Source organism: Brienomyrus brachyistius, unplaced genomic scaffold, assembly GCF_023856365.1.
Source record: "Brienomyrus brachyistius isolate T26 unplaced genomic scaffold, BBRACH_0.4 scaffold37, whole genome shotgun sequence".
In the NCBI taxonomy this organism is placed as follows: domain Eukaryota; kingdom Metazoa; phylum Chordata; class Actinopteri; order Osteoglossiformes; family Mormyridae; genus Brienomyrus; species Brienomyrus brachyistius.
The window spans coordinates 1880816-2169173 of NW_026042312.1; the positions used below are offsets into that span (position 1 = coordinate 1880816).

A 288358-nucleotide genomic window follows, 5' to 3' on the forward strand; every position below is an offset into this window, starting at 1 on the left:
TAAAAGTAACTACATCAAGGAATACGGATATGGAAAAGTGCTTGAACCTCTTTTGCGTGATCTGGTTGTCTTGGAAGAGCATGGGGTATTTGTCCCAAAGATTGGAAAAAATATTAAAGGCACAGTACAATGTGTAGCTGCAGACAATATGGGTGCCCATGGGATTGTGGGCTTTGTGGAAAGTTTTTCAGGAGAGTATGTTTGTCGATTTTGCACAGGGCGTCTCAGTGATTTTCAGACCAAGCAGGTTCTCTCAGGTGAGTTTAGTCTTCGATCCAAACACGAACACAAAGAACATGTCAAACATGCAGCGGAAAATGGAAAGCCTTGTTTTGGAGTGAAAAGGCCATGTGTGCTGACAGAAAATCTTTCTCATTTTGATGTGACAACTGGATATCCACCTGATGTACTCCATGATCTGTTGGAGGGTATTGTTCCAGTGGAACTTGCACAGTGTCTGGGCGTGTTGATATCCAAAAAATACCTCTCTTTGGACACTTTAAATAAGGTCATTCTCAATTTCCCCTACAAAGGAGAAGATAAAACAAACCGTCCCCATGTTGTGAAACAACAATCTTTAAGTAAAAACACAGGTGGCAATGCCGCTGAAAATTGGACCCTCATAAGATTACTGCCTTTCATGATTGGAGATGTTATACCTGACAGTGAACCAGTGTGGGAGATAATTTTGGATTTAAAAGAGATAGTGGAACTTGCCGTTTCCCAGATCCATACAGAAGAATCCATTGGATATCTTCAGTTCAAAATATCTGATCACAGACAGAAGTATCAAGAAGCATTTCCCAACCAAAAACTTCTCCCAAAGCATCACTTTTTAGAGCACTACCCACACATGACCCGATGTTTCGGTCCTCTAGTTGGAGTCTGGACCATGCGGTTTGAGGGCAAACACAGTTTTTTTTAAGAAAGTTGACCAACACACCAAGTGTTTCAAGAATGTTGCTCTAACACTGTCAAGGAAACATCAGATGATGATTGCGTTCTGTGGACTCATCACATCCATAGAAACCGGGAGTTGAAGTATCAAGTGTATCGAGAGTCTCTGTTGAGGTGCTGAATGATGATGTATCATTGCCTCTCCAGCAAATGTACCCAAACATGGCAGAAGTAAACATGGTTAACAGTGCATATTGCAAGGGGATCAACTATAGAAAGGGAATGATAGTCATCTGTGGATTTACTGATGGGCTGCCTGAATTCGGAGAGATAATAAGGATATGTGTACTTCAGGATACTCTGAATTTCATAGTCAGGATGTTCTCAGCGTGGTTTAGGGAGCACTATCGGGCCTTTGAACTGCAACCATGTCCAACTGGCACAATGTCCCTGATAACACATGACAAACTGGCAGAGAAGTACCCATTACATGACTACTTCATTGGGCCCCTTCGACTGATTATGTTTAAAAGATATCCTTATATGACAAGCACATGTTGAACATGTGAGTAAACAACTTTAATTGATGGCTTACTAAATGTGCACTTTATTCTCATTAGCATGAGCACCTGATATCTGATAGACTAGATATCGTCTGGGATTTTGGATAATATAATATCAGAATATAGCATAAGTGTTGTCTCTTCCTAGCTTTAAAGGTTACATTACACTAAAGTGATGACATTTCCTGAACAAGTAATTATTTGCCTTTACCCACAGTTATTATAAATGCATTACAGATGATTATTTATCAAAAATCTCATTGTGTAAATATTTTGTGGAAGCATCTTAGTCATCTCCACTATATCACGAAATCAATATTGAGGTATTTTGTCAAAAATGTCATATTGCCTATTCCAACCTAAAGCAACTAATTTGAACACCATTAACAATAGTATTACAATTCATTTTCCATGCTACTATCGTTATGTCACTGGCTTCTTGTCTGTGGATTGCTCAGTGTTTGCTTCACCGTCCTTTTTGTTTTACATATGATCAAAGTCAATTGGTTACTTTCTAATTTGAATGCTTTTAATTTATACATATTTAATGACTTTATACTTTTATTTTCATCTTTTCTAGACTGACACATTTGGATGATGGCTGCACAAGTAAAACTGCGGATTATTCTTGGTTCCAACAATGCTGAAAAACTGACCATAGAATCAGGCATGCCAAAGTCTGTTGAGGATCTTTCAAACGAAATCAAACGTCAGTTTGATATAGAGGGGGACATTAGACTCCAGTACATGGACCATACCTGTCAAGTATCCCGTTTTGGCCGGGAAAGTCCCGTAATTTACCCTTCTTTCCCGCCGTCCTCCCGTATTAGTATTTTCCCGTAAATCTCCCGTATTTTAACCTGCGTTATTAAAAAAAAAAAAAAAAACGTCCCCCCCAAAACAAATCTCAGCTCTGTCACTAGTCTCGCGATAACTACCACCTGCAGTAGCCTACTACGCGGGGAAAAAAACACGGGAAAAAAAGAAGAAAAAAACAGACAGATGATGGACGCCAGGACAGAGAAGGAAGGCACTCCTGCCAAAAAACCAAAACCCTCGTGTAAATACTGCGATCAATGGGACAACAAATTTATTTTTCTGAAGAAGAGCAGGGTGGGGGACAGTCACGCGTTTTGTAAAATTTGTAACTCCGACTTTAGCATCGCACACGGGGAAGGAATGATGTTGCCAGCATGACAAATCCGCCAAGCAGAAGCTCGGGCTAAAGGCACAAAAACATGCCCAGGCGATGTCAGCATTCGTGACGAGAAATGCCACTGAGGCAGATCAGGTCACAAGTGCAGAGGTAAAAATGGCAATGCTGTGTGCCAAAAACAACATTCCTTTCTCCTTCCATGATGACTTCAACAAGTGTGTAGCTGACATGTTCCCGGACTCTGCTATTGCACGAAAAAACTCAACGGGAAAAACGAAGGCTACTCAACTCATCAAAGGTAAGTTAGCTATGTAACGTTAGCTACCTATCTTACTGCTGGGCTACTGTACGTTTGCTAAAACGGTATAAAATGGGTTTGAAATGTGTTTGAATATTCTAACATTTGAGCATCAACCCATGGCATGCATGTTGTAGGCTACTAGCTAATTACTGGACATTCAACAGGTGCCATAGCAGCAGAACTACAGGATGAGTTGGTCAAAACATGCCGATCTCAGCCCTTTTCACTGATGTGTGACGAATCCAACAACAGAACAACAGACAAAGCATTCGTCATCCTGACTAGACTCTACGATGAGGCCACTCTGCATGTCGCTACAAGATTCCTGGAGATGCCTACATGCAATGTAGGAAATGCAGAAAATCTGTATGGAAAGCTGAGTGAGGCATTAAGGTAAGGGGAACTGCACTGTGTTGTTGACATGTTTAGTAGTTTGGATTTAATTACAACCTTACATTTTGTCTGAGATGTTTTGTGGCATTGCTTCCTGTTTCCAATAGAAAAAGAGGCATCTCATGGGATAACCTGATTGCCTTTAACTCTGATAATGTGAGTGTTATGAAAGGCCGACATAACTCGGTCATCAGCAGACTGAAGACCAGCCAGCCCCACATCCAGGACCTTGGCTGCATCTGCCACCTGGTACAGCTGGCCACTGGCTGTGGCATCAGAGCAGCCCAGGTACCGGTGGAAGACATCCTGGTGGGGATATACACCCACTTTGATAAAAGGTAAATGCATACATATAGGCCTGATATTTATCTCACCTAATGTGTGTGTTACAATGTAACAACATTGCATGTGGCTAGCTCATGAACAAGGTAGCCTAGTAGACCTGCAGTTCATATTCTTTACACACACTCACTCAGTCACTCACTCACTCACTCACTCACTCACTCACAATTCCAACCACTAACAGAGTAATTTTCTATCTCTCAGTGCAAAAAGATGTTAAGTCTACAAAGAGTTTGTAGACTTCACTGATTCAGACCACCTGAAGCTCCTCAGGTACTGCAGCACAAAATGGCTGTTAACCTGCATCCAGAGGGTGCTGAACCAGTGGGATGCACTACAGGTAGGATGGTAACTCCACTCAGCAGATATCTACACAGTTTACTATGCAGTTTACTATACGCTGTATCTCTATGTACTTTAGGCCTACTTTAACAGTCATGAGGAAGTAGAGAGGAGTGTTAAAGTGCATGATCTGGCAAGCCATCTGCGTGATCCAATCATGAAGACCTATTTCCTGTTCCTGAGTGCTAAATTCAGCCTTTATCTGAATTTAACATTGCCTTCCAGGTGGGTGTCAATGATATTGAATGAATTAGTGAATAATAATATATAATTAAATGTTTGTGTTTATTGTAGCATTCTTATTTCACTGTTATTTTGTTGTGACCATTGATATTATTTGCAGTCAGAGGGAGTACAAATTCACGGACTTGAAGAGGAGATGTGCAGGCTGATAAAGAGGATCCTGGGCTACCTCATACCAGCCAGGGCAATCGTGGGTGTACCTCTCAGGGAGGTGGAGTATGGAGATGGACATCAGTTGGCTGATGAAGATCTCTTTATCGGAGCAGACACAAAGGCATTCATGAGAAGCGCTGAGCTCCCTGTGTCAGCCGAGAAGAAAATCTTTCAGTGAGTGTATTACCCAGTAGTTATATTATGATATCATCTTTTGACAGTATGAGAGTATGGGCTGTAGTGTGCCTAAAAATATTACCACTAATGCATTTTTTTCACTCTTATGCTGTTGTAGAACTGTGAGAAGCTTCTATGAGGCAGTGCTTAAGAAGATGTTCTCCACCTTTCCCCTCGACCATCCACTCCTGAGGGACCTGAAAGTGCTGGACCCTGCAGCTTGCCTTAACATAACTCCAGGGACAGGTAGATAATAGAAAGAGTTTCCAATAGGCTTTATGCCCAGCTCCACTACTTACCCTAGCAACCACCCTAGCAATGGTCAGACACACCTGGATGTGTAGTGTATTAGCAGTAACCTTATAAGAGCAGAATAAATATGGCTATGTAATATGAACAATAGGTACATGTATGTGCAATGTAGTGGCAGTATCATTATAGTAGTAGTAAGAACAATATATATATATATGCAGTGTATTAACAGAATATATTACAGAAAAACTGAAAAAATATGGATATTTACTATGAACCATATAAACAGATATGTACAGTATGTACAGCTATGTGCAGTGTGGTAACAGTACCATTGTAGTGCAGAAATTGACAGGAAATAAAGGATCTGGCTTAAGTTCAGGAAATGGTGGAGCTGGGCATAAAGCCTATTGATGTTAGGCAAGGCAAGGCAATTTTCTTTGTACAGCCCATTTTTACAAACAATTTGTCTCAAGGGCTTTACATCGCATCATAACATCCTCTGGGGACAGTTCCCCATTGATAACCAAAGAAATAATTGGCACAGTATACTTGATACTTGTTTAGATTTGCAATGTTCAGTCAAACACTTGTTTTACTTTACAGTGGAAAGGCTAGGGGCCCTGTTCCCCCAGTTGAGGCTGAAAGAGGATAAGATGAGGGAGGAATTCACAGACTATCAGGTGACAGATAGCAAGCAACTCCCCCAAGAAGACAGAATCGACAAATTTTGGGGCCTGGTAGGAAAGGACATGAGGTTCAGTGAGCTGCCAAAACTTATGAAGGCTTTACTATGCATTCCCCATAGCAATGCAAGTTCAGAAAGGGTGTTTAGCATGGTACGAAAAATTGTTACAGAGAATAGGATGTCGTTAGACAACAGAACTGTTTGCGCTCTACTCTCATGTAAAATTAACCACTCTGGCTCAGCCCACAAATACACTCCTTCCAAAACAGTCTTAAAGAATGCAAAGTCTGCAAATGAGTACAATAAGTCACTAAAAGAGTAAAGAAAAGTTATGTGAAATGAAAAGAAAAACTACAAAAAAGCAATATGAAATGAATGAGTGTGTGAATGTGAAAAGAATGTGGAATGAAAATGAAATGTAAATGTAAAGACAAGCAATGTTAAATGAACAGAAAATATGCAAATAAGCCTTTAAATAAATGCTCCTCATATATACCCTTTTGTGTTTTCATTTAGGCTATGAATGTTCACAGCATGTCAGTGTCAGCAAAGGTAGGCCTATCATTGGCTTAATGCACAGCTGCACTACTTCCTGAACTTCAGGCAGCTCCTTTGTTTCCTGTCTGCCATTATTGGACAAACTGATCACCTGGATTAATTAGTTTGTCCAATAATGGCAGACAGGAAACAAAGGAGCTGCCTGAAGTTCAGGAAGTAGTGCAGCTGTGCATAAAGCCAGTTGTAGTTTATAAGCGGTTGACAAGTGGTGATTAGCTTTCTTGTCACCTGCTTTAAAATGTAAGGGATACTGGAGCTTGGTTGGGGTGGTGGGACTGCTCGCGGAGGGCGCCGGAAAATTTCCCTTATTTTCAAATCCAAAACTTGACAGGTATGCATATATAAAACACTTCCCACGCAGCACATTATGCTTTATTATCTATTTATTATTCAAACATCAAACTTTGATGACGTCAATGTATATCCCTGACATAAATCACTGACGTAAAGCTATGGACATCATACTTAACTAGCTGACGTTTTAGTATTTTATATAGCATGATGGGTGCAGGTCTGACTTAGTGTATAACTTAGTTTCGGCAGTGGTTTTGATATAGAGTTCATCGTCATGATCCCATAGTTAGCGGAAGCGAAAATAGTGTAATTAGTACAAGTACTAAAGAAATGTAATGTAATGTAATACCGAACAGCTTTCAAAAATGCGGTACCGCAATACCTTTTTGGCACCGGTATCCCGCGCAGCATCAGTCTGCCTGAGAAATTTCATAAAGTGTGGATCTTCCTATACGTGCAACACGAATAAATAAAAATCTCTGCTTTGTGTACTTGACAAATCTGTGTGCGTCATCATACTCAAAACCGCCCCAAATAAGCCACGAAATTAACCATGAATTCTACCCTACTGTGGTACACAGCTTTGCTTCTTATGTTTCTTCCACACAAAAAGTTGCAGGTTTATGACAAAACGTGCTCGCGTCCGGACCAGTAAGTGCAACAGAGGGGCAGAACTGCAGAGGGGGGCGGTACGATCGTGCTCGGTTGCGGTATAAGGCAGCCGGGCCCAGTGTGGTACGCGCTTAGTCTAATTACAGGTTCTTGTGGGAAGCTTGTGTGATGTATAACCTTCTTCATGTCAGGTTTTGGGCTGGTTGCGAGCGCGATCGCACGGGCAGGAAACAGGCAGGCAGAACACGGGGAAACTGGGATTTATTAGCACTAAAACGGGACGAAGCACGAACATCGACTAACTAACATCAATGACGGACCAGGAACGAAAGCAAGACATGGACTGAAATAGACAGGACTGGGCGAAAATAATCGGACACAGCTGGGTATGTTGTAACTTTATTGCTGTTAAATGGATTTATTGTTATGCATACTTGATTGACTGACAGTTATACAATTATATTTCATTGATTTGTAAGAAATACAGTTATTGAGAGTATGTTTAAGTCAGTGTATTATGTTGATGCTAGAAAACTGCATTTCCCATGATCCTTTGAGAAGACGAAGAGCGGGATCTCAGCTCACGCAAAATAAGGAAGGCTGGAGAGGCGAACTTTGAGAAGCCATTAACTTTGTTGTAATTTGTGTTGTACACCAAATTTTGAAGTCTAACATAAAGACTTGTCATTTTCCATTATTGACGTCTTGTCCATTCTTGTTAAAAGGATTTGCTACGACATATTTTTGGTGCCGAAACCCGGGATTAATAATGAGTGAACGGGACACACGTAAAGATGCAGCCGGAGCTGCGGGAGCAGCAGAGGAGGATCGTCAAAGGATAATGGAACGAATGAAACGAAAACGGGGAACAATTAGAGGTGCTACTACACGACTTGTACATCAAATTGACTCAGAAATGGCTAAACCAGATCCGGATATTGAACATTTGAGCACTTTGCTGGAAATGCTAGCTGCAAAGGAGCACAGTTTGCTTGATTTAGATGGTGAAATAGAACGCCAAACTGCACTGGATGACTTGGAGATGGAGGTTGAAACCTCAGAAGAATATAAGGAGCGTATCATGTTGTCCAAGAGCCGCGCACAGCGCATGATTAGGCAAAGGGAGGACTCGCTCCGTGGAGCGTCACATCAAAGGGTGAGTGACGCTAGCTCATCAACGCAGAGAGCAACAGTAAAGCTACCCAAGCTGATAATTCACAAATATGATGGCGATGTCAGCTTGTGGCAAGAGTTTTGGAGCCAATATGAAGCTGCTATTCACCAGAACGAAGCACTGTGTAAAGGAGAAAAGTTTACATATCTGAAAACATATCTTACTGGACAGGCAGCAAAAGCAGTAGCAGGGCTAACATTGACAGATGAGAATTATGACAATGCAGTTGAGTTACTGCAAAACAGATTTGGAAGAAAGGATATGGTGATTAGTGCTCACATGTCAAAACTACTTAACCTAACACCTGTTAAAAAATCCTATGATGTACACGCTTTGAGACAGCTATATGATGAATGTGAAGTTCAAATTAGAAGTTTGGAATCACTAGGCGTAGTGTCAGAAAGATATGGAGGCCTACTATGCCCAATACTCCTGAAAATGATTCCAGATGACATTGCACTTGAATATAGCCGTCAGAGAAAAGAGGATGAGGAATGGAAGGTGTCTGAAATAGTCACCTTTTTACAGAAGGAAGTTCAAAGTAGGGAAAGAGCACTTCAAATGACGAAATCATACACTCCACAGAAGACGGAGAACAAGCAATACAAGTTATCGTTCAATGAAAGGTTTAAAAGACCTAGCATGCAATCTGCTGCTGCACTGCACACAGCTAGCCAGAAACAAGTCAACTGTTTATTCTGTGATGGGGCTGAACACAAATCAGAAAACTGCCCAAACTATGACATTGTTGAAAGAAAGGACAAGTTAAAGGGAATGGGAAGATGTTTTGTGTGTCTAGGCCAGAAGCACATTGCAAAATTCTGTAGGATGAAGAATGTGTCCTGTGAGAAATGTGGAAGGAGACATCACGTTGCTGTGTGCACTGGTGAAAGGGTTGCTGTGCAGTCCCTATCTGGATCTGAATCAAGGGAGACAGTAGTTTCCTCAGTCCTTCCCTATCCAGTGAAAAGTAAATCAGGTGAACAGAAAGCTGTGTTGCTACAGACTGTGAAGGCATGGGTTGGAGGCCCATCAGACAAGGAAATAGCTCGTTGCTTACTGGATGGAGGCAGTCAGAGAAGTTTCATCCATGAAAGCTTGGTGAAGCGCTTAAAATTGCCAATAATAAGACAAGAGACACTCACACTACATACATTTGGCTCTTCTGTTCCCACAAGGTCACAACGCAATACAGTTAGGGTCATGCTGCAGAACATCTGGGATCCTAATCAGAAAATCGAAATAGAAGCTGTGGAAACCCCACAAGTGTGCTCAGCGGTAATGAAGGTCCCTGGTGAACAGATTCAGCATGAACTCAAGAAAAGAGGACTCCAACTAGCAGACTTCCTAGGAAGTGATGGAGAACCTGAGCTCGCTGTCCTCATCGGAGCTGACTACTATTGGCAGATAGTGACAGGGAAGTTTGAGAGACTAACAGAAGCATTGGTGGCATTGGAAAGTACCTTTGGTTGGTCTGTACAGGGACCAGTGTCTGCATCAAGCATTACTGAGGCAACTTGCATGTTCAATCCCTTGGGAGAAGATGTAGTCCTCTCTAAACAGCTGAAGGCATTCTGGGAAATTGAGTCTTTGGGTATCACAAATGAGATAGCACAGGACCCAATAGAAAATGAGACTCTACAGATGTTTGAGAGAACGGCAACTTATCAGGACAGAAGGTACCAAGTACAGTTGCCATGGAAACCAGAAGCAGCGGAGCTTCCCGACAACTACAGAATTGCCAAAAAACGGTTTGAAGGTCTAAAGAAAAGATTCAAGAGGGATGTGACTTTGTTTAGCAGATATAATCATGTGGTGGAAGACTATTTAGAGCAGAACATTGCAGAGGATGTGCCACAAGGCAGTGAAGGTGCAGACACTGTAAAATATTATATGCCACACCATGCAGTGCTCAGAGAAAACAAGGCGACAACCAAATTAAGAGTAGTTTTTGATGCATCGTCCCATGAAGATGGCTGTCCGTCTCTGAATGACTGCTTACTTAAAGGGCCAAACCTGAATCCAGATCTGCTCAGTGTTCTCATCAGATTTAGACGACACAAAATCGCATTCCTAGCAGACATAAAACAGGCCTTCCTGCAAATACGCCTAGCAGAAAAGGACAGAGATGCAGTCAGATTCTTGTGGTTCTCAGGTCCACCAACATGGGAAGAGAATGATCAGCTGCGCATTTTGCGGATGACAAGAGTAGTGTTTGGGGCAACACCAAGCCCATTTCTGCTTGCCGCTACAATCCAAAGACACCTGAAACAATATGAAACCGAACAACCACAAGTTATAAATACAATAAAGGAGTCACTTTACGTGGATGATTTTATTTCAAGCGAGCATACCGTTGAAGAGGCATACCATGTAACAACAGCTGCCAAACAAATGCTGGCTACTGCGGGTATGGAGCTCTGCAAATGGATGACGAACTCAGACGAACTGAAGAAAAAATGGGAGGAGAGTTCAGTGAACTACATGATGGCGCCTGAAACAAATGGAACAGTGCTGAAAGTACTTGGGCTAGTGTGGAGGCCGGCGACCGACGATTTCACCTTTAACCTCAAATCACTAGTGAGCCTTCTAACAGAAACGAAAGGCACGAAAAGAAGCGTGTTACAGTCATCAGCACGTGTTTATGATCCACTGGGCTTCTTGAATCCCTTTACCATCAGAGTTAAGTGCATGTTCCAAGAGATGTGGGAAAGAGGACTCTCATGGGACGAGAAACTGCCACCAGATCTAAACCAAGAATGGCAACGGTGGTGTTCAGAACTGACCCAGTTACACAAGCTTGCCATACCAAGGTGGTACAAAATAGACATGCAGCAAGAAAACAAGCATGAGTTGAAACTGCATATATTCTGTGATGCTAGCGAGAAGGCTTACAGTGCTGTGGCTTATCTGCAAGGCAAAACACAAGACGGAGAAACAACAATGAGCCTTGTCGCTTCCAAATCCAGGGTGGCTCCTCTAAAAAGAATAACTCTGCCACGTCTGGAGCTCATGGGAGCTGCGATTGGAGCGAGGCTGGCAGACAACTTAAGCACCTCCTTGAAAATGGAACAGACTCAAATAAAAATGTGGACTGACTCCATGATCGTGCTGCACTGGATTTGCAGCTCTGCTCAAAGGTGGAAACCATTTGTTGCGAACAGAGTGATTGAGATCCAGACACTTACCAATCCAGCTTCGTGGTCACACATCTCAGGAAAGATAAATCCAGCTGATTTTCCGACAAGGGGACAAACAGTTGAGACATTGATACAGAACCAGCTATGGTGGAATGGTCCCAGTGTTCCTCCATCAACCGAGCAGACACCACAGACTGGTGGTGGAGACATTTCAGATGAAGTGAATGTAGAACTTAAATCCAGTTATAAAGTCACTGTACAGCTTACTGTCAATGATACCCGTGTTTATGAACCAGTACTGGAGGTTGAAAGGTATAGCAAACTGAAAAGGGTTCTTAGAGTGACAGCATGGATCAGAAGATTCATAAACAATGCTAAACCAACAACATCAAATTTACATGGTGATCTGACTGCAGATGAGCTTCTTGAAGCTGAAAGGTACTGGATTAAGGTTGCTCAACATCAGGGTTTCAGTCAGGAGGTCCAGCTACTGAAGGCAGGAAAAACTGCAAGGCACGGCAGTAAGATCCAAGAGCTTAAGCCATTCTTTGATGAACATGAGCTGCTAAGTGTTGGAGGAAGGCTGCAGCAGTCCAACTTTACATTCAGAGAGCAACATCCTTGGATTCTGCCTAACAAACATAGATTATCAGAACTACTGATACAGGACTGTCACGAAAGTGTGATGCACTCAGGAGTAAGAGACACTCTCGTACAAGTGAGAGAGAGATACTGGATCATCCGTGCTAGGCAGATGGTCAAGAGCATTGTGGCCAGATGCACAGTGTGTAAGAAATTCAAGGCGAAAGCTGGACAACAACCCACTGCACCTTTGCCTAAGGACCGAATATCTGAATCACCACCATTTGAAGTCACAGGCGTGGATTTTGCTGGGCCACTTTATGTGAAGGCGGATGGCTCTGTAAAAAGATCATACATTGCTTTGTTTACTTGTGCTGTTACCAGAGCTGTACATTTAGAGTTGGTTTCAGATCAGTCAACAGAGGCATTTCTGTTAGCATTGAAAAGATTCATTGCTAGGAGAGGATTATGCCGAGTCATCTATTCTGACAATGCTAAAACATTTAAGAGAGCAGACCAAGACTTGAAAGAGCTTTGGAAGAACATCAAAGATCCGCAGTTATTGCAGTTCTTCACACAGAGAGGGATCACTTGGAAGTTCATCGCAGAGCGAGCAGCCTGGTGGGGAGGATTCTGGGAGCGACTTGTCCGATCAGTGAAAACTTGTCTCAAAAGGGTTCTAGGCAAGGCGTCCCTCAACTTTGAAGAACTGTGCACTGTACTAACGGAGGTTGAGGCTACCCTGAATTCTAGACCTTTGACCTTTGTACACAATGAGGTAGATGAGCCACAACCACTGACACCAGCCAATATCCTGGTTGGCAAACGACTGACGTCTCTACCGCCTAAGACATTTCCAGGTGACATTCATCATCAAACGCTTAAAAGGGATGACATCACTCGAAGATGGAAGTACAGGCAGAGGCTTATGACTAACTTCTGGAACACCTGGCGCAAGGACTATTTAATGGAACTGAAGTCAGCGCATCACTGTGGTCCATCAAGGTCCACCCCTCTGAAACTGGGTGATGTTGTGCTCATTGAACAAGACAACCTGCCCAGACAAGTCTGGAAACTTGGAAGAATTGAAGAGCTGTTTCCTGGCCGAGATGGTCTTGTTAGGTCTTGTTTAGTTCGTACTACCACAGGAACCTTGTTGAGAAGGCCGATTCAGTTGTTGTATAATTTAGAGATTTAGATGAACAAGTAGTTCATCGGGGGGGAGAATGTTGTAACTTTATTGCTGTTAAATGGATTTATTGTTATGCATACTTGATTGACTGACAGTTATACAATTATATTTCATTGATTTGTAAGAAATACAGTTATTGAGAGTATGTTTAAGTCAGTGTATTATGTTGATGCTAGAAAACTGCATTTCCCATGATCCTTTGAGAAGACGAAGAGCGGGATCTCAGCTCACGCAAAATAAGGAAGGCTGGAGAGGCGAACTTTGAGAAGCCATTAACTTTGTTGTAATTTGTGTTGTACACCAAATTTTGAAGTCTAACATAAAGACTTGTCATTTTCCATTATTGACGTCTTGTCCATTCTTGTTAAAAGGATTTGCTACGACAGGGTACAAGGGGGAAGCACACGTGGATAATCGGGGGGGGGCATGGCACACATGAGGATCGTACGAGCTGGGCGTGACAGTTCGACATACTGATCGCTATGTATCGCGATACAACAGTTTGAAATGTTACCAAAGTGTCATTTTATAATTCCCATATTAAACAAGTTACCGTGCATAGTGCTTTGGGGAGAGACAGACTCCAAGAGTGCAGTTCATTTCACGTGTCTCTAAGTCATTGTCTGATATTATCCAGAGCTGAATGTGTGCTTCATGCTTACTACTATATTCTTGCTTTGCAGTTCTTACACATTTTTTTTTCTTATTTACTTCTACAAGTAAATAAAAAACTTATAAAACTGTCATTATTATATAAGAACTATACGTATTATGATGTTATTATTTAGTTATGTTGTTGCTTGGTTACATTTGATGCCTCCGCACGTGGGAAGCTACCGGTTTGAAAGACGCGGCTTCACTTGCTTTTCTGCACCAAGATGGCAAGGTACGTTGCATTTCTGCTCCCATTTTATCGTATAACTTATATTATTATTTAGTATCTGTCTTTGTATGTACAGTGGTACCTCGACCCACGAACAGTCCTGTTCACGAATAAATCGTGTTTTGTTTTGTACCGGTTGTCGAACCGTGTTTCGGGCCGCGAACACACAAACGTCCCCAAAAGGGTCCGATGAAAGCTCCCCAAAGAACCACCCGAAACGCGAAGAAATGTCCAGTATAATAAAAAAACAATAATATTTTCGAAATTACTGCATTTGACTGTTATTCAGTATTTTAATGTTGATTGTTTAGTTTTTTGGGGGGATGTTTTGTGGTTCTTTTCCGTGTTTTGGCGTCTTTCAAGCGACCAGCGTATGCTCAGTTTTAATGTTTTATTTAATTTAGCATTTGTTAGCATGTAAATGTAAATGTATGCTCTCAGTTATATGTGCACAGTCTGTCATAATTTGATTGTACGGTAGGGGGTGTTGAGTTGTACTGCGCGTGCTCGAAGTGTTTATATGTATGTATAGAGTGACCTAAAGAGAAACATGGCGATATGTCATAGTTCATGGTGAATAACGTGTTGTATGAACTTATTTTTCCATTTATAAATCCTCTATTATTGTTAGTCTTCTCCCGATTTTCTTACCGCTGCACCGACAGTTTGACGTGCCAACAGCATTATTTGTTACAAGTAAGGTTATTTTAATTTAAGTCTATATTCTTGGTCGCGTTCTCCCCATGTCGTCGTGGGCTTTCCTCCGGGTACTTGCTAAATTGCCCGTAGGAGTGCATGTGTGAGTGAATGGTGTGTGAGTGTGCCCTGCAATGGGCTGGCCCCCCCATCCTCGATTTTTCCCTGCCTCGTGCCCATTGCTTTCGGGATAGGCTCCGGACCCCCCGCGACCCAATAGGATAAGTGGTTTGGAAAATGGATGGATGGATGGATGGATGGATGGATTCTTGGTCACAGAAAAATATAAAAAATTGAAGAAAATGCAGCGTTTCTGAAGTTTAAACATATTGAACATAATACGTATTTACATTATTTGAAATGGGAAAATTGATTGAGGTCACGCACTTTTCAGGTCAGGAACTAAGTTCGTGAGCCGAGGTATGACTGTATATTGAAATATGTTTGTGTAAAATTCAGTATATTGTTTGGATTATATTTAAATTTTATGTGCAGGTTAGTTAGTGTCACATGCAGGGTTGCCAACCCTCACTCAAGATGTCTTGTAGTCAATCTGTTTTATTCCATTATAAACCTAAAATTAGCTCCATCAAAAGTGTTGGGGTAGTCTGCAAACCCTCCAGACTATTTACAAGGTAGTAAGACTGTTACACATATGGAGATGAATGTGCAGACTTGTCTGGAATTGAGAATCTCACGCCAGCCAGCTGACCAAAGATAGCAGCTCTGCCTGTGCAGTAATGCGGTTGTTGATTGGGAAGGTGTGGGTCAGTGCAGAAGTGTAGTCCACATGTCAGGAGTGACTGACAGCTCCATTGCATTGCCTGTATGTTGTTTTTCCTCATTCAGAATCAGACGAATTGAGAAAGCTGTTTGCTGGAGCGACGACAGATACTGGGCAACTTGGGACAAGTGGGGAGAGGTGATTGACTGGGGAGATGAGAAAGAGCTGTGCTCCCCAGCAGAATCACCTTCTGACCAGGCTGACAGTTCAACTGAGTCACATTCCCGAAGGCGAATTGCCAAGGCAGTTAGCTGGACGGATGATGCTTATTGGGCAGCCTGGGACAAGTGGGAAGAGATCATCTGCTGGGGTGATGAAGAGGAGTGCTCCCAAGTAACTCCACCCACTAGCCAGCTTGGGAGGGATAAGGGGATAGATGTACATGGGTTGGAGGCTTTTGTGATAAATAACAGGACAATCTCCATAAAGCCTGTAGACAACCATCAAGACAGTCTGAAGATAGGAGCTGTGCTGGTAGACCTCTGCCAGTTTGATCTCGAATATTTAGATCAAAGTAAATTTAATTTTGAAATTGTGCAAGTACAAATTGGAGAAGTAGAAGTGGAGGAGATTAAAGAAAAGGCGTTTGAAAAAGCATTTGAATTGGAAATTGAGGATGTGGCAGTAGAAGTTATAAACAGTGAATTCCATTCGAATGCTATAAATTTGGATATTGTTGAAACTAAGGTGGACAAATTATTATTGGAAGAACTGATCGTTGGCGATTTAGAAGCAGGCAATGTGAAGGTGTCAGTATCAAATGGCAATGTGGTGAAGGTACCCTTAAGGTACCCTTCGCCACAGAGGAACAGAAGGACCAGGCAACCTTAGACCATACTCTCTGGTGGTTGACTCGTGGCAACTGGACTTGTCTCTGAAAGTTAGAAACGTTTCGCTGCTCATCCAAGCAGCTTCTTCAGACTGAGGGAGGTAGTAAGTGTCCACATATTTATCCTCCTGGGTAAGTAGTATAAGGGGGCTCGTTGAGTGAAACAAAGTGGGGGGGGGATTTGCGGGTAGATGTAACCAGTCCCTCCTACTCCAATAGAGTGGGTCGTTAAGGGTGGTCCACCTGGTGGAGGTGTGAATTGGGTCTGTTTTTTTCCTGGGAATTATTTTTGTTTTGGCAAATGATGAGAGGGCCGCAGGTTAAATTGGAGACAGGTTGTGCCTAATGCCTCTACCTCTGTTGAGTGAGGGGTTGTGCATTTGCACATGCAAAGCTGCTTGGACGAGCGGTGAAACGTTTCTACCTTTCAGAGAGGTACAATGTCTTTGGATGTCTTTTGTCTTGTGCAGTCTGGGAGTTGACTGAATGCTGGGGCGGGGGTAGCTTTTCCTTTGTAGTGGGGTCCGGTGGGGCGCCTTGGGCTCTGTGGGGCCCGGTGGTGCTGCTGCCTTGGGCCCCGGTCTGGATGGGCCTGGGCCCACCTCCCTGGATGGATTTCGGGGAATGGGGAGTGCTTATGGGGGTCAGCGGGGGAGCTGGCTCCGGGGGGGGAGGTATTTTGCCCCCCCCCCCATTCCTTTCCTCCCCATCCCTAAATGCTTCCCTCCTCCCGCTCCATCACACCACCACACATGTAGGGCTTTGAGGTGTAGGTGCGTTGCTGGGATGCAGGGTAGGTATTCCTCCTCTGTCCCCTCGCGACCACCTGTACCTCATTCATACACTACAACGTAGACACTCTCATTACTTACTCTCTCACGACACATACATTTAGGGCGTTGGGGATGGGCACACAGAATGGCATCCAGAGGGCGGTCTGTTCATTCAGCCTTACCTCTGGTGCCAGGGCCCACATCTCAATTTTAATCACACATAGACATTGAGGGCTCTGGGGAGAGGCCGAGCTAACACCAGCTGTTGGTCGGCAGGGGGTGGTTAGTGCCATGCCCTTCACCTGTTTTAAAAGCACTTTAGAACAACACACACCAACACCACATCTGAGCGGGCGAAGGGGGGCATGGGGTCTTTTCACACCCCCGTTCCCTGTTCGCCATTTGGGGCTGAGAGGAACAGCTGGTCGGGGTCTGGGCTGGTGGGCTTCTCGGCTACTGCGGGGTCCGGGGTGATCTTCTGGTCTCCTCGCCAGAGGAAAAATAGGGGTCCACATAGAGTATATATGGGGAGTGAGAGTATGTGTACAGCGTTCATTTCTGTGTGTCTACATGTTGGGTGAATGTGTAAATATTTGTTTATGTCTGCATGAGGGTGGGAACGTATGCTTGTATATGTGTGTGCCTGTTTGTCTATACACACGTGTCAGGTTGGGTCCTAGACTCCACCTGAAATAACATCTCGGGCACAATAAAGTGGTCCTCCGCAGAGGGGGGGTGGTGGAGGGAAAAAAAAAAAAAAAAGCTTGTGACCCACCGACCGATTTCTTATTTGATTACTGTTGTTCCTTGTCTTGTTTTTGACCCCTCGTGGTCTGCTTTTGTTTTTATTAGTGTCTCTAGTGTTTATCCCCTTTCCTCCTTTGAATCCCTGAGTGAGTCGTCCACTCTCTGTTTCTGCTTGCTCCATGACACGCTGTCGCTCTCAATCCGCCCTGGACCTGTGACAGTATTTCTGTTTTTGCTTTTGTTTGGACGTACTGAGTTTAGGATACCTTGCTTAGAAGGAATAGTTTAACCTGTCATGTGTAACGTTGTTAAATGCGCTGATATCAGTGTTATGTCACAGTACCAGAAACTTAAAATGGTACATTTTGTTTTCTTTTTGTTTTCTTGCAATTACTACATACAAATGTTTAATGTTTTGCTGACATCTAATTAGAAAATAAATGCATTTATGCTTTAAATGATCTTTTTGTTGTCTTCAATCATTTCAACAGGTGAAAATGACCTGAAATCAATGAGTTTGAACACTGGACACTACATTCCGTGTTTGTGTATAAAGTCATGTTTAGCGTACATGCGAGTTCATTCGTATCCTTTTCCCCAGAGACAAAAAGTAGGCTAGGCTAATGGGAAAAAAACACACAAATATATAGACCTAATGTCAGTGTATTATTCATGAGGTTTTGTAATATCTGAGACCAAATTAAACTTAATCTGTGTATTTAATGGATTTATGTGCTATTGCTACTGGTTTAATTGGTAAATAGGCCTTTTTCCAAGCAATTGAATATTTAAATGGGAATTTTTTACGTTATTGATTTAGCTTTAATCATGAAGTACCAAGCTTGATATCAATCCATGTCTAATGTGACATATTCAGGACATGCAAAGTCTATACGCATAGGCACAGACTATGGCTGGGATTCGTGTGGCCTACCCTGCAGATGGGAGGCCAACACTGCATGGTATATATTCTTTAAATTTATTTAATATTAGTTACATAATTACTCATATAGACCATGTTAATACTTAATAGTGCATGTAAAGAAAATTATACTCTCATTTGACATTAATGTGTGAAGTGCATGTAAGTATGGAATATCCATCCATTGGCTGTAGCACTTATCCTATTCAAGGTCAAAGCCAGAAGCTATGGATGCAAGACTGGGACAACAGGAGCTGACCCTGACAGGAAGCTCATCTCATAATGATATTCCCCACACCGTGCTACTTCTTGCAGAGCTTTGCTGGGGTAGGTGGTGTGGCTATCATACCAGCCGGCGACGCATCCAGTTAGGATGCTCCTGATGACACAGTTATAAAGTGTCCTGAGGATAAGGGGACTTGTGCCACACCTTTTAGCTCGTCGGAGGTAGAAGGGCCGTTGCTATGCATTAAAATTTTTCCCAATATGATAAATGTAGCGTGGAAAAAGTAACCATATCAGTTTACATGGGCTTCTACAGGGGGTTAAGTATCCATCCATCCATTTTCTGAAGCCACTTAATTCCAACTGGGGTTGCCTGGGGACTGGAACCTATCCCAAGAACACTGGGCACAAGTGGGAACCAACCCTGGGGAATCACCAACACACCACAGGGTGCACACACAACTACAGGACCAATTTAGACTCACCATTCAACCCCTCTTGAATGCTTTTGGACCGTGGGAGGAAACTACAGCGCCTGGTGAAAACTCAGACAAACAGAGGGAGAGCGTGCAAACTCCACGCAGAAAGGACTTGGGATTGAACACAGGACCTTCTTGCTGTAAGGCAGCAGGGCAAACCACTGCGCCACCATGCTGCCCCCGTGCTAAGTATGATAAGTAATATGACAAATGTCATAGCTCAGCTATGGATATGCATAAAATGTACGGAAAGACGATATAAACATCTTGTTACTGGTCCATAATCATAGTGAGAATATCTTATTGTTATGCAAACGTTAGTGCTTCCTTTGTTTCTGATTTGTGTCTTCAGGATCTCCAGGGCAGCTTGTGGACAAACAGGAGGTGACGCCTATGAAAGGAGACACTGTCAGTATTCAGTGTCACTATACTGACATTTACATTGACATGATGTGGTGTAGGATGGGCAAGGGCTCCTGTGTAGAGAATTCTGGGAGTTTGGATGGGAGGCCTGTGGAGCTCAGTGATGAAAGAGTTTATAAAGTGCTCAGCGTCACAATGAGGCGACTGGAGAGGAAGGACACGGGCTGGTACCTGTGTGTGGCAGGAAACCTGCAGACACTCCTTCCTATTAAAGTCAATGCACAACCACACACAGCACTGAATGTAAGTAATTAATTAAAATATGTGAGTCGCTTATACTCTATTACAAATAAATAAAGGCTAAATGGATCCCAAATCTTTCCCTCGTGAAGGAAGTTGGCGCATTTTTTTGGGAAGAATCTGTTTGGGGGAGGGGGCGTGCACTGTACTCACTGGGGTATTACCAACAAGCACCAGGGTGAACAAAATACTCAGCTAAAGTCAGAGCAAAGCTAAAAAGAATGAAATTAGGCAGTTTTAGCTGACTTTAGCGGACATTCTTATAATAAACTCATTTCTTACGGGTATTATACTTGATATATGAAGTATGTTAACACCCCTTGGCCTAGATTTGTGATCTTTCATTCCTCTGAATCCTTTGCTCATCCCGATTCAAATTCATCCATTGCCGTTAATTTCCTTATTGGATTTTCTGTCATTCTGAATTTTTCAGAAAACCTACTTATTTTGCACAGGCCAAAAATTTTGTATATTCTACTCTGTAATTTGGCACCCTGTCAGAGGCCCATCCAAAATACTGGCTCACCAAATTTGGGTTTAATCCATTCATTCCTGTAGCAACAGCATCAGGTCAAATTTCAAGATATGTTTCTGCATGTAAATTCTGAATTCTTAAGCCTGGGATTATGATCTTTGGTGTGTGTAAAGCCATGGCTTGTCTAACTTCGATTGCACTCATTAATTAAGTCTGTCATATTGTCATTTTGAATTTTCCTGAATAAAAAGTTTTTTGGAAACCTAGGCTGTTGATCAAATCATCATCAAATTTGGGGTGCATCATCTAGAAGGGATTGTGACCAAAAGTTACTAAAAGTCAGATGCTATGGCCACTATCATCCAATGAATTTCATGACAAAGCCACTGAACAGGATGTGTGGCCATATCTCAACAAAACTTTGGTTAAAATTGATTTGGTGACTGGACTTGGGGCCCAATTCTGAGGAATAAGAACAAAAATAGTAGGGATGTCCCGATCAGGTTTTTTTGCCCTTGAGTCCGAGTCCGAGTCATTTGATTTTGAGTATCTACGGATACCGAGTCCCGATCCGATACTTCTATAATACATAAAAAAAAGAATAAAGAAGAGCGAAGAAACAGATCCAGGATGTTCCTTATTTTTTATTTAATTCACCTTATTTTAACATTCAACAACTCTGTTAACAAACAGAGCACTTCTGTAAGGTAGCTTGAACCATCATGTAATAAATAACATAAATTCTTCACTTTTGGACTAGTGCAACAGTAAATATAAAAAAGTCTAATATAAAAAGAAATAGCACCTCAACTTAAAATACCTGGCAGGCATGTAAACAAATAAAAAAAATAAAAGTGCCACAGTGTTTGCAAAGACAGTAATGTGCTTTTAGGAACTTCACTCCTAACTCTTACTGTCATCACAGTAGTAAGTTTCACAGAAGGAAATGTATGTTTTTCTTAATGAAAACTAACATCTCTACCTTGTCAGGTTTGAGCCTGTTTCTGTTCCCATCAAGGACGTTTGCAACGGGACTAAAAAGTCTCTCACTGTCCACAGAGCTGCAGGGGGCACTGAGATACTGGGTTGCAACAGCAGCCATAGAGGGAAACTGATTAGCATGTTCTTTCCAGTACTGAAGTGGGTCGCTTTTCTTAGGGGTGTTTTTTTCTGAGAGGTAGGTCTGCACTTGAGTTTCTGCTGATGTGGTACTCACAGACCATCCCTGTGACTGCCTCTCTTGTAAGATTTCCTCAAAGGCGATGTCCAGGCTACTACATGCTTCATGATGTGGTGCTTTGCTCACTGGCTCTGCTGCAGCCTCATTTTCCTCTGGCACTGCACTGACAGCCCTCCTTCCCTCTGTCTTTGCCACCTCCTGGATAAGGTGTTCCTTTGCAAGCAACAGGTTGGCTGACGTTGTGAAAAAGCTAGAAACAGATAAAAGTAACACACGATTCAAAACAATAAGACAAGAGACACCACATAGCACAGCTCTTCAGTTAGGCAACTGCCTACACATGTACTCAGTTAATAAACAATAAAAAAATCTAACCTTAGAACTAAATTACCCAAAACTAAATTAAAAAGGAAGTAAAAAATAAATTGGCTTAATACTGGTGTCTGGTGATGACTTGACTTTATATAAACATGATGTACAAAAGGTGCATTTTAATTTGACTATACTTGCCCATCTTTGTATCTGGGATCTAGAAGAGTGGCTCAGTTTCAACATCAGCCAAGCGCTGAAGCACGGCCTCCAGCAGAGTCCTCTTCATTGTTTTTATTCCCTGGTCATCATCATCCTCCCGAGACAGAACACGTCTGAGGACTAATGAGTGAATGAATGACTTAATGAATGCATGGGATTATAGTTTGTTTTAAACAACATCAATAAATGTTACAGTATAAAGTAATAAATAAAAATAGAAACTACCTGTTATGGCAGGGATCACATCAGCTGCAGTTGCAGTCTCCCTGCTCACATCCCTGGTCAGCTCTTCAAAGGGGGATAGCAGATCAGCAGTCTTATTCATCAGCTCCCACTGGTGAACTGTCAGTGTTGCTGGTAGAGTGCACTCAGCTGCAAAGACACTAAGAGCACGTTTTTGTTGCAGTAGGCTCTGCAGCATGTAGGGGCTGCTGTTCCATCATGTCTGCACATAAGAGAACATGATTCACTTTATTTTTGTGCAAATTAAGTGCAGAGCACATAATGTATTAGTGGCTTACTAAATCAAGTGTATGGGAAACAATAATAAAATAGAAATACATTAAAGAAAGTTACGAGAGGAATCTCACCTGTACATCTTGCTGTAGGCGCTTGATATCCATATTTAGGCCCATCTGTATGTCTAGTCGAGAGTAGGCCAACGGGGAGTGTTTAAAATGGCCTACAATCTTCCTTGCGTTGTCCAGGGTCTCTGTCACGCTGCGCTGAGACAGCAGGCCCTCATGCACACAGAGTTGACAGGAATGGGCGACACAGCCCACACTCGGCACCCCCATATCCCTCATAGCTTTCTTCATATTTGCCGCGTTGTCACGCAAAATTACGTGGACCCGTTGCTTGTCAATTCCCCAGTTGTTCATCATCTTTTCCACCGATTTCTGGATGCGCTCTGCGGTGTGCGATCCGCGAAATTCCTGGACATGTAGGATCGCACGGCGTAAAACAAAACTTGAGTCAATCCACTGTGTGGTAAGGCTTAGTAGAGACATGGGAGCTACGGACGAACTCCAGATGTCTGTGGTGAATGAAACATAGGGTACATCTGATAACAGGACAAGTAGTTTGTCAGAAATCTTCTTATAAAGGGCTGGCAGAGCTTTCTCGGTGAAATAGTGGCGAGACGGCATTTCAAATCGAGGTTCTACATGTTCCGTAAGCATAAGAAATCCAGGGTTCTCTACAAAGGCGAATGGCAGGTCACTCATTGCGATCATTTGTGCTATCGTGGCTGTGATGTCCTGTGCCTTCGCGCTGTCACGGGGCATTTTTTCTCTCCTCTTCAAACTCTCCTGCAGCGTGAGCTGACTCGTCTTCGGCTGGGTTGCCTGGGTAAACTCGCTGTATTGTGTCGGGTGTTTGTTTTTGAGGTGCCGTATTAGGTTTGTTGTGTTAAATGTAGCCTTTTCCTTTCCACCTCTTGCAATCCCAAGTTTACATATCTCACAGTTTGCTATGGCAATGTTGTTGTCATCAACTTTATAATACCTCCAGACAGCAGACATACTCGCGCTTTCCGCTTCAAGCTGCTTCTGTGTTCTACTTTGCTGGCATTTAACCAATAGCGTCTCTGCAACAAAGTGATGTCATGCTGCACGCGTTGCTGTTTCTGTGTGGAGTCATTGAGGTCTAACTCTGGGCCACCGCATAACTATCCATCCATCCATCCATTTTCCAAACCGCTTATCCTATTGGGTCGCGGGGGGGGTCCGGAGCCTATCCCGGAAGCAATGGGCACGAGGCAGGGAACAACCCAGGATGGGGGGCCAGCCCATCGCAGGGCACACTCACACACCATTCACTCACACATGCACACCTATGGGCAATTCAGTGACTCCAATTAGCCTCAGCATGTTTTTGGACTGTGGGGGGAAACCGGAGTACCCGGAGGAAACCCCACGACGACATGGAGAGAACATGCAAACTCCACACACATGTGACCCAGGCGGAGACTCGAACCCGGGTCCCAGAGGTGTGAGGCAACAGTGCTAACCACTGCACCACCATGCCGCCCCGCATAACTATAGATGTGTTAAAAAATAATGAGAATATATATACATATATATCCGAATCCTGATCGGGAGCTAACGTCCGATTCCGATCGAGTCTGAAACCACGTGATCGGGCCCGATTTCCGATCACGTGATCGGATCTGGACATCCCTAAAAAATAGTGTCATTCCACCACTAGGTCGTGTTGCAATAAGTAAACATGCCTTGTGGCTAATAACTGTTGAATGGATTGACCTAGGGGGGCGGCATGGTGGTGCAGTGGTCAGCAATGTTGCCTCAAACCTCTGGGACCCGGGTTCGAGTCTCCACCTGGGTTACGTGTGTGTGGAGTTTGCATGTTCTCCCCATGTCATCGTGGGGTTTCCTCCAGGTACTCCGGTTTCCTCCCACAATCCAAATACATGCTGAGCCTAATTGGACTTGCTACATTACCCGTAGGTGTGCGTGTGAGCGTGAATGGTGTGTGAGTGTGCCCTGCTATGGGCTGGCCCCCCATCCTGGGTTGTTCCCTGTCTCGTGCCCATTGCTTCCAGGATAGGCCCCGGACCCCCCCGCGACCCAGTGGGATAAGCGGTTTAGAAAATGAATGGATGGATAGTCTTAGTACCCAGCCTCATAAGTGAAATCTGAGGGACTTTTGACTTGCAAAGCGATTTGTCCATCTCATTCAAATGATTTTGATGGTAATGCCGCCAATCACTGTGTGTTAACATATCTCAGCAATTCTTTGGTCCTTTGAGGCCAAACTTGGTATTTTTACTTGGGGCTACACCTTTGGGGAGCGCATCAAATTCTGTGTCATTTAACCACTGGGGTGGGGCACGTTTCATTGACCTACAATATTTTTTCTAATACATTTTGATGTATTGGCCTTTCAAAAGTGGTTGTTATGACTGGGGATTGTCAGGATTTGTCATTGTTTTTTGTAGCCTTTTGATCACCTTCATATCTATTCATAGACATCGTTTTTAAATGTGCAACAACATGGATTATTTGTGACTGTGAAAGTCTTGACAGCCAGCTGATCGGCAGATTTATTTGCAAAGCCTTCACTACATAATGTTCATACCTCAATTCTTTTCATCTTTCTTAGCTAATGGCCTCCAGATTCTACCAGTAGTACAGAAGTACAGAGCAGCACTTGGTCACATTTTAAAGTGCAGTTCAGTCTTTAAAAAATCAACTAGCTAAAGTGTGATTTTGATGATGTTACCACATGTTATATGGTTAAGAAATTGAAGTCATTTTGGGTAAAAGCGTCTGTTAAATGCTGCACATGTTAACCGAATGAATGTAAACCTAAATTAAATAATAAGACAGTGCCCTAAATTAAAAACTAATAGATGGAGGAGTGTAACTGCTGTTAGGATCAGTTATGCTGCTTTACATTTATTTAATTAATTTAAATATAAGAATGATTTAAACATAACTGAATCCGCAGCATTATTTGATTTACATGAAGAATTTAGTAATTAACATAATTATAATTAAAGGCATACGTTTGTAAGGAGCTTTCTAGTATTTCTATAGCGGAACTAATCTGGCGTTTGAGTTGTGGTCTGGTGAGTTTTGCTGGTGACATTTTCGTTCCGATCAGGTGAGCGCGGGACTTGTTATGTGGCTGAGAAAGTGTTTTAATTTATGTGTCAATATTCATGAGGATTGGAGTTATTGTATAAACTGTATAAAGGCGCCCCCACAGCCTGCAGCGCCAAGTCCTGACCGCGCTCCAAGTCCTGACCGCGCTCCAGCAGCTCCCGGGCCGGCGCCCCCACAGCCTGCTGACCCTGTTCCGGTCCCTGACCGTGCCCCTGCTTCTGACCGTGCCCCAGTTCCTGTTGCCCTAGTCCCCGAGGTGGTCACAGAGGACTCCATCGTGGCTCCTCCCTCTTCGGAGGTGGAGGAGCTGGAATGGGACCCCTCGGGGACCACACTGGTGACTTTTTCGCCCTCGCCCCAACGTGCCCGACCCCGACCAAGGGGCCTGGTGTCTGTGTCCCGTAGGGGGAGAGGGCATAGACGCAGGACGGGGGTCCCTCCCGCCCGGCCCCCTGGCTCGCCCTCCTTCGCCTGCGCTGTGGCTCGCTCGGCGCCTGCGGGTCCTGGCCCGCCGGGTCGGCAGTCGCCTGCCGGTCCCCCTTCGACAAAAAGTAGGCTAGGCTAATGGGAAAAAAAACACACAAATATATAGACCTAATGTCAGTGTATTATTCCTGAGGTTTTGTAATATCTGAGACCCCCTGCCTCTGTCCCTTGTCCGGCGTCTCGTCGGCCTCCTGCGAGTTCCCCGACTACGACTCCTCGGTCCCCTGCGGGGCCTCTACCTCCGGCCCTTCCCCGGACGTCGCCGCCTGCGGCGGCCCCCCCCCTCCTCTGGGCCTTCACCGAGGTCCCCTCCGGCTTCCTCGTCCCCTTCCCCGGTGGCCCCTCCTGCTCCCTCCTCGGCCCCTGCCTCGGTCCCTCGCCCGGTCTCCTCGGCCCCTCCGGGGTCCCCTCCAGCTCCGGCCTCCCGGCTGGCTGCGGCCCCTCCGGCCGCCTCCCATCGCCCGCTGGGGCTCCCTCGGGCTCCCCTTTGTTCCCCCGCCTTCTCTCCCTTCTCTCCTGCCTCTTTCCCTCCTTTCTCTGCTCCCCCTTTCTCGGTTCCTGTTCTGCCCCGCTCCGCTCCTGGTTTCCTGTCGTTCCCTCCCGTCACTCCCGCTTCTTTTGTTCCTCCTGTTCCCTCTGTGTCCCCTTTCCTGGTTTGCCTCTCTGCTTTCCCTGTGCTGTCTCAGCTCCTGTCTTGCGTCCTGTCCCTTGCCTTGTTCTGTGTCTCCGTCTTGTTCCCGGTCCCTCGTTGATGGTTTTGGTTCTTGTTTTCTAGGTTTTGGTTCCTGTCTCTCATTCGTCGCCTCCTCCCTGGTGCGCCCGGTGTAGCGCGCCTTTGGGGGGGGGGTTCTGTGATGCCTGACCCGTCCGCTCCTCATGTGTGCCACGCCCCCTGATTACCCACGTGTGCTTCCCCGATTGTTTCCAGCCCCGTCTGATTATGTTGCCCTGCTTTAATGTATTTAAGTCCTGGTCTCCCCTGTTTCCGTGTCTGTCATTGACGTTACCTGCCGTTTGTCCCTGCCTGCGTTTCCGTCCTGCCCGTATCCCAATTAAACCCTCGTTTGCCCCGTTTACCGCCTTCCTGCCTGGTCCTTCCTACCCACCTGCCTTACCCGTATTCACGTGGCGTCACACTACCTAACAATAATAACATTTTCTGTACCACAGAACAGTGTTCAGCCTGGTGTCCATTCCTGGAGGCACAGGTACAGTGCTGTGCAAAAGTCTTAGGCAGCCAATGAAAATGTTTACAGCTATTTGTCTGAGTAGAAAGCATGTATTAGCAGTCAAAAAAAAGTCTGAACTGAAACAGTAACCCAATAAAAAGCAACTTGAATGTCTCCTGTTTTCCAAAAAGTGACTGATACCTTGTTGGATGGTTATAAGAACACGGCTTTGGTTCCCAAACTTCTCCTCAGCTCAGCCAATCCATGTGTTTGTTAGATCTCACAACCAGCTCACTTAACTTAATTGATTAGCTCTGCCCTCAACAAAAGGAACAGCAAGCAGATTATTGCCGAAGCGTTCCCTCCAATATTTAATTTGGCTACATTCGCCCCTCCTATAAATATGCCTTTGCCTTTATACTATTAAGTTGTGCCCCCCCCCCCAATATCAAACTCTCTCCTACACGACCATGTGATGATTTTTTTAATACTTACTTAATGCATTAAGTTCATTCATTAAAAAGAAGTGTGACTGAGCTGTCACCTGAAAGCACTGTGCTACAGTGAGTTCTGCTATTACATTAAATGCTGGGCAGCACTACACAAATGCATTAACACCAACAGGCTAAATTTAAAATCAGCAACCCCGCCTGCCTTCTTTAGGAAAGCACTGGCCAGGCCATATCTGTGGTGGAGTTATGCCAATTCCAGGGGACCACGACCACCATCATGGTGGGACATGCCTCCATCACCAACAAAGTCCAGAAAAGACTTTTCTTCCTACATGAACTCAAGAAGCCGGCAACCTTAGGGGGGAGCAAGTGGCTTCGTGGGCTCAACCTTTCAACCTGTGACCAGAAGGTCACTGGTTCAAGCCTGTGCTCAGTTATGTTTGCAGGTTCTTCAGCAAGGCCATTCACCCCCAGCTCCCTAGGTGCTGCTACAGGTGGCTCACATTCACCCATCCACACACAACACATTCATACTCCGGAGGCAGAGGCTGCCATGCAAGGCGCCAACCTGCACGCCGGGAGCAATTTGGGGTTCAGTGTCTTGCTCAAGGACACTTTGATGGGGTCAGGAGGAACCAGGGCTCGAACCTGCAACTCTCTGGTTACTAAACGATAGCACTACCTCCTGCACCATCATCTTCCCCATAAGATGGGGCAAGTTGGGGGAGGTGTGAACAGAATTTACTCACAGGGAATAATTATTATAATTATTATTAGCACAGGGGGCGGCATGGTGGTGCAGTGGTAAGCATTGTTGCCTCACACCTCTGGGATCTGGGTTCGAGTCTCCGCCTGGGTTACATGTGTGTGGAGTTTGCATGTTCTCCCCATGTCGTCGTGGGGTTTCCTCCGGGTATTGGCAGAGTAACTATTGTCGGCAAGCACAGCTGTCAGAGTCTCTTGTAGTTGGTCACCAGGTTTGCACACAGCTCAGCAGGAATATTCATCCACTGCTCTTTGCAGATCTCTGAAATCTTTAAGGATGTTAGGTTGCCGCTCTCTGGTTTCTATGGGATTAAGGTTCAGAGACTGGCTACTCCGTGACCTTAATGTGCTTCTTCTTGAACCGCTCCTTTGTTATCTTAGCCGTATGTTTAGGGTTATTGTCTTGCTGGAAGACCCTCCTGCATTTTCAAGGCCCTGGCTGAAGGAAGGATGTACTCATCCAAGATTTTATGGTACATGGCCCTGTCCATCTTTCCTTTAATGTGGTACAGCCATCCTGTATCCATGGCAGAAAAACACCCCCAAAGTATAATGCTTCCACCTCCATGTTTGGCAGCAGGGATGCTGTTCCTGGGGTAATAGTCAGCATTCTTTTCCCTCCAATCACGGTGAGTAGAGTTAAAGCCAAAAAGCTTGATTTTGGTCTCATTTGACCACATTTTTCTAAGCCTCACTGGAATTATTCCTTTAAATCAGAGCTAGATAAGATTTTAACGACTCTGAGCTATTAGTTTAGTTCTCCCCAAGCGAGCTTGATGGGCCGAATGGCCTCCTCTCGTTTGTATAGTTCTTATGTTCTTATGTTGTTGTTATTCAGGAGTAGTTCCCCCGTCCTAGCTGCCCCCGACTTCGCCAAACCGTTCAAGTTAGAAGTGGATGCCAGTGGATTGGGTGCTGGTGCCGTCCTCCTGCAGGAAGACAGTCACGGGTTGAACCATCCTATATACAATTTCTCCAAGACGCTTTTAAAACACCAGTTAGCGTATAGCGCGATCGAGAAGGAAGCCCTAGCCCTTCTTTTAGCATTTTGAGGTATATGTAGGGGATGTAGGGGTACAGTGCTCGTCCGGTGGTGGTGTATACAGACCACAATCCTTTGGTTTTCCTCGCTCGGATGTGTAACGATAACCAGCGGTTAATGCGTTGGGCTCTCCTCATCCAGTCGTTTAACTTAGAGATCGTACATAAAAAGGGGGTCACTAACCTCGTGGCTGACGCCCTCTCCCGAAGCCGACGCCCGGTTCCTCATGACTATCGGTTTTTCTTGAATCTCCGCTTATTACTTTGTATGCCCTCAATTGCGGAGGATTGCGAACACCGGCCAGGTTCCCTCTTGTGTGGGGGGGTGTTACGTGCCGTAAGGTTTAGGGGAGGGGTTGCCCTGCCGATCCTGATCGTCGCCCAGCTCCCTTCGACTCCGCCTCCCGGACCTGGCCACGCCCCGAGCTTCGCTTCCGCTTCTATGATTGAAAAAGCCGTGGCGGGAAAGTGGCGGCAGCTCTGCTCATTGTTGCTGTGTTTGGTTTGCTTGCGTTCTTTTGGATTGATTGATGGATTGATTATGACAGTTTTTGGTTTCCTGGTTTTCGACTTTTGCTTTGCCCTTTCTGTACCTTTGCCTTCGGTTTGATTGACTCCTGGTTTTGGATCTCTTGCCTTCCTCCTGACTACTCTCTGTGCCTCGCCCTCGGATACTGTGTTTCGGCTTTGGTGTTTCCTGTATGTTCGTTTCTTTTAAGTGCGTAGGGAGTGACTGCTGTTTTGTTTTGCGTACGTGTGGCTTACTGTGTGTTTTGGTTAGGGAGTTAGGATTAGTCTGTGTCATTTCGTTTTCTCGTCTTTTCTTTTCGTTTAGAATTAGCTTAGTTTGGAATTCGTCCGTTAGCACTGTTTTGTTTATTGTTTTGGCTGTGTCACTCCCGAAGTCTGTTACCCTATTGTTTGTGAAAGTCTTTGTGAATAAATATACAAAAAAACTGGTTGTCTCGTTTACCCCTCTCCTTTCCCTTTACCTTTCTGATGGTCCTCAACCCTAGACTGAGGATCGTAACAACTGGAATACTTCATACGGGCCTGAACATGGGCCCTCTTGAGCAGGGGCACCTTGTGAGCACTGCAGGATTTCAAACCATAACGGCATAATGTGTTACCGATGGTTTTCTTGGTGACTGTGGTCCCTGCTGCTTTGAGATAATTAACGAGTTCCTCCTGTGTAGCTCTGAGGTTATCCTTCACCGTTCTTAAGATCATTGATGCTATTCAAGATGAGATCTTCCTTGGGGCCACAGACCGAGGGGGATTGACAGTTATTTTTGTCTTTCTTCCATTTGCAAATAATTGCACCAACACTTGTCACTTTCTCCCCAAGCTGCTTGCTGATGGTCATGTAACCCATTCCACCTTTGTGAAGGTAAACAATGTTGTCTCTGATACCATTAGACAGCTCTCTGGTATTTCCCGTCATGATAAATTTGAAGATGTAGACAGGTTAGTGACCCAAGAATACTATATAACAAAGTAATGCCAATAAATATGAATGCTGGCTTGTTATCTGCTAATACTTAACTAAGTACTACTTGTGTTGTGTTAGTGCACATGTTAAGCATTTAACCCCTTGAACTCCATCCATCCATCCATCCATTTTCCAAACCGCTTATCCTACTGGGCCGCGGAGGTTCCGGAGCCTATCCCGGAAGCAATGGGCACGAGGCAGGGAACAACCCAGGATGGGGGGCCAGCCCATCGCACCCCTTGAACTCCTGTCTGGGAATCATCGCATGATGACAACCAATGTCTGTGTTAGCTATGATCCAGCTGGATATGAAGGTGAAAATCCCTTTAGTTCCTGTCTGTAATTTGTCAAAAAATGTCACCAAATGTGAACATGAGGAATGATGTAATGGTGAAAACAACTTTGGACCCGTCTGTTTACAAGAAAAAAACACTTTCAGACATCATACTGAAGTGATGCTTTTAGTGTCAAAAAAACCCTTTAAACTCCAGAGATTCTACTTGGAAAATATTGGATAATATTAACCTTATAAGAAGTGATATTTGTGTTTAGATGCCATATTCTGTCATGAAAATGTTTAGGCTCTTGGTCTTTTGCTTGAATATGGTAAAGTAATGAAAACCAGTACAGATATAAAGACACATCAGACCTTTTAATGGTTAATAATAAATAGATGTTATTGTTTTCAGAAGTCATTTTTTATCATGCTTAAGTAAATTTCCATTTAATCACAGTATTTTGTTCATACTGGCGTCTGTATGGAAGTGTTTACATTACAGCATTTAAGGCCTTTGCTCCATGAATTGTGGGCCATGCATCAAAAGAAATCAGTTTTATATAATAAAATAACATAATAAAATGAACATAATAATATGAACATAATAATAGAACATAATAAAATGTATGTAATAAAACATTTCAGTACAATGGTATATTGCGTCTAAGGATAAACATTTTTGTTCATTAGTAGAATTATAAGCTACAGAGACGGACAGATAATTCAGAATTGTGTTTCTCAGAGTTTGCGTTCCTCTGTCTCTCTCTTTTTTTTTTTTAATAGAGTACACACAAACTATTACTGAAAATGCCCAGATATGTACTTTCCTCAAAGTGGTAACAAGTCAATTCAATTACAATGAATCGAAAGCCCAATGAAGTTCTGAAGGTAAGTCTCGGTAAATGAGTCAGGCGCCATCACGTCATTGCATTCGGCTGCGCAGCATTTAAGGTGGACCGGAAAATCCTAACAAGGTGTCACCTTCTTAACACTGCAAACTCTAGTCAAGGAAATAGGCACTGCACACTGCTAAAAGTTACGGAAGTCTTTTAGAGGACATACATATTTTTTTTTCTTTTCGTTATCTCGAGGTCACTTATTTTTCTCGTGAAAAAAAAAGTTTATGCATGTCCTCTACAGACTTCCGTAAAAAAACTATCCTTCCTCGCCCTCAACACACGTACTGCCGCAGCCTAAAAACCTCATCAACGCACAGCCACATACACATTCACATGAAGTTCGGCTTTTTAAAGGACGTTAACTTGCCCTGGAATGAAGTATCACCAGCGTCCCCGGTAGAGGATCCGCCCCGCTGTGACACACCGACCACAAGCCCCGGCTTCAAAGCTCGACCCGCCCCGCTGCCAGTACAATCGACAACACGGAGCCTCATCTTCCCTACACACTTACGCCCAATCGGCAGCCAGTGAAAAAGGGGTCGCTGTGTTAAACAGCCGCACTTGTTACTGCGCGCCGCTCCGGCACCCCGTCCCTGAGATACTGAGATCCTGAGTAGACATTCCCCCGCCCCCTCCAAGTGCAGCTAGTCAGTTACCGGAGGGCAGGTATTCTCCACACCCGCACCACAGGACGAAGCTGATAATTCCTTTTCTGTAAATGAAAGTGAAAGGGATTTAAAGCCAGTTTCACCAAAAAGCACGAATAAGATTCTGGAATAATACAAAGGCATTTGCATTGCAAGGTAAGAATATAATCAACAGATACAACTAATAAAATAAGTATGTTTAACCTGCGGCGTCTGCGGAAAATTTTGATTGGGTGGCCATCAGGGGCCAGTTATATTTATGGGGGCGGCCGCGCCTCACCGTGTCTGTTCTGTGCTTCCCCTTTGAAAATAAAATACTGTTTTTTTATTATTTTGATGTGGGGTGGTGGCCTCTTAAATCCGCCCCTGTTTAACACATACTGGGATATAACAGCAGAATTAGACGATTATAATTCGATACACTGTAACCGATTGCATGGAGTAAATGAGTTCGCCTTAAATACAATGTTGCCTAAACATGGAGCGCGGGACCCTACGAGAATAAACTAGACAGTATTTTGAAACTTTACGGTAAGGAGCCCTAAAGTCCCATAGGGTGACTTTTTCCACACAAGATACGCCTATTTACCTTCCTGGAATAAGATCATTTACTATAAATTTGTATGCATCTGTAAGGACTTCAAACACACACAGACACCATATAATGGGCAGAATTCATCTAATTGAGTCTTATTTTCGCATTGGAATGTAATGTTCATGCAGTTAAATTCTTGCCTCTCTTCTATGGGGCACCAAGTGTCAAGCGCTCATTTTCATGCACAAAATACATTCTGTGCCACAAAAGCATTATTTAATGACGTGACCATGTAATGCCTTGCTGTCACTGTTCTCAGGTAAATTCCACCAAACCTGTTATACCTGAAATACCTGTTCCTGGAATGTACCTGAGAACTTGTGGCTCATCAGAAGCCAAGTAGGACAGAAAACCTATCGGATAGTTGCTCTCTGGGACTGGAGCTGGAGGCCTTTAGTGTAGCTGGTTTGTGTGAGGTGTGTGACTCAACAGGACAGTGCCTGTGATCGTAAGATCGCCGTTTTAAATCCCAGGCGGGTCTCTGTATTTAATCATTTACGTAGTAGCAGGTCAGTGCCTGTGACCGAAAGATCGCCGTTTTAAATCCCAGGCGGGTCTCTGTATTTAATCATTTACGGAGTAGCAGGTCAGTACCTGTGACCGAAAGATCGCCGTTTTAAATCCCAGGCTGGGCTCTGTATTTAATCATTTACGGAGTAGCAGGTCAGTACCTGTGACCGAAAGATCGCCGTTTTAAATCCCAGGCTGGGCTCTGTATTTAATCACTAATTTGCGTAGTAGCAGGTCAGTGCCTGTGACCGTAAGATCGCCGTTTTAAATCCCAGGCTGGGCTCTGTATTTAATCACTCATTTACGTAGTAGCAGGTCAGTACCTGTGACCGTAAGATCGCCGTTTTAAATCCCAGGCTGGGCTCTGTATTTAATCACTCATTTACGTAGTAGCAGGTCAATACCTGTGACTGAAAGATCGCCGTTTTAAATCCCAGGCTGGGCTCTGTATTTAATCAGTCATTTACGTAGTAGCAGGTCAGTACCTGTGACCGAAAGATCGCCGTTTTAAATCCCAGGCTGGGCTCTGTATTTAATCAGTCATTTACGTAGTAGCAGGTCAGTGCCTGTGACCGAAAGATCGCCGTTTTAAATCCCAGGCTGGGCTCTGTATTTAATCATTTACGTAGTAGCAGGTCAGTGCCTGTGACCGAAAGATCGCCGTTTTATTTCCCAGGCTGGGCTCTGTATTTAATCAGTCATTTACGTAGTAGCAGGTCAGTACCTGTGACCGAAAGATCGCCGTTTTAAATCCCAGGCTGGGCTCTGTATTTAATCAGTCATTTACGGAGTAGCAGGTCAGTACCTGTGACCGAAAGATCGCCGTTTTAAATCCCAGGCGGGTCTCTGTATTTAATCATTTACGTAGTAGCAGGTCAGTGCCTGTGACCGAAAGATGGCCGTTTTAAATCCCAGGCGGGTCTCTGTATTTAATCATTTACGGAGTAGCAGGTCAGTACCTGTGACCGAAAGATCGCCGTTTTAAATCCCAGGCTGGGCTCTGTATTTAATCATTTACGGAGTAGCAGGTCAGTACCTGTGACCGAAAGATCGCCGTTTTAAATCCCAGGCTGGGCTCTGTATTTAATCATTTACGTAGTAGCAGGTCAGTGCCTGTGACCGAAAGATCGCCGTTTTAAATCCCAGGCTGGGCTCTGTATTTAATCATTTACGTAGTAGCAGGTCAGTGCCTGTGACCGAAAGATCGCCGTTTTAAATCCCAGGCTGGGCTTTGTATTTAATCAGTCATTTACGGAGTAGCAGTTCAGATAACTAGATGCTACAGAGCCTGTAGGGGCCACTAACAGTGAGGAAAAGTAAACCATGCACACGTTTTAGGGATTTCGTGAGCATGATTTAGTATTTCCTGGGCATGATAAATTAAATTGAGTGTATGATGTAGTACATCGTGTGCATGAAAAACAAACCCTGTCTGTGACCGTCTGTGGTACAGGGTCTGTGGTACAGGGCTCCATAAGATGCTGTCGGAATGAGTTTGCATGTGTGTGAATACTAGGGTTTTGCAGTAATAAATTTATTTGCTCAAATCTCTGTAATAAAGCATAATATATGTTATATTCAAACCTGAAAACGCTTTTCCATATCTGACAATGCGCCGTGGGCGTTGTTAGGTCTGATCACTCAGGCATATAGTATTTTCAGCTGAACACAGAGTATTTTAGCCTCAATGTCGATATTCCTTCAAAAACAAAAACACTCCAGCCCCAGGTAAACTTGACTTAGTCCCTGATCTTTTCAGTAGCTAGAAACTCCCCTGCAAGTAGCAACACAAAGTTGCATTCAGTTTCATGGTGGAAAGACGGGGTTATAATCAATCAAACCTATATTTTGTGCATGATAAATAAATACCTGTACATACCATTGAGCCAATATTTGCATAATAATGCATAATCAATCCATCCATCCATTTTCCAACCCACTTATCCTACTGGGTCGTGGGGGGGGTCCAGAGCCTATCCCAGAATCAATGGGCACGAAGCAGGGTACAACCCAGGATGGGGGGGCAGCCCATCGCAGATAATGCATAATATGTCTCCTATTTCATCTTTGCCTTATTCTACTAGACCTGCCACATGTACACATAACGTTTCAGACGATTCTGTAGTAGAAATGAGGCGGGAAATACACTATTGTCATTCCAACAGCGTCTAGTTCTATGTAAAAGTGTTGATCATTAGATATTGTAGTTTTTATGTGTTTATTTACCTTTCATGTTCACAGAGACCTCAGCAAGAATCATCTGCTCTCGATCAGCAACAAAATGGAGGAACCTGTTTCGGAAATGAGCCCCTCTGTGGAGCGTAAAACAAAGGGGACTGAGAGGTAGCAGTGTTACAGCCGACTAGCATGCATGTCTCTCTGGGTCTATAGTCAGGCCATAGTTTCCCTTTCCTCCAAAATCAGCCAATTCTTCTATTTTAGAGGCAACCATCACATCATCCCTCCTGCCCAAAACAACCACATATTGTAAGGTGGTAGAGAACAAATAATAGCACGTCAACGGGAATTCATTATAACGTGACTAATTTTTTTGATGCCATTAACGTGTGTTGAGTCAGATGGCAGCTCGGGAAAAATAATGAACAGAGAAAAAGGTATTTTGAATGGCAGGTTCAGCCTCAAAACTATGTCAGATGGGTCCATCGACAAGACCAAAGCTATTTGCAGTTACTGTAGATGTGAAATGAGTTACCACCAAAGTACATCTGGTCTTAAATACCATACCAGGTTGCGGCTCTTCTCAGAATGATAGATGCATTTTCATGTCTTACTATATTATGATAATACTATCATAAATATAAGTAATTTATTTATGGGTTAATGTTATTTTTTATTTAGGTATTTATTTAGCTATATATGAGTGAGGCCCTCCGTCGCGCGCTTCTGTGACGTCTTAACTGCCTAATTCATCTTCCTCAAAGTCATTCTCTACTTGAGTATGTCTCTGGTCAAATGATGTGGTTTCCGGAGTTTTTCTCAGTGTCCAAGATTGGATGTAGGCTTATTAAGTTTATTGGGATTCCTAATTCTTCCTAATAATATACTTTTTGTAGTAAATCATCACCACACCTTCCCAGATCTTCGTAAAATTATTATATTTTCTCCGATTTACATATTATAGCCAGCTGCGTTCGGAGTGCTGAGGACATTTTGCGCTGCTCGGTCAGCACAGTTACAAGTAGGGAGGTGGAGAGTGAAGGGCAGACGACTTCAGAGCCAAACGAACTTGGCTGAGGGTCAATCTTGGGTCAGACATTTAGGATAAAATGGCTTTTTGCTTTAAAAAGGCTGCTATCTCTGATCTATACTTAGTTATATGACTAAGTAATATGTAATATTTACTAGGTCAATGTGCCGATCTGTTGTTGGGTTTTTCTTAAGTGATGAAGGGTCTCTGATGACCTTTGGCCAATCTTTGTTGTTGTTTATTGTTGGTAATTGATTTCCAATAATACATGCATACATTTGCATAAAGCAATCATGCCTTACCAACTATAATATTGATAAGAATATTAACACCTGAAAAAATCCCTTTACGGTAAATGTTGAATAAATTCATGATTTAATTTGCGATTAATTTTTGATTAACTATGGACAGTTGTGCGATTAATCACAATTAAATATTGTAATCTATTGATAGCCCTAAAATATGCAAACTAAAAAACTGGAAAAAAGCAACAGCAGCCAAGTCTAGTAACAGAGGCTGTAATTGTCACATCTGTGTGCTGGGCGAGTGAGCAAGGCAGGATTAGGCAACAGAGGTGCAGGAAACGGGGTTTATTCAGGACGAACAGACACAACGGCAGAAGCCAGGATAACACCTGACACAGAACGGGAAATGAAGACAAGCGCACCACAAAAGGAGACACCAGGGAAACACTGAGCAGAGGAACCCAGGGACCAAGGGGGAGACACAGAGGACGAGGAGCAGAAACAGGAGGCACAAAACAAGGAGGCAGGAAGGTAGAGGATGGGGGAAAATGGGGAGCCCGAGGGAACAGCAGCGAGTGAGGGTTATGGCCGCAGGCGACCATAAGGCCGGAGCCGAAGGGGACCCCGCAAGGGGCGAGGAGAGATGCGGAGTATAGTGACTATGGTAGGTGTGTGATCCCAAAGGAGTTTAGATTAGTTCTGTCTGGCAAATGCATACAATGCTGACACGTTCCCCAGAACAGAGTTTAGCTGAGAATTGTCATCCCTTCACATCCGTCTTAGCATGACATCTCTGTCCAGCTCTAGGGAGCCTCCACAGAAAGCACCAATCACTGACTAACCTGCAAAAACAGACCCCAGCAAAATCCATCCCAGTGACTGTTTTCTAAGTTATTTATTCAACACCATTATGGTGGATTAAAAAAAATCTGAAAAAGACATGAAGATCAAGGCTTTCTTTAACTTATTAGCACACAGTTCTCTGATCTTCAAAAGAATCAGCAATGAGCCAAGAAAAAATGAGTATATAATAAGAAAAGGCTGAGGTGTCCACATTAAATGGGGCAGATAGGGGTCACGCACATGGGCCTGGAATCTGGGAAGAGGTGGAGTTACAGTGATCTAACACTCTGTGGTGTCAATTGAACACTATAAGAGCTAATAAAACTTAACACTATACAACAACACTCACTACACTCTGTAAAGTGTTAAATGTAACACTGATTTGGTGAGAATTATATAAACACCACGCAGTATTAATTTAACAATGGAAAATTTACTGTGCTGGGACATCAACTATTACCTCCAGAGTTGGCACCGTAAGAGTAGGTGCTGCCCCTTTTAGAGCCATCGGGACCCGCAGGATAGTATCCCATACTGCCCTGGCCCCCTAATTAGCCAGGCCTGCCTCCCGGAAGTGGTAAGCTGCTAGCGGCGGCAGCACTGTGAGGGCGATGCAGGCCTTGGGCACCTGCAGGATAGTATCCCATACTGCCCCGGCCCCCGAATCAGCCAGGCCTGCCTCCCGGAAGTGGTAAGCTGCTAGCGGCGGCAGCTCTGTGAGGGCGATGCAGGCTTTGGGCACCTGCAGGATAGTATCCCATACTGCCCTGGCCCCCTAATTAGCCAGGCCTGCCTCCCGGAAGTGGTAAGCTGCTAGCGGCGGCAGCTCTGTGAGAGCGATGCGGGCTTTGGGCACCTGCAGGATAGTATCCCATACTGCCCGGCCCCCGAATTAGCCAGGCCTGCCTCCCGGAAGTGGTAAGCTGCTAGCGGCGGCAGCTCTGTGAGAGCGATGCGGGCTTTGGTCACCTGCAGGATAGTATCCCATACTGCCCCGGCCCTATAATTAGCCAGACGTACCTCCCGGAAGTGGTAAGCTGCTAGCGGCGGCAGCTCTGTGAGGGCGATGCGGGCTTTGGGCACCTGCAGGATAGTATCCCATACTGCCCCGGCCCTATAATTAGCCAGACGTACCTCCCGGAAGTGGTAAGCTGCTAGCGGCGGCAGCTCTGTGAGGGCGATGTGGGCTTTGGGCACCTGCAGGATAGTATCCCATACTGCCCCGGCCCCCTAATTAGCCAGGCCTGCCTCCCGGAAGTGGTAAGCTGCTAGCGGCGGCAGCTCTGTGAGGGCGATGCGGGCTTTGGGCCCCAGCAAGATAGTATCCCATACTGCCCCGGCCCCCTAATTAGCCAGGCCTGCCTCCCGGAAGTGGTAAGCTGCTAGTGGCGGCAGCTCTGTGAGGCGATGCGGGCTTTGGGCCCCAGCAAGATAGTATCCCATACTGCCCCGGCCCCCTAATTAGCCAGGCCTGCCTCCCGGAAGTGGTAAGCTGCTAGTGGCGGCAGCTCTGTGAGGCGATGCGGGCTTTGGGTACCTGCAGGATAGTATCCCATACTGCCCTGCCCCCTAATTAGCCTGGCCTGCCTCCCGGAAGTGGTAAGCTGCTAGCGGCGGAAGCTCTGTGAGGGTGATGCAGGCCTTGGGCACCTGCAGGATAGTATCCCATACTGCCCCGGCCCCCTAATTAACCAGGCCTGCATCCCGGAAGTGGTAAGCTGCTTGCGGCGGCAGCTCTGTGAGGGTGATGCAGGCTTTGGGCACCTGCAGGATAGTATCCCATACTGCCCCGGCCCCCTAATTAGCCTGCCCTGCCTCCCGGAAGTGGTAAGCTGCTAGCGGCAGCAGCTCTGTGACGGCGATGCAGGCCGTGGGCACCTGCCGGATAGTATCCCATACTGCCCTGCCCCCTAATTAGCCAGGCCTGCCTCCCAGAAGTGGTAAGCTGCTAGCGGCGGCAGCTCTGTGAGGGTGATGCAGGCCTTGGGCACCTGCAGGATAGTATCCCATACTGCCCCGGCCCCCTAATTAACCAGGCCTGCCTCCCGGAAGTGGTAAGCTGCTAGCGGCGGCAGCTCTGTGAGGGTGATGCAGGCCTTGGGCACCTGCAGGATAGTATCCCATACTGCCCCGGCCCCCTAATTAACCAGGCCTGCCTCCCGGAAGTGGTAAGCTGCTAGCGGCGGCAGCTCTGTGAGGGTGATGCAGGCCTTGGGCACCTGCAGGATAGTATCCCATACTGCCCCGGCCCCGTAATTAGCCAGGCCTGCCTCCCGGAAGTGGTAAGCTGCTAGCGGCGGCAGCTCTGTGAGGGTGATGCAGGCCTTGGGCACCTGCAGGATAGTATCCCATACTGCCCCGGTCCCCAAATTAACCAGGCCTGCCTCCCGGAAGTGGTAAGCTGCTAGCGGCGGCAGCTCTGTGAGGGTGATGCAGGCCTTGGGCACCTGCAGGATAGTATCCCATACTGCCCCGGCCCCCTAATTAGCCAGGCCTGCCTCCCGGAAGTGGTAAGCTGCTAGTGGCGGCAGCTCTGAGGCGATGCGGGCTTTGCGCACCTGCAGGATAGTATCCCATACTGCCCCGGCCCTCTAATTAGCCAGCCCTGCCTCCCGGAAGTGGTAAGCTGCTAGCGGCAGCAGCTCTGTGACGGCGATGCAGGCCGTGGGCACCTGCAGGATAGTATCCCATACTGCCCTGCCCCCTAATTAGCCAGGCCTGCCTCCCAGAAGTGGTAAGCTGCTAGCGGCGGCAGCTCTGTGAGGGTGATGCAGGCCTTGGGCACCTGCAGGATAGTATCCCATACTGCCCCGGCCCCCTAATTAACCAGGCCTGCCTCCCGGAAGTGGTAAGCTGCTAGCGGCGGCAGCTCTGTGAGGGTGATGCAGGCCTTGGGCACCTGCAGGATAGTATCCCATACTGCCCCGGCCCCCTAATTAACCAGGCCTGCCTCCCGGAAGTGGTAAGCTGCTAGCGGCGGCAGCTCTGTGAGGGTGATGCAGGCCTTGGGCACCTGCAGGATAGTATCCCATACTGCCCCGGCCCCGTAATTAGCCAGGCCTGCCTCCCGGAAGTGGTAAGCTGCTAGCGGCGGCAGCTCTGTGAGGGTGATGCAGGCCTTGGGCACCTGCAGGATAGTATCCCATACTGCCCCGGTCCCCTAATTAACCAGGCCTGCCTCCCGGAAGTGGTAAGCTGCTAGCGGCGGCAGCTCTGTGAGGGTGATGCAGGCCTTGGGCACCTGCAGGATAGTATCCCATACTGCCCCGGCCCCCTAATTAGCCAGGCCTGCCTCCCGGAAGTGGTAAGCTGCTAGTGGCGGCAGCTCTGAGGCGATGCGGGCTTTGCGCACCTGCAGGATAGTATCCCATACTGCCCCGGCCCTCTAATTAGCCAGCCCTGCCTCCCGGAAGTGGTAAGCTGCTAGCGGCAGCAGCTCTGTGACGGCGATGCAGGCCGTGGGCACCTGCAGGATAGTATCCCATACTGCCCTGCCCCCTAATTAGCCAGGCCTGCCTCCCAGAAGTGGTAAGCTGCTAGCGGCGGCAGCTCTGTGAGGGTGATGCAGGCCTTGGGCACCTGCAGGATAGTATCCCATACTGCCCCGGCCCCCTAATTAACCAGGCCTGCCTCTCGGAAGTGGTAAGCTGCTAGCGGCGGCAGCTCTGTGAGGGCGATGCGGGCTTTGGGTATCTGCAGGATAGTATCCCGTACTGCCCTGCCCCCTAATTAGCCAGGCCTGCCTCCCGGAAGTGGTAAGCAGCTAGTGGCGGCAGCTCTGTGAGGCGATGCGGGCTTTGGGTACCTGCAGGATAGTATCCCATACTGCCCTGCCCCCTAATTAGCCAGGCCTTCCTCCCGGAAGTGGTAAGCTGCTAGCGGCAGCAGCTCTGTGAGGGCGATGCGGCCTTTGGGTACCTGCAGGATAGTATCCCATACTGCCCCGGCCCCATAATTAACCAGGCCTGCCTCCCGGAAGTGGTAAGCTGCTAGCGGCAGCAGCTCTCTGAGGGCGATGCGGGCTTTGGGCCCCAGCAGGATAGTATCCCATAATGCCCCGGCCCCCTAATTAGCCAGGCCTGCCTCCCGGAAGTGGTAAGCTGCTAGCGGCGGCAGCTCTGTGAGGGCGATGCGGGCTTTGGGCCCCAGCAGGATAGTATCCCATACTGCCCTGGCCCCCTAATTAACCAGGCCTGCCTCCCGGAAGTGGTAAGCTGCTAGCGGCGGCAGCTCTGTGAGGGCGATGTGGGCATTGGGCACCTGCAGGATAGTATCCCATACTGCCCCGGCCCCCTAATTAGCCAGCCCTGCCTCCCGGAAGTGGTAAGCTGCTAGCGGCGGCAGCTCTGTGAGGGTGATGCAGGCCTTGGGCACCTGCAGGATAGTATCCCATACTGCCCCGGCCCCCTAATTAACCAGGCCTGCCTCTCGGAAGTGGTAAGCTGCTAGCGGCGGAAGCTCTGTGAGGGCGATGCGGGCTTTGGGTACCTGCAGGATAGTATCCCGTACTGCCCTGCCCCCTAATTAGCCAGGCCTGCCTCCCGGAAGTGGTAAGCAGCTAGTGGCGGCAGCTCTGTGAGGCGATGCGGGCTTTGGGTACCTGCAGGATAGTATCCCATACTGCCCTGCCCCCTAATTAGCCAGGCCTTCCTCCCGGAAGTGGTAAGCTGCTAGCGGCGGAAGCTCTGTGAGGGTGATGCAGGCCTTGGGCACCTGCAGGATAGTATCTCATACTGCCCCGGCCCCCTAATTAACCAGGACTGCCTCCCGGAAGTGGAAAGCTGCTTGCGGCGGCAGCTCTGTGAGGGTGATGCAGGCTTTGGGTACCTGCAGGATAGTATCCCATACTGCCCTGCCCCCTAATTAGCCAGGCCTTCCTCCCGGAAGTGGTAAGCTGCTAGCGGCGGAAGCTCTGTGAGGGTGATGCAGGCCTTGGGCACCTGCAGGATAGTATCCCATACTGCCCCGGTCCCCAAATTAACCAGGCCTGCCTCCCGGAAGTGGTAAGCTGCTAGCGGCGGCAGCTCTGTGAGGGTGATGCAGGCCTTGGGCACCTGCAGGATAGTATCCCATACTGCCCCGGCCCCCTAATTAGCCAGGCCTGCCTCCCGGAAGTGGTAAGCTGCTAGTGGCGGCAGCTCTGAGGCGATGCGGGCTTTGCGCACCTGCAGGATAGTATCCCATACTGCCCCGGCCCTCTAATTAGCCAGCCCTGCCTCCCGGAAGTGGTAAGCTGCTAGCGGCAGCAGCTCTGTGACGGCGATGCAGGCCGTGGGCACCTGCAGGATAGTATCCCATACTGCCCTGCCCCCTAATTAGCCAGGCCTGCCTCCCAGAAGTGGTAAGCTGCTAGCGGCGGCAGCTCTGTGAGGGTGATGCAGGCCTTGGGCACCTGCAGGATAGTATCCCATACTGCCCCGGCCCCCTAATTAACCAGGCCTGCCTCCCGGAAGTGGTAAGCTGCTAGCGGCGGCAGCTCTGTGAGGGTGATGCAGGCCTTGGGCACCTGCAGGATAGTATCCCATACTGCCCCGGCCCCCTAATTAACCAGGCCTGCCTCCCGAAAGTGGTAAGCTGCTAGCGGCGGCAGCTCTGTGAGGGTGATGCAGGCCTTGGGCACCTGCAGGATAGTATCCCATACTGCCCCGGCCCCGTAATTAGCCAGGCCTGCCTCCCGGAAGTGGTAAGCTGCTAGCGGCGGCAGCTCTGTGAGGGTGATGCAGGCCTTGGGCACCTGCAGGATAGTATCCCATACTGCCCCGGTCCCCTAATTAACCAGGCCTGCCTCCCGGAAGTGGTAAGCTGCTAGCGGCGGCAGCTCTGTGAGGGTGATGCAGGCCTTGGGCACCTGCAGGATAGTATCCCATACTGCCCCGGCCCCCTAATTAGCCAGGCCTGCCTCCCGGAAGTGGTAAGCTGCTAGTGGCGGCAGCTCTGAGGCGATGCGGGCTTTGCGCACCTGCAGGATAGTATCCCATACTGCCCCGGCCCTCTAATTAGCCAGCCCTGCCTCCCGGAAGTGGTAAGCTGCTAGCGGCAGCAGCTCTGTGACGGCGATGCAGGCCGTGGGCACCTGCAGGATAGTATCCCATACTGCCCTGCCCCCTAATTAGCCAGGCCTGCCTCCCAGAAGTGGTAAGCTGCTAGCGGCGGCAGCTCTGTGAGGGTGATGCAGGCCTTGGGCACCTGCAGGATAGTATCCCATACTGCCCCGGCCCCCTAATTAACCAGGCCTGCCTCTCGGAAGTGGTAAGCTGCTAGCGGCGGCAGCTCTGTGAGGGCGATGCGGGCTTTGGGTATCTGCAGGATAGTATCCCGTACTGCCCTGCCCCCTAATTAGCCAGGCCTGCCTCCCGGAAGTGGTAAGCAGCTAGTGGCGGCAGCTCTGTGAGGCGATGCGGGCTTTGGGTACCTGCAGGATAGTATCCCATACTGCCCTGCCCCCTAATTAGCCAGGCCTTCCTCCCGGAAGTGGTAAGCTGCTAGCGGCAGCAGCTCTGTGAGGGCGATGCGGCCTTTGGGTACCTGCAGGATAGTATCCCATACTGCCCCGGCCCCATAATTAACCAGGCCTGCCTCCCGGAAGTGGTAAGCTGCTAGCGGCAGCAGCTCTCTGAGGGCGATGCGGGCTTTGGGCCCCAGCAGGATAGTATCCCATAATGCCCCGGCCCCCTAATTAGCCAGGCCTGCCTCCCGGAAGTGGTAAGCTGCTAGCGGCGGAAGCTCTGTGAGGGCGATGCGGGCTTTGGGTACCTGCAGGATAGTATCCCGTACTGCCCTGCCCCCTAATTAACCAGGCCTGCCTCCCGGAAGTGGTAAGCTGCTAGCGGCGGCAGCTCTGTGAGGGCGATGTGGGCATTGGGCACCTGCAGGATAGTATCCCATACTGCCCCGGCCCCCTAATTAGCCAGCCCCTGCCTCCCGGAAGTGGTAAGCTGCTAGCGGCGGCAGCTCTGTGAGGGTGATGCAGGCCTTGGGCACCTGCAGGATAGTATCCCATACTGCCCCGGCCCCCCTAATTAACCAGGCCTGCCTCTCGGAAGTGGTAAGCTGCTAGCGGCGGAAGCTCTGTGAGGGCGATGCGGGCTTTGGGTACCTGCAGGATAGTATCCCGTACTGCCCTGCCCCCTAATTAGCCAGGCCTGCCTCCCGGAAGTGGTAAGCAGCTAGTGGCGGCAGCTCTGTGAGGCGATGCGGGCTTTGGGTACCTGCAGGATAGTATCCCATACTGCCCTGCCCCCTAATTAGCCAGGCCTTCCTCCCGGAAGTGGTAAGCTGCTAGCGGCGGAAGCTCTGTGAGGGTGATGCAGGCCTTGGGCACCTGCAGGATAGTATCTCATACTGCCCCGGCCCCCTAATTAACCAGGACTGCCTCCCGGAAGTGGAAAGCTGCTTGCGGCGGCAGCTCTGTGAGGGTGATGCAGGCTTTGGGTACCTGCAGGATAGTATCCCATACTGCCCTGCCCCCTAATTAGCCAGGCCTTCCTCCCGGAAGTGGTAAGCTGCTAGCGGCGGAAGCTCTGTGAGGGTGATGCAGGCCTTGGGCACCTGCAGGATAGTATCCCATACTGCCCCGGCCCCCTAATTAACCAGGCCTGCCTCCCGGAAGTGGTAAGCTGCTAGCGGCAGCAGCTCTGTGAGGGCGATGCGGGCTTTGGGTACCTGCAGGATAGTATCCCATACTGCCCTGCCCCCTAATTAGCCAGGCCTGCCTCCCGTAAGTGGTAAGCTGCTAGCGGCGGCAGCTCTGTGAGGCGATGCGGGCTTTGGGCACCTGCAGGATAGTATCCCATACTGCCCCGGCCCACTAATTAACCAGGCCTGCCTCCCGGAAGTGGTAAGCTGCTAGCGGCGGCAGCTCTCTGAGGGCGATGCGGGCTTTGGGCCCCAGCAGGATAGTATCCCATAATGCCCCGGCCCCCTAATTAGCCAGGCCTGCCTCCCGGAAGTGGTAAGCTGCTAGCGGCGGCAGCTCTGTGAGGGCGATGCGGGCTTTGGGCCCCAGCAGGATAGTATCCCATACTGCCCTGGCCCCCTAATTAGCCAGGCCTGCCTCCCGGAAGTGGTAAGCTGCTAGCGGCGGCAGCTCTGTGAGGGCGATGCGGGCTTTGGGCCCCAGCAGGATAGTATCCCATACTGCCCCGGCCCCCCTAATTAGCCAGGCCTGCCTCCCGGAAGTGGTAAGCTGCTAGCGGCAGCAGCTCTGTGACGGCGATGCAGGCCGTGGGCACCTGCAGGATAGTATCCCATACTGCCCTGCCCCCTAATTAGCCAGGCCTGCCTCCCAGAAGTGGTAAGCTGCTAGCGGCGGCAGCTCTGTGAGGGTGATGCAGGCCTTGGGCACCTGCAGGATAGTATCCCATATTGCCCCGGCCCCCTAATTAACCAGGCCTGCCTCTCGGAAGTGGTAAGCTGCTAGCGGCGGCAGCTCTGTGAGGGCGATGCGGGCTTTGGGTACCTGCAGGATAGTATCCCGTACTGCCCTGCCCCCTAATTAGCCAGGCCTGCCTCCCGGAAGTGGTAAGCTGCTAGCGGCAGCAGCTCTGTAAGGGTGATGCAGGCCTTGGGCACCTGCAGTATAGTATCCCATACTGCCCCGGCCCCCTAATTAACCAGGCCTGCCTCCCGGAAGTGGTAAGCTGCTAGCGGCGGCAGCTCTGTGAGGGTGATGCAGGCCTTGGGCACCTGCAGAATAGTATCCCATACTGCCCCGGCCCCCTAATTAACCAGGCCTGCCTCCCGGAAGTGGTAAGCTGCTAGCGGCGGCAGCTCTGTGAGGGTGATGCAGGCCTTGGGCACCTGCAGGATAGTATCCCATACTGCCCCGGCCCCGTAATTAGCCAGGCCTGCCTCCCGGAAGTGGTAAGCTGCTAGCGGCGGCAGCTCTGTGAGGGTAATGCAGGCCTTGGGCACCTGCAGGATAGTATCCCATACTGCCCCGGCCCCCTAATTAACCAGGCCTGCCTCCCGGAAGTGGTAAGCTGCTAGCGGCGGCAGCTCTGTGAGGGTGATGCAGGCTTTGGGTACCTGCAGGATAGTATCCCATACTGCCCTGCCCCCTAATTAGCCAGGCCTTCCTCCCGGAAGTGGTAAGCTGCTTGCGGCGGCAGCTCTGTGAGGGCGATGCAGGCCTTGGGCACCTGCAGGATAGTATCCCATACTGCCCTGGCCCCCTAATTAGCCAGCCCTGCCTCCCGGAAGTGGTAATCTGCTAGCGGCAGCAGCTCTGTGACGGCGATGCAGGCCGTGGGCACCTGCAGGATAGTATCCCATACTGCCCTGCCCCCTAATTAGCCAGGCCCGCCTCCCAGAAGTGGTAAGCTGCTAGCGGCGGCAGCTCTGTGAGGGTGATGCAGGCCTTGGGCACCTGCAGGATAGTATCCCATATTGCCCCGGCCCCCTAATTAACCAGGCCTGCCTCTCGGAAGTGGTAAGCTGCTAGCGGCGGCAGCTCTGTGAGGGCGATGCGGGCTTTGGGTACCTGCAGGATAGTATCCCGTACTGCCCTGCCCCCTAATTAGCCAGGCCTGCCTCCCGGAAGTGGTAAGCTGCTAGCGGCAGCAGCTCTGTAAGGGTGATGCAGGCCTTGGGCACCTGCAGGATAGTATCCCATACTGCCCCGGCCCCCTAATTAACCAGGCCTGCCTCCCGGAAGTGGTAAGCTGCTAGCGGCGGCAGCTCTGTGAGGGTGATGCAGGCCTTGGGCACCTGCAGGATAGTATCCCATACTGCCCCGGCCCCCTAATTAACCAGGCCTGCCTCCCGGAAGTGGTAAGCTGCTAGCGGCGGCAGCTCTGTGAGGGTGATGCAGGCCTTGGGCACCTGCAGGATAGTATCCCATACTGCCCCGGCCCCGTAATTAGCCAGGCCTGCCTCCCGGAAGTGGTAAGCTGCTAGCGCCGGCAGCTCTGTGAGGGTGATGCAGGCCTTGGGCACCTGCAGGATAGTATCCCATACTGCCCCGGCCCCCTAATTAACCAGGCCTGCCTCCCGGAAGTGGTAAGCTGCTAGCGGCGGCAGCTCTGTGAGGGTGATGCAGGCTTTGGGTACCTGCAGGATAGTATCCCATACTGCCCTGCCCCCTAATTAGCCAGGCCTTCCTCCCGGAAGTGGTAAGCTGCTAGCGGCGGAAGCTCTGTGAGGGTGATGCAGGCCTTGGGCACCTGCAGGATAGTATCCCATACTGCCCCGGCCCCCTAATTAACCAGGACTGCCTCCCGGAAGTGGTAAGCTGCTTGCGGCGGCAGCTCTGTGAGGGTGATGCAGGCCTTGGGCACCTGCAGGATAGTATCCCATACTGCCCTGGCCCCCTAATTAGCCAGCCCTGCCTCCCGGAAGTGGTAAGCTGCTAGCGGCAGCAGCTCTGTGAGGGCGATGCGGCCTTTGGGTACATGCAGGATAGTATCCCATACTGCCCCGGCCCCCTAATTAACCAGGCCTGCCTCCCGGAAGTGGTAAGCTGCTAGTGGCGGCAGCTCTGTGAGGGTGATGCAGGCCTTGGGCACCTGCAGGATAGTATCCCATACTGCCCTGGCCCACTAATTAACCAGGCCTGCCTCCCGGAAGTGGTAAGCTGCTAGCGGCAGCAGCTCTCTGAGGGCGATGCGGGCTTTGGGCCCCAGCAGGATAGTATCCCATAATGCCCCGGCCCCCTAATTAGCCAGGCCTGCCTCCCGGAAGTGGTAAGCTGCTAGCGGCGGCAGCTCTGTGAGGGCGATGCAGGCCATGGGCACCTGCAGGATAGTATCCCATACTGCCCTGGCCCCCTAATTAGCCAGACGTACCTCTCGGAAGTGGTAAGCTGCTAGCGGCGGCAGCTTTGTGAGGCGATGCGGGCTTTGGGTACCTGCAGGATAGTATCCCATACTGCCCCGGCCCCCTAATTAGCCAGCCCTGCCTCCCGGAAGTGGTAAGCTGGTAGCGGCAGCAGCTCTGTGACGGCGATGCAGGCCGTGGGCACCTGCAGGATAGTATCCCATACTGCCCTGCCCCCTAATTAGCCAGGCCTGCCTCCCAGAAGTGGTAAGCTGCTAGCGGCGGCAGCTCTGTGAGGGTGATGCAGGCCTTGGGCACCTGCAGGATAGTATCCCATATTGCCCCGGCCCCCTAATTAACCAGGCCTGCCTCTCGGAAGTGGTAAGCTGCTAGCGGCGGCAGCTCTGTGAGGGCGATGCGGGCTTTGGGTACCTGCAGGATAGTATCCCGTACTGCCCTGCCCCCTAATTAGCCAGGCCTGCCTCCCGGAAGTGGTAAGCTGCTAGCGGCGGCAGCTCTGTGAGGGCGATGCAGGCTTTGGGCACCTGCAGGATAGTATCCCATACTGCCCCGGCCCCCTAATTAACCAGGCCTGCCTCCCGGAAGTGGTAAGCTGCTACACGCGGCAGCTCTGTGAGAGCGATGCGGGCTTTGGGCACCTGCAGGATAGTATCCCATACTGCCCGGCCCCCGAATTAGCCAGGCCTGCCTCCCGGAAGTGGTAAGCTGCTAGCGGCGGCAGCTCTGTGAGAGCGATGCGGGCTTTGGTCACCTGCAGGATAGTATCCCATACTGCCCCGGCCCCCGAATTAGCCAGGCCTGCCTCCCGGAAGTGGTAAGCTGCTAGCGGCGGCAGCTCTGTGAGGGCGATGCGGGCTTTGGGCCCCAGCAAGATAGTATCCCATACTGCCCCGGCCCCCTAATTAGCCAGGCCTGCCTCCCGGAAGTGGTAAGCTGCTAGTGGCGGCAGCTCTGTGAGGCGATGCGGGCTTTGGGCCCCAGCAAGATAGTATCCCATACTGCCCCGGCCCCCTAATTAGCCAGGCCTGCCTCCCGGAAGTGGTAAGCTGCTAGTGGCGGCAGCTCTGTGAGGCGATGCGGGCTTTGGGTACCTGCAGGATAGTATCCCATACTGCCCTGCCCCCTAATTAGCCTGGCCTGCCTCCCGGAAGTGGTAAGCTGCTAGCGGCGGAAGCTCTGTGAGGGTGATGCAGGCCTTGGGCACCTGCAGGATAGTATCCCATACTGCCCCGGCCCCCTAATTAACCAGGCCTGCCTCCCGGAAGTGGTAAGCTGCTTGCGGCGGCAGCTCTGTGAGGGTGATGCAGGCTTTGGGCACCTGCAGGATAGTATCCCATACTGCCCCGGCCCCCTAATTAGCCTGCCCTGCCTCCCGGAAGTGGTAAGCTGCTAGCGGCAGCAGCTCTGTGACGGCGATGCAGGCCGTGGGCACCTGCCGGATAGTATCCCATACTGCCCTGCCCCCTAATTAGCCAGGCCTGCCTCCCAGAAGTGGTAAGCTGCTAGCGGCGGCAGCTCTGTGAGGGTGATGCAGGCCTTGGGCACCTGCAGGATAGTATCCCATACTGCCCCGGCCCCCTAATTAACCAGGCCTGCCTCCCGGAAGTGGTAAGCTGCTAGCGGCGGCAGCTCTGTGAGGGTGATGCAGGCCTTGGGCACCTGCAGGATAGTATCCCATACTGCCCCGGCCCCCTAATTAACCAGGCCTGCCTCCCGGAAGTGGTAAGCTGCTAGCGGCGGCAGCTCTGTGAGGGTGATGCAGGCCTTGGGCACCTGCAGGATAGTATCCCATACTGCCCCGGCCCCGTAATTAGCCAGGCCTGCCTCCCGGAAGTGGTAAGCTGCTAGCGGCGGCAGCTCTGTGAGGGTGATGCAGGCCTTGGGCACCTGCAGGATAGTATCCCATACTGCCCCGGTCCCCAAATTAACCAGGCCTGCCTCCCGGAAGTGGTAAGCTGCTAGCGGCGGCAGCTCTGTGAGGGTGATGCAGGCCTTGGGCACCTGCAGGATAGTATCCCATACTGCCCCGGCCCCCTAATTAGCCAGGCCTGCCTCCCGGAAGTGGTAAGCTGCTAGTGGCGGCAGCTCTGAGGCGATGCGGGCCTTGGGCACCTGCAGGATAGTATCCCATACTGCCCCGGCCCCCTAATTAGCCAGGCCTGCCTCCCGGAAGTGGTAAGCTGCTAGTGGCGGCAGCTCTGAGGCGATGCGGGCTTTGCGCACCTGCAGGATAGTATCCCATACTGCCCCGGCCCTCTAATTAGCCAGCCCTGCCTCCCGGAAGTGGTAAGCTGCTAGCGGCAGCAGCTCTGTGACGGCGATGCAGGCCGTGGGCACCTGCAGGATAGTATCCCATACTGCCCTGCCCCCTAATTAGCCAGGCCTGCCTCCCAGAAGTGGTAAGCTGCTAGCGGCGGCAGCTCTGTGAGGGTGATGCAGGCCTTGGGCACCTGCAGGATAGTATCCCATACTGCCCCGGCCCCCTAATTAACCAGGCCTGCCTCCCGGAAGTGGTAAGCTGCTAGCGGCGGCAGCTCTGTGAGGGTGATGCAGTCCTTGGGCACCTGCAGGATAGTATCCCATACTGCCCCGGCCCCCTAATTAACCAGGTCTGCCTCCCGGAAGTGGTAAGCTGCTAGCGGCGGCAGCTCTGTGAGGGTGATGCAGGCCTTGGGCACCTGCAGGATAGTATCCCATACTGCCCCGGCCCCGTAATTAGCCAGGCCTGCCTCCCGGAAGTGGTAAGCTGCTAGCGGCGGCAGCTCTGTGAGGGTGATGCAGGCCTTGGGCACCTGCAGGATAGTATCCCATACTGCCCCGGTCCCCTAATTAACCAGGCCTGCCTCCCGGAAGTGGTAAGCTGCTAGCGGCGGCAGCTCTGTGAGGGTGATGCAGGCCTTGGGCACCTGCAGGATAGTATCCCATACTGCCCCGGCCCCCTAATTAGCCAGGCCTGCCTCCCGGAAGTGGTAAGCTGCTAGTGGCGGCAGCTCTGAGGCGATGCGGGCTTTGCGCACCTGCAGGATAGTATCCCATACTGCCCCGGCCCTCTAATTAGCCAGCCCTGCCTCCCGGAAGTGGTAAGCTGCTAGCGGCAGCAGCTCTGTGACGGCGATGCAGGCCGTGGGCACCTGCAGGATAGTATCCCATACTGCCCTGCCCCCTAATTAGCCAGGCCTGCCTCCCAGAAGTGGTAAGCTGCTAGCGGCGGCAGCTCTGTGAGGGTGATGCAGGCCTTGGGCACCTGCAGGATAGTATCCCATACTGCCCCGGCCCCCTAATTAACCAGGCCTGCCTCTCGGAAGTGGTAAGCTGCTAGCGGCAGCAGCTCTGTGAGGGCGATGCAGGCTTTGGGCACCTGCAGGATAGTATCCCATACTGCCCTGGCCCCCTAATTAGCCAGGCCTGCCTCCCGGAAGTGGTAAGCTGCTAGCGGCAGCAGCTCTGTGAGGGCGATGCGGCCTTTGGGTACCTGCAGGATAGTATCCCATACTGCCCCGGCCCCATAATTAACCAGGCCTGCCTCCCGGAAGTGGTAAGCTGCTAGCGGCAGCAGCTCTCTGAGGGCGATGCGGGCTTTGGGCCCCAGCAGGATAGTATCCCATAATGCCCCGGCCCCCTAATTAGCCAGGCCTGCCTCCCGGAAGTGGTAAGCTGCTAGCGGCGGCAGCTCTGTGAGGGCGATGCGGGCTTTGGGCCCCAGCAGGATAGTATCCCATACTGCCCTGGCCCCCTAATTAACCAGGCCTGCCTCCCGGAAGTGGTAAGCTGCTAGCGGCGGCAGCTCTGTGAGGGCGATGTGGGCATTGGGCACCTGCAGGATAGTATCCCATACTGCCCCGGCCCCCTAATTAGCCAGCCCTGCCTCCCGGAAGTGGTAAGCTGCTAGCGGCGGCAGCTCTGTGAGGGTGATGCAGGCCTTGGGCACCTGCAGGATAGTATCCCATACTGCCCCGGCCCCCTAATTAACCAGGCCTGCCTCTCGGAAGTGGTAAGCTGCTAGCGGCGGCAGCTCTGTGAGGGCGATGCGGGCTTTGGGTACCTGCAGGATAGTATCCCGTACTGCCCTGCCCCCTAATTAGCCAGGCCTGCCTCCCGGAAGTGGTAAGCAGCTAGTGGCGGCAGCTCTGTGAGGCGATGCGGGCTTTGGGTACCTGCAGGATAGTATCCCATACTGCCCTGCCCCCTAATTAGCCAGGCCTTCCTCCCGGAAGTGGTAAGCTGCTAGCGGCGGAAGCTCTGTGAGGGTGATGCAGGCCTTGGGCACCTGCAGGATAGTATCTCATACTGCCCCGGCCCCCTAATTAACCAGGACTGCCTCCCGGAAGTGGAAAGCTGCTTGCGGCGGCAGCTCTGTGAGGGTGATGCAGGCTTTGGGTACCTGCAGGATAGTATCCCATACTGCCCTGCCCCCTAATTAGCCAGGCCTTCCTCCCGGAAGTGGTAAGCTGCTAGCGGCGGAAGCTCTGTGAGGGTGATGCAGGCCTTGGGCACCTGCAGGATAGTATCCCATACTGCCCCGGCCCCCTAATTTACCAGGCCTGCCTCCCGGAAGTGGTAAGCTGCTAGCGGCAGCAGCTCTGTGAGGGCGATGCGGGCTTTGGGTACCTGCAGGATAGTATCCCATACTGCCCTGCCCCCTAATTAGCCAGGCCTGCCTCCCGTAAGTGGTAAGCTGCTAGCGGCGGCAGCTCTGTGAGGCGATGCGGGCTTTGGGCACCTGCAGGATAGTATCCCATACTGCCCCGGCCCACTAATTAACCAGGCCTGCCTCCCGGAAGTGGTAAGCTGCTAGCGGCGGCAGCTCTCTGAGGGCGATGCGGGCTTTGGGCCCCAGCAGGATAGTATCCCATAATGCCCCGGCCCCCTAATTAGCCAGGCCTGCCTCCCGGAAGTGGTAAGCTGCTAGCGGCGGCAGCTCTGTGAGGGCGATGCGGGCTTTGGGCCCCAGCAGGATAGTATCCCATACTGCCCTGGCCCCCTAATTAGCCAGGCCTGCCTCCCGGAAGTGGTAAGCTGCTAGCGGCGGCAGCTCTGTGAGGGCGATGCGGGCTTTGGGCCCCAGCAGGATAGTATCCCATACTGCCCCGGCCCCCTAATTAGCCAGGCCTGCCTCCCGGAAGTGGTAAGCTGCTAGCGGCAGCAGCTCTGTGACGGCGATGCAGGCCGTGGGCACCTGCAGGATAGTATCCCATACTGCCCTGCCCCCTAATTAGCCAGGCCTGCCTCCCAGAAGTGGTAAGCTGCTAGCGGCGGCAGCTCTGTGAGGGTGATGCAGGCCTTGGGCACCTGCAGGATAGTATCCCATATTGCCCCGGCCCCCTAATTAACCAGGCCTGCCTCTCGGAAGTGGTAAGCTGCTAGCGGCGGCAGCTCTGTGAGGGCGATGCGGGCTTTGGGTACCTGCAGGATAGTATCCCGTACTGCCCTGCCCCCTAATTAGCCAGGCCTGCCTCCCGGAAGTGGTAAGCTGCTAGCGGCAGCAGCTCTGTAAGGGTGATGCAGGCCTTGGGCACCTGCAGGATAGTATCCCATACTGCCCCGGCCCCCTAATTAACCAGGCCTGCCTCCCGGAAGTGGTAAGCTGCTAGCGGCGGCAGCTCTGTGAGGGTGATGCAGGCCTTGGGCACCTGCAGGATAGTATCCCATACTGCCCCGGCCCCCTAATTAACCAGGCCTGCCTCCCGGAAGTGGTAAGCTGCTAGCGGCGGCAGCTCTGTGAGGGTGATGCAGGCCTTGGGCACCTGCAGGATAGTATCCCATACTGCCCCGGCCCCGTAATTAGCCAGGCCTGCCTCCCGGAAGTGGTAAGCTGCTAGCGGCGGCAGCTCTGTGAGGGTAATGCAGGCCTTGGGCACCTGCAGGATAGTATCCCATACTGCCCCGGCCCCCTAATTAACCAGGCCTGCCTCCCGGAAGTGGTAAGCTGCTAGCGGCGGCAGCTCTGTGAGGGTGATGCAGGCTTTGGGTACCTGCAGGATAGTATCCCATACTGCCCTGCCCCCTAATTAGCCAGGCCTTCCTCCCGGAAGTGGTAAGCTGCTTGCGGCGGCAGCTCTGTGAGGGCGATGCAGGCTTTGGGCACCTGCAGGATAGTATCCCATACTGCCCTGGCCCCCTAATTAGCCAGCCCTGCCTCCCGGAAGTGGTAATCTGCTAGCGGCAGCAGCTCTGTGACGGCGATGCAGGCCGTGGGCACCTGCAGGATAGTATCCCATACTGCCCTGCCCCCTAATTAGCCAGGCCCGCCTCCCAGAAGTGGTAAGCTGCTAGCGGCGGCAGCTCTGTGAGGGTGATGCAGGCCTTGGGCACCTGCAGGATAGTATCCCATATTGCCCCGGCCCCCTAATTAACCAGGCCTGCCTCTCGGAAGTGGTAAGCTGCTAGCGGCGGCAGCTCTGTGAGGGCGATGCGGGCTTTGGGTACCTGCAGGATAGTATCCCGTACTGCCCTGCCCCCTAATTAGCCAGGCCTGCCTCCCGGAAGTGGTAAGCTGCTAGCGGCAGCAGCTCTGTAAGGGTGATGCAGGCCTTGGGCACCTGCAGGATAGTATCCCATACTGCCCCGGCCCCCTAATTAACCAGGCCTGCCTCCCGGAAGTGGTAAGCTGCTAGCGGCGGCAGCTCTGTGAGGGTGATGCAGGCCTTGGGCACCTGCAGGATAGTATCCCATACTGCCCCGGCCCCCTAATTAACCAGGCCTGCCTCCCGGAAGTGGTAAGCTGCTAGCGGCGGCAGCTCTGTGAGGGTGATGCAGGCCTTGGGCACCTACAGGATAGTATCCCATACTGCCCCGGCCCCGTAATTAGCCAGGCCTGCCTCCCGGAAGTGGTAAGCTGCTAGCGGCGGCAGCTCTGTGAGGGTGATGCAGGCCTTGGGCACCTGCAGGATAGTATCCCATACTGCCCCGGCCCCCTAATTAACCAGGCCTGCCTCCCGGAAGTGGTAAGCTGCTAGCGGCGGCAGCTCTGTGAGGGTGATGCAGGCTTTGGGTACCTGCAGGATAGTATCCCATACTGCCCTGCCCCCTAATTAGCCAGGCCTTCCTCCCGGAAGTGGTAAGCTGCTAGCGGCGGAAGCTCTGTGAGGGTGATGCAGGCCTTGGGCACCTGCAGGATAGTATCCCATACTGCCCCGGCCCCCTAATTAACCAGGACTGCCTCCCGGAAGTGGTAAGCTGCTTGCGGCGGCAGCTCTGTGAGGGTGATGCAGGCCTTGGGCACCTGCAGGATAGTATCCCATACTGCCCTGGCCCCCTAATTAGCCAGCCCTGCCTCCCGGAAGTGGTAAGCTGCTAGCGGCAGCAGCTCTGTGAGGGCGATGCGGCCTTTGGGTACATGCAGGATAGTATCCCATACTGCCCCGGCCCCCTAATTAACCAGGCCTGCCTCCCGGAAGTGGTAAGCTGCTAGTGGCGGCAGCTCTGTGAGGGCGATGCGGGCTTTGGGCACCTGCAGGATAGTATCCCATACTGCCCTGGCCCACTAATTAACCAGGCCTGCCTCCCGGAAGTGGTAAGCTGCTAGCGGCAGCAGCTCTCTGAGGGCGATGCGGGCTTTGGGCCCCAGCAGGATAGTATCCCATAATGCCCCGGCCCCCTAATTAGCCAGGCCTGCCTCCCGGAAGTGGTAAGCTGCTAGCGGCGGCAGCTCTGTGAGGGCGATGCAGGCCTTGGGCACCTGCAGGATAGTATCCCATACTGCCCTGGCCCCCTAATTAGCCAGCCCTGCCTCCCGGAAGTGGTAAGCTGGTAGCGGCGGCAGCTTTGTGAGGCGATGCGGGCTTTGGGTACCTGCAGGATAGTATCCCATACTGCCCCGGCCCCCTAATTAGCCAGCCCTGCCTCCCGGAAGTGGTAAGCTGGTAGCGGCAGCAGCTCTGTGACGGCGATGCAGGCCGTGGGCACCTGCAGGATAGTATCCCATACTGCCCTGCCCCCTAATTAGCCAGGCCTGCCTCCCAGAAGTGGTAAGCTGCTAGCGGCGGCAGCTCTGTGAGGGTGATGCAGGCCTTGGGCACCTGCAGGATAGTATCCCATATTGCCCCGGCCCCCTAATTAACCAGGCCTGCCTCTCGGAAGTGGTAAGCTGCTAGCGGCGGCAGCTCTGTGAGGGCGATGCGGGCTTTGGGTACCTGCAGGATAGTATCCCGTACTGCCCTGCCCCCTAATTAGCCAGTCTTGCCTCCCGGAAGTGGTAAGCTGCTAGCGGCAGCAGCTCTGTAAGGGTGATGCAGGCCTTGGGCACCTGCAGGATAGTATCCCATACTGCCCCGGCCCCCTAATTAACCAGGCCTGCCTCCCGGAAGTGGTAAGCTGCTAGCGGCGGCAGCTCTGTGAGGGTGATGCAGGCCTTGGGCACCTGCAGGATAGTATCCCATACTGCCCCGGCCCCCTAATTAACCAGGCCTGCCTCCCGGAAGTGGTAAGCTGCTAGCGGCGGCAGCTCTGTGAGGGTGATGCAGGCCTTGGGCACCTGCAGGATAGTATCCCATACTGCCCCGGCCCCGTAATTAGCCAGGCCTGCCTCCCGGAAGTGGTAAGCTGCTAGCGGCGGCAGCTCTGTGAGGGTAATGCAGGCCTTGGGCACCTGCAGGATAGTATCCCATACTGCCCCGGCCCCCTAATTAACCAGGCCTGCCTCCCGGAAGTGGTAAGCTGCTAGCGGCAGCAGCTCTCTGAGGGCGATGCGGGCTTTGGGCCCCAGCAGGATAGTATCCCATAATGCCCCGGCCCCCTAATTAGCCAGGCCTGCCTCCCGGAAGTGGTAAGCAGCTAGCGGCAGCAGCTCTGTAAGGGTGATGCAGGCCTTGGGCACCTGCAGGATAGTATCCCATACTGCCCCGGCCCCCTAATTAACCAGGCCTGCCTCCCGGAAGTGGTAAGCTGCTAGCGGCGGCAGCTCTGTGAGGGCGATGCGGGCTTTGGGCCCCAGCAGGTTAGTATCCCATACTGCCCTGGCCCCCTAATTAGCCAGACGTACCTCTCGGAAGTGGTAAGCTGCTAGCGGCAGCAGCTCTGTGACGGCGATGCAGGCCGTGGGCACCTGCAGGATAGTATCCCATACTGCCCTGCCCCCTAATTAGCCAGGCCTGCCTCCCAGAAGTGGTAAGCTGCTAGCGGCGGCAGCTCTGTGAGGGTGATGCAGGCCTTGGGCACCTGCAGGATAGTATCCCATACTACCCTGGCCCCCTAATTAGCCTGCCCTGCCTCCCGGAAGTGGTAAGCTGCTAGCGGCAGCAGCTCTGTGAGGGCGATGCGGCCTTTGGGTACATGCAGGATAGTATCCCATACTGCCCTGCCCCCTAATTAGCCAGGCCTGCCTCCCGGAAGTGGTAAGCTGCTAGCGGCAGCAGCTCTGTGAGGGTGATGCAGGCCTTGGGCACCTGCAGGATAGTATCCCATACTGCCCCGGCCCCATAATTAACCAGGCCTGCCTCCCGGAAGTGGTAAGCTGCTAGCGGCAGCAGCTCTGTAAGGGTGATGCAGGCCTTGGGCACCTGCAGGATAGTATCCCATACTGCCCCGGCCCCCTAATTAACCAGGCCTGCCTCCCGGAAGTGGTAAGCTGCTAGCGGCGGCAGCTCTGTGAGGGTGATGCAGGCCTTGGGCACCTGCAGGATAGTATCCCATACTGCCCCGGCCCCCTAATTAACCAGGCCTGCCTCCCGGAAGTGGTAAGCTGCTAGCGGCGGCAGCTCTGTGAGGGTGATGCAGGCCTTGGGCACCTGCAGGATAGTATCCCATACTGCCCCGGCCCCGTAATTAGCCAGGCCTGCCTCCCGGAAGTGGTAAGCTGCTAGCGGCGGCAGCTCTGTGAGGGTAATGCAGGCCTTGGGCACCTGCAGGATAGTATCCCATACTGCCCCGGCCCCCTAATTAACCAGGCCTGCCTCCCGGAAGTGGTAAGCTGCTAGCGGCAGCAGCTCTCTGAGGGCGATGCGGGCTTTGGGCCCCAGCAGGATAGTATCCCATAATGCCCCGGCCCCCTAATTAGCCAGGCCTGCCTCCCGGAAGTGGTAAGCAGCTAGCGGCAGCAGCTCTGTAAGGGTGATGCAGGCCTTGGGCACCTGCAGGATAGTATCCCATACTGCCCCGGCCCCCTAATTAACCAGGCCTGCCTCCCGGAAGTGGTAAGCTGCTAGCGGCGGCAGCTCTGTGAGGGCGATGCGGGCTTTGGGCCCCAGCAGGTTAGTATCCCATACTGCCCTGGCCCCCTAATTAGCCAGACGTACCTCTCGGAAGTGGTAAGCTGCTAGCGGCAGCAGCTCTGTGACGGCGATGCAGGCCGTGGGCACCTGCAGGATAGTATCCCATACTGCCCTGCCCCCTAATTAGCCAGGCCTGCCTCCCAGAAGTGGTAAGCTGCTAGCGGCGGCAGCTCTGTGAGGGTGATGCAGGCCTTGGGCACCTGCAGGATAGTATCCCATACTGCCCCGGCCCCCTAATTAGCCAGGCCTGCCTCCCGGAAGTGGTAAGCTGCTAGTGGCGGCAGCTCTGTGAGGCGATGCGGGCTTTGGGCACCTGCAGGATAGTATCCCATACTGCCCCGGCCCACTAATTAACCAGGCCTGCCTCCCGGAAGTGGTAAGCTGCTAGCGGCGGCAGCTCTGTGAGGGTGATGCAGGCCTTGGGCACCTGCAGGATAGTATCCCATACTGCCCCGGCCCCGTAATTAGCCTGGCCTGCCTCCCGGAAGTGGTAAGCTGCTAGCGGCGGCAGCTCTGTGAGGGTAATGCAGGCCTTGGGCACCTGCAGGATAGTATCCCATACTGCCCCGGCCCCCTAATTAACCAGGCCTGCCTCCCGGAAGTGGTAAGCTGCTAGCGGCGGCAGCTCTGTGAGGGTGATGCAGGCCTTGGGCACCTGCAGGATAGTATCCCATACTGCCCCGGCCCCGTAATTAGCCAGGCCTGCCTCCCGGAAGTGGTAAGCTGCTAGCGGCGGCAGCTCTGTGAGGGTGATGCAGGCCTTGGGCACCTGCAGGATAGTATCCCATACTGCCCCGGCCCCCTAATTAGCCAGGCCTGCCTCCCGGAAGTGGTAAGCTGCTAGTGGCGGCAGCTCTGAGGCGATGCGGGCTTTGGGCACCTGCAGGATAGTATCCCATACTGCCCCGGCCCCCTAATTAACCAGGCCTGCCTCCCGGAAGTGGTAAGCTGCTAGCGGCGGCAGCTCTGTGAGGGTGATGCAGGCCTTGGGCACCTGCAGGATAGTATCCCATACTGCCCCGGCCCCCTGATTAGCCAGGCCTGCCTCCCGGAAGTGGTAAGCTGCTAGCAGCGGCAGCTCTGTGAGGGCGATGCAGGCTTTGGGCACCTGCAGGATAGTATCCCATACTGCCCTGGCCCCCTAGTTAGCCAGGCCTGCCTCCCGGAAGTGGAAAGCTGCTAGCGGCGGCAGCTCTGTGAGGGCGATGCGGGCTTTGGGCACCTGCAGGATAGTATCCCATACTGCCCCGGCCCCCTAATTAACCAGGCCTGCCTACCGGAAGTGGTAAGCTGCTACACGCGGCAGCTCTGTGAGGGCGATGCAGGCATTGGGCACCTGCAGGATAGTATCCCATACTGCCCCGGCCCCCTAATTAGCCAGGCCTGCCTCCCGGAAGTGGTAAGCTGCTAGCGGCGGAAGCTCTGTGAGGGTGATGCAGGCCTTGGGCACCTGCAGGATAGTATCCCATACTGCCCCGGCCCCCTAATTAACCAGGACTGCCTCCCGGAAGTGGTAAGCTGCTTGCGGCGGCAGCTCTGTGAGGGCGATGCAGGCTTTGGGCACCTGCAGGATAGTATCCCATACTACCCTGGCCCCCTAATTAGCCTGCCCTGCCTCCCGGAAGTGGTAAGCTGCTAGCGGCAGCAGCTCTGTGAGGGCGATGCGGCCTTTGGGTACATGCAGGATAGTATCCCATACTGCCCCGGCCCCCTAATTAACCAGGCCTGCCTCCCGGAAGTGGTAAGCTGCTAGCGGCAGCAGCTCTGTGAGGGCGATGCGGGCTTTGGGTACCTGCAGGATAGTATCCCATACTGCCCTGCCCCCTAATTAGCCAGGCCTGCCTCCCGGAAGTGGTAAGCTGCTAGCGGCAGCAGCTCTGTGAGGGTGATGCAGGCCTTGGGCACCTGCAGGATAGTATCCCATACTGCCCCGGCCCCATAATTAACCAGGCCTGCCTCCCGGAAGTGGTAAGCTGCTAGCGGCGGCAGCTCTGTGAGGGTGATGCAGGCCTTGGGCACCTGCAGGATAGTATCCCATACTGCCCCGGCCCCCTAATTAGCCAGGCCTGCCTCCCGGAAGTGGTAAGCTGCTAGTGGCGGCAGCTCTGTGAGGCGATGCGGGCTTTGGGCACCTGCAGGATAGTATCCCATACTGCCACGGCCCACTAATTAACCAGGCCTGCCTCCCGGAAGTGGTAAGCTGCTAGCGGCAGCAGCTCTCTGAGGGCGATGCGGGCTTTGGGCCCCAGCAGGATAGTATCCCATAATGCCCCGGCCCCCTAATTAGCCAGGCCTGCCTCCCGGAAGTGGTAAGCAGCTAGCGGCAGCAGCTCTGTAAGGGTGATGCAGGCCTTGGGCACCTGCAGGATAGTATCCCATACTGCCCCGGCCCCCTAATTAACCAGGCCTGCCTCCCGGAAGTGGTAAGCTGCTAGCGGCGGCAGCTCTGTGAGGGCGATGCGGGCTTTGGGCCCCAGCAGGTTAGTATCCCATACTGCCCTGGCCCCCTAATTAGCCAGACGTACCTCTCGGAAGTGGTAAGCTGCTAGCGGCAGCAGCTCTGTGACGGCGATGCAGGCCGTGGGCACCTGCAGGATAGTATCCCATACTGCCCTGCCCCCTAATTAGCCAGGCCTGCCTCCCAGAAGTGGTAAGCTGCTAGCGGCGGCAGCTCTGTGAGGGTGATGCAGGCCTTGGGCACCTGCAGGATAGTATCCCATACTACCCTGGCCCCCTAATTAGCCTGCCCTGCCTCCCGGAAGTGGTAAGCTGCTAGCGGCAGCAGCTCTGTGAGGGCGATGCGGCCTTTGGGTACATGCAGGATAGTATCCCATACTGCCCTGCCCCCTAATTAGCCAGGCCTGCCTCCCGGAAGTGGTAAGCTGCTAGCGGCAGCAGCTCTGTGAGGGTGATGCAGGCCTTGGGCACCTGCAGGATAGTATCCCATACTGCCCCGGCCCCATAATTAACCAGGCCTGCCTCCCGGAAGTGGTAAGCTGCTAGCGGCGGCAGCTCTGTGAGGGTGATGCAGGCCTTGGGCACCTGCAGGATAGTATCCCATACTGCCCCGGCCCCCTAATTAGCCAGGCCTGCCTCCCGGAAGTGGTAAGCTGCTAGTGGCGGCAGCTCTGTGAGGCGATGCGGGCTTTGGGCACCTGCAGGATAGTATCCCATACTGCCCCGGCCCACTAATTAACCAGGCCTGCCTCCCGGAAGTGGTAAGCTGCTAGCGGCGGCAGCTCTGTGAGGGTGATGCAGGCCTTGGGCACCTGCAGGATAGTATCCCATACTGCCCCGGCCCCGTAATTAGCCTGGCCTGCCTCCCGGAAGTGGTAAGCTGCTAGCGGCGGCAGCTCTGTGAGGGTAATGCAGGCCTTGGGCACCTGCAGGATAGTATCCCATACTGCCCCGGCCCCCTAATTAACCAGGCCTGCCTCCCGGAAGTGGTAAGCTGCTAGCGGCGGCAGCTCTGTGAGGGTGATGCAGGCCTTGGGCACCTGCAGGATAGTATCCCATACTGCCCCGGCCCCGTAATTAGCCAGGCCTGCCTCCCGGAAGTGGTAAGCTGCTAGCGGCGGCAGCTCTGTGAGGGTGATGCAGGCCTTGGGCACCTGCAGGATAGTATCCCATACTGCCCCGGCCCCCTAATTAGCCAGGCCTGCCTCCCGGAAGTGGTAAGCTGCTAGTGGCGGCAGCTCTGAGGCGATGCGGGCTTTGGGCACCTGCAGGATAGTATCCCATACTGCCCCGGCCCCCTAATTAACCAGGCCTGCCTCCCGGAAGTGGTAAGCTGCTAGCGGCGGCAGCTCTGTGAGGGTGATGCAGGCCTTGGGCACCTGCAGGATAGTATCCCATACTGCCCCGGCCCCCTAATTAGCCAGGCCTGCCTCCCGGAAGTGGTAAGCTGCTAGTGGCGGCAGCTCTGAGGCGATGCGGGCTTTGGGCACCTGCAGGATAGTATCCCATACTGCCCCGGCCCTCTAATTAGCCAGCCCTGCCTCCCGGAAGTGGTAAGCTGCTAGCGGCGGCAGCTCTGTGTGGGTGATGCAGGCCTTGGGCACCTGCAGGATAGTATCCCATACTGCCCCGGCCCCCTAATTAACCAGGCCTGCCTCTCGGAAGTGGTAAGCTGCTAGCGGCGGCAGCTCTGTGAGGGCGATGCGGGCTTTGGGTACCTGCAGGATAGTATCCCGTACTGCCCTGCCCCCTAATTAGCCAGGCCTGCCTCCCGGAAGTGGTAAGCAGCTAGCGGCAGCAGCTCTGTAAGGGTGATGCAGGCCTTGGGCACCTGCAGGATAGTATCCCATACTGCCCCGGCCCCCTAATTAACCAGGCCTGCCTCCCGGAAGTGGTAAGCTGCTAGCGGCGGCAGCTCTGTGAGGGTGATGCAGGCCTTGGGCACCTGCAGGATAGTATCCCATACTGCCCCGGCCCCCTAATTAACCAGGCCTGCCTCCCGGAAGTGGTAAGCTGCTAGCGGCGGCAGCTCTCTGAGGTCGATGCAGACTTTGGGCACCTGCAGGATAGTATCCCATACTGCCCCGGCCCCCTAATTAACCAGGCCTGCCTCCCGGAAGTGGTAAGCTGCTAGCGGCGGCAGCTCTGTGAGGGTGATGCAGACTTTGAGCACCTGCAGGATAGTATCCCATACTGCCCCGGCCCCCTAATTAACCAGGCCTGCCTCCCGGAAGTGGTAAGCTGCTAGCGGCAGCAGTTCTGAGGGCGATGCGGGCTTTGGGCACCTGCAGGATAGTATCCCATACTGCCCCGGCCCCCTGATTAGCCAGGCCTGCCTCCCGGAAGTGGTAAGCTGCTAGCAGCGGCAGCTCTGTGAGGGCGATGCAGGCTTTGGGCACCTGCAGGATAGTATCCCATACTGCCCTGGCCCCCTAGTTAGCCAGGCCTGCCTCCCGGAAGTGGAAAGCTGCTAGCGGCGGCAGCTCTGTGTGGGCGATGCGGGCTTTGGGCACCTGCAGGATAGTATCCCATACTGCCCCGGCCCCCTAATTAACCAGGCCTGCCTACCGGAAGTGGTAAGCTGCTAGCAGCGGCTGCTCTGTGAGGGCGATGCAGGCTTTGAGCACCTGCAGGATAGTATCCCATACTGCCCTGGCCCCCTAGTTAGCCAGGCCTGCCTCCCGGAAGTGGAAAGCTGCTAGCGGCGGCAGCTCTGTGAGGGCGATGCAGGCTTTGGGCACCTGCAGGATAGTATCCCATACTGCCCTGGCCCCCTAATTAGCCAGGCCTGCCCGCCGGAAGTGGTAAGTTGCTAGCGGCAGCAGCTCTGTGAGGGTGATGCAGGCCTTGGGCACCTGCAGGATAGTATCCCATACTGCCCCAGCCCCCTAATTAGCCAGCCCTGCCTCCCGGAAGTGGTAAGCTGCTAGCGGCGGCAGCTCTGTGAGGGTGATGCAGGCCTTGGGCACCTGCAGGATAGTATCCCATACTGCCCCAGCCCCCTAATTAGCCAGCCCTGCCTCCCGGAAGTGGTAAGCTGCTAGCGGCGGCAGCTCTGTGAGGGCGATGCAGGCTTTGGGCACCTGCAGGATAGTATCCCATACTGCCCTGGCCCCCTAATAAGCCAGACGTACCTCTCGGAAGTGGTAAGCTGCTAGCGGCGGCAGCTCTGTGAGGCGATGTGGGCATTGGGCACCTGCAGGATAGTATCCCATACTGCCCCGGCCCCCTAATTAGCCAGGCCTGCCTCCCGGAAGTGGTAAACTGCTAGCGGCGGCAGCTCTGAGGGTGATGCGGGCTTTGGTCACCTGCAGGATAGTATCCCATACTGCCCTGCCCCCTAATTAGTCAGGCCTGCCTCCCGGAAGTGGTAAGCTGCTAGCGGCGGCAGCTCTGTGAGGCGATGTGGGCATTGGGCACCTGCAGGATAGTATCCCATACTGCCCCGGCCCCCTAATTAGCCAGGCCTGCCTCCCGGAAGTGGTAAACTGCTAGCGGCGGCAGCTCTGAGGGTGATGCGGGCTTTGGTCACCTGCAGGATAGTATCCCATACTGCCCTGGCCCCCTAATTAGTCAGGCCTGCCTCCCGGAAGTGGTAAGCTGCTAGCGGCGGCAGCTCTGTTAGGCGATGTGGGCATTGGGCACCTGCAGGATAGTATCCCATACTGCCCCGGCCCCCTAATTAGCCAGGCCTGCCTCCCGGAAGTGGTAAGCTGCTAGCGGCGGCAGGTCTGTGAGGGCGATGTGGGCTTTGGGCACCTGCAGGAGTGCAGCGACGGTGATGTCCGGGGTGAACCCTGCCGGGTTCCGGATTGGGAGGGGTACCTTCCGTTATCCGGCGGGGAGAGAAGCTGCGGAGAGAGAGGCAGCTCCCAGGAAGATGGTCGGTTCTTCCGCCAGTCTCTTCTCCTTTGGCTTCTTTTTCTTCTTCCTCCGGTGGCTGTCGGCAGAGGTTGGACCGTCTCCAGAGGACGGACGGCGTCTCAGCAACTTCTGCCTTGTGTAGCGTGATAACCAAACCTTTCATTTAGGAAACTTATTTTTAGGTCACATAGTTTATTTCACAAGAAATCTAACTGTAAAGAAGCCTGTTTGCATGAAGAGCTTCACGGCAGGTTAAGCAGAAGACTGATAAACTGAAGATTTAATGTGATGCTGCTCACAATATATGAATTATATTAATACCATGAGGGTTTGTTTCCTCTCGCTGCCCACAGTGTCCTGATGAAGAGAGCAGACTCCCCTGTACCCAGCTGTGTTTCCATGAAGAGTGATTGGTCAATGGATCGACCACTCTACTTCAGAGAGGGACTTTTTCCTACAGATCAAAGGTAAATGTGCATTTAAACAAACACTGTTAATGACAATCAGACTCTCAGTCAAATGTCACAGAGACACATACAAGCTATGAGGAAGAAACATATTTATAATGAATGCACCAATTTTTACTTTTAACAGATTCCATCACCTTGTGAATTTAAACAAATGTTTGTCTGTATTCTATATAAATAACATCTGAGGTAAATGGATGAGGATTACTGTAAAACCTGACTTTCTGTGAGCTGGAATTGGAAGTTATTTAATCGCAAAGTGGATTTTAAACCCTGACTCTAACTTAAAAGGCACAGAGGCACATTCAAGCTAACATGAAAATAATTTTTACTTTTACAAATCCTATCATCTTTGAGAATTTAATCTGTATTCTATACAGTATATAAAGTACATCGGAGGTAAAACGAAGAGGATTATTGTAAAGAGTGACTTCCTGTGAGCCGAAATTGGAAGTTCGATAATTGAAAATTGGATTAAAAATTTAAATTCTCAGTATAAAGCTTAAAAAATCAGGCTGACCTGCACACTGCTGCGTGTCCATTAAGAAAGACTGGACAATAATTCGTCTTCTTCTGGGGGGGGTGTTTCTGTTTTAGTTGTTAGATGTTCAGTATAGTTGTTTACGTGTGACAGTTACACATAGTCCTGACGTATCTGTATAATTAATATTACACCCATAAACTGTCCTTGGTGGCTGATTTTAGTTGTACCAGTTTGATTTTATAAGTCTCTATGTGCTTTGGACTCTTAATTATAAATGTTGCAGGTCTAATAAATAAAATATTGTAGCAGTTGTGTGATGAAGAGATAATGGCAGTGGAAGTTCTACACGGAGGGCCAGGTTAGTGCCGGTTCTACACGGAGGGCCAGGTTAGTGCCAGTTCTACACGGAGGGCCAGGTTAGTGCCAGTTCTACACGGAGGGCCAGATTAGTGCCAGTTCTTCACGGAGGGCCAGGTTAGTGCCAGTTCTACACGGAGGGCCAGGTTAGTGCCAGTTCTACACGGAGGGCCAGGTTAGTGCCAGTTCTACACGGAGGGCCAGGTTAGTGCCAGTTCTACACGGAGGGCCAGATTAGTGCCAGTTCTTCACGGAGGGCCAGGTTAGTGCCAGTTCTTCACGGAGGGCCAGGTTAGTGCCAGTTCTACACGGAGGGCCAGGTTAGTGCCAGTTCTACACGGAGGGCCAGGTTAGTGCCAGTTCTACACGGAGGGCCAGGTTAGTGCCAGTTCTTCACGGAGGGCCAGGTTAGTGCCAGTTCTACACGGAGGGCCAGGTTAGTGCCAGTTCTACACGGAGGGCCAGGTTAGTGCCAGTTCTTCACGGAGGGCCAGGTTAGTGCCAGTTCTACACGGAGGGCCAGGTTAGTGCCAGTTCTACACGGAGGGACAGGTTAGTGCCAGTTCTACACGGAGGGCCAGGTTAGTGCCAGTTCTACACGGAGGGCCAGGTTAGTGCCAGTTCTTCACGGAGGGCCAGGTTAGTGCCAGTTCTTCACGGAGAACCAGGTTAGTGCCAGTTCTACACGGAGGGCCAGGTTAGTGCCAGTTCTACACGGAGGGCCAGGTTAGTGCCAGTTCTACACGGAGGGCCAGGTTAGTGCCAGTTCTACACGGAGGGCCAGGTTAGTGCCAGTTCTACACGGAGGGCCAGGTTAGTGCCAGTTCTTCACGGAGGGCCAGGTTAGTGCCAGTTCTACACGGAGGGCCAGGTTAGTGCCAGTTCTACACGGAGGGCCAGGTTAGTGCCAGTTCTTCACGGAGGGCCAGGTTAGTGCCAGTTCTACACGGAGGGCCAGGTTAGTGCCAGTTCTACACGGAGGGCCAGGTTAGTGCCAGTTCTACACGGAGGGCCAGGTTAGTGCCAGTTCTACACGGAGGGCCAGGTTAGTGCCAGTTCTTCACGGAGGGCCAGGTTAGTGCCAGTTCTTCACGGAGAACCAGGTTAGTGCCAGTTCTACACGGAGGGCCAGGTTAGTGCCAGTTCTACACGGAGGGCCAGGTTAGTGCCAGTTCTACACGGAGGGCCAGGTTAGCGCCAGTTCTTCACGGAGGGCCAGGTTAGTGCCAGTTCTACACGGAGGGCCAGGTTAGTGCCAGTTCTACACGGAGGGCCAGGTTAGTGCCTGTTCTACACGGAGGGCCAGATTAGTGCCAGTTCTTCACGGAGGGCCAGGTTAGTGCCAGTTCTACACGGAGGGCCAGGTTAGTGCCAGTTCTACACGGAGGGCCAGGTTAGTGCCAGTTCTACACGGAGGGCCAGGTTAACGCCAGTTCTACACGGAGGGCCAGGTTAGCGTCAGTTCTACACAGAGGGCCAGATTAGTGCCAGTTCTTCACGGAGGGCCAGGTTAGTGCCAGTTCTACACGGAGGGCCAGGTTAGTGCCAGTTCTACACGGAGGGCCAGGTTAGTGCCAGTTCTACACGGAGGGCCAGGTTAGTGCCAGTTCTTCACGGAGGGCCAGGTTAGTGCCAGTTCTACACGGAGGGCCAGGTTAGTGCCAGTTCTACACGGAGGGCCAGGTTAGTGCCAGTTCTACACGGAGGGCCAGGTTAGTGCCAGTTCTACACGGAGGGCCAGATTAGTGCCAGTTCTTCACGGAGGGCCAGGTTAGTGCCAGTTCTTCACGGAGGGCCAGGTTAGTGCCAGTTCTACACGGAGGGCCAGGTTAGCGCCAGTTCTACACGGAGGGCCAGGTTAGCGCCAGTTCTACACGGAGGGCCAGGTTAGCGCCAGTTCTACACGGAGGGCCAGGTTAGCGCCAGTTCTACACGGAGGGCCAGGTTAGCGCCAGTTCTACACGGAGGGCCAGGTTAGCGCCAGTTCTACACGGAGGGCCAGGTTAGCGCCAGTTCTACACGGAGGGCCAGGTTAGCGCCAGTTCTACACGGAGGGCCAGGTTAGCGCCAGTTCTACACGGAGGGCCAGGTTAGCGCCAGTTCTACACGGAGGGCCAGGTTAGCGCCAGTTCTTCACGGAGGGCCAGGTTAGTGCCAGTTCTACACAGAGGGCCAGGTTAGTGCCAGTTCTACACGGAGGGCCAGGTTAGTGCCAGTTCTACACGGAGGGCCAGGTTAGTGCCAGTTCTTCACGGAGGGCCAGGTTAGTGCCAGTTCTACACGGAGGGCCAGTTTAGTGCCAGTTCTACACGGAGGGCCAGGTTAGTGCCAGTTCTACACGGAGGGCCAGGTTAGTGCCAGTTCTACACGGAGGGCCAGATTAGTGCCAGTTCTTCACGGAGGGCCAGGTTAGTGCCAGTTCTTCACGGAGGGCCAGGTTAGTGCCAGTTCTACACGGAGGGCCAGGTTAGTGCCAGTTCTACACGGAGGGCCAGGTTAGTGCCAGTTCTACACGGAGGGCCAGGTTAGCGCCAGTTCTAAACGGAGGGCCAGGTTAGCGCCAGTTCTACACGGAGGGCCAGGTTAGCGCCAGTTCTACACGGAGGGCCAGGTTAGTGCCAGTTCTACATGGAGGGCCAGGTTAGTGCCAGTTCTACATGCTGTTTACCGAGTTTGTTAACTAGGGATAGTGAATCAAATGTTGTTAGTTAGCTCTGCTAATTAAGCTGAAATCTCTTTCAAAATTAAGTTAATCTGTCTAAATGTCACTTGGTCAAAAGGGCTGAATAGCAAACTGTCTGTCCTGCCTGCTGTGTCTCTCCGTGGTGAAGCAGGATGTCACTGGTTCTCTCCTGCTGTTAGGAGAAGGTTGATGTTCTGAAGCCGCCTTAATGAATAAAGCTTAAAATGGCATCTTACATCTTTACACATTGAAATATATATCTAGGTTATTCTTTGTCGGCAGCAAGGGCACTTTTAATGGGGACAATTACAGACTTTCTGTTATATTTGTGTAGATGATTTGAGGTTTTAATATTTTTCTGCCTTATTGACAGAGACCATGTTGCGTTTTCAGCTCTGTTTTCCATACCAAAAGAAAATATCACACAGAGGATCAATTGGAAAAAAATATAAACGATGGTTTTCTTTAATTCTTTGTTTTCTCCTCCTCGCCACCACACACAGTATCAACGTTGATGTAGGACACAATAGTCTGATCCCGCCAACTCAAACAGGAACGTCAATTAACTCAGGATCGTACTGCAGGTAATAGACTTGCACACTAACATCGTGATCACAAAACCAAATATATATATATATAAGTGCATGTCATTTTTAGTACCCTACGTAGTACAGTTCAACAGAAAATAATACAAACAGACAATGTAAAAACATTGTGACTGATGAGGACATATAACTTAACACCCCCACTTGTTCTCATCATCTCAAAACCAAGTTAACAATGGAGGTATATTTCAGCTACCAAAAAGAAAACTTTTAAATTTAACCATTTTAATCTTTGCAACTGGTTTTGTTAATATGTCTGCAACCATGTCTTCTGATGGGCAGTAAACGATGTCTATCTTGCCTTCATTTAGTGCATTCCGAATAAAATGAAATCTCACATCAATGTGTTTGGACCTTTGCCTGTTCACTGGGTTATTACTCAGTGCAATGGCCCCCTGATTGTCTCCATGGATTTTGGTGTAATTGTAAACTTTATTATCCATGCCATTGAGCAGTTGAGTCAGATACATGCTTTCCTGTGTAGTGGTTGCCAAGCCGATGTATTCCGCCTCACAAGTAGACAATGCCACTGTGGGCTGCTTCTTTGACTTCCAAGAAATAACAGGGCCTTGTTTGGTCAGGCTAAAACAGTATCCTGTAGTGCTACGTCTGTCTTCCAGAGAAGATGCCCAATCAGAATCACTGAATGCTATTAGGTTCAAGTCTTCATCAGTTTTCTTGAAGCACAACTCGTAATCAATAGTGCCCCTTAGGTATCTCAGGACATGCTTAGCAGCCACCAGGTGCTCTGCTTTTGGTTTCGCCAATGTTTGTGACAATTTGCTAACAATCCAGCTAATGTCCGGTCTGGTACAAGTCATGGCATAAATCAAACTACCTACAATCTCACGGTATTCTTTATGATCAACAACTGAATTGACTGCACCATCAAGCTTTAGTTCACAAGGAGTAGATCTCGGTTTACAGTTTGACATTCCAAACTTTTCAAGTATTCTAAGAATGTACTTTCTCTGGTTCATTTTAATTTCCTCCCCTTTTTGTTCGAATTGAATACCCAAAAAATATGATATTTTTCCCAGATCCTTCATGTTAAATTGGGACTTCATGGTGATTTTGAATTTGTTGAGTAAATGGTTATTGCTAGCTGCTATGATTAAATCGTCAACCCATATGATCACAACAATGGTCTCACTGCCTAATTGTTTTCTATAGACACAGTGGTCAGATGCATTTCTCACAAAATTGTTTTGTTCTAAGTAATCATGTAATAGTTTGTACCAATTTCTTCCGGATTGTTTAAGGCCATATAAGGATTTCTTTAATTTATACACTAATTTTTCCCCTGTCTCTGACATCTTTTCAAAACCTTCTGGTTGTTCTACAAAAATTTCGGTGTCAATTGGAGCATGTAAGTATGCTGTTTTGACATCCATTTGATGAACAATTAAGTTGTTTTGTACTGCTATTTGCATCAGCGCTCGTACTGAAGTAAGGTTTGCTGTCGGGGCAAACGTCTCATGGTAGTCTATACCTTCTCTCTGACTGTAACCCTTAGCAACGTATCTAGCTTTAAAGATCTTTTCTCCTCCAACATTTTCTTTAATGGCATAGACCCATCTACCCCCAACTACATTCCTACCCTCTGGTAAAGAAGTCAGCTCAAATGTATCATTTTCCTTAAGCGAGTCGAGTTCTTCCCTCATCGCGCACTCCCATTTGGGTGCTTCGGGTGACATCAAGGCTTCTTTATAGGTTTGAGGAATTCCGTATACTGCCCTGTAACAACAATCAACATTTGCATGTGTCACGTCCTTATCTTCAAAATCTGGCATGTAATCATCTAAGTATTTTGGGGCTCTTTTCTCCCTTCTTGGGTAGCGCTTATTTGAAACATCATTAGATTTCGGATCTACACTGTTTTTGTTCTCATCTAGGGTTGTGTTTCCTGTAGTCTCATCATGCTGTGACAGATCTGCATTATGAAAGTTCACAATCTCCTCATTTTTGTCTAGGACCTGGTTCTCTGTGCTATCCTCACTTTGTGCCTCATCAACACTACTGTCACTTCCAGCCTTCCTGATTTCATATCCCTGGGTTTCTGAATCATACTCATCTGTTTGTGTATGTTGTTCAACACTGTTCTTTCTAATGAATTTTACAAGTCTGTGCTTTGATACTTTACCTCTATGTGGGTTATAGATCAAGTAAGCTGGGCTGTTCCTACTGTACCCTACAAAAATTCCCTTTTCACCTCTGGGGTCCAGTTTCTTGTGTTCATGATTGTATGTATAACAATCTGATCCAAAAATCCACATTTTGGAAAGATTTGGCTTTCTTCCGGTTAACATGAAATATGGAGTATTTTTAGTTCTGTTATTGTAACACCTATTACGAATGTGTGCTGCACTTTGAACTGCATAAGGCCACAATACCTTTGGTAATCCCTTCTCTAATAATAGACACCTTCCCATTTCAAAAAGGGTCCTCCACTGTCTCTCAGCTGTACCATTTTGATGGGGAGAGTAAGGGGATGATGTCTCATGCCTTATGCCTTTATCCCTTAAAAGTGACTGAAAAGTATTGCTCATGTATTCTGTGCCGTTATCTGACCTCATGCACTTGACTCTACCATATGGTGCACTGTCTGCCAAGAACTTCTCTGTTGCTAATGTTGTGTCACTCTTATTTTTAAGAAAATATACAGATACTGCCCCCGAAAAGTCATCTGTGAATAAAATGGCATACTTAAATCCATCTTGAGCAACTGGCTCAATGGGACCTGCTAAGTCAGTATGTACCAACTCCAGTGGTGCCCTAGCTTTTGCATCAGGTTTCCTATTGATGTGATTAGTGAATTTTCCCTCCGTGCATACACTACAACCTACCTTGTTGTTACCTGTAATCTCCATGCCCTGTACCACACTGGGTAATTTTAACACATCATCAATATTACAGTGCCCCAGAATCTCATGCCAAGTTTTAACATCACAAGTTAAATTTACTCTGTCATTGGAAATCATGTCATGAACTGAATCATCGACACATTGTTCATTGTCATTTACCGTTTTCAGATAGTACAGCCTTTCATGTTCCTCTATTTGGAAAGTGGTTCCATCTTTAAGTATAAGTTCATTTTGTCCTTCCTGAAAGATCATTCTGGCTCCATCGGTTGAGATGGCTTTTACAGAGATTATGTTTTGTGGATATGTTGGTATGAATAAGGCCTTCCACAGCATGATCTTGGTGATTTTTCCTTCTGAGTCCTGAAGAAATACCTCTGCGTCACCACGTTTCAACGCCACACTGTTTGTCCTGGTTCCATCTGCTAGCTCCATGTAGTGTGATTTTGGGTTAAAGGTCTCATCGAATCTTGTGAATTTACTTTTCTCTGTTATGATATGGGATGTTGCTCCACAATCTACCATCAGTCCATTTCCTTTGATACTATTTGTGGGAAAGTGTTGACTAACCTTAAATACAAATGTTTGTTTGTCCTTGTGGTCCTCTTGTCTCTCCGCAGTTTGTTTCGCGTTGTCTTTGTACTTGGTTTTTCTTCGGCATGTCTCGTCGTTGTGCGTTGAGCTTTTATGGTAGCTGCACCATTTACTGGTTCCTTTTTGGCGGCACTCTCTCGCAATATGACCGCGATTCCCACATCCGTAGCAGGTTATAGATGATACGTCCACTTTCATTACATTATCTGATTTAGTTTTTATGCCGAACTTTTCTGTCTCTTCGTAGCTTCTTAGTTTACTTTTGAATTGAGTAAGTGTTAATTCCTCGCTGCTCTGCGTCGTATGAATAGCGAAGGGTTTGTACGATTCCGGGAGGCCCTTCAGAATCATGGCTATTATAAGCCCGTCGCTAATTATTTCCTTCGCGTTTCGCAGGGATATTACTGCCTTTTCAGCTCGGATGATATAGTCTGTTACAGATTCTTCTGGCTCTTTTTGTAATGAGGTTAGTTCTGTATACAGGGCAATAATTCGGGGTTTACCCTGACTAGCGTAATGACTTCGTAGTATTTGTAAAGCTTTTCTGCCATCATCTACCGCCTCTCTCATCACTAGCGATAGGCTTCTATCGTCTAGTAGTTGGATTAACTCTGCGTAACATTCGGCGTTCTTTTCTGCATCTGGATCAGCGGTGGACAGGATCGTGTCCTTTAAGCCCATTATTCTCAGGTGACCGAGAAATTTTACTTCCCAAAGTTCGTAATTATTTTCATCCCCATCGAAAACTAACCTGTGCCATCTTCCTCCGGTGTCACGCCTGGGCCCATAACCTGTTGCGTTTTCAGCTCTGTTTTCCATACCAAAAGAAAATATCACACAGAGGATCAATTGGAAAAAAATATAAACGATGGTTTTCTTTAATTCTTTGTTTTCTCCTCCTCGCCACCACACACAGTATCAACGTTGATGTAGGACACAATAGTCTGATCCCGCCAACTCAAACAGGAACGTCAATTAACTCAGGATCGTACTGCAGGTAATAGACTTGCACACTAACATCGTGATCACAAAACCAAATATATATATATATAAGTGCATGTCATTTTTAGTACCCTACGTAGTACAGTTCAACAGAAAATAATACAAACAGACAATGTAAAAACATTGTGACTGATGAGGACATATAACTTAACAGACCAAATGGATGAATGCAGATCAGGTCTACAGGATAAACCGGGTTCATCATCCATATTGATGGTTTGTATTTATTGCCGATATATATTTTCTTAAGTATCGTGTGAATTGGCTTACATTTTATACAGCTGTACAAGAGGAAACTAATTCAAACCTACAAATCTCAAATGAAACTATGAAAAGGTTTGGTGAAACGAGTTAACTGTGTCTGTGGATTTTAGTCACTAGAAGAAAATGCTGTGAGGTTCCTGAAGGATGAGCTGAAGAAGATCATGAGGTACCTAGATCAGAATTACCCAGAATTCTCTGGGCCTCAGCTGGAGGTGGACAATGACCTGGACAGTGATGGTAAGATGCAGAAGACCTGTGGTAGAGAGGGAGCTCTGAAGATCACACTGTACATCCTGAGGACCATGAAGCAAAATGATCTCGCTGACATGCTGGAGAAGAGTAAGAGCTGCATCTCATTCTGTGTGTTTGTTTGATAGATAAAAATAGTCTATAATAAAAACATGCAATAAACCTCAGTTTATCATTTAACTTCATTTGATTTAGTTTCGTTTGTATGAGTAAAAAATGTGTTTTTTTAAAAGTTTGTGCATTTACTTTTAATTTAATTTCAGGGCATCTTCTGTCACAATGTCAGCGCAGAATCAAATGTAACCTGAAGAAGCAATTTGAGTGTGTATTTGAAGGGAAAGCTAAGGAAGGACAGCCAACACTTCTCAGTTTTACACAGAACTCTACATAACTGAAGGTGGGACTGGAGCAGTCAATGATGAACATGAAGTGAAACAGATTGAAACAGCATCCAAGAAAAGGCGAACAGAAGATACTACAGTCAAGTGCAATGATATATTTAAACCCTTATATGGGCGTGTGACACCTATCAGAACTGTACTCACTAAAGGGGTGGCAGGTATCGGAAAAACTGTCTCTGTGCAGAAATTTATTCTCGACTGGGCAGAAGGAAAAGAAAACCAGGATGTTCACTTCATATTTGCTCTTCCTTTCCGGGACCTGAATTTGATTAAGGATGAATACAGTCTGATTGAACTGCTTCACCACTTTGTCCCAGAACTGAAATCATTTCAATCCACTGAGCTGTTTAGGTACAAAGTCTTGTTCATCTTTGATGGCCTGGATGAGTGTCGCCTTCCTCTCGATTTTCAGAATAATGAGAGCTGGTTTGATGTAACAAAGAAAACGTCACTGGATGTGATGTTGACTAACCTCATTAAGGGGAATCTGCTCCCATACCTCCTGAGTATATCCACCGGGTGACAGAGATACGAGGGTTCAGTGATGCCCAGAAGGAGGAGTATTCAAGAAGAGATTTAATGATCAGAGCCTGGCCAGCAGGATTATCACACATGTGAAATCATCAAGGAGCCTCTTCACCATGTGCCACATACCTGTGTTCTGCTGGATTTCAGCCACTGTGCTTAAGAGGCTTTTTACTGAGAATGACAGGGGAGAAATTCCAAGGACTCTGACTGAAATGTACACACCCTTCCTGATCTTTCAGACAAGTTTAAAAAATGACAAGTATATGAAAAACCATGAAACTAAGCTTAAGGAATACAGCAAGGAATTCCTTTTAAAACTTGGTAAACTGGCTTTTGACAACCTTGAGAAAGGCAATCTCATATTTTATGAGCAAGATCTGACAGAGAATGGCATTGATGTCACTGAAACTTCAGTTTACTCTGGAGTGTGCACAGAAGTCTTTAAAGAGGAGTATGGGTTGTACCAGGAGAAGGTGTACTGCTTTGTGCATCTGAGCATCCAGGAGTATCTCGCTGCTTTATATGTGTTTCTGTCAAACTCATCAGCTGACCTGCTGAAGACTGCAGTGGATCAGGCATTAGAGAGCAAGAATGGACACTTGGACCTCTACCTCCGCTTCCTCCTGGGCCTCTCAACAGACTCCAGTAAGACTCTGTTACAAAGGCTACTGGGGCTGACAAGAATCAGCTCACATACCATTAAGGAAACAGCCCAATACATCAAGGAGAAAATAAAGGAGAATTTATCTCCAGAAAGGACCATCAACCTGTTCCACTGTCTGACTGAACTGGGTGACAATTCTCTCGTAGAGGAAGTACAAAGATACCTGAATTCAGGAAACATTTCAGCAGATGACCTCTCACCTGCACAGTACTCAGCTCTGGCCTTTGTGATGCTGATGTCAGATGAGGAGCTGGATGTGTTTGACCTGAATAAATACATCAGATCAGATAATGAGCACTGACATCCAGTCTGCCTTCTGATCACAGCACAGCATCCTAACCTGCTATAGAAACAGTGAGGGCTCTTTATCCACAGGGTGTATAAGTGGTATGTGAGTGTTATTGTCAGCAGGCGCGTTCATGTGATGGAGCCCAGAGCTGGGAGCTTCCGTATGACTGCTGTCTCTGGCTGCTCACTGGCGCCCTCTGCTGGCATCAGCTGCACCTGGCTGAGGATGTGACGGCACATCTAGTCTGGCAAACATAGATAAACATTGTTTAAAATATAAAATGAATATGCAAACATGTAATTTATTTCCCCTCTTTTATCAGCAAGGTTTCTTTTTAATCTAGTTTATATTAACTAAAGGTAGTGATGTAGTAAAAACAAAAAAGACAAGATTTCCACGACCATCCTTTGTGTAACAAATAACCAAAGATCATCATCATACAGAATGGTCCAGTTTTCATTAATAGTGGGAAAACCACTCATATTCGTTTCAGCTCTGGATGCTGTAGGAAGCATTTCTGTAAATACTGAGTGTGGTGCATGACTCTTTGGGTTCAGACTCTGTGTCCATGAGCGGAAGGTTGCTGGTTCAGATCTCTTGGCTGGCAGAGTGATGTCATCGCTGAGCCCTTGAGCTGCAGGGGTGCTGGATGCTGGCCGATCCTGCGCTGCGACCCCCAAACTTCCTCTCACCTGTATTTGTGTCTGTGTGTCTCTTGGAGAGCAAGATGGGAGGGGCGAAAAGACAATTTCTCCATGGGGGTGAATGAAGTATCATTATTCATAAATCACTCAAACAAACATTTTTTCTAAAAGCCTATTTCACAGGACTGATAGCTCTCCGATTAGTGTATTGTTGATTAAGGCTGGGCGATAAGTAAAGAAAATGTGTATGTGTCATTTAGTTGAACAATATCGTAATAAATAATCATTTTGAGTCCCCCCCCCCCCCAAACACTGAATGCAATTTCAATTCAGTTCAGTTTCATCTGTGTAGTGTATTTTCATTACATCATCTCAAAGCACTTTAAAACATCCCTGCCCAAAGCCCCCAGTGAGCAAGTCAAAGGGGACAGTGGCAAGGAAAAACTCCCTAGAAGGAAGAATCCTTGGGAGGAACCATAGTCAAAGGGGGAGCCCATCCTCCAGGGGGCAGCAGAGGAAGCCCTAACCCTAACCAGACTCAAAGGGGGAGCCCATCCTCCAGGGGGCAGCAGAGGAAGTCAAATGATCAAGATGGCAAAGTCCTAATTCACATTATCCCAATCTTAACATGTCAGTCACAAAGCGGGGGGGCAGGGAGGTGATGACAGGCAAGTGCTGGAGCTGCTTCAGATGGCAGGGAGAACAGTAGTACGGCAGCAGGGTAAACAGGGAAGATGTCACAGGCAGAAGGGTGAGCAGGCCGGAAGGATGTCACAGGTAGTGGAGACGTCGCAGGCAGCAGGGTAGGCAGGATATCCTTAAAACTTGGGGTCTCCAGGCAGCACAGCCCAGGGGGAGTAGGGGAAATAAAATGTGCAATTAGCCAAAGTAGGGGAGACTAGAGACAGTGCAAAAGTTAGGAGAGTGCAGTATGTAAGCTCCGGCAGATATGGCAATGGCAGCATAAGTAGGAGGGAGAGGCAGGTGGGAACGCAGACATGGGGAGTCCCTGAATGTCAGCACTCCAGTTCCACAAGGGGGTGTGAAGCTAAAGTGACAGACTGACAGTTCAGTTTATCTAAAGCCAATGGCACCGATCCCCAGCCAGCTCTACACCTCACACTATAGGTCTGACTGGGAGTGAGCAGTTAGCTAGAGCTAGAACTAGTGTCCCTATAAGCTAAACTAAACAGGAGTGTTTTTAGTCTAGACTTGAATATTGAGAGTCAGCCTGAATCCCACACATCCGCTGGAAGACTATTCCACAGCTGAAGAGCACTATAAGAGAAAGCTCTGCAGCCTGCCGTAGCTCTTTCTGCCCTGGGTACTAACAGATATCCTGCTCCTTGAGATGGAAGAAAGCAGGGTTGTATAAGGCCAGCAGGTTACTAAGGTATTCTGGTGCAAGGCTATTCAGTGTTTTATAAGTCAATAGCAGTATTTTGTAGTTAATCCGAGACTTAACTGGAAGCCAGTGAAGGGAGCATAGAACAGGGCTAACATAATCACATTTATTAGTGTTTGTAAGAACTCTGGCTGCTGCATTTTGTACCAGCTGAAGTTTATGTGAGGATCCAGATGGGCACCCAGAAAGGAAGGCATTACAGTATCCAGCCTGGAAGTTATAAAGGTGTTAGTGTTTCCGCTTCATGAAAGGAGAGCATCTTCCGAAGCTTGGCGAGGTTCCGTACATGATAGAACTCAGCTTTAGTGATGCTTTTTATGTGAGCATCGAAACATAAATCTGAATCAACCAGAACACCAAGATCTCTGACCACTGTGTCAGGTTGGGTATGAAGACCACCAAGGTTGAGGTTGTCAGACTTATTTTGAGCCGCCTTCGGACCAGTTAACAGTACTTCTGTTTTTCTGTGTTTAACATAAAGAAATTATTTGCCATCCAGCACCGGATATCTAGTCGACAGTCTTCTAACCGAGAGCTGTGATGCATCATCTGGCTTAACAGATATATATATATAACTGTGTATCATCAGCAAAACAATGAAACCCAACACCATGATTTCTGATAATGTGACCAATATATACAGTGTACAGAAGCGGCCCATCACTGATCCCTGTGGGACACCATTGTAGGAATATTTAGCTCAGGTAAATGTTAATATCTCCACCAATATGTTCTGAAATTAATTACATTTTAATCTATTATTTAATTATGTTTATTAACTAATTGTTATGCTGAATGGTTGGTTGTTCCAAACTCAATTGCGAATCCCCGTGAGTCGGTTAATGTGAGAATTACATGGGATTCACTAGTTACCAGTATCGCTTAGTAACCTGGGTTAGAAGGCTCGTCCAGCGAGCTGCATCACCAGGTAATGTAAACGATCGGTACTGAAGCTCCCCTCATGGCCGATGAGAGAGAGTCTTGTGATATTTCAGGGGAGTTTGAGGTTTCAGAGCTTTGTAGCCAGATCGCATAGAGGCAGGACTATTGTGAGCACTCAATGAATGGAGGCTGAAGTGGTGTAAAAGACATGCATTTATTCCTAACTAACACTACAACTAACATAAGACAGACATTACACATAACACAAACAACAAACACAAAATAACGGAATAGAACCAAACAGAATGTAACATGAAAATGCAGTGACCAGATTTAAAATGGGTTACCTTAAAAGGGAAATACTGTTCTGCAAAGCAAGCACAGTTTGTGGAAACACGACCCTAAAGTCATAAAGCAGGTTAACAGAACTGCTTAGGTTGTTAGAATGAAAGGAAGCTGGTTTACTTGTTGGCAGAGTGGAGGGGGTCTTGGCAGTAGGTGGCAGAGGTGATGAGCTGAGGGAATGGTAGCACCCAGGAAGGCGCGGCGTCTGGAGCGGTTGTTGGAGTGGAGCCCCTTGGATTCTCTCTCCTTGTGAAGCTTTAAGGTGAAAGGCTCTGTCTTGGTTGCAGTTCTCTGTTGGGTAGCAGGCCTTCACCGGCAGGCTTCAGGAGGGCTTCTCACGGTCTGCTCTTCTCCCGGGGCTTCTCTTCTCCTCCCTCTGCTGGTCTGATGTTCTCCTCTGCTTCTCGTTCTTCTTCCCCCTGCTCTGTGCTGAGGTGCCATGTTATATGGTTTAAAGTTCATGAAAAGGGGTGACCAGGAATTCGACACCTGAAGCAATGGCTGATCATCTAGTTGGCAGGTTTTCAGAGGGGTGTCTGTTTCAGTCCTTTTGGTATTTATGACTAGACTGGTACCACTTTACCGATGATTTTCATTAAACTGGTGTAACCTTTGATACATACAGTCTCATGGTAACCACTGACCAGATTTGGAATCAGGAGTGATTTTCCATCAGTTTGACACCAAACATGCCATACCAGCCTGGGGGGTCACACCTCATTGTCACGATCGAGGCTAGCAGAACGGCGATCGTGCGGGCAGGCGGGTAAGAAACAGGCTGGAAGCCGAGAATCAGGGCAAACGAGGGGTTTAATCTTGAGACGAGGGCACGAACATCGACTTACGTCAGGTAACATCAATGACAGACAAGGGAAACAGGTAAGACCAGGACTTAAATAAGCCAGGACTAATCTAAGTAAGTGGACAAAGCTGGAGACGATCAGGGAAGCACACGTGTGTAATCAGGGGGGGTGGCACACATGAGGAGCCGACGAGCCGGGTCATGACAGAACCCCCCCCCAAAGGTGCGCTACACTGGGCGCGCCAGGGAGGAGGCGACGAACGGGACACAGGAACCGGGACCTAGAAAATAAGAACAAAACCCATCAACGAGGGACAGGGAACAGGACGGACAGACAGAACTGGCACAGGGGAAGGAACCAGAACAAGACGTGACACAAGACAGGAAAAGCGGAGAGACAGACCAGGAAGGGAGAAACAGGAGGGACAGGCGGGACACTAGGAGTGGGAGTGCAAGGAGGGAACATCGGGAAACAAGGAGCATGTAAGGGCGGAACAGACGGGCGAAGAACAAAAGTAGGCGGGACAGACACAGGAGGGACAAAGGCAGGGACACAGGGCGAGAAGGAGGGGGAGTAAAGGGTCGCCCGAGGGAGCTCCCTGCCGGGAGGCCGGAACCGGAGGGGACCTCGGAGCGGCCGAGGAGACAGGGCGAGGGACCGATGGAGGGCACGAGAAGGAAGGGGACGAGGGAGCTGGAAGGGACCTGGGCGAGGGCAAGGAGATGGGGGGAGCCGCCGTAGGCGGCGACGTCCTCCAACGCGCAGGAGGTGGGGGACCAGCAGGCGACCGAGGAGCCGCCTCAGGGGCACCCGCAGGCGAACGACGAGGAGCCAGAGGAGGGAGTGAGGCAGGGCGACGAGGCCGCGGACGGGGACCCGCACGCGACGTCCGACCCGGAGGGCCAGGACCAGCAGGCGCCGACCAAGCCAGAGCGCAGGCGAGGGAGGGCGAGCCAGGGGGCAGGGTGGGAGGGACCCCAGTCCTACGTCTGTGTCGTCTCCCCTTGCGGGACACAGACATATAGACCCTCGATCGGGGTCGAGGTCGCTGGGGCGAGGGCAGAGTTACTGGGGGCAAAGTCACAAGGGCAGGCAGCAGAAGGAGCGCCTGCCCAGGAGCTGCAGGCTGTTGCAGAGGGGGTGCCAGCCTGGGAGCTGCAGGCTGCTGCAGAGGGGGTGCCAGCCCGGGAGCTGCAGGCTGCTGTAGGAGTGGTGCAGGCATCTGCGTGGGCTGCGTAGGCGGCGGCTGTGCAGGCGGTGGCGGTGGCTCCGCAGGCAGAGGCGGCTGCATGGGAGCGGGGTCCGCAGGCAGAGGCAGCTGCATGGGAGCAGGGTCCGCAGGCAGCGGCGGCTGCTCAGGAGCGGGGCCCGCAGGCGGTAGGAGCGGGGGGAGCTCCTCAGGCTCGGCGGTCGCAGCGAGCAGCGGATGCAGCTGCTCAAGCCGTACCACGGCCCGGTGGGTTCTCCGGACTGGAGAAGCTGCCTGGGGAGGCAGCTTAGCAGAGCTCGAGGCCTTCGAAGTGATCGGGAAGCCCACCCGATCCTCTTCAACGAGAGGCGCCGGGACGAGGGTGCACGCCCCCAGGGCGATCGTCAGGGTGATCGCGTTCCTCTCCTCCTCCTCCGGCGCATGGTGGTGGCGGGAGGTGGCGCTACGTCCGCAAAGACGGACGGTGGAAGAATGGGCCCCGGCTCGCTGAAAGCGACGTAGCTCTCCCTTCGGAGCTCGGCTACCCGCCTGAAGTTATCGCGCACCTCCTTTGCTAGGTGCGCGTCCTCCTCCAGGGATAGCCGGAAGATCCAGGATATCCCAGCTCCAGCTTACGAGGTTCCACGCTAGGGAATCCTCCCGGATGCCGGGCTGGGAAATCCAAAAAAGCACCTGGTCGACGTAACTGCTGTACTCCTCCTCAGTTACGGATGGTGCCTTTTTTCGGGGGTCTGTCATTCTGTCACGATCGGGGCTAGCAGAACGGCAATCATGCGGGCAGGCGGGTAAGAAACAGGCTGGAAGCCGAGAATCAGGGCAAACGAGGCGTTTAATCTTGAGACGAAGCACGAACATCGACTTACATCAGGTAACATCAATGACAGACAAGGGAAACAGGTAAGACCAGGACTTAAATGAGACAGGACTAATCTAAGTAAGTGGACAAATCTGGAGACGATCAGGGAAGCACACGTGGGTAATCAGGGGGCGTGGCACACATGAGGAGCCGACGAGCCGGGTCATGACACCTCATACCATCTGTATTAATTAATTAACTATTTCTGATATTATGTATGTTAATAAATCCCATCCATATACATCAACAGAGGTTGCTACTTTGGATCATTTGTACGGACATTACATTACATATTCACATTTAAATAGCACATCTTACCCTTAGATAGATGTGGCCGTTAGTTTGTGGTCATACCAATTTAAATTGCACATCTGGGAACAACATATTTTGGTTGCTGTGGCTTATCCCAATTATCTGCTCTCCAGAATTGATAATATACACATTAATTCAGTCTTTTAATGCAGAACAGTAGAGGACAAAGATCAGATAAGGGCAAGAGAAGAATGTGGAAAAGGGGGGGGGGGGGGTTGTTAAACAAATAAAGAAAGAACCTGTGATAGTTAGGAGCCACAATAAGATACCTGGTTACATTATTTCATTTTCAAGATTCCTCTGGGATAATCATGAGAGGATGTATGCAGGGGTAGCTAAACACTAAGATTGTCTAAGGAGACAAACAACCTATCTGGATATCAAGACTAGTAGTCATGAGTAAATCAATATATAGGGAATACAAAGGCTGAACCTTTAATAGAAACTTTCTTTAGGGTGTTGGGTGAATCTGTGGTATGTAAGGCAGGATGTATGGGGAGGGGGTTGCGTGCCAAGTTGAGGGGCCCCTATCCTTGAGGTTCACTCTGCTGTCCGTAGGTCCCTAAATCTTTGGACCATAAAAGATGGAATGCTGGCCTGCAGGAGGAAACTAAGTTCAAAAGTTCTGATTGTTTTATAAGAAGGGAACATTCAAAGGTCATTATCAGTACGAATAGGACTAGCAGGACTCTGGCAGCTGTATGTAGCTACAGACGTGCACTGGATGGTCTGTCTAATCTTTATTTTACCATTACAAATGTAATAAAGTCATCACTCATAAAAGCTTGTGAGACTTGTGAGTTTAATGTTGAAGAATTCTGTGTTAACCTAGACAGAGATTCAAATAGGAATTTAGGATTTTTTTTTATCTCTTCAATGAGTCTGGAGAGGTACACAGACCTCGCAGTCTGTACTTAGAGAGGCTCTTTCCAGGTAGCTCTGAAAACTTCTAGTTTAGTTGAGCCCCATTTGCGCTCTAGCTTGCGTGAAGCCTGTTTAAGTTACGCATATGATCAGAGCACCAGGGGGCAGGTTTCTTATCTCTATGCTTTATCTTCTTCAGTGGAGCTACAAGATCAAGGTGCTGCAAAGCGATTTCTCCATGTGCACAGTTACCCGTTCAAGTTCATTTTCACACGGGGCTTCAGATGTAAGTCTGAAGGACTGTGGAAGTTGGTTGAGAAACGCTGTTGTAGTTAATGAGGCAATGGAACGCCTGATACTGTACTTTGGACCTGGAGCCGAAGGGAGGCTATACTGTATATCAAACGTTAACAAGTAATGATCTGAAAGCAGAGGATTCTGAGGTATAATAGATATGTGATCCACCAGGACACCATGGCTAAGAATCAAATCCAGGGTGTGGTTACAGGCATGAGTAGCCCGACTACATTCTGACAAACACCTACAGAGTCTAGGATAGCAGAAAACATTGTTGTTAAAGGATCACTGTCATTCTCCATGTGAATATTAAAATCACGGCTTTGTCAGTAGTGACCACCAGGATTGTTTAAAAATTTGCGAACTCCAGGGACTAGGCGGTCTATACACAATAACAATGGTGATTGAAGGTTTGGGACCAGGCAGTCTATACACAATAACAATGGTGATTAGAGATTAGGGACCAGGTGGTCTATACACAATAACAATAGTGATTAGAGGTTAGGGACCAGGTGGTGTATATACAGTAACAATGGTTATTAGAGGTTAAGGCCCAGGTGGTCTATATACAATAACAATGGTGATTGGAGGTGAAGAACTACAAAGACTAAGACTAAGAAGAATAATTTCAAATGTGCTAAAGCTATAAGCACTTTGCTCAGACACTCCTAGGTCAGACTGAAATATTGTAGCAGCACCAGCACCTTTGCCATCTGGTCGAGGGTTATGCTGTAATCAGCTGGAGTAGATTCATTTAGTGCCATGAATTCATTCGGTCTAAGTCAGGTCTCTGTAAGGCATAAGGACTAAGACTAAAATCAGTAATCATTTCATTTATTAGTAGCGCCTTAGGAGCCAGTCATCTTACATTCAAAAGTCCAAGTTTTAGCCTTGCATTACACCTATTATCTAATAATGCATTTGGTTGAATTATTATTAAGTTATTATGACTACGGTGGAATAGACCTCCATGATTAAAAGTGCGGTGAACAGACACAGTTCTAGTAACATGAACCCTAGCTGACGACTCTAAGCGACTAGCAGGCGGTCGGTTATGCCGGTTACTATATACTTTATAAATGCTGTGGTTAAAACATGCTATATAAATAATGATTGATTGATTAAGATAGATAAATGAGAGAGAGAGAGAGAGAGAGAGAGAGAGAGATTTGGGAAGCTCAAAATTCCCACTAGAAATCTGCACTTGAATAGCTGACATTCTGGCTGCTGACTGAAAGACAGAAGTTGGTGATGTGACAATACTGAACTTACAAGAATGGCGAACGCATGGTTACTGCAAGGGACAATGCTTGTGAAATTCTGCACAATGTTTCCTTTTAACTGCCTCAGAATCTTAGGCTAGAAGGCTGAACTGAAAGCAAATCATGAATCCTTCTGTTATCTTGGTTTGTATATAGCCTAAGCGTGTTTCCCCAGCAAAGACGATAATCGCCGGTTAGTCACTGTCAGATATCGACACCGGGATACTTGTCCGATTACGCTCATTACCGATAATATCGTCATATCACCCAGACGTAATTGGTGATTTGACATGTTCCCAGGTATAACAATACAGGGAGAAAAAGGATTTTACTCATGGGACCAGGAATCCAAGTGCCAGTTGCTGCTGCATTAGCTGCTGGGAATGTTCACATCTCCTCCTTTCAGTGATACGTGTCGAGTGTAGGGACACCTGGCAGAAAGATGGCTAAGGACTGCACTGGAAGCACTGGTCTGACTGTTATGGGAGGGTTCACGTCCATCTTGCTGTTGATGTGTTCCTATATATTCCTGTATATTCTGTGATTTTTGGCTGTAGCTTGTACTTAATGTTTTTACCTCTAGTTTTGAGCAAAGATGCACTGACAATTAGTGATCACATGACTGCAGCAGATTGTCAGGACGCACAGAACACTCTGCAGACTATAATTCATTTTGAAGTGTAAGCTGTGCTGCTAATTTTACTGAAAACAAATGCTTATTGTAATGCTTTGTATTTTACTAATGTGTAGGATGTGTATATGTCTGTGTCTTAAAGTGTTTTCTGTTTCAGGCTGAACAGCTGTGATCTCATAGATAAACACTGTGAAGTGCTGTCTTCAGCTCTAAGATCAAACTCCTCACCCCTGAGAGAGCTGGACCTGAGTGACAATAACCTGAAGGATTCAGGAGTGAAGCTGCTCTCTGCTGCACTGGGGGATTTACACTGTAACCTGGAGATATTGAGGTCAGTATTACTGGGTATTCTACACTCTAAACTGGGAGTAATGAGGTCAGTATTGCTGGCTATTCCACACTGTAAACTGGGGATACTGAGGTCAGTATTACTGGGTATTCCACACTGTAAACTGGGGATACTGAGGTCAGTATTACTGGGTATTCCACACTGTAAACTGGAGATACTGAGGTCAGTATTACTGGGTATTCCACATTGTACGCTGGGGGTCACTGAGGTCAGTATTACTAGGTATTTCACACTATAAAGAGGAGATAGTGAGCAATTAGGGAAAGAGAGGAGGGGTCCTGCCTTGTCATAGATACTAAACTGTAATTCTTGAAATATTTATTAGAGCATCACATTTATTTAATAATTCTAATGGTAAGGTGATATTATTTATTGAGGAGTTTCTGTCTCCCTCTGCAGGCTGTCAGACTGTAGAGTCACAGAAGAAGGCTGTTCTTCCCTGGCTTCAGCTCTGAGGTTAAATCCCTCACACCTGAGAGAGCTGGATCTGAGCTACAATCACCCAGGAGACTCAGGAGTGAAGCTGCTCTCTGCTGTACTGGAGGATCCCAGCTGTAAACTGGAGAAGCTGCAGTGAGTACAGAATATGTATTTTACACAAAAGGAGCTAGACACCAAGAAATCCCACAATGCCTTTCAGCATTTAAATAATAAACAAAGACAATCCGCTTCTGTTTTCTTCTCCTACTTCCTTATATCCCACAATCTTATCAACCATCGATCCATGTTAGAAATAATTAAGCAGTGAAGCAAGAAACATCCATTCGACCATATTGCGACGTCCGCTGAGCGGAGGAGCAGGCAGACAGGGCAGTGGAGCCATGAAGACGAGCAAACGGGGTTTATTAAGGGCAGACGAGGAAACACGGCTCACAACATCAATGACAGATCTAGGGAAACAGACCTGAACACGGACTGAAATATACAAAACAAGCCGAAATAACAGGAAACAGCTGGTCACAATCGGGACAACACAAGTGGTTAATGAGGGTACGAGGCACACACGAGGATCGGACAAGCTGGGCGTTGTTTAGCAAAGTTTGTGTTGGTTAACACAGTTAACGGCACTGTTACAGTTAAACATGCTGACTTTAATGTGTTATGAACAAAAAAATGGACACCAAACAGAATCAGGATGATTGTTAAAATGATTTTTAGTAATTTAATTCTTTTCTGAAAATCCATTATTAATGGATTATTAATTCTCTTCATTTGAATACAGTGCTGCAGTGTAAAAAGTGGTTTTAAAAGTGTTTAATTTTTTTAAGGTTGAGCCGGTGTGAGCTCACAGAGAAATGCTGTGAGGCACTGGCTTCAGCTCTCAGATCAAATTCCTCACCCCTGAGAGAGCTGGACCTGAGTGACAATGACCTGCAGGACTCAGGAGTGAAGCTGCTCTCTGCTGGACTGGGGGACTTACACTGTAAACTGGAGATACTGAGGTCGGTATTACTGGGTATTCCACACTGTAAACTGGGGGTACTGAGGTCGGTATTACTGGGTATTTCACACTATACGGATGAGATACTGAGGTTTGTATTTATTTAATAATTCTAATGGTGAGGTGATATTATTTATTAGGGAGTTTCTGTCTCTCTCTTTCTGCAGGCTGTCAGGCTGTAGAGTCACAGAAGAAGGCTGTTCTTCCTTGACTTCAGCACTAAGGGTAAACCCCTCACACCTGAGAGAGCTGGATCTCAGCTACAATGACCCAGGAGACTCAGGAGTGAAGCTGCTCTCTGCTGTACTGGAGGATCCCAGCTATAAACTGGAGAAGCTGAAGTGAGTACAGAGTGTGTGTCTGACATGCTACAGATACTTATGCATGTATGTGAAGAAGAGGCACCAATTAATAAATGGATACAGCAGTACTATGTCATTCTGCTTCTCCTGTAGTGTGGATCACGGTGGAGAGTGCAGGACCAGACCAGGCTTTCAGAAATGTAAGTGTCTTTGCATGTTTTTATTAATAATACCATTAATACTATGTTATGGTTGTATTCACATAATTGTTGTGATGAGTGTTGCTTTTTGCACTGTGTGTAGATGGATTTCCATGTTTGCGTGTCAACATCCAAACGAGAAACAAAAAATCAGAATCATCACCAAAAACACTATCAATTCATTTAATTGTTTTTAAAAATATTTTTTACAAATGCTTTATAGCTGCTCGTATTGTCTTTGTGTTTATGTGGGAGTGTAGTGTCATGTCCGGCTCGTCCGCTCCTCGTGTGTGCCACGCCCCCTGGTTACCCACGTGTTCTTCCCTGATTGTTCCCACCTGTGTCTGCTTACTTTGATCCTGTCATGTCCTATTTAAGTCTTGGTCCTTCTGGTTACCCTGGTCCATCATTGCGTGACTCTTGTGCGTAGTGTTGGTCTTCCCCAGTTTCCATGTTCCCGGTGTTCCTTTCCCCTAATAAACCCCCGATCCTGCCGCATCTGCCTGGTTTTTGGCCAACCGCCCACACGATCACCTGTTCGCCCGTACCAGAGCGTGACATGTACGATGGTTAAACTATATTCTGATGTAGTTATACATCTTTAATTTCACAAAAAAGAATCCTTTGCATTTGTTCTTTTTGCGGATGCTGTGAGTGTATGTGTTTTCTGTGTGAGATTCGTTAGTTTTGTCCTAAGACGGCACCCGAATGCAGTGACACCGGACTCTCTCCGCAAGTGCGAAGGGTGGTTACAGGGTGGTTCTGTAACTCTCATTAATATTCATGAGATAATATAACTGATTGATCACTGAATCCCTTAAACCAGGGGAGCCCAAATCCAGTCCTGGACGGCCAGAGTCCTGCACATTTTTGGGTTTCCCCTCATTTAACACACCTGATTCATCTCCTTGTGCTAATAACCACGCAGCTCTAGAGCTGAATTATTTATGGTGGAACAGGGAAAGAACTTTGCTCCCGGCCCCCAGGACTGGATTTATACACCCCTGCCTTAGGCAGAATAAACGGGCAGCATATGTCGATGTTCAATGGCCAATCAGGTAGTGCCCCCTCATAAATATTAATCAGCCAGCCAATCATGTATGGCTTCGCTCATGAATATTAGAAAGTTATCCTGATCCACGGTGCTAAAAGAAATTTGAAAATATCGAATTTAATTTCGGCGGCCATGTTAACAGATTGGAGCGGCCAAATGCCTGCGCGAGATGCGGGGCTCAAGCCTTGCGGCAGCTCCGCCGCATCTAGAATCACGCGTGGTAAGCGGTTCTCTATGGAAGCGTATTGCATTCATCTAAGAAGAAATCAATTCTGTTTTTCCGAGTTAATTAGATAATAATCCCGTTTTTCTGAGCAATATTTTTCTGAATTAATGAGAACCTTTCTGTTTTTCATGATGCACGATCTGTGTAGTTTAATTCGCTTTTATTGATGGTTTGTAGACCCTATTATCATTAGTTTGCCGGCTTTGCGCATCACCTATTCCGCCCCGCTTGACACTGCAGTGTTTCTCTTGGATCAGTAGATACAGTCTGACATGCTTCACGGAAATAAGTCGATGCATGTGAAATGCATTCAGACCGGCTTTGCTGTGACTAAAGACCATGTCAGACAATCGCTGAAAGTACTGGATCCTCATGGAGCGCAACTCCGGCGCCGGAATTATCGTTTGTATCAGAATCCAGGTCCAAACTTTTATTAAATATCACGTTAAATATGTAATAATATTACTTAAATATTCTGTTATTGATGGCCATTTTCAAGCCGCATGCGCCGGCTTTAGCGGTTAGAAGGAAAGACACTGACTTTAGTATTGATCTCTGGTGCTATTTTGTGGTAAATATGCTTGCGATGAATATGTCTGATGAATGTCGCTGCTTTGTCATTTTTTTTCCGTGTAAGTAAGCAGTTTAGGTCGCGCCCCATTTTGGCAGCTCTTCCTCCAACATTTCCTGAGCTGTTTCATAAACTTCAGTTCCCGCTTCGTTAGGGGAAGCTGTGCTGTTTTTATATCGTACAGAAACATAAAGTACAGGCGGCCTGATGGGATTAATAATTCTTCCTCCTGCCTACAGACTCCTGCCAGCTGACGCTGGACCCCAACACAGCACACAGACGCCTGTCTCTGTCAGGGGGGAACAGGAAGGTGACGTGTGGAGCACGGAAGCAGCCATATCCAGATCATCCAGAGAGATTTGACGGCTGGTGCCTCCAAGTTCTGTGCAGAGAGAGTCTGACTGGCCGCTGTTACTGGGAGGCTGAGTGGGATGGAGATGCAGCCTGGATAGGAGTGACTTATAAAGGGATCAGGAGGAAAGGAGAGAGTTATGACTGTTGGCTTGGATACAATGCCAAGTCATGGATTCTGTGCTGTTATACTGACAGTTACTCTGTCCTGCACAATAATAAACAGACTCTCATATCCATAAAGCCCTCAGGCTCCCGCAGAGTAGGAGTGTATCTGGACTGGGGGGCTGGTGCTCTGTCATTCTACAGAGTCTCTTCTGATGGACTGACCCCCCTGCACAGATTCACCTCCTCATTCACTGAGTCCCTCTATCCCGGGTTTCGGGCTTTTAACTACTCAGTGTCACTGTGATGTGTTGCTGGTTCTCCTGGCAAAAAAGGTAAAATTTCTGCTTTTTAACCTATATTATCATTTTTACTCTGAAATGTACAGTACTGTGCGAAAGTCTTAGGCAGGCTAATAAAATTATGTTTAGATTATCCTCCTGTTGGTGTAAAACTATGATATGATGCCTGTCAAAGTGTGTCAGCTTCGCCATTTTAGAACCTCTGCTAAAATCATCCTAGTATTTGCAGCGACCGTCCAGTGCAGCCATGTATTTTTTGACTTGGCCACTAGCAGACCTCATACAGCTAGTCAATCTCTCACTGACTTTTTAAATCAATATATTTAATTATTTAATTGAGCTGTTGGTGAAATTTAACAAAATCATGGAACGGCTGAGGTGCCCCTGAGGAGAAGTTTGGGAACTGAAGCGGTGTTCATCTAGCCATCCAAATAGATACCAGTAACTTTTTAGAAAACAGAAGAAATTATTACTAGTTTTTATTGTGTTACTCTGAATTTGCACACGTTCTAATGTTAAATTGTGTTTTTTGTTCTAAGCCAAAGTACACTTGCTACCCAGATAAACAGCTTTAAACATTTCTTTGGACTGCCTATGACTTTTGCACAGTACTGTGTATATATATACACACACAGTTATACAGATGTATAGAGAATATGCTCGAGCGATTATGATGACCATTTTGCATGTAATGACTTATACAATGAACTAACACTAGATGTTTTGGGGGGGTCAGACTTTTCAACAAAGAACCAGTATAATATATTTTGACCAACATGTCATAAACAATTGAAAATGGAGGAATCAGCAGATGATTGTACATAATTATTCGCACGACTGAGCCAAAGCATTTGCAATTTGACCAAAAGAATGAGACTTTGCATTTATGATGTGCAAAAGGGACTCGATGATGTGGAGGTTGTACAAGTAGTTATGAGAATTTCATTTCAGATCTGAGAAATGTACCAAAGTGACCGAGAAAACCTGTAATATTGTTGTGCTATTGTGGAAGTAAAATTGGACATTGGTAGCCCGGGAGGTTGGCATATTGGGTCTGTTATGTCTTAGGCCTCAGGCAAGAAGAGATTGTTTTGAGTACTGTGTGACCTCGCTTCGCGATAGCTGCCTGCAGTAAGTTCCGCAGACCCTGAGGAAAGCTCGGACCTTGGAGAGGCAGACAGCGGAACAAAAGGGGGGAAGATACCACCTGCAGGAAGAGATTCGAAGCTGCCCCAACTGGTGCACAGCGAGTTATAGCTTTATAAAATAGTTGCAGCAGACAATATATAGCATGTTACGCGGTAGTGGAAATGTATAAGTTATCATGTTAATCATACTAATCATATGTTAACTATGTATTTGCAGTGATTCAATGACAATACATCAATGTGTTAAACATTAATCAATGGAACACACAAACATTAATAGTGATTCAATATCATATGATCAATATCTATATATTCTAGTCTATAGTCTAGAAGCCGAGACAGATTCCGGCAAATTGAGGAAGATGGGTGGATTTTACCTTGCTACCAAGGTGAACCAATAGAACAGGAGAATTGTGTTTGTTATACATTTTAACTCGGTTTTTTGGTGTTTCATGACCAATCAGGATTTAGAAGTTCTTATTGGGAATTGGGAGTTATGGCTTATCAACTGGTTGCTCTGTGTGCTCCGGGTGACTTGGTACCAAGGCTACGTTCACACTGCCAGCCACATCGTTCAATTCCGATTTTTTGCTTAGATCGGATTTGTTTTGACGGTTGACATTCATAACTACAAGTGACCTGTATCTGACTGTAATGTGAACGCATCGGTCCTCCAAAATGTCACGCATGTGCACATTGATATGTTTTTACACGGGTCAACTGCGTCACTAACCACAAAAAACGTCATATCTGTGGGACGACTCATGGCATTAAAAATGGAGGCGTTATTAGCTCACGCATGTATTGCACTTTGCTCTGGAGGACAACAAACAGTGAATCAGCTGTACATGAGCAGGTCGAAAAGGATAAATAAAGTCAGGCTTTTTCGGTTTTCGCAGTTATTGCTGGAATTGCTGCACCAAGAGATGTGTGGGTACGAGCCTGCGAGTGCAGGCTGATGCACAGTAAAATTTGCAGTGTTTAAATAACACTTTTAGAGTTAAATTTAACACTGGTCACGAGTCTATTTGGTCCCATTCGGAAGTGGTGTTAAAGTCACTCTTTCCATAGTGTTCAAAATTTAGAGTAAAATTGACTCTAAGTAGAGTATAAATTTAACACTGAGTAACACTGCATAGTGTTACTTCAATGCAACACTACTAGCGGTGTCATCATTTACTCTTTCACAGTGATAAATTACCTCTACCTGAGTAAAATCCCATTAAGTTTTAACACTGAATTGAGTTATTAGAAATGAATACTGGAGGTTCGAATAATTCTGATGAGAGCTGATGTTACTCTATACTGTTACTCATACACTAATTTCTGAGTAAATTTTAAAAATCATTTTACACCAAGTAGTGTTATTACGACTCTTCCTGTGGTGTTGCCTTTACACTTCTTTCACTGTTTTGCAGCATGAAAAATTTAGTCTTGCTTTTACATATAAAATAAATGAGCAAAAACCACAACTGACTTCAAAATAGGTTTAACTGCTTTATTTTAATGTCAGGCTAAAAATATTAAAACATCTCATGCAGTAAACACTTTAAAACAATGACTTAATACATAAAATGACAATATGGAACAACATACAGGGAGGAATCTGACGTGCCATACTTCAGTTGAAGATGCATTCTGACCCTAAATGCATGGTAATGGTCATCCAAACACAGGGTTTCCATCAGGTTTCCGCAGAGCAATACAATGTCATCTTTCACAGCAATACTCTTGATCTTAAAAAACACAGGCATCTCAGACACTACCTCTGTACAGATGATAAAGTCAGGGCGGTACTCTGTACCATGATGCTTTATCCATTTAGCTGAAAACACACTGGTAGACAATACAGCTCCAATTTTTAAGGCAATTTCTGGACCTTCTTTCAGCTCTCGAAATGTCACCATCTTTCCTGGACCTAAAGATAATTTTTCCAGACTAAAGGACTCCCAATACATTGCCATACAACGTTGGTGTTTTTTGGCCAATGTCTTTGTAATGTTTTTAAAGCTTTTTAATTGCTTCTTAAAGAAATTATGTTTGGCTTCGTATCTCATGCACTACGTGCAGAATTGGGCCAATGTTTCGGATACTGCGAGGGTAATGTATCATGAAGTGATGCTTTGGTAGGAGACTGATTGCAGGAAATAACTGCTTAAAGAGCTGATGATGATCAATAATTAAATGTTTGAGGTAGATGGTCATACCTTCTGATAGCACTGTTGAAAATATAATATTGACAATTTGTAGAAGCAGAAGTAGAAGATGCCAAAGCTTATCATCTGTCTGTACTAAATCACCAAACAGCAACGAAACATTACGCAATAAGCACCAAGACTGAATTGCATTTAACCCTAAATCATTACTGCCATCAAACAACTTTACCCTTGGAGGGCGGTTTCGTTGCTGATTGTGTGGAGAGCAATAACTGCAGGGGAACAAGGACACGTAGGGAGGCTCTGTGCGTACCAAAATTAACCTATTGACGCAGACTGTGGTGGCAGCTGCTAGACATAGTACGTACTGAATAACATGGTGTACCAGATAAGGCGAAATTGCCAGAAAGTGGAAAAGTACGGACAGGGGCGGGGGCTGCTTGTAGAAGGGTATAAAACACACATGGATAGTAAGGAAGTCGAACTCTGTTGGGATACGGTGTATCACAGACTTCCCAGATCGATCTGTTGGAATAAATGGAATAAAAGGTTATTGGAATAAATGGTTATTGGATTAACTCATCCACGCCTCCGGGTGATCTCATCTACGGACCCAGTGGAGTCGGCATACTCCAACAATTGTAGCCATAGTTAAAGGCATGTTTTCTACCAGCAAGCTGTTCAGCACTTAGGAAGTTCTCCTGAATATACTGCAGAACAAGTTTCACCTCTAACTGAGCAACTCCCCCCAAAATGTCATGCATGATATCTACAGAAAAATTGTTGGCTGTGTTGAAATATTTAAGTGAATTCAAGAGACAACTGCGTTTCACACCACATACATGAGGTAGCGTAGGATCTCTTTGTACACTTTCACAGTGCTGCTTATGCATATCAAGAGTTCTTAGTACAACACCAGAATCATCTTCACAGAACACACTTTGAAAACAATCTTTCTCAAGCAGACAGAAACGACAACAATATCGAGCTGCAAACGACTCCACAAACCCAAACAGACTATGCAAGCCAAGATTATCCCCAGTGACCTGGACTACAGTGCCATGAATCAAGTGTTTAAACATGGGAATTTTCAGGCCCTCCATCTCAAGTACTTTCAGATCATTGACAAGTGGCTCAAGTATTGAATTAAAGCCATAACGCTTGGAATCTTGTGCATGAAAAAGAGCACACAAATGAATATTAACCAAAGAGGAATTAAAGATTGGGGGAAAATTCCTTAGTGTAAAGTATATTGCACCTAACTTATGTACACCCTTTTTAGAGCCCAAGGGATTTGCAGTTTCAAAGTCGTCATAAAATAGTTGAATTTGTAAGGCATCTTTTTCTGCAGAAAATAGGGGACTTCCTTTAACATAGGCAGCATCGTGTAAATCTGCATACACACCTTCTCTGGGTATATTCCTGGACTTAAATATGTCAACAACATGGTGGTTTTGAAAGATTGTTTTCAGTGTTTCCAAAATGGGAACATATGCAAACCTATCAGTTACAATGACTTGATCATAAGTCCCTGTGATCTTGTTTCTTCTACCGTCAAATCTTGTGCCAAGCACCATTTCAACAGGGTCAACAGTTGCCCATTTTTGTTTTAAGTGTCTATTTCGTTTAGCTTCTGAATTTAACAGTGTGAATGGGAATGACTGCTCAAATTTGTTTTTACTTGTGGTGTCCTGTGAAGGTAAGCTCTGTAAGGCTGTATCTTTAGCCTGAGTATGAATCTCAAAAAACAGTTCTTCCATTGAGGAGACAAAACTATTTACAGTAGATTGGCTTAATCCCGCTGCCCTGAACTGTGCAACAGCAGAGGCACACATATCCAGAGTGCTTTTATTTGACTTCAATATTTCGGATGTTGTGGGTGTCTCTTCTACATTAGTTGACACCACCTCCCCTGCACTGCTAACTTGTTTAACTGCCACATCAGGCTGGAGATTAACATCAGTGTCAGCCTGTTGGTCAAAATAGTTAAGGTGTTTGGTATTTAAATGTTTTCTAAAACCAGAAAAAGTACCAAACACACAGCCACAGCCACGCTGGGCACATTTAAGGCGAAGATTTTTTCCAGGTAAGTAACCATGAACTAACCGTAAATGCCTAACAAGCATTTTTGAACCAGTAAACTCAGCCTGACAGACAAAACACTTCATGGAGGAATTCAATGGGATTCAAACTTCAAGCACTAATGAAGCAACCTTGCCCTTACTTCAGCAACTCGGGGACTTTCTTTGACTTTGCCAACATCTATGTTGTACACAGTGGTTTGGATGAATGTGTACATGTTGTGAAGCATGGTGTTGTAAGATGTACCAAACACAAAATGTGCTTTAAACAATTCATCAAAAGAACCTAGAGAAGAGGTTGACTTGCATGGTATGGCGTTCTTGTCAAGAATAATGAAGTACTGGTGGATGTCATTCTTCTTCACCCCAACAGCCAAGAGGTAGGGTTGAGTGCTAGTAGTGATGGCATCAAGATGCTCTTGGATATTTGTCCCAGTCTGAAAAGATAAATACAGACAGACAATAAGAACCAAGTGGTTATAATACTTAAACTGGTAATTCATACCCTAAAGAGAAAACAAACACAAACCTTCTTGAAGACCACAAGATGCTTTTCCGCTTGGGAAGCTGACACCTTTCCTGGTCTTTTCCGGCCCTGTCCAGATGGTGGAATCAGATGTAATAGCAATAAAATTGTTGAGAGGTCACTGTCCCAACCTGCAAAAGATTTGTTTTTAATGAAGTTGAATCGTGTAGATCAACAAAATTCAGTGCATCTGCATTGACAAAATGTTTAAGACCCAAAATACAAAAAGGATAGCTGTTCTGTGACATATTTTTTAAAAAAATATTACAGCTGATACAATACCTGTATGTCCACCAAGTTTTAAATTATTGATATGTAGATAATGAAATTTGATGCCAATACATTTCCTACCAAACAGTAAGCATAAAAAATAAGCAGCCACACAAAATCAAAACGGGTAATTTTTGATTTTGGTCATTTAGAGCAGCTTCTGTCTGCACCCTGTGAATGTGCTAATCAAATTAAAAGAAAATATACAAACAGCTCACCAATGTCAGCATTAACTTCAGTGGCATCCTCAGGAGGGTCAGCTGCCAGCAAGAGTTCTTCCAGGTCACTGGCAGAAGGAAGCTTTCTGCCTTGTTGGATAATCTTTCCTTTGAATGTTGTTGGCCACCTCTCCAGAAACCTGCCTGATACATCCTTACCAAACATCAGTACAAAATCCTGTTCAATCTGTAACAGGGATAGATGGAGAGTTATACCTACTGTCTACAAAATATTAAAGTGTATTTACATTGTGTCATGCCCTGCTCGTCGGCTCCTCGTGTGTGCCCCCGGATTACCCACGTGTTCTTTTCCGATTTGTACCCAGCTGTGTCTGATTATTTTCAATCAGTCCTATGTATTTCAGTCCGTGTCTTACCTGAGTCCTTCGTCCGTCATTGATGTCAGTAGCCGTCCTATGTTCCCTGTTTCCTGATCCCCGGTTCCTATTAAACCCTCGTTTGCCCTGACTTTGGCTTGTCTACTCGTTCCTGCCTGCCGATCCGCATGATCGCCGCTTCGCTCGACCGCGTCCCGTGACACATTGTCAAATTAATGACAAATATTTACCAAGCCTTTAAAACGTGGAAAATCGGATAGTATGTTGCTTGACAGCAAGGGGTCAAGGACCATGTTGCGGCGATAAACTGCTGTCAACTTCATCTTCTTCTTGACTGTGTCTTCATCAGCTGAATGTTTCATCAGTGAGATTGCTTCCTTGCACTCATCCTCACTCAGCACCTCCTCTGTAACAAACTGCAACTCTCGTCTTCCAGTTGGTCCTCCACACTGGTTTTCACCCGATGATCCATCTCCTGTTGATAGACAATATGAAATACACCTTTACCAAAACTGATGACATTTGATATACATTATTTATGCAGAACCACAATTTGGACCTGTATTGTGTATTTCCACTGAATTACAAATGTTACCTCCAAATGATAATCGCCTGTCTTTAGTACTGCATCTCTGTATGGTTTTAATCCTCCAGGCCAAGTACCCAGTGCCACTCTCACCATCATAATAATGTTCCTTGGAGGGCGACATGTATGGACATTTTGTTTGTTAGCAAGTTATGTCACAATGAACAGTTGATAAGGACATGCATTTTGGCAGAATTTAAAATGTTTAAATCTGATTTTAGTTGTATCAGTTATTACTGTGAGCTACTTACATAGCCATTTTTGGAGTACGGGTCACTGAGGTAGGGGAATAAGGTTACAATTCCTCTGGCATACATTTCTTTTACCTGGTGTGGTGGTGATGTTCTGCAAGATCAAAAGGCAAAGAACTTGTCAGCTTCCCTGGAATTAATACAGATTTAAAATAATTTAACAACTATAGTAAAAGCAAAGGGCCTGAAAAAAATTACCCATTTTTTTCTGTCATGTCAGCTACCAGTATGTTCACCATTTTTCTTCTGGTTTCATCCACCAAGGACTTGGTTCGAATGTATTCATTTATTATACGTTCTCCGGCAGGTTTGCTGGTGAGAATGGATTCCACCAACTTGAAAACATAATAAAAACATTCTACATGTTATCATAACCAATGCAGTTCAGAGTACTTAAACTACTCACAAAATAAGGTGATATAACAATGACGCAGTTAGAATATATAGAAGTCTGTTAACTCTTACTTGCTTAGCCTCTGCGTCCAGCTTCCTGCGTTTCCTAGAAGGGCTGTCTGAAACGATGACCGTGTCCTGTGAATCTGAAGAATGTGACGATGATAACTGCAACTGCTCAGGAGACACTTCTGTAGCAGCTGTTTCCAAACCTCAAAAATGGGAGCAAAACAAATCAGTTTATACTGTATGGTTCCTTCATAGACACATTTTATACACTCAATAAACAATATAAAACTGATAAGAAAAAAACTTGGTTCTAATGAAACAGACATCACTCAAACAAACCTGTGTCATATTTGATGGTTAGTACCCCAGTTGAGGGATCCGTTACTATATCTTCAAATACATCATCATCCAACTCAGTCCCTGAACTGTCAAAAACTTTCACACCTTCTATTATGGCTGGCACACCAAACTTTGCAAATGCTGGAAAAGATTCAAACAAGTGTGTGTAAACAAAAGGATTACATGACATTTAATGATTTTACTTAGGCTAAATGAAAATCATTTCAAGATACATTTTCAAAAGTGACTCAGGTAAATAAAAACAAAATGAAGAACCACTAACAGATGCTTGATAAGTGTATAGATGGGCACAAGATTAAAACGGTGTGACTCAGATTATGCTGTTTTTCCATTAAATACACATTCATAACTAAGAAGAAATTAATAAACATTATTCCAAAATGCAGATCATTTTCAATTAATCTTAAAAAGCAGTTTGAGGAAGCTAAGTGACTAAAAGAACTTGAAGCCCCTTGTACAATGTTGGTTTCTTTCCGGCAATCAAAAATTCCTTGAGGCTTGGCTTCAGAGAGAAATTTCTGCACACCTCCGAGTTTTGCTTTAAGCAGCATGCTTCCTGTAGACAGTAATTTCTTATAGTCAGTGCACTTCATTGAACAATAAACAGAAAAAAAGTGAATATTAACAGTCCCATAAATACGAGCAAAACAGCCCTGCAGTAACCCCTCCCTATGTTTATGGTGTCTTCCATGTTACATTTATTTGAGTATAACAGGTGTTTCAGCTCTCTGGCTGTAGTTTGCAGTGGTTGGCTAACTTCATTGGCCTATACTAACTGAGCGTTTCATCTACATGAGAATTACTAGTACTTCTAAATAACTACTGAAAATCCTGCTTCACTGCATATCATCTGTTGAAACCATATCATGTAATGTTACTCTACTCATAACTTGAAACTAGAGGTCGACCGATATGGGTTTATCAATAGCCGATGTCGATAATTAGGAGTCAGGGTCAGCCGATGGCGATATATGCTGCCGATTTTTTCTGGCCGATAATTGGACGTTTTTCCCTCTATCTGCATGGTAAAATATCACACTAATAATAATAAACGATACAAAAAAAATCTCAACTTAGCATTTATTGAATACTGACTTGAGTAAATTTAAATATAAACTTAAATAAAAACACAATACAACTTGTGAACAATAAAAATAGCAGGATCAGAATCTCTTAGTACACAATATAGCTGCAAACTCCTCATTTCTGAGGGAAGGAAAATTTGTAAACAACATGCACATTCATTTTTGTATTATCTTCAGTTTTAATCACACTTCCAATCCATTTTTGTTCAGCCATCAAACTGCAATTACTACAACAGAAGAAAAAAATGCAACGTTAGCATTTTCATTATAGTGCCTTCATCTTCAATTCATTCTACAATTCCAGTATTCCATGCACATTAAAACAATCACACTCATATTTTGAAAGAAAAAAACACTAGTAACCAAATGCATCATGGTATGATGAGTAGTGTACAAGGCCCAAAACCATTCACTGAGAGGTTGTTTATGTTGTTAGCAGACAGATAGCTAACAAGCCAAATTCACAATCATAATGTAGCCGTCACAGAAAATAAAATAACACTCATATTAGACAGCCTTGTATGCAAGGACAACGTAAGCCCCTAATGATAGTTTCCGTCGACAACGTCACAAACTGCGCAAAGTCGTGCACGTTTTATCTAGACATCTGACAAATCGTTGGAATCTACGCTCTCAGATGCAAAGAAGTTGCAAGGAAAGACCATTGTAAGCCTCGGCTAAAGTGAAAAGTTAAAATAATTTTTGATGATTAAAAAACGTCCGTGAGCCCACCAACAAGTCCACAAAACTGTCAGTTGGTTGAAGACTCATTATCATCACACCAGTTCCCCACAGCGTAATTCACGCTCTATTTCAGTAGCGCTCCCGTTTCTTTTAGATCAACATTCCATAGCAAACCAGTTAAATAAATAGGTCTTTGAAAGATCAGAATTTAAGCCTTACCGTTTTCTCCCTGGATTCTTTCAAAACTTCTGGCTGGGGCCCTGCACAAGGCAGCATGGGTCACGTGTTCCACAGTAACAATAACACCGGGATATCCGCAGACTTGCCTGTCTGTAAATCGGCGTACTACACTCGCATATCGGCCAATGCGGATACATTAAAACAATGTCAAATATCGGCCCGATATATCGGCCGATATATCGGTCGACCTCTACTTGAAACCAGAGCAAAAAAACAAAAACACAGTTAAATTACGTTTACCTTCTTCAGTACAGTGGTGCAGCAGTCTCCCCAAACCTTCCCCATGTGTCTGTTCTTACCACAGTCTAATCGCTAATTTATCTAACTTAGCACTAGAGAGTCAGCATTTCCTTCAACGTTAGCTTAACATACTGAAGTCTGGCAATTGCAAAACAGCAAAAAGGAACAGATAACGTTACTTGTGTCAATATCACCATTCAACATTAGTAACGTCACCATCAAGTCAACTTATTACAGATACAAATGCTGTCATCTTAAGTTCAAATAACTAAAAGAAAGCATTATAAAATGGATCCTGGACCTTTTTTTTAACTTTATCAAGCTTATACCGCGTGTTGGTTGTAACCACGCATCACTAGTTGAAATAAAACAATAACCCTACTCAAAACGTCCTCCACAGAAACCAAAAACAAGTGAAAAAGACGTAACGTTAGTGTAAAATGTTAACTAGTTAATCGTTACCTCATTTAAAATGTAAAGGTAACGAGCGGACTGCCCGCGCACCTAGGTTAGCCAAAATGCTAGTTAGCTAGTTAATGTTAATACGGAGCTCCCAACACATGGAGGGTTTAATTTAGCAGAATTTCGAACATGCTAGAACACAACACAATCTCCACTACACACTGCAATAATTTTCGAACACTGGCCTTACAGTCTTAGCCAACACCGATAGCAGCCAACTTGTTTAGCTAATTAACGACTTTACGTTTGCAATTAGACACGGTCACATTTGCTTCTGGAACAAAATGAAATATTTCAGAAATGTGGACAGTCAGATTGTATCGTTATTTTAACATGCTGCCTGTTGTTGAAAATGTCCAATTGTTGGTTTATTAACCAAATATGAAAAGCTTACCGTTGTAACTCGCCTGCAAAAAATGGCGCCGTGAAAACTCCTGTCGGTTTGAAAATGAGTCTGTGGTGGGAGGAGCTTTCCAGCTCCAGATTGCAATAATTTATTCAAAGTTACCACTATGTCAATAGTTTTCACTCAGCTGCGTGACTTACAGATGTTATACAAAGCATTTCTGTATGTAGCATAGTCTTTCCATATTGTGGTTTTCTTTGTACAGATCTCTACTCGGATTTATCTAGACCATTATTTATATTGTTCTTGTGTCTCTGTGTCTTTGTGTGTTGTGACAATCATCACATAAGCAATTTCCTCCGGGATCAATAAAGTTTTCTGATTCTGATTCAGAGTCATTCTGACACTGCGTCTTTTAACTCCGCGAATTAACACCAGCACTGGGGGGCGTTTTACTTCAGCTGTTGTTATAATGACTCTGATAGAGTCAATACACTTTAACACTGCAAATTTAACACTGGGAATTTTACTGTGTAGGATGCTCATTCTGACTTAATGCACTTACTTTTTAGCGTAACTTTTCATTTTAGGAACAGATTGGAATTTTGTCTTGTAAGATTTATGAGTTTCATGCTTTCATAGTGGTACTTGGGAGAGCTTAACATTTTCTCAGGTGGTACACGCTGTAAAAAGTTTGAGAAACACTGATAAGGCAAGTTTATGTGCTTTTGGAAAACATTTAAAGCTGCTGTACAGAAACTATGAAATAAACTAGCTTAAAACATTCTTAGTATATATATAAACTGAGCACTCTGCTTCTCTTTACAACTCCTCACTCCACCAGGACACTGTTTGGCACTTTCTGCAAATGTGGGGGGCACGTACTGCGGCAGTCATACAGACTAGATGGTCCAAAAGGTGACCTACCTACTATTGGCTGAGGTTTTGTAGATTTGTGGCTGAACCACAGAAAAATATATCATTAATTTTATTCTGCCCAATTAATGATAATAATGTTATGTTGGAATATTGTTAAAGAGGCAAAACTGCTTCAACACAGTTTGTTTTGCAGATTCTGTATAGCAGCTTTAATATAGAGAGAACACAACTTCCAGATTGTATGAGTAAAATTAGGATCTTTTTCTGTCAGTTTAACCGTTTCTGTTTTGCCTGTCACTGACTATTCCCTGTTTGTTTTCTTACCTGGTTCTTCCTGACCTTGTACTTTCTCCTCACTGTCTGCTCTTTCCTCTCTCCCTCTTGACAATCATACACAAATATATTGTATTCAATTAGATAAAGAAATTACATTAATATAAAAAAATACTATTAACATCACTAATAAAAAAACTCTTCTCTCAGTGTACTTTCAATCAAAAGGCAAATAACCAAACCACGTGTACATTTAATAAAATATATAACTATTTAAACACTGATCCAACATTATTCTTGATTGACAGATCATGATCTTCTACTTTTACCTGAATGCCCGTCCTTTTTTTGAAAAAACTTCCTTATATCCATTATGAACCTGGCTGTCTTTCTGTGCAAAACACACACACACACACCAGAAGTTATAAAGTTAATGGGCATCCAGTCAGTTAGCTACCTTAGGTTTAATATTCGGAACATGAAAAAATAACCAGTTTCTCTCGTTCCATTTCAAAGAGGACTCGTAAAATGGTTGGCAATTTAAGTTTTTAGATTTAGGCTATATAAATTTCAATGGGAGCAACAGGACGGTCAAAATGTTGCTGATTTTCCTACAGAGTAGGGCGGATTGTAGAGTAGCAAACATCGTCAGAAAACGTGTTTTCAACACTGCAGTTTACCTGTGAGGGTAATGTTTTTCAGCTAATAAGAGACATGGTCAGACTCCTACTACCTAACTATATAAAGAAAGAGTTACTGAAGGTTAAATGCAGCTAACATGTCCTGTTTTAAGCCAAGTACTCACACCACTGCTGCAATGGGTCTCAGCCACCATTGCTCTGGCAGGAGCGCTGGAGCCAGTCAGAGTAGCGGAGAGTGAAGCTGGAACGAACCATTTTTCGGGGCTGGAGGGGGGTAACTATATTAGTTATTAAAATATTACATCTGAATGCTTTTTCATATTTTAATACTGTCTCACATAAACAGCATGAACTGTCAAAAAAAGTTAGAAATCTTTGGGGGTGCTTTTATTGTGTGCTGAAGCACCCCCAAAAATGGGCTAAAATCGCCCCTGGGAAGGACCCTGTTAACCCTAATACAGGCAAAGTTACAGGGTCCTCTCTGTTTCTCTTCATATGGGTCTTTGCAGACATGCAGACATGAGCTTGTTTTGCTCAGTGAGTAACACCATGGCCCCACAATTACGGAGCTGTGAGTTCAGTTCTGACCCTGACAAAAAGTCAGTATAATGTTGCAAGTTTTCTGTGTTCACTAGTTTCCATCAGCAGACTGTGTGAACTGTGACTGTGTGTATACTACTCTGGGTACCTTGGGTCCTGTTGTAAGCTCCCAGCACAGCAGTTCCCTGTACTGGAGAAGCAGTAATGGAATATGAATGGGAATCTACAGTAGATGTACTGTTTACAGTGAAATGTAGTTCAGAAAAAGAGAGAATGTCAACCTTGAGAGGATCACTTACCTCAGCAGTGACATTCATGTCTCTCGTGCCTCTTCCTATTATGTCAGTAGATGGATTGGGACAGCATGGGGATCATGTAGTTGCTGGAATGGGGTCTGTGGCACTCCTGATATTTTTGTAAGACGGTGAAGGTCTTTAGACTCCTGGTGCTCAGTATTTTGCTGTGTGGCTGCTAGACATGGACGTTATCCAGTGACCAGAGATGAAGACTGGACTCCTTTGGTACTGTGTCTCTTCGGAGAATCCTTGGCTACCACTGGTTTGACTTCGTGTCAAATGAGTGGTTATTCAGGGAGTCCCGCGTGAGTCAGGTTACCTGCATTGTAAGTGTCAGGTACAGCACTATAACCATGTGGCATGATTCCCTGAGGGTGATCCAGCTCGCAGGGTCCCTACTACCCTATTCCAGTGCAATCTCCCCAACCTGACCTGACCTGACCTGATCTAAAATTAAGGTAGTGGTCCAAGCTGTAGGTTTACTGACAGACCACTGTAGGTCCTTATCAATGAAGTGTACCATTCTATCAAGACTGAGGATAATAAGTAATATAATTCAAGTGCTATAATAGTACCCTCAAACAGTGATCCTCCTTTATTGGTCTGTAACATACAATATTGCCTGCCCAAGAGCCCACTGGAGCAGGCTCTCAGGAAATATGAAAGAGCTTTGTGGGTGGAGATGTAATCTTTCCACATGATTTCAAGTGAAAACATGAAAAGTCATCTTTAAAACGAAGGCTTTCGCTATTGCAAATGTCACACTATTTAAGGTCTCAGGAAGTCTAGGGGAAGCACAAATATATAGTGCATATAGCTGTGTCTCACATAAAAAGGTTGTGCATACTCTGCTCATATTGTTCAAAATGGAGTAACACTTTGCCATGAATTTTTAATTTTAGTATGAGCCCATATAGTTAAGTCTTGACTGTTTACACGTAAACACTTAAAAAAGATATAGCTGAGGTCCTGGATTCAGTCTCCTGCATTTTCTCTCTAACCCCCTCAAAGAATTTCTTGCAGGGATTAATTCAGTATGTTTTAACAACATATAAAAAGACCAGATGAGTTAGGAGCAACACTTTACTTGAGGGGGCACAAATAATGTAGTAGTACATCCATCCATCAATTTTCCAAACCGCTTATCCTACTGGGTCGCGGGGGGTCCGGAGCCTATCCCGGAAGCAATGTGCACAAGGCAGGGAACAACCCAGGATGAGGGGCCAACCCATCGCAGGACACACTCACACACCATTCACTCTCACACACACACCTACGGGCAATTTAGCAACTCCAGTTAGCCTCAGCATGATTTTGGACTGTGGGGGGAAACCCCACGACGACATGGGGAGAACATGCAAACTCCACACATATGTGACCCAGGCGGAGACTCGAACCCGGGTCCCAGAGGTGTGAGGCAACAGTGCTAACCAGTGCACCTGTCAGAGTTCGCTAGTTAAAGCGGGTAGTGCGCACAGGCTGACAAGCGGGCAGGAAGCAGGCGGAGTACGGGGAAAACGAGGATTTATTCGGGATCGGGACGGAGCAGACAGCACTAAGACTAACTAACATCAATGACAGACCAGAAATTAAGGCAAGACATGGACTGAAATAGATGAGACTGGGCGAAAATAAGTGGACACAGCTGGGCAAGATCAGGGAAGCACACGTGGGTAATCAGGGGGCATGGCACACACGAGGATCGTACGAGCCGGGCATGACAGCACCACCATGCCGCCCCTGAAGTAGTACACTCTTACTTAATTTATTAATTAACCAGAAAGTGTTAGTTATATACTGATCCCACGTTCGTTCATTCTTAATCATAACAGTTACTGTATTTGTTCATCATTTGTACTTGAGTAGTTACTGAGTTATTACTGAGTAATGTATATTTGAACAATATAAAATATAATAATATATGTGCTATAAATCAACAGACCATTGTCCTTTCCTTTTATCCACTGCAGGGCTGCAGGAAGCAGCATACAGAGGAAATGCCTTGGGCGGGATGGTAGCCCGGATCAGGGCTCACATACTGGCTCACATGTGGGCAATGAAGAAGTAGCACTTCACGTGTACGGGAGAAAAACAGCAACCAGAGGAATGCTATGCAATCTCAGTGAGAATAAACTCCCCAGACCCAGGACTGGGGCTGGAATTGCAGGATTCTCCTCTAGCATTTATTTTGGCATACTGTATTTATTGCTATTATCCTTGGTACATGTTTATATTTGCCAATAATTGAAATTGAAATAAACATGATTATTATTCATCCATCCTCGTACCGCATATCCTGGAGACGAGGGCCTGGAGCTTATCCCAGGTAGCATAGGACACAATGGTATACTTTTGGATGGGATGCCAGTCCATTGCAGGGAATGCACTCACTCACACACTGTGGGCAATTTAGAGATGACAGTCTATTATTATTAGGATACCTATAGTTTTTAGTAGTTTTCACTATTATTATGCTTTTTGCCATGGGAGTCTATGGCAGCCCATAGAGCTGATTGGCAACTTTTTTGAAATTTGGCACATCGATAGAGGTCAGTTCCAACTATTCATACCAAATTTGGGTTCAATCCATCCATCACTCTAGCGCCACCCTCAGGCCAAATTTCAAGAAATGTTTTTGCCTTATTCTCTTTCTCATCATTGTATGATCATGCTATTTACTTTTAAGTATTAGCATTACCTGTCTTGGTGACATCCCATAATACAGCTCTGATGACCTGATCACATATAAAACACTTCCCACGCAGCACATTATGCTTTATTATCTATTTATTATTCAAACATCAAACTTTAATGACGTCAATGTATATCCCTGACATAAATCACTGACGTGAAGCTATGGACATCATATTTAACTAGCTGACGTTTTAGTATTTTATATAGCATGATGGGTGCAGATCTAACTTAGTGTATAACTAAGTTTCGGCACTGGTTTTGCTATATAGAGTCCATCGTCATGATCCCATAGTTAGCGGAAGCGAAAATAGTGTAATTAGTACAAGTACTAAAGAAATGTAATGTAATGTAATACCGAACAGCTTTCAAAAATGCGGTACCGCAATACGTTTTTGGCACCGGTATCCCGCGCAGCATAAGTCTGCCTGAGATATTTGATAAAGTGTGGATATTCCTATACGTGCAGCACGAATAAATAAAAACCTCTGCTTTGTATACTTTGCAAATCTGCGTGTTTCATCATACTCAAAACCGCCCCAAATAAGCCACGAAATTAACCATGAACTCTACCCTACTGTGGTACACAGCTTTGCTTCTTATGTTTCTTTCACACAAAAAGTTGCAGGTTGATGACAAAACGTGCTCGCGTCCGGACCAGTAAGTGCAACACGGGGGCAGAACTGGGGAGGGGGGCAGGATGCGATCGTGCTCGGTTGCCGTATAAAGCAGCCGGGCCCAGTGTGGTACGCGCTTAGTCTAATTACAGGTTCTTGTGGGAAGCTTGTGTGATGTATAACCTTGTTCGTGTCAGGTTTTAGGCTGGTTGCGAGCGCGATCGCACGGGCAGGAAACAGGCAGGCAGAACACGGGGAAACTGGGATTTATTAGCACTAAAACGGGACGAAGCACGAACATCGACTAACTAACATCAATGACGGACCAGGAACGAAAGCAAGACATGGACTGAAATAGACAGGACTGGGCGAAAATAATCGGACACAGCTGGGTACAAGGGGGAAGCACACGTGGATAATCAGGGGGGCATGGCACACATGAGGATCGTATGAGCTGGGCGTGACAGTTCGACATACTGATCGCTATGTATCGCGATACAACAGTTTGACATGTTACCAAAGTGTCATTTTATAATTCCCATATTAAACAAGTTACCGTGCATAGTGCTTTGGGGAGAGACAGACTCCAAGAGTGCAGTTCATTTCACGTGTCTTTAAGTCATTGTCTGATATTATCCAGAGCTGAATGTGTGATTCATGCTTACTACTATATTCTTGCTTTGCAGTTCTTACACAATTTTTTTCTTATTTACTTCTATTAGTAAATAAAAAACTTATAAAACTGTCATTATTATATATCAACTATACGTATTATGATGTTATTATTTAGTTATGTTGTTGCTTGGTTACATTTGATGCCTCCGCACGTGGGAAGCTACCGGTTTGAAAGACGCGGCTTCACTTGCTTTTCTGCACCAAGATGGCAAGGTACGTTGCATTTCTGCTCCCATTTTATCGTATAACTTATCTTATTATTTAGTATCTGTCTTTGTATGTACAGTGGTACCTCGACCCACGAACAGTCCTGATCACGAATAAATCGGGTTACGAACCAGATGTTCCAAAATGTTTTGTACCGGTTGTCGAACCGTGTTTCGGGCCGCGAACCCACAAACGTCCCCAAAAGGGTCCAATGAAAGCTCCCCAAAGAACCACCGAAACGCGAAGAAATGTCCAGTATAATAATAATTTAAAAAATCATATTTTCGAAATTACTGCATTTGACTGTTACTTAGTCTTTTAATGTTGATTGTTTAGTTTTTTGGGGGGATGTTTTGTGGTTCTTTTCCGTGTTTTGGCGTCTTTCGAGCGACCAGCGTATGCTCAGTTTTAATATTTTATTTAATTTAGCATTTGTTAGCATGTAAATGTATGCTCTCAGTTATATGTGCACAGTGTCATAATTTGATTGTACGGTAGGGGGTGTTGAGTTGTACTGCGCGTGCTCGAAGTGTATATATGTATGTATAGAGTGACCTAAAGAGAAAGTCGGCGTTATGTTCTAGTTCATGGTGAATAACGTGTTGTGTGAACTTATTTTTCCATGTATAAATCCTCTATTATTGTTAGTCTTCTCCCGATTTTCTTACCGCTGCACCGACAGTTTGACGTGCCAACAGCATTATTTGTTACAAGTAAGGTTATTTTAATTTAAGTCTATATTTTTGGTCGCGTTCTCCCCATGTCGTCGTGGGGTTTCCTCCGGGTACTTGCTAAATTGCCCGTAGGAGTGCATGTGTGAGTGAATGGTGTGTGAGTGTGCCCTGCAATGGGCTGCCCCCCCCATCCTCGATTTTTCCCTGCCTCGTGCCCATTGCTTCCGGGATAGGCAACCCAGTAGAATAAGCGGTTTGGAAAATGGATGGATGGATTCTTGGTCACAGAAAAATATTAAAAATTGAAGAAAATGCAGCGTTTCTTAGGTTTAAACATATTGAACATAATACATATTTACATTATTTGAAATGGGAGAAATTGATTGAGGTCACGCACTTTTCAGGTCAGGAACTAAGTTCGTGAGCCGAGGTATGACTGTATATTGAAATATGTTTGTGTAAAATTCAGTATATTGTTTGGATTATATTTAAATTTTATGTGCAGGTTAGTTAGTGTCATATGCAGGGTTGCCAACCCTCACTCAAGATGTCTTGTAGTCAGTCTGTTTTGTTCCATTATAAACCTAAAATTAGCTCCATCAAAAGTGTTGGGGTAGTCTACAAACCCTCCAGACTATTTACAATGTAGTAAGACTGTTACACCTATGGAGATGAATGTGCAGACTTGTCTGGAATTGAGAATCTCACGCCAGCCAGCTGACCAAAGATAGCAGCTCTGCCTGTGCAGTAATGCGGTTGTTGATTGGGAAGGTATGGGTCAGTGCAGAAGTGTAGTCCACATGTCAGGAGTGACTGACAGCTCCATTGCATTGCCTGTATGTTGTTTTTCCTCATTCAGAATCAGACGAATGGAGAAAGCTGTTTGCTGGAGCGATGACAGATACTGGGCAACTTGGGACAAGTGGGGAGAGGTGATTGACTGGGGAGATGAGAAAGAGCTGTGCTCCCCAGCAGAATCACCTTCTGACCAGGCTGACAGTTCCACTGAGTCACATTCCCGAAGGCGAATTGCCAAGGCAGTAAGCTGGACGGATGATGCTTATTGGGCAGCCTGGGACAAGTGGGAAGAGATCATCTGCTGGGGTGATGAAGAGGAGTGCTCCCAAGTAACTCCACCCACTAGCCAGCTTGGGAGGGATAAGGGGATAGATGTACATGGGTTGGAGGCTTTTGTGATGAATAACAGGACAATCTCCATAAAGCCTGTAGACAACCATCGAGACAGTCTGGAGATAGGAGCTGTGCTGGTAGACCTCTGCCAGTTTGATCTCGAATATTTAGATCAAAGTAAATTTGATTTTGAAATTGTACAAGTACAAATTGGAGAAGTCAAAGTGGAGGAGACTAGAGAAAAGGCTTTTGAAAAAGCATTTGAATTGGAAATTGTGGATGTGGCAGTAGAAGTTATAAACAGTGACTTCCAGCTGAATGCTATTAATTTGGATATTGTTGAAACTAAGGTGGACAAATTATTATTGGAAGAACTGATCATTGGCGATTTAGAAGCAGGCAATGTGAAGGTGTCAGTGTCAAATGGCAATGTGGTGAAGGTACCCTTAAGGTACTCTTCACCACAGAGGAACAGAAGGACCAGGCAACCTTAGACCATACTCTCTGGTGGTTGACTCGTGGCAACTGGACTTGTCTCTGAAAGTTAGAAACGTTTCGCTGCTCATCCAAGCAGCTTCTTCAGACTGAGGGAGGTAGTAAGTGTCCACATATTTATCCTCCTGGGTAAGTAGTCTAAGGGGGCTCATTGAGTGAAACAAAGTGGGTGGGGGGAGTTGCGGGTAGATGTAACCATCACACCTTAGCAGTCCCTCCTACTCCAATAGAGTGGGTCGTTAAGGGTGGTCCACCTGGTGGAGGTGTGAATTGGGTCTGTTTTTTTCCTGGGAATTATTTTTGTTTTGGCAAATGATGAGAGGGCCGCAGGTTAAATTGGAGACAGGTTGTGCCTAATGCCTCTACCTCTGTTGAGTGAGGGGTTGTGCATTTGCACATGCAAAGCTGCTTGGACGAGCGGTGAAACGTTTCTACCTTTCAGAGAGGTACAATGTCTTTGGATGTCTTTTGTCTTATGCAGTCTGGGAGTTGACTGAATGCTGGGGTGGGGGTAGCTTTTCCTTTGTAGTGGGGTCCGGTGGGGCGCCTTGGGCTCTGTGGGACCCGGTGGTGCTGCTGCTTTGGGCCCCGGTCTGGATGGGCCTGGGCCCCCCTCCCTGGATGGTTTTCGGGGAACGGGGAGTGCCTATGGGGGTCAGCGGGGGAGCTGGCTCCGGGGGGGGAGGTATTTTGCCCCCCCCCATTCCTTTCCTCCCCATCCCTAAATGCTTCCCTCCTCCCGCTCCATCACACCACCACACATGTAGGGCTTTGAGGTGTAGGTGCGTTGCTGGGATGCAGGGTAGGTATTCCTCCTCTGTCCCCTCGCGACCACCTGTACCTCATTCATACACTACAACGTAGACACTCTCATTACTTACTCTCTCATGACACATACATTTAGGGCGTTGGGGATGGGCACACAGAATGGCATCCAGAGGGCGGTCTGTTCATTCAGCCTTACCTCTGGTCCCAGGGCCCACATCTCTATTTTAATCACACACAGACATTGAGGGCTCTGGGGAGAGGCCGAGCTAACACCAGCTGTTGGTCGGCAGGGGGTGGTTAGTGCCATGCCCTTCACCTGTTTTAAAAGCACTTTAGAACAACACACACCAACACCACATCTGAGCGGGCGAAGGGGGGCATGGGGTCTTTTCACACCCCCGTTCCCTGTTCGCCATTTGGGGCTGAGAGGAAGAGCTGGTCGGGGTCTGGGCTGGTGGGCTTCTCGGCTACTGCGGGGTCCGGGGTGATCTTCTGGTCTCCTCGCCAGAGGAAAAATAGGGATCCACATAGAGTATATATGGGGAGTGAGAGTATGTGTACAGCGTTCATTTCTGTGTGTCTAAATGTTGGGTGAATGTGTAAATATTTGTTTATGTCTGCATGAGGGTGGGAACGTATGCTTGTATATGTGTGTGCCTGTTTGTCTATACACACGTGTCAGGTTGGGTCCTAGACTCCACCTGAAATAACATCTCGGGCACAATAAAGTGGTCCTCCGCAGAGGGGGGGTGGTGGAGGGAAAAAAAAAAAAAAGCTTGTGACCCACCGACCGATTTCTTATTTGATTACTGTTGTTCCTTGTCTTGTTTTTGACCCCTCGTGGTCTGCTTTTGTTTTTATTAGTGTCTCTAGTGTTTTTCCCCTTTCCTCCTTTGAATCCCTGAGTGAGTCGTCCACTCTCTGTTTCTGCTTGCTCCATGACACGCTGTCGCTCTCAATCCGCCCTGGACCTGTGACAGTATTTCTGTTTTTGCTTTTGTTTGGACGTACTGAGTTTAGGATACCTAGCTTAGAAGGAATAGTTTAGCCTGTCATGTGTAACGTTGTTAAATGCGCTGATATCAGTGTTATGTCACAGTACCAGAAACTTAAAATGGTACATTTTGTTTTCTTTTTGTTTTCTTGCAATTACTACATACAAATGTTTAATGTTTTGCTGACATCTAATTAGAAAATAAATGCATTTATGCTTTAAATGATCTTTTTGTTGTCTTCAATCATTTCAACAGGTGAAAATGACCTGAAATCAATGAGTTTGAACACTGGACACTACATTCCGTGTTTGTGTATAAAGTCATGTTTAGCGGACATGCGAGTTCATTCGTATCCTTTTCCCCAGAGACAAAAAGTAGGCTAGGCTAATGGGAAAAAAAACACACAAATATATAGAACTAATGTCAGTGTATTATTCATGAGGTTTTGTAATATCTGAGACCAAATTAAACTTAAGCTGTATATTTAATGGATTCATGTGCTATTGCTACTGGTTTAATTGGTAAATAGGCCTTTTTCCAAGCAATTGAATATTTAAATGGGAATGTTTTACGTTATTGATTTAGCTTTAATCATGAAGTACCAAGCTTGATATCAATCCATGTCTAATGTGACATATTCAGGACATGCAAAGTCTATACACATAGGCACAGACCATGGCTGGGATTCGTGTGGCCTACCCTGCAGATGGGAGGCCAACACTGCATGGTATATATTCTTTAAATTTATTTAATATTAGTTACATAATTACTCATATAGACCATGTTAATACTTAATAGTACATGTAAAGAAAATTATACTCTCATTTGACATTAATGTGTGAAGTGCATGTAAGTATGGAATATCCATCCATTGGCTGTAGCACTTATCCTATTCAAGGTCAAAGCCAGAAGCTATGGATGCAAGACTGGGACAACAGGAGCTGACCCTGACAGGAAGCTCATCTCATAATTATATTCCCCACACCGTGCTACTTCTTGCAGAGCTTTGCTGGGGTAGGTGGTGTGGCTATCATACCAGCCGGCGACGCATCCAGTTAGGATGCTCTTGATGACACAGTTATAAAGTGTCCTGAGGATAAGGGGACTTGTGCCACACCTTTTAGCTCGTCGGAGGTAGAAGGGCCGCTGCTATGCATTTAAATTTTTCCCAATATGATAAATGTAGCGTGGAAAAAGTAACCATATCAGTTTACATGGGCTTCTACAGGGGGTTAAGTATCCATCCATCCATTTTCTGAAGCCACTTAATTCCAACTGGGGTTGCCTGGGGACTGGAACCTATCCCAAGAACACTGGGCACAAGTGGGAACCAACCCTGGGGAATCACCAACACACCACAGGGTGCACACACAACTACAGGACCAATTTAGACTCACCATTCAACCCCTCTTGAATGCTTTTGGACCGTGGGAGGAAACTACAGCGCCTGGTGAAAACTCAGACAAACAGACAACAGTGCTGTGGAGGTGGTCAGCAGCATCAGATTCCTGGGGGTGCAGATAACTGACAATCTGGACTGGTCACCAAACACAACATCACCGGTTAAACGGGCTCAGCAGCGTTTGCACTTCCTGTGCTGGATGAAGAGAGCTTTCCTCTCCCATCCTCAGCACCTTCTACCGAGGCACCATAGAGAGCGTGCTGACCAGCTGTATCTCAATCTGGTTTGGCAGCTCGAAAGCCTCAGACAGGAAATGGCTGCAGAGAGTGGTGAGGCCTACAGAGAGGATCATCGGGACTTCTCTTCCATCCATCCACACGTCACTTTCCAGAGCTGCTTTTTTTCAATTGTCTAGTGCAATATGTCTGAAACGCTGATGTAGACTGGTGTTTGCTGCTATAGTGCTTTTGATATATTTTTATGCATATTCTATGTTAATTCCACTATATATTCTTTTTTTAATTCACTCTGCTGCTCCGATGATGAGTCAATGCAACGTAATTTTGCTCTGATGTGAACTAACCGGTGTATGTTCTCAATGACAATGAAGTAGCCATTCTATTCTATTCTATTCGTTTCTATGTCTGGATAAGTTTGGGCTGGAATACAGAGAGAAGCTGGTGGCCAAAGCAGTGAAGGTCATGAGTGGCAGATGCTCTGGGGTCCAAACAGGAGTTAGAGAGGTTGCCAGATATGCATTTTATGTTCACTGCAGCCCACACTGTTTGCATTTGTCATTGTTGACTATGCGAAAAATGTCCCTGTAGCTGCATGTTTTCTCCTCTTTGCTGGAAAGACTGTGTGTGTTCATGTCAGGCTCATATGTTCACAAGAAATGGCTGGATGTATAGAAAGAAATGTTCAGTGGGGCCCAGGGGAACTGCAAAGGCTCAGTGAGACTAGATGGGCCTGCTGCCGTGCTGCGTGTAGAAATCTTACGGAGAGGCTGAGTGCTGGACTAAGGCTGCCAGGTGAGATTTTAGATGATGCCGAATCCCCAGAGAGTTGCAGAGGCTAGAGGACTGCAGTCTCAGATTGACTTGAATTTTGTAGGGCTCCTTGTAGTGTTCAGAAAGGTGCTCGGTCAAGCAAAGTTTCTGCCAGACATGCTCCAGTCACCTAAGGCTGATCTTCGCAAAGCAGCCGACCTCACTGACACCCTCAGACAGACCTTTGAAGAATATCGCAAAGAGGACAGCTTTACTGAGCTGTGGGGTACAGTGACTGAAACATGCAGTGATCGCCGCATTTCTGCCACTGTCAAACCAAAAAGAACCAAACACACCTCAAGCAGACCATATGATCGTCTTGTCACATCTACACCTGGACAGCAAAGACATGTTAACAGCAAAGACGCCTTCAGAAAAGGAGCGTTTATTCCCAGCATGGAGTCCATGATGAGGGAGATGGACAGGTGCTTCTCAAACTCCAGCTGTAACATAATGAGCGGCATACAAGCACTAAGCCATCAGACAACGACTCTTAAAGGAGGAGCTGCTTTTGTTAGTGGCTGAGGCAGGTGGCTCTGATTTGCAAGGCTTGGAAAGTGAGATACAACAGATATAAAGACTGGAGAGAAACAGAGCAGATAGTAAAGTGAAGCCATGCAGTCTGACAGAGTCAGTGAGGATCCTGGCTCCTTTAAGGACTTCTTCTTTGGACTTTATCATCTGTGTCAGATTGCTGTTGTTTTGCCAGTGAGGACTGCAGGCTGTGAGCGCAGCTTTTCAGCATTGAAACTTGTAAAAAATCACCAGCGATCAGCCGTGGCAGATGAGCGTCTGTGGAATCTAGCTTATCTCAGCACTGAGAACCAGCCTGCAAAAGCACTTAATGTAGATGTTTGTGAAACGTTCTGCTGCTCAGCACAACAACCGTCGCCTTAAGGCGTCTTAAGAAAAATGTGGTCACTGTAAAAGTTAGTGCACCACCTTTTACACGGTGGAGACTGAATACATCATTACTAGAGTTATTTTTAGAAGTTATTAAAAAAGATTGGACAACATTTATTGAAACAAATGACCTGCCTGGTATCTCTGCTTACAGACTCTGGGAGACGTCAAAGGCTGTAACTGGAGGTAGAATAATTTCATATTCAGCAGACAAAAGGAAAAAGGGAAAAGCTCTCGAGACAGAACTAGAACAGAAAATTAAAACTTTGGAATCAGCACATGTTTCCTCCCAAGAAAAACACTGAGCTGAGAAAATGTGAAATGGAATTGCAAGAATTAAGAGACAAAAAAACTCTTTCTGTCACAGGTATGTGCTCCATGACATAATCGATATGGACTCCACACTCCCTTTCCAGTGTGTCACTCTCCCTTTCCAGTGTGTCACTCTCCCTTCCCAGTGTGTCACTCTCCCTTTCCAGTGTGTCACTCTCCCTTGTGTTTTCGGATCCGAGTGGAGCTTGTGGTTACACACCAGCTGCCACCTGTTGTTATCCTGTAACATGAATGATTCTGTATTTGAATCTTTTCATCCTCAGTCTGAGTCTGAGTTCCTCGAGGAAAGTCATCAAGTGGTCAAGAACCTATCAAGGAGATCAGGGGCTTGTGGTCTGTATGCACCGTGACGTCCAATCCCAAGAGACATATGATCATTCACTTACAGGCCCGTGTCACACCAAGGGCCTCTTTTTTGATCAGTGTATATCGGGTTTCACTGGGAGTCAGACTCCTACACAGACATGTACATCACTGGTCTGTATTCTCCATCTGGCTGCCTCTGCATTAGCCCTCCTCCAAGGCTGTATGACGATGCATCTGCTGACACAGGAGTTTCTCTCTTTTGATCAGTGCGTATCGGGTTTCACTGGGAGTCAGACTCCTACACAGACATGTACATCACTGGGCTGTATTCTCCATCTGGCTGCCTCTGCATTAGCCCTCCTCCAAGGCTGTATGACGATGCATCTGCTGACACAGGAGTTTCTCTCTTTTGATCAGTGCGTATCGGGTTTCACTGGGAGTCAGACTCCTACACAGACATGTACATCACTGGTCTGTATTCTCCATCTGGCTGGGGGCAGGCAGGGAGAAAACCTGCCAATGTAGTTCACCATCCCCACGATGCGTCTCACTCCTTCAGTACTCTGAGGTTTGGGCATGTTGATAACGGCTTTAATGCTGTCGGGGGTCACCTCAGTCCCTTTAGTGCTTATTTTATGTCCCAGGAACTTCACTTCATTCACTCTGAACTCACAGTGTTCATTTAGAGTGAGGTCTGCATTCTCAAACTTCTGGGGAACTTTGCATAGCCTATCGTCATGCTCCCTCTGGTCTTTGCCAATTACCAAAATGTCATCGGTATAGCACATTGTTCTAGGTGTGCCTGAAACAATCTGAGAGATTCTCAGCTGGAAGTGCTCGAGTGCCGAGGAGATCCCAAAAGGCAGTCTGTTTAAACAGTACCTGCTGAAGGAGAGTAATGAAGGTCATCAAGGGCTGGGAGTCTTTATATGAGGGTATCTGCCAGAATCCCGATCAGGCATCCCGTTTGGAGAACGCTACTGCTCCGTCCAGTTTGGCAAGTGTGTCATCCACAGCTGGGAGTATGTGCCTCTTTTAGCAGACGCTTCCATTGAGTCTTCTTAGGTCCACACAGATCCTAATATGTGGCAGAGCGGGCTAAGCCTCGGAAGATCGGAAGGTTGCTCGATCAAACCTGGCTTTGGCAGAACAGCCACATGTCTCTGGGCCCTTGAGCAGAGCCCTTAACTCCCAGCTCCATAGGTGCCACTGCAGGTGGCTGCCCTTTGCTGCCAAGCTGACTCTCACCTCCATGTGTACAGAGCTCCATGTCCAGGGGCTGACAGTGCATATGGTGATGCCACCTCAGCTAACGCTATATTATAATACAACTTCCTGCTGATTCACCTGCCTGTTGATTTCGGCTGTTAAAATTTGCTCTCTCATATATTATAATGTGTTTAATAATGAAATACTCAGCCAGGGCTTTTGGTTTTGGATACGTCCATTTCTTTCCACTCAGGCTACCCAGATACTCGTCCAGTCCCTCGTCATCTCACGCCTGGACTACTGCAACTCGCTTCTAGCGGGTTTACCACTGCGTGCCATCTGTCCCCTCCAACTGCTTCAGAATGCAGCTGCTCGACTTGTTTTCAACCTCCCAAAGTTCCCACACCATTCCTTTGCTGCGCTCCCTCCACTGGCTTCCTGTAGCTGCCCGCATCAAATTCAAAACACTGATGCTCGCATACAAAGCCAAAAATGGTCTGGCACCATCCTACCTAAAAGACCTCATCACACCCCGTACTGCACCCCCATCTCTCCGATCCTCCAGCACTGCTAGACTGGTCCCACCACCCCTCAAGGCACAAGGAAGACACACATCTCGGCTCTTCTCTGTCCTGGCACCTAGTTGGTGGAATAAACTCCCCCTTGACGTCTGAACAGCGGAAACCTTGGCTGTCTTCAAGCGACAACTCAAAACTTTCCTTTTTCAGAAATACCTGAAGTAGTACTCTGCATTCTTACTCAGCTCTTTTCCGTGTGTGTGTATGTGTACAAAAAAAAAAATAATAATTGTTGCACTTTCTCAACAGTGTTCAGATAGATGGTATTCATAGCCTGGGTCCTTATTGAGCTAGTATCGGAAAAATTCATCGCAGCGTCTTAAAGCACTTATGTAAGTCGCTCTGGCTAAGGGTGTCTGCCAAATACTGTAAATGTAAACGTCTCTGCAAACTATTTCAGTTCTTCAGACAAAACCAGCATGTCATTGCTTTTCTCCCCAGTCATGTACATCAGCGAGTTGAATGGTCTTCCTCAGTATTTTCAGATATTCCTGAAGCTCCTCAAAGTCACTCAGAGCATCGTAGGCACTAAGTCCAGCTGCTTGGCCTGTCAAAATTGAAGCTTCCTGGAGGTTCTACTGAAAATATCTGCTCCACCTCTCATGTTATTTTCTTTGCTCCCCTCTTGGAAATGCATCTGTAAGCTGGCCAGCTCCCTCACTTACTGTAGCAGGCCCTAGTATTGCCAGATCCTCTGTATTTCCTCTGACTTTCAAACTAATGTTGGTTTTCTACTCACAGCCTCCTGCTGCCAATCTTCTGACACCATGTATAATATTCTGCTGTGAATCTTAGAATTTCCAACAGACCACGACCACAGATGCATTCAGACTCAGCCTTTTACTTCTGTATCCTCTCCTTTTCCTGTATCTCCCCTTACCCAATGCTTTAGTGCCCCCTAGTGTCCTGACATGGTTCTGTTATAACACTTCGTGGTGGTTATAATCCCCGCCCAGGCTGGCAACAAAATAATTCAGCCCTGTCATTTTTATGTCTTCTGTAAATATAAAACTTACCAAAGAATAGTTTCAGAATGGCAGGATGCACCTGTGTGTATTTCCTACTGTCTCATTGAGCTGAAAGAATCACCCACATAATATGAGGACAAAATTTATTGGAAACCAGCTGAAAACTGTCAACACCAACCTCTATGGCAGGTACCTTTACAGAAATGCAACATGAAAAATCCACAAATACCCATATAACATATTGCTGATCCCAAAACTCTCGACCTCCCACAATCTCTCGACCTCCACAGACTAAAAATGATGTCACGTTATTCTACTAATAAGTGCTGGCAAGTTTCAGGACTGGAACCACTGATATTAGACAGACGTACAGGATACTGGCTATCAATCGAATTTTCAGGTGCAGAACTTTGGGGACACAAGCAAAAAGTTACTCATTGATGCCTTTAGTGTAACTTAGGTACAAAAAAAATACATCTGCTCATCTCTTTTCCCGCAAGTTGGCACTGGGGCTTGTGGTGAACCAATTAGCAAAGTTTATCACTATAAGCCCCACCCAGTAGCTCTTGGTTGAGTGAAAAGAAAATCTTCTGGAGTAGGAACTAAAAAAAATTAAGGAAAAACCTCCTAGGACCTACAATCGGGCCAAGTTCCTGGGGTGAAAATATGATAGAAGTTCCAGGTTCTTGAAAAAAGGTTCTGGTTCTTGAAAATGTTTTCTCTGGCACCTTGTATGCACCAAGTTTGCTTCACTTCCTAAGAACAGAAGGCAGTGCAGACAAGTGTCCATGTTTTATACAGTCGATGGGTCAGAGTATATTCACAGACAAAAGAGGCTCACACTGAAACATAACAGAGCAGAGTTATAACTTTCTGTTTAAATTTCTCAAAGCAAAGGAAATCTTAATTTATCATTAAATTTTGGAAATATACAGTAATATTCTAAATGTCCCAGACTGTTTAATATATCGATCACTTTAAATTTGTATTTCTGATGCACGTCACACCCAGGGTGAACCCCTGCCCTGTGCTGGCTGGGATGGGCCCAGGCTCCCCTGCAACAATGACCCGCATGTGGATGGATGGACACTGTATGTACATTAGTCAGCCACATATGCTGTACGGCTTTGTTTTCCGGACAGTCTGGGCTACTCAGATATGTCATAATCTGATGTGTAAATGCTGACAGTCTTGATTTCATCCTTCTTATCAGGAAAAACTACTTGTGCATATAGATATTTCTCAATTTTTAGTCTCATCTAATATAAAAATTGGGCAATAAAAAGCTTATTTTAGTTTATGGTCCACTGGATAAATACAGACGGTTTTAGAGTCTAATGCTGAATGTTGTTTGCTGTCATTTTTATGCCTGCATATGCTGTGATTGGTGCAGTGAAATTTGAGAATGTGTTTGTGGTCAGTATCATAGCCTCAGACGACAAACCAACGCTGTAGCGCGTCACTGTGTTTACATGTGGGAGGGGTTCCAGTTACATAATGGGCTCGTTCTAATTCAACTGTTTTGACGGAGCTCAACATACTTATACAACTTTTTTGAATACATAATGCAAAAATATGAAGCAATTATCTTCTTAATAAACAGCATATAGCATTTTTTGAGTGAAATTCCATTCCTTAATTTATAGGCTTATAATAAATACATATACTTTCCCCTATAACGCTAGTGAGTGGATCATTGCGGAAGCGAATATATATGCTTTGTTTTCCGTCTAATGTGAATAATCTCAATGGTTTATGGATTGTTAGGGCTGCATTTTAGTGGAAAATGTTTAAAATACATGCCTCATTGCGCACAGGATTACTCTAGCGCATAACCTTGCAACTTGGACGCCCGGACCGAGTACGGTCTCTCGATTGCAGATATGGCAGGACAACCTGACTGCAGGAGGGGTCTGAAAGCGCGTGTCCTCTGTCAGCATCCAGACCGCTCTACCCCAAAACCTCATTCCGTACGGAGAGCCGAAAGGGTCAAAACGTATTGTTTGTTTTTGGTAATAAGCTGAAAATTGACATGCTTACGTGAACATTTTGTTTTGGCATACAGTTCATTACAAAAATGGAAAGGCCCTCACCTTGTTGAGTGTTTTATCAAAGTAACAGAACACCTTAAACCTGTTAATTTAAAGAAAAGAAAACGATAAGTGTGGCTGCATATCTAAGCTTTTCTGTCAGTGTTCATGTAAACAAACTATGTATAGAAATGAAGTTTTCCTTTGGATAAGCAGACAGATGAAATATCTGTGTTCAGTAATAAAACGAGTTGAATAAGTACCTCTAACTGTCAGTCTCTTTCCCATGCGCTCATGCTTTGTGTGGCTCTGCACTGCCATCTGCTGACAGAATAAAGTAGCTGCACCCAAGACATGCTATAGTCATACTGGAGAATTTCCACAGCAATATGACATGTTCATGTTCATTATAACCGCATTCACGGTGCCTCCTGCTGACAGGCTTGATCGTAGCACATTGCTATGAGTCTTCAATCAAACTGACACAAATGTATAACATTCATGGTAACTGATATTGTATTTCTCTCCCAAAGCACCTTCTGAAGTAAGAATTGTGCTTTTGGGAAAAACAGGATCTGGGAAGAGCAGCACAGGAAATGTTATCCTGGGGGAAGAGAACGAGTCAGTGAAGATGGTACTGAAGTGGTTTGGGGAGGAAGCCCTGAAACACACAGGTGTCCTCTTCACACAGGCTGATGAGCTTAAAGAAAACCAAACCACTGAGGAATATGTGAAGGAGAACAAGGATCTGAAGGAACTTGTTGATAAGTGTGGAGGCCGAGTCCATGTCATTCACTCTAAGCACTGGAACAGAAAAGATAAAAATGCTCAGTCTGCAGATCATGGAACAACTACAGCAAGTGATGATAGAGAGGAGAGAAGCTGGGGAATCACAGGCTGTTCAGACACTGGAGGAAATGAAGAATTTTAATCGTCATTCTACCCACATATTTTACATACATGGGCTACTGACTGGGGGCATCAAGAATAATTTACTGTAAGAAGCAATGATAATAGAAGATAATAATGACAAAACATTTCTTCTCAAAGTATTATTAGTTATGTAATTAATGTCATCTAAAGATAAATGTCACTAATATTTTTTTACAATTCATTAGCATATTTTGTCAAATGAAAATCTATACTTTTATTCAACACAACGTGCAGCTTCTACCCCAAGCACAATCCACATTATTACTTAAAAGCTTATTGACCCCCTGATTCTGGTATCACTTACTTTTCAGTAATTTCAAGTAAACATTATCTGTGCTGTATTTGTATGATGAAACCAATCCTTGAGCCCAATATAAAATAACTGAAATAAACACACAGTCATTCAAACTTCAGCACTTTTTAATTTTGTTTTGTCTTTCAATAAAAGCTGCAGCATCAAATCCGGCCAGTTCTGATCTGCTTGCCATTTTTGCCTAAAAAGAAATGCTGGTGTTATCAAAAACTATGTTATATAGGCATATTCCAGATTTATTACAGCCAAACACATCTTCGAGCTCTGAGGAACCTCCTTCTCCTTACATTTGGGGAAGATGGTGGCGCAGGAGGTAGTGCTATCGTTTAACAACCAGAAAGTTGCAGGTTCGAGCCCTGGTTTCTCCTGACCCCATCAAAGTGTCTTTGAGCGAGATACTGAATCCCAAATTGCTCCCAGCGTGCAGGTTGGCGCCTTGCATGGGATCTCCTCGGCACTCGAGCACTTCCAGCTGAGAATCTCTCAGATTGTTTCAGGCACACCTAGAACAATGTGCTATACTGATGACATTTTGGTAATTGGCAAAGACCAGAGGGAACATGACGATAGGCTCTGCAAAGTTCCCCAGAACTTTGAGAATGCAGACCTCACTCTAAATGAACACTGTGAGGTCAGAGTGAATGAGTGAAGTTCCTGGGACATAAAATAAGCGTAACAGGGACTGAGGTGAATCCCGACAACATTAAAGCCGTTATCAACATGCCCAAACCTCAGAGTACTGAAGGAGTGAGACGCATCGTGGGGATGGTGAACTACATTGGCAGGTTTTCTCCCTGCCTGCCCCCAACCAGATGGAGAATACAGCCCAGTGATGTACATGTCTGTGTAGGAGTCTGACTCCCAGTGAAACCCGATACGCACTGATCAAAAGAGAGAAACTCCTGTGTCAGCAGATGCATCGTCATACAGCCTTGGAGGAGGGCTAATGCAGAGGCAGCCAGATGGAGAATACAGACCAGTGATGTACATGTCTGTGTAGGAGTCTGACTCCCAGTGAAACCCGATACACACTGATCAAAAAAGAGAGAAACTCCTGTGTCAGCAGATGCATCGTCATACAGCCTTGGAGGAGGGCTAATGCAGAGGCAGCCGGATGGAGAATACAGACCAGTGATGTACATGTCTATGTAGGAGTCTGACTCCCAGTGAAACCCGATACGCACTGATCAAAAGAGAGAAACTCCTGTGTCAGCAGATGCATCGTCATACAGCCTTGGAGGAGGGCTAATGCAGAGGCAGCCGGATGGAGAATACAGCCCAGTGATGTACATGTCTGTGTAGGAGTCTGACTCCCAGTGAAACCCGATATGCACTGATCACTGATCACACTTGGTGTGACACGGGCCTGTAAGTGAATGATCATATGTCTCTTGGGATTGGACGTGACGGTGCATACAGACCACAAGCCCCTGATCTCCTTGATAGGTTCTTGACCACTTGATGACTTTCCTCGAGGAACTCAGACTCAGATTGAGGACGAAGAGATTCAAATACAGAATCATTCATGTTGCAGGATAACAACTGGTGGCAGCTGGTGTGTGACCACAAGCTCCACTCGGATCCGAAAACACAAGGGAGAGTGACACACTGGAAAGGGAGAGTGACACACTGGAAAGGGAGAGTGACACACTGGGAAGGGAGAGTGACACACTGGAAAGAGAGTGTGGAGTCCATATCGATCATGTCATGGAGCACATACCTGTGACAAAGACTAAACTAGGTCAGATTAGAGACAGGTCAGATGCTGAATGAAGACAGAACCACCAGGCCACTAAGACAGTTCGCAGACAGAGTTTAGCCTGTACACAGGAAAGCCGTCCCAGGGAATCTCTTACCTTACTGGTCGTTCAGATTGGACACACGTAGCAGAGGATGTCCTGCTAAAGGGAGAACAAATCCTTATTCTGACCAGAGACATCAGAGAAATGGTGGAACAGTGTGACATAATCTGCCAGCATTCTGGCCAAGTAACAGAACCTCTCCTCACAACACCTTTGCCTGCAGGACCATGGTAGAGAGCGGCTGCAGATATTTTCCAGTGGGAAAAAGGTCACTACTTAGCTGCAGTGATCACTTCTCCAGATACATAGAAGTAGCCAATCTGCCGACTCTCACAACCTGAACATGTCAGTAGTAGCCCCTGAGTTTTCCCAGTACAGCAGAGTCAGAGAGCTGTTAGAGCAGTCAAACAGATACTGAATAAAGATTAGGATCAGAAAGCTCTCCTGGCTTACAGAACAACTCCATTAGGGCATGGAGTCTCACCAGCAGAACTGTGATGGAGAGAAAGTTAAGGTCTACAGTTCCAGTCCCTCCTCAAACACTCAGAGCGGAGTGACCAGACCTCTAGGTCATTAGAATGAAGGACATGAAGATAAAATGAATCAAAGAAAGCTTATGAGAAAGAGGCAGAGCAGGAGAGCAAAAAAAATCAGGCAATTTACCCTTTCCCTCAGCTTATAAACCCTGATCATGGACTCCATGGTGGGAATAAATGCTCTTTTTCTGAAGGCGTCTTTGCTGTTAACATGTCTTTGCTGTCCAGGTGTAGATGTGACAAGACTATCATGTGGTCTGCTTGAGGTGTGTTTGCTTCTTTTTGGTTTGACAGTGGCAGAAATGCGGCGATCACTGCATGTTTCAGTCACTGTACCCCACAGCTCAGTAAAGCTGTCCTCTTTGCTATGTTCTCCAAAGGTCTTTCTGAGGGTGTCAGTTAGGTCGGCTGCTTTGCTAAAATCAGCCTTAGGTGACTGCAGCACGTCTGGCAGAAACTTTGCTTGACCGAGCACCTTTCTGAACACTACAAGGAGCCCTACAAAACTCAAGTCAATCTGAGACTGCAGTCCTCTGGCTTCTGCAGCTCTCTGGGGATCGGCATCATCTAAAATCTCACCTGGCAGCCTTAGTCCAGCACTCAGCCTCTCCGTAAGGTTTCTACACGCAGCACAGCAGCAGGCCCATCTAGTCTCACTGAGCCTTTGCAGTTCCCCTGGGCCCCACTGAACATTTATTTCTGAACATCCAGCCATTTCTTGTGAACATATGAGCCTGACATGAACACATACAGTCTTTCCAGCAAAGAGAAGAAAACATGCAGCTACAGGGACATTTTTCACATAGTCAACAATGACAAGATGCAAACAGTGTGGGCTGCAGTGAACATAAAATGCATACCTGGCAACCTCTCTAACTCCTGTTTGGACCCCAGAGCATCTGCCACTCATGACCTTCACTGCTTTGGCCACCAGCTTCTCTCTGTATTCCAGCCCATACTTATCCAGACATAGAATAGAATAGAATAGAATAGAATAGAATAGAATAGAATAGCTACTTCATTGTCATTCAGAACATACACCGGTTAGTGCACATCAGAGCATAATTACATTGCATTGACTCATCATCGGCCCAGTAGAGTAAATTAAAAAATAATATAAAGTGGAATTAACGTGGAATATGCATAAAAATATATTTACAGCACTATAGCAGCAAACACCAGTGTACGTCGCCGTTTCAGACATATTGCAGTAGACAATTAAAAAAAAAGCAATTCTTGAAAGTGACGTGTGGATGGATAGAGAGAGGCGGAGTGTGTGTGTGTGTGTGTGGGGGGGGGCTGCCATGAGTTCAGGAGTCTAATGGCTTGAGGAATAAAACTCTTAGAGAATCTGTCCTGGTCCTGAGGCTGCAAAGCCTCTTCCCAGAGGGCAGCAGGGCGAACAGTCCGTGGTGGGGGTGGGCGGAGTCTCTGATGATGTCACAGGCTCTGCTGAGACAGTGTTTGTGCGCAATGTCCTGGATGGATGGAAGAGAAGTCCCGATGATCCTCTCTGCAGGCCTCACCACTCTCTGCAGCCATTTCCTGTCTGAGGCTTTCGAGCTGCCAAACCAGATGGAGATACAGCTGGTCAGCACGGTCTCTATGGTGCCTCGGTAGAAGGTGCTGAGGATGGGAGAGGAAAGCTCTCTTCATCCGACGCAGGAAGTGCAAACGCTGCTGAGACCGTTTAACCGGTGATGATGTGTTTGGTGACCAGTCCAGACTGTCAGTTATCTGCACCCTCAGGAATCTGACGCTGCTGACCACCTCCACAGCACTGTTGTCAGTGACGAGTGCTGAATGACTGGGCTGTTTTCTCCTGAAGTCCATGATCATCTCCTTGGTCTTCTCCACATTCAGGATCAGGCTGTTGTCACTGCACCAACCCACCAGTCTCTTCACCTCCTCTCTATAGGGCAGGTCGTCGCTGTTCCTAATGAGACCCACTAATCTACTTTGGATTAAGCCTGAACACCACCTCTCACCCCCCCCATCACAGACGTCCCGCCATAACACTGCCTAAATATATCACCTGCACTGAAGCCCGTTTGGAGTGAGGTGTTTCAGTGCTGCTCCGGTCTCCTCCCACAGTCCAAAGGTGTGCAGGGTTGGCTGATCGGCGTCTCTATATTGGCTCTGTACTTGTGTGAGTGTGGCTGTGTGAGTGTGTGTGCCCTGTGGTGTGTTGGTTCCCGCCCAGGGTTGGTTCCCCCCAGGGTTGGTTCCCGCCTGCGCCTGTTGTTCCTGGGATAGGCAATTCTATATTATTCTATTATAAACTTATAATTAGTTACATCAGAGGCGTTTGAGTAGCTTGCAAACCCTATAGACTATTTACAAGGCAATAAAACTGTTACATACATGTAAATGCGTGTGCAGATTTGTCTCGAATTGAAAATGTCACAGCAGCCAGGAGACCAAAGCTGGCAGCCCTGTGAACCTCTGAAATATATGTAAATAAGTGGGAAACCTTTTCCTGCCACTGAATTAGCTTTCATTAGTGTGTCATTTAGGCCACACACTGGTTTGTGTTAAATTTGCCAGACAAAAAATAAAGATCAGGCTAAATAAAGATGCGACTCAGAAATGCCTGAGTGATTCGGTGTCCAAGGCCTGTGAGATACTGGCACCATATCCAAGGGGCCCCATCGTGGGGACCCAGATAAACAGCTTTTGGAAATGGATTCATGCATTTCATCTAACTCAGTACAGAAAATCACCTCCAGACATCCAGACAGGACATCAAGGGCCGTGCTGCATTTAACCGTAAGCTTGTTAAGGTATGGAGGCCTTCATAAATGTCGAGTTTTGCAGTAACAATGAGGTCAATCCTCTTTGAAAGCTGCCAGCTGGGAAAGTATGTTGGATTATTGAACAAGACATACAGTAATAACTGCTTAAACAAGCTGATTTATCAGTCTGTTTTATAATAATACACTCGTCCTTCCTGAATAACCCCTCACCCTGTTGAATACAGTGATCTGATGCCCATTGCTAATGTATGGCCTGCAGCACTTGATACTCACAGGATGCTAATTCATTGCATGGAGATTTCGGTTCACTTACATTTTCTTCATATTGTGTGCGGTAAGTGCAATAACCAGAGGAAACCTGGTAATCTACTCAAACACGTCTACGTCTGATTTACAGTCAAGGCAAGAGAAAATGTTATTTACTGATTACGAAATAGATTCAGAATCTATCTATGCATCAATTTTTCTGGGTCAGACACATAAGGGGTGGCAAGGCTGCCTGGGCACCTGCCCCTTCTATCCAACGGGAGCGTAGCCAACCATACACCGGGGGGGGGGGGTTAATTATTATACAAAACAAATTTTCCAGTGTCATTGTGTTAGTTGTGTTCAGCTGCAGTAATACAGTGAATTTAACTTAATCCAGCAGACTGTGGTTTCATTATGTTACTCAGTTATGCTTTGGGTGACGCTGAAGCAGGACATTAATAGGACAGAACAGAAAGACTTTATTGTCATTGTACAGGGAGGAAATACAGTAAACAGACATAAATATATAAAATGTACATATACAGGGGAGAGGGAAAGCCCCCCCCAATCAGGATTACATTTAGTTACATTTAAGTCAGAGAGAAAAACTATAAATATGTCAAACATACATTTCAGAGTAAAAAGAATTATAAAGGGGGTGGCATGGTGGTGCAGTGGTTAGCACTGTTGCCTGGGACCCGGGTTCGAATCTCCGCCTGGGTCACATGTGTGTGGAGTTTGCATGTTCTCCCCATGTCGTCGTGGGGTTTCCTCTGGGTACTCCGGTTTCCCCCCCAGTCCAAAGACATGCTGAGGCTAATTGGAGTTACTAAATTGCCCATTCAGTAGGTGTGCATGAGTGAGTGACTGGTGTGTGAGTGACTGGTGTGTGAGTGTGCCCTGCGATGGGCTGGCCCCCCATCCTGGGTTGTTCCCAGCCTCGTGCCCATTGCTTCCGGGATAGGCTCCGGACCTCCCGCGACCCAGTAGGATAAGCGGTTTGGAAAATAGATGGATGGATGGAAGAATTATAAAGGTTGAAAAGCAGAGATTTTACCTTTTTGCCAGGAGAACCAGCAACACGTCACAGTGACACTGAGGAGTTTATATAAACCCCAAACCCTGGATAGAGGGACTTGGTGAATGAGGAGGTGAATCTGTGCAGGGGGGTCAGTCCATCAGAGGAGACTCTGTAGAAGGACAGAGCACCAGCCCCCCAGTCCAGATACACTCCTACTCTGCGGGAGCCTGAGGGCTCAGTGGGTATGAGAGTCTTTTTATTATTGTGCTGGACAGAGTAACAGTCAGTATTACAGTACAGACTCCATGACTTGTTATTGAATCCAAGCAGACAGTCCCTCGCTCCTTTCCTCCCGATCCCTTTATAAGTCACTCCTATTTCAGCTCCATCTCTATCCCACTCAGCCTCCCAGTAACAGCGGCCAGTCAGACTCTCTCTGCACAGAACTTGGGGGCAGCTGTCAAATCTCTCTGGATGATCAGGATATGGCTGCTCTGCCCCCTCTGTCACCTTCCTGTTCCCCCCTGACAGAGACAGGAATCTGTTTGCTGTGTTGGGGTCCAGCGTCAGCTGGCAGGAGTCTGTAGGCAGGAGGAAGAATTATTAATCCCATCAGGCCACCTGTACTTTATGTTTCTGTACGATATAAAAACAGCACAGCTTCCCCTAACGAAGCGGGAACTGAAGTTTATGAAGCAGCTCAGGAAATGTCGGAGGGAAGAGCTGCCAAAATGCGGCGTGAGCTAAACTAACAGCTTAATTAGGGGGGGAAAAAATGACAAAGCAGCGACATTCATCAGACATATTCATCACAAGCATATTTACCACAAAACGGCACCAGAGATCAATACTAAAGTCAGTGTCTTTCCTTCTAACCGCTAATTCCGGCACGTGTGGGTTGAAAATGGCCATCAATAACAGAATATTTAACTTATATTATTACATATTTAACGTGATATTTAATAAATGCTTGGAACTAGATTCTGATACAAATGATGATTCCGGCACCGAAGTTGCGCTCCATGAGGATCCAGTATTTGCAGCGATTGTCTGACACGGTCTTTAGTCACAGCAAAGCCGGTCTGAATGCATTTCGCATGCATCGACTTATTTCCGTGAAGCATGTTATACTGTATGGGGGTGGCATAGTGGTGCAGTGGTTAGCACTGTTGCCTCACACCTCTGGGACCCGGGTTCGAGTCTCCACCTGGGTTACATGTGTGTGGAGTTTGCATGTTCTCCCCATGTCGTCGTGGGGTTTCCTCCGGGTACTCTGGTTCCCCCCACAGTCCAAAAACATGCTGAGGCTAATTGGAGTTGCTGGATTGCCCATAGGTGTGCATGTGAGAGTGACTGGTGTGTGAGTGTGCCCTGCGATGGGCTGGCCCCCCATCTTGGGTTGTTCCCTGCCTCGTGCCCATTGCTTCCGGGATAGGCTCCGGAACCCCCGCGACCCAATATAGGATAAGCGGTTTGGAAAATGGATGGATGGATGGATGCATGTCATACTGTACCAAACACTGCAGTGTGGAATAGGTGCCACGCAAACTTATGATAATACCATCTACAAACAATCAATAAAAGCGGATTAAACTACACAGATCGTGCATCATGAAAAACAGAAAGGTTCTTATTAATTCATAAAACAGAAAAATATTGCTCAGGAAAATGGGATTATTATCTCATTAATTCAGAAAAACAGAATTGTTTTTTTTTCAGATGAATGCAGTACGCTTCCATAGAGAACCGTTTACTGCGTGCATAGAAAACTGTGCACAGTAGCTTAATTCTTTCCCTGTTCCACCATAAATAATTCAGCTCAAGAGCTGTGTGGTTATTAGCACAAGGAGATGAATCAGGTGTGTTAAATGAGGGGAAACCCAAAAATGTGCAGGACTCTGGCCCTCCAGGACTGGATTTGGGCTCCCCTGGTTTAGGTGATTCAGTGACCAATCAGTAATATTCTCCCATGAATATTAATGAATGTTACAGAACCACCCTGTAAAAATACAAATTCACATTTTGCACTTGAGGAGAGAGTCCAGTCTCATTGCCTACGGGTGCCTCCTTAGGACAATACTAACGAATCTCTCACAGAAAACACATACACTCACGGCATCCGCAAAAAGAACAAATGCAAAGTATTCTTTTTTTGTGAAATTAAATATGTATAACTAATTCTGAATATATTTAACCATCCTACACTCCCACACAAACACCAAGATAATACAAGCAGCTATAAAGCATTTGTAAAAAATATTTTTAAAAACGATTAAATGAATTGATAGTGTTTTTGATGATGATTCTGATATTTTGTTTCTCGTTTGGATGTTTGTCTAAAATGACATGAAACTCACCTAAACACAAACATGGAAATCCATCTACACACAGTGCAAAAAGCCACACTCATCAGAACAATTGTGTGAATACAACCATAACATAGTATTCATGGTATTATTAATAAAAACATGCAAACACACTTACATTTCTGTAAGCCTGGTCTGGTCCTGCACTCTCCACCGTGATCCACACTATAGGAGAAGCAGAATGACATAGTGCTGCTGTATCCATTTATTAATTGGTGCCTCTTCTTCACATACATGCGTAAGTATCTGTAGCGTGTCAGACACACACTCTGTACTCACTTCAGCTTCTCCAGTTTACAGCTGGGATCCTCCAGTACAGCAGAGAGCAGCTTCACTCCTGAGTCTCCTGGGTGATTGTAGCTCAGGTCCAGTTCTCTCAGGTGTGAGGGGTTTGACCTCAGAGCTGAAGCCAGGGAAGAACAGCCTTCTTCTGTGACTCTACAGCCTGACAGTCTGCAGAAAGATGGAAAAAAATCCACAATAAATAAGATCACCTGACCATTACAAGCATTACTTTTAAGCAAAAGTGACTCCTCTAATAAATATTTGAATAATCATGCAAAATTAACATCATTTGAAAATTTTATAAGAACCTATACTTCTCAGAACAAGAACCAGATCCAGTTGATATAGAATAATTTTTAAATAATCTAGACTTACCCATATTAACCAATGAAACAGCAGATGCCTTTGATGCCAGAGGTGGAGATTTCAGGTCCAGAGAGTACAAATCCAGACCAAGATTTTGTTTCAACCAAACAGTTGAATATAAAGAGTCGCGGTCACAGATTAGTAAACTGGTTTGTTGAAACAAAATCTTGGTCTGGATTTGTACTCCCTGGACCTGAAATCTCCACCTCTGCTTGATGCACCATTAACATCAGATGAACTCCATAAGGTCCTCAACCAAATGCCTAACAACCAATCGCCAGACCGGATGGTTACCCTGCAGAAATCTATACACATTTTTGGGACATATTATCTCCACTCTTCAATAGACTGGTAAGAGAAATTAAACATACATCACAGATCCCATCATGTATGAGCGCAGTGACCATTACAGTATTATTGAAACCTGATAAAGACCCAACACAACCCTCCAGTTACCGACCATTACAGTGGTTTGACAATATCAAACATTCCAGACTACATAAAAATAAATCTCAAGGTGGATTACAAGCTCATTTTTCTTCATTATTACTTAGCAAATCATGTGCAAGACTTAACTAAATGGTCACACTACAGCAGCTCATGGTTACAGCAGGAGCAGCTGTACTGTAAAAATCTCAGACATGCAGACTTACTCAAAATGTCATTAAAGAAACAAAACTGCTTTAACAACACAGTGCTGCCATTTCCACAGCACTGACAGCCCAGTGGAAAGCCATTAAAATCACTAACTGTACTCTCAGACCCTGTAAATACACGCCAATCTGGAATAATCTGGCCTTCCTACTTCACAATATCACTATTCACCATCACTCACGGGGACAGAAAGGGATTACACATCTCCACCTCCTTTTCAGTAACAGTCATTTCATGACATTCGAAGACTTAATCCATAAATACGAGTTGAGAATATGCAATTTTTCTAATATTTACTAACTGAATCCAGCATCAAAACCAAAATGGACCTCACACATAATACACTGAATCCTCCTCAGATGAGACAACATTCTGCAACTTAAAAATAAAAAGAAACCTCTAGAATATATAATCCTCCATCTGCAACAGACACATTGATATTTGTACCAAAAATTAATTGGAATAAGGACCTTATCTTTTCCCCCAGCTCTGATTTCTGGATGGACGTCTGCAACAACATATTCACAGTGACAAATACTGGCCTTCAGTTCAGTACAAAGTAATTCACATAAAACATGTGACTCAATATAAAAAGTAGTCAGTACTGATACCTGCTCACAGTGTACAATGGGTGTCACCGATAATTATCTTCATGCTCTGTGGGCCTGTATACCTGCTCACAGTGTACAATGGGTGTCACAGATAATTATCTGCATGCTCTGTTGGCCTGTATACCTGCTCACAGTGCACCATGGGCGTCACAGATAATTATCTGCATGCTCTGTGGGCCTGTATACCTGCTCACAGTGCACCATGGGTGTCACAGGTAATTATCTGCATGCTCTGTGAGTCTGTATACCTGCTCACAGTGCACCATGGGTGTCACAGGTAATTATCTGCATGCTCTGTGGGCCTGTATACCTGCTCACAGTGCACCATGGGTATCACAGATAATTACTGTATGTTCTCTATAGGTGAAAGATCTGGACTGCAGACAGGCCAATTCAGCACCCGGACTCTTCTCCGACGAAGCCATGTGGTTGTAATAGCTGCAGTATGTGGTTTTGCATTGTCCTGCTGAAATACACAAGGCCTTCCCTGAAACAGACGTCCTCTGGAGGGGAGCATATGTTGCTCTAAAACCTTTATATACCTTTCAGCATTCAGAGTTCCTTCCAAAACATGCAAGCTGCCCATACCGTATACACTTATGCACCCCCATACCATCAGAGATGCTGGCTTTTGAACTGAACGCTGATAACACGCTGGAAGGTCTCCCTCCTCTTTAGCCCGGAGGACACGGCGCCCTTCATTACCAACAAGAATGTCACATTTGGACTCGTCTGACCACAGAACACTTTCCCATCCCTTTTAATGCTAATCAGGTTACAGACCTGAAATCAATTAACTTAATTAGTTATTAGATGTTCTCCCAGCTAAATCTTTTTAAACTTTCTGTAACTTTCTTTTTTTTCAGCCATTTGTTGCCCCCGTACCAACTTTTTTGGGACATGTAGCAGGCATCAAATTTGAAATGAGCTCATTTACTGGATAAAGGTCTACAATTTCTCAGTTTGAACATTTGTTATATTATCTATGTTCTGTTGTGAATAAAATATAGGCTCATGTGATTTGAAAGTGTTTTATTTGTTATTTCATTCAAATTTAAAGAACTTTTCTGGAATTCTGGTTGTTTGTATGTTTGCAGCAAACTATTTTGTGGATAAAAGCTACCTCAACGCCCCCCCCTTCTTACTTTTTTGCTGTTATTATTATTATTATTATTATTATTAATTATTATTATTACTGTTTGATTCATGTATTGTATGTTTCAATCATTACGTAACAATTACGGCTCCTATCATCCACAACCATCATATATAAATACAATCCTGTCTTTGTTTTTTTTCCTTCTTTTCATTTTTCTCCTTTTTTTTCCTCTCCCCTCTACGACTTCTCACAATAAATACTGACTTCACTCGCCCCCCTAGTTTGGGGGAGTGGTTCTTTTCCCCTGTGCCTCTGGTGGGGCAAGTCATCTAATGCACTGGGGGTGGGGTGTCACAGACAGTCTCACACACACGTACCCTGCCGCAGACACTCTCACACACGCGTGCCCTGCCACAGACACTGTCACACACGCGTACCCTGCCACAGACACTCTCACACACGCGTGCCCTGCCGCAGACACTCTCACACACGCGTGCCCTGCCGCAGACACTCTCACACACGCGTGCCCTGCCGCAGACACTCTCACACACGCGTGCCCTGCCGCAGACACTCTCACACACGCGTACCCTGCCGCAGACACTCTCACACACACGTACCTTGCCGCCGACACTCTAACACACACGTACCCTGCCGCAGACACTCTCACACACGCGTACCCTGCCGCAGACACTCTCACACACGCGTACCCTGCCACAGACACTCTCATACTCACGTATCCTGCCACAGACACTCTCATATATGCGTACCCTGCTGCAAACACTCTCACACACGTACTCTGTTGCAGACACTATCAGACACACACCCTGCCGCAGACACTCTCACACACACATACCCTGCCGCACACACTCTCAAACAAACATTGCATATGTCATACACTCATACACTGAACAAAAATATAAACGCAACACTTTTGTTTTTGCTCCCATTTTTCATGAGATGGACTTAAAGATCTAAAATGCATTCCAGATACACAATATTACCATTCCTCTCAAACATTTCTCACAAATCAGTCTAAATGTGTGATAGTGAGCACTTCTGCTTTGCTGAGATAATCCATCCCACCTCACAGGTGTGCCACATCAAGATGCTGATCTGACATCATGGGTAGTGCACAGGTGTACCTTATACTGCCCACAATAAAAGGCCACCCTGGAATGTGCAGTTTTGTCTCACAGCAAAATGCCACAGATGCCACAAGCATTGAGGGAGCGTGCAATTGGCATGCGGACAGCAGGAATGTCAACCAGATCTGTTGCTCGTGCATTGAATGTTCATTTCTCAACCATAAGCCGTCTCCAAAGGCATTTCAGAGAATATGGCAGTACATCCAACCGGCCTCACAACCGCAGACCACGTGTAACCACACCAGCCCAGGACCTCCACATCCAGCAGGTTCACCTCCAAGATCGTCTGAGACCAGCCACTCAGACAGCTGCTGAAACAATTGGTTTGCATAACCAAACACTTTCTGCACAAACTGTCAGAAACCGTCTCAGGGAAGCTCAACTGCATGCTCGTCGTCCTCATCGGGGTCTTGACCTGACTCCAGCTCGTCGCCGTAACAGACTTGAGTGGGCAAATGCGCACATTCGATGGCGTCTGGCACGTTGGAGAGGTGTTCTCTTCACGGATGAATCTCGGTTTGCATTGTTCACGGCAGATGGCAGACAGCGTGTGTGGCGTCGTGTGGGTGAGCGCTTTGCTGATGTCAATGTTGTGGATCGAGTGGCCCATGGTGGTGGTGGGGTTATGGTATGGGCAGGCATCTGTTATGGACGAAGAACACGGGTGCATTTTATTGATGGCATTTTGAATGCACAGAGATACCGTGATGAGATCCTGAGGCCCATTGTTGTGCCATACATCCATGAACATCACCTCAGGTTTCAGCAAGATAATGCACGGCCCCATGTTGCAAGGATCTGTACACAGTTCTTGGAAGCTGAAAATGTCCCAGTTCTTGCATGGCCAGCATACTCACCGGACATGTCACCCGTTGAGCATGTTTGGGATGTGCTTGACCGGCGTATACGACAGCGTGTACCAGTTCCCACTAATATCCAACAACTTCGCACAGCCATTGAAGAGGAGTGGACCAACATTCCACAGGCCACAATTGACAATCTGATAAACTCTATGCGAAGAAGATGTGTTGCATTGCATGAGGCAAATGGTGGTCACACCAGATACTGACCGGTTCTGAGTCCCCAGACCCCCAATAAAGCAAAAAACTGCACATTCCAGGGTGGCCTTTTATTGTGGGCAGTATAAGGTACACCTGTGCACTACCCATGATGTCAGATCAGCATCTTGATGTGGCACACCTGTGAGGTGGGATGGATTATCTCAGCAAAGCAGAAGTGCTCACTATCACACATTTAGACTGATTTGTGAGAAATGTTTGAGAGAAATGGTAATATTGTGTATCTGGAATGAATTGTAGATCTTTAAGTCCATCTCATGAAAAATGGGAGCAGAAACAAGAGTGTTGCGTTTATATTTTTGTTCAGTGTATATCACACACGGCATTTTCCTACCAGCTTCAGAGCCTCATTAAGTCTGTCCATTTTTTGTAAATAAATGTCTTTATATAATCAGGTTTTGTCTTGTGGTCATTCAGAGAGAAGCCAGTGTAATATCCAAAGAACTCCCTTCAGTTAGATTTTGGTAGTTGTGGGATTTGGTGTAATGTGACACTTATTAAACTACCAAATTATCACCCAGCACCTACAGTTAGAAACTGAAAGACAGATTTACCCAATTAGATGAGATTAATGAAAGACAGACTAACCCAATTAAATGAGATTAGTGAAAGACAGATTTATCCAATTAGATGAGATTAGTAAAAGACAGACTAACCCAATTAAATGAGATTAGTGAAAGAAAGACTTACCCAACTAGATGAGATTAGTGAAAGACAGATTTATCCAATTAGATGAGATTAGTGAAAGACAGACTTACCCAATTAGATAAGATCAGTGGTGCAGAAGCTGACTTATTTTATTAGCCTAAAAGTGGATTTTTCTGTGTGATTGTGGGGCAGAACAGATCCAGCTCAGCTAACCTCTCCTCATAAGACATTCCTCTAAGATCAGGAATCACTCTTGTAGTCCTACGTTGAGCCCTTTCCAAGGCAGCAATTTTCTTTTTAAGGTATGGTGACCAAACCTGCACACAATATTTGTAATAAGAGGAACTCCCAGATGGTCATGTAATTGGCCACGTCGCCCACGTAGCATAGAATTTAAAAAAATTGTTCACTGTCTTCCTGTTACTGAAATGATTTGGGAAGTTGTAATTGTCCCCTCCTGGAGCCAAGACCTTATCGTGGTGGAGGGGTTTGCGTGTTCCAATGATACCAGGAGCTAAGTTGCCTGGGGCTTTATGCCCCTGGTAGGGTCACCCAAGGCAAACAGGTCCTGGGTGACAAACCAGACAAAGTACGGCTCACAAGACACCTAATGATGGACAACATTTTGAATCCATGGTTTCCCTTGCCCAGACGCGGGTCACCGGGGCCCCCTCCTGGAGCCATGCCTGGGGCTGGGGCTCGATGGCAAGCATCTGGTGGCCAGGCCTACACCCATGGGGCCTGGTTGGGCACAGCCCAAAGAAGGCAAGTGGGTCCCCCCTCCAATGGGCTCACCACCTGTAGGAGGGGCCAAAGGGGTCGGGTACAGTGTGAGTTGGCCAGTAGCCGAAGGCGGGGACCTTGGCGGTCCCAGCTGCAAAAGCTAGATCTAGGGACATGGAATATGACCTCTCTGGTGGGGAAGGAGCCTGAGCTGGTGTGCGAGGCTGTGAGGTTCCGACTAGATGTAGTCGGGCTCAACTCGACACACGGCTTAGGCTCTGAAACCAGTCTCCTCGAAGGGGGTTGGACCCTCTTCCACTCTGAAGTTGCCCGCGGGGAGAGGCGCCGAGTGGGGGTGGGCATACTTATTGCCCCCTGGCTGGGTGCCTGTATATTGGGGTTTACTGCGGTGGACGAGAGGGTAGCCTCCCTTCGCCTTCGGGTGGGGGGATGGGTTCTGACTGTTGTTCACGCTTATGCACCAAACAGCAGTTCAGAGTACCCACCCTTTTTGGAGTCCTTGGAATGGGTGTTGGAGAGTGCTCCTACTGGGGACTCTCTTGTTCTGCTGGGGGACTTCAATGCTCACGTGGGCAATGACAGTGAGACCTGGAGGGGCGTGATTGGGAGGAACGGCCCCCCCCGATCTGAACCCGAGTGGTGTTTTGTTATTGGACTTCTGTCCTCGTCACGGATTATCCATAATGAACACCATGTTCGAGCATAAGGGTCTGAATGGGCCGTGCCTCCATTGTTGAGGTGGCTGACCGGAGCTGTGGCTGTAAGGTGGCCGGTGCCTGTCGCGGCGGCAATCCCCGAACCCGCTGGTGGACACCAGTGGTGAGGGATGCCGTCAAGCTGAAGAAGGAGTCCTATCAGGCCTTTTTAGCCTGTGGGACTCCGGAGGCAGCTGATAGGTACCAGCAGGCTAAGCAGAACGCAGCTTCGGCGGTCGCTGAGGCAAAAACTTGAGTAAGGGAGGAGTATGGTGAGGCCATGGAGAACAACTTCCGAACGGCTTCGGGGAGATTCTGGTCCACCATCCTGCATCGCAGGGCAGGAAAGCGGTGCAGCATTAACACTGTTTATAGTGGGGATGGTGCACTGCTGACCTCAGCTCGGGACGTTGTGAGTCGGTGGAAGGAATACTTCGAAGACCTCCTCAATCCCACTGACATGCCTTCCAATGAGGAAGCAGAGTCTGGGAACTTGGGAACGGACTCCCCTATCTCTGGGGCGGAGGTGGCTGAGGTGGTTAAAAAGCTCCTCGGTGGCCGGGCCCTGGGGGTGGATGAGATCCGCCCGGAGTTCCTCAAGGCTCTGGATGTTGCGGGGCTGTCTTGGTTGACACGCATCTGCGGCATTGCATGGACATCGGGGGTGGTGCCTCTGGATTGGCAGACCGGGGTGGTGGTCCCCCTCTTCAAGAAGGGGGACTGGAGGGTGTGTTGCAACTATAGGGGGATCACACTACTCAGCCTCCCAGGTAAGGTCTATTCGGGGGTCCTGGAGAGGAGGGTCCATCGGATAGTCGAACCTCGGATTCAGGAGGAGCAGTGTGGTTTTCGCCTTGGCCATGGAACAGTGGACCAGCTCTATACTCTCGGCAAGGTCCTGGAGGGTGCGTGGGAGTTTGCCCAACCAGTTTATATGTGTTTTGTGGACTTGGAGAAGGCATTCGACCGTGTCCCTCGGGGAGTCCTGTGGGGAGTGCTCCGGGAGTATGGGGTGACGGGCTGCCTTATAAGGGCTGTTCGGTCCCTGTACAACTGGTGCCAGAACTTGGTCCGCATTGTTGACAGTAAGTTGGACTCAGCAAGGGCTGCCCTTCGTCACCGATTCTGTTCATAAGTTTTATGGACAGAATTTCTAGGCGCAGCCAGGACGTTGAGGGTGTCTGGTTTGGTGACCTCAGGATTAGGTCTCTGCTTTTTGCAGACAATGTGGTTCTGTTGGCCTCATCGGACCGTGACCTTTGGCTCTTACTGGAGTAGTTCGCAGCCGAGTGTGAAGCGGCTGAGATGAGAATCAGCACCTCCAAATCCGAGACCATGGTCCTCAGCCGGAAAAGGGTGGAGTGCTCTCTCCGGGTCGGGGAGGGGGTCCTTCCCCAAGTGGAGGAGTTTAAGTATCTCGGGATCTTGTTCACGAGTGAGGGAAGGATGGAGTGAGAGATCGACAGGTGGATCAGTGCGGCATCAGCAGTGATGTGGGCGCTGCATCGGTCTGTCATGGTGAAGAAGGAGCTGAGCCAAAAGGCAAGGCTCTCAATTTACCAGTCAATCTACGTTCCTACCCTCACCTATGGTCATGAGCTATGGGTAGTGACTGAAAGAACGAGATTGCGAATGCAAGCGGCTTCTTTTCTCTGCAGGAATGCTGGGCTCTCCCTTAGAGATAGGGTGAGGAGCTCATGTCTCTCGGCTGGCCTGGGAACACCTTGGAATTCCCCCGAAGGAGCTAGATGAAGTGGCCGGGGAGAGGGAAGTCTGGGTTTCCCTCCTGAGACTGCTGCCCCCCGCGACCCGACCTCTGATTCAGCGGAAGATAATGAATGGATGGATGAAGTTGTGATTGTTTGGCTCCACTACTCCCAGTTTGGCGGAGTACAGCATAATCCCATTATAACGGACTCTAAGGGACCTGGCAAAACAGTCCATTATATCCGTTATATGCAGAGTTGCTGTTCTCTACTGTGAACATCCGTGTAAAATAATCGTTAGACTCATTTACTATATCAATCTTCATTTTCAATTATAAGGCCCTTACTATCCTGCAGATGAGTGATTTCAGCTTTTAGAGCTCTTTTAGAGTTAAAATATTGGAAGAAACTTTTAATGTCATCCTTAACCTCCAATGCAGTATTACTTTCGACATTCCACTTAGCGAGTCTAATATTATTTTTAAGTCAACCTGTAGACTTAGATACTCCTGCTTTATGTTGAACTCATTAGTTATGTTCTACCTTAGTACCTCCAGTGTAGAGTGTGAAAAACCCAGTAATATTCACCTCACTACTCCCTGTTTACAGTGTGGAATACCCAGTAAGACTGACCTCAGTATATCCAGTTTACAGTGTGGAATACCCAGTAAGACTGACCTCAGTATCTCCAGTTTACAGTGTAAGTCCCCCAGTCCAGCAGAGAGCAGCTTCACTCCTGAGTCCTGCAGGTCATTGTCACTCATGTCCAGCTCTCTCAGGGGTGAGGAGTTTGATCTGAGAGCTGAAGCCAGTGCCTCACAGCATTTCTCTGTGAGTTCACACCGACTCACCCTTAAAAAAAATTAAACACTTTTAAATCCACTTTTTACACTGTAGCACTGTATTCAAATGAGGAGAATGGGGACCATGACATAATGGATTTTCAGAAAACAATTAAATTACTAAAAATCCCTTTAACAATGATCCCGATTCTGTTTGCTTTCCATTATTTTTTTGTCCATAACACGTTTGTTACGATTCGCGGAAACGGGTAAGGCGTACGGGCAAGCAAGCGGGCAGAAAGCAGGCGAGCAAGCCAGGTACGGGGAAAATACTGGGGTTTATTTAACGGAGCGGGACAGAACGGGAGTACGAACATGTTTAACTGTAATAGTGCCGTTAACTTTGCTAACCAACACAAATGTTTTGCATGGATTACAGTATATGGTAGAATGGATGTTTCCTGCTTCACTGCTTAATCATTTCTAACATGGATCGAGGGCTGATAAGATTGTGGGATATAAGGAAGTAGGAGAAGAAAACAGAAGCTGTTTGTGTTTGTTTATTATGTAACTGCTGAAAGGCATCGTGGGTTTTCTTGGTGTCCAGTTACTTTTGTGTAAAATGCATATTCTGTACTCACTGTAGCTTCTCCAGTTTACAGCTGGGATCCTCCAGTACAGCAGAGAGCAGCTTCAATCCTGAGTCTCCAGGGTGATTGTAGCTAAGATCGAGCTCTCTCAGGTGTGAGGCGTTTAACTTCAGAGCTGAAGCCAGGGAAGAACAGCCTTCTTCTGTGACTCTACAGCCTAACAGCCTGCAGAGAAAGAGAAAGAAACTCCCCAATTAAGAATATCACCTCACCATTATAATTATTAAATAAATGTGATGCTCTAATAAATATTTCAAGAATTACAGTTTAGTGACAAAGACAAGGCAGGTCCCCTCCTCTCTTTCCCTTAGCTAACTGCTTACTATCTCCTCTTTATAGTGTGGAATACACAGTAATACTGACCTCAGTACCCCCAGTTTAGAGTGTGGAATACCCAGTAATACTGACCTCAGTATCCCTAGATTACAGTGTGGAATACCCAGTAATACTGACCTCAGTATCTCCAGTTTGCGGTGTGGAATACCCAGTAATACTGGCCTCAGTATCTCTAGTTTAGAGTGTAGAATACCCAGTAATACTGACCTCAATATCTCCAGTTCACAGTGTAAATCCCCCAGTGCAGCAGAGAGCAGCTTCACTCCTGAATCCTTCAGGTTATTGTCACTCAGGTCCAGCTCTCTCAGGGGGGAAGAGTTTGATCTGAGAGCTGAAGACAGCACTTCACAGTGTTTATCTATGAGATCACAGCTGTTCAGCCTGGAACAGAAAACACTTTAAGACACAGACATATACACATCCTACACATTAGTAAAATACAAAGCATTACAATAAGCATTTGTTTTCAGTGTAATTAGCAGCACAGCTTACACTTCAAAATGAATTATAGTCTGTAGAGTGTTCTGTGTGTCCTGACAATCTGCTGCAGTCATATGATCACTAATTGTGAGTCAGTGCATCTTTGCTCAAAACTAGAGGTAAAAACATTATGTAGAAGCTACAGCCAAAAATCACAGAATATACAGGAATATATAGGAACACATCAACAGCAAGATGGACGTGAACCTCCCATAACAGTCAGACCAGTGCTTCCAGTGCAGTCCTTAGCCATCTTTCTGCCAGGTGTCCCTACACTCGACACGTATCACTGAAAGGAGGAGATGTGAACATTCCCAGCAGCTAATGCAGCAGCAACTGGCACTTGGATTCCTGATCCCATGAGTAAAATCCTTTTTCTCCCTGTATTGTTATACCTGGGAACATGTCAAATCACCAATTACATCTGGGTGATGTGACGATATTACCGGTAATGAGCATAATCAGACAAGTATCCCGGTGTCGATATCTGACAGTGACTAACCGGCGATTATCGTCTTTGCTGGGGAAATGCGCTTAAGCTACATACAAAGAGAGAGTTCCAGAGTTTGGGCCCATAGTGACTAAAAGCTGCCCCCTCCCTCCCCAGCCGGGTTTTAGGAATAATCAGATAATTACTGCCGGATGATCTGACTGATCTGCCTGGGAAATACTTTACAGTCATGTTACTGAGGCAGGATAGAGCTAAACCACGTAAATATTTACAAATTAGCCAGTGAACTTTAAAATCAATCCTAGAAGCCAAAGGAAGCCAGTGCAGGGATGTGAGAGCAGGTGTGATGTGATCCCTGTGACCGGTGCGTGTTAACACTCCGCCAGCGGCATTCTGGGCCCGTTGTAGATGTGATCCCTGTGACTGGTGCGTGTTAACACTCCGCCAGCGGCATTCTGTGCCCGTTGTAGATGTGATCCCTGTGACTGGTGCGTGTTAACACTCCGCCAGCGGCATTCTGGGCCCGTTGTAGATGTGATCCCTGTGACTGGTGCGTGTTAACACTCCGCCAGCGGCATTCTGGGCCCGTTGTAGATGTGATCCCTGTGACTGGTGCGTGTTAACACTCCGCCAGCGGCATTCTGGGCCCGTTGTAGATGTGATCCCCCTGACTGGTGCGTGTTAACACTCCGCCAGCTGCATTCTGGGCCCGTTGTAGATGTGATCCCCCTGACTGGTGCGTGTTAACACTCCGCCAGCGGCATTCTGGGCCCGTTGTAGATGTGATCCCCCTGACTGGTGCGTGTTAACACTCCGCCAGCGGCATTCTGGGCCCGTTGTAGATGTGATCCCCCTGACTGGTGCGTGTTAACACTCCGCCAGCTGCATTCTGGGCCCGTTGTAGATGTGATCCCTGTGACTGGTGCGTGTTAACACTCCGCCAGCGGCATTCTGGGCCCGTTGTAGATGTGATCCCTGTGACTGGTGCGTGTTAACACTCCGCCAGCGGCATTCTGGGCCCGTTGTAGATGTGATCCCTGTGACTGGTTTGTGTTAACACTCCGCCAGCGACATTCTGGGCCCGTTGTAGATGTGATCCCTGTGACTGGTGTGTGTTAACACTCCGCCAGCGGCATTCTGGGCCGTTGTAGATGTGAAATAGATTTTTTATGCTGACCAGACAATTGGGCATTACAGTAATCTATTCTACTAGAAAAAAAAACTGGTTTTATTTTTTCATAGCCAGCATACTGTATGACAGCAGACCCTATAACCTATGTGGAGGGACGAACAAGACAAGCACTTACGAATGTTAATTTCTGTTCAAAATAAGAAAATTGCAGACAGCCTTGATAACCCAGCTACGAATCCTCTCTTTGCAGATCCTTTCATTACGATCAAAACTTGAGATAAAATATAAGGAACCATTAACAGTTTTTAAATGAACAGCCTGACTATTAATCAGTTTTAAAAGCTTGTCCGTTGTGGTGTGTAACCTCCATTGTTTAAGCATAACAATAATGAAAATACATTAAGCATGATGTATTATTATTATTATTATTATTATTATTATTATTATTATTATTATTATTATTATTAATATTAATATAAACGATGCGACTTATCATGGAATTCCATGCCAGCTGTTTCACTATTGGAGTGTCACAGTTTCTTGACATCCAATTGACCAATCACAGCCTGACTTCCAACCAGCCAATCACAACATGAACCACTGTTCCTCTGGGCAAAATCGTTCTGCACTGATCCACGAAAATATGCAACTTGTCCTGTATTTTCACAAACATTTCCTACCCCTGAGCTCAGCAAAATATATTATAGGTCACTACCGTCTTTGTAAGTTTCATAGTCAGGGAACCGACGTTACACAGTTTGCGGATTTTCTTCACATCTTAAAAAACAATGTATGATAAAATTAATGTAGAGCTATAACTATTGAACGTGCATGATTCTGCAATTCATAGTCAATAGTTACATAGACAAGTTTCATAGAGGTGTGTAGCCTTGTGAAGAAGATGTGTGTGACAGTAACGCGCTCTGGCCCCATCCCTGCTAGGCGTGGTGATGAAATATACAGCAGATTATTGTTGCTGCATCACTGGCTGTCAGATTGGTGCCCGAAAAATGCTGTGGGTTATACAGACAATTGGCAAATGTTTGGGGGTAGGCCTGGGCTTTTGAAGAGGGACGGTATTCACCCCTCGTGGGCTGGTGCCGATCTCCTGTCCAAAAGCATAGCTCATAGTCTCCAGGCAAATCGCTGACTAGCCAGAGCCAAGTCCAGGCGGCAGGCAAACCAGCATAACCGACCGCCTGCTAGTCGCTTAGAGTCGTCACCTAGGGTTCATGTTAATGGGACTGTGTCTGTTCCCCGCACTTTTAATCGTGGAGGTCTATTCCACCGTAGTCATAATAACTTAATAATAATTAAACCAAATCCATTATTAGATAATAGGTGTAATGCAAGGCTAAAACTTGGACTTTTGAATGCAAGATCACTGGTCCTAAGGCGCTACTAATAAATGAAATGATTACTGATTTTAGTCTTGGTCCTTATGCCTTACAGAGACCTGACTTAAACCGAATGAATTCATGGCACTAAATGAATCTACTCCAGCTGATTACAGCATAACCCTCGACCAGATGGCAAAGGTGCTGGTGCTGCTGCAATATTTCAGTCTGACCTAGGAGTGTCTGAGCAAAGTGCTTATAGCTTTGGCACATTTGAAATTCTTCTTCTTAGTCTTGTGGGATCATCTCTTTGTAGTTCTTCACCTCCAATCACCATTGTTATTGTGTATAGACTTCCTGGTCCCTAACCACCAGTCACCATTGTTATTGTGTATAGACCGCCTGGTCCCTAACTTCCAATCACCACTGTTATTGTGCATAGACCACCTTGTCCCTAACCTCCAATCACCATTGTTATTGTGTATAGACTTCCTGGTCCCTAACCTCCAATCACCATTGTTATTGTGTATAGACCTCCTGGTCCATAACCTCCAATCACCATTGTTATTGTGTATAGACCGCCTGGTCCCAAACCTCCAATCACCATTGTTCTTATGTATAGACCACCTGGTCCCTAACCTAAAATCACGATTGTTACTGTGTATAAACCACCTGGTCCCTGAAGATTTTTCAGCAATCAAAGCCGGGATCTTAATATTCACATGGAGAACAACAGTAATCCTTTAACAACAATGTTTTCTGCTATCCTAGCCTCTGTAGGTGTTTGTCAGAATGTAGTCGGCCTACTCATGCCTGTAACCACACCCTGGGTCTGATTCTTAGCCATGGTGTCCTGGTGGATCACATATCTATTATACCTCAGAATCCTCTGCTTTCAGATCATTACTTGTTAACGTTTGATATACAGTATAGCCTCCCTTCGGCTCCAGGTCCAAAGTACAGTATCAGATGTTCCATTGCCTCATTAATTACATCAGTATTTCTCAACCAACTTCCACAGTCCTTCAGCCTTACATCTGAAGCCCCTTGTGAAAATGAACCTGAACGGGTAACTGTGCACATGGAGAAATCGCTTCGCAGCACCTAGATCTTGTAGCTCCACTTAAGAAGATAAAGCATAGAGATAAGAAACCTGCCCCCTGGTTCTCTGATCATACGCGTAACTTAAACAGGCTTCACGCAAGCTAGAGCGCAAATGGGGCTCAACTAAACTAGAAGTTTTCAGATCTACCTGGAAGGAGCCTCTCTAAGTACAGACTGCGAGGTCTGTGTACCTCTCCAGACTCATGGAAGAGAACAAAAATAATCCTAAATTCCTGTTTGAATCTCTGTCCAGGTTAACACAGAATTCTTCAACATTAAACTCACAAGTCTCACAAGCTTGTATGAGTGATGACTTTATTACATTTGTAATGGTAAAATAAAGATTAGACAGACCATCCAGTGCCCGTCTGTAGCTACATACAGCTGCCAGCCTCCTGCTAGTCCTATGCGTACTGATAATGACACCTTTGAATCTTTCCTTCTTATAAAACAATCAGAACTTTTGAGCTTAGTTTCCTCCTGCAAATCCTCTACTAGCCTCATAGACCCAATTCCTACAAGATTCCTGAAGGAGATTCGACCACTGATTAGCACCACCCTGTTAAATGTGTTAGACTCGTCTCTTAAGCTTGGATATGATCCAAAACCTTTTAAACTACCTGTTATTAGACCTGTTCTAAAGAAACCTTGAAAATCTTGAACCTAGTGATTTAGGAAATTATAAATCAATCTCAAATCTTCCGAAAGTTCCTGGAAAAGCTGTTGCTTCCCAGCTGTCGTCTTTCCTACAGAAAAATAATGCTGATGAATTATATCAGTCTGGCTTTAGACCAAACCACAGCACAGAAAGAGCTTCAGGCAAAGTAGTGAATGATTTGCTTATGGCTTCTGACAGTGGCTGTATATCTGTGTTGGTATTACTAGACTTAACTGCAACATTCGATACTGTGGACCATAATATCCTCTTGGAGCGGCTAGAATCTGTGGTTGGCATTAAGGAGACAGCCCTCTCTTGGTTTGGCTCCTATTTAACTGATCATTATCAGTTTATCAACGTGATCAATGAATCTTCCAAGATCACTAAAGTCAAATATGGTGTAGTATCACACACGCACATACTTCTATCGCCCAAAGATTTAGGGACCTACAAACAGCAGAATGGACCTCAAGGAGAAGAGACACCCTCAACTTGGCACCACCCCCCCCCCCCCCCCCCATACATCCTGCCTTACATACCAGGGATTCACCCAACACCCTAAAGAAATTTTCTTTTAAGTTCAGCCTTTGTATTCCCTATATATGGATTTACTAGTCTCTACTACTAGTCTCGATACCCAGACAGGTTATGTTTGTGTGTCCTTAGACAATCTTAGTGTTTAGCTACCCCTGCATACATCCTCTCATGATTATCCCAGAGGAATCTTGAAAATTAAATAATGTAACCAGGTATCTTAGTGTGGCTCCTAACTATCAGAGGCTCTTTCTGTCTTTGTTTAACAACCCCCCCTTTTCCACATTCCTCTGTGGCCCTTCTCGGATCTTTGTGGTCCGTTAGCACTTCTTTGTCCTCTACAATTCTGCATTAAAAGACTGAATTAATGTGCACATTATCAATTCTGGAGAGCAGATAATTGGGAAAAGCCACAACAACCAAAATATGTTGTTCCCAGATGTGCAATTTAAATTGGTATTACCACAAACTAACGGACACGTCTATCTAAGGGTAAGATGTGCTATTTAAATGTGAATATGTAATGTAATGTCTGTACAAATGATCCAAAGTAGCAACCTCTGTTGATGTATCTGGATGGGATTTATTAACATACATAACATCAGAAATTGTTAATTAATTAATACAGATGGTATGAGGTGTGACCCCCCAGGCTGGTATGGCATGTTTGCTGACAAACTGATGGAAAATCACTCCTGATTCCAAATATGCTCAGTGGTTACCATGAAACTGTATGTATCAAAAGTTACACCAGTTTAATGAAAATCATCAGTAAAGTGGTACCAGTCTAGTCATAAATATCAAAAGGACTGCCACAGACACCCCTCTGAAAACCTGCCAACTAGATGGTCAGCCATTGCTTCAGGTGTCGAATTCCTGGTCACCCCTATTCATGAACCTTAGACCATAAAACATGGCACCTCAGAACAGAGCAGGGGGAAGAAGAGAGAGGAGCAGAGGAGAACATCAGCCCCGCAGAGGGAGGAGAAGAGAAGCCCCGGGAGAAGATCAGCCCGCGAGAAGCCCTCCTGAAGCCTGCCGGTGAAGACCTGCTACCCAACAGAGAACTGCAACCAAGACAGAGCCTTTCACCTTAAAGCTTCACAAGGAGAGAGAATCCAAGGGGCTCCACTCCAACAACCGCTCCAGACGCCGCGCCTTCTTGGGTGCAACCATTCCCTCAGCTCATCACCTCTGCGACCTACTGCCAAGACCCCCTCCACTCTGCAAGTAAACCAGCTTCCTTTCATTCTAACAACCTAAGCAGTTCTGTTAGCCTGCTTTATGACTTTAGGGTCGTGTTTCCACAAACTGTGCTTGCTTTGCAGAACAGTATTTCCCTTTTAAGGTGACCCATTTTAAATCTGGTCACTGCATTTTCATGTTACATTCTGTTTGGTTCTATTCCGTTATTTTGTGTTTGTTGTTTGTGTTAAGTGTAATGTCTGTCTTATGTTAGTTGTAGTGTTAGTTAGGAATAAATGCATGTCTTTTACACCACTTCAGCCTCCGTCATTGAGTGCTCACAATAGTCCCTGCCTCTGTGCGATCTGGCTACTACGCTCTGAAAGCTCAAACTCGCCTGAAATATCGCGAGTCTCTCTCTCAACGTCCGTGAGAAGAGCTTCACTACCGATCGTTTACATTACCTGGTGATGCAGCTCACTGGACGAGCATTCTAACCCAGGTTACTAAGCAATACTGGTAACTAGTGAATCCCATTTAAGTCTCACATTAATCGACTCACGGGGATTTGCAATCGAGTTTGGAGTTTTTAATTAAATAATAATTAATTAAAATGTAATTAATTTCAAAACATATTGGTGGAGATATTAAAATTTACCTGAGCTAAATATTCCTACAATTGTGTCCCACAGGGATCAGTGCTGGGCCGCTACTGTACACTGTATATATTGGTCACATTATCAGAAATCATGGTGTTGGGTTTCATTGTTTTGCTGATGATACACAGTTATATATATCTGTTAAGCCGGATGATGCATCACAGCTTTCGGTTAGAAGACTGTCGACTAGATATCCGGTGCTGGATGGTAAATAATTTCTTTATGTTAAACACAGAAAAACAGAAGTACTGTTAACTGGTCCGAAGGCAGCTCGAAATAAGTTTGACAACCTCAACCTTGGTGGTCTTCCTACCCAACTTAACACAGTGGTCAGAGATCTTGGTCTTCTGGTTGATTCAGACTTATGTTTCGATGCTCACATAAAAAGCATCACTAAAGCTGTGTTCTATCATGTACGGAACCTCGCCAAGCTTCAGAAGATGCTCTCCTTTCATGAAGCGGAACCACTAACACCTTTATAACTTCCAGGCTGGATACTGTAATGCCTTCCTTTCTGGGTGCCCATCTGGTGCCTCACATAAACTTCAGCTGGTACAAAATGCAGCAGCCAGAGTTCTTACAAACACTAATAAATGTGATTATATTAGCCCTGTTCTATGCTCCCTTCACTGGCTTCCAGTTAAGTCTCGGATTAACTACAAAATACTGCTATTGATTTATAAAACACTGAATGGCCTTGCACCAGAATACCTTAGTAACCTGCTGGCCTTATACAACCCTCCTGGCTTTCTTCCATCATAAAGAGCAGGATATCTGTTAGTACCCAGGGTAGAAAGAGCTACGGCAGGCTGCAGAGCTTTCTCTTATAGAGCTCTTCAGCTGTAGAATAGTCTTCCAGCGGATGTGCGGGATTCAGGCTGACTCTCAATATTCAAGTCCAGACTAAAATCACACCTGTTTAGTTTAGCTTACAGAGACTCTAGTTCTAGCTCTAGCTAACTGCTCACTCCCAGTCAGACCTATAGTGTGAGGTGTAGAGCTGGGTGGGGATCGGTGCCATTGGCTTTGGATAAACTGAACTGTCAGTCTGTCACTTTAGCTTCACACTCCCTTGTGGAATTGGAGTGCTGACATTTCAGGGACTCCCCATGCCTGCGTTCCCACCTGCCTCTCCCTCCTACTTATGCTGCCATTGCCATATCTGCCGGAGCTTACATACTGCACTCACCTAACTGTTTGCACTGCCTCTAGTCTCCCCTACTTTGGCTAACTGCACATTTTATTTCCCCTACTCCCCCTGGGCTGTGCTGCCTGGAGACCCCGAATTTTTATATCCTGCCTGCCCTGCTGCCTGCGACGTCTCCACTACCTGTGAGTCCTTCTGGCCTGCTCACCCTTCTGCCTGTGACATCTTCCCTGTTTACCCTGCTGCCGTATTACTGTTCTCCCTGCCATCTGAAGCAGCTCCAGCACTTGCTGTCATCACCTCCCTGCCCCCCACTTTGTGACTGAAATGTTAAGATTGGGATAATGTGAATTAGGACTTTGCCATCTTGATCATTTGACTTCCTCTGCTGCCCCCTGGAGGATGGGCTCCCCCTTTGAGTCTGGTTAGGGTTAGGGCTTCCTCTGCTGCCCCCTGGAGGATGGGCTCCCCCTTTGGGTCTGGTTAGGGTTAGGGCTTCCTCTGCTGCCCCCTGGAGGATGGGCTCCCCCTTTGAGTCTGGTTAGGGTTAGGGCTTCCTCTGCTGCCCCCTGGAGGATGGGCTCCCCCTTTAACTATGGTTCCTCCCAAGGATTCTTCCTTCTAGGGAGTTTTTCCTTGCCACTCTCCCCTCTGACTTGCTCACTGGGGGCTTTCTAAAATGGCAAACATACTTTGACATACATATTATAGTAGTTATACCCCAACATGAAGACCATTTAAACATCCTTTTCTGTAGCTGCCTAAGACTTTTGCACAATATTGTACATGTACATAATGTTATAAAGCTCTTACTCTTCTCCAGCATGTCAGCAAGATCATTTTGCTTCATGGTCCTCAGGATGTACAGTGTGATCTTCAGAGCTACCTCTCTAACACTGGTCTTCTGCATCTGACCATCACAGTCCAGGTCATTGTCCTCCTCCAGCTGAGGCTCAGAGCATTCTGGGTAATTCTGATCTAGGTGCCTCACAAATGTCTTCAGCTCGTCCTTTAGGAACTTCATGGCTTTTTCCTCTAGTGACTAAAATAAACAGTCAGAGTTAATCATTGCTACTTACACCAAACCTTTTCAGAGTTTCACTTGTGAATCATAGTTTAAAACATATTTTCTTTAACATGATGAATTTATTATTATGCAGCTGTGTAAAATATAAGCTAATTCACATAACAGCCAAGGAAATATATATCAGCAATAAATACAAACCTTCAATATGGATGATAAACCCGATTTATCATGTAGATCTGAACTGCATTCTTCCATTTGGTTTCTGTGAATTAGGCAGAAACATAAAAACCTCAATTAATCTACACAAATGTAACAGAAAGACTGAAAAGTTCCCCATTAAAGTTGCTGTTACTGCAGATAAAGAATAACATTGTGATATATTACAACACCAATTCCAAAAAGTTGAGACATTGAACAAATTGTAAATAAAAACAGAATGCAATGATATGTAAATCACAAGAGGATCACAATCCCCCTAATACTGCACTGGCAAATAGTGGAGCAATTTCAGAAAGAAATTCCTCGGTATAAAACTGCAAAGAGGTTGAATATTTCATCATCTACAACACATAATGTAATCAAAAGAATCTGAGAATCTGGAGAAATCTCTGTGAAAAACCAGACTAGATGCCTGTGATATTTTGGCCCTTAGGCAGCACTGCATCACAAACAGGCATGATTCTGTAATGGAATCACTAAATAGGCTCAGGAATATTTCCCAAAAACATTGTCAGTGAACACAATTCGCGCTGCCAGGCACAGATGGCAGTTAAAACTCTACCATCCAAAGAAGAAGCCGAATATGAAGATGATCCAGAATCACCGACGTCGTCTCTGGGCCAAAGCTCATTTAAAATGGACTGCAGCTGAGTGGAAAACTGTTCTGTGGTCAGTCGAATCTAAATTTGAGATTCTTTTTGGAAACCAGGGACACCATGTCATCCGGACTAAAGAGGAGAAGGACCAGCCAGCGTGTTATCAGCACTCAGTTCAAAAGCCAGCATCTCTGATGGTGTGGGGGTGCATTAGTACATATGGCAGGGGCAGCCTGCATATCTGGAAAGGCACCATCAGTGCTGAAAGGTATATCCAGGTTCTAGAGCAACAGATGCTCCCATCCAGACGACGTCTCTTTCAGTGAAGACCTTGCATTTTCCCACATGACAATGCCAAACCACACACTGCATCAATTACAACATGATGGATTCGTAGAAGAAGGGTCCGGGTACTGAACTGGCCTGCCAGCGGTCCAGATCATTCAGCCATTGAGAACATTTGGTGCATCATAAAATGAAAAATATGACACAGAAGATCTAGGACAGTTGAGCAACTAGAATCCTGTATCAGACAAGAATGGGACAACATTCCTCTCCCAAAACTCAAACTGATCTCCTCAGTGCCCAGACATTTACAGACTGTTGTTAAAAGAAGAGGAGATGCCACACAGTGGTAAACTTGGCCTTGTTCCAACTTTTTTGAGATGTGTTGCTGCTGCGACATTCAAAATTTTTCCTTACAATGATGCATTTTCTCAGTTTAAACATTTGACATGTTTTTTGTGCTCTGTTATGAATAAAATATAGCTTTATCAGATTTCCATATCACTGCATTGTGTTTTCATTTACAATTTGCAGAACATCCCAACATTTTCGGAATTGGGGTTGTAGTTTGGAAAGATGTATCTGCCATGTTAAGCTTTATTCACTAGGGCGGCTTCCTAATTTTCTCATGACAGCAGAAGAGAACCAGTGGCATCAGGCTCCAGCACACAGAGACACAGCAGGCAGGAAGGACAGTTTTCTATGCAGCCCTTTGTACCCAGTGACATTTAGAGTCATTCACTTGATTAGCAGAGCTAAATACCAGCATCTGATTCACAATCCTCAGTCAAGAAACTGGTTAAATAGCTTGTTGGTTAAATTCAGCACCTACAAGGCTAATGGGCCGAATCTGTCCTTCAGCACCTACAGGGTTACCTCTGTAACGGCTCTGTATATTTACCTTTGATCTGTAGGAAAAGGTCCCTCTCTGAAGTGGAGTGGTTCTCCCATTGACCAGTCACTCTTCATGGAAACACAGCTGGGTACAGGGGAGTCTGCTCTCTCCATCAGGACACTGTGGGCAGCGAGAGGAAACAAACCCTCATGGTATAAATATAATTCATACAATGGGGACGGCATCACACTGCTGTTTAGCCTTCTGCTCTGCCTTCATGTACTTTGATATGCTGTGAAGCTTTTGATGTAAACAGACTTATTTACAGTCAGCTTTTAAGGAAATTCTCTCATCTAAAATTTAGATATTATATGAAACGTTACCACAGGCGCAACCCAAGACAAACACAGTATCTGCCAGTGCTATAGCGCCCCCAGGTGTCCATTACCACAGGCGCAACCCAAGACAAACACAGTATCTGCCGGCGCTATAGCGCCCCCCGGTGTCCGTTACCACAGGCGCCACCCAAGACAAACACAGTATCTGCCGGCGCTATAGCGCCCCCCGGTGTCCGTTACCACAGGCGCAACCCAAGACAAACACAGTATCTGCCGGCGCTATAGCGCCCCCCGGTGTCCGTTACCACAGGCGCAATCCAAGACAAACACAGTATCTGCCGGTGTTATAGCGCCCCACGGTGTCCATTACCACAGGCGCAACCCAAGACAAACACAGTATCTGCCGGCGCTATAGCGCCCCCTGGTGTCCATTACCACAGGCGCAACCCAAAACAAACACAGTATCTGCCGGCGCTATAGCGCCCCCCGGTGTCCGTTACCACAGGCGCAACCCAAGACAAACACAGTATCTGCCGGTGCTATAGCGCCCCCCGGTGTCCGTTACCACAGGCGCAACCCAAGACAAACACAGTATCTGCCGGCGCTATAGCGCCCCCCGGTGTCCATTACCACAGGCGCAACCCAAGACAAACAGTATCTGCCGGTGCTATAGCGCCCCCCGGTGTCCATTACCACTGACGCAACCCAAGACAAACACAGTATCTGCCGGCGCTATAGCGCCCCCCGGTGTCCATTACCACAGGCGCAGCCCAAGACAAACACAGTATCTGCCGGTGCTATAGCGCCCCCGGTGTCCATTACCACAGGCGCAACCCAAGACAAACACAGTATCTGCCGGCGCTATAGCGCCCCCCGGTGTCCGTTACCACAGGCGCCACCCAAGACAAACACAGTATCTGCCGGCGCTATAGCGCCCCCCGGTGTCCGTTACCACAGGCGCAACCCAAGACAAACACAGTATCTGCCGGCGCTATAGCGCCCCCCGGTGTCCGTTACCACAGGCGCAATCCAAGACAAACACAGTATCTGCCGGTGTTATAGCGCCCCACGGTGTCCATTACCACAGGCGCAACCCAAGACAAACACAGTATCTGCCGGCGCTATAGCGCCCCCTGGTGTCCATTACCACAGGCGCAACCCAAAACAAACACAGTATCTGCCGGCGCTATAGCGCCCCCCGGTGTCCGTTACCACAGGCGCAACCCAAGACAAACACAGTATCTGCCGGTGCTATAGCGCCCCCCGGTGTCCGTTACCACAGGCGCAACCCAAGACAAACACAGTATCTGCCGGCGCTATAGCGCCCCCCGGTGTCCATTACCACAGGCGCAACCCAAGACAAACAGTATCTGCCGGTGCTATAGCGCCCCCCGGTGTCCATTACCACTGACGCAACCCAAGACAAATACAGTATCTGCCGGTGCTATAGCCCCCCGGTGTGCGTTACCACAGGCGCAACCCAAGACAAACAGTATCTGCCGGTGCTATAGCGCCCCCCGGTGTCCATTACCACTGGCGCAACCCAAGACAAATACAGTATCTGCCGGTGCTATAGCGCCCCCCGGTGTCCATTACCACAGGCACAACCCAAGACAAACACAGTATCTGCCGGTGCTATAGCGCCCCCCGGTGTCCGTTACCACAGGCGCAACCCAAGACAAACAGTATCTGCCGGTGCTATAGCGCCCCCCGGTGTCCATTACCACTGGCGCAACCCAAGACAAATACAGTATCTGCCGGTGCTATAGCGCCCCCCCGGTGTCCATTACCACAGGCACAACCCAAGACAAACACAGTATCTGCCGGTGCTATAGCGCCCCCGGTGTCCATTACCACAGGCACAACCCAAGACAAACACAGTATCTGCCGGTGCTATAGCGCCCCCCGGTGTCCGTTACCACAGGCGCAACCCAAGACAAACACAGTATCTGCCGGTGCTATAGCGCCCCCCGGTGTCCATTACCACAGGCGCAACCCAAGACAAACACAGTATCTGCCGGTGCTATAGCGCCCCCCGGTGTCCATTACCACTAGCGCAGCCCAAGACAAACACAGTATCTGCCGGTGCTATAGAGAGATCAGCACAAGTCAGACACACTGTGATGAGCTATAACACAGGGGCTGATCTGGGCAGCTAGAGGCACATCGGGGAGGAACAAAGGATGGGGGGAGGCAGGTTAACTTCCTCCTGACGTGGCAGGGCAGAGTCTGGCAGAGGAACACACCTGACCTCTTATCTGCAGCCGCATAACTGGCCCAGCTGCGCATGCAAGGCAGGCAGCCTGAGAGCTGACAGGGCCTGGCAGGGCTGTGCGCTTTAGGAGCTCGATGGCTACCTCCAGATCAGAGTTCTGACACATGCGGCCCCCTCCACCCGCTTGGACCGGATGCTAGTGAGCGGCAGCACAGCCTCAGTCGGAACACTCTGGGTCGCCCTCCACGTCCGTAACGCACATTCCTTTTTATTTATATTTATTTCTTGAAAAATATTCTCTTTTCTAATTATTATGTTTTTTTGTGTACTGTGTACTTCTTAAACTTGTTTACCTACAGAAATTTTGTTTACTTCTATAAATGTTTACTCACTTGCACTATATCTGCTGTCTTTGCAGGTTGTCTTTGATATACATTGTATGTTTGTATCTGTGCACTTTGCTGCTGAACACAAGAGAATTTAACCCTGGGATCAACAAATCATCTTATTTTATACTCAGGGGATGAGAACCACTGCAGTGTCACATTAATTATGATCTGAATCAGCAAGTATTTAAACGTCACCTTTGGCAAAGAAACCAATAGTCTTTCTCTTTTTTTGTCTGATGATAGTAGTTTATTGTTTAAGCCACACAGTTTGATTAAACATGTTAAACTGAAGCCTTCGTCTGAGTACGATCTAATGAATTCATGAGAGTGAAATTATTTGTTATCAAAACAGAAACATCCGTCTCACGAAGCGACAATCTATTGTCGAGTCATTCTTTAATGGACATGCAGGGGGAAACAGGCAAACCAGTTTTTTCCAGCTCTGTGCTGAGGACTGAAATTTAAAATCCATTTTGCGATTAAATAATTTCCAATTCTAGCTCGCAGAAAGTCAGGTTTTACAGTAATCCTCATCCATTTACCTCAGATGTTATAGAATACAGACAAAACTTTCGCCTGAATTGCCAAAGGGGGTGAAATTTGTTAAAGGAAAATATTGGTGCATTCATTATAAATACGTTATTTCCTCATAGATTGTATGTGTCTCTGTACCATTTGACTGAGAGTCTGAATGTCATTAACAGTGTTTGTTTAAATGCACATTTACCTTTGATCTGTAGGAAAAGGTCCCTCTCTGAAGTGGAGTGGTTCTCCCATTGACCTGTCACTCTTCAGGGAGTACTCCACAGCTGGGTACAGGGGAGTCTGCTCTCTTCATCAGGACACTGTGGGCAGCGAGAGGAAACAAACCCTCATGGTATAAATATAATTCATACAATGGGGACGGCATCACACTGCTGTTTAGCCTTCTGCTCTGCCTTCATGTACTTTGATATGCTGTGAAGCTCTTGATGTAAACAGACTTATTTACAGTCAGCTTTTAAGGAAATTGTCTCATCTAAAATTTAGATATTATATGAAACTTTTACCATCACTGTTAAAAAACCTCCACAACTACACTTGGCTGTTTATATATGTTTTTGTTTTTTTGTTTAATTTTGTTATGTGGCCATTTTGTATAGGAGGGATGGTCTGTTGCTCGCCTCTAGTATAAAAGAACTGGCTGATTGTGGAAGAAGACGGTGAAGACAGAAGATGGCGAGGTCTTTTTATTAAGCTACACATATTAAAGTGCTGCCCACTGACCAGCCCCAGCTAGGAGCCCAGTTTACTTTTATGTTATGGCCTGACTATAGACCCAGAGAGACATGCATGCTAGTGGGCTGTAACACTGTTACCTCTCAGGGCTCTTTCTGTTACACCCCACAGGGGGCCGCATTTCAGAAGCAGCTCTTCGTTTTCCTCTCTCCTTCTCCATTACTGTGCCGATCAGGGCCAGTTGATTCCTGCTGGGGCCTCTGTGAACATGAAGAGTTAATAGATACATCTTGCGTAAAATATTTAAATTGTATTTCGTAATACCATTGTGATTCGCATTAGTCATTATTATGGAATATTATTTCATGTAATGCAAATGTGACTACTTGAATAATTCCAACTGTCCTGCACAATAAAGTATAACTTTCCACACTGATATTGTATTGCCAAATTAAATTTTTACCGGTGTTTGGTCGAACAACGCAATCATCAGTGTGCGTTACAGTACCACATTTCGACAAGGGAGCAGAACTCGTCAGAACATCGGATCCTGCTCTTCCACTCCCACCTTGTCTGCACTCCATGTGCGCATCTATCTAATAATGTTCTTGCAGCGATCATGTGTAACTTATCATGGAATTTACCCCAAAAATACAGATGCTGTTTTCTGATTGGCTGGTAGGTGGCTATTAACTCACATCAGTTATTTCATCAAAAACATCGATAAGTAAATTCAGACATTTTAAAAATATATTACAGGGCATTAAAAAAAAAAAATATATATATATATATATATATATATATATATATATAATAATATACGGTCACATGAAAAAATTAGGACACCCTATTAAATATTTAGTTCTTTATTAACAAATATCAACATATCAGTATGAAAACTTCATTCAAGCTATATATATAGATAAAGGTGATGTAATGACATCATCTATGCAAAAACAAAAAACAAATTCACTTATTTACGAAAAGAAATTGACTAAGATGCTAATTTCCACTGAGGAAAAAGTGAGGACCCCCTCACATTCATCACTATTTAAAATGCCTAGAGTTAGATTCAGGTGGCACCATATCAGGTGAAGATGGTTAGAACATCGTTACAGAGCTTTTTGGTGGAGCCTGTCTTATTTAAACCACAGACATTTAGTCTGGTTTGCCCTTGACTGTGGAAATGAGTGATATCACCATGTGAGATCCAAAGAGCTCTGTGAGGCCTTCAGGAAGAAGCTTGTAGATGCATATGAGTCTGGGAAGGATATAAAAAGATCTCAAGAGAGTTTGGAATCAGCCATTCCACTGTCCGGGAAATAATTTACACAATAATTCACATTTAAAACAACTGCCAGCATGGCCAGGGCAGGCTGTCCTAGCAAGTTCAGCCCAAGAGCAGAAGGCAAGGGTTAGGGTTAGGTCTCCAAAAATCCTAAAAGGTCATCACGGGTCATACAGGAAGCTCCTGCCACAGCTGATGTCAAGGTACATGCATCTAGCATCAGAAAGAGACGCTTTCAGACGCAAGTCTGATTTACATTGGAGCTGTGCAAGGAGGAAACCATGCTGTCAAAAAAAACATCTGAGCAACACTGAAGTTTGCCAGAGACCATCAAGACACAGACTGGGACTTAATGAACAATGTGCTTTGGACAGATGGATCTGAAATTGAATTAGTTGGGCGCAGTAACAGAAGACATGTTTGGCATAAACCAAAGGCAGCTTTTGAGCAAAAGAACCTCATAGCAGCTGTGAAGCTTGGGGTGGAAATGTCATGGTTTGGGGCTGCTTTGGTGCAGCAGAACCTGGCCAGCTCACCATCATAGAATGCACTATGAAGTCTTCATCATATCAGGAGGTGCATGTGCCAAGGAATGGCTTACAAGAAAGAAATGGAGAGTTCTGGAATGGTCAAGCCAAAGCCTGGATCTGAACCCTATTGAGATGCTGTGGGGTGATTTGAAGCAGATATGCATGCAGGACACCCTTCAAACATCACAGTTTAAGGAATTCTGCACTGGAGAGGGGGGGTACTTTCTGCCAGTCGAGTCAGAGATTGATAGATGGTTATAGGAAATGTCTCGTTGAGGTTATTTCTGCCAAAGGAGGAAATACTAGCTACCTTTTTCCTCTGTAGGAATTGACATCTTAATTTCCTTTGTTAAATAAGTGAATTTGTTTCTTGTCTTTGCATATGAGATGCAATTACATCACCTTTATCTACAGATTTGAAAGATGATTTAATCTTGATATTTCTTAATAAAGAATAAAATATTTCATTGGGTGTCCTAATTTTTTCACACGACTGTACTTATCCACACATGAAAACACCAAAATCAAACTCCATACTTTTCCGTACTGTACAGAAACCCTGTAAATACATTTCTCTATATAATATTGTAACGAACCGAAACTAGCGTCAGATGCTGTAAATGGAGAACAGAGCACCACCAGAATGCAGCTACAATTACAAAGATAATTTTATTCAGTACAATTAATGCAGCGACCCATCGGGTCGGATCTGGATTCACAAAGAGTTCGGTCCAGCTTTCTCCCCGTAGCACACCACCCCTTTCCAAGCGTGTGTTAACACACGTTACCGCACAGTAAATCCCGCACCACACAACATTCGTATTAGGGCACGGCACACCAATAGCACTGCAATGCACAGTAATCCCCACACTTCGGGCACAGGCAAGCGTTACGGGACCAGAACCGCCTCTATAGTCCCGCCCCGACCCTTAGCGGCTACGCTGCTTACATAAAACACACAGGACACATATACAATAAGGACACGATTAAAACATAGCGTCCCCCCCAAGGATCAAGACCCTCCCCCGGGGAGGGAACGTTCACACAGCTCCGTAATCTGAAGCGCCACACGGAAATGGAATTCCCCCCTCCCCCGATCCGTCACTTGAGGGTGCCGCTGCTCACGTCTATCAAACACCCCGGACTAAGCAGTGGTCATGCACTCCTTCCCCCACCGTCCTGACTGTCCTCGCCCTACCATCCCGAAACCTGTCCCTACAGCCCGCTATCTGGCTTCACCGCCGGCCGCCCTAAACTGCACACGAGCGGCACCTCCCTCCCGGACCCCACGAGTCCTGCGCCTAACAGAACGTTTCTCTCGAGCGCGGCTCTCACTCCCTCTCTTAACCCCAGGTGTAGCCACTTAATTACCTACTACCTTCCACGCGCATTCCCCACCCCCCACACATCATTACAATTTCATACCATTTTAAATAATTTATTTATCCTAAACGACGCATCATCCTACCTAATCCGTCCGGCGCTAAGCCTGTCTTTACGTAAAAATACCAAACTGTTTATGAAATAAGAAAAAAAGCAAAGAAAAAAATACAGCAATGCCGTGGTTTAGCCTTGCTTCATAAAATATTAAGCCTTGAGTTTAACCCGGGTTCTTCGGCCCGTTAGCAGTTATCCCCAACATCTTAAAACAAGCTTAATATAACTTCAAAGTATTATAATCTAGCCCCATGTACATGTTTAAGCGACGCTGTATATTAGGCGAAATCAGGATTGACCGTAAATAATTAAATTTATTATTGTTGTTAATTCGCTTTACATTCGAAAGTTCAAAATATTCCGTGTCACAGTTACTTACTGTAATGCACGGAGGTATATTTAACGGGTGAGGGTAAAATGCGGAATTCCGTCAGACGGGAACAAGGGAAAGGTCGAGGAGCTCAGCAAGGCGCTGCAACTGCGCAGTCAGCCAGCGCTGTCATGATTCGGGGAGACACGGGGCGGGGAAACTGGGACTGGAGTCCAAAGTCAGGGAACGCGGGGTTTATTTTTAAACATAGGACAGCAATGCACACGCAACGCGCGTGGCACACACGAGGATCGGACGAGCTGGGCGTGACAAGGGCAATATTGTTAGCCATACTACAGTGCAATACGGTTGTCCGAAATCCGTATTGTTGTTAATATTAACATACATTTTATTGTTGATTTTTAAAAAAATTGAAAATGATCTGTATATTATCTGTTGAGCGTTATCTGGGCAAGGATAATCTGCATTTTTCCCTCTCTGTTATCCTGGCAAAAGACAGATGTGCATGTCCAGCTACCAACGTCACTTTTTATGGATGCCAGTTCCTGAGGAATAACATAAATCATAATAAATCAATAAATAAAAATGTGTCTTTCACCAAAAATGTCAATATTTTATTGTAATTTTTCAGTATTTTTGTAGATCTCATATCCAAGCACTATTGAACTGTCTTTGTTATCTGATTCAATTTTCTCATATAAGTAAAGCTACTGTACACCTTGCAAGCACTCCTGTGAAATATCTACACTATTATAGAAACGTCTCATTGGCTGCCACTATATAAGCCATCCATCCATCCATCCATCCATTTTCCAAACCGCTTATCCTACTGGGTCGCGGGGGGTCCGGAGCCTATCCCGGAAGCAATGGGCACGAGGCAGGGAACAACCCAGGATGGGGGGCCAGCCCATCGCAGGGCACACTCACACACCATGCACTCACACATGCACACCTATGGGCAATTTAGGAACTCCAATTAGCCTCAGCATGTTTTTGGACTGTGGGGGGAAACCGGAGTACCCGGAGGAAACCCCACGACGACAAGGGGAGAACATGCAAACTCCACACACATGTGACCCAGGCAGAGACTCGAACCTGGGTCCCAGAGGTGTGAGGCGACAGTGCTAACCACTGCACCACCATGCCGCCCCTTATATAAGCCATCTTATTAGAATTAATACACGAAAGAAATGAAAGAAAAAGGAAATTGCAAAGCATCTGTTAGATTGAATGGAATGTAACCCTGGTCACTCCGAGCAGCTGTGCATGATAAGAGCGTAACAAAATATAGGAAATATAAGAAAAATAATAAGATACAAAATATATGAAATACATAATCTACACGTAAGATAGGTAACAGGTATTTTGCTCTACAATATAAGTGCAATGCCCTGCGATGGGCTGGCCCCCCATCCTGCGTTGTTCCCTGCCTCGTGCCCATTGCTTCTGGAGTAGGCTCCGGATCCCCCGCGACCCAGTAAGATAAGCGGTTTTGGAAAATGGATGGATGGATGGATATAAGTGCAATGTGCAAGAGGCCTGATGTGCCAAGCATTTGGACAGTGTGAAGCAGCACCTAGAGGCATTGAGTATTGTCCTGATGTAGGAGCATTATGACCTGGGGGAAAAGCTCCTCCTTAACTTTTCTGTTCTGGGGGGCGTTTCCCAAAACCATAGTTCGAAAGAACGTTCGCAAACACTGCCGTTAAGTTGCGTAGTTCGAACTTCAGTTCTCGAGCTGTAGTTAGAAGCTTAGTCCCGGGTGAATATGTCAGCGATGGTGGAAAATGCCGTCTAAGAAGGGTATAGTCACCATGTAAGTAAGAAATGTAATAATCTTTCATAACTAATAAGGAATAATTTAGCTCTACAATCACATATAATGTGAAGTTGTCTGGAAATGTAGTTTGAAACGTAATTGTTGTGTGGGTCTCTGGTCATAAGTACCGTAACTGTCTAGTGAGCAATAGGGAAGTATTGTAGTAGCACAGGGGTTTTTATCCAGAAAAGGCCGTTAGACATGCAGATTTTCACTGCAACTACGTACTTAGAGGACTGTTTGACTGAAGAGGTCACACACCTGGGTTTGCATAACTGATCGAACGGTTATCCCAAAAAAACCTGCAAACACACCGGCCCTTTCTGGGTAAGATTGCCCACCCCTGTAGTAGCATATACAGTTAGTGTGTATTGCTTGGTAAAGGATGTTGTACCCAGTGGTCATTGTGCCATATGGTACACTTCGCCATGTATAGTAAAAAAATAGAGAAATAATGATAAAAAAAATTATAAAATAAAAGAATAAAACCCAAAAATAATAATAATAAATCATTATCCCTTGTATGTGTACATGTGTGTATTTGTAGCCCTATACAGACCATTGGGTGTTGTGCAGTTTCTTCATTACACACATAACTTCAGAGGGACAACAGTCACCTTAGAAAAGAGTTCAGCACTTTGATGAGGTTCTCCTTCATCACTGACAGGTGTCAGTGCCGTAATGGAGGAGCAGAATGACACTACAGCGGTCAGATAGGAATCCATGCCTTTGTACTGGGGACAACAGTCACCTTAGAAAAGAGTTCAGCACTTTGGTGAGGTTCTCCTTCATCACTGACAGGTGTCAGTGCCATAATGGAAGAGCAGAATGACACTACAGCGGTCAGATAGGAATCCATGCCTTTGTACTGGGGACAACAGTCGCCTTAGAAAAGAGTACAGCACTTTGGTGAGGTTCTCCTTCATCACTGACAGGTGTCAGTGCCATAATGGAGGAGCAGAATGACACTACAGCGGTCAGATAGGAATCCATGCCTTTGTACTGGGGACAGCAGTCGCCTTAGAAAAGAGTACAGCACTTTGATGAGGTTCTCCTTCATCACTGACAGGTGTCAGTGCCATAATGGAAGAGCAGAATGACACTACAGCGGTCAGATACCAATCCATGCCTTTGTACTGGGGACAGCAGTCGCCTTAGAAAAGAGTTCAGCACTTTGATGAGGTTCTCCTTCATCACTGACAGGTGTCAGTGCCATAATGGAGGAGCAGAATGAAACTACAGCGGTCAGATACGAATCCATGCCTTTGTACTGGGAAAATGACACCTGTTAGGTTTGGATATGTCTTAAAATGGATGAGAGAGGGATATAGGGCTCTCGAAGGAACAAACAGGCACGCTTAGGTTCACTGAAAAACACTTTAATACAAGTGATACAAGATAACCTCGCATTAAAATCAATATCAATTAAAAAATGCAAGACAACCTTATACCACCAGAGATATAGAATAGTATAAATTATACGAATATATATATATAGGAAGCAACAATAAAAATATAGGTAAGGCAAACTATTATCACAAGCGGTGATAATTAATCCCCTTAATCAATCGAACGCAAAAGCAGCTGCTAAACTATTTACACTCGGACGTGCCATCATCACCCACCTTCACACACGGACTGGGGAGCCCTTTTCAGTCCTGGCAGGAGACCAACAAGTAAGTTCCGAGAAATGCCGGGCCATGCGAGCTCTATCCCACGGCTGAGCTCCGGTCAGTACTGAGTTTTCCCCGTCCTTTATACTAAATTGGGTGCTACCTGTGGGCAGGGGGTGAGCTGGCCAGGCTCACCCCTTCCCCCCAGGGCAAGGTGTTATCCAATTCCCCCTTTTGTCCGAGTGTTGCTGCTTGTGATAATAAAATACAATAGGCGTCCTGGTGCCGGGTGTCTGCGCAACGCCTCCCTGTCCCCCCTACCGACAACATAGGGTGCTAGATAACGACCCCCCTCTGTCTCCCGAAACCAAGATAAGCATTCTGTATGCCGATCTAATGGCTCAGATAAGCATCCTGGTTTCTTTTATGAGCCGAAGTTCTTTACGGCGAAATAGATTTCATTGTATGGAGATCGGTAGCGAAATAGATTTCATTGTATGGAGATCGGTAGCGAAATAGATTTCATTGTATGGAGATCGGTAGCGAAATAGATTTCATTGTATGGAGATCGGTAGAGGACAACATGTTCGTGCAGTTCACTTGGGGTGAATCATGGACGATTAATCTGAATTCAGAATCCACCCGATCAGAATCAATCCCCTTAATCAATATTACCGTAAAAGGATTAACTCCATACCACGTGGTCAGGGGCGCCGCTAGCAATTTTGGGCCCTATGACAAAATATGAGGTTGGGCCCCCCTACCACACCCATTCCGCTCAAAACATACAAGCCAACCTAGCTATTCAAAATCTTTGTCTGCAATATAATAGTACCGACCTATTACTTTTGTTATTGCTTTTGACAGGTACCCTATCAGTATTTAATCAGAGACCTACCATGGCTGTAGCTAGCAGATGATTTATTGTTCAAAAATAAATGTAATAGAAAAATTACATATAGTAATCAAATATTCATTGAAAATGCAACATTCTTAAAGATTAAACGTGTTATACTAAAAAAAATATATAAACAGAGTGCAATATGCAGTACAGTGTAACAGTGACTTTTAACAATCAATGAGACACAACATAAATAAATTAGAAATGGTCTTTTGTTTAACCTGCCAGAGACTTAAATGCTAAAAGCCAAACACCTGGCCTTCTTGCTGGCAAAATCCTAAATCAAAAATATCAAACAAACATGTATAAACAGAGTACACAATGCAATACACTGCAACAGTGACTTTTCAAAATCAATTAGACACAAATCAATTAGAAATGGTCTTTTGTTTAACCTGCCAGTGACTTAAATGCTAAAAGCCAAACGCCTGGACTTTTTGCTGGCAAAATCCTCAATCAAATCCTTAAAATCCAGTTTTAAAGCCAACTGACTTTCAATGGACAGTATGGCAAGGTTGTTCAACCTTTCCTGAGACATTGTTGATCTCAAGTAGCTCTTTATCAATTTAAGCTTGCTGAATACCCTCTCTCCACAGGCAACAGTGACTGGAAGAGTGCAAAAGATCCTCAGGGCAATGCACACCTCTCCAAAAATGCTCTGGAATTCCATTTTATGAATTGCATTTAGGAGAGCAAGAGGAGAACAATCAGAAAAAGTGGCTGAAAATATTGCATTGAGATGCCTGATTTCATTCTCAAACTGAGGTGTGAGGTCCTTTGTATACTTACTTATGAGTGGCTGGCACACAGTTGAAATATCACAGTCACTCAACTGCCCCACTTTTATTATGGCAGCAAATTCCTCTACAATACCTGCAGTTGTTTTGAAGCGCGTGTCCAAATCACAGATAATGTGGTCCATGGCAGTGAAAAAAATAGTGTTGCGGAACACTTTGTCACTGCTGTCCTTCTGACTTTCTTCAGGGTCAGGGGTCTCATCAGATAATCTCTTTCTCTTCCTCTGACGGCCCAGCTCCTTATTAAATTTAGGTGGCACTCCCATCTGACTGGCAATTAAGGATGCCTCTGAAAGGATTGCATCCCAACTATCCCTGAGATTTTGTATCTCATTTTTAAGGTCCCTGACATTAGCTGCCTCAACCTCCAGGGAAATTTTCCCTGACTGGAGAATTATATTCCTGTCATCAATGCACTGAAAAACTTTTACCCAAATGGTCAAAAGCACAATAGCATCAAATGAGCTAAAGTACTTTCTGAGTCCGAAAGCTTCTGCCCTGGCCTCATTTGAAAGACTGCATGTGCTTAGTATAGCACTCAGGGCCTCTTTTGCCCGTGGCAAATGTTTTGCCACAGGTTTGACAGCATCTATTCGAGCACTCCATCGAGTGTCAGATAAGTTATGCAGAGAGCAGCCTACAGTGTCTTTGAATATAGCCCATCGCTCTGGACTGGCACTTACAAAACTGTACAGGCGATTGATGTAGCCAAAAAATGTAGAGGCTTCAGGGCTAGAGCCTGCTGCGTGCACACCCACAAGGTTCAATGTATGGGAAGCACAAGGTGAAAATGTGGCAAGATTATTTTTTTGTAAAATTTGGGCCTGGACTCCCTTGATCTTCCCAGACATATTTGCCCCATTATCATAACCTTGCCCCCTGCAATCACTAATGTCTATCCCTTGATCCATAAGCACACTCTGTATCATTCCTGCTATTTCACTTCCTGTTTTCTTGTAGAAATCCTTGAATTCAAGAAATCTTTCTGTAATTTCCCAGTCTTTCATATTTTTATTGTAATGCACATATCGTATGAGCACAACATTCTGCTCAGTGTGAGAAATGTCAGGCGTAGCATCACAAATGATCCCATAATATATGGCATCTTCCCTTTCCTTCAAGATGTTTTTTTGCACTCTTTGGCCACACAATTCAATAAACTCATTCTGGATGTCTGAGCTCAAATAATGAGTTAACCTGCCTTCTTTTCTGGATGCCTTCACTTTCTCTAAGTGGTCTTTCAACAGTGGGTCATAATGGGACAAAAGCTCTAAAGTCCCTAGGAAATTTCCATTATGGACATCACCTAAGTCTTTTGTTTTACCCCTGAAAGGTAAATTTCTTGATGCCAAGTGTAGAGTTACATCAAGGAGCCTCTGCAAGAGAGCTTTATTTCTCTCAATTTCAGACTGTAACTCTCTCTGCATCTGCATGTTGATGCCACTTGCAGTTCTTTCAGAACACTGCAGACTTTTCCATTTTAAATAGCAGTCCCTGTGAGCCCTGTTATTCTCATGATTTGGGAGTTTATCATACATACGACGCCACTTAACATCACACATCTTGTACCCCTGGTCACTATTCAGAAGACTATGAGAAGGTCTTTTCTGCCCCTGAGAGAAAAGAACACATGGGATGCAGAACAGTGCATCTGTACTCTCACTATAAATCAACCAATCCCTTCTCATCTTTACTCTACCATTTGCTGCCTTACAGTATTTCAAGTAGTCTGGAAATGGCTTTCCCTGTGAATCATGAGGCATGTCTCTTTCTTCTTTTTGTGCCAATTTACAAACGATAGTTGCTCTGTCTTTGTCAGTTAATTTTGTAGGCCACAAACCTGGGTCAACTGACAACAGGTCATGCGGCTCAGTATCTAAAGTGTCCATCTTATCTTCACTCTGTCCCTTAAACTGTAAGCTCCTCACTTCTTTCTCCTCCTCATCTGAGCTGCTGCTGCTACAGATTCTCTCCTGAGCCTCCTCTGCTGTTTTAAAATCTCTTTCTGTGACCTCCCTGACAGACTGGCTTGAGGAGCATCCTGGCCCTAGTGTATACAAAAGACGTATACATAATTCATTCAGAACATGTCTACACTGAAAGAGGTTCTGTACCACACTATTATGCTGATATGAAATGAGTTTGACTAGTTAATCAGTATTAAAATAAATTATAATAGTATGTAGAATACCCCTTAATACTATATAATTTTCAGCAATATTCAATATCCATTGAGCATTATTCTCAATCATTCTACATAATAAACCTGATTAATAATTTACTGTTTCTGCATAAAATCAATCTACAAAAAGAAAAATTCATCTTTAATATTGACTAAGTAAGGCTATGTCAGACATTGAAATAGTATAATTAATGCTTATAATCAAACTGCAATGCCTTTTAGCCTGTTTTTAAAAGGATGGATCTCAGTGACATTCTGGTTACCTCCTTCTTCAACTGGGAGAAGAGCCGGGGGAACTTCGTGAGGAAGAGTGGGTGAGGGCGAGGCTGCATCTGTACAGTATTAGGAAGATCTCATTATTAGTGAACTATCTGCTATCATACACGGTGGTAGTATTTAAAGTCCGCCAGCATAGTTAGCCAATAAGATAATGCTGGCATATTTGCAACAAATTCAAGATCTATATCTGGACAAAAAATTACATATTTAATTTTCATTGGTGAAAAACGTAACCTGTTCTATTCAGTATCAGATAACGTTAATGGTTCGCTATGCAAGTAGCGCCAACATTACATCAAAGGAAGCTTCGTGAATACCTTTCTTTTCGAAAAACTTAGTGAGTAATTGTCGGCCCGTTTTCTCTCTCTCTGCTCTATGTAACCTCGCTTGTCGTTTCCGATGACCGGACTTATGCTTCTTTGTTGAACTTGACATATCTGCACCTGCTCTCACTCAGCAGCGACACTCTACGATAGGTAGGATGGGCTGAACCATGCAGTGAATCAGAGAGGGGTGTAATTTGACTGGAGATGCAGAAATAAGCCGTAATTTTGTTTTATTTGTAAATCTTTTGTAGATACATTTTTTAATTTCTTTTACTTTACTGCTAGTAGTGTTATTATTAATAAAGCAGATCTCTGGGGGCCCCTAAAGGGCATGGGCCCTTAGAATTGTCCCAACTTTCCCCCCCTTAGCGGCGCCCCTGCATCTGAGGAGGATTCAGTGTATTATGTGTGAGGTTCATTTTGGTTTTGATGCTGGATTCAGTTAGTAAATATTAGAAAAATTGCATATTCTCAACTCGTATTTATGGATTAAGTCTTCGAATGTCATGAAATGACTGTTACTGAAAAGGAGGTAGAGATGTGTAATCCCTTTCTGTCCCCGTGAGTGATAGTGAATAGTGATATTGTGAAGTAGGAAGGCCAGATTATTCCAGATTGGCGTGTATTTACAGGGTCTGAGAGTACAGTTAGTGATTTTACTGGCTTTCCTCTGTGCTGTCAGTGCTGTGGAAATGGCAGCACTGTGTTGTTAAAGCAGTTTTGTTTCTTTAATGAAATTCTGAGTAAGTCTGCATGTCTGAGATTTTTACAGTACAGCTGCTCCTGCTGTAACCATGAGCTGCTGTTACTGCTGTAGTGTGACCATTTAGTTAAGTCTTGCAGTTGATTTGCTAAGTAATAATTAAGAAAAATGAGCTTGTAATCCACCTTGAGATTTATTTTTCTGTAATGTGGAATGTTTGATTTTGTGTTTTTGTTTTTCCAGCAAAAATGTGACATTAATGAGTTAAGAGTTTGAAAGAATTTTTCTGAAATTATTCTGGACGAGTAATTTTATTTTATTTTTTTTCCAACAATATGTTTATGTCATGCCCTGCTCGTCGGCTCCTCCTGTGTGCCACGCCCCCTGCCTACCCACGTGTGTTTCCCGGATTGTACCCAGCTGTGTCTGATTATTTTCAATCATTCCTGTGTATTTCAGTCCGTGTCTTACCCGAGTCCTTGGTCCGTCATTGATGTCTCCTGATGTTTGTGTGCGTGAGATCCCCGTATTCCCGATTAAACCCCGTTCGTCCCGTATCCTGCCTGCCTGCTTCCTCCTTCCGCACAATCGCCGCTCTCCGCCGCGCTCGCGCACCACGTCCCGTGACAGTTTATTTGTCTTTTTTTTTTTTTTTTTACATACAACAGAACATCCTCTCAGACACAAAATACAATTATACCATATATAACCTCAATAATGCCCTTTGACACAAGATATCAGGTATCAACCAGCTCATATCGAGCTGTTCCGTGAATGAGTAATGTTTCCTAACCATCTTCCTCCTCTTGATCTTCAGTTAAGTCTGTGCCTTCTGCAAAAAGCATGAAAGGCCTCCAAATACTTTCAAACAAGTCCTTTTTTCTTTTTAACAAGTATGTAATGCGTTCCAAAGGAAGAGTAGCCAACATCTGTTTAACCCATTGTCCAATACTTGGTCGTTTTTTACATTTCCAATGCAGTGCAATCAACATTTTAGCTTGTAATAAACAAATATCAATAAACAACTTCTCATTTTTTGCATATACTGTGTGCTTGGGGTATAAACCTAAAATTATAAAGGAAGGTTCCAAAGGAAGGTCTTTAGAAATAATAGACTTCACCGTTTCCTTTATTTCACCCCAAAATGTTTTAATTTCTCTACATTCCCAAACACAGTGAAACAGTGTACCCTTTTCGTCCCCACACTTTGTACATATGTCTGGGATATTCGGATTGTATTGGTTTAGTCTAACAGGGGTGACATAAACACGCATAAGCCACTTGTACTGTAACAATCTCAACCGAGAGTTTATAGTTTGCTTATATGCCTTACGGCAAACCACTTGCCACTCATCTAGTGACAAATTTATTTTCAGATCTTTCTTCCAAGCTTCTAATTTCAAGGTTGAATTATCTGGGGAGTGTGATAACAATAATTTATAAAATTGTGAGATTGCTCCTCTTTTAAGGCTACTTTCACTTATCATTTCTTCTAATTTAGATTTGGGTGGTTTCAATAGGTTTTTTTGTTTTGTTCCTATATAACTTCTAAGTTGGAGATACTTGAAAAAATATTTTCTTTGAATGTTATATTTGTGTCTAAGCATGTCAAATGACATCATGTTATCAGAGCCAGTGGGATATAGATCTTGAATTTTCTCCAATCCATTTAAAGCCCATTGTTTAAACACTGCATCGGCTCTCCCCGGGGGGAAGTTCTGATTTCCCCAAATTGGGGTTAGCCGTGATAAAATAACTGGTTCTTTAATGTGCCTTTTAACATTATACCACACTTTAACCATGTTTTTAACTATTGGGTTTTTAGTTTTCTTCATCAAATTAACTTCTGTATCGGAAAGAAGGTACAAAGGTAATGGAGGGCTCAAGATGTCACTTTCCATTTCTGTCCACTGGGGAGGGTCCTTTTTACAAAAATAGCACCCTATAGATCTGAGCTGAGCTGCCCAATAGTACCATTCTATGTTTGGGCACATCAAGCCTCCTTCGTCGTAGGGTAAATGGAGTAGTGACAGTCTTATTTTAGCACGTTTGTTTGACCATATAAAATCAAGAAGCAGTTTCTTAAATGCTTTAAACCAATCAGCAGGGGGTGGCAAGGGAATATTCTGAAAAACATACAACAATTTTGGAAGTATATTCATTTTGTAAATATTAATTCGACCTATAAGGGACATGGGGAGAAGACTCCATCTATTGACACTATCTTTAATTTCGTTATTTATCGATTCGTAATTATGTTGAACAATTAAATCTAAATTTGGAAGGATAAGTATTCCTAAGTAAGTAAATTTAGAAACTGATTTGAATTGTGAAACGGCTACTGGTGGATTTTCTCTCTCTCCTTTATCTAGCAATAAGATTGATGATTTTAATCTGTTAATTACATATCCTGAAATATGACCAAACCCATCAATTAGTTTTAACAAAGCTGGGATTGATGAATTTAGTCGTGAAAGGAATAAAATGATATCATCTGCATATAGCGACAACTTGTGTTCTACCTGACCAACCATGATTCCGGTTATGTGTGAATGTGACCGTACAGCTATAGCCAAGGGCTCCATTGCTAAAGTAAAGAGCAACGGGGATAACGGACATCCCTGTCGACAACCACGTTTAACTAAAATTGGTTTAGACACGTTCTTATTTGTTAGAATCTCTGCAGTTGGGTGTAAATATAATAGTTGTATCCACTTTCGAAATTTTGGTCCCAATCCAAATCGTTTTAACACGTCAAAAAGATAGGCCCATTCTATCCTATCAAACGCTTTTTCAGCATCCAGGGATAGGAGGGGCGTATCCTTAGTGTTATCTAATGCTTGAATAACATTAAGAACCCTCCTAACATTGTATAGACCTTGCCGACCTGACACAAAGCCATTTTGATCCCTATGTATAATCAATGGAAGGGTTTAGGCAAGGGTTTAGGTTGTAGAGAGCAGGCTCGAACGTGACCGTCTAGCTTGCGGCCATACCGGAAGTCCCGAATTGCATTTCTTATTAAAGTTTCTATGCCTTCACAAAATAATTTGCCTATTGAATCTCAGATGATATCTATAGGAAAACTTTAATGATGAAATGAATAATTACAACTAGAACATTAAGTTAAGTTCCTACATTATATCCCATTTCATGCCCACTTGACATCAGCAAGGTCGGTTTCATAATCTGTGTAGGTACAGTGCATTACATGTGTTGTCATGAGGCAGCATATTCATTTTTTGCATTCAAGATCATTGGCGTTCAAACTGTAATTTTAACTGTTAATCATGATGCAAACTTCGTAGCAAAACATACATGACAAGTTTAGCAACTGATATTTACATTACTTGAAAAAAGAATCCTGACATACATGCATGGTGGTGCAGTGGTTAGCACTGTTGCCTCACCTGCCGACAGTTGGGGCAGAGACTGGAGTGAAGACACATAACTACATGGTCACATGATCAGAATGTGTCACATGATCAGGTCTGAGGCCGATTCTTACCTTCTTCTTTTCCTCATAGGGCAAATGCAGAACAGAAATGCCATCGCTTAGGGAGCTGACGGAGATGCCGATGGAGACAAACCCATCAGCCTGACCCGTGTGCCCCCCCCCCCCTCACTGCTGAGCTCTGCTGTCTGGCTGTGGCCAGATCAGTGTGCCCCCCCCCCCTCACTGCTGAGCTCTGCTATCTGGATGTGGCCGGATCAGTGTGGCTCCAGGGCCAAACAAGAGCTGGTGTTAAAGTGGGCGGTAGCCTCTCCTGTCATACCTGGTCACAGCCACACCATACTGCAGGCCACGGGGGACAGGAGGGGATGACACACGCTGACAGGCTCACAAAGTGCATGGACACACTGACACTACAGATCTGTCTGAATATCTTTTTACTCTTGTTTTGTTTAATGTTCTGTCTGTAAAATATATTACCTGTACTTGTTCAGCATTGGAAATAAAAAAGTGTGATTCAAGTGTTTAGATTGACCTTTACTTTGCTGCACCAGTTAATATATTTTGATGAAATTATAAAATTACACAGTTTTGTCTTTGACGCCCCCCCCCCCCCAATAGCTTTGATCCCCCCATTTCTAAATTTCTCACATCGCCACTGTTAATGATTTAAGTGTTATTGCATTACCGCGTTTTACATGCACGATCATGCAGAATGTGTGTGTTATAACCGAATTGCGGTTATTGTTACTAATTATTAAGTCACATAGATAATATCCCCCAAAAATCCTACGATGTGCCGCTGAGTCCGTGTCCATTTTTTGCATGAAACGGAGCTGATCATCTCCTGCCTGTAAACGAAAGTGAAAGTAAGTGTCGGGATTTTAAAGGCAGAGTCGCCATTTTATTAAGATTCTGGAATAATGTAAAGGTATTCTATGTTTCAAGGTAAGATTATATTAATAATAATAATAACAAAATTGATATGTTTAACACAGCCCACATATATTGCGGGATTTAAAATTTTCAGTATAATTAAACATTAAATATACGTCCGCACAGCACAGTAGGTTACTGTACGTGTATCAGAAGAGTTTTCGAATTAACATCAATAATATTTAATTACTTACACTCAGGCATGAGTTCGCCTAATATACTGTGCTGTAATACTAAGGCTGTAATATTTTGCTATATTAAGTTTTTCTTTTTTAAGTGTTGGGGATTAATGCTAGTGTGCCGAAACATCCGGGTTAAACTCAAGGATTAACATTTTATTAAATGGTTTAAAATTACAGGTTTTACCACGGATCTGTTCTGTGTTCTCCAATCTGAAATGTGCTGATTAATTGTAGTTATACTTTGCAGTCGTATTTAAACTGTATAAAGCAAATAGTTCGCAAGTCTGATTTTAATAATCGGTAAACAATAAGTCAAACACAGCCCACAGCGCAGCTGAATAACACACACACACACACACAACACAATTAATACTGTAAACGACTCTGTTGTGAAAGGCGCTATATATATATATATATATATATATATATATATATACACATATATATATATATATATATATATATATATATATATATATATATATATATATATATAGGATTAATTGTGTTGTGTGTGTATAAGTGTAAGTGTAAGTGTAAGATGGCAGCAGAGCCATCGAGCAGGAATGAATCACACATCGCTTACACCTACCGGGGTAAATAATAAAGACACCGTGTGATTTTAAAGACACAGACTTCACTTTTACACAGACGGCGGGTTTGCGCTTGTGGTAACGAAGCATTTTAGGCAACGTTTCCTCTTTTCCCCTGGGAGAAGCAAGGTAAACGTCAATTTCCCCAGAGAAAGACAAGACAAGACAAGACAGGTGTTCTAACTCTTTCTGTTAGAAGTTATTCTTGAAAAACAAGTTATATAAGTGACCAATGAACACATGTTTGTGCAGTTCAACCATGGTACAATAATATTATGGGTGAATCATGGACAGCGTATTTGAATCTCGGGATGATTAGTCCATACACGATCAGAATCAATCCGTACACCAATCACCCCATATGTATGTCCACTGGGGGCGGGGGTTGGGTGCACTCCGCCAAACCGTAAGTAGTGGAGCCGAACAATCACAACAAATCATTAACAGTAATAAGCTAGAAAGAGATCTCTCAATGGAGGAGATTGATAATTTTATATCGTCCAAGGCGTCTAGGGATTTTTCAATACCATCGATACGAGCCAAAATTCGGTCCAGCACAGAATCGGCACCGCCCGCGTTAGAATGGGAGTCATCGCCTTAGTGACTAGCGGATACTTGTCGAGCCGATTTTTTTTTCTTGTCAGTGTTTTTCTTGTGAGTGTGAGGTGAGGAAAAAATGGGAAAATCTTTGTGACTCTGACATGGTTAAAGTATATATACTGAACTGTCGTAATAGCGATTTGGAGGTTAAATGGTGGAGAAATTAAATAGTTGGGAGCTGTTTGGTGGCTGCTCCATACCAGACTGTGATGGAGGGCAGGGGGCACCGATGATCTTTCTGCTGTCTGTACGGTCCACTGCAGTCTCTTCCTGTCCTGTTTGGTGGCTGCTCCATACCAGACTGTGATGGAGGAGCAGAGGACAGACTCAGTGACTGCAGTGTAGAACTGGATCAGCAGCTCCTGTGGAAGACTGTACTTCCTCAGTTGTCTCAGGAAGTACATCCTCTGCTGGGCCTTTTAGAGGATGGAGGAGATGTTGGTCTCCCACTTCAGGTCCTGGGTAATGGTGGTACCCAGGAACCTGAAGAACTCCACAGTAGACACCGGGCTGTCTGATATGGTGAGGGGGGCAGTGATGACGGACGTCTCCTGAAGTCCACTGTCATCTCTACAGTCTTGTGCGTGTTCAGCTCCAGGTTGTGCTGACTGCACCAGAGTACCAGCCGCTCCACTTCCTGCCAGTATGCAGACTCATCACCATCCTGAATGAGTACAATGATGGTGTCGTCTGCAAACTTCAGGAGTTTTACAGCTGAGTTCCTGGAGGTGCAGTCATTGGTGTAGAGGGAGAAGAGCAGTGGGGAGAGGACACATCCTTCTGGGGCACCGATACTGAGGGACTGTGTTTCAGAAGTGACCCCCCCCAGCCTTACTTGCTGCTTCCTGTCTGTCAGGAAGCTGGTGATCCACTGGCAGGTGGCTGGTGACACGCTGAGCTGGGAGAGTTTGGAGGAGAGGAGATTAGGCACAATGGTGTTGAAAGCCGAACTAAAGTCCACAAACAGGATCCTGGCATAAGTTCCTGGACGGTCGAGATGTTGCAATATATAATGCAGCCCCATATTCACTGCATCATCCACCGACCTGTCCTGTAATGCCCTTCAGATGGGCTAAAACCAGATGTTCAAAGGATTTCATGACCACAGACATCAAGGCGACAGGTCTGTAGTCATTCAGTCCTGTGATGGTGGGTTTCTTGGGGACGGGATAATGGTGGAGCGTTTGAAGTAGGAGGGAACTTCACACAGCTCCAGGGATCTATTGAAGATGCGGGTGAAGATGGGAGCCAGCTGATCAGCACAGGTTCTGAGGCAGGAGGGGGAGACACCGTCTGGTCTGGGGGCTTCTTGGATTCCTGTTTCTGGAAGAGCCGGCTCACATCCGCTTCATGTATTCTGAGTTCCAGGGGGGAGGGTAGGGGGGTGATAGCTGTGATGGAGGCCATTGTTTTTGTACTGTACTGTGTAGATGTACTTTGTTTAAGTACATCTGCCCTCCCCTGGTCTGCTGGAATATCACTGCTGTATACATGCACCCACTGCAGTCATCTCTCAATGCAGAGGAGCAGCGGCTCTACTCTGAGTCCCTCCCGAATGACCGAGCTCCTCACACTGTCTCTAAGGGAGAGCCCAGCCACCCTGCGGAGGAAACCCATTTCAGCCACTTGTATTCGCGATCTCGTTCTTTCAGTCACTACCCACAGCTCATGACCACAGGAGAGGGTAGGAAAGTAAATTGACTGGTAAATTCGAGAGCCTTGCATTTTGGTTCAACTCCTTCTTCACCATGACGGACCGATGCAGTGCCCGCATCACTGCTAACGCTGCACTGATCTGCCTGTCGATCTCCCACTCTATCCTTCCCACACTCATGAACAAGCCCCTGAGATACTTAATCTCCTCCACTTGGAGAAGTACCTCCTCCCCGACCCAGAGAGCACTCCACCCTTTTCTGGTTGAGGACCATGGTCTCGGATTTGGAGATGCTGATCCTCATCCCAACCGCTTCACACTCGGCTGCAAACTGCTCCAGTGAGAGCCGAAGGTCACAGTCCAGTGAAGCCAACTGAACCACATCATCTGCAAAAAGCAGAGACCCAATCCTGAGGTCACCAAACCCTCAGTGCCCTGGCTGTGCCTAGAAATTCCATCCATAAAAGTCTAGTCAGAACCTCACAACCTCACACACCAGCTCAGGCTTCTTCTCCGTGCACCAGAGAGGTGATATTCCATATTCCTAGAGCCAACTTCTGCAGCTGAGGATCCCAGCGAAAGTCCCCGCCTTCGACCACTGCCCAACTCACACTGCACCCGACCCCTTTGGCCCTGATGAGCCCACTGGAGGGGGAGCCTATGTGCCTTCTTCAGGCTGTGCCCGACCAGGCCCCATGGGTGCAGGCCTGGCTGTGGGGGGGAAGGGAGGGCCCGGTGACCCACATCCGGGGGAGGGAAAATGTGAATCTATGTTTTTCCTCATCATAAGGGGTCTAATGAGCCGCAGTTCGTCTGGTTCCTCACCCAGGACCTGTTTGTCTTGGGTGACCCTACCAGGGGCATAAAGCCCCGGGCAGCTTAGCTCCTGGGATCACTGGAACACGCAAACCCCTCCACCACCATAAGTTGTCATCTCCAGGAGAGGATGTTGATACATATAATTATAAAAAATGTGGCATTGAAAGTTTGCATTAAACCTCTTTACTATGTGTAATTCTACACATTGAACATAACAGAATGGAGACACAATTCATCAGTTTGATGTAAAAATGCTGAGTACTCGATATTGTGTATTTATCTATATATCTACTTACCATTCATGTTCACAGAGGCCCCAGCAGGAATCATCTGGTCTGGATCAGCATAAAAATGGATGGATCTGCTTCTGAAATGTGCCCCCCTGTGGGGTGTAACGGAAAGAGCCCTGAGAGGTAACAGTGTTACAGCCCACTAGCATGCATGTCTCTCTGGGTCTATAGTCAGGCCATAACATAAAAGTAAACTGGGCTCCTAGCTAGGGCTGGTCAGTGGGCAGCACTTTAATATGTGTAGCTTAATAAAAAGACCTCGTCATCTTCTGTCTTCACCGTCTTCTTCCACAATCAGCCAGTTCTTTTATACTAGAGGTGAGCAACAGACCATCCCTCCTATACAAAATGTCCACATAACAAAACTAAACAAACAAACAAAAACATATATAAACAGGTAAAAAGGAACATCAGTCAAGTCTAGTTATGGAGGTTTTTAACGGTCATACTAAAAGTTTCATATAATATTAAAATTTTAGATGAGACAATTTCCTTAAAAGCTGACTGTAAGTAAGTCTGTTTACATGAAGAGTTTCACAGCATATCAAAGTACATGAAGGCAGAGCAGAAGGCTAAACAGCAGTGTGATGCCGTCCCCATTGTATGAATTATATTTATACCATGAGGGTTTGTTTCCTCTCGCTGCCCACAGTGTCCTGATGAAGAGAGCAGACTCCCCTGTACCCAGCTGTGTTTCCCTGAAGAGTGACGCGTCAATAGAAAAGGGACTCAACTTCAGAGAGGGACCTTTTCCTACAGATCAAAGGTAAATGTGCATTTAAACAAACACTGTTAATGACATTCAGACTCCCAGTCAAATGGCACAGAGACACATACAAGCTATGAGGAAATAACATATTTATAATGAATACACCAATTTTTACCTTTAACAGATTCCTTCACCTTGAGAATTTAAACAAAAGTTTTGTCTGTATTCTATATAAATAACATCTGAGGTAAATGGATGAGGATTACTGTAAAACCTGACTTTCTGTGAGCTGGAATTGGAAGTTATTTAATCGCAAAGTGGATTTTAAATTTCAGTCCACAGCACAGAGCTGGAAAAACCTGGTTTGCCTGTTACCCCCCCCCCCCGCATGTCCATTAAAGAATGACTCGACAATAGATTGTCGTCTCGTGAGACGGATGCTTCTGTGTTAATAAATCATTTCACTCTCATGAATCCATTAGATTATGCTCAGACGAAGGCTTTAGTTTAACATGTTTAATGGAACAATGTGGCTTAATAATGAGGCAGGATCATCAAAAAAAAGAGAAAGACTGTTGGTTTGTTTGCCAAAGGTGACAATTAAATTTTGCTGATTCAGTGCAAATATAATTAAATATTTTTAGAAGTAAATGAAATTTCTGTAGGATGACAAGTTTAAAAAGTACACAGTATACAATAAAAAAATCCTGAAAATTCCATACAGTATAGTTCAATAAATAAATATAAATAAAAAACTTTAAATAGTTAAAAATGGGACGTTAAGGCTGGCTGTGGGGGCTGCACATCGACAGCAGGCATTGTGGTGTCTAACGGCAGCAGGCAGGAAAGATCCCCAGTAGCGCTTCTTAGCTCACGGTGGGGGAATGAGCCGGTGGCTGAAGGTGCCCCAAGATAGCGCCTCCTGGAGCCTTGGCTGGGTTATGGACCGGCCAGTGGGGCCAGTGCCCTGGGGCCTCAGGACATTAGAAGCTGTGAGTGGCAACATTTATAGTGCAAGCCATGAAATGCGCCCCCCTGTGGGGTGTAACAGAAAGAGCCCTGAGAGGTAACAGTGTTACAACCCACTAGCATGCATGTCTCTCTGGGTCTATAGTCAGGCCATAGGGCACTTGGCAGACGCCTGCCGCCTGGGGTAGTTGGTACACGCCAGCCGCCTGGGGTAGTTGGTACATGCCAGCCGCCTGGGACACTTGGCACACGCCAGTCGCCTGGGGCACTTGGCGCGGTTTTTCGAAACTCTTGCTGGATGTGTTGTCATAGCAGCGCATCCAAATCCTCAGACCTGCTCGGAGCAGGTTTGTTCTGCGTAAACAAGGATTAGCTCACAGACTTAATCAGTGTCCGTGCATGGAAATGGGTTCAGTCACGGCCTCGCCATTCATATACGTAAAATCAACAAACACATACATACACACACAAACTCATACATACAAACATATATATGAATGAAATGTCATGTTTGTACTTCACTTTAACTTGTTCCCATATCCTGCATGATTGTGCTTCTATTCGATCTGTAATTTTGATAATAAAAGAATAATGAAACATTGGAACCATAATACTACATTCAAGTGATAAATACAATAACTAAAAACTACTTACACGTTTAATTTGTCGGACACTTTTTGCCAGCCGTCTTTTCTGGTTTGGGTCGCTTTTGATGTGTTTCCTTTAGTGCATATTAAATTACTGAATTCATCATACCCTCTAATAAAAGGTCCTGCTCGGATTGCGTGAAAAATTGCGCCCTGTTTTTCGACGTTTTGCGGAAGCCAATGATCTCGTCCAACGAAACAATCTATTGGGAATCTGTTCCCACACGTCGGACGTTCTTTGAGACAACGTTTAACTAAGCGAGACAGTTCACCTGGTCCGGACCAAACTTGATCACTCACCTAAGTTACCATGGCAGCTCAGCAGGGATTAATTTAAGACACGTTGATGGAACGGAATTCCCACTTAAATGAGCCAGACTTGTCAAAATAAGTCAGACTTTCCCCCCAGCAGGCGTGGCCCACAGCATTACAGCCGCGGAGGGCGACCCAGAGCGTTACGGACGCGGAGGGCGACCCAGAGCGTTACGGCCGCGGAGGGCGACCCAGAGCGTTACGGACGCGGAGGGCGACCCAGAGCGTTACGGCCGCGGAGGGCGACCCAGAGCGTTACGGCCGCGGAGGGCGACCCAGAGCGTTACGGCCGCGCAGGGCGACCCAGAGCGTTACGGCCGCGGAGGGCGACCCAGAGCGTTACGGCCGCGGAGGGCGACCCAGAGCGTTACGGCCGCGCAGGGCGACCCAGAGCGTTACGGCCGCGGAGGGCGACCCAGAGCGTTACGGCCACGCAGGGCGACCCAGAGCGTTACGGCCGCGGAGGGCGACCCAGAGCGTTACGGCCGCGCAGGGCGACCCAGAGCGTTACGGCCGCGCAGGGCGACCCAGAGCGTTACGGACGCGCAGGGCGACCCAGAGCGTTACGGACGCGGAGGGCGACCCAGAGCGTTACGGCCGCGCAGGGCGACCCAGAGCGTTACGGACGCGGAGGGCGACCCAGAGTGTTACGGACGCGGAGGGCGACCCAGAGCGATTCGTAGAGTCGGAACTCTGACCTGGAGGTAGCCATCGAGCTCCTAAAGCGCGCAGCCCTGCCAGACCCTGTCAGCTTTCAGGCTGCCTGCCCTGCATGCGCAGCTGGGCCAGTTATGCGGCTGCAGATAAGAGGTCAGGTGTGTTCCTCTGCCAAACTCTGCCCTGCCAGACCCTGTCAGCTCTCAGGCTGCCTGCCCTGCATGCGCAGCTGGGCCAGTTATGCAGCTGCAGATAAGAGGTCAGGTGTGTTCCTCTGCCAGACTCCCCGCCAGGTCAGGAGGAAGTCTAACTGCCCCCCCATCCTTTGCTCCTCCTCGATGTGCCTCTAGCTGCCCAGATCAGCCCCTGGCAGAGTTACCGCCTGTGTTGTAGCTCGTCACAGTGTGTATGACTTGTGCTGATCTCTCTATGGCACCGGCAGATACTGTGTCTGTCTTGGGTTGCGCCTGTGGTAATGGACACCGGGGGGCGCTATAGCACCGGCAGATACTGTGTTTGTCTTGGGTTGCGCCTGTGGTAACGGACACCGGGGGGCGCTATAGCACCGGCAGATACTGTGTTTGCCTTGGGTTGTGCCTGTGGTAATGGACACCGGGGGGCGCTATAGCACCGGCAGATACTGTGTTTGTCTTGGGTTGCGCCTGTGGTAATGGACACCGGGGGGCGCTATAGCACCGGCAGATACTGTGTTTGTCTTGGGTTGCGCCTGTGGTAATGGACACCAGGGGGCGCTATAGCACCGGCAGATACTGTGTTTGCCTTGGGTTGCCTGTGGTAATGGACACCGGGGGGCGCTATAGCACCGGCAGATACTGTGTTTGTCTTGGGTTGCGCCTGTGGTAATGGACACCGGGGGGCGCTATAGCACCGGCAGATACTGTGTTTGTCTTGGGTTGCGCCTGTGGTAATGGACACCGGGGGGCGCTATAGCACCGGCAGATACTGTGTTTGTCTTGGGTTGCGCCTGTGGTAATGGACACCGGGGGGCGCTATAGCACCGGCAGATACTGTGTTTGTCTTGGGTTGCGCCTGTGGTAATGGACACCGGGGGGCGCTATAGCACCGGCAGATACTGTGTTTGTCTTGGGTTGCGCCTGTGGTAACGGACACCGGGGGGCGCTATAGCACCGGCAGATACTGTGTTTGTCTTGGGTTGTGCCTGTGGTAACGGACACCGGGGGGCGCTGGGCCCCGACAGCTGGGTGGTGTAAGCTGAGAGGCCTGCCTCCACTCATACTGCTCGCTCCCCTTCCCACCCGCTCTCACGCTTCCCCCTGTCCTTGGTCAGCACATCCCCATCACATCCTAATGGGATAAGAACGTTCTGAAGGTTTGAGGCAGCATCATCAGGACTTGAGTTCATGGACAGCTGTGTGTGTGTTTTTCCTCACTGCTGCTGGCTGACAGACAAACGATGACCCCTGAAGCGGTTAGTATTCTGTAAGACAGTAGGACATACTAGATTGAGTGGCGCACGCTGATGACATCATGCACATTATGTCCACTGGGATGGAGAACAGGTGCAGGATGATGATGTGTAATGTTTCATCATATTTAGGCAGCAGTATCACCCCGGCTAGTGGGGGCCCGGGGACCAGCTGGTACAGAAGCGGGGAGGCAGGGATGCGGGCAACAAGCTGATAGGCGCCCCCCCCCGTTTGACGCTCCCTGCTCACCTGCGAGTCCCAGGCCGGTGCGGCTGTGGGCCAGTCGCTCACAGAGCAGGCAGCTCCATTGATAAGCAAAGCAGAGCCTTATTGAGGGGTGGGGTAGCGGGGGGATTCACTGTTTGCTGGTTGCATAGGAAGCTGTGTGCTCACTCTGGGGGGGGGGGATAACCCTGTAGGTGCTGAAGGACAGATTCGGCCCATTAGTCCCGTAGGTGCTGAATTTAACCAACCAGTTACAACCAGTTTAACCAGTTTCTTGACTGAGGATTGTGAATCAAATGCTGGCATTTATCTCTGCTAATCAAGTGAATCACTCTAAATGTCACTGGGTACAAAGGGCTGCATAGAAAACTGTCCTTCCTGCCTGCTGTGTCTCTGTGTGCTGGAGCCTGATGTCACTGGTTCTCTTCTGCTGTCATGAGAAAATCAGGAAGCCGCCCCAGTGAATAAAGCTTAACATGGCAGATACATCTTTCCAAACTACAGCCCCTATTCCAAAAATGGTGGGATGTTCTGCAAGTTGTAAATAAAAACAGAATGCAGTGATATGGAAATCTGATAAACCTGTATTTTATTCATAACAGAACAGAAAACATATCAAATGTTCAAACTGAGAAAATGCATCATTGTAAGGAAAAATTTTGAATGTCGCAGCAGCAACACATCTCACAAAAGTTGGGACAAGGCCATGTTTACCACTGTGTGGCATCTCCTCTACTTTTAACAACAGTCTGTAAATATCTGAGGACTGAGGAGATCAGTTGTTTGAGTTTTGGGAGAGGAATGTTGTCCCATTCTTGTCTGATACAGGATTCTAGTTGCTCAACTGTCCTAGATCTTCTGTGTCATATTTTTCCTTTTATGATGCACCAAATGTTCTCAAAGGCTGAAAGATCTGGACCGCTGGCAGGCCAGTTCAGTATCGGGACCCTTCTTCTACGAATCCATCATGTTGTAATTGATGCAGTGTGTGGTTTGGCATTGTCATGTGGGAAAATGCAAGGTCTTCACTGAAAGAGACGTCGTCTGGATGGGAGCATTTGTTGCTCTAGAACCTGGATATACCTTTCAGCACTGATGGTGCCTTTCCAGATATGCAGGCTGCCCCTGCCATATGTACTAATGCACCCCCACACCATCAGAGATGCTGGCTGCCCCTGCCATATGTACTAATGCACCCCCACACCATCAGAGATGCTGGCTTTCGAACTGAGTGCTGATAACACGCTGGGTGGTCCTTCTCCTCTTTAGTCCGGATGACATGGTGTCCCTGGTTTCCAAAAAGAATTTCAAATTTAGATCTGACTGACCACAGAACAGTTTCCCACTCAGCCGCAGTCCATTTTAAATGAGCTTTGGCCCAGAGACGACGTCGGTGATTCTGGATCATCTTCATATTCGGCTTCTTCTTTGGATGATAGAGTTTTAACTGGCATCTGTGCATGGCAGCGCGAATTGTGTTTACTGACAATGTTTGTGGGAAATATTCCTGAGCCTATTTAGTGATTCCATTACAGAATCGTGTCTGTTTGTGATGCAGTGCTGCCTAAGGGCCAAAATATCACAGGCATCTACTCTGGTTTTTCACAGAGATTTCTCCAGATTCTCAGAATCATCTGATTACATTATGTGCTGTAAATGATGAAATATTCAACCTCTTTGCAGTTTTATACTGAGGAACTTCTTTCTGAAATAGCTCCACTATTTGTCAGTGCAGTATTAGGGGGATTGTGACCCTCTGCCCATCTTTACTTCAGAGAGACACTGCAACTCTAAGATGCTCTTTTTATACCCAGTCATGTCACTCACCTGTTGCCAATTGACCTAATCATTTGCAAATTGTTCCTCCAGCTGTTGGGTTTTTGTACCACTAACTTTTCCAGCCTCCTATTGCCCCCGTCCCAACTTTTTTGAGATACGTTGCTGTCATGAAATTCAAAATGAGCAAATATTTTTCATGAAATAGCAAAATGTCTCAGTTTAAACATCTGATATGTTTTCTATACTTTGTTATGAATATAATACAGGTTTATGAGATTTCCATATCATTACATTATGTTTTTATTTACAATTTGCACAATTTCCCAACTTTTTGGAATTGGTGTTGTAATATACCACAATGTTATTCTTTATCTGCAGTAACAGCAATTTTAATGGGGAACTTTTCAGCCTTTCTGTTACATTTGTGTAGATGAATTGAGGTCTTTATGTTTCTGCCTAATTCACAGAGACCAAATGGAAGATTGCAGTTCAGATCTACATGATAAATCGGGTTTATCATCCATATTGAAGGTTTGTATTTATTGCTGATATATATTTTCTTGGCTGTTATGTGAATTAGCTTATATTTTATACAGCTGCATAATAATAAATTCATCATCTTAAAGAAAATATGTTTTAAACTTTGATTCACAAGTGAAACTCAGAAAAGGTTTGGTGTAAGTAGCAATAATTAACTCTGACTGTTTATTTTAGTCGCTAGAGGAAAAAGCCATGAAGTTCCTAAAGGAGGAACTGAAGACGTTTGTGAGGCACCTAGATCAGAATTTCCCAGAATGCTCTGAGCCTCAGCTGGAGGAGGACAATGACCTGGACTGTGATGGTCAGATGCAGAAGACCAGTGTTAGAGAGGTAGCTCTGAAGATCGCAGTGTACATCCTGAGGATCATGAAACATAATGATCTTGCTGACCTGCTGGACAAGAGTAAGAACTTTATAATATTATGTACATGTACAATATTGTGTAAATGTCTTAGGCAGCCAAAGAAAAGGATGTTTAAATGGTCTTCATGTTGGTGTAGAACTACTATAATATGTATGTCAAAGTGTGTTTGCCATTTCAGAACCTCTCCCAACATCACCTTAATATTTGCTGATATTGTGCAGTATATCCCTGTATTTTTTTACTTGACCACTAACACACCTCATGTGGCTGATCAATATCTCATTGAGTTTTAAACTTATTTAATTAATGAATGAAGTGAGCTGGTGGTGAAATTTAACAAATACATGGACAGGCTGTGGTGCCCCTGAGGAGAGGTTTGGGAACTGAAAAGGGGTTTTGTGTTTTTTTTGGTTCTGAGCAGATATACACTTACTACCCAGATAAATGGCTTTAAACATTTCCTTTGGCTGCCTAAGGCTTATTCACGGTCCTGTATTCGGTGTTCCAGTAAAATACGCATGATAAAACTTTCAGTTTCACATTCACAGTCACAGGGAAATATCAGGATATGTATGTGTGAAGAAGTGTGTTTTTGGAAAATATTCTTCCTCTCATATTGGTCAGGATCACGGTGAGAATTAGTGCATTTTCCTCTCATTTCTTTTCAGGACAGCTCATGCTGCAACATCAGCAGGAAATGAAATGTAAACTTAAGAAGCAATTTGAGTGTGTATTTGAAGGGAAAGCTAAGGAAGGACAGCCAACACTTCTCAGTGAGATTTACACAGAACTCTACATAACTGAAGGTGGGACTGGAGCAGTCAATGATGAACATGAAGTGAGACAGATTGAAACAGCATCCAAGAAAAGGCGAACAGAAGATACTACAGTCAAGTGCAATGATATATTTAAACCCTTATGTGGCCGTGAGACACCTATCAGAACTGTACTCACTAAAGGGGTGGCAGGTATCGGGAAAACAGTCTCTGTGCAGAAATTTATTCTCGACTGGGCAGAAGGAAAAGCAAACCAGGATGTTCACTTCATATTTGCTCTTCCTTTCCGGGACCTGAATTTGATTAAGGGTGAATACAGTCTGATTGAATTGCTTCACCACTTTGTCCCAGAACTGAAATCATTTCAATCCACTGAGCTGTTTAGGTACAAAGTCTTGTTCATCTTTGATGGTCTGGATGAGTGTCGCCTTCCTCTGGATTTTCAGAACAATGAGAGCTGGTTTGATGTAACAAAGAAAACGTCACTGGATGTTCTGTTGACTAACCTCATTAAGGGGAATCTGCTCCCATCCGCTCTCCTCTGGATAACCTCCCGGCCAGCAGCAGCCAATCAGTTACCTGCTAAGTGTGTCCACCAGGTGACAGAGATACGAGGGTTCAGTGATGCCCAGAAGGAGGAGTATTTCAAGAAGAGATTTAATGATCAGAGCCTGGCCAGCAGGATTATCACACATGTGAAATCATCAAGGAGCCTCTTCATCATGTGCCACATACCTGTGTTCTGCTGGATTTCAGCCACTGTGCTTAAGAGGTTTTTTAGTGAGACTGACAGGGGAGAAATTCCAAGGACTCTGACTGCAATGTACACACACTTCCTGATCTTTCAGACAAGTTTAAAAAATGACAAGTATATGAAAAACTATGAAAGCAACCTAAATGAAAACAGCAAGGAATTCCTTTTAAAACTTGGTAAATTGGCTTTTGACAACCTTGAGAAAGGCAATCTCATATTTTATGAGCAAGATCTGACAGAGAATGGCATTGATGTCACTGAAACTTCAGTCTACTCTGGAGTGTGCACAGAAGTCTTTAAAGAGGAGTATGGGTTGTACCAGGAGAAGGTGTACTGCTTTGTGCATCTGAGCATCCAGGAGTATCTCGCTGCTTTATATGTGTTTCTGTCAAACTCATCAGCTGACCTGCTGAAGACTGCAGTGAATGAGGCATTAGAGAGCAGGAATGGACACTTGGACCTCTACCTCCGCTTCCTCCTGGGCCTCTCAACAGACTCCAGTAAGACTCTGTTACAAAGGCTACTGGGGCCGACAAGAATCAGCTCACATACCATTAAGGAAACAGCCCAATACATCAAGGAGAAAATACAGGAGAATTTATCTCCAGAAAGGACCATCAATCTTTTCCACTGTCTGACTGAACTGGGTGACAATTCTCTAGTAGAGGAAGTACAAAGATACCTGAATTCAGGAAACATTTCAGCAGATGACCTCTCACCTGCACAGTACTCAGCTCTGGCCTTTGTGATGCTGATGTCAGATGAGGAGCTGGATGTGTTTGACCTGAAGAAATATATCAGACGAGATAAACAGCACTGCAGGCTGCTGCCTGTGGTCAAGAACTCCAGGACGGCTCTGTAAGTTACGTGGGGATGGGAAATCATGTCTGGTCTGGCAGTAATACATGAATATTGTTTGAAATGTGTAATATATATTATATATTTCTCCTCATGGATCAATAAGTGAGTTTTATTTTGATAATCACAGCTATAGCTGTTTGTATAGCAGTAGCTAATCCTGACCACAGACTTTATAATGACTGAAGGTAGTGATGTCACTTTTTGTTTGTTACTACGTTTCCATTCCCATCCAGTCTGCCTTCTGATCACAGGCACAGCATCCTAACCTGCTATAGAAACAGTGAGGGCTCTTTATCCACAGGGTGTATAAGTGGTATGTGAGTGTTATTGTCAGCAGGCGTGTTCATGTGATGGAGCCCAGAGCTGGGAGCTTCCGTATGACTGCTGTCTCTGGCTGCTCACTGGCGCCCTCTGCTGGCCTCAGCTGCACCTGGCTGAGGATGTGACGGCACATCTAGTCCGGCAGAAATAGATCAACATTGTTTAAAATATTAAATTAATATATATATATATATATATATATATATATATATATATATATATATATATATATATAAAATTTATTTCCCCTCTTTTAACAACAAGGTTCCTTTTTAATCTAGTTTATATTAACTGAAGGTAGTGATGTAGTAAAAACAAAAAAGACAAGATTTCCACGACCATCCTTTGTGTAACAAATAACCAAAGATACAGCATCATACAGAATGGTCCAGTTTTCATTAATAGTGGGAAAACCACTCATATTCGTTTCAGTTCTGGATGCTGTAGGACGCATTTCTGTAAATACTGGATGTGGTGCGTGACTCTTTGGGCTCGGACTCTGTGTCCATGAGCAGAAGGTTGCTGGTTCAGATCTCATTTTGAGTCCCCCCCCCACCAAACACTGAATGCAATTTCAGTTCAGTTCAGTTTTATTTATATAGTGTGTTTTCACAACATTAGATCATCTCAAAGCACTTTACAGCATCCCTGCCCAAAGCCCCCAGTGAGCAAGTCAGAGGGGACAGTGGCAAGGAAAATTACCCTAGAAAGAAGAATCCTTGGGAGGAACCAGACTGAAAGGGGGAGCCCATCCTCCAGGGGGCAGTAGAGGAAGCCCTAACCCTAACCAGACTGAAAGGGGGAGCCCATCCTCCAGGGGGCAGCAGAGGAAGCCCTAACCCTAACCAGACTCAAATGGGGAGCCCATCCTCCAGGGGGCAGCAGATGAAGTCCTAACCCTAACCAGACTGAAAGGGGGAGCCCATCCTCCAGGGGGCAGCAGAGGAAGCCCTAACCCTGACCAGACTGAAAGGGGGAGCCCATCCTCCAGGGGGCAGCAGAGGAAGTCAAATGATCAAGATGGCAAAGTCCTAATTCACATTATCCCAGTCTTAACATTTCAGTCACAAAGTGGGGGGCAGGGAGGTGATGACAGCAAGTGCTGGAGCTGCTTCAGATGGGGGGGCGAACAGTAGTACGGCAGCAGGGTAAACAGGGAAGATGTCACAGGCAGAAGGGTGAGCAGGCCGGAAGGACTCACAGGTAGTGGAGACCTGCAGCAGGGTAGACAGGATATCTTAAAAATGTGGGGTCTCCAGGCAGCACAGCCCAGGGGGAGTAGGGGAAATAAAATGTGCAGTTAGCCAAAGTAGGGGAGACTAGAGGCAGTGCAAACAGTTAGGTTAGTGCAGTATGTAAGCTCCGGCAGATATGGCTACGGCAGCATAAGTAGGAGGGAGAGGCAGGTGGGAACACAGGCATGGGGAGTCCCTGAATGTCAGCACTCCAATTCCACAAGGGGGTGTGAAGCTTCTTTAAGCTGCACCGCTTCTGTTTATCAAGCTCGTCCAAAGTAAATTTCCTCATCGCCATCGTACATGAAGGTAAAACAGTTTCCAATCAGGGACATAGGACTCTATCTTAGGTTTTCTCTGGCCTTTAGTGCTGTCCAGAAAGAAACAGATCTGCTCAAGAGAGTAAACCTTGGTCCTACCTACAGGGGTGCTGGAGTCCATGGAGGCCTGTGAGTCTTCCAAGTCATCAGCCAAACTCTCTACGTCCTCATGATCTTTATCAGAATCCAGTAAGTGCAGGTCCAGCTCAGGCTCGGGATGTTCCGCTGCGGTGTGTCTACAGATGGGTCAGTGCCTGGCTCAGCAGGTGCGGAGTCACTCACCGCGCTGCCGCCAGTAGGCCCTGCTGCGTCCGGGCCGGGCTCCTCTGCCAGCCCGCCATCCCGGCGTGGCTCGGGAGCGGGGGTGGGGGCAGTGACTACGGGCAGGGGGGGCTCGTCCTCCCGGTCCCCACGGTCTGAGTCCAAGTCCGTTACTACAGTATCGGCGCCCCCGCGGTGCTCGGTGTCCCGCACCAGCGCCGGGGCCTCGCGCCCCTCCTCGCGCTCCCCCGGGGGGGGGGGAGCTCCCCTCGTGGGCAGGCCTGCCGCACATGCCCAAAACCACCGGCCGCGAGCAGACAGTCCTCCACCGAGACGGTGGGTCAGGGACACACTTAAAGCCGTGCCTGAGACTCAGACACAAAAAACTGAGTTGGGAAGCTCAAAATTCCCACCAGAAAGCTGCACTTGAATGACTGACATTCTGGCTGCTGACTCAGAGATAGAAGTTGGTGATGTGACAATACTGAACTTACAAGAATGGCGAACGCATGGTTACTGCAAGGGACAATGCTTGTGAAATTCTGCGCAATGTTTCTTTTTAACTGCTTCAGAATCTTTGGCTAGAAGGCTGAACTGAAAGCAAATCATGGATCCTTCTGTTATCTTGCTTTGTATGTAGCCTAAGCGCGTTTCCCCAGCAAAGACGATAATCGCCGGTTAGTCACTGTCAGATATCACCACCGGGATGCTTGTCTTATTACGCTCATTACCGACAATATCGTCATATCACCCAGACGTAATTGGTGATTTGACATGTTCCCAGGTATAACAATACAGGGAGAAAAAGGATTTTACTCATGGGATCAGGAATCCAAGTGCCAGTTGCTGCTGCATTAGCTGCTGGGAATGTTCACATCTCCTCCTTTCAGTGATACGTGTCGAGTGTAGGGACACCTGGCAGAAAGATGGCTAAGGACTGCACTGGAAGCACTGGTCTGACTGTTATGGGAGGGGTTACATCCATCTTGCTGTTGATTTGTTCCTATATATTCCTGTATATTCTGTGATTTTTGGCTGTAGCTTCTACTTAATGTTTTTACCTCTAGTTTTGAGCAAAGATGCACTGACTCACAATTAGTGATCATATAACTGCAGCAGATTGTCAGACGCACAGAACATTCTGCAGACTATAATTCATTTTGAGGTGTAAGCTATGCTGCTAATTATACTGAAAACAAATGCTTATTGTAATGCTTTGTATTTTACTAATGTGTAGGATGTGTGTATGTCTGTGTCTTAAAGTGTTTTCTGTTTCAGGCTGAACAGCTGTGATCTCATAGATAAACACTGTGAAGTGCTGTCTTCAGCTCTAAGATCAAACTCTTCCCCCCTGAGAGAGCTGGACCTGAGTGACAATAACCTGAAGGATTCAGGAGTGAAGCTGCTCTCTGCTGCACTGGGGGATTTACACTGTAAACTGAAGATATTGAGGTCAGTATTACTGGGTATTCCACACTGTAAACTGGGGATACTGAGGCCAGTATTACTGGGTATTCCACACTGTAAACTGGGGGTACTGAGGCCAGCATTACTGGGTAATTCACACTGTAAACTGGAGATACTGAGGCCAGTATTACTGGGTATTCCACACTGTAAACTGCAGGTACTGAGGTCAGTATTACTGGATATTCCACACTGTAAACTGAGGATACTGAGGCCAGTATTGCTGGGTATTCCACACCGCAAACTGAAGATACTGAGGCCAGTATTACTGGATATTCCACACTGTAAACTGGGGATACTGAGGCCAGTATTGCTGGGTATTCCAAACCACAAACTGGAGATACTGAGGTCAGTAATATTGGGTATTCCACACTGTACGCTTTAGATACTGAGGTCAGTATTACTGTGTATTCCACACTATAAAGAGGAGATAGTGAGCAATTAGCTAAGGGAAAGAGAGGAGGGGTCCTGCCTTGTCTTAGACACTAAACTGTAATTCTTGAATTATTTATTAGAGCATCACATTTATTTAATAATTATAATGGTGAGGTGATATTATTTATTGGGGAGTTTCTGTCTCTCTCTCTCTCTGCAGGTTGTCAGGCTGTAGGGTCACAGAAGAAGGCTGTTCTTCCCTGGCTTCAGCTCTGAAGTTAAACCCCTCACACCTGAGAGAACTGGATCTGAGCTACAATCACCCAGGACACTCAGGAGTGAAGCTGCTCTCTGCTGTACTGGAGGATCTCAGCTGTAAACTGGAGAAGCTGCAGTGAGTACAGAATATGCATTTTACACAAACGTAACTGGACAGTAAGAAAACCCACAATGCCTTTCAGCAGTTACATAATAAACAAACACAAACAGCTTCTGTTTTCTTATCCTACTTCCTTATATCCCACAATCTTATCAGCCCTCTATCCATGTTAGAAATAATTAAGCAGTGAAGCAGGAAATATCCATTCAACCATATAATCCATGCAAAACATTTGTGTTGGTTAGCAAAGTTAACGGCACTGTTACAGATAAACATGTCGACTTTAACGTGTTATGGACAAAAAAATAATGGACACCAAACAGAATCGGAATGATTGTTAAAATGATTTTTAATAATTTAATTGTTTTCTGAAAATCCATTATGTCATGGTCCCTATTCTCCTCATTTGAATACAGTGCTGCAGTGTAAAAAGTGGATTTAAAAGTGTTTCATTTTTTTAAGGGTGGGCTGGTGTGAAATCACAGAGAAATGCTGTGAGGCACTGGCTTCAGCTCTCAGATCAAACTCCTCACCCCTGAGAGAGCTGGACCTGAGTAACAATGACCTGCAGGACTCAGGAGTGAAGCTGCTTTCTGCTGGACTGGGGGATTTACACTGCAAACTGGAGATACTGAGGTCAGTCTTACTGGGTATTCCACACTGTAAACTGGAGTTACTGAGGTCAGTCTTACTGGGTATTCCATACTGTAAATTGTGGGTAGTGAGGTGAGTATTACTGGGTATTTCACACTGTACACTGGAGATAATAAGGTGGAACATAGCTAGTGATTTCAAAATAAAGCAGGAGTATCAAAGTCTATAGGTTGACTTAAAAAATAACATTAGACTCACTACAGTAAGTGGAATGTCGAAAGTAAGACTGCATTGGATGTTAAGTATGACATTAAAAGTTTCTACCAATATTTTAACTCCAAAAGAGCTCTAAAAGCTGAAATCACTCATCTGCAGGATAGTAAGGGCCTTATAATTGAAAATGAAAATTGATATAGTAAATGAGTTTAATGATTATTTTACACGGGTGTTCACAGTAGAGGACATGCTTAACTTACCACCATTTAGTACAAAAACAGTGTCCTATATAAACAATATACAGGCCCTCCACAATTATTGGCCCCCTTGTAAAGATTTGTAAAAAGGGTTAGAAAAAAATCCACCTTTTGGCGAAGCAGCTTCATCTCACACTGAAAAAAAATGAGAAAAATCCAACCTTTCATTGAAATAAATTTATTCAAAGAAAAACAAATCCTTCATCAAGAAATAATTATTTTCAACAAAAACACATGTGCCACGATTATTGGCAGCCCTACTTTTAATACTCTGTACAACCTCCCTTTGCCAGTATAACAGCACTGAGTCTCCTATGACATTTTATAAGGTTGGAGAATACAGAGCAGGGCATCTGAGACCATTCCTCTTTACAGAATCTCTCCAGATCACCCAGGGTCCTCGGCCCTGTCTTGTGCACTCTCCTCTTCAGCTCAGCCCACAGGTTTTCAGTGGGGTTCAGGTCAGGGGACTGAGATGGCCATGGCAGAAGCTTGATTCTGCGGTCAGCTGACCATTTTAATGTTGATTTGGACATGTGCTTAGGATCACCGTCCTGCTGGAAGATCCAATGAAGGCCCAGTGTTTGTTTCCTGGCAGCAGCAGCCAAATTTTGATATAAAATGTCCTGGTATCTCATGGACCCCATAGTGCCATGTACCCTAACGAGGTTTCCAGGGTTTTTGGAGGAAAATCAGGAACCTCCACCATATCTTAGAGTTGGGATAAGGTTCATTTCATTATAACCATCCTTCTTTTTACGCTAAATCCACCTTTAATGTTTATTGCCACAAAAGCATTTTTGTTTAATCAGGTAGTTGAATTTGATTCCAGTCAATGTTGTATAATGTTTTGAAAACTCCTGGCACTAACATTTTAAGTAACTGACAGAAAAAGCTTCTTTCTGTCACACCTTTCAAAACGTCCATACCTCAATCCCCTCATAAGTATGTCTGCTAGGTGGAGTCGAAGGTGTAGTATAATCCTGTTATAATGGACTCGCTTGTAACGGAATATCGTCTATAACAGACGAGGACTGCCGGTTGTGCACCTTTAATTACATGCAGAAAAAGCATCAGATATAGCAGACTCGCATATAATGCAGTGTGTGTGAGAGTGTCTGTGGCAGGGTACGCGTGTGTGAGAGTGTCTGTGGCAGGGTACATGTGTGTGAGAGTGTCTGTGACAGGGTACGTATGTGTGAGAGTGTCTGTGACAGGGTACGTGTGTGTGAGACTGTCTGCGGCAGGGTACGTGTGTGTGAGAGTGTCTGCGACAGGGTACGTGTGTGTGAGAGTGTCTGCGGCAGGGTATGTGTGTTTGAGAGTGTCTGTGACAGGGTACGTGTGTGTGAGAGTGTCTGTGACAGGGTACGTGTGTGTGAGAGTGTCTGTGACAGGGTACGTGTGTGTGAGAGTGTCTGCGACAGGGTACGTGTGTTTGAGAGTGTCTGTGACAGTGTATGTGTGTGTGAGAGTGTCTGCGGCAGGGTACGTGTGTGTGAGAGTGTCTGCGGCAGGGTACGTGTGTGTGAGAGTGTCTGTGACAGGGTACGTGTGTGTGAGAGTGTCTGTGACAGGGTACGTGTGTGTGAGAGTGTCTGTGGCAGGGTACGTGTGTGTGAGAGTGTCTGTGATAGTGTATGTGTGTGTGAGAGTGTCTGTGGCAGGATACGTGTGTGTGAGAGTGTCTGTGGCAGGGTACGTGTGTGTGAGAGTGTCTGTGATAGTGTATGTGTGTGTGAGAGTGTCTGTGGCAGGGTACGTGTGTGTGAGAGTGTCTGTGACAGTGTATGTGTGTGTGAGAGTGTCTGTGCCAGGGTACGTGTGTGTGAGAGTGTCTGCGGCAGGGTATGCGTGTGTGAGTGTCTGCGATAGGATACGTGTGTGTGAGAGTGTCTGTGACAGGGTACGTGTGTGTGACAGTGTCTGTGACAGTGTATGTGTCTGTGAGAGTGTCTGTGACAGTGTATGTGTCTGTGAGAGTGTCTGTGACAGTGTATGTGTCTGTGAGAGTGTCTGCGACACCCCACCCCCAGTGCACTAGGTGACCTGCCCCACCCAGAGGCACAGGTGAAAAGAACCACTACCCCAAAGTAGAGGCTAGTTGAAGTGGCAGGAATGGGGGGGCGAATGAAGTCAGTATTTAATGTGAGGAGTCGTAGAGGGGAGAGGAAAAGAAAAGGAGATAAATGCAAAAAAGTAAAAAACGAAGGATTCTATTTATATATGATGATTGTGGATGATTGGAGCCGTAATTGCCAAAAAGAAATTAGTAAATAAAAAATTATCACACATATACACTCCTCAAAAAAATTAAAGGAACACTTTGAAAACACATCAGATATCAATGGGGAAAAAAAATTATGCTGGATATCTATACTGATGTAGACTGGGTAATGTGTTAGGAATGAAAGGCTGCCGCACTGTTTGATGGAAATGAAATTATCAACCTACAGAGGACTGAATTCAAAGACACCCCGAAAATCAAAGTGAAAAATGATGCGGCAGGCTAGTCCATTTTGTTGAAATTTCATTACAGTAACTCAGAATCATACTCAGTAGTTTGTATGGTCCCCACGTGGTTGTATGCATGCCTGACAATGTCGGGGCATGGTCCTAATGAGACCATGGATGATGTCCTGGGGGATCTCCTCTCACATCTGGACCAGGGTATCACTGAGCTTCTGGACAGTCTGAGGTGCAACCTGGTGGCATCGAATGGACGAAACATAATGTCCCAGAGGTGTTCTATTGGATTTAGGTCAGGCGAGTGTGGGGGGCAGTCAATGGTATCAATTCCTTCATCCTCCAGGAACTGCCTATATGCTCTTGCCACATTGTCGTGCACCAGGAGGAACCCAGGACCCACTGCACCAGCATAGGGTCTGACAATGGGTTCAAGGATTTCATCCTGATACCTAATGGCTGTCAAGGTGCCGTTGTCTAGCCTGTAGAGGTCTGTGTGTCCCTCCATGGATATGCCTCCCCAGACCATCACTGACCCACCACCAAACCGGTCATGCTGAACAATGCTGCAGGCAGCATAACGTTCTCCATGGCTTCTCCAGACCCTTTCACATCTGTCACATGTGCTGAGGGTGAACCTGCTCTCATCTGTGAAAAGCACAGGGCACCAGTAGCAGACCTGCAAATTCTGGTAATCTATGGCAAATGCCAATCGAGCTCCATGGTGCTGGGCAGTGAGCACAGGGCCCGCTAGAGGACGTTGGGCCCTCAAGCCACCCTCATGAAGTCTGTCTCTGACCAAACAATCAGAAACATTCACATCAGTGGCCTGATGGAGGTCATTTTGTAGGGCTCCTGCAGTGTTCATCCTGTTCCTACTTGCACAAAGGAGCAGATACCGGTCCTGCTGATGGGTTAAGGACCTTCTATGGCCCTGTTCAGCTCTCCTTGAATAACTGCCTGTCTCCTGGAATCTCCTCCATGCCCTTGAGACTGTGCTGGGAGACACAGCAAACCTTCTGGCAATGGCACGTATTGATGCGCCATCCTGGAGGAGTTGGACTACCTGTGCAACCTCTGTAGGGTCCAGGTATCGCCTCATGCTACCAGTAGTGACACTGACCGTCGCTAAATGCAAAACTAGTGAAAAAACTGTCAGAAAAGATGAGGAGGGAAAAATGGCAGTGGCCTCCACCTGTTAAACCATTCCTGGTTTGGGGGTCGTCTCATTGTTGCCCCTCTAGTTCACCTGTTGATAATTTCATTAACACTAAAGCGGCTGAAACTGATTAACAACCCCCTCCGCTACTTAACTGAACTGATCAATATCCCAGAAGTTTAATAGACTTGATGCTATACTCTGATTAAAAAGTGTTCCTTCAATTTTTTTGAGCAGTGTATATTAATACATAGATATGAATGTCCATACATACACAGACACACTTTCATACATATCTGTAATGATTGAAACATACAATACATGAATTAAACAGTAATAATAATAATTAATAAAAATAACTGCAAAAAAGTAAGGGGGCGGTGGGTGTTGAGGTAGCTTTTATTCACAAAATAGTTTGCTGCAAACATACATCCATCCATCCATTTTCCAAACCGCTTATCCTACTGGGTCGCAGGGGGTCCTATCCCGGAAGCAATAGGCAAAAGGTAGGGAACAACCCAGGAGGGGGGCCAACCCATCGCAGGGCACATTCACATACCAGTCGGGCAATTTAGCAACTCCAATTAGCCACAGCATGTTTTTGGACTGTGGGGGAAACCGGAGTACCCGGAGGAAACCCCACGACGACATGGGGAGAACATGCAAACTCCACACACATGTGACCCAGGCGGAGACTTGAACCCGGGTCCCAGAGGTGTTAGGCAATAGTGCTAACCACTGCACCACCATGCCGCCCCCAGCAAACATACATCCATCCATCCATTTTCCAAACCGCTTATCCTACTGGGTCGCGGGGGGTCCGGAGCCTATCCCAGAAGCAATGGGCACGAGGCAGGGAACAACCCAGGATGGGGGGCCAGCCCATCGCAGGGCACACTCACACACCAGTCACTCACACATGCACGCTTACGGGCAATTTAGTAACTCCAATTAGCCTCAGCATGTTTTTGGACTGTGGGGGGAAACCGGAGTACCCGGAGGAAACCCCACTACGACATGGAGAGAACATGCAAACTCCACACACTTGTGACCCAGGTGGAGATTTGAACCCGGGTCCCAGAGGTGTGAAACAATAGTGCTAACCACTGCGCCACCTTGCCGCCCCCCAGCAAACATACAAACAACCAGAATTCTAGAAAAGTACTTTATATTTGAATGAAATAACAAATAAAACACTTTCAAGTCACATGAGCCTATATTTTATTCACAACAGAACATAGATAATATTACAAATGTTCAAAGGCCGAAGACCTGTATTGGATGCCCGTGGTCTTCGGGCCCTCAGACGACTCTGCATCACTCATCGGCATGATTGTGTCAGTGACATTACTAAATGGGCCCAGGAATACTTCCAGAAAGCACAGTCGGTAAACACAATCCGCCGTGCCATCTGCAGATGCCAGCTAAAGCTCTATCATGCAAAAAGGAAGCCATATCTGAACATGGTCCAGAAGCGCCGTCGTGTCCTGTGGGCCAAGACTCATGTGAAATGGACTGTTTCAAAGTGGGAAAGTGTTCTATGGTCAGACGAGTCCAAATGTGACATTCTTGTTGGTGATGAAGGGCGCCGTGTCCTCCGGGCTAAAGAGGAGGGAGACCTTCCAGTGTGTTATCAGCGTTCAGTTCAGAAGCCAGCATCTCTGATGGTATGAGGGTGCATGAGTGCATACGGTATGGGCAGCTTGCATGTTTTGGAAGGAACTATGAATGCTGAAAGGTATATAAAGGTTTTAGAGCAACACATGCTCCCCTCCAGAGGACGTCTGTTTCAGGGAAGGCCTTGTGTATTTCAGCAGGACAATGCAAAACCACATACTGCAGCTATTACAAGCACATGGCTTCGTCGGAGAAGAGCCCGGGTGCTGAATTGGCCTGTCTGCAGTCCAGATCTTTCACCAATAGAGAACATACAGTAATATACAGGCCAACAGAGCATGCAGATAATTATCTGTGACACCCATGGTGCACTGTGAGCAGGTATACAGTCCCACAGAGCATGCAGATAATTATCTGTGACACCCATTGTACACTGTGAGCAGGTATCAGTACTGACTACTTTTTATATTGAGTCACATGTTTTATGTGAATTACTTTGTACTGAACTGAAGGCCAGTATTTGTCACTGTGAATATGTTGTTGCAGACGTCCATCCAGAAATCAGAGCTGGGGGAAAAGATAAGGTCCTTATTCCAATTAATTTTTGGTACAAATATCAATGTGTCTGTCGCAGATGGAGGTTTCTTTTTATTTTTAAGTTGCAGAATGTTGTCTCATCTGAGGAGGATTCAGTGTATTATGTGTGAGGTTCATTTTGGTTTTGATGCTGGATTCAGTTAGTAAATATTAGAAAAATTGCTTATTCTCAACTCGTATTTATGGATTAAGTCTTCGAATGTCATGAAATGACTGTTACTGAAAAGGAGGTGGAGATGTGTAATCCCTTTCTGTCCCCGTGAGTGATAGTGAATAGTGATATTGTGAAGTAGGAAGTCCAGATTATTCCAGATTGGCGTGTATTTACAGGGTCTGAGAGTACAGTTAGTGATTTTAATGGCTTTCCACTGGGCTGTCAGTGCTGTGGAAATGGCAGCACTGTGTTGTTAAAGCAGTTTTGTTTCTTTAATGAAATTTTGAGTAAGTCTGCATGTCTGAGATTTTTTACAGTACAGCTGCTCCTGCTGTAACCATGAGCTGCTGTTACTGCTGTAGTGTGACCATTTAGTTAAGTCTTGCAGTTGATTTGCTAAGTAATAATTAAGAAAAATGAGCTTGTAATCCAACTTGAGATTTACTTTTCTGTAATGTGGAATGTTTGATTTTGAGTTTTTGTTTTTCCAGCAAAAATGTGACATTAATGAGTTTGAAAGAATTTTTCTGAATTTATTCTGGACGAGTAATTCTATTTTTATTGATTGAAGTGGGAGACTCATCTATTGTTTTGAATAAGGGGGTGTAGTTGAGAGTAACCAAGTCAGACAGCCTGTGGGAGATGTAGATACCCAAGTACCGGATATTTCCAGTGTGAAATGGACCATCCTGATCGGCTGAATCCCAGGCATCTTCAGACAGTGAGAATATTATGGGTTTTTTTCCAGTTTATTGTGTAGTTTGATAGATTTGAAAAGGTATTAATAAAATTAAAATTTCATATTTTGAGGGTTTCATAAAAACAGCAAGATATCATCTGCATAGAGATTAATTTTGTGTTGTTATTAGTATGAATTCCATTTATTTCACTGTTCTGTCGTATTGCTGCCACAATTGTTTCTATGAAGATGGCAAACAGTGAAGGAAAGAGTGGGCATGCAGGCCGTCTTCCCCGTCGGAGTGTGAATGCAGGTGATGTGATCCCATCTGTGACACTGCAGCTTTGGGTGAGGTGTACAGTATTTTAACCCATTGGGTGAACGATTCTCCAAAGCCAAATCTATGCAATGTATTAAAGAGGAATGTCCAACTGACTGTCAGATGCCGTTTCTGCATCTAATAATGTAATCATGGTTTTAGTATGGGTATGCTGAGCAGTCTAGACTAAATTAAATAATCTATAGATGTTGTCCGAGGCATGTCTGGTCTTGATGAAATCTGTCTGATCAGGATGGATTATAGTAGGAATGACTGTCTGTAACTGAGTGGCGAGAGCTTTTGTAATGATTTTCAAGTTATTCATTAATGAGAGTGCCGGGTAACTGGAGGGTTGTGTTGGGTCTTTATCAGGTCTCAATAACACTGTAATGGCCGGTAACTGGAGGGCTGTGTTTGGTCTTTATCAGGTTTCAATAACACTGTAATGGCCTATAGATTTCTGCAGGGTAACCATCCGGTCTGGCGATTGGTTGTTAGGCATTTGGTTGAGGACCTTATGGAGTTCTTCTGATGTTAATGGTGCATCAAGCAGAGGTGGAGATTTCAGGTCCAGGGAGTACAAATCCAGACCAAGATTTTGTTTCAACAAACCTGTTGAGTCTCTGTGACTGTGACTCTTTATATTCATCTGGTTGGTTGAAACAAAATCTTGGTCTGGATTTGTACTCTCTGGACCTGAAATCTCCACCTCTGGCATCAAGGGCATCTGCTGTTTCATTGGTTAATATGGGTAAGTCTAGATTATTTTTAAATGATTCTATATCAACTGGATCTGGTTCTGAGAAGTATAGGTTCTTATAAAATGTTCAAAAGATGTTAATTTTGTGTGATTATTGAAATATTTATTAGAGGAATCACTTTTGCTTAAAAGTAATGCTTGTAATGGTCAGGTGATCTTATTTATTGTGGATTTTTTTTCCATGTTTCTGCAGACTGTCAGGCTGTAGAGTCACAGAAGAAGGCTGTTCTTCCCTGGCTTCAGCTCTGAGATCAAACCCCTCACACCTGAGAGAGCTGGACCTGAGCTACAATCACCCAGGAGACTCAGGAGTGAAGCTGCTTTCTGCTGTACTGGAGGATCCCAGCTGTAAACTGGAGAAGCTGCAGTGAGTACAGAGTGTTTGTCTGACACGCTACAGATACTTATGCATGTATGTGAAGAAGAGGCACCAATAAATAAATGCATACAGTAGTACTATATCATTCTGCTTCTCCTGTAGTGTGGATTACGGTGGAGAGTGCAGGACCAGACCAGGCTTACAGAAATGTAAGTGTCTTTGCATGTTTTTATTAATAATACCATGAATACTACTGTATGTTATGGTTGTATTCACACAATTGTTGTGATAAGTGGCTTTTTGCACTGTGTGTAGATGGATTTCCATGTTTGTGTTTAGGTGAGTTTCATGTCATTTTAGACAAACATCCAAACTCGAAACAAAAAATCAAAATCATCACCAAAACACTATCAATTAATTTAATCGGTTTTTAAAATATTTTTTGCAAATGCTTTATAGCTGCTTGTATTATCTTCGTGTTTGTGTGGGAGTGTAGGATGGTTAAATATATTCTAAATTAGTTATACATATTTAATTTCACAAAAAAAGAATCCTTTGCATTTGTTCTTTTTGCGGATGCCGTGAGTGTATGTGTTTTCTGTGTGAGATTCATTAGTATTGTCCTAAGGAGGCACCTGTAGGCAGTGAGACCGGACTCTCTCCTCAAGTGCAAAATGTGAATTTGCATTTTTACAGGGTGGTTCTGGAACATTCCTTAAAATTCATGAGAGAATATTACTGATTGGTCACTGAATCCCTTAAACCAGGGGAGCCCAAATCCAGTCCTGGAGGGCCAGAGTCCTGCACATTTTTGGGTTTCCCCTCATTTAACACACCTGATTCATCTCCTTGTGCTAATAACCACACAGCTCTTGAGCTGAATTATTTATGGTGGAACAGGGAAAGAGCTGAGCTACACAGGGCACCGGCCCCCCAGGACTGGATTTGGACACCCCTGCTTTAGGTAGAAGAAACAGGCAGCACAAGTCGATGTTAACTGGCCAATGAGGTAGTGCCCCTCTCATAAATATTAATCAGCCAGCCAATCGTGTATGGCTTCACTCGTGAATATTAAAAAGTTCTCCTGATCCACGGTGCTAAAAGAAATTAGCGCCCGGGACACACTGGATGTGCGGCGGAAAATATCAAATTTCATTTCGGCGCCCATGTTAACAAATTAGAGCGGCCGCGTGCGTGCGCGAGATGCGGGGCTCACGCCTCGCGGCAGCGGCGCAGCATCTACAGTCACGCGCGCGGTAAGCGGTTCTCTATGGAAGCGTATTGCATTCATCTGGGAAAAATTAATTCTGTTTTTCCGAATTAATGAGATAATAATCCCGTTTTTCAGAGCAATATTTTTCTGAATTAATGAAAACCTTCCTGTTTTTATGATGCGCGCACGATCTGTGCCGGAATCATCGTTTATATCAGAATCCAGGTCCAAATGTTTATTAAATATCACTTTAAACGTGTAATAATATTACTTAAATATTCTGTTATTGATGGCCATTTTCGAGCCGGACGCGCCGGAATTAGCGGTTTGAAGGAAAGACACTGACTTTAGTATTGATCTCTGGTGCCGTTTTGTGGTAAATATGCTTGTGATGAATATGTCTGATGAATGTCGCTGCTTTGTCATTTTTTAATTAAATTAATTAAGCTGTTAGTTTAGCTCGCGCCCCATTTTGGCGGCTCTTCCCGCCGCCGTCGCGCGCCCACTTTATGTTTCATAAGCTTCAGTTCCCGCTTCGTTAGGGGAAGCTGCTGTTTTTATATCGTACAGAAACATAAAGTACAGGCGGCCTGATGGGATTAATAATTCTTCCTCCTGCCTACAGACTCCTGCCAGCTGACGCTGGACCCCAACACAGCAAACAGTTTCCTGTCTCTGTCAGGGGGGAACAGGAAGGTGACATGGGGGGCAGAGCAGCCATATCCTGATCATCCAGAGAGATTTGACAGCTGGGAACAAGTTCTGTGCAGAGAGAGTCTGACTGGCCGCTGTTACTGGGAGGCTGAGTGGGATGGAGATGCAGCCTGGATAGGAGTGACTTATAAAGGGATCGGGAGGAAAGGAGGGAGGGACTGTTGGCTTGGATTCAATGACAAGTCATGGAGTCTGTACTGTAATACTGACAGATACTCTGTCTGGCACAATAATAAACAGACTGTCATACCCATAAAGCCCTCAGGCTCCCGCAGAGTAGGAGTGTATCTGGACTGGGGGGCTGGTGCTCTGTCCTTCTACAGAGTCTCCTCTGATGGACTGACCCCCCTGCACAGACTCACCTCCTCATTCACTGAGTCCCTCTATCCAGGGTTTCGGGTTTATATAAACTCCTCAGTGTCACTGTGACGTGTTGCTGGTTCTCCTGGCAAAAAGATAAAATCTCTGCTTTTTAACCTTTATAATCCTTTTTACTCTGAAATGTACAGAACTGTGCAAAAGTCTTAGGCAGGCAAAGAAAATGATGTTTAGATTATCCTCCTGTTGGTGTAAAACTATGATATGATGCCTGTCAAAGTGTGTCAGCTTCACCATTTCAGAACCTCTGCTAAAATCATCCCAGTATTTGCAGTGACCGTCCAGTGCAGCCATGTATTTTTTGACTTGGCCACTAACACACCTCATACAGCTAGTCAATCTCTCACTGACTTTTTAAACCAATATATTTCATTATTTAATTGATAATGGTGAAATTTAACAAAATCATGGAACGGCTTACTAGTTTTTTATTGTGTTACTCTTAATTTGCAGACGTTCTAATGTTAAATTGTGTTTTTTGTTCTAAGCCAAAGTACACTTGCTACCCAGATAAACAGCTTCAAACATTTCTTTGGACGGCCTAAGACTTTTGCACAAGACTGTATGTTTCACAGAAAATAAATGACTGTGTTCAGTGAGCTGAATAAACATGAAAAATATTGTTTTTTATACGTTTTCTCTCTGACTAAAATGTAATTAAATGTAATCCTGATTCGGGGGGGCTGTCCCCTTCTCCTGTATATGTACATTTTATATATTATATATTTATGTCCATTTACCGTATTTCCTCCCTGTACAGTGACAATAAAGGCTTTCTGTTCTGTCCTATTAATGTCCTGCTTCAGCGTCACCCAAAGCATAACTGAGTAACATAATGAAACCACAGTCTGCTGGATTAAGTTAAATTCACTGTATTACTGCAGCTGAACATAACTGACATAATGACTGTCAATCAGTGTATAAAATAATCATTTAACTAGAGACATAACAGACTGAAAAAAACTGGAAAATATAATTATGTCCTGGTTCAGTGGATTAAAGTAAATAAAATTATTATTAATATATTTAAATTAAGAAATTTGATTTGTTAAATAATTAACACCCTTGCCACCCCCACCCCCCAGTAATAGGTCTGGTTGCTCCCCCGTTGGACAGAACAGGCGGATGCCCAGGCAGCCTTGCCACCCCCCCCCCCCCCCCCCTCCACTGTAAAAGATCTGGCTACTCCCCGTCAGACAGAAAAGGTACGTGCCCAGGGTCTCTTACCCCCCCCCCCCCCACCCCACTATAAAAGGTCTGGTTACTTCCCCGTAGGATAGAAGTGGCAGGTGGCCAGGCAGCATTGCCACCCCCACCCCACTGTAAAAGGTCTGGTTATACCCCCATCAGACAGAACGGGCAGGTGCCCAGACACCCTAACCCCCCCCAACCCCACTGTAATACAACTGGTTATGCCCCCATCAGACAGAATGGACACGTGCCCAGGCAAACTTGCCACCCCACCCCACTGTAAAAGGTCTGGTTTTGACCTCGTCAGACAAGACGGGCAGGTGCCCAGGATCCCTTACTCCCCCCCCCCACCACACTGTAAAAGTTCTGCGTGCCCCCCCGTCGGACAGAAGGGGCAGGTGCCCAGACACCCTTGCCACCCCACCCCACTGTAAAAGGTCTGGTTATACCCCCATCAGACAGAACGGGCAGGAGTCCAGCCAGCCTTGCCACCACCACCCCACTGTAAAAGGTCTGGTTATGCCCCCGTCAAACAGAATAGGCAGGTGCCGCGATACCCTTGCCACCCCCACCCCACTGTAAAAGAACTGATTATGCCCCCATCAGACAGAACGGGCAGGAGTCCAGGCAGCCTTGCCACCCCCACCCCACTCTAAAATGTCTGGTTACTCCCCCGTAGGATAGAAGTGGCAGGTGCCCAGGTAGCATTGCCACCCCCACCCCACTGTAAAAGGTCTGGTTACTCCCCCATCAGACAGAACGGGCAGGAGCCCAGGCAGCCTTACCACCCCCCCACCCCACTGTAAAAGATCTGACTACTCCGCATCAGACAGAAAAGGCATGTGCCCAGACACCTTAACCCCCCCCCAACCCCACTGTAAAACAACTGGTTATGGCCCCATCACACAGAATGGACACGTGCCCATGATCCCTTACCCCCCCCCCCCATCCCACTGTAAACGGCCTGGTTACTCCCCCATCAGACACAACGGGCAGGAGCCCAGGCAGCCTTACCACCCCCCCACCCCACTGTAAAAGATCTGACTACTCCGCATCAGACAGAAAAGGCATGTGCCCAGACACCCTTGCCACCCCCACCCCACTGTAAAAGGTCTGGTTATGCCCCCGTCAGAGAGAACGGAGAGGAACCCAGGCAGCCTTTTAACCCCCCACCACACTGTAAAAGTTCTTGGTGCTCCTCCGTCGGACAGAATGGGTAGGTGCCCAGACACCCTTGCCACCCCCACCCCACTGAAAAAGGTCTGGTTACTTCTCCATAGGACAGAATGGGCAGGTGCACAGCTACCCTTGCCACCCCCACCCCACTGTAAAAGGTCTGGTTACTCCCCCATAGGACAGAAGGGGCAGGTGCCCAGGCTATCTTACCCCACCCCACTGTAAAAGATCTGGTTATGCCACCGTCAGACAAAACGGGCAGGTGCCCAGACACCATTGCCACCCCCACCCCACTGTAAAAGGTCTGGTTATACCCCCGTCAGACAGAACAGGCAGGTGCCCAGGCTATCTTACCCCACCCCACTGTAAAAGATCTGGTTATGCCCTCGTCAGACAGAACGGGCAGGTCCCCTGACAACCTTACCCCCCCCCACCCTTCTGTAAAAGATCTGATTATGCAACCTTGCCACCCCCTCCCCACTGTAAAAGGTCTGGTTATGCCCCCGTCAGAGAGAACGGGCAGGTGCCCAGGCACCCTTGCCACCCCACCCAACTGTAAAAGGTCTGATTACTCCCCCGTAGGATAGAAGGGGCAGGTGCCCAGCCAGCCTTGCCACCCCCAATCCACTCTAAAAGGTCTGGTTATGCCCCAGTCAGACAGGATGGGCAGGTGACCAGACACCATTGCCACCCCCCACCCCACTGTAAAAGGTCTGGTTACTCCCCCATCAGACAGAACGGGCAGGTGCCCAGACACCTTAACCCCCCCCCAACCCCACTGTAAAACAACTGGTTATGGCCCCGTCAGACAACGGGCAGGTGCCCAGGATCCATTACCCCCACCCCGCCCCCCCACCATACTGTAAAAGTTCTGCGTGCCCCCCCGTCGGACAGATGGGGCAGGTGCCCAGACACCCTTGCCACCCCCCACCCCACTGAAAAAGGTCTGGTTATGCCCCCGTCAGACAGAACGGGCAGGTGCCCAGGCACCCTTGCCACCCTGTTGGGGAAAGCGCCCGGCGTTTCCACCCCAACTCCACATTTACGAGACACACACTTTATAGTTTTTACTTGCAAGGGTACCCACACTCTCTGCAATGCAAACTACAGCAGAATGTGTTACAAAGGGTGGTTCCCCTTGACTCCTTTATTTATAGTCAGTGGGAGGCGCAAGAGTCATGCAGAATAGGGAGGTGAGAGAAAGTTCTGGTTTTGCTAAGGTGGGAATGCTATTATTAATATAATCTAAAGTATGAGGCTAGGGGAAAACAAAATAATGTATATACATATTTACATTCATTGCTGATCATACAGGAGTGATAACAAAATGATTAATAACAGTTTCTTCAACCTAACGGTCCCTCCTGTTTATCATGACAGTATGATCAGAAGCATCAGTATTGTACAAGTTGCAAAAGCATTTCCAGTACAACCGTCATTTAGATCACATCATCATCATCCTAACTTTGGAGTACAGAAAACCGTCAGTAGTTGTTCCTCCTGTTTATCATAGAAAAACATCTAATTCCGTTACTTCAGGTCCGACCCCTGCACGGGTGCTTTCGGTTCAGCCGTCATTATGAATTACATGTCTTCTTCATCGCTATCGCTGGAAACAGGCTCTGTCTCCATATTCTGAGTAAGGGAGAGAAACATTGTACTGTGTGTCCGAAAAGCGGCATTAAGAGCTTGATTAATAAACATTTTCAAACATGGTATAACAGTAATAAAACAACAGAAAAACAAAATAAAAAACAAAACAAAAGGTAGGCACATTTTCATCAGTATGGACCACCATGTTCCTGTAACAAACCAGTCCAGCCAGGAGGACTGCGGTTGACTGTCCATGGTCATCACTTCATGCAGACTGAATGATTATATGTGGTTGGGTCTTGATATATTAGGACAGAAAAGGGGAATGATACATTGGTTTTAGTTACGGTGAAATCCACCCAAAAGTCTTGGAGACATGTGCCGTTTTGGAACCCAGGGTCATCTGGGTATATTCCTGTGGCATCTTGCACAACAGTTTTTACGGTTATATTACCTGACCCATTAGTGGTGATATTAACATAGTCTCCATCTACGGAAAATATAAGTGAAACAATACTTTGGTACCCTATACCTGCAAAAGATGCAGCACATTTGGCCTGGGACATATTCATGGGTTTTCCATATACAGTGGGTCCTTCACTATGAGTAGGCATCACAGAACAAACATAGCAATTCGTCACATTTTTTGCTGTTACAGTGTCATGTACATATCGATACCAGTAGTTCTTCATGAACGGGTGTGAGTGGTCAGCAGGCAACGGGCGCAGATGGAAGTCGTCATGGGTCCATCGCCGTAGGTGCTGCAATGGAGCTAGTGGGAGCAAGGACAACCATACAAGTCCAACAACAAGAATGACCCCTAGAGTCACCTTACCACATCCCCACCCCGTCAGAGCCATCCTAATAGAGTGCAGTTCAGTTGTTTTCTTCACCGGGTTGAGACAGCAGCACCCTATTGGTTACTGTGCCTTTGTAGCGGACTTCCACTGCTACTCTGTCGCTGAGGCCTCTGATAAGTGCTTGATGGGTTTACAGTGACTTTTGTGTATCCAGGAAGGTCGTTCTGCTATTTTCACAGCTGTTGGTGTTGTGAGGAGGACTTGATAAGGACCGTCCCACCGAGGTGTGCTCCACTCCTTCCGCAACAGGACCTTGACCAGGATCCAATCTCCTGGCTGCAAGTTATCCTGTTGGTTAGAAACAGAATTTACTGGCAGACTACTGGGGCTATGTTTTTGTTGTGATGATAGCAACTTTCGCATCCAATTAGCCAATGTATTTTCTCTGTCCGCTTTCCCTATATTACTCATTTCGGTTGCTAGGGGAAACGGCCTTCCATACACTATCTCAAAAGGTGTTAATCCTGCAGGAATGGGAGTTATTCTCATCCACAATTTTACTAGAGACAAACATTCTGGCCACGGCCTTTTTGTCTCTTCCATTGTCTTTCTGAGCCTTGTTTTAATAGTGCCGTTAGTTCTCTCCACTAAGCCTGCACTCTGAGGGTGATAAGCACAATGATTCTTAAGCGTAAAACCTAATGCTTGTGAACAAAGAGACATGGTCTGATTTACAAAATGAGTCCCATTGTCTGATCTTATAATATGAGGTATGCCATAAGTAGGGAAATAATGGCCTACCAAACATTTTGCAACAGTCATTGCATCACAGTGCTTTACAGGGTATATTTCTACCCACTTAGAAAAGGTGTCTATAATGACTAGACAGTACTTCTTCCCTTGTGGCCAAGATAATTCAATAAAATCCATATGTACAACTTGAAACGGGTACTCAGCTACAGGGAACTGGCCACGTTTTGGTCTCATGTTACCCTGTGCATTATGTTTACAGCAAATTAAGCATGTTCTACAAAATTGCTTTGCATAATCAGAAAAATTTATAGCATAAAAGTATTGCTGGATAATATGTACCATCCCTCCTGTTGAGACATGAGTATTTCCATGGCTCACTAAGGCAGCTGTTTTGTATAAGTTTTTTGGTAGGATGGGCTTGTCATTCATATAGTAAACTTTCCCTTGCTGTATTGCTCCTCTCTTGATCCAACTCTGTATTTCTGTTTTAGGAGCATGAATCTGTGCATCACACAGCACATCACTATCTATGAAAAGAATGTCTGCCACTGATAAGGTGGGCTGTTTCAGTGCCGCTTCTTTGGCAGTTTTATCTGCAAAGTTGTTTCCTTTAGCTATTGTGGAAGCATCGGTTTGGTGTGCTTTACATTTACACAGTGCAAGGCGAGTCGGTAATTGTACAACATCTAATAATCTAAGTAGTAAGTTTGTGTGAATTAGAGACGTTCCCTGCGATGTTTTAAAACCTCTATTTTTCCACACTCTTGCATGGTGATGAACAGCTCCAAACACATATTGACTATCAGTGTATATAGTAAGTGACTTATTTTTGAATAGCTCGCATGCCCTAATTACAGCATAGAGTTCAGCCGCTTGTGCTGAACAAGCAGGTGGGAGTGCATTGGCCTCTTACACTTCAGTGGACGTAACTACAGCATACCCGACCTTATTTTTTCCCATATCATTTTTTGATGCTGATCCATCTACATAAACAACCATTGAATATGATATTGGGGTCTGTAAAATATCTGCTCTGGGTTTTGTTTGCTCTTCCACAACTGCTTTGCACGAATGTGGCTCTCCATCTTCCGTTGTTGGAAGAAGGGTGCTAGGGTTAAGAGGACCACATCGCTGTATAGTAATGTTTGACTGTGAAAGCAGGAGTGAGACTAGGGTCAGATGTCTAGCATGTGTGAGGAACGGAAGCGGTGTCTGCAGTAAAACTAATGAAACTGAATGTGGCACCTTCAGGGTGAGTGGGTGACACAACACTAATTCTGCTGATAATTTTACTGCTTCTGCAGCAGCTGCACATGCTTGCAAACATTGTGGAAAACCAGCTGCTACTGCATCTAATCGTTTAGAATAGAATGCTAGTGGTCTTTCCTTTGTCCCGAACGGCTGTGTTAATACCGCTTTCATATAACCTTGATTAGCATCAACACATAAGGTAAATGGTTGTTGATAATCTGGTAAGGCAAGTATCACATTTGATTGTAGCATCATTTTTAAGTTTGTGAATGCCAATTCTCCTTCATTTGTCCACTGAATTTTATTTTTTAAGGCCATGTCTTTCCCATAAATTAAGGTTTGCAGAGGTTGAACGAATGCGGCATAATCAGGTAGCCATTCTCTGCAATAATTACAAAGTCCTAAGAAGGACATCATTTGCTGTTTAGTCTTTGGCTTTGGTGCCTCTTGTATTGCCTGTTTTCTAGTTTCTAATAATGATCGACCTTGTTGGGAGAGTTTATGTCCAAGATATATAACTTCCTCCCTGCAATATTGTAATTTTTGTTTTGATGCTTTATGTCCTGTATCATATAAATGCTGTAACACTAACAGTGTGGCTTCCTTACAATGCTGTTTTGTATCTGAAGCAATTAATATATCATCTACATACAGTAGCACTTGACTATGGGATGGTATTTTACAGGTACTCATAGAATATGTAAGGGCCATGGTATATACATGTGGACTTTCTGAAAACCCTTGAGGGAGTCTAGTATATGTGTATTTTTTTCCCTTATAGGTGAAACCAAATAAATGTTGAGAATCAGGGTGCAATGGTACTGAGAAAAATGCATTACTAAGATCCACTACTGAGAAGTAACTTTTATCAGGGGTTAATGAGTTGAGCAATAAGTGTGGGTTGGGCACGTCTGGTGCTGCGTGTTGCACTATGTTATTAACTGGTCTTAAATCCTGCACCATGCGCCATTTCCCTGTATGTCCCTTCTGGACGGGGAAGATAGGAGTATTGCAAGTGGCCTCGGGAGCCTCTCGCAATATTCCTGATGCCAACATATCCTGCACTACAGGGGCTATACCTTTCTCTGCCTCAGGTTTTAATGGGTATTGTCTAACTACCGGACGGTGATCTGATTTCACAATTACTTTGTATGGTGGGAACCCCTTTACCAGTCCTACATCAGTGGGGGAGGACGACCACAACCCTTCCGGGAGGCGATCTAGATCTGGACATGATCCCCCCTCCAGAACAGAAAATATTTGTCAGGTTGGGTCCTGCAAGTGTGTGGTGAGAGTGGTTTGAACTCTCCATCCCAAAGGAAACCGCCACACATTGTGTTTTTTGTCATAGCTCCAACAGGAGCCAGGTACGGGTTGGTAGTCATTGTAACTGTGCATGGAATCTCGTAAGAACATCTCTACGTCCCTCCACTGCATCTGAGGTGATTTTGATAGAGATACGTGTGGTGTTTCCCCTCTGAACACAGCCTGTTGTTTATTAGATAAGATGACTGAGGCAGCAGAAAAGCCAGTAGTGGAGTTAACATACAAATGTTGTAAGGTGATACAATTGTCTTGGAGGGCATGAAACGTTTTGTCATAGCATAATCTGGTCCTGGGGTGCCTTTGTACCACATAGTGACGTGTAAGGCATCGTCAGGCATGAACTGGGTTTGTTTAGGGGACTGCTTTTCTCTAGTTTTTCGCAACAATTCTCGTGTCTGTGCAGTTCCCCCTAGGTCCAGTGACCAATAATATTGTGGTGCTCCGGTTCCTTGCACAACATAGGCTTCCTCATTTATGATTGCTTTCATGCCAGAGTTTGTGGCAACTACACTAATGCCCATCTGTACCATAAGGTCACGGCCTAACAGATTGACAGGGCAAGAAGGGCTTATTAACACTTGTGCTTGACATTCAATCCCAGTTTCCTTATCTTTTACTGCAACTGGGTTTGTTAGCTGATGACTGTCTGTTTGGCCTCCTGCTGTTTTTATATTTATGACAGATGAGGAGTATGTGACTTCAGGAGGACTGGAGGTTAGGACAGTCCTACAGGCTCCAGTATCACACAGGCATTCGTATACTTTGCCATTTATGATTAATTTCCGACTTGGCAAAGTTCCCCACTGCCTTTCTGCTAATAACTGACATACTGCTTGCAAATCTATTTCCTCATCCAGGAGGTCTTGTAAGGTAACCTCCGGTTCTTCCCTTAAAATGACCTCTGTTTCATCTCGGATAGTGTCGGCAACAGGGGTCTCCGAGGAGGGTCATTGGTCATTTTCGGTGGAGTTTGGATTAAATGGTTGCTTCCCTGACCTGCAGTCCCTGCTTAAGTGTCCAGGTTTCCCGCATGTCCAACACTCTGTTTCCTGTGAAAACCCTCCTGTTTGTTTATTTCTAAATCTTCCTCGGCCTCTAAATCTTCCTCTTCCTCTACCTCTGAATCCCCCGCGTCCCCGAGGGTTCGTTTGCACTAGCGCTACCACGTCAGAGGCGCTGAATATTGTATCTGTCTTTTGCTGTTTCTGTGCTTTCTGTGCGTGTTGGGCATATTCTAAGGCTTGTTGGACTGAGCCAGTATTCTGATGTACCCAATGTTTGTCGAGATATTTTCGCAATTCAGGCTTTAGGCCTGCGACAAAAGCTCGTTTTAATTGTTGCTGATACACTCCTCCGTCTTCCTCGTCGTGAGGAATTCCTGAATTTCCCCTGAACACCACTCGCATCCTATCCATAAAATCCTCTGGTTCCTCTCCATGTTTTTGTTTGCACTGCGCTATTCGCCCATAATCTGCACGTCTCACGAAGACTGTGTCTATCCTCTCTCGCAGGTGTTGTAATGCTTGTATGAGTTCCTGCGAGTTATGTGCTAAGGGCTGATTATTGGCACCGTGTCCAGTGAAGTCGCCTGCCACACGTCCCCATTTATGGGTAAACAACTGTCTTAGGCATCGGTACATTTCCCTGCCATTCAAATGAAAACTACTTTGTAATTCTAGGATGGCAGTCCAAAACTCGGGTACCCCTTCTTCAACCGGGGGTATTCCTTTTAAAGCCGCTGTTCTATCCTCAGCGGTCCAGGGTCTATATACTAACATAGTTTCGGGTCCTGCATTATTTGGCCCTCGATTTGGGTTTGCCACTTCTACGAGGGGACACTGCCATTCTACCTCCTCTTGTTCTGTGTTATTTTTTGGATGCCATTGTACTTTAGCTGTGGCCAAATCTTTTACAGGATATAGAGAGGGATCAGACCCTCGAGTTAACATGCGAGATGGTTCCACCCCCCCCCCCCCCCTTGCTTCTTGTCTATCTGTGGCTGGAACCAGCGCCGGTGCAGGCACCGGAATTTGTGGGGGCGGTGGAGGAGCTGGAGGGGCAGAAGGTCTTGCTGCCGTTTCTTCGTCTAGTGTGATTAAAGCCACCTGCAGTTTTTTCTCCTTATTTCTCTTTTTCTGTTGTCTCTTATTATCTCTTAGTTTACTCTGTTCTAACCATGCATCAGAGAAAACGTATTCCTTTTTTCTATCTTGGCCTTTTTTATTATTGGTAGTCTGTAACATCTCCAGTTTTAAGTTTCCCTGTAACTTTAATATGTCTGGAGTATGGAGTTTTCCTTCAAACCCATGTTTTTTTCCTCCATCTCTGACTACTTATTTGTCCTGATCCTGGTTTATATCCTTCCATAAACTTCTCATCTCCCTCTAATTTGATTTGTTTACTCAGATTTTTTCCCATTGTTACCTTTTATTGAATACACTACAAAACATAAAAAATCCTAAAAGCAAGTCCCTGGCATGAGACCTCAGGAGGACACCAACACGGCCTTCTACTGCTCACTATTAGAGCAGCGGTGTTAGTTTTCAGGGATGAAACCCGTCCTTTATCCTTCAGTCACCAGTATGTTGTTGCTTTTAGGGTGGATCGTGTAGGTTAGTCTAAAACCTGTAAGGACACATCCACATAGAACGCCGTACACTCTCTCCCACAACGCCTACTTTCGCTCCCGCTTAATTTCGGCTAAGCTTAACCACATGCATGCCTTGGCCACCTACTCACTTAGGTGCCGTATGTCTCACTTGGCCACCTATTCACTTAGGTGCCGTGTTTCTCACCTATGTAGTGTGCTCTCTGTTCCGTCACCGAGGTCCTTCAGACATCACCAGACGTCGAGCGCAGTTCTAACCACCGGCCTGATGACGAATTCACATCACAGGTCTTTCTTGCACCCGTCTTCGAGTGACTGCCGGCAGTTTTCGGTGTCGCTTCTCTCGGCGTACTGGAGACGTCTTCGGGGTTCCTCGGATCCGGCTCGAAGGACCAAATTCTATGTTGGGGAAAGCGCCCGGCGTTTCCACCCCAACTCCACCTTTTATTGAGACAACACACTTTATAGTTTTTACTTGCAAGGGTACCCACACTCTCTGCAATGCAAACTACAGCAGAATGTGTTACAAAGGGTGGTTCCCCTTGACTCCTTTATTTATAGTCAGTGGGAGGCGCAAGAGTCATGCAGAATAGGGAGGTGAGAGAAAGTTCTGGTTTTGCTAAGGTGGGAATGCTATTATTAATATAATCTAAAGTATGAGGCTAGGGGAAAACAAAATAATATATATACATATTTACATTCATTGCTGATCATACAGGAGTGATAACAAAATGATTAATAACAGTTTCTTCAACCTAACAGTAAATCAGCATCGATATTGTGACGGCCTGGCCGGTACTGCACATCAAACTCATACACAGACAATGCAGCTAACCACCTGTGCCCGACAGCATTAAGCTTTGCCGACGTGAGCACGTAGGTGAGGGGATTGTTATCTGTACGTACTGTGAATTTTTTTTTTTTTTTTTTTGTGACCAAATTTGTATTTGAGATTTTATAACAAAGAACAAAATGGAACAAAACAGAACATACTCCACCCCCACCCCACCCCCAATACACCCTGAGACAGCAGTTCAAATATAAAGAAACAAAAAACCAATAAAGGTCACCGGCACACTCAGCCACGGAGAGCACAGATAAAAATTGAGGATAAAAGAAATAACACACTTATACCACTGAAAAATGTTAGAATTAGGAAAGTAAAATCAAAACAAAAAACAAGGAATATGGCCTCAGGACATGACCTGCAACCAATCTTTGACCAGCTGCACGTCATGGACCCAGCTCTGGATTGTAGAACCAGACGAGTTGTTAATCCGGGCTGCAGAGAGTTCCAGCAGAAGCAGATCAAGAAAGGTGGACTTCCAGACAGAAGGAATGGCACGATCAGGAGACTTCCAACGAGAGGCTAATAACAACTTGGCCGCTAAGGAGGCAGACATCAGAAGCCTCTGCTGGAAGCGAGAGAGAGAGAGAGAAGAGAAGTCCAGGAGAAGAAGGACCATGGGAGACAGGGGGATGGGAGAGGAAAGAACTGAAGAGAGAGATCTGGCCACATAATCCCAAAGAGCAGCCACTGGAGGACAGTCCCAGAACATATGGAGAAAGGTACCAGGGACCTGGAGGGGACAAAGATGACACAAGGGGTCAGGCTCTAAGCCTATGAGATGGCGTTTCCTGGGAGTGGGGTATAATCTGTGAACAAACTTAAATTGTGTTTGCTGGTGATTGGGATTTTTAGAACAATTTTTAATATTATGAAAAATAACACTCCAAGATAAGACGGGGGTGGGAGAGAGCTCCCCCTGCCAGACAGAAATTATGGGGAGAGGTTTATGAGAGGATTTGCGGAGGAGGGAATAGAGACTGGACACGGGCCTAGAAACAGGAGAAAGGGACAGAGCAAATCTGCACAGCGGGTGAAACGGAAGAGGTGAGGAAAAGGAGATATTACAGGCCCTAAGCATGGACCTCAGCTGGAGGTAGAAAAAATATGAAGAAGAGGGAAGATTAAATGTGACCTTAAGAGACTGGAACAATTTGAGACCCGAGCTATCAAAAATATCACCCAGGGTGGAGATACCTGACTGAGACCAGGGCGAGGAAGAGATGGGGCGGCCTCCAATGTTCAGGACAGGATTATGGAGCAACGGAACACTGGGGTGCCATTTTGGGAAGGGGCCCAACAATTTCTCAACCCTTCTCCATGTGCGAAGGGCCTGACAGATAATCGGACCGACTGAGGCAGAGATGGATTTGAATTTAACAGGGAGGAAAGGAAGCGAGGCTAGACGATGGGGGAGAACATATTCTGCTTCGATAGGAAGCCAGGCAGGGGGATGCTGGGGAGGACTGATCCAGCTCCAAACTGGCCTTAGAGTAAAAGCAAGGTGGTAAATTTCGAAGTCCGGTAGAGAGACGCCTCCATCCAACCGGTCACGGATTAGGGTAGAGTGTCTGACGGAGGGTCTCTTGCCATCCCAAAGAAAAGTAGAAATAGTAGACTTAACCGAAGCCCAGTACCCAGGTGGAGGGGAGAGGGGAAGCATGGAACTCATAAAATTAATTCTAGGGAGCACGTTCATCTTAATAACAGCCAGCCTAGCCCGAAATGAGAGGGGAAGAGAAGACCACGAGGAGATCGAGGCTTTAATGCCCTCGAGAGTGCGGCGGAAGCCAGCAGCTGTGAGCTCTGCAACTGATGGGTAAATGTCCAACCCCAGGTATCTGAAAGACCCTGCCTGAGGAATAGAAGGAGGAAGTGAAGAGGAGCGGCAGGCAGGATTCAACGGAAGGAGAGAGGATTTTGCCCAGTTAATCCTATAGCCTGACAGGGATTCGTATGACTGAAACAGGTTAAGGACATGAGGGAGATCCACAGGAGCATTGCCGAGGTAAAGAAGCAGATCATCAGCATATAAAGAAACTGTCTGAGGGACACCTTTCACTAGGATAGGGGAAATAACATCTGAGTGACGGAGAGCGGCAGCCAGAGGCTCCAACGACAGATTAAAGAGTAGGACGTACTGTGAATTTAGCTCCATACAAATACTCGTGGAACTTATCAACGACAGCCCACTTCAAAGACAAGAACTCCAGTTGGTGGATCGGATAATTCTTCTCAGATGGTTTCAATTTTCTGCTTGCAAAAGCAACTGGGCGCAAGCCCTCTGGATGCTCTTGATATAGTACGGCACCCAGCCCTTTTAAACTAGCATCAACATGCAAAGTGTATGGCTTTCGGGGATCAGCAAATGCCAATACTGGAGCATGTGTGAGACAATGAATAATCTGATGGAAAGCATCTACACAAGAGTCATCCCATCTCTCACCAAAGGGTTCAGATTCTCTCATGTACTGTTTAGACGGATCTATGGCATGTTTCTTGCCCTTCTGAACCGGAGCATACCCTTTGGTGAGCTCTGTCAGCGGACGAACGATGGCAGAATAATTTGCTATAAACCGCCTATAATAACCACAGAATCCTAAGAATGACTGCAAAGTTTTCAAGTTTGTCGGCTGAAGCCAGTTAGTGACTGCCTCAATTTTATCTGGGTCAGGAGAGACACCATTGGCAGATACTATATGCCCCAAATACTTCACCTGTGTCAAGCAAATTTGGCACTTATCTACAGAGATTTTTAGCCCTACTTCTCCAAGGCGGTCAAGAACTTTGAGCAATCTCTCTTCATGCTCCTCGAGAGTCCTACCAAAGACAATCAAGTCATCTAAATATACCAGGACCTCCAGTAAGTTCATATCACCCACAGCCTTTTCCAATAATCTTTGGAAGGTGGCTGGAGCTCCTGATATCCCCTGTGGCATCCGTTCGAATTGAAAGAAGCCTAGTGGACAAATAAAAGCAGTTTTTTCTTTGTCTTCCTCATCCATGGCTATCTGGTAATAGCCACTTCTCAGGTCAAGAACAGAGAACCAGCGGCAACCTGACAAGGCATTCAATGCATCATCTATGCAAGGTGTTGTGTATTGGTCTGGGATGGTCCGGCTGTTCAGGAGTCTGTAATCTATACACATTCTTATGGTCCCATTTTTCTTCCTCACGACAACTATTGGGGAGGCATAGGGGCTACGAGATTCTTTTATTATACCAGCCTGCTGGAGTTCCTGCAGATGTTTCCTCACATCTTCAATATCTGCAGGTGACAGCTGGCGTGAGCGCTGGCGGAAGGGTCTTGAGTCAGACAATCTGATTCTGTGCTCCACCCGTTTCGCCAACCCAACATCCCATTCATGCATGGAAAAAACATGAGCTCTTTTAGCCAGTTTCTGACGCATTCGATCTTTCCATTCTTTGGAGACAGGAGAGTCCCCAAAGTTAATCAGATTGGCATCAAACCTGGATGACACTGAATCCTTGGAAGGAAAAGTAGTGATAGAATCTACAAGATGAACATGTCCAATAACTGCCCCCTCAGGTATGGCTGTTTCCTTCCATGACTTGTTCTCCACCAAGACTCTGAGACTATTCATTTCTAATGCCCGTCTTGGCATCACCATAGGTTGGAGTAACACACCAGCAGGAAGTGGAGCTACTGGGGAGGCATCCACCATCAGAATCCCCTGGTCAACTGCATGCTTTAACTCAACCAAGCAAACAGCTTGCCTCTCTCCACCCGGAGACAAAATCAATGGGCCTGGACCCTGCCACCTCACACAGCCAACCTCATCTCTGTCATCAGCATCACAATGCTTTATGCCCAGTGTCCGAGCAATATCCACTCCACTTTCTTTACACTGCCTCACTAACTGTCTAACATGGGTAGCATTAGTCCCCACAATTACTGGTATCTGGTCGGACGTCTTAGGACTAGGACAAATAAGGGCAAGTATAGTCACAGACGGACTGGCACCCACAATCTCAGCTGGGTATTCTAGATCTACCACAATATAACCTAAGTAGGGGTAACTGACAGTAGATTCGCTCAAACCCCAGATAGCCAACCCAGACACTGGCTGGATGGGAACATCAGATAAATATTTCTGGTACCAGAACTCAAAAATAATGGTAACCTGCGAACCACTATCAAGTAACGCAGTGCATGAGTGTCCATTGACTTTCAGCGGTACAAGGCTACGCAGCCCCACCAAGCCTTCCGGGACAGATGCCGTCCCCTGCTTGGTAGCAGCACTGTTTTTGACCTCACAATTATGCTCACCAGCCCTGTTGTTGGCGAGCCGTGGGTTCTTTGAGACCCGTAATGCCTGAATTAGCTTCTTAATCACCTTACCCTGGTTTTCAGGGTTCTGGCACTTCACAGCGAAGTGCCCATCCTCTCCACAACGATAGCAGAACTGCTCTTTGGAGCCTTTTAATTGCCTCCCAGAAGAGTTAGGGACCGAATTTGCCGCTTCCACATTTGTGACTGTGGTTAAAGCTTCGGCCGCCGTATTCTTTCTGTTAACCTTCTGTTGTAACCGCTTCAATTGTTTTTTTACAGCAGCTAAGTCCGAATTATGTTGGACCTCACAATGACCTGCTGCATTCACCAGTACTTGCTCAGTACTCTCCGGGTTACCGGGAACTGGTCGGGTCACTGTGCCCACAATCAATGTTTTAAGCTCCTTTATTTCCGATTTCAAGGTCTGAATCTCAGCATACTTTCAGTCTACCTTAGATTTAGTTAGTACACTTTGCATCGATGAGCTAAGGTTCTTCCTTGAAGCCTCATATTCCTCTTCCTCCCGAATCTCCTTCAATAGCTGAAGAAAAGCGGGTGGATCTGTTTTTCTTTGTCTTAAACGGAGATGCATCAGCATTAGGTCCGAAGCCACAGCGCCCCTTAACAGTTGCTCTACCCTCGCTCTATCAGCTGAGCCAACTGGAAGACCACCCTTCTTAACTACCTTTTCCAAAGACCGGTCTAAGCGACATAAGAAGTCAGACAGCTTCTCGCCTGATTGCTGCTGCAATAAGCGAAAGGCAAAATACAGATCGTCTCCAGTCTCTACTGACCCAAATGCATCTTCCAAAGCATCCAAATATTCACCTGCATGGACATCGGGGTTACTCGCTCTCACAGCTTTAATTATCTCTAGCGCCGGCCCCTTAAGGCTTTCCATTAGCCTCCGTCTCTTCTCCTTTCCAGAGCAATCACACTCCTCCACCATGAGTCGTGCCTGCTCCATCCAGACCTCATATGGCTCCTCATCTACCTGGGTGGGCAACAACCCAGAGAAAAGACGTAGGCGGCGATAGCCACTAGGCTCAATGGAAGGTCTGGCCTTTTCTAACAGGTCACTAACAGCACGAAGTATGGCTTCTGTAGGATCAGTGGAATGGTCAGGAGCAGAGAAGAGAGTACCAAGTTCCTCTAAGGTCTTCCCCTCTTTCTTTAGGAACCCTACGAGCTTGTGGCCAAAATCATCAGTATCATCTGGCAGAGTTTCACCTACTACTACAATAAGCCAGGGCTCTCCTCCACCAATAGGCAGCACTTCCTTTGGCACATTCGCCTCCGTGAGGTTCTCCTTGTATTCACACAAAGCCATCAGCTGACTGTGCTTCACATCAAAAGTCCTACCTCGGACACGAACGCGACCCAAACATTTCACAGTCTGGAGAGTATCCTCAATCTCGCTGATGTCCGCGTCATCAGGGATGATCACCATAAGCGTATGAGCCTCAGACAGACCCTCACCACGACACCAACCTTTCAGCTTTGCTACTAACTCAGCTGCATGCGTCATGTTCACCAGTAAACTATTTTCCCGGTTGTGAAATAACTCAATATCTATTTAGCAAAGGACCCTAATCACTAATCCCAGCGGTGCCTCCATTTTATGTAGCGCCCCTTTGTGCATTAAAGTAGCACGGGAGCTACCCTGAATTCTTTTCCCTTAATACGTTTGATATTTATGGTCCCATATCCATTCTCTTTAAATTCCAAATAAAAATACATGCATCACTTACCACAAAAGAACATAATCAACCCAGTGATACCAACAAACGTAAATGATAATATTTACTCATTTATGACTGTTTATAAAAGACCTTTCACTCAAGAACAAAGATACATTTTCATCCTTTTAACCCGAAACGGAAAAGTCCCAAAATCCTAAAGGTTCCAAAATAAAATAAACGATGGCCGGCAGATTCAAGTGAAGAAACTCCTCTCCACCACGGTGCAGGCCTGTTGTGAAGCTCGGGCACGTTGTAGCCAAACAAAATGAAAAAAAGGCTGCTTCACGCTTGTGAGCTATAAGCGCAATGTAAAATAAAATAAACCACACTCACAATATCCCTGGGTGTCGTCCCGTGCAGAGTGGATCCGCCAGTTAGGTGCACCTTTCTGCGCTCGGTCTCTCCCTGAGCGTACGATCCAGGAGCTTTCGGTGGATTCGTGGGCTTCTACCCACGGGCTGGCAAAGTCACTTTCGGAGTCTAGCTATCAGCTTTCCCGAACTTCGTGTGAAAGTTTGCTTTCACAAGACTCCTTACTATAAGCTTAATACATCATCTGGTCGATGATATCGCTATTTTTTTTATGAAATGCGTGAGCTACACATTTCAACCACAGCTCCCCGCCATTACACCACCTTCCTCTTCTCCGCTCTCTTCCCGCGCCCCGCTCAACCTTGACCCTCAGCGCTCATTGGACCACACCTCACCCAAATGAATACATGAATAAATTATAACATGCCCGCTTTACAATAATACAAAATATCAACACAGCACATATACAAACATAAGAATTTCCCTTTTTCTTCTTTACCTCAAAAGTTCAACATTTAATACATGAACATAATGAAGAAATACAAAAACCCAAACATTTTTAACACTTGGGTTACATTTAAGTCCTGGTCTTACCTGTTTCCCCTGTCTGTGTTTGTGGTCATGGTGTGGATTAGTGGTCTAACGTCCCTGTCAGATGTTCTGGAACCCTCGTTGCGCCAATGAACCTATTTTCTCCCCGTATTTGGCCTGCCTTGCCTGCTTCCCGCACGATCACCGCAACCGCTACCCAACGATCGCTGATCGTGACAGAAACAAACCATATAATAAAAAAATCAATCATTACTACAATTAAGCACATACTGTAATTGAAAGGACATTTGGATTGCTGAATATGCTTTTCACATATTTAGTTAAGTGAGGTGGACCATTACAATACAGCCAGCAGAAGGTCGTGGCATTATTTGTGGCATGTTGTATGTTGCATAACATTGCCATGTGTGACGGATTCCTGTTGGACATTGATGAGGACACATTAGAGGACTTTAGGAGGCATGATGCTGAACTGCATGCACTGATGGCAACAATGGAGTGGACACTGGTAGCAGCACGGGCAAGGAGGGTCAGCTGGCAGAAGAGCTGAATCATCTGTAGCTTCGTAAGGAATCTAAATTGTGAGATGTAGAAAAATAACAGCCCTATTGTCTTTTATTGGTAGAATTTAAAACACCATAAAAACTGTAGGTTGTGCTTTGTTTGAACAAAGATTGCACTTTTATTTACATTTTACAAGCTGCAGACCCAAAATTAAAAACACCAAGCATAATTAAGTCCACATTGCCAGCTGCTGCTCTCATTTAGCAGCGAGCTTCTGTTTTCCTCGCCTCCTGACATCATTATACTGCTTTTGGTACTGTGTGGATGATCTGGTAAGGCTAGAAAATAAGGACACACTCACTGCCACTTCATGCCATGCCTGTTTCACATAGAGAGGGTTAGGTGGGCACCCTGTGCTGTCCCAATCAAGATGCTGCCCAGGGTGGCTGCTCATGTCACCCATACCAAAATCTGCCAATGCATCACCAGGCTCAGTACCAAGCTTTGGAGGGAGTGGGGTACAGCACTCTGCCAATGGACTCTGGAGCAGTGGAAGCATTCTGTGGAGTGACAATTCATGCTTCTCTGTATGGCAATTTTATGGATGCATCTGGATTAGGCAGATGGCAGGAGAATGTTACCTGCCTGACTGAATTGTGCCAGCTGTACCGTTTGGTGGAGGAGAGATAATGGTATGGGGGTGTTTATCAGGGGTTGGCATAGACCCCTTAGTTCCAGTGAAGGGAACTCTTAATGCTTCACCATATGTTTTTGACAGGCCTATGTTGGGGAATGTCCTTTTCTGTTCCAGCATGACATAAAAACATGACTGAGTGAGTTTGGTGTGGAACAAATAGACTGGCCCAGACGGAGCTCTGACGTCAACCCCATCACACTCCTTTGGGATGAACTAGAATGGGGATTACGAGTCAGGCCTTCATATCCAACATCAGTGCCGAACCTCATAAATTCTCTTACAGATTAATGGGCTTATTTGCACAGACACCCTCCAAAATCTTTTGAAAAGCCTTCCTTGATGAGTGGCAGCAGTTATCTCTTCAAAGGGGGGGGTCAATATTGATGCCTAATGATTTAGAATGGGATGTCAACCTGGCAAGCAAAACAGCCTGACATCAATAAACACACCACCCACAGGGAAGAACTTCTTGAACAACCACAACTGTTCCATGTTGGTTACGAACAGAGAACATCCTGTAAGGTCAGTTTTTGAGGATGAGGGATAATCTTTGTGTAGTTCTTTATACTCTTCTCTTACTAATAATAAAAGAGAGGGGGGACATTATATTTTAAGTAGGGATGTATTTTGGAGGGGGTGTCCCTGGTAGTGAATCTTCTTTACCTTCTTTACTTTACCCTCAGCTTGAGTACAGCTTTCCGCTCATTGGAGGGTAGATATATTGCGTAGGCTTTGGTCTTCTGAAAGTTCTGACTGACATAGACGCCAGGTCCAAGCAAGCCATCTCTGGACGGCCGAATTCTGTGCTTTGGAATATGTAATGCAGCTCTTAGGGTGGTACCATGGTACATGATGTATGTCCTCCTACCTCTCCTTATGTCATGCTCCAAACGGGATTCAAAAAATGCGCAAAAGTCATCTACAAATACGGCCAAGCTTCCCTGTGCAAACCAGTAAGTTTACTTGTGCCTTAATAAACTGAGAGATCTGAGCAGCCCAGAATGTCCAGAAAATAAACATATACAGCATATGTGGGTAACTCATATACATGCCATGTAATATGCCTGAAATCAAAGGGATAAAAAACACTCAAAATGGACAGGCTTCAAAGGGTTAAAACCTTTTGGCTAATATTGTGTAATATTGTGCCTCCCAAGCAGGTGTGACTCATCAAGGTATGGGCTCCACAAGACTTCTGCATTAGCCTTAAATAAATGATTGAATATTTACATGGACACACTTACTTTGCATTTACATATTTTATATATATTCCATGAGGTAAAAATGTTAATACATACTTTCTTATGTTATTATGTGAGCTAACTGCTGTGTACCAATTGGCTATTTGTCTTTTGTACTGAAGTAGTACTCAGTGCGTAACAGCCATGGAATCTTGAATGGGTGGTGACATCAGGGTTGGTACGAACTGGTCCTGACATGTTAGTGGGGGAGGAGGAATGTCTACTGCTACATACAGGGTATGTATAAAAAACTAGCTGAAAAGGTCAGGAGGACTGCTGATTCATTTTATTATTATTGTTTTCATATGTATTAATATACATAAACATACTGTATCCCAGCAGGTTTGAGAGGCTTCCATGTCTGCAGTAAACCAGACTGCTGCCTGCTTATTGATACAGTGCAGCAGGCTAAACAGCATTACTTTGTCAGAAGGGCAGGGAAAGGAAGTAAACCGGTACATTTACTTGTGCGTTAATAAACAGATGTTTTCTGTACAAGCAACAAGTTTGTATCAATTTTATTACTGGACAGAAAACTAAATTTGATTACAGTCCATGGTAATTCAGATATTAACATTAAGTTTAGTTTTAATGATGTTTCATTATAAAAACACTGAGTTATATTCTAAACAGAATGAGTGAGAATGAGGTCATGGAGTTCAGACCAATAAATCAAGTTTTGCTGTAGTTTCAGTTTCACTTTCATTGAAAGATAGTTACATTGTTGTGTTTTGTCACACTTTTTTTATCACAGAAAGAATGTCTGCCTCCTCATCTCTACAAGTCAAACTAAAATGACATACAGAGTTGGGGGGGGGGGGAGGGGGGGCAGATGGACACCAACAGAATTCATGGTGTTCTTTTAATGACAACAGTCTTTTAATGACAACAGTCAATATAACAAGAGACTGAACTAAACATCACAACATTTCTTTTTATGACAGTTACCCACAAAGTGTGCAGCTTTTGTCACTGCAGTGTATCTTTCTGGGCTTCTGGAAGAACATTTCTAGAGCCTCTTGAAGTCAGAGACGTCAGGCCTATTTATTGAGATCCGCATGCAGGCTGCAAGATGGTCTCATTGGAGCCTATTGTGGATGTTTGTCTTGAGCTGCAAATTAATAATAAAAAAAAACATATAAGAACATAAGAACATAAGAACTATACAAACGAGAGGAGGCCATTCGGCCCATCAAGCTCGCTTGGGGAGAACTAAACTAATAGCTCAGAGTCGTTAAAATCTTATCTAGCTCTGATTTAAAGGAACCCAAGGATTCAGCTTGCACTACATTATCAGGAAGGCTATTCCATACTCTGACTACACGCTGCGTAAAGAAGTGCTTCCTTAAATCCAGCTTGAAATGTTCTCCCGCTAATTTCCACCTATGGCCACGAGTTCGTGTATTTAAACTAATGCTGAAGTAACTATTTGGTTGAACAGCATCCAAACCTGTTAGAATCTTATATACCTGGATCATGTCCCCCCTCAATCTCCTTTGCTTGAGACTGAACAGATTTAGCTCAAGTAACCGTTCCTCGTATGACATTCCTCTAAGACCAGGAATCATTTTTGTGGCCCTACGCTGCACCTTTTCTAAGGCCACAATGTCCTTTTTAAGATATGGTGACCAAACCTGCACACAATATTCTAGGTGAGGTCTCACCAAGGAATTGTATAATCTTAGCATTACCTCCCTTGACTTAAACTCCACACACCTGGAGATATACCCCAACATCCTATTGGCCTTTTTTATTGCTTCCCCACACTGGCGAGAATGGGACATGGAAGCATCAACATACACACCAAGGTCTTTCTCATGATCAGCTACCTTTATTTCAGTGACACCCATGAAATACCTGTACTTTATATTTCTGCTCCCTAGATGGAGTACCTTACATTTATCGACGTTAAATTTCATCTGCCAGGTATCGGCCCAGTCACTAATTAAATCAAGATCCCACTGTAGCTGCTGAGCCACTAATTCAGTATCTGCTACACCACCCACCTTGGTGTCATCTGCAAATTTCACCAGTTTACTGTATATATTGGTATCCATATCATTTATGTAAATTAGGAACAATAGTGGTCCTAAAATCGAACCCTGCGGTACCCCACTATGAACGCAAGCCCACTGTGACATTGTGCCTCTTATAACTACTCGCTGTTTCCTATCTGTTAACCAGTTATCAATCCAGGTCGCTACGGTACCTAAAATACCAGTCGCTTTGAGTTTAAGTAGGAGCCTCTTGTGGGGGACAACATCAAAAGCCTTTTGGAAATCTAAGTAGATGACATCATAGGCCTTCTTATCATCAACTTCCCGAGTAGCTTCCTCAAAAAACTCCAACAGATTTGTTAAACAGGATCTACCTCTTCTAAATCCATGCTGGCTATCCCGCAAAATGTTATTGGAGTCCAGGTAATCTATCATTTTCTCTTTGATTATAGCCTCCATAACTTTACCAGTTATACAAGTTAGACTGATTGGCCTATAGTTAGACAAATTACTTCTATCCCCTTTTTTGAAAATAGGCGTTATGAAGGCGTGCTTCCAATCAGAAGGTACCACACCTTCAGATAAGGATTTTTGAAACAGTAAAGTTAAGGGTCGGCAAATAATATCCCTCATCTCTTTTAACACTATAGGTAAGATGCCATCAGGGCCCTGTGATTTATTTATTTTGAGCTTAGCTAGGCTTTGCAAAACATCTGCTTCAGTTATATATATATTAGCTATAGACAATGCTGGATAGGTAATAACTGGTAAATTACTAAGGTCCTCAACAGTGAATACCCGTGCAAAACTATCATTGAACTCATTTGCTATATCAATGTCGTTTACTATTATAAGACCCTTACTATCCTGCAGATTAGTAATTTCAGGTTTTAGAGCTCTTTTAGAGTTAAAATACTGGAAGAAACTTTTAACGTCATCCTTAGCTTCCAATGCAACCATCCTTTCGACATTTCTTTTAGCTCGTCTAATATCATTTTTTAACTCAGCCTGTAGACTTAGATATTCCTGCTTAATTCTGTCATCATCAGTTAATTTCCATTGCTGGAACAAAGCCCTTTTCCTCCTTACTTTATGCTTTATATCCCTAGTAAACCACCTAGGTTGCAATTTCCTAGATTTATTCTTGCTGGAAACAGGTATGAAGTCCTCTTGCACTTGCAATAATGTGCTTTTAAAAAATTCCCAGGCCTCTTCAACAGTTTTGTTATTTAACTGCATCCAGTTCACAGTTTCTAGTTTTAGTCTCATACACTTAAAGTCAGCCTTCCTAACATTATATATTTTTGATTTGGACTTAGCTCTTCGAACACTAAACTTAACCTCAAATTTGACCATGTTATGATTGCTACTGTCAAGTGGTTCTAAAACGTCTAATTTACCAATCCTGTCCTGGTTATTAGAGAGAACAAGATCAAGAATGGCATCTCCCCTGGTAGGGGTGTTAACAAACTGAGTAAAAAAACAATCCTGTACTAATTCCACCATCTCCAGTTCATTTTCTGAAGAGCCAGTGACAATGTCCCACTGCATTCCTGGTAGATTAAAATCACCCATAACTACCACATCATTTTTATTGCTCATAGTCCTAATCTCACTGTATAACAATCTGCTTTCCTCAGCAGCTATATTAGGTGTTCTGTAACAAACACCGACAATTAGGCTATTTGAGTTTTTAGCATCTAATTTTACCCATATTGCTTCCGTAGTTTTATTTATATCAGTAAGTTCCCTTGCCTGCAAGTTTTCCTTTACATATACTGCAACACCACCTCCCTTTTTTCCTATACGATCCTTACGGAACAACGTGTAACCATCCATATTATATTCTTGTCCATCCTTTTCACTCAACCACGTTTCAGTTATTCCTATAATATCATAAGAGTCCGATGAGATAAAAGCCTCTAAATCATGAATTTTATTCCTAATACTTCTGGCGTTTAAATACAGACAACAAAGGGTAGGCCTATTACGGTGCCCACTTACAATATGATTATTTGGGGCTTTCCGTTTCCCCCCACTGACATAGTTAACTAACCTCCCTGCCCCCCCAGTCCCTAGTTTAAACATTCCTCAACGACTCTACACATACGCCTCCCCAATACACTGGTTCCCCTCTGGTTCAGGTGCAACCCATCCGGCTTGAACAGGTCCCACCTGTTCCAGAAGGTCCTCCAATGCCCCATAAACCTAAACCCCTCTTTCCTACACCATCCTTTTAGCCACGCATTTAATTTCCTTATCTCAGCTAACTTAGCCTGACTTGCACGTGGCACGGGGAGTATTTCAGAGAATACCACCGTGGACGTTCTGCTTCTAAGCTTATTGGCGACTTCTATAAATTTATCCTGCAGAACAGCCCTTCTACCCTTGCCTATGTCGTTGGTGCCAACATGCACCACGACAACTGGATCCACCCCAGCTGGGGCCAAAAGCTTATCCACACGATCTGGAAGGTCTCCTACCTGGGCACCAGGCAGGCAAGACACCGTACGGGACCCTCTATCACGCGTGCACACATAACTGTCTACTCCCCTAATAATGGAATCCCCCACTACCACAACCTCCCTCTTCCTGGGGGGAGGGGGCTCCTCAGTGCCCAAGGGCCCACCTGCCTCCCCAGTCCGTTCCGGCTCTAAAGCTGGAAGAACCTGAAACCTGTTCGACACAGTCACCTCAGGTGATGCCGCCTCTGCAACGTGTGTACGCCCTTTCCTGCGTCTACGACCTACGGTCACCCAGCTCTCTCGACCTCTCTGCTCTTCATTCTCCCCCCTCCCGGCTAGTGGCGTACACACCTTCTCCCTAAAAGGCGTATTAACTTGCTCCTCTAACTCACTGTTGCATTGGATGAGAGCCAGTTGCTCCTCAAGGTCGCGAACCTTGACCATGAGCGAGTCCACTAGCTTACATCGCTCGCAGATGAAGTCCGACTGGACACTAACGTCCAGAAGGGCAAACATGTTGCAAACGCCACACTGAGCCGGCCCCATAATTAACTAACTCACTATGACCCCGTACTCCCAGCCCAGTAAATTTATATAGTGTATTTAACTTTAAAGTGCATCAGTTCATATATTTTTGTCTGCTTTTCAAGTGGTTGATGCGACATATTTTCCGACACGCGCTCTCTGTCCACTGGTGGGAGTGTGCTCACCTGTGTGTGCCCACACGTGTCTGTGTGTGTGCATGGGGCGGAACTCCACCATGCGTGATACAGAGAGCAGAGGAGAATTGTAAACGTGACCATGTAGAGACAAAAATGTTGTGCAAAATTTTTATAAAATTTACTTGACCTTCAAGGGGGGGACAAACACACACACACTATCATGGTGGCGTTCGCAGATGCAGCGGCCCGGAGCCTCCATATAGATGCCACTTTTTCATTTATTTTGTGAATTTTAGTTTACTTTTAGTCACAGTGAGCCACGGTTTGCAGTTATGACAGGGTCATGCAACATACAGTCCGCAGGAAATTCGGAATATCGGTTTAAAAGGTTTTCTCCCGGCTCCACCTCCCAACATCCAGGAGGAGATACTCTGTACATGGGTGCCTGCCTGGATCACCACCTGGACAAAGAGATGGCACAGGCGGACATGGGAGAGAAAGCAGACATGGGGTAAGAGAGCCGGCATTCATGCTAGGCTAAAGAGCTCCCCGAACAAAGCTCCTCTACCCAGCCTGTTTATCGTGAATACCCAGTCTATAGCTAACAAGATAGATGAGTTGAGGCTGAAGATTTCGTCACAAAAGCTGAACAGTTGCACTTCAGTTTTCACGGATACCTGCCTGAATGCTGACATCCCCGACTCGCCTATAAAGTTAGCTGACCAGACTGTGTACTGGGTGGATCGCACTGCTCAATCCAGACAAGACAAAGGCGGCGGCGTGTGCATCTATGTGAGTAACTCTTGTTGTACGTCCACGAACATTACAGAACAATACTGTTCACCAGACCTGGAATTTATTATGCTGAAGTGCAGACCGTTTTATCTACCGAGGGAATTCAGCGAAGTGTGTCTCACCGCCGTCTGCATCCCCCCTCAAGCTAATGCCAAGCTAGCACTCGCTAAGCTGCATGATGCCTCAAACGTACTGCAAAACCACCCAGACGCTGCATTGATCATCGCGGGGGATTTTAATCACACCAAGCTACCCAAATTCTGCCAGTTTGTTGGTTTTCCAACCAGAGGAAATAACACGTCGGATCATGTGCAACATAGCAAACGCTTACAAAGCGTCCCCCTCCCTCCACACCAGTCAGCCTGATCACATCTCTTTGTCCCTGACCCCTGCATACAAACCCCTCACTGCCAGAACAAAGCCCACTGTACAGACCATCAGAGTCTGGCCCTAAGGAGCCATGACCAGACTACAGGGGTGTTTTGATGACTGGAAATTGTTTAAACTGGAATCCACAAAGGACAACCACACCGACTTGAATGTATATGCATCCTCTGTTGTTTTCTACATAAACTTCTGCATGGACACTGTTACCACTTTCAGGGACATTTGCACTTTCCCCAACTGCAAACCGTAGATGAACAGGGAAGTTCAAAAGCTGCGTAAGTCACGCGATGAGGCTTTCCACACCGGCGACCGAGAAGCCTACTCAGCAGCCAGGCCCAACCTGAGGAGAGGCATCAGAGAGGCAAAGCGCTCCTACGAAGACAAAACCGAGGAGCACTTCGGCAACAATGACCCCCGGCACATGTGGCAGGGAATCAGGTCCATTACCGACTATAACAGCAACAACACCCATCAAACCAGCACAGCGACCTCATCCCTACCTGATGATCTGAACCAGTTCTTCGCTCGGTTTGACAAGGACACCAAACACCATCATACCAGGTTGACTGTGCAGGAGGCTCCCCTGAATACCCTGAATACACTAGTCAGCCGTCCGCAGTCCTCACCAGTCTGTTCAACATCTCCTTGAAACAGGCCACCGTCCCCTCCTGAGTCTGCCACCATCATCTCCGTCCCTAAACAGGCAGTGGTCAGGAACCTGAACGACTACCGTCCAGTGGCCCTGACCCCCATTGTTATGAAGTACTTTGAGCGGCTGGTCTTAGCACACATCAAGAAGAACATACCTCCCTCCCTGGACCAACGACAGTTTTCCTACCGGTCAAACAGGTCAGCTGAGGATGCCATTACATTAGCCCTCCACACTGCCCTATCACACCTGGAGCAGCAGGATAGCTACGAGCGGATGCTGTTTATTTACTACAGCTCCGCTTTTAACACTATCCCCCCACCAAGCTGGCCATCAAACTGCACAACCTTGGACTGCACACACACCTGTGCAACTGGGTCTTGGACTTTGTGACCAACAGCGTACAGACAGCGCGCATGAGTAACCACACCTCAACCTCCATCACTCTCAACACTGGAGCACCTCAGGGCTGTGTGCTCAGCCTCCTCCTCTACTCCCTCTTCACACACAACTGCAAACCCACCCATGATTCTAACATCATCATTAAGTTTGCAGACAATACAACTGTGATAGGCCTGATCTCAGACAAGGAGTCAGCCTACAGGGAAGAGGTCGGGAACCTGGAGCGCTGGAGCAGAGACAACAGCCTCGCCCTGAACTCAAAAAAGATGAAAGAAATGATCCTGGACTTTAGGATATAGAAGCACGGGGGCCACCACCCCATCAGCATCGGTGGTGAAAAGGTGGAGGTGGTTCAGAGCTTTCGATTCCTGGGGCTTCAGATCAGCTGTGATCTGTCATAGACCACAAACACTTCAGCCATTGCCAAAAAAGGACTTCAGAGTAGGGATGTCCAGATCCGATCACGTGATCGGAAATCGGGCCCGATCACGTGGTTTCAGACTCGATCGGAATCGGACGTTAGCTCCCGATCAGGATTCGGATATATATGTATATATATTCTCATTATTTTTTAACACATCTATAGTTATGCGGGGCGGCATGGTGGTGCAGTGGTTAGCACTGTTGCCTCACACCTCTGGGACCCGGGTTCGAGTCTCCGCCTGGGTCACATGTGTGTGGAGTTTGCATGTTCTCTCCATGTCGTCGTGGGGTTTCCTCCGGGTACTCCGGTTTCCCCCCACAGTCCAAAAACATGCTGAGGCTAATTGGAGTCACTGAATTGCCCATAGGTGTGCATGTGTGAGTGAATGGTGTGTGAGTGTGCCCTGCGATGGGCTGGCCCCCCATCCTGGGTTGTTCCCTGCCTCGTGCCCATTGCTTCCGGGATAGGCTCCGGACCCCCCGCGACCCAATAGGATAAGCGGTTTGGAAAATGGATGGATGGATGGATGGATGGATAGTTATGCGGTGGCCCAGAGTTAGACCTCTTTACTCCACACAGAAACAGCAACGCGTGCAGCATGACATCACTTTGTTGCAGAGACGCTATTGGTTAAATGCCAGCAAAGTAGAACACAGAAGCAGCTTGAAGCGGAAAGCGCGAGTATGTCTGCGGTCTGGAGGTATTATAAAGTTGATGACGACAACATTGCCATAGCAAACTGTGAGATATGTAAACTTGGGATTGCAAGAGGTGGAAAGGAAAAGGCTACATTTAACACAACAAACCTAATACGGCACCTCAAAAACAAACACCCGACACAATACAGCGAGTTTACCCAGGCAACCCAGCCGAAGACGAGTCAGCTCACGCTGCAGGAGAGTTTGAAGAGGAGAGAAAAAATGCCCCGTGACAGCGCGAAGGCACAGGACATCACAGCCACGATAGCACAAATGATCGCAATGAGTGACCTGCCATTCGCCTTTGTAGAGAACCCTGGATTTCTTATGCTTATGGAGCACGTAGAACCTCGATTTGAAATGCCGTCTCGCCACTATTTCACCGAGAAAGCTCTGCCAGCCCTTTATAAGAAGATTTCTGACAAACTACTTGTCCTGTTATCAGATGTACCCTATGTTTCATTCACCACAGACATCTGGAGTTCGTCCGTAGCTCCCATGTCTCTACTAAGCCTTACCACACAGTGGATTGACTCAAGTTTTGTTTTACGCCGTGCGATCCTACATGTCCAGGAATTTCGCGGATCGCACACCGCAGAGCGCATCCAGAAATCGGTGGAAAAGATGATGAACAACTGGGGAATTGACAAGCAACGGGTCCACGTAATTTTGCGTGACAACGCGGAAAATATGAAGAAAGCTATGAGGGATATGGGGGTGCCGAGTGTGGGCTGTGTCGCCCATTCCTGTCAACTCTGTGTGCATGAGGGCCTGCTGTCTCAGCGCAGCGTGACAGAGACCCTGGCCAACGCAAGGAAGATTGTAGGCCATTTTAAACACTCCCCGTTGGCCTACTCTCGACTAGACATACAGATGGGCCTAAATATGGATATCAAGCGCCTACAGCAAGATGTACAGGTGAGATTCCTCTCGTAACTTTCTTTAATGTATTTCTATTTTATTATTGTTTCCCATACACTTGATTTAGTAAGCCACTAATACATTATGTGCTCTGCACCTAATTTGCACAAAAATAAAGTGAATCATGTTCTCTTATGTGCAGACATGATGGAACAGCAGCCCCTACATGCTGCAGAGCCTACTGCAACAAAAACGTGCTCTTAGTGTCTTTGCAGCTGAGTGCACTCTACCAGCAACACTGACAGTTCACCAGTGGGAGCTGATGAATAAGACTGCTGATCTGCTATCCCCCTTTGAAGAGCTGACCAGGGATGTGAGCAGGGAGACTGCAACTGCAGCTGATGTGATCCCTGCCATAACAGGTAGTTTCTATTTTTATTTATTACTTTATACTGTAACATTTATTGATGTTGTTTAAAACAAACTATAATCCCATGCATTCATTAAGTCATTCATTCACTCATTAGTCCTCAGACGTGTTCTGTCTCGGGAGGATGATGATGACCAGGGAATAAAAACAATGAAGAGGACTCTGCTGGAGGCCGTGCTTCAGCGCTTGGCTGATGTTGAAACTGAGCCACTCTTCTAGATCCCAGATACAAAGATGGGCAAGTATAGTCAAATTAAAATGCACCTTTTGTACATCATGTTTATATAAAGTCAAGTCATCACCAGACACCAGTATTAAGCCAATTTATTTAATTTAGTTTTGGGTAATTTAGTTCTAAGGTTAGATTTTTTTTATTGTTTATTAACTGAGTACATGTGTAGGCAGTTGCCTAACTGAAGAGCTGTGCTATGTGGTGTCTCTTGTCTTATTGTTTTGAATTGTGTGTTACTTTTATCTGTTTCTAGCTTTTTCACAACGTCAGCCAACCTGTTGCTTGCAAAGGAACACCTTATCCAGGAGGTGGCAAAGACAGAGGGAAGGAGGGCTGTCAGTGCAGTGCCAGAGGAAAATGAGGCTGCAGCAGAGCCAGTGAGCAAGGCACCACATCATGAAGCATGTAGCAGCCTGGACATCGCCTTTGAGGAAATCTTACAAGAGAGGCAGTCACAGGGATGGTCCGTGAGTCAGCAGAAACTCAAGTGCAGACCTACCTCTCAGAAAAAAACACCCCTAAGAAAAGCGACCCACTTCAGTACTGGAAAGAACATGCTAATCAGTTTCCCTCTATGGCTGCTGTTGCAACCCAGTATCTCAGTGCCCCCTGCAGCTCTGTGGACAGTGAGAGACTTTTTAGTGCCGTTACAAACGTCCTTGATGGGAACAGAAACAGGCTCAAACCTGACAAGGTAGAGATGTTAGTTTTCATTAAGAAAAACATACATTTCCTTCTGTGAAACTTACTACTGTGATGACAGTAAGAGTTAGGAGTAAAGTTCCTAAAAGCACATTACTGTCTTTGCAAACACTGTGGCACTTTTATTTTTTTTATTTGTTTACATCACCTGCCAGGTATTTTAAGTTGAGGTGCTATTTCTTTTTATATTAGACTTTTTTTATATTTACTGTTGCACTAGTCCAAAAGTGAAGAATTTATGTTATTTATTACATGATTGTTCAAGCTACCTTACCGAAGTGCTCTGTTTGTTAACAGAGTTGTTGAATGTTAAAATAAGGTGAATTAAATAAAAAATAAGGAACATCCTGGATCTGTTTCTTCGCTCTTCTTTATTCTTTTTTTTATGTATTATAGAAGTATCGGATCGGGACTCGGTATCGGTAGATACTCAAAATCAAATGACTCGGACTCAAGGGCAAAAAAACCTGATCGGGACATCCCTAGTTAAAACCTTTATGAAGACCCACCTGAAAAACATCTGCTTTGAGAGAGTCCATCGGCTGGGAGCCAAGAGGCGTGGTGCACTGATACCGCGTCCTATTGTGGCTAAATTTGGACATTTTAAGCAGAAGGAGCAGGTGAAGAGCCGCGGCAGGGAGCTGAAAGGAACGGACTTCGGCGTAAACGACCAGTTCCCCAAAGAGATCCTGGAGCGACGCAGAGTTCTGTTCCCAATCCGACGTAACTTCATTCAGAAGGGCTCCCGAGCTGTCATCGCCGTAGACCGGCTCTACGTGGATGGGCAGCTGTACCGCGACCCCAGTACCACTCCCTGGTTATATTAATGCCAGTCCAGATAAGACTATATATTTTTCTTATTTCCTCTAATCCTTTTCCAACAACATCTCTCTAGCTCATACATGTCATTCTGCCAATTTAACGTGATGTCATACTGAATACATTCCCGTCAGTCTCCGCAGCGCTATAATACTAGCAATGTTTCCGCTTTTCTCTTGACCCCATGTATACCCTCACCAACTTGCCCCTTTGTATGTTTCCCTCACTTTCCCCTTCTTTCACTGCACCGATCATCTGCTTTACTATTCTGTCACACACAATATCTTCAGTCGTTACGCATCTGCACGGCACGACCACGTACATATGCAGTCAGCGTCAATACAACCACTCCGACCTCATAGCGCACACAGACACATAGGACACACACACACACAAGCGCGTACAAGCTCACTCAAACCTCATTCATCCGCATGTGCAACAGTAGCTGCACACACCGGTCTATGGGCACACTAAGGTTTGTCTCATGGAATGTGCATGGAGCTGGCTCCAGAGAAAAGAGGTTAAAGATTTTTGGCCAGCTTAAAAAACTACAGGCAGACGTTGTTTTATTACAAGAGACTCATAGACCTGCCAAAACTACTGATGAACTTAAAACACCTGAATTTCCTAATGTGCTCTCAGCCTGCTATAACTCTAGACAAAGAGGGGTAGCAATTTTAATACATAAAAATGTCAATTTTACAGTACTCAACACAATTATAGATCCAGAGGGTAGATTTATAATCATTAAATTATCTATACTTAACAAAAAGTTAGGTATTGTTAGTATATATGGTCCAAATGTTGATGACCCCTCATTCTTCCACGTTTTCTTTACCGCACTCTCTGAACACCTAGATTGCGCACTTGTTCTGGGGGGCGACCTCAAGTTTGGACTAGATAAAGAAATGGACAGGCTCAGTACAGCTGCTCAGCGCAATTGGGAATCCATAAATATAGTTAAACAGTACATGAGCGACTACGGACTTTGCGATGCATGGCGTTCTCTCCACCCCACCCGTAGGGAATATACTTTCTTCTCACATGTCCATCACTCTTACTCTCGTCTGGATTATTTCCTAGTCAGTAGCTCACTGCTGAGTGACATTTCAGACACAGAGATACACCCTATAGCTGTCAGCGATCATGCTCCTGTATCTTTAACCCTAATAAATAGGAAGGCCACTCCACCAAGTAGAAACTGGAGAATTAATGCATCATTGCTTAAAGATGGAGATTTTATTAACTATTTTAAAAAAGAGTGGGCTTTATATTTAGACTATAATGACCTGCCTGGAACATCAGCATCTGTTCTCTGGGAAGCAGGCAAAGCTGTGATGAGAGGTAAAATAATCTCATTCTCATCATATAAAAAGAAAAGAGAAAACAAGTGTATTCAGGAATTAGAAGAAACCATCAAATCCTTAGAAGAAGCCTGTGTATCGTCCCAGGAACAGGAAATGCTGAATAAAATATGTAAAGCAAAACTAGAATTAAATGAAATTATTAATTAAAAAAAACTCTTTTTTCTTAGCACAAAGACTTCGCTGGCAAAATAATGAACATGGTAATAAATCAGGTCAATTTTTAGCTAATCAGTTAAAAATAAATGATAAAAAACAACTATATGTGCTGTTAAAGACTCAACTGGGAAAACAGTAAATGACCCTGACAGAATAAACAACACTTTCAGGGACTTTTACAAATCTTTATATTCACCACAGATAAACCCATCTAAAGATGAAATTGATCAGTTTCTTGATAGTATAACCCCCCTCCGTAAGACAGAAGGGGCAGGTGCTCAGGCAGCCTTTCCACCCACATCCCACTGTAAAAGGTCTGGTTACTCCCCAGTCGGACAGAAGGGGCAGATGCCCAGGCAGCCTTTCCACCCCCACCCCACTGAAAATGATCTGGTTATGCCCCAGTCGGACAGAACGGGCAGATATCCAGGGTCCCTTACCCCCCCACACCACACTTTAAAATGTCTGGGTGCCCCCCTGTCCGACAGAATTTGCAGGTGCCCAGGCACCCTTTCCACCCCCACCCCACTTTAAAAGGTCTGGTTGCTCCCCCATCGGACAGAAGGGGCAGATGCCCAGGCAGCCTTGCCACCCCCACCTCACTGTAAAAGGCCTGGTTACTCCCCAGTCGGACAGAAGGGGCAGATGCCTAGGCAGCCTTGCCACCCCCACCCCACCTTAAAAGGTCTGGTTATGCCCCCCTCAGACAGGACGGGCTGGTGCCCAGGCACCCTTGTTACCCCAACCCCACTGTAAAAGGTCTGGTAATGCCCCCGTTGGACGGAACGGGCAGGAGCCCAGGCAATTTGCCACCCCCACCCCACTGTAAAAGGTCTGGTTTTGCCCCCGTCGGACAGAATTGGCAGGTGCCCAGGCAGCCTTGCCACCCCCACCCCACTGTAAAAGGTCTGGTTATGCCCCCGTCAGACAGAACGGGCAGGTGCCCAGGCACCCTTGCCACACCCACTCCACTGTAAGAGGTCTGGTTAATGCCCCGTCAGACAGGACGGACGGGTGCCCAAGCAGCCTTGCCACCCCCACCCAACTGTAAATGGTCTGGTTATGCCCCCCTCAGACAGGACGGGCAGGTGCCCAGGCAGCCTTGCCACCCCCACCCCACTGTAAATGGTCTGGTTATGCCCCCGTCAGACAGAACGGGCAGGTGCCCAGGCACCCTTGCCACACCCACTCCACTGTAAGAGGTCTGGTTAATGCCCCGTCAGACAGGACGGACGGGTGCCCAGGCACCCTTGCCACCCCCACCCCACTGTAAAAGGTCTGGTTGCTCCCCCGTCGGACAGAATAGGCAGGTGCCCAGGCACCCTTGCCACCCCCACCCCACTTTAAATGGTCTGGTTATGCCCCCGTCAAACAGAACGGGAAGGTGCCCAGGCAGCCTTTCCACCCCCACCCAACTGTAAATGGTCTGGTTATGCCCCCCTCAGACAGGACGGGCAGGTGCCCAGGCAGCCTTTCCACCCCCACCACACTGCAAAAGGTCTGGTTGCTCCCCCGTCATACAGAAAAGACAGGGGCCCAGGCACCCTTGCCACCCCCTCCCCACTGTAAAAGCTCTGTTTATGCCCCCGTAGGACAGAAAGACAGGTGCCCAGGCACTCTTACCACCCCCACCCCACTGAAAAATGTCTTGTTATACCCCCGTCAGACAGAAAAGTCAGGTGCCCAAGCAGCCTTGCCACCCCCACCCCACTGTAATAGGTCTGGTTATGCCCCCATCAGACAGAACGGGCAGGTGCCCAGGCAGCCTTGCCACCCCCACCCCACTGTAATAGGTCTGGTCATGCCCCCGTCAGACAGAACGGGCAGGTGCCCAGGCAGCCTTGCCACCCCCACCCACTGTAAAAGGTCTGGTTATGCCCCCGTCAGACAGAACAGGCAGGTGCCCAGGCACCCTTGCCACCCCCAGCCCACTGTATGTCTGGATGCTCCTCCTTCAGATAGAAGGGGCACGTGCCCAGGCACCTTTACTCCTCTGCCCCCACTTATCTGTCTGACTCAGATAAATTGATACATAGATAGATACTGAACCCCTCCCACGCCCCGCTGGCAAAAGCCACTAAATTTATCTGCATGCATTATCATTAATAATAGACGTGTAAAAATGTACACAGACATCCATTGACAATCCACCATTGGATTCATTTGCTTTTACAGATTAACATTCTATTAAATGACTGTAGTCCGTTATAATGTCTCTCTATCAAACTGCTGTCATATTTCTTACATCCACTGGTCACGTCAATTCACAGAAAAGCGATCATTCCGGAAACAATGTGTACTTTTCATGGACGCCACTAGGGGGAGACAAAACACAGATTACTAAATTAAATAGGATCAGAATTAAATTATAAGAAAGCGGATCTATGCGCGATATGAAATACCATGATTACTCCATTTTAACGGGACATTTCTTTTTATACAAGTTTGTAACTAGCAGTCATTTGCATTCTTTCATAATAATAAAAAAAAAAATAATATTATGAGCCATAAATCATCCATATATATTGCAGGAACAGACATCGCGCCGCTGAAGTTCAGCACTTTCCCGTTTGAGATGAACGTGATGTTGCCGTTTCCTGCCGGCGACCTTTAAAAATCCACGACAGCAGCGGTTAGATGCAGCGTGTGCAGCGGTAATATTTACGGACAAAATCAATGCTGCTGACTTTGACTTAGTTTGTGGTTAATTAATACAAAAGTAACAGCATAATACTACATTATTTGTGCTTATAAAGTGTTACCGATGAGAGAACACTTTGAAAATCAGTAAATAACATTTTATCTTGACTGTAAATCAGACCTAGACATGTTTGAGTAGATTACCAGGTTTCCTCTGGTTATTGCACTTACCGCACACAATATGAAGAAAATTTTAGTGAACCGAAATCTCCATGCAATGAATTAGCATCCTGTGAGTATCAAGTGCTGCACGCCATACATTAGCAATGGGCGTCAGATCACTGTATTCAACAGGGTGAGGGGTTATTCAGGAAGGACGAGTGTATTATTATAAAACAGACTGATAAATCAGCTTGTTTAAGCAGCTATTACTGTATGTCTTGTTCAATAATCCAACATACTTTCCCAGCTGGCAGCTTTCAAAGAGGATTGACCTCATTGTTCTTGCAAAATTCGACATTTATGAAGGCCTCTATACCTTAACGAGCTTACGATTAAATGCAGCACGGCCCCTAATGTCCTGTCTGGATGTCTGGAGGTGATTTTCTGTACTGAGTTAGATGAAATGCATGAATCCATTTCCAAAAGCTGTTTATCTGGGTCCCCGCGATGGGGCCCCTTGGATATGGTGCCAGTATCTCACAGGCCTTGGACACCGAATCACTCAGGCATTTCTGAGTCGCACCTTTATTTAGCCTGATCTTTATTTTTTGTCTGGCAAATTTAACACAAACCAGTGTGTGGCCTGAATGCCACACTAATGAAAGCTAATTCAGTGGCAGGAAAAGGTTTCCCGCTTATTTACATATATGTCAGAGGTTCACAGGGCTGCCAGCTTTGGTCTCCTGGCTGCTGTGACATTTTCAATTCGAGACAAATCTGCACACGTATTTACATGTATGTAACAGTTTTATTACCTTGTAAATAGCCTGTAGGGTTTGCAAGCTACCCAAATGCCTTTGATGTAACTAATTATAAATTTATAATAGAATAATATAGATTTGCCTATCCCAGGAACAACAGGCGCAGGCGGGAACCAACCCTGGGTGGGAACCAACCCTGTGCGGGAACCAACCCTGGGCGGGAACCAACCCCGGGGGGAACCAAACCTCGGCAGGAACCAACCCTGGCCGGGAACCAACACACCACAGGGAGCACACACTCACACAGCCACACTCACACAAGTACAGGGCCAATTCAGAGACGCCGATCAGCCAACCCTGCACGCCTTTGGACTGTGGGAGGAGACCGGAGCAGCACTGAAACACCTCGCTCCAAACGGGCTTCAGTGCAGGTAATATATTAAGGCAGTGTTATGGCGGGGCGTCTGTGATGGGGGGGTGAGAGGTGGTGTTCAGGCTTAATCCAAAGTAGATTAGTGGGTCTCATTAGGAACAGCGACGACTTGCCCTGTAGAGAGGAGGTGAAGAGACTGGTGGGATGGTGCAGTGACAACAGCCTGATCCTGAATGTGGAGAAGACCAGGGAGATGATCATGGACTTCAGGAGGAAACAGCCCAGTCATTCAGCACTGGTCACTGACAACAGTGCTGTGGAGGTGGTCAGCAGCGTCAGATTCCTGGGGGTGCAGATAACTGACAGTCTGGACTGGTCACCAAACACAACATCACCGGTTAAACGGGCTCAGCAGCGTTTGCACTTCCTGCGCCGGATGAAGAGAGCTTTCCTCTCCCATCCTCAGCACCTTCTACCGAGGCACCATAGAGAGCGTGCTGACCAGCTGTATCTCCATCTGGTTTGGCAGCTCGAAAGCCTCAGACAGGAAATGGCTGCAGAGAGTGGTGAGGCCTGCAGAGAGGATCATCGGGACTTCTCTTCCATCCATCCAGGACATTGCGCACAAACACTGTCTCAGCAGAGCCTGTGACATCATCAGAGACTCCGCCCACCCCCACCACGGACTGTTCGCCCTTCTGCCCTCTGGGAAGAGGCTTTGCAGCATCAGGACCAGGACAGTCAGATTCTCTAAGAGTTTTATTCCTCAAGCCATTAGACTCCTGAACTCTCAATACCTCAAGGCAGCCCCCCCCACCCCAGACTCCGCCTCTCTCCATCCATCCACACGTCACTTTCAAGAATTGCTTTTTTTTTTATTGTCTACTGCAATATGTCTGAAACAGCGATGTACACTGGTGTTTGCTGCTATAGTGCTGTTAATATATTTTTATGCATGTTCTATGTTAATTCCACTTTATATATTTTTTTATACACTCTACTGGGCCGATGATGAGTCAATGCAATGTAATTTTGCTCTGATGTGCACTAACCAGTGTATGTTCTGAATGACAATGAAGTAGCTATTCTATTCTATTCTATGTCTGGATAAGTTTGGGCTGGAATACAGAGAGAAGCTGGTGGCCAAAGCAGTGAAGGTCATGAGTGGCAGATGCTCTGGGGTCCAAACAGGAGTTAGAGAGGTTGCCAGATATGCATTTTATGTTCACTGCAGCCCACACTGTTTGCATCTTGTAATTTTTGACTGTGTGAAAAATGTCCCTGTAGCTGCATGTTTTCTTCTCTTTGCTGGAAAGACTGTATGTGATCATATCAGGCTCATATGTTCACAAGACATGGCTGGATGTATAGAAAGAAATGTTCAGTGGGGCCCAGGGGAACTGCAAAGGCTCAGTGAGACTAGATGGGCCTGCTGCCGTGCTGCGTGTAGAAACCTTACGGAGAGGCTGAGTGCTGTACTAAGGCTGCCAGGTGAGATTTTAGATGATGCCGAATCCCCAGAGAGCTGCAGAAGCCAGAGGACTGCAGTCTCAGATTGACTTGAGTTTTGTAGGGCTCCTTGTAGTGTTCAGAAAGGTGCTCGGTCAAGCAAAGTTTCTGCCAGACGTGCTGCAGTCACCTAAGGCTGATCTTAGCTAAGCAGCCGACCTCACTGACACCCTCAGACAGACCTTTGAAGAACATCGCAAAGAGGACAGCTTTACTCAGGTAGGTGGCTCTGATTTGCAAGGCTTGGAAAGTGAGATACAGCAGATATAAAGACTGGAAAGAAACAGAGCAGATAGTAAAGTGAAGCCATGCAGTCTGACAGAGTCAGTGAGGATCCTGGCTCCTTTAAGGACGTCTTCTTTGGACTTTATCCTCTGTGTCAGATTGCTGTTGTTTTGCCAGTGAGGACTGCAGGCTGTAAGCGCAGCTTTTCAGCGGTGAAACTTGTAAAAAATCACCAGCGATCAGCCGTGGCAGATGAGCGTCTGTGGAATCTAGCTGATCTCAGCACTGAGAACCAGCCTGCAAAAGCACTTAATGTAGATGTTTGTGAAACGTTCTGCTGCTCAGCACAACAACCGTCGCCTTAAGGCGTCTTAAGAAAAATGTGGTCACTGTAAAAGTTAGTGCACCACCTTTTACACGGTGGAGACTGAATACATCATTACTAACGGACTCAGAGTCTCTAGAAGTTATTAAAAAAGATTGGACAACATTTATTGAAACAAATGACCTGCCTGGTATCTCTGCTTACAGACTCTGGGAGACGTCAAAGGCTGTAACTCGAGGTAGAATAATTAGCACACAAAAAGAAAAAGGAGAAAGCTCTCGAGACAGAACTAGAACAGAAAATTAAAACTTTGGAATCAGCACATGTTTCCTCCCAAGAAAAACACCTTCTCAGTGAGCTGAGAAAATGTAAAATAGAATTAAGTAAAAAAAGAATTAAGAGACAAAAACCTCTTTCTGTCACAGGTATGTGCTCCATGACATGATCGATATGGACTCCACACTCCCTTTCCAGTGTGTCACTCTCCCTTCCCAGTGTGTCACTCCCTTTCCAGTGTGTCACTCTCCCTTTCCAGTGTGTCACTCTCCCTTTCCAGTGTGTCACTCTCCCTCGTGTTTTCGGATCCAAGTGGAGCTTGTGGTCACACACCAGCTGCCACCTGTTGTTATCCTGTAACATGTATGATTCTTTATTTGAATCTTTTCATCCTCAGTCTGAGTCTGAGTTCCTCGAGGAAAGTCATCAAGTGGTCAAGAACCTATGAAGGAGATCAGGAGCTTGTGGTCTGTATGCACCGTGACGTCCAATCCCAAGAGACATATGATCATTCACTTACAGGCCCGTGTCACACCAAGGGCCTCTTTTTTGATCAGTGCGTATCGGGTTTCACTGGGAGTCAGACTCCTACACAGACATGTACATCACTGGTCTGTATTCTCCATCTGGCTGGGGGCAGCCAGGGAGAAAACCTGCCAATGTAGTTCACCATCCCCACGATGCGTCTCACTCCTTCAGTACTCTGAGGTTTGGGCATGTTGATAACGGCTTTAATGTTGTCGGGATTCACCTCAGTCCCTGTTACGCTTATTTTATGTCCCAGGAACTTCACTTCATTCACTCTGACCTCACAGTGTTCATTTAGAGTGAGGTCTGCATTCTCAAACTTCTGGGGAACTTTGCAGAGCCTATCGTCATGTTCCCTCTGGTCTTTGCCAACTACCAAAATGTCATCGGTATAGCACATTGTTCTAGGTGTGCCTGAAACAATCTGAGAGATTCTCAGCTGGAAGTGCTCGAGTGCCGAGGAGATCCCAAAAGGCAGTCTGTTTAAACAGTACCTGCTGAAGGAGTGTAATGAAGGTCATCAAGGGCTCGGAGTCTTTATATGAGGGTATCTGCCAGAATCCCGATCTGGCATCCGGTTTGGAGAACGCTACTGCCCCGTCCAGTTTGGCAAGTGTGTCATCCACAGCTGGGAGTATGTGCCTCTTTCAGCAGACACTTCCATTGAGTCTTGTTAGGTTCACACAGATCCTAATATGTGGCAGAGTGGGCTAAGCCTCGGAAGGTCGGAAGGTTGCTCGATCCAGCCTGGCTTTGGCAGAATAGCCACATGTCTCTGGGCCCTTGAGCAGAGCCCTTAACTCCCAGCTCCATAGGTGCCACTGCAGGTGGCTGCCCTTTGCTGCCAAGCTGACTCTCACCTCCATGTGTACAGAGCTCCATGTCCAGGGGCTGACAGTGCATATGGTGTCGCCACCTCAGCTAACGCTATATTATAATACAACTTACTGCTGATTCACCTGCCTATTGATTTCGGCTGTTAAAATTTGCTCTCTCATATATTATAATGTGTTTAATAATAAAATACTCAGCCAGGGCTTTTGGTTTTGGATACGTCCATTTCTTTCCACTCAGGCTACCCAGATACTCGTCCAGTCCCTCGTCATCTCACGCCTGGACTACTGCAACTCGCTTCTAGCGGGTTTACCACTGCGTGCCATCTGTCCCCTCCAACTGCTTCAGAATGCAGCTGCTCGACTTGTTTTCAACCTTCCAAAGTTCCCACACCATTCCTTTGCTGCGCTCTCTCCACTGGCTTCCTGTAGCTGCCCGCATCAAATTCAAAACACTGATGCTCGCATACAAAGCCAAAAATGGTCTGGCACCATCCTACCTAAAAGACCTCATCACACCCCGTACTGCACCCCGATCTCTCCGATCCTCCAGCACTATTAGACTGGTCCCACCACCCTTCAAGGCACAAGGACGACACACATCTCGGCTCTTCTCTGTCCTGGCGCATTCAAACTTCTCTGTCCTGTCTCATCATCCCCCTTAATGTCCGAACAGCAGAAACCTTGGCTGTCTTCAAGCGACAACTCAAAGCTTTCCTTTTTCAGAAATACCTGAAGTAGTACTCTGTATTCTTACTCAGCTCTTTTCCGTGTGTGTGTATGTGTACAACAAAATAATAATTATTTTTGCACTTTCTCAACAGTGTTCAGATAGATGGTATTCATAGCCTGTGTCCTTATTGAGCTAGTATCGGAAAAATTCATCGCAGCGTCTTAAAGCACTTATGTAAGTCGCTCTGGCTAAGGGCGTCTGCCAAATACTGTAAATGTAAATGTAAATGTCTCTGCAAACTATTTCTGTTCGTCAGACAAAACCAGCATGTCATTGCTTTTCTCCCCAGTCATGTACAGCAGCGAGTTGAATGGTCTTCCTCAGTCTTTTCAGATATTCCTGAAGCTCCTCGAAATCACTCAAAGCATCGTAAGCACTAAGTCCAGCTGCTTGGCCTGTCAAAATTGAAGCTTCCTGGAGGTTCTACTGAAAATATCTGCTCCACCTCTCATGTTATTTTCTTTGCTCCCCTCTTGGAAACGCATCTGTAAGCTGGCCAGCTCCCTCACTTACTGTAGCAGGCCTTAGTATTGCCAGATCCTCTGTATTTCCTCTGACCTTCAAACTAATGTTGGTTTTCTACTCACGGGCTCCTGCTGCCGATCTTCTGACCCCATGTAAAATATTCTGCTGTGAATCTTAGAATTTCCAACAGACCACGACCACAGATGCATTCAGACTCAGCCTTTTACTTCTGTATCCTCTCCTTTTCCTGTATCTCCCCTTACCCAATGCTTTAGTGCCCCCCTAGTGTCCTGACATGGTTCTGTTATAACAGTTGGTGGTGGTTATAATCAAACCCAACCCCCAGGCCGGCAACAGAATAATTCAGCCCTGTCATTTTTATGTCTTCTGTAAATATAAAACTTACCAAAGAATAGTGTCAGAATCGCAGGATGCACCTGTGTGTATGCAGACAAGTGTCCATGTTTTATACAGTCGATGGGTCAAAGTATATTCACAGACAAAAGAGGCTCAGACTGAAACATAACAGAACAGAGTTATAACTTTCTGTTTAAATTTCTCAAAGCAAAAGAAAGCTTAATTTATCATTAAATTTTGGAAATATACAGTAACATTCTAAATGTCCCAGACTGTTTAATATATCGATCACTTTAAATTTGTATTTCTGATGCACGTCACACCCAGGGTGAACCCCTGCCCTGTGCTGGCTGGGATGGGCCCAGGCTCCCCTGCAACAATGACCCGCATGTGGATGGATGGACACTGTATGTACATTAGTCAGCCACATATGCTGTATGGCTTTGTTTTCCGGACAGTCTGGGCTACTCAGATATGTCATAATCTGATGTGTAAATGCTGACAGTCTTGATATCCTTATCAGGAAAAACTACTTGTGCATATAGATATTTCTCAATTTTTAGTCTCATCTAATATAAAAATTGGGCAATAAAAAGCTTATTTTAGTTTATGGTCCACTGGATAAACACAGACATTACAGACGGTTTTAGAGTCTAATGCTGAATGTTGTTTGCTGTCATTTTTCTGCCTGCATATGCTGTGACTGGTGCAGTGAAATTTGTGAATGTGTTTGTGGTCAGTATCATAGCCTCAGACAACAAACCAACGCTGTAGTGCGTCACTGTGTTTACATGTGGGAGGGGTTCCAGTTACATAATGGGCTCGATCTAATTCAACTGTTTTCAACTGTTTTTATAAACTTTTTTGAATACATAATGCAAAAATATGAAGGAATTATCTTCTTAATAAACAGCATATTGCATTTTTTGAGTGAATTTCCATTCCTTAATTTATAGGCTTATAACGATATAATTAATAAAATTAGGGCAAACATGCTATTTTTCTTCAAAAGTCCATGAAACATTGAAAATTGTTTTACTCTGTCGTTGGTATGTATAAAAAGTCGCTAATCTGTTTGGAATAAATGTTTGTTTCTAGTAAAATTCTCTGGCTTCTTTTCCGAAAAGTGGCTCTTCTCAATTCGGTTGCCGACCCCTGAGCCAGACTGACATCCACTGAGCTGGACAGAAGCATCTGTCGTGAAATTGCTAAGAGTGGCTGCATGTCTAAGCTTTTCTGTCAGTGTTCAGGTAAACAAACTATGTATAGAAATGAGGTTTTCCTTTGGATAAGCAGACAGATGAAATATCTGTGTTCAGTAATAAAATGAGTTGAATAAGTACCTGTGACTGTCAGTCTCTTTCCCATGCGCTCATGCTTTGTGTGGCTCTGCACTGCCATCTGCTGACAGAATAAAGTAGCTGCACCCAAGACATGCTAAAGACCTACTGGAGAATTTCCACAGCAATATGGCATGTTCATGTTCATTATAACCACATTCACGGTGCCTCCTGCTGACAGGCTTGATTTTAGCACATTGCTATGAGTCTTCAATCAAACTGACACAAATGTATAATATTCATGGTAACTGATATTGTATTTCTCTCCCAAAGCACCTTCTGAAGTAAGAATTGTGCTTTTGGGAAACACAGGAACTAGGAAGAGCAGCACAGGAAATGTTATCCTGGGGGAAGAGAACGAGTCAGTGAAGATGGTACTGAAGTGGTTTGGGGAGGAAGCCCTGAAACACACAGGTGTCCTCTTCACACAGGCTGATGGTCTTAAAGAAAACCAAACCACTGAGGAATATGTGAAGGAGAACAAGGATCTGAAGGAACTTGTTGATAAGTGTGGAGGCCGAGTCCATGTCATTCACTCTAAGCACTGGAGCAGAAAAGATAAAAATGCTCAGTCTGCAGATCTCATGGAACAACTACAGCAAGTGATGATAGAGAGGAGAGAAGCTGGGGAATCACAGGCTGTTCAGACACTGGAGGAAATGAAGAACTGGCTGTTAGAACAAAGATCATCACACCTGATCAGGAACCAGGCCAAGGGTCAGGAAGACCTTCAAGCTCTGATGGAAACCTGGATGAATCAGAGTGCAGGAGTAACAGCCTTCAGATTAAACAGCTGCTGACAGCTATAGAGAACATGGTGACAAACAATGGCAGCAGTCATTACAGAAATAAATCACTCCAGGTAATAGCAGAAATGGAGGTGAAAACGACAAAAGAAAAGATGGATGAGAGAGGAGAGGAAGCAGGGGAGTCTGAGATCAGGAGAAGAGCAAGAGAGAGAGTGAGCTGGGGCATTAGGGGCAGCAGGAGCTGCTGATGCTGGGGCAGTTGGGAATTAGGGGCAGGAGCAGTAGTAGGAATAGTGGGTGTAACTGCGGGGGGTTTGGCTGCAGCAGGAGCCATAGGAGGGGGGGGGGGGGGGGTTGAAAGAGGCAGAGCTGCAGCCAGAGCAGACAGTGCAGGAGACACTGCAAACAATGCAGCTGAAGCTGTGGCAGAGATGGCAGGAAAAACTGCGAAAGAAACTGGGGAATCGGGGCAGAGACTGAACAGCAAAGGAAACACCTTATAAAACACTGTAGTAGGTCACATGCAGGGAAGCAGCCGCCTGAGTGATAGATGCAAGTAAATAGCTGCTGCATTAATTATATGCAAGGAAAGAGCCGCTTCATTGGTTAAGCTGCAGGCAGGCAGGACTGTCTACTGTGACAGAAGTGTGGGGAGCCACACAAAAGCCAGTGAGACCTGGAGAATAAGCTCACACACAGCTTCAGCAGGACTCTGCTAAGACGGGATGACTCTGCCCAGCATGAATGGGGTCAACTGTGATCAAATGCTGCACGTGAATCGGGGGGTTTAACCGGCATCCTACCCACATATTTTACATACATGGGCACCGACTGGGGGCATCAAGAATAATTTACTGTAAGAAGCAATGATAATAGAAAATAATGACAAAACATTTATTCTCAAAGTATTATTAGTTATGTAATTAATGTCATCTAAAGATGAATGTCACTAATATTGTTTTTACAATTCATTAGCATATTTTGTCAAATGAAAATCTATACTTTTCTTCAACACAACGTGCAGCTTCTATCCCAAGCACAATCCACATTATTACTTAAAAGCTTATTGACCCTCTGATTCTGGTATCACTTACTTTTCAGTAATTTCAAGTAAACATTATCTGTGCTGTATTTGTATGATGAAACCAATCCTTGAGTCCAATATAAAATAACTGAAATAAACACACAGTCATGCAAACTTCAGCACTTTGTCTTTCAATAAAAGCTGCAGCATCAAATCCGGCCAGTTCTGATCTGCCTGCCATTTTTGCCTAAAAACAAATGCTGGTGTTATCAAAAACTGTCATATAGCTATATTCCAGATTTATTACAGCCAATCACATCTCGGAGCTCCGAAGAACCTCCTTCTCCTTACATTTCCCTCCTTCTCACTCTTCCCTCAAATACTGTTACATTTGTCTTTTTTCCACACTCACACCCTATCTTGATCATACTCTGACTGCATGGCATCCATATGCAGGGCAAACTATTTTACAGTCTTATCTTGTATAATATGACATAAACATTGAATTTGATTTTTTTATTTTCACATCCGAACACAACGCACGAACATGAAGGGATGCATTTGCATTTGCAACCAACCCCTCCGCAAACCCCCCTGCGGAATACTGGCCACGGACCGGGGTGGGAATCCCCAAGCTGGAAGACTGTACTGCGTCATGTTAACATTAGCTAGCTAGTTAGCATGGATACAGAGTGCACCGGACTACAACTATAAAACATTTGCAGCCATTAACTTATAGGTGGTAGTAACACGGAAATGACTCTTTCTGCGTCAAAATAAGGTAACTCTGTAATTTTGATACTTTATCATTTCCTTTAACTTAACCGTACCTTCCTCCCATTCCTCTGTCTCTGCTTATTGACATTTAGGAGAGTGTCAGATATAAATTAACGGTGCGAAATTATCAAAGACAGACACAACAATGAAGAGATGACAAAGACACAGTTTGAAAAGTAAGTATATGTTTTATTGTAAAGCTCTTATCCTATTTTAACTTAGCCTATCTTATGATATTTTAACTTAGCATATCTTATCATATGTTAACTTAACCTATCTTATTATGTTTTAACTTAGCTTATCTTATCCTATTTTAACTTATCCTATCTTATCTTATCCTATCCTATCTCTTTTGTACATTAACACTTAAACAGTATCTCTATTATCCCTCCGTCCCCGCCCATAACCCACAAGTCCATCAACAACATCGCTATTATCCCTCTGTCCCCGCCCATAACCCACAAGTCCATCAGGAACAATGTCTCTGCAGTCAGTCCTCCTTCTCCGGCCATATCCCATAAGTCCATGGATCCTTGTCAGGAGTTGCTGTTCCGCCGATCGCTGACGCTGCCCCTGGCCTCTCTCTGGTTGTAGATCGCAGGAGCCGTTGCTGTCCGGACGACGGAGGAACTTCAGCTGGGGCCTCCTCCTCGTCGCTCCTTCTTCCTCCAGCGTGGGTAGCCTGTCCCTCCCGCTCCACGGACGAACCCTCTGGCCCTGGTGATTTTCTTCTCTTCCAGTCTGGACAGCCGATTGTTAAAACAAGGAAAGATTATTGATATAACACATTTTATGCTCTAATTAAAGTGCTCTAATAAGGTCTCTTAAACCAGGGCTTTACCTTCGGCATGTCAGACACCCTCCGTGTCGATCGGGGCTTGTCTGTGTCATCTGTCTTCTTAATGACACCTTCCTTCGTTGTTATTTTTACTTTAATTGTAAGTTTAATTTTAATCTTAACTATGTTTATTTCTTTGTTCTCCATTCTTTAGATGGCAAGACACTTCAAAATGCAACCAGTCGTTAAGATGCTCGAAAGCAGTTTGAGAAGATAAGTACATGTGATTCAAAAGCAATCAAGTTGTTGTCACGGACGCCCATTCGTACCATAACAGACAATGCGATCCTATGCAGCTCGTCGGCGACTTTCGGCCGCGTTCGGCTCCGATTCGACTGTAAGCAGATTGCCACTCTGACGTATGTGGCGCGAGACTCGGGCTTTCGGACTCAAACGCTCACAGCAATAAATCTTATGGAGAATCTCCATTAATCCATTTAAAACCTAAAACTGGCTGCATCAGAAGCGTTTCGGCAGTTTGCAAACCATAAAGACTATTTACAAAGTAATGAAACTGTTATATAAATGTGAATACGTGTGTAGGCTTGTCCCGAATTGAAAATCTCATGCCAACAAGCTGACCCAAGTTGGCAAACCTGCGTAAGTCGCCCCCCTTATTTTATATGCAAAAATGATCATATGCAGGGGGCACATAACTGATATGAAAGTACTCATTCGCTGTCTAAAGCGATACGCGTGGTAATGTCTTGTAGCAGCGCAAATGCGTATTTACTTTATGTGCATACGCGCTGTTATGACAAGAAATCATTGTGTATTTTAGCCTTCATGCCGCGAAAGAATTACAAATTAGCCTAAATGTTAAGATGCACGGTAATTTCTTGTCATAACAGCGTGAATGCACATAAAATACGCATTTCCGCTGCTACAACAAGGAGTTGCCCCGCGTGTACGGGGAATGCGTACTTGCGCACCATGCAGTTATGTGCGCTCCTGATCATATGTATAGTATATTGTACAATAAATGCTATAATATTTAAGTCGTATCGTTTGCTGTTTTTTAATATTTTAATCATCATTTTCTTCGTTCATTCCTGACGACAATTGGGGCAGAGACTGTCATACGCTCTCGGTAACACTCACAACCAGATGTAGCACAACAGTGAAACATTTACAAATGTGACAAAAGGTCTTCTGTGTGTCCATTAATTCATACATAGAGTTTTAATCCCGTTTCATGAAAAGCTGTAGTTATGTTGCCCCTGACAATTCCAAAATTCTTTTTGCAGCAAACTGACAAACCGAATAAGCCCAGGACACTGGAAAATGCTTGAAAAACATGGTAAAGTAGATTTCAGCATTTTCTGTCGTTACATTTGTATTAGAATTGTAAGAAATGTTTTCGTTAGTGTTATTTTGTATTTTGCAGGATGTTCCTCAACAGATTGGTTCTGTGGACTGTGGCGCGTTCATGTTGATTGTTGTCACGTCACGGATCGGGGAAGCAGGAGCAGGAAGATGGAGAATCAGGAAACCAGCTAGGAACACAGGACAATAGAAGTAGGGACTTAAATGACTGGACGGGTAAAATATATTTTGACGCGGAGTTAAATACGTAGAACTAATGAAAACAACTGGAAACAGCGAATGACATGGAGATTCCACACGAGGTTAACGAGGGGGCGTGGCACACGGGAGGATCGGACGAGCGCGCGTGACAATTGTAAGAGAGACCACCTTGAATTGTTGGATGTAACACTTGTGATACAGAGAATGTATTGAAGTGTTTTTCCCCTCCCTTTTATCAGTATGCACTGTGCATGGCCTTGGTGTGTCTTGAGTATTACAAAATGTACCATGAACTGTGTATATTATATATCTATATTATATTTTTATTTAGGCCATAATATGTGATCTTGATCTGTGGTTTTTCAGTGAGTTGGAGGGATTTGACAAAAGCATCCTTTTAGAAATGCGTGAGGAAGTAAGTTCTTTTCTTTTTGACAAGTAGTGTATCTGTCAGGTTTGCGACACAACAGATAAATTAAATATTTTATTTCACTCCTCAGGGTCAAGACTCTGGTCTCCAGCTCACCGCTCTCTGTTACATCTCCATGGCCATTTTGTCTGATAGTATCATTCGATTTTTCTATGCTATAGTTTTTTTATTTTAATCATTGCACGGTATATAAATTATTATAAATAATAGTTTATTTTCCTCGTGATGTATGTGTGCCTAAAAGTATTAAATAGAAGTAAAAGTTTCCTCAGTAATGTATTTCATGAACTGATATTTTCCCAACAAAACCCATGTTTGCATTCAAGTCTCTGTCACAGTTTGTACATAATATTTACAACAACCATTATGAAAATTTTGCAGAATATGTACTACAAGCCTCTCCAGTTGCAGCCACACCCATATCCAAACTCACATATAAGGTATATTTGTATATTGTTTCCAAGGTACCAGCATTCCTACAGAACCATGTTACATAATATATCAACATATAGGCAATTTCAGTGTGAGTCCTGATGCATTATGCATACTGCTTTCAAATCTGTCATCAGAGCATTGACTGTAAAAAACATGGAGACCAAAATGTCTCTAAAAGGTGAAAACGCAACATGTCAAGCGCCCCCTACTGGCTGGCTGCAGTACTATTATTAGCACCACCCATACCAATGTGTTTCAGTGGTAAGAGGCGATTTTCCACATTACTTTCATGTCTTTCCATCTACAAAATAACAAAACATTTCTTCTCAATGTATTATTAGTTATGTAATTAATGTCATCTAAAAATGAACGTCACTAATATTATTATTACAATTACTTTGAATATTTTGTAAAATGAAAATCTATACTTTTCTTCAACACAACATGCAGCTTCTATCCCAAGCACAATCCACATTATTACTTAAAAGCTTATTGACCCCCTGATCCTGGTATCACTTTTCAGTCATTTCAAGTAAACATCATGTGTGTTGTATTTGTATCAGGAAACCAATCTTATCGACATCAATAACTGAAATAAACACATAATCATTCAAACTTCACCACTTTTTAATTTTGTTTTGTCTTTCATTAAAAGCTGCAACATCAAATCTGGCCAGTTCTGATCTGCCTGCCATTTTTGCCTAAAAAATAAATGCTGGTGTTATCAAAAACTATGTCATATAGCTATATTCCAGATTTATTACAGCCAAACACATCTCGGAGCTCCGAGGAACCTCCTTCTCCTTACATTTGGGGAAGATGGTGGCGCAGGAGGTAGTGCTATCGTTTAGCAACCAGAGAGTTGCAGGTTCAAGCCCTGGTTTCTCCTGACCCCATCAAAGTGTCCTTGAGCAAGACACTGAACCCCAAATTGCTCCCGGCGTGCAGGTTGGCGCCTTGCATGGCAGCCTCCGCCCCCGGTGTGTGGATGGGTGAATGTGAGGCATGAATTGTAAAGTGCTTTCAGTTCTCATAAAAGTAGAAAAGCACATTTACCATGTGTGTTTTGGATTTGGATTGTATTGGTGTGTAGTCAATCGCTCATGTACATGCTCAATCGCAGTAACATTTTCACAGGAATTTCGGAGACTGAAGTGCTAATTCTATGGGGGTGTATTCAGTGGGAAAGGTGTGTATGTAGGGCATGTCCCCCCCTTCGTGGTGTTAGATATTCTGTTTCCCCCCCTGTGTGTTAAGTAGTGGGTTTGCTTTTGCATGTTTAATAAAAGATTGTACTACACTGCTTGTCCTGGCGTATTGCCTGTGGTTTGGGGGGAGGTTAATCTGTGTGTGTGACCGTGAGTGACGCGACATGTGTGCTACAGTATACATCCAGTATGTAACTGTATAAAGTAAAACTCACTGTGTAATATAAAATGCAAATGGATACTGTAATATGAAGCATTGCAGTAAGAGGACAATATTACAGCACAGGGAACATTGTTGGATTACATACCTGTTGGCTCTATTAAATGTTTGAATGGTTGAGGACATGGTTGTTCTCCCATCATTCGTCCGACCAGCCTCAGCCATTGTAAGGCCATGATTGAGGACCTAAATATATATATACAGTACTGTGCAAAAGTCTTAGGTAGGCAAAGAAAATGATGTTTAGATTATCCTCGTGTTGGTATTCGCCATTTCAGAACCTCTGCTAAAATCATCCTAGTATTTGCAGTGACCGTCCAGTGCAGCCATGCATTTTTTGACTTGGCCACTAGCCCACCTCATACAGCTAGTCAATCTGTCACTGACTTTTTAAACCAATATATTTATATATTTAATTGAGCTATTTGTGAAATTTAACAAAATCATGGAACGGCTGAGGTCCCCCTGAGGAGAAGATTGGGAACTGAAGCGGTGTTCATCTAGCCATCCAACTAGATATCAGTAACTTTTTAGAAAACTTAAGAAATTATTACTAGTTTTTATTGTGTTACTCTTAATTTGCACCCGTTCTAATGTTAAATTGTGCTTTTTTTTCTAAGCCAAAGTACACTTGCTACCCAGATAAACAGCTTCAAACATTTCTTTGGACTGCCTAAGACTTTTGCACAGTACTGGATATATATACATGCACAGTTGTACAGATGTATAGAGAACATGCTTGAGCGATTATGACGACCATTTTGCAGGTAATGAGTTATATAATGAACTAACACCAGATGTCAGACTTTTCAACAGAGAACCAGTGTAATATATTTTGACCAACATGTCATGAACAATTGAAAATGTAGGATTGTACATAATTATTCGCATGACTGAGCCAAAGCATTTGCAATTTGACCAAAAGAATGAGACTTTGCATTTATGATGTGCAAAAGGGACTCAATGATGTGGAGGTTGTGCAAGTAGTTATGAGAATTTCATTTCTGATCTGAGAAATGTACCAAAGTGACCGAGAAAACCTGTAATATTGTTCTGCTGTACACTAGAGTAAATGCATGCGCTGGACTATTCACAGTCCCTTAGAAGAAGCTAAATCACATTTCCTTGGAATTACATCAAATAAAATACTCTATTATTTTAGAAATCTGCTGCATGGCCACAATTCTGTGTCAAATCAGCCACCTGTCAGCTATGAGAGATGAATCTCTTCTATCCTCAGCTCTCACTGTACTGTACAGATCTGTGTGGACCACAGGCTTTAAAATGTTCATGTGCTAAGGGCTCTCAAACAGAATTTCTGAAAATACTGTTCCATCCATAAAGTTTTTTGCAATTAACTTATCTTTATAATTTGCGTAATTTAAAGCCAGACAGGCCTGCAGTAGTTGCTGGGGATGTTCACATCTCCTTCTAATGAAGGATGTGGAGAAAACAATGGAGGGAAATCTCTGCCAGGATGAAAGGCCACCGTGGCCAGCAGTGATCTGGGATTGAAGTCTGCAGGAAATGGCAGGACTTCTCCAGCCTCGCAAAGTGATAACTGGGGATAAATGGGGACTGGGGATCATGCTGACTGGGCAGGGGATCAGGAGCTGCGTCACATACACAGGACAACACAGAGGGGTCTCTGTGAAACGGGTCATTTTTCGTAGAGACAATTCCTCACTACGGCTTGTGGGGACTGACCGACTTAATGTACAGTCAGAAGAGCATCAATGTGTTTTGGCCAAACTCTTTGTCTCTGTGACACGACAGCAGACAAAAAAGGATGTAGAAAATAAGGAGTGGGTGGGAGCACTGGTTACTCTACCAGCATTACCCACTGATCTAATACCAACCGCCTCCTGTTGGCATTCCTAACTTCCTCACGATTGGTTCTGTGCTCGACCGTGGGCCTCTTGCAGTTTCTATGACGTCACACCATTTGATCTTGACATCAGCCCAGGGTCTCATCCTCTCTGTCCTCAGTGCTCTTCTTCTGGCAGGACTGGGGATGAGAGAGTCCAGTTGTCTGATGCAGTGGGTCGCTCTCACTGGATGGTATAATTTAGAAGCCAATCATTTATGTCTGTTATTACAGTCAGTGACGCTAAAAGGTGAGCTTCAGTGAACAGTCTGTGGCAGCTGCAGGAACAGAGGCACTCAGGCAAACCCAAGTGCAGAATATTACCCCCGAATGGCAGCTTTTTATCAGCAACAGGGAGACCTGGGATGGGGGAAGGGTGGGGTGGGGGGGGGGGGTGCTGAAGGGCTGTTTGCTCTGGTGGGTCCAGGCCAGTCATTGGCAACTTCAGCACTGGTGATTTGACAGGTCGCTGCTGCCTGTATTTTGTCTGAAATTTTGTGGTTTCCTTTCAATAGGCTGTCAGGCTGTAGAGTCACAGAGAGGCTGTTCTTCTCTGACTTCAGCTCTTAAGTCAAACCTCAGAAAGCTGGATCTGAGCTACAATCACCCAGGAGACTCAGGAGTGAAGCTGCTCTCTGCTGTACTGGAGGATCCCAGCTGTAAACTGGAGAAGCCGAAGTGAGTAGAGAATGAATATTTTATGTCGGATTAAGTCAAGTTTATTTGTATAGCACATCTTCATACAAGAAGGTCATTCAAAGTGCTTTCCAGAAAAGATAAGAAATAAAATGCATAATGCACAAAGTAAAATCGTGGGAATACATATGAAAATAAAACATTTAGTGCATGTGTGAGTGACTGGTGTGTGAGTAACTGGTGTGTGAGTGTGCCCTGCGATGGGCTGGCCCCCCATCCTGGGTTGTTCCCTGCCTCGTGCCCATTGCTTCCGGGATAGGCTCCGGACCCCCCACGACCCAGTAGGATAAGCAGTTTGGAAAATGGATGGATAAAACATTAAATTAAAAGAACATGAAACATATAAGGAGAGATATTAAAAGTGACAAATTACCAGTCCCATCAGACGGCCATCGCCCTGCGGCCCAGGGTGCTCCGGTGACAGGAGCACTTATGTTCCACCATGCTGTTCGTTATGGACACACTGTGGGCAGCACAGGGATTCAGATCGGCCAGGCCGTTCCTCCCAATCACACCATTCCAGGTTTCACTGTCGCTACGCACATCAGCGTTAATGTCTCCCAGCAGGACGATGCAGTCCCCACGGGGGGCACCTCCCAGCCCCCCCTCCCAGGTCTCCAAGCAGGCCAGGTTCTCTGAGCTGGTGTTCGGTGCATACGCATAAACAGTCAGACCCCGTCCCCCAACTCGAAGGAGAAGGGAGGTAACCCTCTCGCTCACTGGGGTAAACTCCAACGTTCTAGCACTGAATTTGGGGGGGGGGGGGGGCTATTAGCTTATTTCGCAATTCTTTGATGCTAGTGTGGCATATTGTTGTGAACCAGGATGTACATCTTATCAAAGACGAAAATGTGATCAAGGTTTGTCTTTCCCTGGATTTCCTTGTAACCGGGACACTTAGAAGCTAAGTTCAAAGTTAGAAAACACACTTTTGCAGAATCATGGATTTACAGTAGTGAGGATGTTTCATATAACCAAGCTGCCTCCTGCTATAATTCCTCACAGTGGGGCTGAAGATTTTTATTTTCTATGTGAAAACCCATGATCCATTGGAGGTGAAGTACCTCACTCTGCTTGGACCTAAAATATATTCATACCCCATTGATTAACTCTGTAATGTACCATATATGTTTAGTAATATGTATCCAGCGTTTTCAGGATCTCTCAGGATAATAGTGCTTGTGCTTGTTGTTTCAGAAAATTGTAAACTCAGAAAATAAATCAAGCTTGTTAATGACTAACGTTAGTCATTCACGCTGCAAACAATATTTTGATATTTGCTGATTAGCTAGTACATTGACACTTAGGCTACGCCTGTCAAAATCCTTAACTTACCTTTAATATCAGTAATGTTCCCCTCTATTCAGTCGCTGTATCCTTTTAACAGAACTGCTCTTGATATTTAACATCCCTCCTCAGCCCATTTTTCAGCATCATTTATGGTAAAATGTGGCATCAGCTCAAAGTTTACGGTCCAAGCCGTTGTTATGTGACTGTACTTCCAGGCTTCCACTTGGGGTGACTCCCTCCTCTGCCTCGCTTTCCATTCAAAATGGCGGCCGTGTGAAATCAGCACATAAGTAGACCCACACCTGCCCAGCGCCTCTCACCAGGGGCAAGTCAAGAGTGGAATAGAGGGGAGTCCAGCCCCTCTCAAGCCCAACCTGTGCATATATTTAGTCGGTATCTATCTACCTCCCCAACCAGCTCAAGTTCCTTTCCCATCAGAGAGGTTACATTCCATGTTCCTAGAACCAGAACTGGTAGCCGATGATGGGTCCGCCTAGGCCCCTGCATACACTGCCACCTCATCCACATTGCACCCAACCCCCACAACTCGCCCCGCAGATGGTGGATACACAGGAGCGGGAGCCCATGTAAATTAGGCGCTCACCTGCTCCAGGGAAGGGTCCCGGTCTCCCCGATCTGGGCAGGGTCACATGATCCTTAGTGTTAGTGACTCACACTTTGTCTGGCTGCTCACCCAGGAACAATTTGCCTTGGGAGACCCAAACAGGGGCAGCTCCCCCGACAACATAGCTGCTAACCTCACAGAGGGACACGAACCCTTCCAGCACAATAGTGTCAATACATGGAAGGGCCCAAACGTCACCCCCGATCTACCAACATACTGTCCTGGCTGACCTCCCTCAAGCGTTACCCAATGATCTAATACCATACTGTCATGGATAACCTCACTCAAGCATTACCCACTGATCTAATACCATACTGTCATGGATAACCTCCATCGAGCGTTACCCACTGATCTAATACCATACTGTCATGGATAACCTCACTCAAGCATTACCCACTGATCTAATACCATACTGTCATGGATAACCTCCCTCAAGAGTTACCCACTGATCTAACACCATACTGTCATGGATAACCTCACTCAAATGTTACCCACTGATCTAATACCATACTGTAGTGGATAACCTTACTCAGGCGTTACCTACTGATCTAATACCATACTGTAATGGATAACCTCACTGAGGCGTTACCCACTGATCCAATACCATACTGTCATGGATAGCCTCCCACAAGCGTTACCCACTGATGCAATACCATACTGTCATGGATATCCTCCATCACATGTGACCCACTGATCTAACACCATACTGTCATGAATAACATCGCACAAGCATTACCCACTGATCTAATACCATGCTGTCATGGATAACCTCACTCAAGCATTACTCACTGATCTAATACCATACTGACATGGATAACGTAACTGAAGCGTTACCCACTGATCTAATACCATACTGACATGGATAACTTCACTCAGGCGTTACCCACTGATGCAATACCATACTGTCATGGATATCCTCCATCACATGTGACCCACTGATCTAATACCATACTGTTATGGATAACCTCGCACAAGCGTTACCCACTGATCTAATACCATACTGTCATAGATAACCTCACTCCTGCGTTACCCACTGCTCCAATACCAAACTGACATGGATAACCTCACTCAGGCGTTACCCACTGATCTAATACCATACTGTCATGGATAACCTCACTCAGGCGTTACGCACTGATCCAATACCATGCTGTCCTGGATAACCTCGCACAAGCATTACCCACTGATCTAATACCATGCTGTCATGGATAACCTCACTCAGGCGTTACCCACTGATCTAATACCATACTGACATGGATAACCTCACTCAGGCGTTACCCACTGATGCAATACCATACTGTCATGGATATCCTCCATTACATGTGACCCACTGATCTAATACCATACTGTCATGGATAATCTCACTCAGGCGTTACCCACTGCTCCAATACCATACTGTCATGGATAACCTCCCAGAAGCATTACCCACTGATCTAATACCATACTGACATGGATAACCTCACTCAGGCGTTACCCACTGATCTAATACCATACTGTCCTGGCTGACCTCCCTCAAGCTTTACCTACTGATCTAATATCATGTTGTCATCGATAACCTCGCACAAGCATTACCCACTGATCCAATACCATACTGTCATGGATATCCACCATCACATGTGACCCACTGATCTAATACCATACTGTCCTGGCTGACCTCCCTCAAGCGTTACCCACTGATCTAATACCATACTGACATGGATAACCTCACTCAGGCGTTACCCACTGATCTTACACCAAACTGTCATGGTTAGCACTGTGTTGGTTAGCAGCTAATAGACAAAGAAAATGTTGCAATTTTAAATTTAAATATGCTGAGTTTAACAAAATATAATGTTCGTCAAAACTGAGGTGAGTGTTAATGTGCCACTTAAAAGCTGTACAATAAATTCATTGTTTAAAAGAACCTCTTCTGTGATGAATGTAACGGCTCACTGTGATGTAATATACAGTGCACCAATGCAAAAAGTGGTTTTAAAATTTAATTATTCTAATGTTGCACAGTCAAAAGAGCAGTTCAGGATACATTTCACTTCATGTTGTACCTGTATAACTATTGTAACGCCGACTTTGGGGTACTTCAGCGTTATCTTTATTTCAGGCCGTGGGTACAGAGACGACGCGGAGACAACGTATTGTGCTGAACATGGAAGACTGACTCCCCCTTTATTTTCCCGCACCCAAATATATATACAAATAGTCCCGGCTCCTAACCACAAGAACACTATTGCTCCGCTCCCAAAGCGTCATATAGTTCCCTTATCTTTAGGTACTATATAAAGAATCAAAACTAAAATAAACATGAAATTATAAAGTAATTAATCTTAATGAAAATGAAATATCCTCTTACATTAGCTAACGTGTATCATTTCTAGCGAATCATTTCTAATATTAACATGAACATCTAACACATTATTTAAATATTTCAATTTAAGAAAGTAAGCGTGATGCCCGGCCCGTCTGCTCCTCGTGTGTGCCACGCCCCCCTGCTTACCCACGTGTATTTCCCTGATCGTCTCCAGCTTTGTCTAGTTACTTTGATTAGTCCTGTGTATTTAAGTCCAGGTCTCCCCGGTTTCCCTTGTCCGTCATTGATGTCAGTCAGCGTGAGATGTTCCCTACACCTTGTTCATATAATACATCCCCGTTCACCCTGCTTCCTACCCGCTCGCCTGCTTCCTACCCGCTCGCCTGCTTCCTACCCGCTCGCCTGCTTCCTACCCGCTCGCCTGCTTCCTACACGCTCGCCTGCTTCCTACACGCTCGCCTGCTTCCTACCCGCTCGCCTGCTTCCTACACGCTCGCCTGCTTCCTACCCGCTCGCCTGCCAGCGCGTTCACCCGCTTCCCGGACGATCGTGACAGTAAGACCTACCGTTATCCTGTTATGAAATATTCGTTTATAGCTGCAAATCATGCATTACGAAATTAAAAGCAACGTATGACTAAAATGAAAGACAATGTATGCCGCACAGTGTTGTGTATATTTTTTGTTATATTTTCCTAAGTGTTTTGTCGAAATTAAATGATGAGAGACTTGAACTATATTTAAAAGGTCTGGCATTTCTGAACACCAATGATACGAACTGTGCATATTATTTATATTTGTAGATTCAGCTGAGAACAGAAGAGATTAAAGCACAGACTCACTTTCTTTTTAGAGATCATGGGAGATAGGGAAGGAACTGTTTGGCTCTTTTATTCAGTCTGTTCTTCTTAACCCAAGTGGACATCAACAAGTAGTGGAGGCTCTCCAGATATTAGGTGTCGAAGACCTTGAAGACATGAAGTACATACAATTAATGGATCTTCTTGGTGCCCTGAGGCCAGTAGAAGCAAGGAAGCTCATTGGTCGCATTACACCATGTAAGTACACCAATTTTTACCTGTCAGACTTTGCAGAGATGTTTGTACTTATTTCTAAACTGATTGCCTTGACTTGGTTTGTTAAATTCCAGGGAATTCAGATAGAGCAATGAAGAACACTGAAGGAGCACTCAGTGACACTGGACTGGACAGCACCATAGGCGGTTTCAGGGGTCCACAAAGCCCCTTAAGTGACCAATGCTCCTATGGTATGTTACATAAGTGTTTACTGCTGGTGTAGCATATTTGTTTTTAAATATTGGAATATTAACTGCATATTTCAGAGAGTAAAATCAACACTGTGAGTTTGAAGTGAAAACAGTTGGGCACACGAGTCCACTGTTATCTTGTGTTCGCCACAGAACAAAAGACAAAAATGTATTTATATGTTTTTTTTTTCTCCCACAATAGATGTGTTATCTAGATTAACCCAGAAAGGGGCTCCAAGGTGGAGAAAAGACCAAAAAGTCGAGCAATGAATCCGAATATTCTGTCTCTTATTTCAAGAGTAGCTGACACTGAGTGGAGGAAGCAGCATAAGTTGCACTCAACATCACATGGTTCATCTCAGAACATTGGGGTTATGTATGTACTGTAAGGATGCACTGAGAATGTCATCCTAAACATTTATATTATGATTTACACTGTGTTTTGTCCCAGAGTAACTCTGCTGTCAAAACTCCTGTGTGTTCTCCTGTTTCAATGCTTCAGATAAGACCCTATCCAGGGCTGCATCTAAGCAGATCCACACCACCTTCACAGTGCCCACCCTTTACATCTGGAGAAATAATTTTATTTCAACAGGTTCTTGTGATTAACTTACACAACCTGTCAGAGCTCAAAGAAAGATTAGCTTTCAAAACAATAAGATGAAGTATACAAATATAACATCCAAATTCAAAAAAGAGGATAGAAGTAATCCGTCAAACTATAGGCAATTAGTTTATCTTGCATTACTAGAAAAGTAATGGAAGCTATAATCTGACCCAAAATGCTAGGCTACCCTTGGTGTGCATGTTGATCCTGCCATGTCCCACTCTTGCAAGCGTGGGTAAGCAATTGAAAAGGCCAGTAGGATGTTGGGTTACATCTCTAGGTGTGTGGAGTTTACGTCAAGGGAGGTGATTTTTAGATTATACATTTCCTTGGTAAGAGCCCACCTAGAATATTGTGTGCAGGTTTGGTCACCTTACCTTAAAAAGGACATTGCTGCCTTTGAAAGGGTTCAACGTAGGGCTACAAGAATGATTCCTGGTCTTAGGGGAATGTTTTATGAGGAGAGGCTCATGAGGAATCTATTCAGCCTCGAGCAAAGGAGACATGATCCAGGTATGCAAGATTCTAATAGGTTTATTTGTTTTCCATTACTGCAATATGTCACAAATGATTATATAACAGAATAGATGAAATTCTACCTACATCTCACTTTCTCCCAGGGATTCACTATCCCAGTGAAATTCAATACAGTCAATATCTACTGCGATGATTGATATATTTTCTTTTTCATTGCATTTTTGATGGACACAGAGGACATAATTTGGCTGAGACAATATTTGCTTGAAGTTTTTATTTTATAATAAAAACAGTTTAAATACAGTCTTAAAAATCCATAATTGTCATGACAGCGAAAAAGACTGCAGGTCATTACAGAAGCCCAGGATGATGTTTTCGTCTATGGAGGTCTTTGGTGGCTGTAGCGACCAGTATCTCTGTCTAGGCCAGTGGTGGGTCTCATATCCAGGCACGGAGAATGGGTCCTTATGCCTTTTGACTCCCTGTGTTCCTGAGTAACAGGTTCCCTCCAAGATGACAGGTTAGACAGAACTGGGGCTTCTTCCTCCCTGTCATTTACGTTCTGCGCCGCTTGTTGAGGCTGAGGCTGGACACACAGATGGAGTCTCATCCTCAAAACCAATTTCTTTTGCTGGCCTGTTGCACAGAAACATTTCTCTTTATTGTACATCGTAATATGATTACAGCAACTATTCTGCTGTTATTCAGTCAGTGAGAATCATTTTCATAGTGCCGACCAATTTTTTAAACTCCAATTAACATCAGACTGTCTCCAACTCATGTTAAAAAAAGCTCTGAAATACACACATTTGAATACTGGCTGCTGATGATGTTCCACCCCAACATCCACGTCTCCAGTGCTGGTGCCAGCCTGGGTAGAGGGAGGTGTTGTGGGTGAAGACCCTTCATCTCCCCAATCTATCACCTCATCCCACTTATTCCAGGCTGCCCAGTACTCATCATCAGTCCAGCTCACTGCTTTGTCCATTCTCCTAGTGCTAAGAGGAGAAAAAGGTATCGTCAGACAGGTTGCACTACAGAACACCAGACAACAGTAAAAACCTCTTAAAGAGCAAATACATAAGCCAGTTCAATCTAATAATTGTATTTAATAACAAAACAGTACTATCACCTAAGTTTTATCAATGTAGATGCCCAGAAAGTTTTACTGTCACGTATATATGCACTTGTTATAGTGGCAGTACACATATGAACAATAATGCTAGCTAATATACTCACTGCAGCTACAGGATGTACATATACAGGGCATATGGCATACCGAGCATTCTCCTGTATGGTATTAATTCTAGTGGCGCCCCCCTCCCCCGGTTAACAAAATTTATCGCCATTAGTCTTAATGCCAACAAAGGGAAAGGTGAGTGCACTTGACCTTCTGAACATTATAACTGATATTTTTTGTATCTTATCATTTCACATAATGTCAAACGTTTAAATACAGTTTTGGATGTTCTTAGAAATCCATATTGCTCCCCCTCACGAGAGAGTAAAAGACTGCAGGGCATTACAAAGGCCCAGGATGGTGTTTTCGTCTATAGACATCTTCATTGGCTGTCACAACCAGTATTTCTGTCCGGACCAGCGGTGGGTCTCGTACTCAGGCACAGAGAATGGGTCCTTACACTCTGTGGGTCCCTTATTCCCTGAGCAACTGGCTCCCTCCAAGCTGATGGTGTAGCTGTTGCCAGAAAATTGGTGGCTTATGCATATATTTAATATTTGTATTTCGTCCAGTAAATGTATTTTGTTTCATTTTGTTTCCAACATGTCATTATTTGCAATATTATTTGTAAAAGGTTTAATTTAGAGTGTTTCTGGTAACAGTGACTCCTACTGTTCAGCGGAAAGAGCCACATTTATGTGATCAAATGACCAAGCATAATGAGCAACAGAAAGGAGGCAAGGTTAGCTAGCAGATTGCAAAAATAGCTAAGAAAAGAAAATAAAAAAGCATTGAAAGAAAGAGATGTTATAATGCAGTAATGTCTCCTAATTCTGGTCAGAAGGAGCACATAGTATGATACTGCTTTGCCTTTTCTTGTTTTTATATGTATGTTTGTGATTTTGTGCTGCATTAAATGCAGTAGAAACATGCAGATCATTGACTTAAGACCCACAAATGATTAATGTATGGGTAAAGGCGAAAGAATTTTCTAAAAATGGAGTTGTAATGGTAATATTCTTTTATTTAAGTTTTTCATAGTGTTTGATTTGTCACAAGCTGATGGTGGTGCAGTGGTTAGCACTGTTGCCTCACACCTCTGAGACCCAGGTTCAAGTCTCCGCCTGGGTCACATGTCTGTGGAGTTTGCATGTTCTCCCCAAGTCATCATGGGGTTTCCTCCGGGTACTCCGGTTTCCGCCCACAGTCCAAAAACTAATTGGCTAATCGGATTTGCTAAATTGCCCATAGGAGGGCATGTGTGAGTGAATGGTGTGTGAGTGTGCCCTGCAATGGGCTGGCCCCCCATCCTGGGTTATTCCCTGCCTCGTGCCCACTGCTTCCGGGATAGGCCTCGGACCCCCCGCGACCCAGTAGGATAAGCGGTTTGGAAAATGGATGGATGGATGATTTATCACGTCGATGGAAGGAAAAATGAAAATATCGTGCTGAACATCAGTTGAATCGTGATCTAATTTCTGACAGAAGAAAACATTAGGAGCAGATATAGGTGGGGGGGAGTGTGGTTGCCAGAACTGGGGCTTCTTGTTCCCTGTCATGCACTTGGCTTTGCTGGACCACTTGCTGAGGCTTAAAATGAAGATTCATCCTCACTTTTATGCCTCTGGACATCCATGTCTTTTGCTGACCTGCTCACCTCATCTCATTTTTCCCAGGCTGCCCAGTACTCATCATCAGTCCAGCTCACGGCTTTTTTCATTCGCCTAGTGCTGAGAGGAGAAAAAGGTATCAGTCAGACAGGTTGCACTATAGCACACCAAACAACAGTAAAAACCTCTTAAAGAACAAATACATAAGCCGGTTCAATCTAATAATTGTATTTAATAACAAAACAGTACTATCATATGATAATCACATTTATCAATGTAAATGCCTAGAATGTTTTAATGTTACATATATACATCCATTGTCTATTCATTTTGAGAGGAATTAGCACAAAAGTTTAGAATTTGTTTTCCCTTGCCAGGTAGCTAAATTTTTGTGTAGCAGTGCATGTTAGTCTTCCACAATAAATTGCTACCTATCTTGCAACCTTGTTCAGCAAATTTGGAAAAAGTTGGAATGTGCACAGGATATCTTTGGCTTGCCGAATGCAGAGCCTGGTTGGCCGCAGAGAGGTTTTCATTGAGTACTGTGCTGTAATCCTGCCTGGACCATGTCCGTCCAGTGCTTTTCACTACCAGCACATCTGCACATCTTTGGTAATATCAGTCTCTTCCTCTGCGAATTCCACTTCCGAAACCTCAACAGAGGTCTCACACCTACTTCAGTACTGTCCCTTTCTGTACTGCTGCTTTCCAATTCCTGCAATACGAGATCTGCTGCTTCTTCAGGTGTATCGCTCGATGTCTCTTACAGAGCAGCACCTCAGATCATCCTCAGGTTTGGCACCAGTATAGGACAGTAAGCATCCTTTTCTTCTTTTATAAAAAAAATGTTTTTTTAACTGGTTGACTGAAGTGACAACTGTGTTTTCTTTGGCACACACAGAGTAAATCCCATTATAACAGAATTCAAGGGACCTGGAAAAACAGTCCGTTATGTCCAGAGTTGCTGTCTGCCCAGAACACAACTATAGGACACCTTTTACTCATGCCACCCTCCAGCAGACACACTTGTGGTATAGATTATCATATTGTACATGCAGTAATACAATTTACCTGACCAGATGTGTGTCTATTAATAATTCCGACTTCTATCCTTTATCTTCGCTGGATATTTCCCATAGAAATGAATGGAGAGTCCCAGCAAATACAGAATTGTGTGTGTGTGTGTGTGGTGTAGTGCAAAATATGTATTTTGACAGTGGAAAATGTATTGCCTACTTAGAAAATACTTGCTATGATCACAAGGTATGAAATCTGTGTTACAAAGTACTGTCTGTCTGTGTGAGAGGCAGGGGCTGCTTGGCAGCGACCAGGAGGAAGGTCACACCGATAATTACAGAACTGCTTCTGATGTGTTCTGTGTGGTTGCACACAGAGAAGACAGTAACTGTGGTCCTTCTTTCTTATTACATACAATGACAAACATGAAGCAGAAGAATAAAGGAGCAGAGCAAAAAAAGAATTTTTGTCACTTCTTGTCTTTGGGCACGGTGTCCTGGGTCATTTGATGCATGAAATAACCAAATAGAAAAACTTTGCCGCCTTCATACCCTGTCTTTGGCTGTTTTTGCACCACAGTGTATGTGTGTGTGAAATTCTAATTATTACATTGTGAGGACCTTAATCAGTTGCTGCCATGCTCATTACATAAATTTAGCTTATTCTGAAATACTGCTAACCCACACTCCTGAAAACCCCAATAGTTATTTAACTGATAGTAGATGGTTACATGTAAAGCTCTTTTTGACATAACAATGGTTTTTGAAAGTACTGGATAAGCTTCTATAGAACTAGATCCAGTATATTTGCCTTTTTCTTTCACTAGTTTCCTCAAAAGACACAAGAAAATCTCGTCATCCCTGCACACAGCTTTCCTTCACACAAGCACACCCTATGGGCAACTTGGTTACTCCAATTAGCCTCAGCATATTTTTGGACTGTGGGGGGAAACCGGGGGACCCAGAAGAAACCCCACGACGACACAGGGAGAGCAAGCAAATGCCACAAACATGGAGCCATGGCTGAGACTCAAACCGAAGACCTAGAGGTGTGAGGTAACAATGCTGATCACAGTACCGCCATATACATACAAAGCTATGATAAGGTTTATAAATTTGGTAAATAAGAGATTGACAACAACATAACAAATGTTATGTGAATATGGTCTCTCTCTAAAAATATCTTATTGCACTGTTCCCACACTTCTTCATAAGTATTGTATTTTAAAATAAAGTCTTTTATTTTTTAAAAAAAGGCAGCTACTTGAACACAAGCATTGACATACGCCGACAGTATGACACCGATAAACGAGGCAGCAGTCTGACAGCAGGGACGTCTACTAAGTGACTAATGGGCAGGTTGCGTAGTGGATACGATAGACAAACGGATGATTGAAGGCTGGACGGTGCGAAATTTTATCATGGTTCTCAGAATGGTGTCCAATTTAAAACTTTCTGGAATTTTCAATTTAATATGTTTGGGCCATGGGTAACCAAAATCGCGAAAAATGAAAGTGTTTGAGGACATTTATGACCTCAAAAGATTAAGATCTAGCAAACTGAAATTTAAGCTCAAATTGAAAACATTTTAAGAATTTTTATACACCATGATATTGCATAAATAACAGTGATTATTTCACAGAAATAAAAAGATTAAATATTACAGTAATTTAACTCACCACTATATTATGCAGGGGGCTGAAAACTGGGCACCAGCTTCCTCTCAAAAACCTTTAGGTGTTTACAGACTGCACAAGGTCACCTGAGTGGCTCACAAGTGAGGCAGTCTTCACTGACAGGGATGCTGGTTCCATCTGTTCAGGCCTTCCAGGAGGCACAGCTGAAAATCCAGACTGTTTGCACTGGTACCTTAATGCAAAAACAAACAATATAGTCAGCAAAACCTTAAGCACAGTTTACTAGTTCTACAATGACTGCTGAAGTGTGTATGTTAAATAGCTTTGTGTTATATAACTGGGCATTAGTGAATAATATTTACATGAAATGAACCTGTCAGCCTGGCGCTCTTAGGATTAATTTTAAAGATCTCTGGCTAGTTTGTAAATGTTTACATGGTCTTGTCTGTCCCAGGCAGATCTCTCAGATCATCAGAGATAAATTTACTGATTATTCCTAAAATGCGGCTGAGGAGGGAGGAGTCAGCTTTAAGTCACTATGGTCCCAAACTCTGGAAAACTATCCCAGAACACCTGAAAACTACTGAATGTCTTAGTGCTTTGAAAACCAGGCTGAAAATGCATCCTTTTCACATTGCAAATAATGATCTACAATGATCAGCTGTTTTATTATTTTATGAATGCAATAAAGTCATCTACTTTTTAATGCTGATTATGTTATTTTCCTTCCATGTGTATGCTTAATACCTTTAAACGTATATAAAACACTTTGTAAACCCTGTGGTTAAAACAGTGCCATATAAATAGAAATTAATTTACTGAAGATTACTGTGAAATAACTCAAAGGAGGTGGAGCGCCTGGCACACCTGTAATCTACCAGGGTGGTCCTCAAAAGTGCACATAAACCAAAAAACAGACTTTCTTGGGGTGCTTGTTACTAAAATACTTCATTATTGTAGGAGTATGATTGGTGCCGAAAATGTTATCTATATGGCTTTATTAACCACCGTCACACTTGGGATGAAAATTACGATGTTGAAGTCTCACATAATTGTATTAATGCAACGGTGCAACTGCTCAACACTAAAACAAACTAAAAAAGGCAGTTCACTATTAAACTTAAGGGATGCGTTTTAGAGGGGCTTTAGTGCTATCTATCCATCTAGGTTGATCTGCTGGGAGATGCCTAGTTTTTGGGATATCGGTCATAGGAATGTAGGTCTTCTCTCGAATATGAGAGTGAATGACATTCTTTCTGAGGTGATTAAAGCGCCAGAACAACGCATTTGAAAAATTCAACAGCAATATTTCTTACCAGAAATCAGGAACAGGTTAAGAAGATCCACAGACGTCGTAGCGAGCAGTTTAATGTACAAACTATTTCTACCCAACTCCACACACCAATAACATTACTGCGCAGCAGATATCGCCAGGGAGCTCGTGCTTGTGTCTAATGCACAGTGATACGAGTAGTGTACTTCGATAGAAGCCCGACATTTCTACGACTGATATTTCCAAACCTGAACAACTCCCAGCAGAACTTTGATGGATAGATAGCATTAAGGCCCCTCTAAAATATCTTTTTATAGTTCTGGGGTGAACCTCCCATTTAAACGAAGTACATCGTGGTGCTCATGAATTTGAAAGCCTAGATGCCTCATCTCGCTTTTCCACAACGTGTCAGCAGCGCCACCATCTTGGAGCGGTAATTAGACATAAACAAGCAACATGTCAGGGTGTAGATGGAAAGATCTTTTGGCCATAACTTCTTTACCAATTAACGCATTTATATCTTACAATTATGTAGAATAAATAAACAAGCCCACCACTACTGCCCCCCCCAAATTAATGTAGTACTGCTGATAGTATTGTCAACAAAAACTAATCATGCTACTATAACTGTCATCAGTTACTTTGATAGCATGAATTATATTTTGAATATACAGGCTACCTTTTTTGGTTATTTATTCGTTTTTGGTATTTGTTTGTATGCACATGTGGTATGCCTAGTTTGTATGGAGTATTGGAGCGGAACATTTGTTGGGAGTAACTTCCGGTAGGATATAATTTTGTGAGGGAACGGCGAGAAAACAAATTCTTCACTGTAACGGTGATAAAGGTGTTATTCTAAGCTGCTGTATGGCGTTAATGTTTAAGATTTGTTCTGCAAATGCGTCGTGGAGGAAGCTGAAACTAGGAAGTGAAGAATTAGTTCCTTTGGTAATAAGCTGCCAGCGAGGTATGTGGTCTAATGTTCGTAATATTTAGCTAATGTAACCTGCTAGTTGGCTATGTTAATTTAGCGACATCTGTTCAATAAGATTAGCATGAGTTTGATTGTTGTTTTATTACCAGCTTTCACGGGACGAATCGAGCAACGAAGAAATAAAGGATTTCCCTGTATTAAAAACAAACTTCTTGTCTGCGTGTTACCGGGGAGCTACATGCTAGTATCCCGTCAGTGTCACAGGCTAGTAAACATGTTATATATGCATCGAGCGAACTTCGGGAAATATACATTTTATTGGACCATACCGCAGGTTTTTTTTTACCTGTGAAATGTGATTCCCTGTTTTCTAGTTTTAACATTCCTCATGTTGTTGCAGTTTCGAAAATAGTCGGTTCACTAAGAGATATCAGTCTTCTATTTCACAATCGCGCCAATATGGCGTATCGCCCAACGAGGCATCCAGGCTTTCAAATCTATGGCGATGCTGTCTACGCTACTACCCGTCACATGACACAGGAGCTACCGAATACCCGCCAATCGGGAGCCGGCTAGATCAACCACGCCCACCCGTCACATATAACGAGAAGAGTGAGGCGAAAGAAGCGAATCAGTTTGAAAATGTCACCTTTAACGTAGTATTCAGTAGTTTGGAGATATTTTACACAAAATAAAGCTGTAGTATTTATAATACAATTTGAAGATTAGCTATCCCCGAGGAGCTGACAGGAAAGCCAGGTACAGGTTTAGTCCTCATTAACCAGCTAGTCGGTTACTAAACGTCGCCAAATAAGCTTGCCTTTTTCTATGATTTTTTTTCAATTAAATTGACATTAAACGAAGTAATTTTGAGACCTGAGAAATAACATTAGCAACGATGGTCAGTTTTTACAATCATGGATATTTTAACATTGAGGACGTGTGTCTCGTGTCATTTTCACATAGAGGAAGTTTGTTTTTTCTGTGTCTGTGTGTCAACATATATCTATTTAGTTATGTCACTCAAATGTATGATTAGTATCGACATTTCGGTAGACTACTATGTTGTAATAAAACTGTATGGTCCTCTGGGAGTTGGGCAATAGAACGGAATTGTAAAGTATCAATAAGAAACTATTAATGAAGCAGCCACCCTATCCTTTTACTTTGTATGGAGTGGGCATACAAGACACAAATAATGCAGTTGTACTGTTATGTATATAATTTAAAAGGTATACTTGCCAGCAAAAGATTGAGTTAATAAAATTAAATGAAAAGTATTAAGAGCCCTTGTCATTCATAGTATTATATACCTCTAAATTTTACAAAGACTTTTTTCTCTCATATTCAAGTTTTTGAAATTGATAATCTGGAAAACTATCCATTCTTGACACTTGGAATAGGAATTGAAGTCGAATCAAACAGCCTTACTCACAGCACCCTCTTGTGACATGCAGTAATATAGAAAACAGAACAATTACTAACTGAACGCAACATCCCCCCATTACTTATGTATTCTTCTTCCTGCAGCAGCACTGTATTCTATAAAAGACACGCCTTACCTGTAACATTTCTTCCTTTAAGGTCACTACACCAAAGACATAACCAATAATGTAAGTTCAACAAAATACATTGTGCTTGTGCCTTCCTGTAACTGCACAACCTTTTCACTATGAACTGCCTGTTTTGCTTCCAACAGAAATCAATTACAATTAGAAATGTTCCATTCACTGAGGACCACAGTAAGAGGATCTATGAACAGCATGAAACGCTCACGAGTTGAAACTTCAAGAATAGGCACAGACACATCTTAAAACCAGCTTGGAAGGTGATGAAATTGTAACCTGGCTGTCTTCATCGCCTGATTTAATCCCCATCGTTAACTACGGGGCCTTAATGTAGCATAAGATTAACCACGATCACATTACACTTCTCAGAGCGGCATCTGGGAGGTTGTCCTACCTGCTTGTGAGTGAGTGTGTGTGTGTGTGTGTGTGTGTGTGTGTGTGTGTGTGTGTGTGTGTGTGTGTGTGTGTGTGTGTGTGTGTGTGTGTGTGTGTGTGTGCGTGTGTGTGTGAACTGATAGCAGGCTCATGATGGTCATTAACAAGAAAGGGCATCAAACTTGGCAAAGGGGACCGTAAAGAATGGCAGATAGTTTGTTATTCTTTATATAAATTCAATAACTAAGTCTGCTTTTATTATTGCTTCTCTTAATAGAAAAGAGAGAAAAATCCATCAGTTTCTTTTGTTTTCGTTTGTGACTAATTTTCTCTAAAAAAGAATTTACTTTTAGCAAGACAAAACTTCTGAATTCATTTTCCCAGTCTGTCAGTTTGCACACACACACACACACACACACACACACACACAGTCAAACAATTCATAAATGTATATATATATAGTCAGGAGTGGTACTTTCACCACGATATGTCACCCATGTGCACTGTCTTCGAGTAGTGAACCAGTTTTCAATACAATGGTTAAAAAGGCTCAAACCTTCAGTGCCTCGTTGTGCCATCTCTACCAGTGTTTTTTTCAACAGGGAAAATACAACTTGTATGCTGGCCTTAGAAGCGCAACTTAAAAGAATAGCTGCCATGCTTCTGCCTAGCATGGCAGAGGGAGTAAAATGGTATGGGACTGCTTTGGTGCTGGTAAGGTGGGTGATTTACACAGAGTACAAGGTGCAATGAACCAGCAAGGTTACCGCTCTGTTTTACAACTCATGCCACCCCCTGTGGTCAGCACTTCTATCAAGCAGCAAGGCTGATTCAAAGCACACTGGTGAAAGATGAGGAATCCAGAGAACTGTCCTGCTTGACTGGCCTACAGAATCATCACATCTCCAGCCTATCAAGCTCATGTGAGACCAGCTTCACCGTGAGGTCAGAGAAAATACCAAGCCAGTCCCACCTCTGGGAATGGCAGGATTGAAATTTCCCCTAATATTGTCATAAACAGACAGCTCTAATGGCAAAGGACTGCAAAGCTGTAATTGCTGCAAATATAGTTTTCATACAGTTTGATTAATTGAAAATGAAGATGAAACTTATTGCAATATTAATTATTTCACAAAGTAGAAGGCAGCTGGGAAAAGTAAAAAAAGAATCACCCCAGATGGGACTTAAAACCACGATATCCAGCTCAGAAAGTCAGGGCCGTGGGCGTTTGGCCAGTGGGGCAACCGGCAGACCTGAGCTTATGACCGGGACACTTGACTCACAATGGAAGCTCAGCAAATTATAAGCAAGCCTGCAAAAGTGACATGAATGGATCTGTGTAATCTATGGTAAAATGCATCTTGGGGCCGAGATATTAACACTCACAGTCCAGGAGAAGATGACATCCATCCATGGATCTCGGTCAAATGCGTTCATCGAGTTTCCGCTATGCCTTTGGCTTTTAATGTTTGTACTTAGCTATAGAGTGGCAGGAACACAAATGAATGGGAAGTTTAAAAAAAAAAAATGCATTACAGCAATACGTCACACATGACTATGTAAGGGAATAGATGAAACCCTGCATACATCACTATACTAGTGCAACTCAGTACAAAATGCACTGACATGATTCGTATGATTCCTGGTTTATTTGGAAAATTTAGGTCCACCATCAGCTAAGTGTTATATTTATGATGCAAATTGATGACACCATTTGGCAGACACAATATCAGACTGAATTTATTTTATAATTTTAAAGGTTTAAATACAGTTCTGGGTGTTGGACATCCTGATAGCCTTAGAAATCTATAATGCTCCCCCTCAAGCAAGTGCAGGGCATTACAAAGGTCCAGAATGGATTTTTCATTTACAGATGTCTTCTTTGCCTCTCGTGACCAGTATCTCACTCCGGACCAGTGGTGGATCTCGTACTCAGGCACAGAGAATGGGTCCTCCCGCCCCGTGGATCTCCTCATCTCCTCAGCCACTGATTCCCTCCAAACTGATGGGGTAACTATGGTTAGCAGAAGTGGGGTTTGCTGTTCACTGTCATCCGCTTGACGTTGATGGACCACTTGCTGAGGCTGGTGGTCTTTACGTATCATCACTGTTAGGCCTTTGCACACCCATTTCTTTTGCTGACCTGTTGCACAGAAACATTTCTCTTTATAGTAAACTGTAACATGATTATAGCAATTATTTCAATGTTGCTCAGTCAGTGAGAATCATTTACATAGTGTTACATAGTTTGTGGTTTCAATTAATATCAGACTGACTCCAACTCAGAAGAAAAAAGGTCTGAAATACATATGTTTGAATTCTGACTTCTGATTAAAGTCTGACTTTTTCTTTTTATTCTGATAATATTCCTTCACCGCCCCAGCATCCATGTCTCTATTACCGGTGCCAGCCTGGTTGGAGGAAGGTGTTTTAGGTGAAGATCCTTCATCTCCCCATTCGATCACCTCATCCCATTTATCCCAGGCTGCCCAGTACTCGTCATCAGCCCAGCTCACGGCTTTTTCCATTCGCCTAGTGCTGAGAGGAGAAACAGCTTTCTGTCAGACAGGTTGTACGACAGCACACCAGACAACAGTAAAAACCTCTTAAAGACCAAATACATAAGCTGGTTCAGTCAAGTATTTATATTAAATAACAAAACATGGTACTATTACCCAAGTATTATCAAAGTAGATGCCCAGAACATTATAATGTCACATAATACATCCACCATCAAACGCCTCCCCCGGTCATACAGTATCACCTAGCAAATGTTATCCACTTAATGCCAACAAAGGGTACGGTGAGTGCTCTTGACCTTCTGAACATGGTAACTGGTATTTGTTGCATCCATCCATCCATTTTCCAAACCACTTATCCTACTGGGTCACGGGGGGTCTGGAGCCTATCCCGGAAGCAACGGGCACAAGGCAGGGAACAACCCAAGATGGGGGGCCAGCCCATCGCAGGGCACACTCACACACCATTCATGCTCACATGCACACCTACGGGCAATTTAACAAGTCCAGTAAGCCTCAGCATGTTTTTGGACTGTGGGGGGAAACCGGAGTACCCGGAGGAAACCCCACGACGACATGGGGAGAACATGCCAACTCCACACACATGTCACTGCACCACCATGCCACCCCTGTATTTGTTGCATCTCATTATCAATTCATATAACGTCAAATTTTATATGCATGAAAATCTGTAACTTATTTAATTTAGAGAGAAATTGCCACAAAAGTTTAGAATTTTTCACTCGCCACCCCCCAAGTAGCAAAATCTATCTATAGCAGGGTATCAGTGCGTGTTAGCTCAGTGTTATGCCACGTACGGTCTGCCCCTGTCCCTGGGATAATTCTTTTGTGGGTGACCTGCCTTTCTTGTCTAATGTGAGTCCAAGATATTTGAAGTGTTCAACCTGTTCAGCCGTTTTATTGTAAATTAGGTAGGAGTCCATTCTGATGGTGATGTGTGTAAAGTATGAATGACCAGTTCTTTTGCCTTGTCCACGTTCTGTTCCAGGAAGTTGTCGGAGCACCATTGTATGATATGTGAAACAGAATGTTGATAGGCTATAATTGAATTACTGTCAGTAATTCAATTATAATTATTACAGTAATTACAGACCCAGTATAGCACTATCATCAGAATACTTGTAGTAGGTGGTGATAGGTGAGGGGCTAATGCAGTCATTGGTATAGAGTGTAAAGAGGAAGGGGCTAAGGACACACCCTTGAGGGCGTCCAGTGTTGTTGATCACAGTTGCTGATCTGGCTGTGCCTATCCTTACAATCTGTGGTCTATTGCTTAGGAAATTATGGACCCAACGGATGAGAGATGGGGATATGTTCAATTGAAGAAGCTTCTTGATCATCTGGTGCCGTTGAATGATAATAAAAGCGGAACTGGAGTTAATGAAGAGGACAGTAGCGAAGGTGCCTGGAGATTCAAGGTGTTGGAGAAGGGAGTGGAGGAGACATACTACAGTACCCTCTGTTCCGCTCTTCACACAGGAGGCAAACTGGTCTGAGTCCAGCTGCGGTCTGACAGCTGGCTGGATGATATGGAGTATAATTTTCTTTAGGCATTTCATTATTATCGATGTGAGTGTTACTGGCCGGTAATGATTTAGCTCAGAGGGACGAAGTTTCTTAGCACCCGGGACGATGGTAGAAGTTTTACAAATTGCAGGAATGGTCACCAATCTATACGAGTTCCAGAAGATGGAATGAAGGATGGGAGCTAGTTCTGTGGCGAATAGCTTCAAAACTTTAGCTGGTACACGATCAGGCCCGGCGGCCTTGCCAGCTTTGCATCTGCTTAGCTGCTGCCTCACGTCCTCTACAGTAAAGGGAGGGTTTGTAGGATCGTCAGAGGGAAGGCCATTGAGCAGCTCCTCACAGACAGCAGAGTACTCCTGCTTATCGAACATTGTATAGAAGGAGTTTAAGGAGTCAGCAAAAGTTGTAAGATCAGTGCCTATGGGATGAAGGTCATGGTAGGGTATTTGACCAGTGAGTAACCAAAAGGCCTGTTTGGTGTTCATTGTACTGAACTCTTGCTCCAGTCTATTCTTATATTTGAGTTTGGCATTGATTATCTCATTCTTTACTTGTCTACTAAGTGACTGGACAGAAGACCAGTCCTTGGATAGAAATTCTTTGTGTTTTCCTTCAAGCTGTGCTTAACATGGGAAGTGATACTGGGTTTGTAGGTAGGATATCTCCAGACAGTTCTGGTGGGAATAGTGGAATAAATACAAAACTTGATGTAGTCTGTAATTACAGAAACTTTATGGTTTTTATCATCCCGGAAAATGTCTCAATCTGTACATGCAAGTGAACCTTATAGTCGTTCAATTGCCTCCCCCGACCAGAGGGTGGCCAGGTGCACATGCGGTTTAATGTGCTTCAGTTCTGGTTTGCAGTGAGGTAGCAGGAAGACAACATTGTGGTCAGAGTGGCCAAGTGGAGGATGTACACGCGCGATGAAGGCGTCAGAGATGTTACTGTACCATAAGTCCAGAGTATTAAGCTTCCTAGTGGGAATATCCACACACTGATAAAAAGATGGCAAAACAGCGTTGACATTACAGTTGTTAAAATCACTCGCAGTAACTCCGGGGCGTCGCGATATCTTGCCGTCATGGAGCTGGCGTCCTCACACACTAGCTCCGCCGCTGCCTTGGTGTTGGCGCTTGGTGGAATGTAGACACAGCTAATTACTACAGTAGGGAATTCCCACGGAAGGTAGAAGGGGCGTACAGATAGAATCAGCATCTCCATGTCAGGTGTCCAAAATAATGCGGTGTACTTTAATATTCGTGTACCACCGCTCGTTGACAAAGATGCCGACCCTACCAGCCCACTTCTTACCTGACTGAGACATCCTGTCAGTCCGCCAGATCATAAAATTGGAGAGAATAACCTGATTTGATTGGAGAGAATAACCTGAGTCTGAGATGGTGTCATCAAGCCAGGTTTCAGTCAGGGCAATAACATAGGTGATACCGCTCCACCCGACACTTGGCATGCAATAAGTCCATTTTATTCTGGAGTGAACATACATTGGCCAGTATGATGGGCAGTAGCGGTGGTCTGAAGGGTCTCCTCAACCTGGAGCGTACACCTCCTCGCCTACCTCTTTTCCTCAGGCAAAACTCCGGAGGAAGAGCAACTGCCGGCCTTGAGGTGATAGACGACCGCAGTTGGAGAAGCTCCCCTCTACTGTAGGTGAGTGGATTGTGTCCGCTCACTCTTCCGGGTGGAGTCATGAGGGGATTGTGCTGGATCCATCAGGTTGCCCCAGGAAGGCATGCTGCCCGGCTCCTGGGGTGCTCATCCCTGGCACTGGTGCTCCTGGCCACCACTGGAGGAAGTCGTTGTATAGGAAGTGGTTGTAGTCTTCCACTGATCCCAGGGAGGTTCAGGTCAGGGGACTGAGATGACCATGGCAGAAGCTTCATTCTATAGTCAGCTAACTATTTTTGTGTTGATTTGGACATGTGCTTAGGATCATGGTTCTGTTGGAAGATCCAGTGACGGCCCAGTTTTAGTTCCTAGTGTCAGTATTGTGTATGAATAAAAATACAAAAAATATCCCTTTGTCCACTGGTGTTCCCTTGTTGCCCTCACCCTGTTTGTCCTTTTATCCCATTCCCCTTTCCCGTGAATACTGTTACACTCCAACCCTAGACAGGATATCATAACAGCATCTTACCTATAGTTTTAAAAGAGATGAGGGATATTATTTGTCGACCTTTAATAATTTCATAAATCTGTATCTGTTGTTGTGGTACCTTCTGATTGGAAGCATGCTAATATAACACCCATATTGAAAAGGATAGAAGTAATCCATCAAACTATAGGCTTCTGGAAAAGTAATGGAAGCTATAATCTAAGACAAAATGGTAGACTACCCTTGGTGTGTATGTTGATGCTGCCATGTCCCACTCTCACAAATGTGGGGAAGCAATTAAAAAGGCCAGTAGGATATTGGGTTACATCTTTAGCTGTGTGTAGTTTAGGTCAAGGGAGGTGATATTTAGATTATACAATTCCTTGGTAAGAGCCCACCTAGAATATTGTGTGCAGGTTTGGTCACCTTACCGTTAAAACCATAACTGCTGATTTGAACTATTTGTGTGTTTTAAATGCACAATATTGTTAAATTCATAAATCCAGCTTACCTTAAAAAGGACATTGCTGCCTTTGAAAGGGTTCAACGTAGGGCTACAAGAATGATTCCTGGTCTTAGGGGAATGTCTTATGAGGAGAGGTTAGCTGAGCTGAATCTATTCAGCCTTGAGCAAAGGAGACTAAGGGGGGACATGATCCAGGTATGTAAGATTCTAATAGGATTATTTTTTTCCATTACTGCAATTTGTCACACATGATTATATAACAGAACAGATGAAACCCTGCCTACATCTAACTTTCTCCCAGGGATTCACTATCCCAGTGCAATTCAATACAGTCAGTATCTACTGAGATATATTTTCTTTTTCATTGCATTATTGATGGACATAGAGGACAGAATTTGGCTGAGACAGCATTAGCTTGAAATTTTTATTACATAATAAATAGTCTTAAAATTCATAATTTTCACGACAGTGAAAAAGCCATCAGGCCATTGCAGAAGCCCAGGATGATATTTTCATCAATGACTGTCTTTGCTGGCTGTCGCGACCAGTATTTTTCTCTAGGCCAGTGGTGGGTCTCATATCCAGGCAGGTAGAACGGGTCCTTATGCCTGTTGGACTCCCTGTGTTCCTGAGTAACAGGTTCCCTCCAAGATGACATGTTACACAGAACTGGGGCTTCTTCCTCCCTGTCATTTACGTTCTGCGCCGCTTGTTGAGGCTGAGGCTGGACACACAGATGGAGTCTCATCCTCAAAACCAGTTTCTTTTGCTGGCCTGTTGCACAGAAACATTTCTCTTCATTGTACATTGTAATATAATTACAGCAACTATTCTGCTGTTATTCAATCAGTGAGAATCATTTTCATAGTGCCGACCAATTTTTTAAACTCCAATTATGATCAGACTGTCTCCAATTCATGTAAAAAAAAAAGCTCTGAAATACATACGTTTGAATACTGGCTGCTGGTAATGTTCCACCCCAACATCCACGTCTCCAGTGCTGGTGCCAGCCTGGACAGAGGGAGGTGTTGTGGGTGAAGACTTTTCATCTCCCCAATCTATCACCTCATCCCACTTATTCCAGGCTGCCCAGTACTTGTCATCTGTCCAATCCACTGCTTTCTCCATTCTCCTAGTGCTGAGAGGAGAAAAAGGTATCGGTCAGACAGGTTGCACTACAGAACACCAGACAACAGTAAAAACCTCTTAAAGAGCAAATACATAAGCCGGTTCAATCTAATAATTGTACTTAATAACAAAACAGTACTATCACCTAAGTTTTATCAATGTAGATGCCCAGAAAGTTTTACTGTCACATATATACACGTACTTGTTATAGTGGCAGTACACATATGAACAATAATGCTAATATACTCACTGCAGCTACAGGATATACATATACAGGGCATATGGCATACCGAGCATTCTCCTGTATGGTATTAATTCTTGTGGCGCCCCCCCTCCCCCGGTCAATAAAATGTATCACTTGGCAAAAGTTATCCACTTAATACGAACCAGTGTTAATTTTGACAAATTTTTCTTTAGTTTTAGTTATAGTCTTTTAATTCAAATGTAATTTAGTTTCAGTGATAATTTGGTTATCTAAAATATTTTAGTTATAGTCTTGTTTTGGTGATCTAAATTTCATAAGATTACAGTTGAGTAAAACCAGTTGATTTAGTCGACTAAAATGAAAAGTACAAAGAATAATGTTTAAAGTTTCCCTTCGATTTCTGAAAGTCATTATGTTCACCAAAGTGAAATTAAACCAATGTTAAGGAACGGTGTTAAGGTCTGAATGTGCAGTGCACAGTGACAAAGATTTCACTCTTATTTGAAACATAAACATGTTCATTCACCTGGGAACTAAAATCAGTAATGCCATTAGTGCAAAAATAAAGAAAAAGTGCACAGGCTATAGTGCCACCAGGCCTGCTCTCTCTGAATATTAAAATAAAAATATTAAAATAAATATTTGCAATATTTTTATTTGCTATTGTTCGCTGTTAAATGTTTCACCTGAAATTCTCAAATAAGTTTAAAGAAAAAGACCAATAAAGGATTTATACCCATTATCAAGAAAAAAAAATCCAAACATAGAAAACATACCTCTCAACGGCTATCAGAAGCAGGAATTGCAACCATTCCATTTGAACATTTTCAACATCAAAATAATTACCCCAAGGCAACAATTTTATGAGTATATAGAGCCAAAAAACCTCTCTTTCAGGTGATTTCATGTTCGTTGAAGTTTCCGCTTTTTAACAACTGTATAAAGTAATGTTATATGTTATATAAATCAGGTGAAACAAAAAAAAGTAGTACGTTTTCATGGTTGCCAGATCTTAAGCATCTGGCATGATACGCTTTCAGACTCACGCAGGAAATATTACGGCAATCTTACTGTATTATACCATTATAAACCTAAAATTACGTCCAATTTACACGGTTAAATACAAAAGCAGACTATTTACAAGGTACGAACTGTTACATACGTGTGCTGACAACTCGAACTAAAAATCTCACTCCAGCCAGCTAGCCGAAGTTGGCAACCCCGCGTTTTATTTGAAATGAAAAGTAAAATACGCTGTTCTCGCCCGAAACCGCTTGTCATTCCGTTTGCGTTATATAAAAATAAATATAAAGCTAATATGACTAATATGATAATGTCACGTTTTATACGTTTCGAAATAATAAGACCGCCCATATCCTACACTGTAAAAAATTAATCATGAAGCTTGTAATTTTCATTTTAAAAATTGATGTAATTATTAAAAATAATGTGCATGTTTAATTAAAAAAATAGGTTTTCTGTGTTTCTTATAATATATTGAGAACATTTCACTAATTAAATTAAGAAAAAAAAATAATATTTTTTTAAGGAAATGAGTGCAATTTTTAGGCTTAATTTGAGGAACCGTTTAGGCTAAAAATTTGAGGAAAAAAGGCTTCATATTTATTTTAAGAGAATTGGTCCAATTATCTGGGTTTGATTGAGTCACCTTCATTTGAATCTCAACAATGGCTGTGGTCAGACGGCGTTTTGAAGGAGCAGACGATCAGTGTAAAATATTAAGAGGTAAGTTAAGCCCCTTACTATTTTTTACATTTTATTTTGATTTCTTAAATAAGCTCCTCAGGACACCGCTTATTCACGCTATAGTACAGGAATTGTTTTACATTGATTTTTGAATCTGAACGACATTTTGGCATGTGAAACAGTAACTATGTTCAACCAGGTCTTTTAAAATAAAGGTTTACAATTATGCGATGTTATTTGATGTGAAAATCTGAGCTCGAGCTTATTAGACATAACTCCTCACATGCACGTGCTGAGGCTATATGGACATGTTGGTCGCTAAAGCAAAAATAATTATGGCCATGCATCGAGCTTGATAGATGGGGCAGTTTCTATGATTATACTTAACTTTTAAGACTGTTGATGTGTTTATATATTCGCTTCAAATTGTAAAGATTAAATTAGCGTTTAATCATTTCACGCAATATATGCATTTTTTTTTCATTCATCCTCGACGTTAGAAGGCGCCCTCTTAAACTAAACAAGTCACAAACACCATAGAAGCAACACGATGGCGTTTCAGGAATTGATATGGACATAACCATGCTTTTGACTAGTTGAAGAATACAAACATCTTTGCAATCATTAAGGCAATATCAGTCTCCACAAAGAGTAAGATATATATAGCAATTTACATTTTCTCCTTGATTAATCTATGTAAAATTCGACCTGAATGAAGTTATTTGAACACATTTGAGATTTACTATAATGCAAATTTATTTCAAATTAGTCTTTAACGATATTTAAAAATGTTTAGACTTGTTTAGCAGTATTGGGTTTCTAGGCTTAAACCATTACAATTTCATGATTTTGGTGATTAAAAATATGTAATAAAAATATTCCACAAACATTACATTAAATGTAAACCCTTATAACTACTTTTCCTTATGAATAATAATTTTAACAGCAACTTCTGAGATGACAATGGAGCTTGTGGTGAAAGAAAAAATGTCAAAAACCCTTGCTCTCCGAAGACATGAGGTGGTTGAATTGTGCCCAACTTGCAGAATTTAAAGATCACTGGCCTGCTCTGTTTGACATTCTCCAGGTAGGGATTTTACATTTTGTCATTAAATACCGTCACAGACAATAATGTGGTTGTCAACTGAACATAATTATAATCAGTGTTAGTGTGTTTCATTTTTTAGATTAATGAAGAGTTTAGGAGAATTACTACTCTGCACCTTGAGCCAACATTTATTAAGATGTTGGATTACTACACTCCTAAACTTTTCACAATATTTTCCTGCAAAGGAGGAGCACTCGGACAGATTTTGAAGAAGAAAACGGGTGCCATACAGCAGGTATTTTAGTTGGTATTTTTTAATCATTATTTGATTGATATTTGCTTCATTATTATTGAGTACTATTACTAATTTCTACACTTTTGGTGCCTTAGACCTCACATCAAAACATAGAACAGACAAGAGATGTTGTCCTCCGTTGCTTGGTCTATTACTTGGGTGAAAAGGAGGAAGACCTCATCCAGGAGTACAATGTAAGTGTCTAAAACTAATTCAGATATTTGTTTGCAGAAAACTGCAATTAGCATTTGTTTTCCTTTACAAAAACAGAAATACATCTTAAACATAAGTACGTTCCTCATGCAAAAACATTCTTGCACTAGTGTCAGTGTCACGCAACGTGCCGAACGGGTGATCGCTAAGGCAGCGCGAGGGAACAGGCAGGCAGGCGGAAAACAGGGCAAACTGGGGGTTTATTGGGGAATGCGGGTCGACAAACACCAGGTAACGTCAATGACAGACAAAGGACTCAGGTAAGACATGGACTGAAATACACAGGACTGATCAAAGTAACTAGACACAGCTGGGTACAATCGGGACAGAACACGTGGGTAATCAGGGGAGCGTGGCACACAGGAGGAGCGGATGAGCTGGGCATGAAAGAAGGAGCGCCTAGGAGGAGGCGACGGACGGGACGAGGGAAACGAGACCTGGAACAGAAGAACAAAATCAACGAGAGACGGGAAACAGGACCAAGGCACAAAACAGGGCTAGCGACAGGACGGAGGACAAGAGTTGATAAAGGACAGGGAAGGAGGACAGACAGACCAGGAATGGGGTCAGAGAGGGAACAGGTGGAACAAACGGGCCAGGAGTGAAAGGAGGGAACACCGGGGAACAAGGAGCAAAGAAGGGTGGAACAGAGGGACGAGGAGCAAAAAACGAAGGGACAAAGACAGGAGGGGGAGTCGAGAATGGAGGGGCGAAAGCAGGAGAGTAGGGCGAGAAGGAGGGGGAATGCAGGGTCGGCTGAGGGAGTCCCAGTGGGTGACGGGAGGTAGCCAGAGGGGCCGCAGGAAGCCGGAGCCGGAGGGGACCTCGGAGGGGCCAAGG

General features: G+C 45.6%; 3 protein-coding genes and 5 long non-coding RNA genes across 20 annotated transcripts; 5 read left to right on the top strand and 3 right to left on the bottom strand.

Annotated features, from left to right (window-relative positions):
* The first annotated feature begins 3946 nt into the window (after positions 1–3946).
* LOC125722212 (uncharacterized) lies at positions 3947–5792 on the top strand. Its single transcript, XR_007386210.1, has 5 exons — positions 3947–3992; positions 4074–4219; positions 4338–4564; positions 4686–4813; positions 5426–5792. It is a non-coding gene; the product is annotated as an uncharacterized LOC125722212 (long non-coding RNA).
* A 27124-nt stretch (positions 5793–32916) lies between these two features.
* On the top strand, positions 32917–206286 carry LOC125722166 (NACHT, LRR and PYD domains-containing protein 12-like). Of its 11 annotated transcripts, XM_048998337.1 has the most exons (13): positions 32917–33259; positions 36450–36551; positions 66163–66276; positions 180697–180810; positions 187258–187321; positions 187505–187733; positions 188363–190082; positions 193501–193674; positions 194282–194455; positions 194903–195076; positions 203452–203625; positions 203740–203786; positions 205416–206286. In XM_048998337.1, exons 2-13 carry the CDS (start codon positions 36490–36492, stop codon positions 205931–205933), a joined length of 3564 nt encoding a protein of 1187 aa, XP_048854294.1. In that variant the 5' UTR covers positions 32917–33259; positions 36450–36489; the 3' UTR covers positions 205934–206286. The 11 variants fall into 11 exon arrangements, with proteins under 11 accessions (XP_048854294.1, XP_048854297.1, XP_048854299.1 ...); XM_048998340.1 differs by lacking the exon at positions 180697–180810; XM_048998342.1 differs by lacking the exon at positions 66163–66276.
* LOC125722214 (uncharacterized) lies at positions 34089–35703 on the bottom strand. The gene is made up of 3 exons (XR_007386212.1): positions 35168–35703; positions 34933–35090; positions 34089–34851 (listed from the first exon to the last, which is right to left on the bottom strand). It is a non-coding gene; the product is annotated as an uncharacterized LOC125722214 (long non-coding RNA).
* LOC125722176 (uncharacterized) lies at positions 96641–100564 on the bottom strand. Of its 2 annotated transcripts, XM_048998362.1 has the most exons (10): positions 100535–100564; positions 99988–100128; positions 99712–99851; positions 99445–99581; positions 99247–99340; positions 99005–99104; positions 98640–98884; positions 98072–98258; positions 97587–97714; positions 96641–97494 (listed from the first exon to the last, which is right to left on the bottom strand). In XM_048998362.1, exons 1-10 carry the CDS (start codon positions 100557–100559, stop codon positions 97177–97179), a joined length of 1515 nt encoding a protein of 504 aa, XP_048854319.1. In that variant the 5' UTR covers positions 100560–100564; the 3' UTR covers positions 96641–97176. The 2 variants fall into 2 exon arrangements, with proteins under 2 accessions (XP_048854319.1, XP_048854318.1); XM_048998361.1 differs by lacking the exon at positions 100535–100564 and having other exon boundaries at positions 96647–97494; positions 99988–100225.
* LOC125722194 (uncharacterized) lies at positions 109793–114126 on the top strand. Its single transcript, XM_048998379.1, has 2 exons — positions 109793–109890; positions 111418–114126. The coding sequence occupies exons 1-2, from the start codon at positions 109883–109885 to the stop codon at positions 112181–112183; spliced, it is 774 nt and encodes a 257-aa protein (XP_048854336.1). The 5' UTR covers positions 109793–109882; the 3' UTR covers positions 112184–114126.
* LOC125722211 (uncharacterized) lies at positions 130841–143232 on the bottom strand. The gene is made up of 3 exons (XR_007386209.1): positions 143157–143232; positions 132820–132866; positions 130841–130916 (listed from the first exon to the last, which is right to left on the bottom strand). It is a non-coding gene; the product is annotated as an uncharacterized LOC125722211 (long non-coding RNA).
* A 48317-nt stretch (positions 206287–254603) lies between the features above and the next one.
* Positions 254604–256415, top strand: LOC125722217 (uncharacterized). Its single transcript, XR_007386217.1, has 4 exons — positions 254604–255030; positions 255118–255411; positions 255624–255672; positions 255758–256415. It is a non-coding gene; the product is annotated as an uncharacterized LOC125722217 (long non-coding RNA).
* A 29377-nt stretch (positions 256416–285792) lies between these two features.
* On the top strand, positions 285793–287573 carry LOC125722215 (uncharacterized). 2 transcript variants are annotated; one of them, XR_007386213.1, is made up of 4 exons: positions 285793–286001; positions 286909–287049; positions 287150–287305; positions 287401–287573. It is a non-coding gene; the product is annotated as an uncharacterized LOC125722215 (long non-coding RNA). The 2 variants fall into 2 exon arrangements; XR_007386214.1 differs by lacking the exon at positions 285793–286001 and adding an exon at positions 286474–286613.
* The last annotated feature ends 785 nt before the right edge of the window (positions 287574–288358 follow it).

Excerpts from the sequence above, each read along its gene's own strand:
- LOC125722166 (XM_048998337.1), top strand. The coding sequence starts at position 36,490 with ATGGAGGAACCTGTTTCGGAAATGAGCCCCTCTGTGGAGCGTAAAACA. Across the intron at positions 187,734-188,362 it reads TGCTGACCTGCTGGACAAGA|GACAGCTCATGCTGCAACAT; the intron begins GTAAGAACTTTA and ends ATTTCTTTTCAG. Across the intron at positions 194,456-194,902 it reads TGTAAACTGGAGAAGCTGCA|GGTGGGCTGGTGTGAAATCA; the intron begins GTGAGTACAGAA and ends CATTTTTTTAAG.
- LOC125722176 (XM_048998361.1), bottom strand. The coding sequence starts at position 100,177 with ATGTCATGTAATCCTTTTGTTTACACACACTTGTTTGAATCTTTTCCA. Across the intron at positions 99,582-99,711 it reads TGGACGCAGAGGCTAAGCAA|TTGGTGGAATCCATTCTCAC; the intron begins GTAAGAGTTAAC and ends TATGTTTTCAAG. Across the intron at positions 98,259-98,639 it reads TTCCACGTTTTAAAGGCTTG|ATTGAACAGGATTTTGTACT; the intron begins GTAAATATTTGT and ends TCCCTGTTACAG.